Source organism: Schistocerca gregaria, chromosome 3 (assembly GCF_023897955.1).
Source record: "Schistocerca gregaria isolate iqSchGreg1 chromosome 3, iqSchGreg1.2, whole genome shotgun sequence".
Lineage (NCBI taxonomy): Eukaryota > Metazoa > Arthropoda > Insecta > Orthoptera > Acrididae > Schistocerca > Schistocerca gregaria.
Window position 1 is genome coordinate 175590924 of NC_064922.1, and position 288358 is coordinate 175879281.

General features: G+C 43.6%; 1 pseudogene; it reads left to right on the forward strand.

Moving 5' to 3' along the window:
- Window positions 1-102514: 102514 nt before the first annotated feature.
- Window positions 102515-102632, forward strand: LOC126356513 (5S ribosomal RNA; annotated as a pseudogene).
- Window positions 102633-288358: the final 185726 nt, after the last annotated feature.

Sequence of the window (288358 nt, forward strand, 5' to 3'; positions counted from 1 at the left end):
CTTGTTTTTAGATTTGTTTACGTTACTTTGTTATCAGGGATACTGGAAATGAATAGCAATATAGGTAAACATGTCAGCTACCGAAGAAGCTGTATAACAGAGTGTTTCGCGAGAAATTAGTCAAACGAGAAAAAAGAGCGGCGAAACGAGATATGAGGCTTCAGCACATTTCAATTTATCTCACCTAAATTTCACTGACTCATGCAGGAAAGAACTTACGTTAGTTTTCGGGAAAACCGCGCTCAGCTACACAAAATTTTATCTCGTGCAGTAGTATCTAATCTCAGCTTCAGTAAACTCTTGAGATTATTCCGTGCGGTCGATAGAAACACAGCCCTCAGTAGCGCAGCTGTTTACAATACGATAAGCTGCTATGATGAGCTTCCACTTTCAAGCGGATGTTTTTTTCTGTAATGAATTTCAATTCCCCATCCTGGGCGGGCTGGCAGCAGCATATGCGCTGCTCTTCACCCAAAAGACAGTAATGATCAACGGAAGACATTTAAAATTACAAAGGAGAAAATATGGCGGACAAAAATATAAAAAAGAGGAACATAATAGACGAGGACAGACAAAAAGGGGGCGACAGTAAAATGGAAACGAAAACCTTAAAAAGTATTGAGCTCAAAAAACCACACACTGGGACAATTAAAAGAACACAAGGCGAAGTATAACCGGAGCATGAAAGTATCGACGGACGGTGTAACACATAACAATCATTGACAGTTCAAGCAGTTTTTTGTTTCTGTATTGAGTTTCGATTCCCCCCGAAGGGGGCGGGCTGGCAGCAGCTTAGTATGTCGCTCTTCAGCCTACAGAATTTGTTTTAAAAAGGTGAAGATAATAAATAATAAAAACAGTTGATAAAATCGGAGACTTAAATGGTAAGATGGCGAAAAAATAGTGGAACTTACAACATAGAACAAAGGGATGATGATGCTAATAAAACACATATTAAGCAGACAGGTAAAATAACAGACAGACAAAAAACACGGCGACAGTCTGGTTTCTGTTCGCAAAAGACGTAAAATTCACACCCAGCGACAGCATGATTTCTGTTCGCAACACTTTGGAAAGACGAACAACACTGAACATTCACTTGAACACTGCACTAAAAAGTTGGCGAATATGACATACCACATACCACAGCCGAGGGCAGGTGGGGGGAAACTGGACAGATGATTGGAAAATAAAAAGGGGGGAAGGACAGGAAAAACGACGGGGCGGAGGAGTCAAGCGGAAGACTCCATCGCGAATTATACAGTGTATTTGGGTATCGTAGGTACAAGTACAAACGAAAGGCGCAAGCAGAGGACAATGAAACAGGGAAATAATTCTACTAAACGTAGGTTAGGAAACCGACGGTTTCTACGATACGACGGTATGCACCAGAGCATTCATGCTAGTTACAACATTGTTAACGTCTAACGCTACGTTTATTTCGAAATACCGAAAATGAGGAATAAATTTCGGATTGATAAACTGCCCTTGTTTCCTTTAACGATTATTTCGGAACCCGAGTGCTCGTAAACAGCTTTGCTGTAACGAGTGTATCGGTCGTGGCTCGCCAGTACGATGGCTGCCCTAATCCCCAACTTGAACTCGTTGCATTTTTTTGTGTGAGGATATTTAAAAGCTTTGGCGTATTCTAACACTGTTAATAGTGTCGATGAACTCGGGAAACACATTGCGGACGGTTGTTAGTGCATTCGGACCGCACCCGGGATTTTTTTATCGTGTACGAGCATCGATAAGGGCACGTTCTGAAATTTGCGCTCACATGAACGGTGGTCATGTGGGACGCTGCAGTTAGGATTGTCGTGGATTCTGTCCATGTACTCAATCGCAATGGGTCCTATCGCGGAGCATAATTATATCCGGATCTACGTTTATTAGGATTCTTTGCTTGTTTCAATGTTATGTACTAGCTCATTTCTTTTACACTTTTGATAGTTAAACGCCCTTTATATTTGTTGCCATTGAACTTGTTCCGAGAGTAGACGCGCGGATGGTAGCATTATTCCGATGTTTTGTCGCCAGGAAGGTATCGGTTGGAAAATCAGAAAATTCACCGCACGGTGGCAGTGTGTTCCGGAGGAACGCAAAGACTCGTATGGCAATGTTGACAATGAGCTCCTGAGGGGAAGGTACAACCGCCTATTAGGAAACTGTTTACCTCTTTGTGTTGGTGAGTTCTGTCGTAAGTGTATGTGCTGAGTGCAAGCAACTGTAATGAATGTGTGCCTAGTGGATGTCGTGCATGCGTTGTATGCTGATGGTACAAGGGAGAGGTTCAGACGCGTTGCTGGTATACAGGGTGTTACAAAAAGGTACGGCCAAACTTTCAGGAAACATTCATCACACACAAAGAAAGAAAATATGTTACGTGGACATGTGTCCGGAAACGCTTACTTTCCATGTTAGAGCTCATTTTATTACTTCTCTTCAAAACACATTAATCATGGAATTGAAACACACAGCAACAGAACGTACCAGGGTGACTTCAAAAACTTTGTTACAGGAAATGTTCAAAATGTCCTCCGTTAGCGAGGATACATGCATCCAGCCTCCGTCGCATGGAATCCCTGATGCGCTGATGCATGTATCACAGCCGTCCACAATACGAGCACGAAGAGTCTCTACATTTGGTACCGGGGTTGCGTAGACAAGAGCTTTCAAATGCCCCCATAAATGAAAGTCAAGACGGTTGAGGTCAGGAGAGCGTGGAGGCCATGGAATTGGTCCGCCTCTACCAATCCATCGGTCACCGAATCTGTTGTTGAGAAGCGTACGAACACTTCGACTGAAATGTGCAGGAGCTCCATCGTGCATGAACCACATGTTGTGTCGTACTTGTAAAGGCACATCTTCTAGCAGCACGGGTAGAGTATCCCGTAAGAAATCATGATAACGTGCTCCATTGAGCGTAGGTGGAAGAACAAACTAAAATGAGCTCTAACATGTAAATTAATGGTTTCCGGACACATGTTCACATAACATCTTTTCTTTATTTGTGTGTGAGGAATGTTTCCTGAAAGTTTGGCCGTACCTTTTTGTAACACCCTGTATAGCCAATTGCACAACGGGCTTAACGTCGCCATCCGCCTGACGAATCACCATCAGGAGTACTCAACTACTAACCTGGGTGCACGAATGGCAAAACGTCATTTTTTCGGATGAATCCAGGTTCTGTTTACAGCATCACGATGGTCGCATCCGTGTTTGGCGACATCGTGTTGAAGGCACATTGGAAGCGTGTATTCGTCATCGCCATACTGGCGTATCACTCGGCGTGATGGTACGGGGTGCCATAGGTTACACATCTCGGTCACTTCTTGTTCGCATTGACGGCACTTTGAACAGTGGACGTTACATTTCAGATGTGTTACTACCCGTGGCTCTACCCTTCATTCGATCCCTGCGAAACCCTACATTTCAGAAGGATAATGCACGACCGCATGTTGCAGGTCCTGTACGGGCCTTTCTGGATAAAGAAAATGTTGGACTGCTGCCCTGACCAGCACATTCTCCAGATCTCTCAACAATTGAAAACGTTTGGTCAATGGTGGTCGAGCAACTGGCTCGTCACAATACGCCAGTCACTACTCTTGATGAACTGTGGTATCGTGTTGAAGCTGCATAGGCAGCTGTACCTGTGCTCGCCATCCAAGGTCTGTCTGACTCAATGCGCAATCGTATCAAGGCCATTATTACGGCCAAAGGTGGTTGTTCTGGGTACTGATTTCTCAGGATATATGCACCCAAATTGCGTGAAAATGTAGTCACATGTCAGATCTAGTATAATATATTTATCCAATGAATACCCGTTTATCATCTGCATTTCTTCTTGGTGTATCAATTTTAATGGCCAGTAGTGTATTTAATCGTCAATGGCCTACCTGTGCGCTCTCTGTTCTGATTCTGCAGGCAGTAGCTGTGGTGTTTAGAGGTTAACAGTGTTTGCAGTATTCATTCTACGGTAGAACAATGCGCCATCGACGAGTAAGCGTTCCTGTTTAGGAGCTTTAGCCATTTGAACTCGGTCGTATTTTGGGCCTGCGGGAAGCTGGATGGACGCATTGCCGCATGTGTTGTACACAATGCATCTGTGTTATGTAGCTGCTTTCAACATCTGTAGACCATGTTCTGGACGTCCGCGTAGTGTAGACGCACGTCAAGATGGCGGATTGTGCGAGCAGTGTTGGTCGGTTGGTTTGGGGGGAGAGGATCAAACACCGAGGTCATCGGATTAGGAAAGGACGGGGAAGGAAGCCGGCCGTGCCCTTTCGAAGGAACCACGCCGGAAATTGCCTGAAGCGTTTTAGAGGTATCACGGAAAACCTAAATCAGGATGGCCGGACGCGGGTTTCAACATTCGTCCTCCTGAATGCGAGTCCAGTGTGCTAACCGCTGCGCCACCCCTGTCGGTGTGTGCGAGCGGCGGTGGATGATCCAGCGACGACATCCGGGCACATGTTCCACCTGCTGCCTCATCGAGGACTATTTTGGAGAGTCTGCTTGCACCAGGCTAAAGGTCACTTGCACCTCTGGCCAGGCTACCACCATGGAGGTAAAAACAAGAGGAGTTGTCATGACGTCACAAACTTGAAGCCGACCCAAGAGAAGATCCGCCTTGTTAGCTACATCAAAACATTCGCTTCTGGTAGTTTGATTCCGTGTAGTCGCAAAGTGTTTTTTTTTTAAAAAATAAATGTCGGCTTGCGTCGCTTACTGGAGTACTAATCGTTCTGATTGTAGTCTAAAGTTGACACAAATCACATTTCATTCATAAGTGGACTTATTTAAGCACTATTTTCTTATGTATACAAGAAAATCTGGTGCCCTGTGATGTTTTACGGTATGGTTTTATTTATGTCATTTGACTTTAGATTTCGTATCAAAACAACGCGAAGAGCTCTCCGGAGGTGAGCAATACACTAGGTTTTCATTGTTTGGTTATTCCCAAGAACTGAAAAGTCCTGGCAAGAAATATTCTGGAAATGGGGACTCATATTTTAAAATGCGATAATTTAATATAAATTTAATGTAACTACATGTAGTTAATAAAATCTTCATTAAAATGTGTGGAAGACCTGTTATAGTGGTTAAATTATAAGTACTTAAAGGGTTACATATTTGTTAAAGCAAAGTTCCCTCTGTATGTCCAGGCTATATAGATCATTACATTAATCACTGTCCTGTCGTGTTACCATGTAAATTGCTGTTATTTGCCACACTGAACGTCACTTGGTAGGTACAATTTAAAAACAAAGCAGATGTGTAAACTGCAATGGGCCTGACAATCTTAAATCCATACTTTTCCTTCGTAATTTAACGAATCTTTCACTTTGTTCATATGACAGCTGGCTTGTTTATATCAACCCTGTATACATCTATGGGACAGCAAAGGAAATAAGGCAAACTTCCTGCAAACTTGTACATTTAAAATTTGCATTTGACTTGAAAATGCAACAAATACAAATCGGTGCCTCTGAACTATCAATCAGCTTTTGGATTTCTGGGTTTATCAATTATCGACACAAACATAATGAAGGTGAATAGAAATGGATTACGAAAGAACGCTTATCATAGCAAATACTTCTCGATTATTTGAAGTTTATAAGCCGGCCCGGGGTGGCCGAGCGGTTCTAGGCGCTACAGTCTGGAACCGCACGACCGCTACGGTCGCAGGTTCGAATCCTGCATCGGGCATGGTTGTGTATGCTGTCCTTAGTTAGGTTTAAGTAGTTCTAAGCTCTATGGGACTGATGACCTTAGAAGTTGAGTGCCATAGTGCTCAGAGCCATTTGAACCATTTTTGAAGTGTATAAACAAAAAGGAATTACAGTACTGAGGCCAGAAGCGTCATATTTTCGTGTCGTATTACTATATGGAATACGCATTTCAGACCAGAAAAACGTGCTGTGTTGTTCACTAAAACAGTGTAACATTTACTATATAAAATAGATATCGCGTGCACACGACAGAAATAACGACCAAGAAGGAATTGTAAACAATCGTGTGTTAATGTTTTGTCGGACCCAAGATGGGGGCAGGCCCCGCCCACTGGCTTCAAAACAACGTACAGCGTAAGTACGTAGCACCATCTCCCCGTATTCTACATCCATGGCTACCACATACACCACCACTCTGGGGTCATGAGAGAGTTGACTGGAGGGCGGAAAGGCGCTGCGTTGTATTGGGCGGTGAGAGTGGGTTCTGACTGTATGCGAGCGACGGGCGTACACGTGTATGCCGTAGGACCGGTGAGCTGCCCATTACAGAGGGCATCCGCTCCCAAGACACATGTCCCATCGCAGGCTTCATGGTGTGGGGCAAGCCATCAGGTACAACTCGCGCTCACATACGGTGTTTCTGCGGGGTAGGGTAACCACCGCCAGCTACATTGCACAGGCTGTTACGTCCGTGCTACCTCCATTTATTCGTCAAGAAGGTGATGTACTTTTTGAGGAGGACAATGCACGTACATATACGGCTAATATGACGCACCGTGCTGTGCTCTTCTTGATGTTTAAGAACTGCCCTGCCCAGCGCGACCAGCAGATCTCTCGCCAAATGAACACGTATAGGATACGGTGAAGCAGGAACTTACTACTTCTCCACGCCTGCAAGAACCATCCCCGAAAGATCCGTACCTAAAGACTGGAAACTTGCACAAGTCACACCAAAACCCAAGAAAGGAAACAGGAGTAATCCGCTGAATTACAGACCCCTATCACTAACGTCGATTTGCAGCAGGGTTTGGTCGGCCGCTGTGGCCGAGCGGTAGTAGGCGCTACAGTCCGGAACCACGCGGCTGCTACGGTCGCAGGTTCGAATCTTGCCTCAGGCATGGATGTGTGTGATGTCCTAAGCTTACTTAGGTCCTAATAGCATGGAACATAACTAGCTCTCTGTTCTACATCTACATCTACATCCATACTCCGCAAGCCACCTGACGGTGTGTGGCGGAGGGTACCCTGAGTACCTCTATCGGTTCTCCCTTCTATTCCAGTCTCGTATTGTACGTGGAAAGAAGGATTGTCGGTATGCTTCTGTGTGGGCTCTAATCTCCCTGATTTTATCCCCATGGTCTCTTCGCGAGATATACGTAGGAGGGAGCAATATACTGCTTGACTCTTCGGTGAAGGTATGTTCTCTAAACTTTAACAAAAGCCCGTACCGAGCTACTGAGCGTCTCTCCTGCAGACGCTTCCACTGGAGTTTATCTATCATCTCCGTAACGCTTTCGCAATTACTAAATGATCCTGTAACGAAGCGCGCTGCTCTCCGTTGGATCTTCTCTATCTCTTCTATCAACCCTACCTGGTGCGGATCCCACACTGCTGAGCAGTATTCAAGCATTGGGCGAACAAGCGTACTGTAACCTACTTCCTTTGTTGTCGGATTGCATTTCCTTAGGATTCTTCCAATGAATCTCAGTCTGGCATCTGCTTTACCGACGATCATCTTTATATGATCATTCCATTTTAAATCACTCCTAATGAGTACTCCCAGATAATTTATGGAATTAACTGCTTCCAGTTGCTGACCTGCTATTTTGTAGCTAAATGATAAGGGACCTATCTTTCTATGTATTCGCATCACATTACACTTGTCTACATTGAGATTCAATTGCCATTCCGTGCACCATGCGTCAATTCGCTGCAGATCCTCCTGCATTTCTCTACAATTTTCCATTGTTGCAACCTCTCGATACACCACAGCATCATCTGCAAAAAGCCTCAGTGAACTTCCGATGTCATCCACCAGGTCATTTATGTATATTGTGAATAGCAACGGTCCTATGACACTCCCCTGCGGCACACCTGAAATCACTCTTACTTCGGAAGACTTCTCTCCATTGAGAATGACATGCTGCGTTCTGTTATCTAGGAACTCCTCAATCCAATCACACAATTGATCTGATAGTCCGTATGCTCTTACTTTGTTCATTAAACGACTGTGGGGAACTGTGTCAAACGCCTTGCGGAAGTCAAGAAACACGGCATCTACCTGTGAACCCGTGTCTAAGGCCCCCTGAGTCTCGTGGACGAATAGCGCGAGCTGGGTTTCACACGACCGTCTTTTTCGAAACCCATGCTGATTCCTACAGAGTAGATTTCTAGTCTCCAGAAAAGACATTATACTCGAACATAATACGTGTTCCAAAATTCTACAACTGATCGACGTTAGAGATATAGGTCTATAGTTCTGCACATCTGTTCGACGTCCCTTCTTGAAAACGGGGATGACCTGTGCCGTTTTCCAATCCTTGGAACGCTTCGCTCTTCTAGAGACCTACGGTACACCGCTGCAAGAAGGGGGGCAAGTTCCTTCGCGTACTCTGTGTAAAATCGAACTGGTATTCCATCAGGACCAGCGGCCTTTCCTCTTTTGAGCGATTTTAATTGTTTCTCTATCCCTCTGTCGTCTACTTCGATATCTACCATTTTGTCAACTGTGCGACAATCTAGAGAAGGGAGCACAGTGCAGTCTTCCTCTGTGAAACAGCTTTGGAAGAAGACATTTAGTATTTCGGCCTTTAGTCTGTCATCCTCTGTTTCAGTACCATTTTGGTCACAGAGTGTCTGGACATTTTGTTTTGATCCACCTACCACTTTGACATAAGACCAAAATTTCTTAGGATTTTCTGCCAAGTCAGTACATAGAACTTTACTTTCGAATTCATTGAAAGCCTCTCGCATAGCCCTCCTCACACTGCATTTCGCTAATTTTTGTTTGTCTGCAAGGCTTTGGCTATGTTTATGTTTGCTGTGAAGTTCCCTTTGCTTCCGCAGCAGTTTTCTAACTCGGTTGTTGTACCACGGTGGCTCTTTCCCATCTCTTACGATCTTGCTTGGCACATACTCATCTAACGCATATTGTACCATGGTTTTGAACTTTGTCCACTGATCCTCAACACTGTCTGTACTTGAGACAAAACTTTTGTGTTGTGCCACCAAGTACTCTGAAATCTGCTTTTTGTCACTTTTGCTAAACAGAAAAATCTTCCTACCTTTTTTAATATTTCTATTTACGGCTGAAATCATCGATGCAGTAACCGCTTTATGATCGCTGATTCCCTGTTCTGCATTAACTGATTCAAATAGTTCGGGTCTGTTTGTCACCAGAAGGTCTAATATGTTATCGCCACGAGTCGGTTTTCTGTTTAACTGCTCAAGGTAGTTTTCAGATAAAGCACTTAAAAATATTTCACTGGATTCTTTGTCCCTGCCACCCGTTATGAACGTTTGAGTCTCCCAGTCTATATCCGGCAAATTAAAATCTCCACCCAGAACTATAACATGGTGGGGAAATCTACTCGAAATATTTTCCAAATTATTCTTCAGGTGCTGAGCCACATCAGCTGCTGAGCCCGGGGGGCCTATAGAGACATCCAATTACCATGTCTGAGCCTGCTTTAACCGTGACCTTCACCCAAATCATTTCACAATTCGAATCTCCGTCAATTTCCTTCGATACTATTGCACTTCTTATCGCTATAAACACGCCTCCCCCTTCACTGTCCAGCCTATCTCTGCGGTATACATTCCAATCCGAGTTTAGGATTTCATTACTGTTTACGTCTGGTTTCAGCCAAGTTTCTGTTCCTAGTACTATATGGGCGTTGTGACCGTTTATTAATGAGAGCAGTTCTGGGACCTTTCTATAGACGCTCCTGCAGTTTACTATTAGCACATTAATATTGTTATTCCTTGTTGCATTTTGCCTACTCCTGCCTTGCCGCGTCTCAGGAGGCGTCTTGTCGGGCCTAGGGAGGGAATTCTCTAACCTAAAAAAACCCCCATGTGCACTCCACACGTACTCCGCTACCCTCGTAGCCGCTTCCGGCGTGTAGTGCACGCCTGACCTATTCACGGGGACCCTACATTTCTCCACTCGATAGCGGAGGTCGAGAAATTTGCACCCCAGCTCTCCGCAGAATCGTCTGAGCCTCTGGTTTAAGCCTTCCACTCGGCTCCAAACCAGAGGACCGCGATCGGTTCTGGGAACGATACTACAAATAGTTAGCTCTGATTCCACCCCGCGAGCGAGGCTTTCCGCCTTCACCAACTCCGCCAACCGCCTGTACGAACTGAGGATGACCTCTGAACCCAGACGGCAGGATTCATTGGTGCCGACATGAGTAACAATTTGCAGTCAGGTGCACCCAGTGCCTTCTATCGCGGCCGGTAGGGCCTCCTCCACATCTCGGATCAGACTCCCCGGCAAGCAGACACAATGAACACTGGCCTTCTACCCCGACCTTTCCGCTATTTTCCTAAGGGGCTCCATCACCCGCCTAACGTTGGAGCTCCCAATAACTAATAAACCCCTCCCCCCGTGTGCCTGCTCGGACGTTGCTGAAGGAGCGGGCACATGTCCATTCACAGGCAGAGCGGTCGATGCCACACGGCCAGCCTCACGAAGTAATGAGTGTTATCGACAAGGGTTGTCAAACTGATTCCGTATTTTTAGATTTTCAGAATGCTTTCGACACTGTCCCGCACAAGCGTCTTCTAATCAAATTGCTTGCCCAAGGAGTGTCATCTCAGTTTGCCACTGGATTGGAGTTCCTGTGAGGTAGGTCACAGTTCGTAGTAACTGACGGAAAGTCATCGAGTAAAAGAGAAGTAATATCTGGCGTTCCCTAAGGAAGTTTTATAGGCCCTCTGCTATTCCAGTTCCACATAAACGGCATAGGAGACAATCTCAGCAGACCTCTTATATTGCAGTATTGCTTGCAGATGAGGCTGTCATTTACCGTCTTGTAAAGTCGCCAGATTTTCAAAACCAACTGCAAAATGATTTAGACAAGATATCTGTATGGTGCAAAATGTGGCTATAGACGCTAAATAATGAAAATCGTGAAGTTATCCACATGAGTACTAAAATAAATCCGGTAAATTTCGGTTACGCGATAAATCACACAAATCTAAGAAATGTAAAATCAACTAAATATTCAAGAATTACAGTTACGAATAACTTCAGTTGGAACGGTCATGTAGATAATGTTGTGGAAATCAAACCAAAGACTGCGATTTATTGATAGAACACTTAGGAAATGCTACAGATCTACCGCAGAGACTGCGTACTGCACGCTTGTCCGCCATCTTCTGCAGTATTCCTGTGCGATGTGGGATTCGCGTCAGATGGGACTCACAGAGGACATCGAAAAAGTTCAAAGAAGATCAACACGTTTTGTGTTATTGCGAAATAGGGGAGAGAGTGGCTTGGATATGATGCGTGAATTAGGGTGGCACTCATTAAAACAAAGTCGTTTTTCGTTGCCGCTGAACATTCTCTTGAAATTTCAACACCAACTTTCTCCTCCGAATGCGAAAATAATCTGTTGGCTGCTACATACATAGGGGGAAAGTATCATCATAGTAAAATAAGAGAAGTCAGAACCTGCACACAAAGATTTAAGTGCTCGTTTTTACGCGCACTGTTAGAAAGTGTAACCGTAGACAAGTAGCTTGAAGGTGTTTCGATGAACCCTCTACCATGCACTCAACTGTGAATTGCACAGTAATCATGTAGGTGTAAATAAATTGCAACAAATGGCGCAAGACTCTTCGGACAATCTATCGCAGCAAACCATTAGGCGTCTTTATGATTGTTTGTGTGTGAAAACACGCACCTGCATTGCCGTCTGAGTGAGATACACTGCCTAATGGTGCGTCTGTTCGGGCTCCCTTTACTGTGGCATGTGTGTTTCATTCGGTCCGAATTTTGCGATCATGCGCTCCTACAATGATCAACTATTTGTCGCCTCATTTGCCAATAAAGTGGCCTTCTCGTTGAGCATGCTGCTTTTTCCAGCAGTGTATAAGTTTCGTGCACTTCTTGTCAAATTTCGTTCTTGGGGCACGACGTGTTCTCAAAATCACTAAATCATATAAAAGAATGGCCGTCTTAGAATCTTTCTCACTTTGCGGACGTCCATGTGTAATGGGAAAATAATAAAAAATGTAACACTTGCCCAGACAGATGAGAGAATCGATCTTGGCTCACTGAAGAAACAGGCTTGTCTGTCGCCTAAATTGGTTCACGCGAACTACGAAAACCTAAATTATGATGTCTTCCAAGGTCTCTGAAACCCTTTCGTCTCAAACACGAGTTCAATGCCTTGAGTACTGCGTTACCTCGTTCTATAAACTGGGGTCAGTGTCGTTTCGGAAATGCACAATTACGTTCAGTTATAGACAATTAGTTTCGGCTGTTCTCTTCTGTCTGCTAGCAGCCGGTTCTAACCGTGTTTTACGGTACCGCTACGATGATTGGGTGTTTTCGGAACTTTACCGTAAGATCTGTAATCACTTGACTGGCAACATAACTTGCAGCGACCGAGAAAGGGACAGTATACGTGTGGGAAATCAAAGTCTTGTGATCCACGAAGCGATCCAAAAATATTATCTGATGATACTCCTAACGAGGAATGAGGAATGGTTGTTTAGAGCGACGGATATCACGTACGTGCTGAATATAATTTGTTTAACAACAGGTGTGAAAAACAACCGCAAAAAATCGATAGCTGTAACTATCGAACCAAGAGTTGTTAGGCTCAGTGAGCTTCGCCAACAAAAGACCAAAGATTTCATCAGAAGGGAAGACATCAACCACTGATATACTAGAATCAAGGACTAATTTATAACTGTGTTCGATCAGCGACGTAGATATACTACAGAATAAGAATCCGCGGTATAAAATTGGAGATACGAAATCCCGTCTTTTACTGGGATTCAGAATGCTACGAGCTAAAGACGAAAGATTATTCTCAGGCAAAACCGAAACAGCAAAACTCATTCAGGTGGCCCAAGGAGATTTACTGAAAAAAGACAAAAAAGTGCATAGAACTGATGTGTGTCATTTTTCCGTATGTTTTGTAGTTTTCCCGGAGTCAGCTTCTGAAACCATGGATGTCCCTACGTGTAGCCCAGTATAAGTAAAGCACAAGAGAAATCAAGTAGAATCATTTTTCTGATCAGCGTCTCAATCTATGGATCGTACTAGACTTTTCAAATGTTACAGCATAATTTTCGCCGTTGTTTGCAACCGTTTTGAAACAGTTCATCTTGTTCGTCTCCGGAAATCTGAAACTTGCGCTGGAGTAGTCACATGTTGGCATACTAATGGTAAGTATTTTCGTTTGCCTTCTAGTAACACTTCGCGTCTGCCTTTTTTTAGTCAAGGTGCTCGATAATATTATAAGCCGCCAATATATTGATCGTCTGTGGATATGTATTGACGTACTGTCAATTCTAGAAATAGAGACGAGCAATATTGATGACCATCAAAATATTTTCAGTATTGTCAATACATACTGAACGTGAGGTCAGGTCAAGTATTGAGGCCTGACAATATTCTTTATTCAGATGCTGACAGATCTTCGTGAACCAGCCACGCATTTGTGCTAACAGCGTCTCAGATTAAATTTATCAAGTACTCTTTTAACACAAAGCGACGTTATTACTCCTGTGCGAGGTTAATCATTGTATATACTACTTTAGGATGGTCAACAAAGGATCCTCTACTTACTTTATTAATTTTAAAATGCAGCATAGGTCGGGCAATTACAGAGCAGTTCGTAAAAATGCTTCCACTTCGAAAAATATATCGTATACCGACAATGACTGGTAAGAGGTTTGAGAAATGCATGTCAATTTAACCAAATTATTACAAAACATAAAAAAGTTTGGTATTAATTGCGTGAGAATATTGCTGCCAGGCAGATATCATTACTTCAAAGGTTTTCATAGAATTTTGCCAATAGTATTTGCTGATATTTCAGAACTAAACTTAGAGCATTCGGATGACCTGGCTGTCCCCATAAATCTCAGAGTTACACCTAATCTCTCGCCGACTGCAATTTTCTCTCTCTCTAATTAACGTATTTCGGTTCTTTATTTTATCTTACATGAAAATTCATACGTTTTCGTATGACGCAGGACTCATAGGAAAATAACTTATGAAATCTTTTGAGTCGGTGGCCCCGATTTTAGTGAGTGAATTAACATAGGACCAGTCGCTCTTTTTCTTCAATCTCTCTGGAACACATTTACTTTTTCTCGTTGTTTCTGTTGGTTGCAAGCTGTAGCTAATGGCTTGTATGAATAAAAAAGAGGACATTCTCCGGAGAATCTAAGAGCAAAAGAAAATTGCCTGAAAAAGTTCTCAATTTCGTACGAATAAAAAATTCGAAGCGTATTCTCTGATGAGACAGATCCTTCTCCCTACCTTCCCTCCCTCTTGAGAAGGTTCCAGGTGTGCGTTGTCTGCCGTTCCCGGCGCAGAGCACACGCGTAGTATTACACTTCATTCAACTACCTCAAAGAGGCAAACTATTCAGTGTTCTGGAGGAGTTTCGATTTTACTTTTACGTGTGGCAAAAAAAATTATTAAGACGACTGTGGACAGTTTACGAAAGTGCATTTTCTTGCGTTATTACTGAATTTTTGATATCTAGGAAACATTTTTGTTATTAATGTGAGGTGAACGGATTACGCGAACTAAATCTTAAGATTATATGATATTTTCATCTACTCTAAACCCGAACTCTGACGGTTAAATATAACGCATAATGTTCCGCTCAGGCGTCAAACACTCGAATGGTCACCAGTGCGGCTGCAACAGAAACAGATCGATAGGTTTGTTACAAGCAGTTATTAATTTTTCTGATCCGCCTACTTACTTCTAATATAAAAACATGTAAGATTTATGCTGCGAGAAAACATGATGATGGACATCTGAAAATGTCAGTGACGCAGTTGTCTGGTGTATACATACGTAAGTCTTTTCTTAGCCGGCCGGGGTGGCCGAGCGGTTCTCGGCGCTACAGTCTGGAACTGCGCGACCGCTACGGCCGCAGGTTCGAATCCTGTCTCAGGCATGGATGTGTGTGCTGTCCTTAGGTTAGTTAGGTTTATCTAGTTCTGAGTTCTAGGGGACTGATGACCACAACACTTAAGTCCCATAGTGCTCAGAGCCATTTGAACCATCCTCTGTTACATCTGTCTGAAATACTTTGCTACATAGCAACAACAAGGTTTTAATTTTCAATTCGTTAGAAAGGTCATTCCCTCTTCTTTCATTGTCTTCGAGAAGGAAGATCGCCAGGTAAATATTGTTTTTATTGTTAAACTCGTGTAAGCCTCTACACTTTGACTCTTCAATATTTTTCCCGGCTACGTATATCCTTTTTGCCTTCCGAGTAACAGAAATTCTGCCATTTTTCCTTAAACCAACTCGGTAAAACTTAACCCCTACAGAAGTTACTCAACTCGAAGTACGCTACAGAGCTCACTTCAAAAAATCGGAGAATGCTCTCCGCTTGTGAGACGCTCCTCTAGAATTATTCACACGAAATAGCAGATTTTTTTTGTTCTGAGCAACTTCCCCCACTCTTTTACTCGCGCTGAGAGCGTTCTCTGGTGAAGAGTATTGTCCGACTCGCTTTATTCATCTGAACCTGAGAATGTTCTCCGAAATTTCGAGTGTACTCTCCGTTTTATTCATGCGATCCAATACAACTGCAGCACACGCTTTCTTTTGAGTGTTCGACATTTTAACCTAGTGTTGTCAACTGACAATTTCGTCAATATTATTGATGGTGTCAGATAGCGTCAGTATTTGAAGGACTGACAAACTAGTATTGTAAATAAATATTGAACATGTGCAGGGGCCTTTGAGCATGAAAGGAAATGCGACCGTCTTTGGCTGGTACGGTCTGACAGCTGCAGTTCATTATGCACGCGGTATCGAGACGACAGCACAGCCCCCTCCACGTTGTGTGTCGCCAGAGCGCTGCTGTGTTTTCTTGTAGCGCGAACACGCCGCCGCCGCCGCTGGTGACGTCAGACAAACCGTGCCGCCAGATGGCAGGCGTGTCCGGAGCTGCTGGGAAGAGTCCACAGCTGACGTGAGTCAGCGCCGGTGCGTGGGCGTGGTTCGGCTGTGCACCCACGACGCGTACAAACAAGCGTGCTCCCAAAACGTGCCACAGTCTTACCCGTCAACCGGTATCATACTATGTACCGCAGGGGAGTGTCGTAGGACCGTTGCTATTCACAATACACATAAATGACCTTGTGGATGACATCGGAAGTTCACTGAGGCTTTTCGCGGATGGTGCTGTAGTATATCGAGAGGTTGTAACAGTGGAAAATTGTACTGAAATGCAGGAGGATCTGCAACGAATTGACGCATGGTGCAGGGAATGGCAATTCAAACTATATGTAGACAAGTACAATGTGCTGCGAATACATAGAAAGAAAGATCCTTTACCATTTAGCTACAATATAGCAGGTCAGCAACTGGAAGCAGTTAATTCCATGAATTATCTGGGAGTAGGCATTAGGAGTGATTTAAAATGGAATGACCATCTAAATTAATTGTCGGTAAAGCAGAAGCCAGAGTGAGATTCATTGGAAGAATCGTAAGGAAATGCAGTCCGAAAACAAAGGAAGTAGGTTACAGTACACTTGTTCGCCCACTGCTTGAATACTGCTCACCAGTGTGGGATCCGTACCATATAGGGTTGATAGACGAGATAGAGAAGATCCAACGGAGAGCAGCGCGCTCCGTTACAGGATCATTTAGTAATCTCGAAGGCGTTACGGAGATGATAGATAAACTCCAGTGGAAGAGTCTGCAAGAGAGACGCTCAGTAGCTCGGTACGGGCTTTTGTTGAAGATTCGAGAACATACCGTCACCGAGAAGTCAAGCAGTATATTGCTCCCTCGTACGTATATCTCGCGAAGAGACCATGAGGATAAAATCAGGAAGATTAGAGCCCACACAGAGGTATACGGACAATCTTTCTTTCGACGAACAATACGAGACTGGAATAGAAGGGAGAGCCGATAGAGTACTCAAAGTACCCTCCGCCACACACCGTCAGGTGGCTTGCGGAGTATGGATGTAGATGTAGATCATACGATCCTACAACGTGACTGGTGTCATAGTATCTATCAGACTCTAGAAGTTTACTAATGGTTCATATAAATGGTTCATATACAGAATATTGCTTTAACTTATTGTTTATTGATCTCATGTAGCGACAACATGTATTTTCCAACATATGACAGTGAAATAACACAAAATGTATTAATTACAAAGGACTAAATACACAGAAAAAACGCAAGCGATATGCCGAAAAAGAGAAATCTCCTACTTCTTTCAAAAAATCTAGAAATAAGAGTTCTCGTCACTAATCCTGTTCTATTAAGGAAAGTCGATAGGAGAAATCCACTAAATTACAGGCCCATATTATTAACGTCGATATGCAGCAGGATTTTGAAACATGTATTGTGTTCGGACACTACGAATTACCTCGAAGGGAGCGATCTATTGACACATAATTCACACAGATTTAGAAAACATCTGCCTAGTGAAACACAATTACCTCTTTACTCACACGAAGTCTTGAGTGCTATTGACAAAGAGTTTCAAAGTGATTGCGCATTCTTTATTTCCAGAAGGCTTTTGCTACCGTAACTCACAAGCGGCTTGTAATCAAAATTCCGTGCTTATGGAGTATTGTGTTAGTTCTGCGACTGGATTCGCGACTTCCTGTCAGAGAAGTCACAGTTCGTAGTAACTGACGGAAAGACATCGAGTGAAACAGAAGTGATTTATCGTTCCCCAAGGTAGTGTTATAGGTCCTCTGTTGTTCTTTACCTGTGCCAACGGTTTAGGAGACACTGTGTTAGATTGTTCACAGATGATGCTGTCACTAATCGTCTAGTAAAGCCATCAGAACATCAAAACAAAATGCAAAACTATTTAGGTAAGATATCTATATGGTGCGAAAATTGGCAGTTGACCCTGAATGCTGGCCTTGTGGCCGAACGGTTCCAGGCGCTTCAGTATGGAACCGCGCGACCATTACGGTCGCAGGTTCGAATCCTGCCTCGGGCATGAATGTATGTGATGTCCTTAGGTTAGTTAGGTTTAAGTAGTTCTACGTTCTAGGGGACTGATGACCTCAGATGTTAAGTCCCATAGTGATCAGAACCATTTGACCCTGAATAATGAAAAGTGTGAGGTCATCCACACGAGTGCTAAAAGAAATCCGTTAGGCTTCGGTTACACGATAAATTAATCAAATGTACAGACCATGAATTCGGCTAAACACTTAAGAATTACAATTGCGACGAACTTAAATTAGAAGGAACACATAGAAAATGTTGTGCGGAAGGCGAACCAAAGACTGTGTTTTATTGGGAGAACACTTACAAGATGCAACAGATCTACTAAAGAGACTGCCTACACTACGCTTGTCCGTCCACTTTTGGAGTACTGCTACGCGGTGTGGGACCCTTACCAGATAGGATTAACAAAGTACATCGAGAAAGTTGAAAGAAGAGCAGCAGATTTTCTGTTATCGCGAAATAGGGGAGAGAGTATCACTGAGAGGGCACAGGATTTGGAGTGGACATCATTAAAACCAAGCCGTGTTTCGTTAAGGCGGAACTTCTCATGAAATTTCAATCACCAACTTCCTCCTCCGAAAGTGGAAACGTTATGTTGACGCCTACGTTCCTAGGCAGACACGATCATCAGAATGAAATAAGGGAAATCAGGTCTCGCACGAAAAGATATAGGCGTTCGTTTTTTGCGCGCGCTGTTCCTGACTGGTATAGCAGAGAATTATTGTGAAAGTGATTCAATGAACCCTCTGCCAGCCGCTTAAGTTTGATTTGCTGAGTAGCTATGTAGATGCAGATGTATGCTAGTATTTTTTAAACGGCCAAGAACCACAAACAGAAACAAAATTGCTGAAAAATTTCAAGCACAAATTCACATTTCAATGTTAACTTTCGAATTTTTTAGAGTTTATGTACTAGGACGTGGTGGCCGTTACACAGACAATCTTTAACGCTTGTTTCACCGGTTTTCGTAGCAGGTACGTCGGAAATATACATCAGCCGTGGAAAGTCACAAGTCTTTCATCAATGCACATACTACAAGCTGGAGACTTAACACTACCGACATTTCACAGTAAGTCTGTAAAATATATTTGACACTGCGACAGTCGTCTCTTCTTGTTTCCTTTCTGTCCTGTAATCCGGGTTCTGAAATAGACTGTGAAAAATAATACATTCGGTTGCTACCACTGAGAGAAGATTGATTATCGATTTCTTACCAGATCTGGAGACCGCAATGAAAACAAATAAGCCCATAAAAGTTTTCAGTTCCAGAGTTACAAAACCATGTACAAAAAATGGTTCAAATAGCTCTGAGCACAATGGGACTTAACATCTGAGGTCATCAGTCCCCTAGGACGTAGAACTACTTAAACCTAACTAACCTAAGGACATCACACACATCCATGCCCGAGGCAGGATTCGAACCTGCGATCGTAGCCGTCACGCGTTTCCAGACTGAAGCTCCTAGAACCGCTCGGAAAATCAAGTACAAAAGATTCGTTATTTTGGGAGTACTTTTATTTTAACGGTGTTATTCTTCAGTCATTGTAGAAACTAATGGAAAGTTTCACGTAGAAAATGCAGGCGCCATACTTGTTCAGTATCTGGATATCTACCGAATGCATTAGTTCTAAGCTGCGGGTGAGGTGTCTGCAACACTACGTTGCATTATCTCGTTCTGACATTAGATGACGGTTTTGTTTTTCTCCATTTAAAACAGTGTCCTTTACCATACCTGTTACTTACAATCAGAACACCTTAAGCTGTTTTATGTCTTCCGTTCCATCATCATCACCATCATCCATTTCCTTTTTTGAATTAGTTAAAAAAAAAGGTTCAAATGGCTCTGAGCACTATGGGACTTAACTTCTGAGGTCATCAGTCCCTTAAACTTAGAACTACGTAAACCTAACTAACCTAAGGACATCACACACATCCATGCCCGAGGCAGGATTCGAGCCTGCGACTGTAGCGGTCGCGCGGTTCCAAACTGTAGCGGCTAGAACCGCTCGGCCACCCCGGCCGGCTTTTGAATTAGTATCATCAACACTTTCTGTCTCGTAATTTGGATCAGTATCACTGTCGTACAAAACTTCATTAATCGTTTCTTCCAAATGGGTTTAGATGTTTGGTTTATTTACTCTCAGAACCAGTTGAGAGTAGCCACTACTCCACTCAGGCTGTTATGAGTGGTGAGGGTATTGTGCAAGTTAATTACGGGATACTGAAAATAATCGCCATAATATATTTCTTCAGTTTTATCGCAGTACTGATAACGCGTCTGACGAATAGTAATCATGCAATTGGTATTATACGTCTGCGAGACGTCACAGCGAATCTACTATCGATTTATCGAAGGTCAGTGTTACCGGCACCCCACGTTCACAGCGGGAAGTCACCGCTGCAGTTGAAAGGTACACGGAGGGCAAGGGCGAAACGACTCCTGAAAGGGCGGGGACGTTCACCAGAAAGTTCGACAGCTGTCTCACAAACGTAACACCAGTTAAGGGACTATGCATTTGGTAACTGGAACAGAGGGAAGACTCCTCAGATTCCGATGGAGAAAAGATTCACTCTCCAATTACACAAGCTCGATTTCATCGTCGAAACTGTGGGAACACGATTGTCTTTATCATCCAAGCTTCGTCAGCAGGATAAACCTTAAACGGTGAGAAATCCCCTTGTTAATTTTGGCAAGTACATCTGGACAACTTATTTGTCAAATTCGCTTTTATCTACACACAGTTTTGTCAGACAAGTCCGTAAACAATCCAATAAATTTGGCAGTTTCACCTCACTGCTGAAACAGGTGCTCTTCGTCCATGGTGGACTCGACTCTAGTGGGAACGGCTACAAATGTAGGCACAGCATTTCTAACGCTGACTGTGCCGCTGTGTTGAGTAAACAAGGCGCTGGTCCAGAAAATGGTTTAAAATGAAAGAGAAATGTGCACATGGAAACTTGTTAATGGAAATGTTACACTCGGAACCTGATGATAACGCAAATGTTTCCGAATGGACAGTGAAACTTTCAATAACTTGTTGGTAGAGCAAGCTGGCTGCTTTGGGATGCTGGGACCGCAACTGCATAGCATTAAGGAAGTTTGGTAGCTTCCTATTTTGCCCTTCTCAGTTGCATTAATTTACAATTTTTTGGTGCAGTGATTACTGGTTTCGAGCTGACACGCCTATTCTAAAACCACACACCAAGCAAGTTAGCGTAACCTGTCCTATTACATGATGCCAAAATGCACGAATAGCTTGAGGAAGCAAACCGTGAGCAACAAGTACTCCAATTTGCAAGACAGCCTATGTACCTACCGTAGCACCTCGATGACAAAACCAATCAGGTCCAGGTGTAACAGTAGACTCACAGGCTATCTAGCCAATGAGAGTAATTGTTGCTCACTGTCTGACTTCCTGTACACAAGATTTTCGTTCCTTTTGGCACCATGTTATAAGACTAGTTACGATTACTTACGAGGTGTGTGGTTTGAGAATGAGAGTCAGCTCGAAACCAGTAACCACTGCAGCAAAAAATTATAAATTCATGCCATCGCCCTCATATTGAAAAAGAAGATAGACGTCCTACTTCTTCCTCTAATGACAATTTAAATACCACATCGTATAATCCACATCGTCGGTGGAAGAACCAAAGAAAATCTTTTTTTAAAATTATTTTATTGCGCTCCCGCTTTAAGCAGTGAGTAAAATACTGATTTTCTTCTTAACCTTTTCCTGTAAAATATATGAGAGAGAGAGAGAGAGAGAATGCGCCACCTCTACCATTTTGGTAATTGCCAGTGATATTTTCTTCATATCCTTGACCTTAGTTTCCAAAGACGTGTAAATCACAATACAGTGATACAAATAGTACAAAAACACTTTTTCGCTAAACGTATGCGGTGTATCATAAACAACGTTCGCCATCGTGTCAGATTTTCGGCCAGTAAAAATCTCACTCAAACACTTCAGATACGATCTACCTTTGACAACCACATCAAACAGCACCATCACGGTCAAATATTTGACAAACCTAGTAAAGTCCGAAGTTTCATCGTATACGGGGGCCTTAAGACCATTCCGGAACACGGGCACATTCTCAGAACAAAGTAGACACGTTCGGAGTTTTACGCAGACACAGTTCAGCGGCGATCAGGTAAGATTGAAATGGGACTGCAGCTGGAAACGTACTCCAAAACTGGAAATGCACGGGACAGAGCGATTTTTGCGGGCGAAACCTCTAAACTGTACATAATTCACCACGAGATTCTGGTGCTACATGACCCAAGTGCAGAGTTCGGCCCAGACGTAATGAAATGGTGCCATCAATTTGACCAAGGCCACACAGTCGTGATCGGTGCTGATCGGGAAGGAAGGCGATCGCCATCGCCCACAAGCGACAATGTCCAGACTATCGACGAATGGTTCGCCACACGTCTGGTGATAAAATATCGATATATAGACGTTTCCAATATACATGGGCGCTATCTTTCCCCCGATATATCGATATTGAAACGGCAATATCGAGTGCCGATATTTGTATTTCAAATCTTTTTCACAAATTTTGAAAAATATTTGAAGTTGTTCTTTTGAAATTGTTTTAGGACATTATCTTAGTTTCACTGTGTGAAGTAGTCTTAGTACTTTTTGAGCTTTCATCACGTCCAGTCTTTCTCTTTGATTGTGTGAAGCAAGATTAGTAAGTGGCACAAAAGAAGTCCGACTGCACTGGAGGGATGGCGGTGTGAATTGAATAACAAGATTTCCGTTGCGACGGAAAAGCACACCAGTTGCGTTAAGAAACCATTTTTAACGCAAGTACAGTGCTATTTGTTCAAGCCAACATTCAATAAAAACGGTTGTTGAAAATGATGAACAAAAATCTAAATGGCAAGACTGACCGTTGCAATGGGAATGCTGGCATAATCTGCGGTCGGAGCTACCAACAGAAACTGCAACATTTAGATTTACCATGCAATTTTCACATTACAACGGCTAGGTCGCTGGCGTTTGCAGAAAAAAACCATAAAAAAACCAGGGAAGTCGACAAGAACTGTTCCGGACAAATCCGACAAGTGATGAAACCGAATGATTGACCCATCAGAAACCTTTTTTGTGCCACTTACGTGAAGTCATTATTGTTAGCAAAGTGGTTATCGCCTCGAGCGGTCTAAGGCGCTGCTGTCATGGACTGTGCGGCTGGTCCCGGCGGAGGTTGGAGTCTTCCCTCGGGCATGGATGTGTGTGTTTGTCCTTAGGATAATTTAGGTTCAGTAGTGTGTAAGCTTAGGGACTGATGACCCTAGCAGTTAAGTCCCATAAGACTACACACACATTTGAACTTTTTTTTTGTTATCGCCTAGCGTGGGATGTGTATCGTTTTCCTTTCAATTCTTGCTCTAAGGGGGCTAGGGAGGGTGCTAGATTGTTGATTTACAGGATATCTAATAATAAATCAATACTTAAATATACAGCTCTAAAACCGGCAGTGTATTTACAGTGTGCAGCCGATACTTTTATAGGCTTGTAGGTCGATTTTCTGCCTCCAATATTTCGATATATCGTTGCTTTATCGATAACAGATAGATAAACACATATTTTTGAGTATCGATACATTGGATTCCCGATATTTTGTAAAAATATCAACTGTCTTAGTTCACAGCAGGCGCAGAATGACTGTCGCGGACACGTAGATGCACAGTAGATGCGCATCTTAAAAGACACTGCTCATACCAGCGTCCGAGATGGTGTCGAAAATTACGCTAGCGCTAAGATCCGCCATCGGTGTCACCTGCACACAAAAGAGGTGCACGTCTTATGGCCATAAAGAGGCGCAGAAAATGAAGCGAAGGTATTGTTCTCCTGCAGGACAATACAACCCCCCCCCCCCCCCCCCCCCCCCCCAGTGCGCACAACACACCTTTGCTTCGGGGTTTTCGACGCCACGTTAGAAAGCATCCATCATACAGTCCAGATCCTGCACCATGCGATTTCCATCTTTTCGGAAAGCTGAAAGAAAATTTTGGGGGAAAGAAATTTTCCATCTATAAGGAAGTTTACACAGCAGTTCTCGAATGGCTCCGTGACAAAGGAACGGATTTCTGTCGTCGAGGAACGGAACGAGTAGTAGAACATTCTGACGGTCATTTATAGTGACTACGTGACTCTGTCGAAAAATAGTCATGTACCTCCGTTGCTTTTAAGTCTAGTGCAGCATTCAATAAGAGTTACTTGCCCTGCCGTTAACAACATGTGTAGGATTACTACTCTGTCATATTTACAAATCCATAAAAGGGCGCCTAAAAATGAGGCGAACATAGCAGTCAGCAATGAGCGGTTCCTGTAGTATAAAAATATATCTCTCGACAGCTTAACAAAACCTAAACAGTGATCAACAATCATGCGGCAAACCTTTAAAGTTCGGTCGGCCATCGCGTCATAGAAGTCAGTACGGTTTGAATTGTGTAACAAACGAAGCCGCCGGCGGTAACAATGATATTTCCAAGAATGAAAAAGTTCCATTGTCAGCTACCTATAAATCAGTAACTAGTATGCTATTCTTTGTGATTTCTGAAGTGTGCGCAGGACGAGACCATTTTACCACAATGCCGAAGGAGAAGAACAGTGAAGCTTATTTTCTTCGACAGTGGATTGATGTAAATCCTACTCTAACAACAGATGGAAATGTAGTATTGTGCCAAGTGTGTGAGAAGCACGTAAGTTCTATCTTTGCTTTCTCAAAGTTAAAAATCAATGTGATTTTCGAGTTAGTTTTTTACTTAATGAAAATAAACTCACTTTATTTTTATACCATTGTTACAGGTGGCCTGTCATAAAAACATTCCAGATTACAAAACATTTGCAAACAGTTGCTCGTAGAAAAGTTGCTAATAAAAATATCTCCAACATCCAGACAACCCTATCAGCAGCATTTTCTGCAAGCAGAATTGGAATTGATGGCAATGATAATTTTTCGAAAGATCTCTGCAAAGCTTTAGTTTCAGCCAACATCGCTTTCAATAAATTAAATACTGTAGAATTTCGAGGGTTCCTCGAAAAATATACCAAACGAAAAGTTCATGATGAATCAACAATAAAGAAAAACTAGTTGGCAAAGTTTACGAAGAGGAAAGTTTAAACATTTATTTAATGAAATTAATTTGCACGTCAGCTACCTCCATATCCCCCACCCTCCATTTAACCTTCATTAAAACTTTTCAGTTTTTTAAGAATTTTAAATCTATTACACAAAAATATTTTAAAATCGAAACATAAAATTTCGTATGGCCTGCAGTGGCAACGAGCTTACGATGAAGAAACATTTTTAATATTTTTTGTTATACTTATCCTCCCCCCCCCCCCCCACTCAATTTTACACTTGTGCTCCCCCCACCCTCCAAAAAAAAGTGAGGCCCATATTACCATGGCTGTTCTTTACAAGTTTTCAATAAAATAATTATTTTCAGGTAATACAAGAGATCAGAGATGAAATTGGAGTTCAAACGTGTGGTTATCTGTAGATGAAACGACTGACTCTTGTGGGAGATATATTCCCAACGCTGTCGTAAAAATCGCGGAACTTGAACCAGGAACACCTCATCTCATTGTCTCCAGAGTACTGGAAAAAACAAACCATTCTACTATTGCTAGGGTTGTTCGTGATGCATTACGCATTTTGTGGCCTGCTAAAGAAAACGAGGAAAAACTCCTGGTGAAAGTTATAGATGCAGCAGCATATATGGTTAAGACTGCTAAAGCTTTGCAGGTATTTTATCCCAAGGCAGTTCACACAACTTGTTTAGCACATGCTCTTCACCGGTTGGCTGAAGAAATTCGAGCGTATTTCCCAGAAGCAAATGCCTTAATTTCCTCTGTGAAAAAAGTGTTTGTGAAGGAGCCATCAAGAGCAAAATTATTTACTGAAATGATGCCAGGTATTAGTTTACCCCCACAGCCGATCATCACGAAGTGGGGAACACGGACAGAAGTAGCTCTGTATTACAGTGAGTGTTTAGAGGACGTGAAAAGCGTGCTGGACGTGATGGACAGAAACGAAGCAGCAAGTATCGCAGCTGCAATTAGTGCTTGCAATGAAGAGAGTCTCCAGAGTAAATTATTGTTTATTAGGACCTATTTCAGTAAACTCCTAGCCACAATCACACGTTTGGAAGAAAAAGCAATGCCTCTATTTTCTGCTCTTGAGGTCTACGAAACAGATGTCGTCGGAGACATACCAGGAGAAATAGGAAAGTTCTTTGCAACAGAATTCAGAAAACTGAAGCAAGGAATCCAGGTTTAATGTTTCTTCGGGATGTGAATAATGTGTTACAAGGGGAGTCTGAAAAACAGCTTAAGGGTTATTCTGTAAGTGACATAGCCTCTTTTCGGTACTGTTCTGTGACTTCGTGTGATGCAGAGAGATCTTTCTCTTCGTATAAAAACATTTTAAGTGACAGTAGGAAATCATTTCTTCCAGAAAACTGTGAAAAAATATTTAATTGTTTATTACAATAAAAGCAACTGATGCTAAAATATACTAAGAGAAAGAGACAAACAGACAGTAATAAATATTAACTTTGTTAATTAATGTTTTAAGAATAATTGTATAATCAGATTACTTTAGGAGGATTAAAAGATGTGAGAAGGTTGAAATAATGAATTTCATTTATTATGCATATTTTAAAGTTTTTAGAGCATATTTATCACATTTTAATCCATAGATGCATGCATATATTCATACTTTTCAGTGCATGTAAATCCGAGCACTAGTTATTAGGTGTGCTGTACCTCAACAATCTAGCAGTCTGCCTACCCCCTTTGAGCAAGAATTGAAAGGAAAATGACGCACGTTCACGCTTGGTGACAACCGCTTTGCTAACAGTGATAACTGCATGAAAGGGTACAATGGAAGGTGTCTGATGGGTCCGTCGTTTGATTTTGTCACAAATCGGCTTTGTGCGGAACACTTCATGCCGACTTCCCTGTACTTTCACTCCTGCCAATGCCAGCGACCTAGCAGCTGTAGTGTCAAAATTGCGTGATGAAGCTGAACGTTGCAGTTTCTGTTGGTAGCGCCGATTATGACAGCATTCCCCCTCACACGTCTCCGCCGCGCGCAAAGACCAATCTTGTCAGTTCGATTTTTGTTCATCATTTCCAGCAACTGTTTTTGAAGAATACCGATGTGGAGAAAGAGCACATCAATTGCGTTGAAAATCGTTTTTTTTTTTTTTTTATTTCTTCACGTCAGATATCTTGTTACTCCATTCACATCCCCCCTACCCCTCGCCCAGTTCAATCGGACTTCTTGTTTAGCGCCACATGTAATTTCTTCACATAGTCAAAGGAGACTGGACGTAACGAAAGCTCTAAAAGTAGTAACACTCTTACACACAGTGAAAGAAATTATGTTCTACTACACACGCAAATATTTACCGAATATCGCGAAAAATAGGATATATACACTCCTGGAAATGGAAATAAGAACACCGTGAATTCATTGTCCCAGGAAGGGGAAACTTTATTGACACATTCCTTGGGGCAGATACATCACATGATCACACTGACAGAACCACAGGCACATAGACACAGGCAACAGAGCATGCACAATGTCGGCACTAGTACAGTGTATATCCACCTTTCGCAGCAATGCAGGGTGTTATTCTCCCATGGAGACGATCGTAGAGATGCTGGATGTAGTCCTGTGGAACGGCTTGCCATGCCATTTCCACCTGGCGCCTCAGTTGGACCAGCGTTCGTGCTGGACGTGCAGACCGCGTGAGACGACGCTTCATCCAGTCCCAAACATGCTCAATGGGGGACAGATCCGGAGATCTTGCTGGCCAGGGTAGTTGACTTACACCTTCTAGAGCACGTTGGGTGGCACGGGACACATGCGGACGTGCATTGTCCTCTTGGAACAGCAAGTTCCCTTGCCGGTCTAGGAATGGTAGAACGATGGGTTCGATGACGGTTTGGATGTACCGTGCACTATTCAGTGTCCCCTCGACAATCACCAGAGGTGTACGGCAAGTGTAGGGGAATGCTCCCCACACCGTGATGCCGGGTGTTGGCCCTGTGTACCTCGGTCGTATGTAGTACTGACTGTGGCGGTCACCTGCACGGCGCCAAACACGCATACGACCATCATTGGCACCAAGGCAGAAGCGACTCTCATCGCTGAAGACGACACGTCTCCATTCGTCCCTCCATTCACGCCTGTCGCGACACCACTGGAGGCGAGCTGCACGATGTTGGGGCGTGAGCGGAAGACGGCCTAACGGTGTGCGGGACCGTAGCCCAGCTTCATGGAGACGGTTGCGAATGGTCCTCGCCGATACCCCAGGAGCAACAGTGTCCCTAATTTGCTGGGAAGTGACGGTGCGGTCCCCTACGGCAGTGCGTAGGATCCTACGGTCTTGGCGTGCATCCGTGCGTCGCTGCGGTCCGGTCCCAGGTCGACGGGCACGTGCACCTTCCGCCGACCACTGGCGACAACATCGATGCACTGTGGAGACCTCACGCCCCACATGTTGAGCAATTCGGTGGTACGTCCACCCGGCCTCCCGCATGCCCACTATACGCCCTCGCTCAAAGTCCGTCAACTGCACATACGGTTCACGTCCATGCTGTCGCGGCATGCTACCAGTGTTAAACACTGCGATGGAGCTCCGTATGCCACGGCAAACTGGCTGACACTGACGGCGGCGGTGCACAAATGCTGCGCAGCTAGCGCCATTCGACGGCCAACACCGCGGTTCCTGGTGTGTCCGCTGTGCCGTGCGTGTGACCATTGCTTGTGCAGCCCTCTCGCAGTGTCCGGAGCAAGTATGGTGGGTCTGACACACCGGTGTCAATGCGTTCTTTTTTCATTTCCAGGAGTGTAGGTATATTTTGGAAAATGCCGATATATTGATATATCGGTATTTTATCAACGCCTTTAATGGGGAGGTCGTCACACCCCCTCTTACATTTCACCACTTCTTTTGACGCCTATACAGTCGAGGTCAGAATGTCAACGCTCTGCGTCGAAATCACGCAGTTTTCTTATGGGTGGCTGAGGAAAGTCTTTCAGACACATTGTGGCTCAGAATCAACACGAAAAGGCCGCAATGGGTGACATGAATGGCCTCTTTAATAAAACCACCCCTTTCCTTGAGGCATTTAGTCCACACATTTCGCAGTTGAAAACGACAGTTCGCAGTACAATGGTAACATTCTTGACAGTGTTTGACACAGCTGAACCCCTTCTCCCCCTTCCCCGTACGTTTCAACCCTCCTATAGGACATAGCGAGCCAGTAGCCCCACTGAACGGAATTGTACCCGTTTGGAAAGCAGTACAACCACAAGGAGGAGCCACTAGGGACCATTCAAAAACCATTCGATGAAATCTGAACATCTTCCGAAGCAGCAAAAGGCGTTTATGCTTTTTCAGTTCTGTCTCTCTTCCTTCTCTGACGTCGTTATGCACGGTGCAACATTGAGACATGTGTGAATAAACTGGGAAAGGATCCCTCTGTGTGCCACCCACCAGCTTTTGCTGAGCACGTTAGAAATGTGCCTGTATAGAAACAAACTGTGATGAGAGTCCTAGGTGCCTGCAGGCAGGCTACACTGCTGCTCTTGCACCTGCTGTCAGGCATGTGGAGAGGTGTCGATGGGTTGCCCATCTACAGGTGCCTAGGACTCTCGTCACAATTTGTCTCTGTACTGGTACATTTTTAAAGTGCTCAGTAAAAGGCGAGCAGGATGCACAGAGGACGTAGCTGAACTTTGGGGGGGGGGGGGGCAGGATCTTGGAGGAACCCTTTGCCAGGTTATTCAAAAAATGTGTCAATGTCGCACCGTCCATGATCATCCGCAAAATTGGAGGGCTGAAAATGCGTAAGCATCCTTTGCTATTTCGGATCATGTTCAAATTTCGTCGATTGGTTTTGAATGGTCCCTAAGGGTTCTGCTCTGTACACCAGTAATTGACTGCAATCATGTTCATTGGGGTTGCTGGCCCACAATTTCCTTAATGAAGGGTGGAGGAGGGGGTATCATCAGTGTCAAAAGTTGCCAAGAACATCATCCTGTTGCGCACCACATTGAAAACTGGGAAATGTGTGGGAATCAATGCCCCAAGGAAAGGGGTAATTTCACTGACGTCCTTTATGTCACCCCCTACGGCTTTTCCGTGTCGACTCTAAGTGGCAGTGCGTCTGAAGGTTTTACTCGGCTACCTACAAGAAAACTACGTGATTTCAATCCTGGACGTCGCGGTTCTGACCTCGATCGCAGAGGCGACAAAAGAAGGGATGAACTGTGAGTAAAAAGGGAAGCGACGAGCTTCCCATGATGTGACACGTCCATGGTGGGGACGTGAGAAGTAAAATTGCATCACATTATTGTCTCACATGCATCACACCACTATATCAGTAAATCAAGATTCTCCAAAGTTTACAATCAAGAATGAAATCAGAACGAACTGGTGCAGTGTACGTGTCTGGGAACTAGAGGGCACACACAGGCAGGCAGCTATGTGATATGTCGTCCACTGACTACCCATCTAGCATCTTCTTTGAAACAACAATGATTGGCACATCACTGGCAATGTATGAAATAACATGTATTTCCATTAGGTGCAGACAAAGCAAGACAGGTGGAATGTATTCATTAGTGACACCCCACAAATCCAATATTCATATGTGCATTCGCTGATGGCTCACTTGTACTATCAGGCCGGTTTTGCAATTCATGATGCCATGCATGTTCAGTTCCTTTCTGATGACAGCACAGGTAATCGCATTTGTATGTTGAATGACACATTGTCCAAACCATTCGTAGTAGTGGCTACAGTATAGGGTTAACTTTACGAATGACCATCTCTCTCACAATTGGTGTGTGTGTGTTTTAATGAAAACAGTTATCTCTGTGCCAAATCCAACATAGCTAACATGAAACATAATAAACATCTAAGACAGAATAAGCTATACAAGGCAGAAGAAATCTATTGGAGCATGAAAAGTAGCATGTACGATAATATATGTATCTAAGCATAAATAACTATATTTCTCATAAAACGTCATACAAATACAAAAGGTGAAATAGTAATCATCCATAAAGTAAAGCTACACATGCAGTGTAATCATGGCAGTAGAAACGAGCAAAAATGGTGAGCCTAGAAATTGTGAGGTAAAATATTTCATATGTTACAAAGCAAGTGACAAAGAAAATACACTTAGCAGTAAATGTCACAATATTACATGTTAAAAATTAATGACAAGAATACAACAAAACGAAATATTATTTGTGTGTGCAGCCTAAGGTATTTATTTATTATTATCCCAATTACACACAGATCATAAACCACTACTAAACCATTGCAAAGGCAGGTAGGACAAACCTTGAAATATTATCTCATGTTAACAAAGAATACGGAAAAAAGATAAATATGGTACTCCAAAGTAAACTTAACATACACATTAAATAATGTTATAAATGCCCTGCTTTGTCGCTTCACTTTTAGCATTCTGTCTGGGTAGAATCATAATAAATGACAGAAAAGTAAATTAGCTAAAGATAGCTACCTAAACAGGGATGCCAGTGTAGTAACCAACATTTCTCTTTATAGCACTAAATTTATACAAAGTCTCCTTTTCTTCTTTTCTTCCTATCACTTTCTCCTCATTTTTCTTATTACCATAGCTTCTATAAACATTTTACTAGTATATAATAAGAACTTCATTCTCATATTTCTTCTGTTAACATCCCACATCTTACTTCTTCAAGCAGCACCTTTACTTCATTAGCATATTTCCTCTATTAATATCATACAATAGTATATTATTCATTTACTTATACACCATTCATCTTGTTTTTCAAGAACGAACAATATAGCAAACAGCATGAAAACCTAAGTACGTACCATCAACCTCTGCAGATGTTCTCTTACCATTTCACAATCATTAACATCACAACACGCCAAAAAACCCAAATAAATACCATCCACCAAATAATTTACTCCAGCACTCAGTAACACTGTCCGCTCTTTCTTCAGGCTTACATCTTCGTGTTGTCACCTACTATAGCTTACCGAAATCCATTACATTCCTAAATTTTATTATCATTAACTATTATTGTTCCTAAAAAGCTGAAAATAATTGTTATCACAATCAAATGTCAAAACATAAGTCGAGCCTAGAATGTAAAAAATTAAACTACACCATGGCAAAAAAAAAAAAAATTAAAGAAAAAATCCAAGGTATTGTTTATGTTAAATGAAAAAAGGTAAACAGCTTCTGTATCTTGTTCTTCTGTTTTTCTTTCTTAATGCAAGTCTCAGAATCCTTTTTAGCAATTACTTCCATTGTGTAAATGCAATTTTCCTGTGTAGCATTCCTTAAAATAAATGTTTCATTGTAACTTCCTTTGTAATAATAAATACCTAAAACATGCAAAAGGAAATTTCAATACATAGCAAAGTGCTATCAACAAAATATGGGAAGGCTTGGTAGTATCGGAAAGTTAAGCTTTGTTTCAAATTTTGAACACATTAATGGCTTTATATGAATACAATAAACACCACAATGTACGATCATAAGTCATAAAAAGATCCTAGCCTTATTCTAAGGGAGAAGAATTCCTATTATCTATTGGTTTCTAAAATTTATCTGAATTTTAACTAAGGAGAAAGGTTGGAGGGTTATATCGGACAGGATGTAAATTACAGAAAATAAGCAAATATTTCTCACAAAACAATGGTTTGCTTATTGGTATTAATACATGGGAAATAGTAAATGTCTATTGAACTGAGTGATTTTAATAATTTTATGTTAACAAATAGACACTAAATGATAAAAAATAATACATATGCCATTTTACACACTTAACATTTAATTTTACTACATCTTGAACAGAACTTTTATTTTTTTATTCAAGAAACAGCCATCGCATTCATAGTACAGAGCGCTGCTTTCAAGGTCTGCAGTTTTCATGGGCCCATCTGATATAGAGTCGGCAATGGATCCACTCCTCTTCAAAAGTTTCGTCACAAATAATGCAGTGAGTCACGCCATCACTTCTATTCTTTTCATTGTCATATTTTAGTTTTTTCTTAGCATTTTCACTGGATTTTTCCATTTCTGTTGTAGAAGTATCCTTCCTTTTACAGCATCCAATTTTTCTATTTGTCGAAAGTTTGGTTCTAGCTAGGCCTACGGACTTTTTTGAGGTTGTTCTGTTTTCTTTTCTTCTTTCAATTTACATTTGTCTTCCCGAACTTTCCACTTAGCTTCAGCAGCTTTTTCTCTCTTCCTGTTCTTCTTTCTTTACTTCCAGTTGATTTTTGCATGGAGTTGAGGTCAAAAGTCACTCTTCTCTCCACAACTCTGTCTTGACACAAATTTATAGAAGAATGACAGGGGAGAGGGGAAATTACCTGTAAAACTTGTTGAGACAGATGTCTTAGGGGACTCAATTGCTGGATCATGATTAGAGGACTCCGGTAATGCAGACGAGTATGAGGACTCAGATAATGGTGGGTAGGTGAGGGAGCTGGTGAAGATGGGCCTACAGGAGTTGGGGGCCTGGTAAAGACATGGCAGCAGATGAGGGGCCTGGTACAGACACTGCAGAAGATGGCCATGCTAAAGACGTGGCAGAGGAGGAGCCAGGTCCAGAACTGGTGGATGAGGTACCAGTTGATTCGCTGTTCTTGTTTAGTGAAGGAACATACTCCAAGGCACTGAAAACATTTCGCTTGAGGGCACTTCCTACTGGGGCATCTTTCTTCAGATCATTGTCCATTCAAGCACTGTGGAAGACAAACAGCAGTGGGATAAACACATCCCCTGCAGCATTAATTGAGAGAAGAATCGTGACATTCTGCCTCCCTCACCTGAGGTCAATTTTCCAACTTGCTTTTTACCTTTAACTGACATTACCTTCAGTCTGTTGGTATGAACAGACGTTACCCCAGTTTTGTCGGCGTTAAAAATCTTGGAGGGGCTGAACTTATACTTGTACATCAACTCAGAAAGTCTATCGAAAAATCGGTCTTGTTCTTTGCTAAAACCTGCTGCTCTCTGTAAACTTCTTCATTCCGCTGTCGTCAGAAACTTCTTCATTCCGCTGTCGTCAGCCACAGATATGGATGTCTTTTCATAAAGTCATAGTAGAAGTCTTTTCCTGCCTTCAACACTTCGTTATTGAACCTATGTTTTATTTTCATTTTCTCGGCAAACTGATACGCAAGTGTCAATAACTATTCCTTGCTTAGTGGCACCACCTGACTGTCTAGAGTTTTAATATGAAAGTAGAGTACTTGTTCCTGCTCATCACTGAAAGTTGTAGCAAATTGTTTTGAGTTTTTCAGTTTCAGTTTCAGTTCTACCACCTCTGCCTCCGAAAAGTTCTTAAGCCGGTCAACAAGAGTACTTTTTGGGATGGAAAACCACCACTAGCGTCTAGAATTCTCATTTCCTTTAAACAAACTTTTTCTACAGCCAATTCCATATTTTCTTCTATCCAAGTATAACTCACTTTCTCCATTTCTCCGGTAAAATGAAACATATCCTTCAAAACTTAATTTTAGTTGGCTATAACTGTTGTCCAATACAATCCTTTCACGCTCGGTATAGCACTCCAAAGTTATCTTCCTACACTAAAAAAGACCCACAAATCAGAAAATGCGCCGCACTTCCATACACAAAGTCGGCACGATGCAAGATGGCGTAACATCCCCTCTGTCTTCACAGCAAGACTGCGGTGACCTTGACTGGTGCTGCTACACGTGACAAAAATCAGAAGCACCAAATGCGCAACATGAAACAAAGAAATGGAACAGTAAAAATTATAGTAGTGCATATTCCATAAATGAAAATATGGAGTCCACCAGAAAAATGAATACACACTTTAAGGAACGAAAAGTGTTACTTATTTTTTTTATTTTACATTTAATAATTGATCACATATGTTGTACAACCTTCAGTTTAGCACATGGTTACTTTAAATGTTCAAAATATTCACTGTTGGCAGCTGTACACATAACAGAACGACGAGAGGTCGCCGCAACTACTTCAGTCAGTGTTACACCACAGATTGCTGTGCATGTCCTTGTGATCTTCTGGTGAATTTCCTGCAGCATGCATGGCTTGCATTGATAGACATTGTCTTTCACAGTTTCCCAGAAGTAAAAGTCTATAAGTGTAAGATCTGGCGACCATGGAGGGAACTCAATAGGCCCTCTTCGTCCAATCCAATGCCCCGGAAAAATGTCATCCAGGAAAGCTTATACAGTTAGGTGGTAATGTGGTGGCGCCCCTTCCTGTTGCTAGAAGACCTCTTCATCAGCTCCATAAGGCGCATGTAAAAACGGCAAAATTGATGTGCGTAACATTTCCAGGTACGCTTCTCCAGTGACAGTAGCATCAAAGAAAAAAGGTCCTATTAAGTCTCTAAATTATATGTGAGTGCAGGCTATCTCGGCGAATTTTATATATGAAGTCTTCACGGATTGTCAGCTGAGTAGCGTTGGCTGAAAACACGTGAAGACATCATATACCTTTAGATTATAGTCAACATCACACATGAACCCCTGGTAGATTGATTGCGTTATTCACATAAACATGCGAATTTTCAGGTGCCCAGTACGCACTGTTATTCCGATTCATGGTTTCATTAAGTTTAAATTGTGCCTTGTCACTCCACCCTACCTTCGTCACAATTTGTTCGTCATCAGTTCCCATTTGCCGAAACCATTCGCAAAATTGCATTGAGTGATCAGGATCTTCATAATTTCCACTTTGCAGCTTTCAGAATTCTTTGTACACTTGTACTGCTAACGCCTACTTCACACATTGCTAGCAGACTTTGTAAGTAGGCTGTTTAGGTTTTTTTATTGGTAACGCCACCGCCATGTAGCGCTCTGTATGAAAATCACTGGCTGTGCCGTGTACAGTCTGTGGCTCGTTTGCATTGTTGTCTGCCATTGTAGCGTTGGGCAGTTGGATGTTAACAGCGTGTAGCGTTGCGCAGTTGGAGGCGAGCCGCCAGCAGTGGTGGATGTGGGGAGAGAAATGGCGAGTTTTGAAATTTGTAAGACTGGATGTTATGAACTGCTATATATATTATGACTTTTGATAATATTAAGGTAAATACATTGTTTGTTATCTATTAAAATCTTTCATTTGCTAACTATGCCCATCAGCAGTTAGTGCCTTCAGTAGTTGGAATCTTTTATTTAGCTGGCAGTAGTGGCGCTCCCTGTATTGCAGTAGTTCGAGTAACGAAGATTTTTGGTAAGGTAAGTGATTTGTGAAAGGTATAGGTTAATGTTAGTCAGGGCCATTCTTTTGTAGGGATTTTTGAACGTCAGATTGCGTTGCGCTAAAAATATTGTGTGTCAGTTTAAGCACAGTCATGTATAATTTTTCTAAATAAACTAATTTATTAGCATCACTACCTCTATTATGTGATCTTTAGGTTTCTGCGAGGTCATCACGCATAATACTACTTCTCGTTTCTGTTTTTGTTTAACTTTCTTCCGACTATCCGCAAATTGTTTCAAAACTTTGTATTTCCCGGCTTCCGAAAATTGAACCGATAAAGTGTCCTTTGAATGCTTATATGTGCTTGTCGTCAAATTTGTCATTTTCGTAATAAGTTCGTCAGCTTTCTCAGAAATGGTACCTAATGCTTCTTTTTCTGTTTCCGATCACAATTTCAGCGCTATATTTTGTTCACCTCTTTTGCGAAAAGTAACATCAAGTTGCACCTTGTGTTCATTTTATTGGGTTATTAAATCACTCAGCATTACGATCTCTTTTTAGCCATAATCCTTCTTTGTTCTGACGTTGATTTCTTTCAATATTTGAACCAAACTCATCTACCTCTTTACCTCTTTCTGAACCTATTTTGTTTTGTTGACTCTTTTCTGTCTCATTTTTACTATTCGATCTCTTCACAGTATGATTCCTTATTGGCTGAAAAGCAGAGTCTGTGACTGTACTTTTATCTCTTCCTGTGACCTAATCGTCTTTTCGCAGGAATCTACTTAATTCAGTTCTTTGAGCCGCAGTTATCTCTATCAGTGAAACAGTATTTTCCTTAATATTTGATCTTATATCTTCTCGTGTCTTAGCATACTCTTCTTTAATAACTGATATATCCTTCTTCCATCGCAGCAACAATTCAACATTATTAACGTTATAGTATTTGACTTTAGTCTAACAAACCTACCACAACAAAGGTCAAAAATTAATTATGATTGTAGTGTTGCTGACGTTGCTCAATATTGCATTTTCAGGCAACAACAAAGTTATATTATGTGACAGGTGTCATTAGAGCACAGTTAATAAAGTCATTTCTTGAAATAATGGATAAACTACGAACTCATCTTTTCGTGTTTCCCACGCTGGTCTCGTTGTGAACTCATGGCTCAATCGTCGAAAATCTAGGTAGTGATGACTGCAAGCTCGGATGCATAGAGGCCTAAGTGTTATTCTGCGATATTTAAAAATTTTATAGATGTGTTTCATAAACCATTCTGAAGATTAAACTTTTTCAAGTTAGGACAATGGTGATGTAAAAAAAGTAATCAGCACTCCGAATTTAAGTTACACTTTTTTTTTTTACTTTTGTTGCAATGTCACGTAACTTATTCGAAAACATCACTTCACAATACAAAACATACTTGAAAATATCTTCCTCAATGTTAAAGTTCACATTTCATAAACTGACTAATTTGCGTCCTTTTTAACATGACGACCAAAGCTTGACTGTCTAATAACCGCTTACGGGCCCAAAAATCAGAGTTAAAAGTATGTCAACGATCATAGTGACAAAAGAAAGAATAAACATAAGAATAATATCATTGCAATATATACATATCGATGTATCGAAGTACCTCTACATTAATGAAATCAAATCTGAATGTTGTCACAGAAATATGTTAACTATTTTACAGAAACACATTAGAATATTGCTGGTATCGAGAGGCCGAGGTGAGGTGCCGTAATGATTACGTAATTCAAGTACCATTACACTAGTGTCAACAGAAGGCGGCATGGATACAGCTTTGGTAGCTACTCTTGATGCTGATTGATAACAAAATGAAAGACAACTAAGGGTTTCTATTCCCCACACAAAAATAAAATTTTAAACCACACACTGTCTGCAAAAATAATAAATTGTCCCTAGGTCTGAATAACTAATGTAATTCCTGAACATGTCAAACATAAAAATCTGCAGTACTGTAACCTCAATTTTCAAAATTACTTTTCACCAAATGTCATGCAAATAACTTAATTTTTTTCTCAAAATAGCACAAATTATGGAAATAGAGATGATATAACACATAAAGAAAAATATACAAATTCTTACATTAATGTTAGCCACCAAAGCACTGAGTGCACAATTTTTAAAGAAAGTGATTGTTATAGCTTCACTGTCGAGTCAGTATCTTCATTTATGAAGTTACCAAAACTTCCTGAAATTTCGCATATTAGAGAAAGGGTCAACCAAGTGTAATTTTTCGAGATATAATATTTATTTGTTGTGACCTAAACCTGAACTGAATTGCTTTCCTATTCGACATAAAAATTTTCTGGGTATGGTATTTTTAAAATTATGACGTAATGGCATCCAGAGTGAACAGTAATAATAAAATATAAGAGACACCGCATAGTTAGAACACACCAGTAGACCCAGAACAAGGCTGCAGCAACCGTGGCCGAAACGTTGGTTGTCCCCACCTGTTGTTCTATACAAAACGATGCGGTACAATACCAAGGAAACTTTTATGTTGACTGATTCTGACCGCGGAAGCCAACGCAGTCATACTTTCCTATTCTTAAATTCGTGTGGGTGTCTGTTGTTGTCCTTAACAATGCAGGTGGGCTAATTATCAAACGCTCTCTGATTAAGATGAGTCGCCAGATTAACTGCAGCTGTATAGGTGGGTACTTCTACCACAAGCAGCTTCTACCAAATTAATTAGAAAACCAAAACTGTAAAGTAAAGAAATGATCCTGTGTAGTCGCGTTTCATGTAGTGCAGTGGACAGTTGTACAGTGTGTGACGTTACAGCATGTTACCTGCAGTTTCAACACACAAAACAGAATAAAAACGCCTATGAATTTAGGGGCGCAAACTGATTTACAAAATTCTAAGCATTGAACGATACTCACGTGCATATAACATGGGACTGTGAAAATAAAAGTGTCTGCGTAAAGAAGTGAAATACAAGTTGAACTTTACCTAAAGTGATCCTGATATCAAGTTTGAAACATGACACGTAAGTGAGACTGATCTTATGGTACTGACTGTGATATAAAACTGGCCATAACAAATTTTCATAGCTTACCTATGGCAATGGGAAGTCAGTACGGCCCGAAGAAATGGAAATAAAAATATAGTGCAGCATCAAACTAGTTAGAAGAAGGAAAGAAAGAAAGCCTTGTGTAATACAATGCAAGGAAGTTCAGCAACTCTAAGTCGATCATGATTACTATTTAAGCAAAAGCTTTCTGTTTAGTACAATCCGCAACATACATAACGAGAACAATTTTTTTGGAGGATATGGTGTTACAGTTCAAACTTGTTAAATGGTTGAAAAGAAACTAACTTTTTTTAAATTAACTATATTGTGAATAATGAAACTGGTTCTTTGGCATTTACAATGATCTTTACAAAAATTACTTCTTATTAAAAATATATAGTTACTAAAATGGTAAAGGAGTGGTAAATCTGTAACTTCTGAATGGAAGCCATGTGGACTGAACATGTCTGAACGAAACTCACTCGAATTGATAAAGAAAAATCCCCAAAACTTCCCATTTTCCAAACACATTATTAATTAGCCGCAGGCAAGCAGTGCAGCAACAACATTACCTTTAAATCTTCGCTTTTCAAGATAATACTTACCGAACCGTTTATCCAAAATTCAGCATTCTCCGTAACTCTGTTCTCTCTGCACGCTATTTCCACACTAGCCTCTCTTAGAATGTAACAGCAACGACACTGCTACTTGCAACCAAAGATCACATTGGTTGTACACAGAACCTCTGTGGCATTACATATCGACTACTGAAAATCTCTGTTTGAAAAACATCCAGTACACAGATATGAAGTATGACACATCGAATGAAAATAGAGCTTACCTCACTTTTCTTGTATACCAAAAATAGGCTATAAAGCTTATTAGTGGGTACCAAAAAAATAAAAAAAATAAAAAACGGAGTAACGTTGCCGTGCGCGGAGCTGGTGTAGTAAGTATTTCTGCTGCTAGGTCTGTATAGCACAATTCACTGACAGTTCAATGGCGCCCTTGTTGTCAGTCTGGCTTGTTCTGTTCTTCTGCAGTGATTGTTTATGCTAGCGCTGTTTTGTTCCTGTTCCGCTTTTTTTGTGATGGCAGGGATAAGTGAACACCGTGCACCTGTGAAATGTTGTTTCTACTCGGTAAAAATGCTGCTGAAACTGTTTTAATGTCGAAAACAGCTTACCAAGATAACGCTATTGAAAAAACATATGTGAACGATTGGTGGCTCGATTTTAAAATGGCGACACATCGATTGATGACCAGCCACGTTCTGGACGTCTATCAGCTGCCCAAATCTACGAAAATATTGAAAAAATTCGAGCGCTTGTGCTCACAGACCGTCGACAGACAATTAATCAAGTGTCAGATATTAGTGGGTTATACTGAAGCTCGGTTCACCGAAACAGACGCTATTTGTGGCAGACTGGAGACAAATTCTTCCACTTAAATATCAAGATCTCAGATGGAAACCCGGTTCTAAGCAAAGAAGGGAAAGCAGAAAGGTGGAAGGAGTATACAGAGGGTCTATACAAGGGCGATGTACTTGAGGACAATATTATGGAAATGGAAGAGCATGTAGATGAAGATGAAATGGGAGATACGATACTGCGAGAAGATTTTGAACGAGCACTGAAAGATCTGAGTCCAAACAAGGCCCCAGAACTTTCCATTAGAACTACTGACAGCCTTGGGAGAGCCAGTTTTGACAATACCATCTGGTGAGCAACAAGTATGAGACGGGCGAAATACCCTCTGACTTCAAGAAGAATATAATAATTACAATCCCAAAGAAAACAGGTGTTGACAGATGTGAAAATTTCCGAACTATCAGTTTGATAAGTCACAGCTGGAAAATACTAATGCGAATTCCTTACAGACGAATGGAAAAACTGGTAGAAGCCAACCTCGGGGAAGATCAGTTTGGATTCCGTAGAAATGTTGGAACACGTGAGGCAATACTGACCCTACGACTTATCTTAGAAGAAAGCCTAAGGAAAGCCAAACCTACGTTTGTAGACTTAGAGAAAGCTTTTGACAATGTTGATTGGAATACTCTCTTTCAGATTCTGAGGGTGGCAGCGGTAAAATACAGGGAGCGAAAAGCTATTTACAATTTGTGGCAGTTATAAGAGTCGAGGGGTGTGAAAGGGAAACTGTGGTTGGGAAGTGAATGAGACAGGGTTATAGCCTCTCCCCGACGTTATTCAATCTGTATATTGAGAAACCAGTATAGGAAACAGAAGAAACATTTGGAGTAGGTATTAAAATCCGCAGAGAAGAAATAAAAACTTTGAGCTTCGCTGATGATATTGTAATTCTGTCAGAGACAGCAAAGGACCTGGAAGAGCAGTTGAACTGAACGGACAGTGTCTTGAAAGGAGGATATAAGATGAACATCAACAAAAGCAATACGAGGATAATGGAATGTAGTCGAATTAAGTCGGGCGATGCTGAGGGAATTAGATTAGGAAATGAGACACTTAATGTAGTAAAGGAGTTTTGCTATTTGAGGAGCGAAATAACTGATGATGGTCGAAGTAGAGAGTATATAAAATGTAGACTGGCAATGGCAAGGAAAGCGTTTCTGATGAAGAGACATTTATTAGCATCGAGTATAGATTTAAGTGTCAGGAAGTCATTTCTTAAAGTATTTGTATGGAGTGTAGCCATATATGGAAGTGAGACATGGACGATAAATACGACTAGTTTGGATAAGAAGAGAATAGAAGCTTTCAAAATGTGGTGCTACAGAAGAATTCTGAAGATTAGATGGGCACATCACATAAATAATGAGGAGGTATTAAATAGAATTGGGGAGAAGGGGAGTTTGTGGCACAACTTAACCAGAAGAAGGGACCGGTTGGTAGGACATGTTCTGAGGCATCAAGAGATCACCTATTTAGTATTGGAGGGCAGCATGGAGGGTAAAAATCGTAGAGGGAGACCAAGAGATGAATACACTAAGCAGGTTCAGAAGGATGTAGGTTGCAGTAGGATAGAGTAGCGTGGAGAGCTGTATCAAACCAGTCTCAGGACCGAAGACCACAACAACAACAATAACTGGAAAGCTGTGACTTACGCAGCATGGTGCTATGTTTGTCGAACCACCCACTGTAGCCGGCGAGGGTGGCCGAGCGGTTCTAGGCGCTACAGTCTGGAACCGCGCGAACGCTCTGGTCGCAGGTTCGAATCCTGCCTCGGGCATGGATGTGTGTGATGTCCTTAAATTAGTTAGGTTTAATTAGTCCTAAGTTCTAGGGTGTATGTACCCGTGGTCTAGGGATAGCGTCTTTTATTCATAATCAAAACGTATTCAGTCCTGGGTTCTATCCCCACCACTGCCTAAATTTTGATAAATAGTCAGCATTGGTGGCCGAAGAGTTCCGGCATAAGAAGTCAGCCTCATTCTGCCAACGGCCTTGTCAAAGAGGGCGGAGGAGCGGATAGAGGTTCAGGGAACTCTCTTGTCCTAGGGGTAGGAAATTGCCCCTAAAGGTGGGAGAATCAGCAATGATCAACGGCATAAGGATGCAAAAGGCAATGGAAACCACTGCATTAAAGACACGTAACGTGTATCCACAGGACATGTGGCCTGTAGTTGAAGAAGTGTCATGATGATCTCTTCATTGGCAAAAGATTCCGGAATAGTCCCCCATTCGGGTCTCTGGGAGGGGACTGCCAAGGGGGAGGTTACCATGAGAAAAAGATGGAATAATCAACGAAAGGATAATGTTCTATGAGTTGGGGCGTGGAATGTCAGAAGCTTGAACGTGGTAGGGAAACTAGAAATTCTGAAAAGTGAAATGCAAAGGCTCAATCTAGATATAGTAGGGGTCAGTGAAGTGAAGTGGAAGGAAGACAAGGATTTCTGGTCAGATGAGTATCGAGTAATATCAACAGCAGCAGAAAATGGTCTAACAGGTGTAGGATTCGTTATGAATAGGAAGGTAGGGCAGAGGGTGTGTTACTGTGAACAGTTCAGTGACCGGGTTGTTCTAATCAGAATCGACAGCAGACCAACACCGACAACGATATTTCAGGTATACATGCCGACGTCGCAAGCTGAAGATGAACAGATAGAGAAAGTGTATGAGGATATTGAAAGAGTAATGCAGTATGTAAAGGGGGACGAAAATCTAATAGTCATGGGCGACTGGAATGCAGTTGTAGGGGAAGGAGTAGAAGAAAAGGTTACAGGAGAATATGGGCTTGGGACAAGGAATGAAAGAGGAGAAAGACTAATTGAGTTCTGTAACAAGTTTCAGCTAGTAATAGCGAATATCCTGTTCAAGAATCACAAGAGGGGGAGGTATACTTGGAAAAGGAGGGGGAGGTATACTTGGAAAAGTCCGGGAGATAAGGGAATATTTCAATTAGATTACATCATGGTCAGACAGAGATTCCGAAATCAGATATTGGATTTAAGTCGTACCCAGGAGTAGATATAGACTCAGATCACAATATAGTAGTGATGAAGAGTAGGCTGAAGTTCAAGACATTAGTCAGGAAGAATCAATACGCAAAGAAGTGGGGTATGGAAGTTCTAAGGAATGACGAAATACGTTTGAAATTCTCTAACTCTATAGATACAGCAATAAGGAATAGCGCAGTAGGCAGTACAGTTGAAGAGGAATGGACGTCTCTAAAAAGGGCCATCACAGAAGTTGGGAAGGAAAACATAGGTACAAAGAAGGTAGCTGCGAAGAAACCATGGGTAACAGAGGAAATATTTAAGTTGATTGATGAAAGGAGGAAGTACAACATGTTCCGGGAAAATCAGGAATACAGAAATACAAGTCGCTGAGGAATGAAATAAATAGGAAGTGCAGGGAAGCTAAGACGAAATGGCTGCAGGAAAAATGTGAAGACATCGAAAAAGATATGATTGTCGGAAGGACAGACTCAGCATACAGGAAAGTCAAAATAACCTTTGGTGACATTAAAAGCAACGGTGGTAACATTAAGAGTGCAACAGGAATTCCACTGTCAAATGCAGAGGAGAGAGCAGATAGGTGGAAAGAATACATTGAAAGCCTCTATGAGGGTGAAGATTTGTCTGATGTGATAGAAGAAGAAACAGGAGTCGTTTTAGAAGAGATAGGGGATCCAGTATTAGAATCGAAATTTAAAAGAGCTTTGGAGGACTTACGGTCAAATAAGGCAGAAGGGATAGATAACATTCCATCAAAATTTCTAAAATCATTAGGGGAAGTGGCAACAAAACGACTATTCACGTTGGTGTGTAGAATATATGAGTCTGCCGACATACCATCTGACTTTCGAAAAAGCATCATCCGCACAATTCCGAAGACGGCAAGAGCTGACAAGTGCGAGAATTATCGCACAATCAGCTTAATAGCTCATGCATCGAAGCTGCTTACAAGAATAATATACAGAAGAATGGAAAAGAAAATTGAGAGTGCGCTAGGTGACGATCAGTTTGGCTTTAGGAAAAGTAAAGGCACGAGAAAGGCAATTCTGACGTTACGGCTAATAATGGAAGCAAGGCTAAAGAAAAATCAAGACACGTTCATAGGATTTGTCGACCTGGAAATGGTGCAAGCTCTTCAAGATTCTGAAAAAAGTTGGGGTAAGCTATAGGGAGAGACGGGTCATATACAATATGTACATCAACCAAGAGGGAATAATAAGAGTGGACGATCAAGAACGAAGTGCTCGTATTAAGAAGGGAGTAAGACAAGGCTGTAGCCTTTCGCCCCTACTCTTCAATCTGTACATCGAGGAAGCAATGATGGAAATAAAAGAAAGGTTCAGGAGTGGAATTAAAATACAAGGTGAAAGGATATCAATGCTTCGATTCGCTGATGACATTGCTATCCTGAGTGAAAGTGAAGAAAAATTAAATGATCTGCTGAACGGAATGAAAAGTCTAATGAGTACACAGTATGGTTTGAGAGTAAGTCGGAGAAAGACGAAGGTAATGAGAAGTAGTAGAAATGAGAACAGCGAGAAACTTAACATCAGGATTGATGGTCACGAAGTCAATGAAGTTAAGAAATTCTGCTACTTAGGCAGTAAAATAACCAATGACGGACAGAGCAAGGAGGACATCAAAAGCAGACTCGCTATGGCAAAAAAGGCATTTCTGGCCAAGAGAAGTCTACTAATATCAAATACCGGCCTTAATTTGAGGAAGAAATTTCTGAGGATGTACGTCTGGAGTACAGCATTGTATGGTAGTGAAAAATGGACTGTGGGAAAACCGGAACAGAAGAGAATCGAAGCATTTGAGATGTGGTGCTATAGACGAATGTTGAAAATTAGGTGGACTGATAAGGTATGGAATGAGGACGTTCTACACAGAAATGGAGAGGAAAACACTGATAAGGAGAAGGGACAGGATGATAGGACATCTGCTAAGACATGAGGGAATGACTTCCATGGTACTAGAGGGAGCTGTAGAGGGCAAAACCTGTAGAGGAAGACAGAGATTGGAATACGTCAAGCAAATAATTGAGGACGTAGGTTGCAAGTGCTACTCTGAGATGAAGAAGTTAGCACAGGAAAGGAATTCGTGGCGGCCCGCATCAAACCAGTCAGTTGACTGATGACCAAAAAAAAAAAAAGTTCTAGGGGACTGATGACCTGAGAAGTTAAGTCCCATAGTGCTCAGAGGCATTTTTGAACCACCCACTGTAAGCAATGTGGTAGTTACCACGACGCCCAACAGAGGTCAGAAACAGCATAATTCCATATAATCCGCCTGTGACGATTGTTTTCATCTGTGCAGTGTGGCTGATTTTTTGCCCACTGCGACTGAGTGCGTAATTGTTTCTGTCTTTATGTGACATATTCCTGATGCAGGTACTTAAGATAATGGCCTACGTACATTCAGAATCGCCGCTGCAATCGCAGATCTTTGATATACCAGGTGTAGAAGTTATTGTTGTTGTCTTCAGTCCTGAGACTGGTTTGATGCAGCTCTCCATGCTACTCTATCCTGTGTAAGCTGCTTCATCTGCCAGTACCTACTGCAACCTACATCCTTCTGAATCTGCTTAGTGTACTCATCTCTCGGTCTCCCTCTACGATTTTTACCCTCCACGCTGCCCTCCAATGCTAAATTTGTGATCCCTTGATGCCTCAAAACATGTCCTACCAACCGATCCCTTCTTCTAGTCAAGTTGTGCCACAAACTTCTCCTCTCCCCAATCCTATTCAATACCTCCTCATTAGTTACGTGATCTATCCACCTTATCTTCAGTATTCTTCTGTAGCACCACATTTCGAAAGCTTCTATTCTCTTCTTGTCCAAACTAGTTATCGTCCATGTTTCACTTCCATACATGGCTACACTCCAAACAAATACTTTCATAAACGACTTCCTGATACATAAATCTATATTCGATGTTAACAAATTTCTCTTCTTCAGAAACGCTTTCCTTGCCATTGCCAGTCTACATTTTATATCCTCTCTACTTCGACCATCATCAGTTATTTTACTTCCTAAATAGCAAAACTCCTTTACTAATTTAAGTGTCTCATTTCCTAATCTAATTCCCTCAGCATCACCCGATTTAATTTGACTACATTCCATTATCCTCGTTTTGCTTTTGTTAATTTTCATCTTATATCCTCCTTTCAAGACACTGTCCATTCCGTTCAACTGCTCTTCCAAGTCCTTTGCCGTCTCTGACAGAATTACAATGTCATCGGCGAACCTCAAAGTTTTTACTTCGGCTCCATGAATTTTAATACCTACTCCAAATTTTTCTTTTGTTTCCTTTACTGCTTGCTCAATATACAGATTGAATAACATTGGGGAGAGGCTACAACCCTGTCTCACTCCTTTCCCAACCACTGCTTCCCTTTCATGCCCCTCGACTCTTATTACTGCCATCTGGTTTCTGTACAAATTATAAATAGCCTTTCGCTCCCTGTATTTTACCCCTGTCACCTTTAGAATTTGAAAAAGAGTATTCCAGTCAACATTGTCAAAAGCTTTCTCTAAGTCTACAAATGCTAGAAACGTAGGTTTGCCTTTTCTTAATCTTTCTTCTATGATAAGTCGTAAGGTCAGTGTTGCCTCACGTGTTCCAACATTTCGACGGAATCCAAACTGATCCTCCCCGAGGTCTGCATCTACCAGTTTTTCCATTCGTCTGTAAAGAATTCGCGTTAGTATTTTGCAGCCGTGGCTTATTAAACTGATAGTTCGGTAATTTTCACATCTGTCAGCACCTGCTTTCTTTGGGATTGGAATTATTATATTCTTCTTGAAGTCTGAGGGTATTTCGCCTGTCTCATACATCTTGCTCACCAGCTGGTAGAGTTTTGTCATGACTGGCTCTCCCAAGGCCGTCAGTAGTTCTAATGGAATGTTGTCTACTCCGGGGGCCTTGTTTCGACTCAGGTCTTTCAGTGCTCTGTCAAACTCTTCACGCAGTATCGTATCTCCCATTTCGTCTTCATCTACATCCTCTTCTATTTCCATAATATTGTCCTCAAGTACATCGCCCTTGTATAAACCTTCTATATACTCCTTCCACCTTTCTGCCTTCCCTTCTTTGCTTAGAACTGGGCTGCCATCTGAGCTCTTGATACTCATACACGTAGTTCTCTTCTCTCCAAAGGTCTCTTTAATTTTCCTGTAGGCAGTATCTATCTTACCCCTAGTGAGATAAGCTTCTACATCCTTACATTTGTCCTCTAGCCATCCCTGTTTAGCCATTTTGCACTTCCTGTCGATCTCATTTTTGAGACGTTTGTATTCCTTTTTGCGTGCTTCATTTACTGCATTTTTATATTTTCTCCTTTCATCAATTAAATTCAATATTTCTTCTGTTACCCAAGGATTTCTAGCAGCCCTCGTCTTTGTACCTACTTTATCCTCTGCTGCCTTCACTACTACATCCCTCAGAGCTACACATTCTTCTTCTACTGTATTTCTTTCCCCTATTCCTGTCAATTGTTCCCTTATGCTCTCTCTGAAACTCTGTACAACCTCTGGTTCTTTCAGTTTATCCAGGTCCCATCTCCTTAATTTCTCACATTTTTGCAGTTTCTTCAGTTTTAATCTACAGGTCATAACCAATAGATTGTGGTCAGAGTCCACATCTGCCCCTGGAAATGTCTTACAACTTAAAACCTGGTTCCTAAATCTCTGTCTTACCATTATATAATCTATCTGATACCTTTTAGTATCTCCAGGGTTCTTCCACGTATACAACCTTCTTTCATGATTCTTAAACCAAGTGTTAGCTATGATTAAGTTGTGCTCTGTGCAAAATTCTACTAGGCGGCTTCCTCTTTCATTTCTTAGCCCCAATCCATATTCACCTACTATGTTTCCTTCTCTCCCTTTTCCTACACTCGAATTCCAGTCACCCATTACTATTAAATTTTCGTCTCCCTTCACTATCTGAATAATTTCTTTTATTTCATCGTACATTTCTTCAATTTCTTCATCATCTGCAGAGCTAGTTGGCATATAAACTTGTACTACTGTAGTAGGTGTGGGCTTCGTATCTATCTTGGCCACAATAATGCGTTCACTATGCTGTTTGTAGTAGCTTACCCGCATTCCTATTTTCCTACTCATTATTAAACCTACTCCTGCATTACCCCTATTTGATTTTGTGTTTATAACCCTGTAGTCACCTGACCAGAAGTCTTGTTCCTCCTGCCACCGAACTTCACTAATTCCCACTATATCTAACTTTAACCTATCCATTTCCCTTTTTAAATTTTCTAACCTACCTGCCCGATTAAGGGATCTGACATTCCACGCTCCGATCCGTAGAACGCCAGTTTTCTTTCTCCTGATAACGACATCCTCCTGAGTAGTCCCCGCCCGGAGATCCGAATGGGGGACTATTTTACCTCCGGAATATTTTACCCAAGAGGATGCCATCATCATTTAATCATACAGTAAAGCTGCATGTCCTCGGGAAAAATTACGGCTGTAGTTTCCCCTTGCTTTCAGCCGTTCGCAGTACCAGCACAGCAAGGCCGTTTTGGTTAATGTTGCAAGGCCAGATCAGTCAATCATCCAGACTGTTGCCCCCGAATTTCCCTGTAGATGGTGCTAGCGGTCAGTGTAGGGTCCGTGAGACCGCGTGTGCAGCGCCGTCTGTTTCATGTAACGGCTGACGACGATTGTCAACACAAGCTGCATACATCGGTATCTGTTTCAAACCTGTAAACATGTCTAGTTTTATGTCTACGAACTTCGATTTGTGGACAGCATTGGCTTTCCGTTACCATTCGAAGAAAGCTGCTGCAGAATCGCATCGAATGCTTGTCGAAGCTTTCACTGAACATACTCTTGGGAAAACACAGTGTTTAGAGTGGTTCAAAAAATTCAAATGTGGTGATTTTGATGTCAGAAACGACGAGAACGAGAAACCACCGAAAAAGTTCGAAGGCAATGAATTACAGGTCTTATTGGATGAAGATGACACTCAACCTCCACAGGCACTCGCGGAACAATTGAATGCGACACAGCAAGGCGTTTCTCTTCGGTAGAAAACCATCGACAAGCTGCAGAAAATGGGAAAATGGGTTCCACATGAACTGAATGAAAGACGGCAAGCAAATCGAAAGACCACTTGTAAAATGCTGCTCGCCAGATACAAAAGAAAGGCTTTTCTCCATCGAATACTGACAGGTGACGAAAAATGGATATATTTTGAGAATCATAAGCGTTATAAAGCATGGGTGAATGCAAGTAAACAATCGACATCCACTACAGGACCAAATCGCTTTGGAAAGAAGTCAATGCTCTGTGTTTGGTGGTATCAGATGGGTATCATCTATTATGAGCTGCTAAAACCTGGTGAAACCCCTGCTAAAACATGGTGAAATAGTTAACACCGATCGCTTCCAAGAGCAAATGGTCGATTTAAATCATTAGGAATATGGATAAAGGCAACACAAAGTCATATTGCTCCACGATAACGTCCGATCACACACGGCAAAACGGGTCAGGGAAACTATTGAGGAATTCAGCTGGGAAATACTAGGGTGTGCGACCTATTCTCCAGGGTTGACTCCGTTCGGTTATCGTCTGTTTGCATCACTGGGACACGCTCTCGCTGAACAACGCTTCAATTCGTATGAAAATGTACGAAAATAGCTCGCTGACTGGTTCGCTTCAAATTCCGATTTCATACATCTACAGAAGATGACTCTTTCATAAATAACTGAGTTCAAAATATGTACCGTCATGCATCAACGTACCTCCATTATGTTAGATACTGCGTGGAACATCGAATAACGTTACACATTTGATGCGTTGTTTGTGCTGTAAAATTGCATGAGAGGGTAAATGAAGCTCACTCGAGACATTATTTTCAATTTCAGCTTATACTAAATCGCCGTAGGGAAGTATTGAAAGACGAGATAATGACAGTATTCCATTCTGAAATACCTCCAGGTCAGTGTTCAGATGAAGAATCAGATTGTAGTGATGATGACCCAGATTACAAGCCAATTGGGTAAGAAAGCAAAATGAGAAAAGTTGTGATGAGCTTTGTAAGTCGTGACCATTTTTGTCTATGGTGAGTGGCAATTTCAGAAGTCCCTATCATCCAAGTGGAAGTTTTCCGTTCCGGGTACCTCTCAGCTCATGGAAAAAAGAAAAAAAAGTCTTGCTTCCAAGACTGCCACGTTGCTTCAAGTGGCAGGTTACTCTTTTTCTGCAAGAAAAAGTCTTGCATCCAATACTGCCACGTAACTTGAAGGGTGGTGGTACACATAACGTAACAGTACTGTTTTGAAAAACTGTTCTAAAAACATCATAATGGCTGTTAATATTTTTATTCTAACGTAACTGCATAACGTTTCACCAATTTTTTAAATTAAATTATTCAACAAATAAAGAGCAATAAGGTTTGAAATTTGTCTCATATCCTTGTGCCTGGAAGAGTTAAGTCTCGCCATTGGCAGCTTTCATACCAGCGCCGCCGAGATCGACTCGGAACTCACGCTCCAATTAACCCAAGAGTGCCGGTACGAATGGAGTGATTTAGCGTTTCCCTTCCGTTTCGTTCCTGACAGGCGCACAGAGACTTCCTGGCCACGTAGCACTCTGACACAGGTAAGATGTTAGATTGCTGCACGGAATAAATTTATGGCTACTGATAAAGTTCGGCCCTGTGACCTGACACCCACTGTGATAGAGTACTTCTTTCGTGTAATACATTTGTTAGTATTATATTCAAATCTATGTTGTTATGCGTACACAGAGCAAGCAGTAAAGCAGAAGGAGGAATCTGGAAAAACCATTAAGGTTCGCGGACAGGAACTTGGTCATGACGTAACTCCGTCAGAGTTGGCACAGGACTTGGAAGATCAGTTGAACGAAATGGATAGTGTCCTGAAAAGAGAACACGAGTAAAACTGAAATAAGGGTAATGGAGTGTAGTGGAGCTAAGTCAGGTAACACTGCTAGAATTTAAGTAGTAGACGGTGTATGCTATTTGTGCAACACAATTAATTACAATAGCTGAAGTAAAGAGAACATAAAATAAAGAACAAAGGCATCTTTACCCCACAAACAGATATGCTAATTTCGAATAGAAGTTTAACTCTTAGCAAACATTTTCCGAAAATAATTCTATGTAGCTTTTGAAATGTGGCGTTCCAGAAAAATACGGAAAATTAGATGGACAGCAGATGCGCTTTTGCGACAAATGTTAAGTTTTTTATTGGGAGTGAGTGTGTGTGAACGTCCCATATCACATCGCTTCTCCTACTGATCTTAAACATTTATACAATGTGATCTCTCTAAAATTTTCGCCACTAACCTTGTAATCGGATGGTTTCGGATTCCTTCTCTAGATTATAGGCGTAATGTTATACAGCGTGGCCATAAAATCCCTTTACAACTTCAAAATTTTATTACAACGGCAGTTGTTGAAATTTTTTCATAACATTTCTTTTACTGTAATCAGAGTTTGTAAAAGTTTTTTTGCCAGTGTTGAATAGACCTCTATAGTTAGTTGCACGAGGCACATCAAGACGGTACTCGATTTCTTGCCATGTTCGCTGTAGCATAGCGTCGTCAGTGGTGGCAATGGCTTGACGAATCCTTTGCTTCTAGTCAGCAATGTCCCGTATCTGTGTTTGATTCATGCTATCTTTTACACACCCCCATAAAAAAGTCAATGGAGTGATATCTGGCGAACGCGGTGGCCAAGGAATTGGCCCGTCCCTCCCAATCCATAGGCTACAATCCGACCTTTATCAAAGTCGAAAACGTGATGGTAAGCATTTCTCCTCCTTACCGCGCCATAACAACACAGAGGATGGAAATGTAGGATGCATTTCATACTGTTCCAGGTACCACTGCGAAAACTGTGCTCTGGGACGATAATCAACTGGTTCCATGTTGTGGAAATGTTTCATCGAGGAACTGACGAACATGCAGTCCGCAATGCGCTGGTGCACCATCTTGCTGGATAATGATAGTTGATTGGAAGTCAATCAATTCTGGTGCTACATATTCAGTCAGAAGGTCGAGGTAAACATCTCCAGTAACTATTGAGTCGAAGAAAAATGAACCGATTATTCGGTTACACATGATCCCTCACTACACATTCACTTTTGGACTATCCCGGTGAAGGTCCCTAGTCACATAGGGATGCTCAGATCCTCAGATTCTCACACTGTGTCTGTTTAATGTCCCAGAAACATTGAAACTTGCCTCGTCACTGAAACAAACTCGCATGAGGATTGCTTTTATCTTCCGAAAGGCGTTCCAGCATGCTGAGTACAAACTCTGTACGTTTTGGCTTGTCATTTGACTCAAGTGTCTGTAACAGTTGCACTTTGTAAGCGTACAGCCATAAGTTCTTGTGGAGGAGCTTATGCACAGTTGAACGTGGTAGTTGCAACTGTCTGGCAGTAATGCGCATGGACTTCGAATGGTTCAAATGGCTCTGAGCACTACGGGACTTAACTGCTGTGGTCATCAGTCCCCTAGAACTTAGAACTACTTAAACCTAACTAACCTAAGGACATCACACACATCCATGCCCGAGGCAGGATGTGAACCTGCGACCGTAGCGGTCACGCGGTTCCAGACTGTAGCGCCTAGAGCCGCACGGCCACTCCGGCCGGCGCATCGACTTCGTAGGTGAACGAGTGAAGACGTTTAAAACGCGATCGATGTTTTCCTCTGATGCTCTTGGTCGCCCGCTCCTCCATTTCTCCAACACTGTCCCTTTTATGGCATGCACGGATTGAAGGGCGCGATGGTGAATCTCTTCCATACTTCGTTTGAAGTTTCGTTGAGTCTGAACATCCGATTTTGTCTCAATAAACCAGGACACACATTGTACCTTCTCTTCAGGAGTTGCCATTTTATGTAGATTGTTTCCTTCCATCAACAGAGTATCTGAAACATAAAATTTTAGTATAAAAACTTTAGTAAACAGTGATTACAATAAAAGAAATTTTCATTAAATATTTCAACAACTGCCATTGTAATAAAATTTTGAAGTTGTAAAGGGACTTTATAGACACCCTGTGTTTATCTATATCTGAAGAGATCTGATACTCATTACAGGATGTGTCAAAGTCCTTCCGGTTTACCTTACGAGCTTCCAACGAAGAAATTTTCTGTAGACAACAGCATCATGAGAGAACAATCGGCCGGCCGCGGTGGTCCAGCGGTTAAGGCGCTCAGTCCGGAACCGCGTGACTGCTACGCTTGCAGGTTCGAATCCTGCCTCGGTCATGGATGTGTGTGATGTCCTTAGGTTAGTTAGGTTTAAGTAGTTCTACGTTCTAGGGGACTGATGACCACATCAGTTAAGTCCCATAGTGCTCAGAGCCATTTGGACCATTTTTTTAGAGAACAATCTCATAGTGCAGCTGAACCTATGAGATGTCGTCTATGTGTGTTGAGAATGTAAGACTAATAACAATTGGCTAAGAAAATATTTCTCCATCGTCAGAAAACAACTGAACAGTACCCACAACAGGCACTGGTGTGTAGGAAACCAAACATTACAAACGAAGATACTATCTGAACACACAGAATTTTTGGTCGTGAGAAATGATAGATCGAAAGATCAGCACCAGTGCTATGCAAGAAATCTGTTAAATTAGAGGCTTAAATTACAATGTACAATATGAATAGTATCCACATTGTACATGACGAAAGCACACAAATTAAAATATAAAAGTTCTATGGATGCGTTGTACGGGGAAAAAGTCAAATGTAATGACAGTTATGTTGTAGTACTCAAGTTTGTGAAGATAAATGTGACCGTGGAGACTGAAGTCTGGGAGTGAGTGGTTTGCTGATGGGATCGTGTGAAGCTTAAGAGAGGGATGCGCACATCTGTATCCTGCTTGATCATTCTGAACCTGGTGTATGTTCTTTGCTCAATGCAGACTTACCTCAAGTGCTTCTGACAGATTAAGCATTTTTTTTTGCTCTGTCGGACCGGACCTTGAACCCGGTACCCTTGCCTTTCGAGGGCAAATACACTACTAACTGAGCTACCCGAGCACGGATCACGACCTGTACCCATAGCTGTACTTCATCCAGCACCTCATCTCCTACATTCCAAACTTCATAGATGCTCTCTTCCGAAACTTGCGAGGCACAGTACCCCTAGATGAAAAGATATTGCGAAGTCATGGCGTAGCCACAGCCTAGGAGATGCCTCTATTTTGGATAACTGTTCTGGGTAACTATCAGCTTCTCTATCTCTCCCTTGCACCCAAATTAAGTCGCTTGCTAACGTCCATCTGTCGTGCAGGCTAATCTCAGCAACTGCTGTATGAATTTTGATCCGATTTTGACTATTAGATACACTGATTCATGAGGAAGGTTTTTGTATGTAATTTATAAATAATTTGTACAAATCGTCTTAAGTATGGTGAATTAAAGTTAAGTTATGAAAAATATGCCATGACACCTCCAGAGCAGCCGCCATAACTCGAGAGAGCAGTAGTTTCTTGAGAACGTAGCAAGCGAGACATAATTCGCTTGTGGTGTGCCTGTTTTCCTGACAACCAAAAGGTTGTAGAACGGAATGCAGACTGGCTCCCCTTTTTCACTGCGCCTCCTAACCCTGAATTCGCTTCTCAACGATACGCATTTTGTAAAATGACGAGTTTCAAAAGGCCAATTCCTGCTTCTCTCAGACCACCAATCGCTATTCGAACTCGTCATTCACCTCTAATATTTCGAGCAACAGGCTGTCAGTTACTCAGCTTTGAAGTCTTGTACTAAATACGACCAATAACGAAAAGATAACCACCTCACATCAAGCTACGATGTGATACTTAAATACACTACTGACCATTAAAATTGCTACACCAACAAGAAATGCAGATGTTAAACGGGTATTCATTGGACAAATATATTATACTAGAACTGACATGTGATTACGTTTTCACAGAATTTGGGTGCACAGATCCTGAAAAATCAGTATCCAGAACAACCGCCTCTGGCCGTAATAAAGGCCTTGATACGCCTGGGCATTGAGTCAAACAGAGATTGGATGCCGTGTACAGGTACAGCTGCCCATGCAGCTTCAACACGATACCACAGTCCATCAAGAGTAGTGACTGGCGTATTATGACGAGCCAGTTGCTCGGTCACCAGACGCTTTCAATTGGTGAGAGATCTGGAGAATGCGCTGGCCAGGGCAGCAGTCGAACATTTTCTGTATCCAGAAAGGCCAGTACAGGACCCGCAACATGCGGTCGTGCATAATCCTGCGGAAATGTAGGATTTCGCAGGGATCGAATGAAGGGTAGAGCCACGGGTCATAACACATCTCAAATGTAACGTCCACTGTTCAAAGTGACGTCAGTGCGAGCAAGAGGTGACCGAGACGTGTAACCAATGGCACCCCATACCATCACGCTGGGTGATACGCCAGTATAGCGATGACGAACACACGCTTCCAATGTGCGTTCACCGCGATGTCGCCAAACACGCATGCGGCCATCATGATGCTGTAAACAGAACCTGGACCATAAAAAATGACGTTTTACCATTCGTGCACCCAGGTTAGTCGTTGAGTACACCATCTCACGCGCTCCTGTCTGTGAGGCAGCGTTGACGGTAACCGCAGCCACGGTCTCCGGGCTGATAGTCCATGCTGCTGCAAACGTCGTCGAATTGGTTTTGTCTTGCAAACGTCCCCATCTGTTGACTCAGGGATCGAGACGTGGCTGCACGATCCGTTACAGCCATGCGGATAAGATGCCCGTCATCTAGACTGCTAGTGACAAGGCCGTTGGGATCCAGCATGGTGTTCCGTATTATCCTCCTGAACCCACCGATTCCATATTCTGCTAACAGTCATTGGATCTCGACCAACGCGAGCAGCAGTGTCGTGATACGATAAACCGAAATCGCGATAGGCTACAATCCGACCTTTATCAAAGTCGGAAAGGTGATGGTACGCATTTCTCCTCCTTACACGAGGCATCACAACGACGTTTCACCATGCAACACCGGTCAACTGATGTTTGTGTATGAGAAATCGGTTGGAAACTTTCCTCATGTTAGCACATTGTAGGTGTCGCCACCGGGGCCAACCTTGTGTGAATGCTCTTTAAAGCTAATCATTTGCATCTCTCAGCATCTTCTTCCTGTCGGTTAAATTTCGCATCTGTAGCACGTCATCATCGTGGTGTAGCAATTTTAATGGCCAGTAGTGTATGTTTTATAGTGTAACAAACATTTGAAATCTGTTCTTTGTTTTTGAATCAGCCGGTATGTAGTGTCTTAAACTAATCTTTCCGGCTAGGAGGCTTATCCTATGGGTGGAGGGCAAATTTTGTGGGTCAGAAACTTGGGCATTTTGGAAGGCGGAAAACAAAATGCGGCAGTCATTTCAAATGGTTCAAATGGCTCTGAGCACTATGGGACTTAACTTCTGAGGTCATCAGTCCTGTAGAGCTTAGTACTACTTAAACCTGACTAACCTAAGGTCATCACACACATCCATGCCCGAGGCAGGATTCGAACCTGCGACCGTAGCGGTTACAGACTGAAGCGCCTAGGATACATTAAGACGTTGGGACGTTTATCTCTGCCTTACCATCATGTTCATCTTTCATTTGTCATCATCGGAATAAGTAACGCACTTGAAAATGGGCCTATAATCCGAAACCTAGGATGTGCACTAACCATACTAAGATTTGTGAAACAAGGCAAATAAACAGAGTTTGTTTAGTTATTATTGAGGAGATGGCTGGCACAGGAGAGGAAGTCGTGATGGGTCTCACAAACCAGTCAGAACTAGGACGGTTGATATATGTTAAAAAATTAACATAATTTAGAAACAGAATCGATACATAGATACATCGGCGGAGAAAATGTCGACGTATTAGCCCATAAAAATATTGCCTACACATTGTAAATATACTTCCAGTTTTAGAGCTGTATATTTACATATTCATTTATTATCATATATTCTGTACATAAACAGACTTGCAGCCTGCCTATCCCCCTTAAAGCAAGAATTGAAAGGAAAACGATGTACGTTCACGCTTGGCGATAACCGCTTTGCTAACAATGGTAACTGCATGTAAGTGCCACAATAAAAGTGCCCGATGGGTCCGTTGTTAGGTTTCTTCACATATGGTAGGACTTCTAAGCAACACTTCATGTCGACTGCTATTTTTTCATTTCTCTCAACGCCGGCGACCGAACAGTTGACTCAAAATTGCGTGGTGAAACTGTTTCTCTTGGCAGGATTTCCTCTCACACGAAAAGACAAGTCTTGTCATTTAGATTTTTGTTCATCACTTCCAGCAACTGTTTTTCAAGAATGCTGATGTGAACTAATATCTTACTACTTGCGTCAGAAATTATTTTTTAACGCAACTGGTGTGCTATTTATTCACATCGGAAATCTTGTTATTCCATTGAAACGTCCCGTTTAAAAATGATGAATGACTGTGCTGGTTAACCTTCTATGTTATTTGATTATCAAACAGCTTAGCAAAACGTACTCAAACAGCTTTCTCTTTACTTATTCTGATCATCCCTAAACTGACACACAATATTTTTAGCGCAACGCAATCTGACTTTCAATAATCCCAACAAAAGAATGGAAGTAACGATAACCTATACATTTTATGAATCACTTACAAAAATCTTCGTTACTCGAACTACTGCAATACATCGTGCGCCAATACTGCCAGATAAATAAATGATTCTAACTACGGAAGGCACTAACTACTGATAGGCATAGTTAGCAAATGAAAGATTTTGTGTGGTGTCACCGCCAGACACCACACTTGCTAGGTGGTAGCCTTTAAATCGGCCGCGGTCAGGTAGTATACGTCGGACCCGCGTGTCGCCACTATCAGTGACTGCAGACCGAGCGCCGCCACACGGCGGGTCTAGAGAGACTTCCTAGCACTCGCCAGTTTTACAGCCGACTTTGCTAGCGATGGTTCACTGACTTCTACGCTCTCCTTTGCCGAGGCGATAGTTAGCATAGCCTTCAGCTACGTTATTTGCTACGACCTAGCAAGGCGCCATTATCAGTTACTATTGATATTGTGAATCATGTACCATACAGAGCGACGTTCTCCAATAATGGATTAAAGTTAAGTATTCCACCAGCTACGTTCGTTTTTCTCAATTCTAATTCCCTTGTCATGTTACAGACCTCACGCCAGCCTGCGTGAGCTAAAACGCGTGCATTTCGGCCCCCTTTAGGAACATCGTTGGCTCTCCTGCCAACTACAACATTTTGATAGGGAACAAACAGTGTATTTACCTTAATAATGTTCAAAAGTCATCATATATATATCCCATCTTCACAAATTTCGTTATTTCTTTTTTCTGGCGGACGCACGTCCAGATCGTCCGCTCAAAACTATGGCATTTCTTTTTCCATATCCACCACTGCTGGCGGCTCACCTCCAACTGAGCAACGCTACGTGCTGTTCCCATGCAACTGCCCAACACTACAATAGCGGCTATTCCAACAATGCCATTCAGCCACAGACTGCACACAGCACAGTAAGTGATTTTCATACTGAGCGCTACGTGGCGTTGCCAACATAAAAACCCAAAGAGCCTACTTACACCATTCACACCACCCCGCCCCCTCAGGGCAATCGGACTTCTTCTTTTGGGCCACATAAACTTGCTTAACACAGTCAAACGAGAAAGACTGGACGTGATGAAAGCTCAAAAAGTAGTAAGACTCCTTCACACAGTGAAAGTAATGTTGCATTCTACTACAGTTCCAAAAGAACATCTTCAAATATGTACCGCAAATTGTGAAAAACTAAAATATAAAATAAAAATATAGATACTCTATATTGCCATTTTGATGTCGATATCTCTAGGAAAAAGTCAAAATTATTGCCTGTATACCGGGTGAAAAGTATTTAAACTGACAAATTCTGGGAGGTTGTAGGGGACATCAAAACAAATATTTTTCCCTTATGTCATTTTTTCCTTTGAGGAGTATTTGAACCGGTGGAGGAAGATTTCTCTGGCGGCAAATTAATTAAACCAACAAATACTTTTCCATTTTTATGACCAAGAGACAACACATTAACACAACCCAATTTCAATTAAAGTAGATTTTCAAAAATGCCTCAATTGACACATAAAGAAAGGTTACACCTGTCGGATCATGTTCTGTCTGGCACGGGCAAAAACCCCAGGGGTATCCTGAATTGTTCCTGCTGCTGCTACTATCCGGGCAAACAGATCCTCTTCTGATACAACAGAAGTTGTGTAAACAAGGTTGCGCATCTCTCCCCACACAAAAAAGTCCAGATGGGACAAATCGGGGAATCGAGCAGGCCATGGTACAGGACCACCTCTGTCGATCCACGTTTCTGGGAACCGTCGGTCCAGGAAACGACGCACACGACGACTGAAATGTGCCGGCGCCCCGTCATGTTGGAACCACTTGCGTTGTCTTGTAGGGAGCGGGACGTCTTCCAGCAATTCTGGCAATGCTCAGGAGAGAAAATTGTAATAGTGCCTGCCATTTAATGGCCTACATAGCAGATACGGTCCACTTAAACACTCTCCAACAACACCGCCCCACAAATTAACGAAGAACCGCTCTTGATGAGCCCTAGTAAGCGTGGAATGTGTGTTATCCTCACTCCAAACATGCGAATTGTGCATGTTGAAGACTCCATCACGCCCGAACGTTGCCTCATCGCTAAACAACACAGAGGATGGAAATGTAGGATGCATTTCAGTGTCTCAGGTACCACTGCGAAACAGTGCTCTGGGTGGATAATCAACTGATTCCAGGTTGTGGACATGCTGTAAGTGAAATGGACGTAACAACTGCTCTCGAAGGACTGTTCTTACATTCGTCTGATTCGTCCCCATGTTATGTGCAGTTCCAAGAGTGCTGATTGAAGGATCCCGCTACACATGCTGCAAGACAGCTTCCTCAAATTGCATCGTTCGTACCGTGCGACGGCGTCCCTTTCCAGGTAATCTGCTAAATGACCCGATCTCACGCAGACGTTGGTACACAGCAGCAAAGGTCGTATGATACGGGATACGGCGATTAGGATATTGTTGTTGATAAACCCGCTGTGCAGCTCGTCCGTTGTGGTGCGCTACGTAGTACGCATCAGCCATTTCAGTGTACTCACTCCAGGTGTATCGCTCCATTAGTAAACAGAGACAATGCACTACTGCACTGGTGGACAGCAGTTGCCTACAACTGAAAGCGTAATACGCCCTCTAACAACTGAAGAGAGTAATACGGCCTTGTCCGGTTTAAATAGTCCTCATAGGAAAAAATGACATTAGGGTAAAACATTTGTTTTGATGTCCCCTACAGCCTCCCAGAGTTTGTCGGTTTAAATACTTTTCACCCTGTATATCGATGTTATTGGGAAATGTTTCGATATATCAGTATATCGATATTTTGTCAACATCCCCAGTCAGAACACCGACGATAAAGTAAGAAAAATAGAAATCACCCTGTCAGCCATGTATCCTCTCCTACATGTCATTCCACAACGCCGATCAAGGGGATGGCCGAGGGAATAAGACAGCAACGCCAGGAATTCTTGGGAGAAGCTAAAGCAGCTATAAAATACAAGAGCACCAAACTAAGCAGGTGATAATTCGACCGAGTTAATGAGGTTGCTTGCTGAGTTGCGGAACAAGGCAATATTTCGGGCTTCTTTCTGGTGCAGTTGAAGAATTAGTTGGGTCAGTGTGTCCCTCGTCGTTTGGTCGACACTGGTGAACTACACGGTACCGTCGAAGCTGGAGTGAAGAGGCGAGCGTGCGGGGAACTGCTAAGGCGACTGGTTTCCGGGTCGGCAGCTGACTCGGCTATTTGGTGAGCACTTTACGGCGCTGGCAAGGCGCATTCGCGGGTGTGTCGACCCAGCCGCCGCCGAGCGGGGCCGTCGGATCGAGGCCAGTGCCTCGAAGTGTGACGATCATGTTTGCTGCTGCAACCACGTTAAGGAACTGTTTTTAAATCTATAACCTAGATGTGAAACCGTAACCTATGTGTAAAAAGGACAAATCACGTAATATTTCAGGACACCCACTGAAGAAGCCTTGTAAAAAAGGCGAAACGCGTCTGGACGAATAAAGTAAAATAAAAATTTTATGTAAAGCATGCAAAAACGCATTTTCTTTGAAAAAACTGCAATTTGTATACAGATGCTGCGAAAATGGCCACTACAAGAAAGAAACGTGTTATATACAGTGAATTTTGTTTTTTGATGAGCGTGAAACTGAAGTTTTTTTTCATACCTTGTTATGTAGTTGTTGTTGTGGTCTTCAGTGCAGAGACTGGTTTGATGTAGCTCTCCATGCTGCTCTGTCCTGTGCAAGCTTCTTCATCTCCCAGTACCTACCGCAACCTACATCCTTCTGAATCTGTTTCGTGTATTCATCTCTTGGTCTCCCTCTACCATTTTTACCTTCCAATACTAAATTGGTCTTCGCTTGATGCCTCAGAATATGCTCTACCAACCGATCCCTTCTTCTAGCCAAGTTGCGCCACAAATTTCTCTTCTCTCCAATTCTGTTCACCTTTTCATATGTGTTCAATACACCTCCCTTGAAATGCACAGCATTCGTCAATGCGGTATTCAAATTATTCCCACACTGGCGCGTGCCCGTCTTGAGTTACAGCTTCCACAGCTGCTGTTATGCGATTGCTCAGTTCATTCATTGTTTTGGTAACGGGGTCACGTAATCAGTGTCTTTTATAAACCCCGAGAAGAAATAATCACATACAGTCAGGTCCGGTGACCTCGGAGACCGGCAATGTAAGGCTGAATCAATTGGTTCAGTGCGACCGATCCGTTGTCCAGTAATCTTTTCATTTAAAAATTCGCGCACTGCCAGATGGCAGTATGGCGGTGCCCTTCCTGTTGGTAAATGAAGTCGTTCGAATCAGTCTCCAACTGTGGAGAAAAAAAAGTTCTCAAGGATATCGAGGTATGTGCTTCCTGTAACAGTGTTCTCGGTAAAAGATATTAAATTTTGGCGTGTCCTTGTTATTTGCACAACTGCATGTGGTTTTTCCGTACCCCATATTCTCATATTATGACGGTTCACCTTCCCATTTAAATATAATGTTTCCTCGCCACTAAACACCCCATCTCCGGCGGTACTCCGAAAGGATACCGCCCTTCGATTGTACTACAAAACGTCCACCCTTTCCAGCGCCCTCACACCCTCCAACAGGTCTCCCTCGCCGCCCGTTCCACCTCAAAATGTATGCCACCTACTCCCACAACCAGGCCCATTTCACCTTCTCCCGTCTTGATACCCTCATCTACATCCCTGTTATGGCGCGACAGCACCGTATCCTTTTCAACAACATCTGCTCCCTTCCCGCCAACAAGAACCTCTTCCTGCACACCCTTGCCACCCACTGTGTGGATGCCTTCCTCCTCAACGAAACCTTCCTCCAACCCCACCACACCGACCACACGTCGCCCTACCTCCTTCACCGCTCCGATAATCCCCTCCCGATTGCGCGTGGCGGATTTGCCATTGGTCACCACCGCCAGATCCCAGTTCGGCTCCAACCTCTCCTTCCCAACCCCACCAAACACCTGATCCTTAGTCTCTTCTTCCCTGGCCTTACCGTCACCTGCACACCATCTATATCCGCCCTAGCGTCCCTATTCCCTTCGACTTCCTCTCCCACATTGACCGTACCTTTTCCCCCTACGTGATCGCCACCAACCTCGACACCCCCACCATCCTACCTTACCCCCACAGGCCGCCCCCCTCCTCTGTGAATCCCGCCGTCTCTATTGTGCCTTCCTCCACACGCTTGACCCGGACACATTCCGACGCCACCGGCAACTACAGCGACGCATTCGAAATTTTCTCACGGCTAAGAAACGCTAGGACTGGCGACAGACATGCACCCGTTTAAATGCTACCCTCCCTATCAACTCGTCCAAGTTCTGGTCAGCCTTCCGTCGCCTTACCGGAACTAAAACCTCCCCCTACAATCCTCTTCTCCATGATGATCATCCCTTCTCTGACACCCTTAGTAAGGCCAATCACTTTGCCTCTTTCATCTCCGATGTCTTTTCCATTCCCGATGATCCCCAGTTCGATTACTCCCTCTTCCCGGATGTCTGCGATCGAACTGACACCTCTGTCCCTCCCCTCGCACCTGGTTTCCAGTACTTGGATAACATTGCACACACGGAACTCAATGCCCCCATCACTACTCATTGTTACACTCCACACGAAACGCAACACCGCTCCTGGTCACGATCATGTCACCTACCGTCACGTTCGTGAAGCTCCTGTCTCTTTCCTCTCCACCCTGGCCAGGCTCTACAATGTAGTCCTCTCCACCGGTTACTACCCTCACCTGTGGAAAACCTCCCGTATCCTGATGTTCCTTAAACCTGGTAAACTGCCGTCCGCCGTCTACTCCTACCATCCCATCAGCCTTACTTCGGTCTTCAGCAAGGTCCTGGAATCTATCTTCACCCGCCGCATCCACCAGCATCTCTGCCAGCACTGCCTCCTTCCCATTACCCAGTGTGGCTTTCCGCCGTCCTTCTCTTCCGACGACCTTCTCCTTCACCTCACTCATCTCCTTTCCGAACAGCTTAATTCCTGTCGCTCCGCTATCTTCCTCTCCCTGTACCTCGAACGTGCATATGACCATGCATGGCATTCTGGTCTCCTATTCAAGCTCCAAACCTTCGCCCTTCCCATTAACTACATCCATCTGATCGGCTCCTTTCTCTCCCACCATCCTTCCTACGTCTCCATCCATAACACAGATTCCTACGCCTTTTTTCCCTCCGCCGGTGTGCCCCAAGGCTCCGTCCTCTCCCCCTTCCTGTTCCTTTTATATATGGCGGACATGCCGCCGCCGTCACCCCCCGTCCACCTTCTCCAGTTTGCCGATGACACCGCCTTCCTTGCCCTTGCCCCCACCCTGCAGCGCTCCCAACACCTTCTCCAATCCCATCTTGACTGGTTCACCACTTGGTGCAACCAGTGGTTGCTCAAGGTCAATCCCTCAAAGACCCAGGCGATCATTGTAGGCAAAACCACCCCTTCTTCCGCCTCCTTGATTTCTATCTCACCATCTATGGCCGTCCTATTGCCCTCACTCCCACCCTTAGGTACCTTGGCGTCACCCTCGACCGTCGCCCCTCCTGCACCCCCCATCTCCGGACAATCCAAGCCAAGGCACGCTCCCGACTCCGTCTCCTCAAGCTCCTTTCCGGTCATATGTGGGGTCTGGACCCCTCCTCCGTACTCCACACCTATAAATCCCTCATCTGCCCTATCCTTTGCTATGCCCATCCGGCCTGGATCTCCGCCCCCCCCCCCTACCTTTTATAAATCCCTTCAAATCCTTGAACGCCATGCTCTCCGCCTCACCTATCGCATCCGTCTCAGCTCCCCCACACAGATCCTGTACGATCTCATTCCGTTCCCCCACCTCCTCTTTTTCCTTGAAAGGATACGGATCCTGTACACCTCCCGTAAACACGATTCTCCTCACCCACTTGTCTCGCCCACCCTCTCTCACCCCCACCCGCTGACGCGCCTGTATGCCCAAGTCCCACCCGGTCTCCATCTCTCCACCCTACTTACCCTCTCCCAAGGTGGGTTCCGCCAGCTCCTCTCTCTGATGATGTCCCCCTCCCCTCCATCTACCCCTCCTACCAACTTTGATCCTCCCCTCCCACATCCTGTGCCTTTTTCTTTGGGCACCCTCCCTCCCTTCTCTCTCCTTTTCCTCCACCACTCTTCCCCTGAGCTCTCCCTCCCCCTTCCTCCCTCCCCCTATCTCCCTTGCCCGTGGCATCTCTGCTCTCCCAGCTCCCTCTCCCACCCCCCTCCTCCTCTCTTGGCAGGTCCCCAGACTCGCACACGTTTAGTGAACATTTGCACGTCGGAGATGAACGCCTCGTGTTTCTGTATGTGCTGTCATTTGTGCTTCAGTGGTTCAGTGTTATTCGTTTTGTGCACCTACGTTCACGTGTGACAATTTTCGTCTATGTATGTGTCCAAGTGTCTGAACGAATTTTATCTTGGACTCTACGCATGTGATCGGCTCGAAGTATTTTAAAAAGTGTTTGTCTCCTTTTATATGTCCACCATGTTTTTTTCTAATTGTCTTCATTTGTGTTTCTCAATGGCCAAAGAGCGGCGTAGTATGCTGTTGCTGGCCTGCCTGTAAACAGGTTTAAAATACAATAATGAAAAAAAGCCACTAAACACTAAGCTTGCAAGAAAACCGTCAATCCCCATCTTACCAATAATATGTTGTTGCTTGTCACCTTCACGAAGACTTCGCAGTAGCTGAATTTTGTATGGTTTCACGTGCAAACGTCGACGAAACACACGCCAGTCTGACATCGGGGGCATGTTGATCTGTCGTCCACAGCTAGTGGTCGTGCGGTAGCTTTCTCGCTTCCCGCGCCCGGGTTCCCGGCATCGATTCCCAGCGGGGTCAGGGATTTTCTCTGCCTCAGGATGACTGGGTGTTGTGCGATGTCCTTAGGTTAGTTAGGTTTAATTAGTTCTAAGATCTAGGGGACTGATGACCGTAGATGTAAAGTCCCATAGTGCTCAGAGCCATTTGAACCATTTGATTTTGTCGAGCTGCACGGCGAACGGATTTCTGTCGACTCCTTGTGAAACTATGGCGGATGCGTTCGACAACTTTGACAGACACTCAAGGACGGCCCGGAGATTTACCTTTACGCAAATAATCTTTTTCTCGCAATTGGTCATGCCATTGTCTATTGCTCTGTACTATAGGAGGATCCACACCATACCTAGGGCGAAAGCCACGCTGAACAATTATTACTGCCCCGCACTTGCCAAAACGTAGGACACAAAAGGCTTTCTATTTTCCCGACATCACTTTTAGTACAACTGAAGTGCGCGCACACTGCTGCTGCCTACCTAGCGAGAACTCAGTGAAATGGAGAGGTTGCTCCTTACAACGGCGCATATCTGAAACAACACAATAGTTACGATTTTTTTAAACTTGGATGATTCTTTTTGATACACCCTGCACTTCATTGTGCGCTGATATTAATGTTAACTTTTAGTTTTGCAGGTTCGACATTCTACAGCGCTACAGGGAAAACATAAGATGCTGTAAAACCGGCCTGTCATACGCAACCTTAATGTCGCAGCGCGTGTGCGCCCGTCTATAATAATGAAAAAGGAGAAACGGTGCAGAAACAGTCGCAAACGAGCTGTTTCCTCTGACGGACCGACTATTTCTGTTTACTGCATTACTTGGTTTGAATATATTAAGGTTCACTGCTCGTTTCACATGCGTGTCACAGGCAGGAACTGACCCCAGGTCCAATACTTAGAAGGCAGCTGTGTTGACCACTGAGTCACCTTCGCACAGCGGTTCACACAACTGCACGGAATACCTAGTACGCCTCCCACCTCGGTCCAAATTCTCACTGCCGCCCCAGTCTGCTTTAAATTCCCTCTTACACATGAACGGAACTGTCGTGGCCTTCCATGTTTTCGAATAGCACGTCAGCATGAAATGTAAATGGGGGATCCAGGCTCAAACATAAGTGCAGGTAACTGTACGGAGGAATAGACACAATTTCAGAGACTTTACTGGTCTCATACAGATATGATTATATGTATACAGGCAGAAGCGGCGATTGAAAGCTTGTACGAAGGCCGGGAATCGAACCTAGGTCTCCCAGTTACGGACAGATCCGTTAGCGCCGGCACAGCGGTTCACATATCTGCACGGCAGACACCTCTATACAAATTCTCACTGCCGCACTGCCGTCCCAGTCTACTTTAAACTCCCTGTTAGATACGAACTTGGAGATCCTCGGCAATTCTGTTTGTAAGGAAGAATTCAAAGTAGACTGGGGCGGCGGTTGTGTGAACCACTGTACTAAGGTGGTTTAATAGCTGACACACCTGCATAGTAAGCAGGCGACCTGGGTTTGGTTCCCAGCCTTGGTATGAATTTTCATTCGCCGCTTCAGTATATATACACAAAATCGTATCTATTGGAGACCAGTAAAGTCTCTGAAATTGTGTCACTTCATTTGTAGAATGTACTTTTGTTTTTTAAATCTTGTCCCTAAAGAACTTTCGAGTTGTTGGTTATCACAGTAGTTCGTCCCTTGTGGAAGCGGCAACCTTCACATTAGAGATCCGGAGCAGTGCCGCAGCAAATTTCAATCCGTGCTTCTATTTAAAAAAATAAAGATTTTACTTTGGTATGCATTTAAACAAGCACGTGCAACGAATTTTAAGGATACCATTACCGATACCATTACCTATAACAATCGGTAACAGCCACCTCCTTCGGGTGACTAGAATAGCGTTCGCCTTCTAGAAGATCCAGACGGAGCAATTACGGGCCATCCAACAGGGAGTCCCCTTTTAGTTGCGCGCGCTTGAAAGGAACTGCAGAGGCATAAGCGGGTTGCAAGCGGCGAATGTCATGGTCGGCCTGCGGCCCATGAGCGGAATGAGGTGCTCTACTTGAGTTCCATTGAAATTATCAGAAGTATCGTGTATAGTGGGGGTACTATGGACACGTGAAAGAAGTTTCGTGAATTTATTAGTGAAACATCGACAGGTATGGGCAGTAATAAAGGAGAGTAGAGAAATACGCGATTGGTAGACAGCGATGACGCGTAGCAATTTAAATACTGTAAAGGATGAAACCTCCCCTTAGAAAAATTTATGAATTACTATGTTGATAAACCTCTTACGTTATTTGTTTTTCAAACAGCTGAGCAAAACTGTACGTACTCAGACATTCACTAAACTGACACACAATATTTTTAGCGCAACGCAATCTGACATTCAATACTCCCTACAAAAGAATGGCCCTGACTAACAATAACCAATACCTTTCATGAATCACTTACCTCACAAAAATCTTCGTTACTCGAACTACTGCAATACTGCGAGCGCGAATACTGCCAGCTAAATAAAAGATTCTAACTACTGAAGGCATTAACTACTGATAGGCATAGTTACAAATGAAAGATTCTGAGAAAGAACAAACAATGTATTTACCTTAATAATGTTCAAAAGTCATCATATATATCACTTCATGACATCCAGTCTTACAAATTTCCTTTTTCTGACGGACACATGTCCAGATCGGCCGCTCTCAAAACTCTGCCATCTCCCTCCACACATCCACCACTGCTGGCGGCTCACCTTCAAATGCGCAACGCTACGCGCTGTTCACATCCATCTGCCCAACACTACAATAGCGAATATCCCAATACTGCCAACCAGCCACAGACAGCACACATCACAGCCAGTGATTTTCATACAGAGCGCTACGTGATGTTACTAACATCAAATACTAAACAGCCTACTTACAAGGAGTCCGTCGCCATAACTAGATACCGGAAGAAGTCATATAACTTACTGAGGTAACTAGTGAGACAGTTTCAACCCTTGATTAGATGGCGACTCTTTTCATTGGGGTTAGACAATGAGTTGTGGTAGACTATGTAACACTGAATAGGGGCCATGTACTTGTTTCAAGGATAAATGAACCGAGTTAAAACTGAGTGAAATTTATCTTTCTAGTACTGTCATTAAACATAGTCCGTAGGACTGTTTAGGAGCGTGGTAGAATTCAGTATATCCGATACAAACGGCACCCTTTTACTCGTCCCATTGCCGCTAAGATTGAGTAAACAGTCTTTAATAAAATGAATCTGTGAAAATTAATTAAGAGGTGGGGGGAGGCGTATACAGAATCATACTGAACGTTTGCAACTGTACCTGCACCTACACTGACCAGCCAGAACATTACGTTACATACCTAACAGCCAGTACGTCCACATTTGGCGCGGATAACAGTGGCGACGTGTCGTGGCATGGAAGCAGTGGAGCCTTGGTGGGTCGCTGGAGGGAGTTGGCAACACATCTGCACACAAAAGTCACCTCACTCTCGCAACATTCTGAGGAGGGGGGCGATGAGCTCTGATACCACGATCACTCATATCCCAGATGTGTTCTATCGGGTTCAGATGTGAGTTTGGGGGCCAGCATATCAACTGGAACTCACCGCTGTGTTTCTCGAACCACCCTATAACACTCCTGGCCTTGTGACGTGGCGCATTATCTTGTTGGAAAATTCCACTGCAGTGTACGTGGTCGGCAACCAGTGTACAATTTTCCTTGGCTGTCATGGTGCCTTGCAGCTTGTCTCCGTCCGCAGTACAGGTGTCAAGGAGCTGTTCCGCTGGAAGATGACGTATTCGCGCACTCCCATGGGCATGATGAAGAAGGTATCGGAATTCATCGGACCACGCAACGCGCTGCCACTGCGCCAACGTCCAGTGCAGATGGTCACGTGGCCATTTCAGCCGCAGTTGCCGATATGGTGGTATTAACATTGGAATATGTATGGCTTGTCAGCTGCGAAGGCCAATCGTTCGGAGTGTTCAGTGCACTGTGTGTTCAGACACGCTTCTGCTCTGCCCAGCACTAAAGTCTGATATTAGTTCCACCACAGTTCGCCGCCTGTCCTGTTTTACCAGTGTGCCCAGCGTACGACGTCCGACATCTGTAATGAGAGGTGTCCGCCCAACCCCACGACGTCTCGACGTGGCTGTGCCGCGTGTTGAAGTCACTCACGACAGCACTCCTCGAACGCCCGAAAACTCGTGCAGTTACCGAAATGTTCTGCCCTCGGTCGAACTCAGATAGGTCACGCGCCTTCACCATTCAATACACGACAGCACGCTTAGTAATACTGCATGTACTGTGCGTATGTCTGCAAGCAGTCATTCCTCGCCAGGCGACGCTGCTGTCGCCTGGGTGGGTTTATGGTGATAGTAGGTCGGTGGTCATAATGTTCCGTCTGATTATCGTATGTCTTCTAGGAGCGCAAAAAGTTTCTGTGCCTAATTAGAATTGCGGTTGTTAATTTAGGGGCAAAATTCTACAATACCACACTGAACTCTCAAGCGTAAGAAATCAAAGATGCGTAAAAAAAAAAGGTCCGTCGAATGTGGCTGTTAAGCTGTCGATAATCTTGGTGCTGTGCGAGAGGGGTAGGTCTTGTGCCAGCACCGGGTTACATCCTCTCCCTCGTCCCATCATCACAGCGCAGAAACGTGACGACACGCTATACACATCAGTCACGGTCCCGTACACTCAACAGATACTCTTAAAGACTTAGCAGTCACACTGCGCTAGGAAAGGGGCGAGTTTTGGGGAGAAAGAACACCCTCTCCAGTAAGGCGGCTGCACATTTCCTCCGAAGTCTTGCAGCCAGTAATGCCATTCGACCCTCTCTTCGCTGCAATCATAAATACACTCCTGGAAATTGAAATAAGAACACCGTGAATTCATTGTCCCAGGAAGGGGAAACTTCATTGACACATTCCTGGGGTCAGATACATCACATGATCACACTGACAGAACCACAGGCACATAGACACAGGCGACAGAGCATGCACAATGTCGCCACTAGTACAGTGTATATCAACCTTTCGCAGCAATGCAGGCTGCTATTCTCCCATGGAGACGATCGTAGAGATGCTGGATGTAGTCCTGTGGAACGGCTTGCCATGCCATTTCCACCTGGCGCCTGAGTTGGACCAGCGTTCGTCCTGGACGTGCAGACCGCGTGAGACGATGATTCATCCAGTCCCAAACATGCTCAATGGGGGACAGATCCGGAGATCTTGCTGGCCAGGGTAGTTGACTTACACCTTCTAGAGCACGTTGGGTGGCACGGGATACATGCGGACGTGCATTGTCCTGTTGGAACAGCAAGTTCCCTTGCCGGTCTAGGAATGATAGAACGATGGGTTCGATGACGGTTTGGATGTACCGTGCACTATTCAGTGTCCCCTCGACGATCACCAGAGGTGTACGGCCAGTGTAGGAGATCGCTCCCCACACCATGATGCCGGGTGTTGGCCCTGTGTGCCTCGGTCGTATGCAGTCCTGATTGTGGCGCTCACCTGCACGGCTGAAGACGACACGTCTCCATTCGTCCCTCCATTCACGCCTGTCGCGACACCACTGGAGGCGGGCTGCACGATGTTGGGGCGTGAGCGGAAGACGGCCTAACGGTGTGCGGGACCGTAGCCCAGCTTCATGGAGACGGTTGCGAATGGTCCTCGCCGATACCCCAGGAAGAACAGTGTCCCTAATTTGCTACGAAGTGGCGGTGCGGTCCCCTACGGCACTGCGTAGGATCCTACGGTCTTGGCGTGCATCCGTGCGTCGCTGCGGTCCGGTCCCAGGTCGACGGGCACGTGCACCTTCCGCCGACCACTGGCGACAACATCGATGTCCTGTGGAGACCTCACGCCCCACGTGTTGAGCAATCTGTGGTACGTCCACCCGGCCTCCCGCATTCCCACTATACGCCCTCGCTCAAAGTCCGTCAACTGCACATACGGTTCACGTCCACGCTGTCGCGGCATGCTACCAGTGTTAAAGACTGCGATGGAGCTCCGTATGCCACGGCAACTGGCTGACACTGACGGCGGCGGTGCACAAATGCTGCGCAGCTAGCGCCATTCGACGGCCAACACCGCGGTTCCTGGAGTGTCCGCTGTGCCGTGCGTGTGATCATTGCTTGTACAGCCCTATCGCAGTGTCCGGAGCTAGTATGGTGGGTCTGACACACCGGTGTCAATGTGTTCTTTTTTCCATTTCCAGGAGTGTATGTAGCCGATGTTGCAGAAAGGCATTGCCACAGAACATGGATGCAGTAGGTAGGTTGTCTTACAGTGGCTCACGATCTGCAAGATTGGTTTGCTGCAATTCTCCATTCTTGCCCCTTCCGAGTGATACCTCAGACTGGAGTTGGGATAATTTTAAAGAAAAACACACGGAAGGTGGACCAACATATTTCGTCATTTGCTGGTTCATGAAATACACTTTACTGCTTAACAGCAATATTACAATCACAATTTAAAAAACCTTGTTAAAAGAACAAGAACGCTCACAATCATTAAAAAAACTTTATCAGTCTCAGTTCATTAATAACAAACTTTAACAATTTATTTCACTAAGAGTAGGGTTTGAACCCAATGGTAATACAGTTCCCAAGTACAAGGAAGAACTCACACCAACTATGTGTGGCTGCAAGTGGATAACGCCCATCCTAAATACAGAAAGGATAACAAGTCACGCCATGATTGCGGCTCTTGGAAAGCCCTTTACAATGTATAAGCCTAAATAAAAAAACGTTCGTTAAGCAATAAAATACAGAGTTCCCCAAAATACAGGCAAAGATGGTAAGGCATAAAATTTAAATGTGACTCACAACTGGTACTCACCAGCAGAAACATTGATAATGACCCTTAATGAAAGTAGTATTGCCCAAATACAAGATAAGTTGGGAGGACACGGAATTTCAGTGCAATTCCCAACTGGTACACACAGCACGAAGGTTGACAATGATTCTTAACAAAATTAAATTCCCCAAAATAGAACATACTAAACACAAAATACACGTTGTGCGACGACGGAAGTGCCTCTGCAGCAGAAAGAAAACAAGTCTCTTCTCCGTACCCAGGGATCAGGAATGCGTCGTCTGCTGCCACAGCTAACCTGCCAACAAACACGAGAAGGGAACAGTAATATGCGCAAATGAGGCTACAGACGAGAATGCCTGAGACGTATGAAACCTCAACGCAAAAAGCGACTACACCTACAAGCAGCAAGGTTACTTGCAAGTTAGAAGACGAAATATCAGCGCCTGCTGATGCAATAATTAAGGCATACTTATATATAAATGCTGCTTTGCCTCTGACACCGATTACATTACAAATTTAGTTTCGTTGATTCAATTTATTACAGAGAATGCTCGTACACTTGCACGGAAAATGGGCCACGCGGGATTAGCCGAGCGGTCTAGGGGCGCAGCAGTCATGCTGCTGATGACGGCGGAGGTTCGAGTCCTCCCTCGGGCATGGGTGTGTGTGTTTGTCCTTAGGATAATTTAGGTTAACTAGTGTGTAAGCTTAAGGACTGATGACCTTAGCAGTTAAGTCCCATAAGCTTTCACACACATTTGAACGGAAAATGGCCTGGAATAGCAGATTGCGATCGGTTACACTGACCGATGACGATACAGGCAAACACTCGGTGCGTTAATATAACATATCCAATTACACATTAACACAGACGTGGCCTTGCAATCTCAAGTACCCAAAAACGAACAAAAAACACTTAGCTCCACTCAGATGTGGAGGAGCCGTGACTTCCAGGATTCCAAGCCGGGGTCCTATTGCGTCCAATCCGTACAGGCGGTTTTCGAGATGACCCAAAATTTAAGGTTGCAGAATTTGATGACAAGGTTGCACGCAACTCGCCTCTTCCAATCCCTAACCTAGCTGGCAAGGCTTGCCCCCGACCGATGTAACCACTCACGGCCTCACCGGACAGTAGAGTACCCCAAAAGGCAACAACTTGTCAGCCAAGTGCCCTCCAGCTGACTCATTGTACTAGGTCACGCCATACCAACAAGACACGCCTCGATCAAAGACCCTACCTCGTGACATACGATCAGATCGATATCGGCAACCCAGGTAGATAGTGGCGCCAGCAGAGTGCCATGCCGCCAAAATTAAATCTGCCATGGCACGCCGAGCTATTCATTCCTGCATATTAACTACACTATCCCACATTGTCAGTTACCTGCCTCACACATTCCACCTGATCTTCTACAGTTTTCCAATCTTTACATTTGTGTCTTTCATTGTCCATGTTACGAAATGGACTTAAATGACTCTTAGGTATGTTGTAGAATCACTGTCCTGATTATATGGCTAGCGGCTTTTGTAAGGTGTCAGGCAAATCCAACACCTTCCATGAAAACCCTGACATGATAAGCAAATCCGGCAATATGTCACATAGCTGCGAATAAATCCTAACATTAAATTAACCAAAGTAATACGATCAACAAGTGAGCAAATGGAATACCACAGACTAACACAACAGCGCCTAAACGCATGTCATACCTTCCCACCGTGAAACAGATGCAGTTCCGAGGGGAGAAACAAGAACAGAAGCCGAGAGCAGAGCCGTGTAGGCTAGGAGGCCCTACGATAAGAGCGGGGCAATGGGACATCCGCATCGCCGGCTGACCGCCAAAAGGTCGATCCCCCAGACCATGTTAAAAGACAGAGCCCTCCAGAAGAACGGTATAGATCTTATGATAAGACTAAAAGGGCTACACCAGCTGCAAGTTTTAGTGTGAGACTATACGCGTCTCTGTTACGTAGCAAACATTAAAAACATTGTCCCACCACAAAACGTATAACGTCTCTCATTGGATGGACAGAATTTTTGTAGGCGGAGATTAAGGTTGACATTGAGACGGCGCGGTGTGTGGACCTGCGCCGCCAGCCGCCTCTGATGCTGCCTAACCACTGACAAGGTAATGAACGCACGCAGTGCCGCATAAGAGCGCATAAGGCATCACTCAGAACTGCACAAGTCTCATCTGTTACATCCCCTTTTTGCGTAATAATTAAACTTCGTGGTATTCACATTCGCTACTTGAAGTTAAAATATGATTTTTCTGTTATATAATTATTGAGGAAGCACAACAGCCACTGTAATTTACTACAAGTTAAATAGGTAATTAAAGATAATTGAGGGTCACTGTAGACCATTTTTGCTAGTTTTCTCTTTTATGAAACTTAATTTAAACCTAGATTATACACGTGATATGGCATAGGTCATCCTTCGATCCATTACAGAATTTGGAAACCCATTCAGGGAATATTCGTTCACATTTTTGTTGAACGCAGTTGGTTTTTATCATCCTGTATTGAAATATTTCCTTTTATCAATAGTACAATTTATAAACAATGTTTTGTGAGTAGAATAAAAATTCCAGTGGTAAACGCAACTGCTTTTCGACGTTATTTTACCAGCTAACTAAAAATAAGATGGCCTTGAGACCCTTCCACTAAATTTAGATAGTATTAAGATTCTTTTACAGGGAGTGCAGTGGAGCTGACGCTGAAATCATTAAGTATTTGATTATATCATCGCTAGTCTCACTGAACTCTGCATGTCATGTGTGGTCTGGCGTCTCCTTACCACAAGAGGTCCCAGGTTCAAACTAGTCAATTCCCTAAAAAATACGATCGGAGCGTCGTTGCGCGAAAGTCGTAAGGAGACACGACTTAGAACAAACAGACACCACGCAGAATGTTAGACTTTTCAAGAGATGTTGAAAATTTATGCGTACGTTCTATAGGCATAACGTTAATCCCTCTTCAACCGAGCGAGCGTAGCACAGAGGCTAGGGTTCACGGGTACCATACTGGCGCAACACCTTCAAATGCTGCCCTACGTACTTTTTTCCATTTCATTGGACAGACTATGAGTAAATAGTATATTCCATGCAAAATTATTCCAAAAAATAGTCATTTCGCCGTAGTGATTTAATTAACAAATAAATCACTACGCCACACGTTTTTCAAATGCATATTCCATTTGTGGTTCATAGAAATTAAGAATCCCAAATATATGGACAACGTTCGCTACCTCCGTTTCATAGACGTAGCCTCGCCTCTATTTGTTCCTTCTGCCACACAGACATCCCAGTTCCTGCAAACCCCAGCTAGCACACGCCGCCAGCGTCGACCTGTTCTTCACAACGCATCATCAGTGCAGGGTGTGTCAAACGAGTACAGTGAAACAGGAAGTAGCAAGCGATTCTGAAGGAGGACAGCCAAGAGAAGTACAGGAGGGTTATGATCAATCGAAGGACAAACTCTAACGCCATCAGATACGCAAAAGATTGCTTTACCATCTGCCTAATTTAAAGTATTTAATGATATTCTGTTCGCTGAAACTGACAGGATTTTAATCTGTGGCGCCAGCGAGGTAGAAGTGAACTTTTGCCGCTATGCCACTTTCGATTGATCGAAGTCATACTAAAGGCAAAGGATATGCGCGTAAAACTTCAACATCGATTGTCTCAGAAGCTATGGACCGTCGCATGAAAAGTGGCTATTCCTGTACTCAGGACAGTTCCTCTGCAACATACCAAAGACACCAAAATCCGTGAATAACATGACTAGTAGTCTGCTTGGTAGACTTTTTGTGGACTCAAGGTTTATGCGTTTTAACGTTATCAGCTGTTTATTATTGTTGTTATTATTATCTTCCTGGAGATGTAGTAATCCTATCCATCTACATAAAAGGCCATTTTTATGCCCCACGCGTTTCATATCCTTTTCTTTTATTCACGAAGCATCAACTTGTTCGTTGTACACTCCTGGAAATGGAAAAAAGAACACATTGACACCGGTGTGTCAGACCCACCATACTTGCTCCGGACACTGCGAGAGGGCTGTACAAGCAATGATCACACGCACGGCACAGCGGACACACCAGGAACCGCGGTGTTGGCCGTCGAATGGCGCTAGCTGCGCAGCATTTGTGCACCGCCGCCGTCAGTGTCAGCCAGTTTGCCGTGGCATACGGAGCTCCATCGCAGTCTTTAACACTGGTAGCATGCCGCGACAGCGTGGACGTGAACCGTATGTGCAGTTGACGGACTTTGAGCGAGGGCGTATAGTGGGCATGCGGGAGGCCGGGTGGACGTACCGCCGAATTGCTCAACACGTGGGGCGTGAGGTCTCCACAGTACATCGATGTTGTCGCCAGTGGTCGGCGGAAGGTGCACGTGCCCGTCGACCTGGGCCGGACCGCAGCGACGCACGGATACACGCCAAGACCGTAGGATCCTACGCAGTGCCGTAGGGGATCGCACCTCCACTTCCCAGCAAATTAGGGACACTGTTGCTCCTGGGGTATCGGCGAGGACCATTCGCAACCGTCTCCACGAAGCTGGGCTACGGTCCCGCACACCGTTAGGCCGTCTTCCGCTCACGCCCCAACATCGTGCAGCCCGCCTCCAGTGATGTCGCGACAGGCGTGAATGGAGGGACAAATGGAGACGTGTCGTCTTCAGCGATGAGAGTCGCTTCTGCCTTGGTGCCAATGATGGTCGTATGCGTGTTTGGCGCCGTGTAGGTGAGCGCCACAATCAGGACTGCATACGACCGAGGCACACAGGGCCAACACCCGGCATCATGGTGTGGGGAGCGATCTCCTACACTGGCCGTACACCCCTGGTGATCGTCGAGGGGACACTGAATAGTGCACGGTACATCCAAACCGTCATCTAACCCATCGTTCTACCATTCCTAGACCGGCAAGGGAACTTGCTGTTCCAACAGGACAATGCACGTCCGCATGTATCCCGTGCCACCCAACGTGCTCTAGAAGGTGTAAGTCAACTACCCTGGCCAGCAAGATCTCCGGATCTGTCCCCCATTGAGCATGTTTGGGAGTGGATGAATCATCGTCTCACGCGGTCTGCACGTCCAGCACGAACGCTGGTCCAACTGAGGCGCCAGGTGGAAATGGCATGGCAAGCCGTTCCACAGGACTACTTCCAGCATCTCTACGATCGTCTCCATGGGAGAATAGCAGCCTGCATTGCTGCGAAAGGTGGATATACACTGTACTAGTGCCGACATTGTGCATGCTCTGTTGCCTGTGTCTATGTGCCTGTGGTTCTGTCAGTGTGATCATGTGATGTATCTGACCCCAGGAATGTGTCAGTTAAGTTTCCCCTTCCTGGGACAATGAATTCACGGTGTTCTTATTTCAATTTCCAGGAGTGTATGTACCCGCATATAATGAATGTGTCTAATGTTTGTTGATAAGTGACTATATTACACCTTTATCGTTATTCTCTTACTGTTGGGTACGAAACAGCGTTAAGGACTGCAAGTTTCGTATCGTTAAACTGATGTTTAGTTTTACTTACGATTTTTTTCCCTTGATTCATCACTCTTCTATTTCCATGTAGCCCGCCACGATTTCCTCCACTGTGCCAACCTCTTGGTCTCAGTTGCACCAGCACCCTACGTCCTCATTTATTTGACGTATTCCAGTTGTCGTCTTCCTCTACAGTTTTTAATCCCCACAGATCCCTCTAGTACCGCAGTTCCCAATCTTTCTTAGACCATTACCTCCGAGTGCAATCACACATTAGCTTCCAAGATGCTACTCCAGGCGGGTGTAAAATGAATGTGCTCAACGGAAAATACTGAACGCGAAAACAAGAATTGTCCCTGTCTGACTACCTCCTGAAGCAGATCTTAGGATCTTTTAATTGTGATATTATTTCCTCTTTTTTGCTCTTTAACATATAAATCACAAACTAAACATAAATGAATGATTAAGGGAACTACTAACTACTAAATGATAAATGATGTTTCTGCTTATACATTTACTGTAGATTAAAAACCCTTTATATTACAAATGTTTATATTTACTAACTAATATTACTGATCAATTGCCCAAATCTGCCCCTTTTTATGGCTGCCCGATCTAATACAAATAACTCTAGGTGACTGACATCATCAAAGTACCGAACACTAGAAGACACTACTTTCACGGTTAATCAACAGTAGTGTGCAACCTCAGAGGAAATAAAAGATAATCTCAGTTGTTTAGCCTTATAGCCCTAATAAGCCAAAGTAATTAGCAATATCACCGTATGCACCGCGTCCGGTGCTTCGGAGTGATGGTTCTCATACATGTCTGCGTCAATGGAACAACTCCAGCCACAAAATAAACTCAAACACTAGGACAGCAGAAGGCGGTTCTCCGAGTAGTATAATCCAATACTGTCTTCTCCTCTCTATGTTCTACAGACAAGAAACGCGAACTCACAGCCACAAGGGCGGAATTCAGATAACGTCTCTACATGAGTATAGACAGAAGACGTGCTTTCAAACGCAGAACGCTGCGTACTCAACGACGGCTACCTACCTGGAGGCGCAGAATTGTGTAAGTTCGCAACAATAGAGTACCTAATAGTTCTAACTACTAAATCTCCTAAGAGCAAAGACAGCAAGTCTGTCTGTGCCAACAAAAGCTGATACTGAGCGACCATCAAACACGGGCACTCAAAACGGAAGACCTTTTTCTCTCCACCATTGCCTGCCCAGCAAAGCTCGGCTCCCCTCCCTCGTAACTGCAGAAGGTGAATCACATTCTCGAAACCACGGAATATTCTCCCTCTCTACAGATTCTTCCGCACGCCGACCAACCACATTTTAGTCTTTTGTGGCCCAGTGCGGAAAGTTTGCGAGGAGATACCTGTTGTTGTTGTGGTTTTCAGTCCTGAGAATGGTTTGATGCAGCTCTCCATGCTACTCTATCCTGTGCAAGCTTCTTCATCTCCCAGTACCTACTGCAACCTACGTCCTTCTGAATCTGCTTACTGTATTCATCTCTTGGTCTCCCTCTATGAGTTTTACCCTCCACGGTGCCCTCCAATACTAAATTGGTGATCCCTTGATGCCTCAGAACATGTCCTACCAACCGATCCCTTCTTCTGGTCAAGTTGTGCCACAAACGTCTCTTCTCCCCAATCCTATTCAATACTTCCTCATTAGTTATGTGATCTACCCATTTAATCTTCAGCATTCTTCTGTAGCACCACGTTTCGAAAGCTTCTATTCTCTTCTTGTCCAAACTATTTACCGTCCATGTTTCACTTCCATACATGGCTACACTCCATACAAATACTTTGAGAAATGACTTCCTGACACTTAAATCTATACTCGATGTTAACAAATTTCTCTTTTTCAGAAACGCTTTCCTTGCCATTGCCAGTCTACATTTTATATCCTATCTACTTCGACCATCATCAGTTATTTTGCTCCCCAAATAGCCAAACTCCTTTACTACTTTAAGTGTCTCATTTCCTAATCTAATACCCTCAACATCACCCGACTTAATTCGACTACATTCCATTATCCTCGTTTTGCTTTTGTTGATGTTCATTTTATATGCTCTTTTCAAGACACTATCCATTCCGTTCAACTGCTCTTCCAAGTCCTTTGCTGTCTCTGACAGAATTACAATGTCATCGGCGAACCTCAAAGTTTTTATTTTTTCTCCATGGATTTTAATACCTACTCCGAATTTTTCTTTTGTTTCCTTTACTGCTTGCTCAATATACTGATTGAATAACATCGGGGAGAGACTACAACCCTGTCTTACTCCCTTCCCAACCACTGCTTCCCTTTCATGCCCCTCGACTCTTATAACTGCCATCTGGTTTCTGTACAAATTGTAAATAGCCTTTCGCTCCCTGTATTTTACCCCTGCCACCTTCAGAATTTGATGGAGAGTATTCCAGTCAACATTGTCAAAAGCTTTCTCTAAGTCTACAAATGCTAGAAACGTAGGTTTGCCTTTCCTTAATTTTTCTTCTAAGATAAGTCGTAGGGTCAGTATTGCCTCACGTGTTCCAACATTTCTATGGAAGCCAAACTCATCTTCCCCGAGCTCAGCTTCTACTAGTTTTTCCATTCGTCTGTAAAGAATTCGTGTTAGTATTTTGCAGCTGTGACTTATTAAACTGATAGTTCGGTAATTTTCACATCTGTTAACACCTGCTTTCTTTGGGATTGGAATTATTATATTCTTCTTGAAGTCTGAGGGTATTTCGCCTGTCTCATACAGCTTGCTCACCAGATGGTAGAGTTTTGTAAGGACTGGCTCTCCCGAGGCCGTAAGTAGTTCCAATGGAATGTCCTATCCGCATTAATTAGGAATACATACAATGGTACGCTTCTCAGAATAAAAATCCTCGGAAAAAACCCAGCTTGCCGGATTTCTGTGGTAACGCTTCCTCGTTTCTCTCTGCTGATTTTCTCTCTCAGATTCTCGGACTTATTATCGAGTTATCCTTCTGGCCCCACTACAAAACTGGCCGGCCGACGCTGTATTATGCTTCAGTGCTCAGGTGCCCAGACCGTCCGTCTTGACTACTTTCTATGTTAAGCAGGACCAACACACCTGTGCGGGCTTTTCCACCCAGCACTCGAGTTACGTCTGCCATTTCATTTCCACTGGCGTTCCAGCCTCTACTAGTATTGGCAATCGTTCATTACGCCATTTTGATAATAAAAGACATTCCATCACCTTTCATGTAATAGGCGTTAACAACTATTTACGAGGTGTACGTCACAATGTCAGTATTCTTTAAATATTGATATATACGATGTATAACCTATCAAATGATACCTAATTCCGGTTGTAGATCACGGCAAAGTATGTAGATGACTGCTTCTAAGGTGCGAAAGTATAGCAAAAAGCTATTACTTCTTGGAACACTTTTATTTTTAAAATGATGAAAGATGAATGATATTTAGTTTGTGTGTGTGTGTGTGTGTGTGTGTGTGTGTGTGTGTGTGTGTGTGTGTGTGTGTGCGTGTGTGAATGGATGACGACGGAACTGGAGGTGCATCTTAAGTGCTACTCACAGTTCCTCCTCAGATATGAAAGCTAACTATCTACAGTGAGGGTACACACTTGTTACAAAACATGCTCCCCCTGCATTATTCCTCTCCATTGCGGCACTTGCTTAACCTGCACTCTGGAACCCCATTTAAAATGAACCAAGTCAAAATGTGAGCGCTACACATACTGTCTGTAAATTACTTGATAAGCTGCACTCGTTACTTCTGAACTGCCAGAAATTGGGAGACTTCAGGCTTTGTGTCTGACCACCACCACTACAAGTAATAGTGATAATAATAATATTAATAATAGTACTGTGTACAGCACTATAGTAGTCCTTATGTAGTTACTCTTGCCAATTAATTCATTTATCTGTTTCGGAGCGAGCAATGAATCAATTTTTGGACTACTGCAGGTACTCACTCAAATTTGGAGAGGACAATTTCTTGAGTTATTTAGCATTCAATACCCATATGTCTCACATCAACAGCAATGTACGGGACAAATCACAACATACCTGTATGTGTGTAGTGGGTGGACTATTTGGGGAATCTTTAACATCCACAGCATTAATGCTACTAATTGAGAAAAGTAATTATTGATAACTTACATAATCAGTATTAGAGTCTTACAAAATTATGATAATAGCAATGGTCTTCTGAAAATAATTTAGTTTGGTGACTGAAACAGAATCGAATGGGTTAGTTTTTACCTCTCAGAAAATTTCATTTCACCCCTCAGCAGGTAATTGCCCCAGGCCTGGAACCACTGCTCTAGTGCAACACAAGTTATTCCCTGATGTCTTAATAGACGTCCTTTCATCCTGTCCCTTCTTCTTGTCAGTGTTTTCCGTATGTTTCTTCCTTTGCCAGTTCTTCGGAGAACTTCCTCCCTCCTTAGTTTATCAGTCTACCTAAATTTCAACATTCATCTCAAACGCTTCATTCTCTTCTTTTCCTTCAACAGTCCAAAGTACATTACCACACAACGCTGTGCACCAAATACACATTCTCAGAAATTTCTTCTCAAATTAAGGACAATGTTTCATACTAGTAGACTTATTTTGGCGAGGAAAGCCCTGTTTGCCTGTGCTAATATGCTTTGTCCGTCATGTGTTGCATTGCTTCCGTGGAACCGTAACAGAATTCCTTAATTCGTCTACTTCATGGTTTGATGTGAGGTGTATCGCTAAATAACCTCATTTCTTCTACTGCTCATCATTCAAGTCTTTGTCGGCTTACTGTCAGTCCATATTCTGTATTCATTACACTGTTGATTCCACTGAGATATTATATCTCAAATGTGTTGCCTTGGAATTATATCTGAGTTTCCCTGAACATACCAGGATGTCTGACTTCCGTCGTTAGCGAACATATTTCACTTAAAATTTTTACTATTTACTTTCAGTGCGCGCGTGTGTGTATGTGTGTGTGCGTGCGTGTGTGTGTGTGTGTGTGTGTTTTGACGTGTTAGTTGTGCGTGTTTCCAGTTTTTAGCGTTGCCAACTGTGGCTCTATGTTTTTCGGTAGCCTTTTGTTTGCCTTGTGGTGTCTATATGCTATTTGACATTCTTTTGTTTGTTGTCTAGGTATGTGCTTTATTGTCTGTGGTGGGGAATCCATTGGAAGTAGGGGGAACTTGAGCGGAGAGAGTCGCAATTATCATAGTTCTTGTTTTTATATAGAGATGTATCAGTGTTAGGGCGACTGAGTACGTTGCTATTTAGTCTGGTTGTGTTCTACATCTCGGTGGGTTATTATTCTATTGGCTAACACGACCGGTGAATTGTTAATTAAATTAATTCGTCCAGTTATTAATTTTTGTTCAATGTAAGGGCTCACTGTATGTGAAAATGTTCCTGTAATGTCAGGGTTTTTCTGTTGCGATTACTCATTTTAACAATCTGCATATCGTACTAGATGTTAAATGGCTTGTATCATTGTTTTATTAGGTGTTCAGAAAAGGTGGAATTACTATTTTCATACTTTCAGCTTCTAATGTGGTCTTTTCATCTAGTTTCGGAATTTATGCTTTCATCCCCAGTACATTGATTTGAAATCTAAATATTTCAACTGGTATATCCCACTACTTGGTATTGTCTGGTTTTTCTATTGGTGTGTAAATGTGATTGGAGTGTTTCTTATTCTGGATGCTATGTTAGTCCATGTTTCTTCAGTACATTTGCTGTCTTGCATTTTGATTCTTCTGCGTATCTTAATGTGTACCACTTATTTTTATAAATGCGTTTCTGTCCCTCCTCTCTCTCTCTCTCTCTCTCTCTCTCTCTCTCTCTCTCTCTCTGTGTGTGTGTGTGTGTGTGGTGTGTGTGCGTGTATACTGTACTGATTTTACTGGTTGTGGAGTTCTGTAATATTTACGTCCTCTGGTTCTCTTCATTTTTCTTTAGTTGTGTTTTATTTTATTATTGAGACTTTGTGTCATATTATGTGCGAGTTACATTCATCGCCGTTTGGCTGTGGTTTGTATTGTTTCTAATTCTTTTCATAGTTTTCTCTGCAGAGTGGTATTTTATTCAGCCTTTGTATCATCTATCGAAGGGTTGCAAGTTTGTGGTTTTTTAGATGATATGATGTGATTGTGTGACTATTGTTGCTATTGGTTTTCTGTAAATGTCGAATTCGTGTTTATTGCTGTGTCACTTTATTGTTATATCCAGGAAGTGTATTGGTTTTTATGTTTCTTTTTCCACTGAGAATTGAATATTTTTTTATGCATGCAGGTTTATTTTTGCTGTTTGTTCATTTGCTATAAATATTACTTCTCTACAACTCTGTGCCAGTAAATAATTTCGTATAATTGGTTTTTTGATAGTTGTACAAAAGGCTGCATTTTCTGTATGGTAGACGAATGTGTTTACAATGTTTCTGATTTTAGGGAACTCATTAGTAGGCCATCTTTTTCTAAGTAATGTTTGTTCTGAAACTGATATGTTTTTGAGATCTGATTGCTTTAAGGGTTTTTGTTCTTGTCTCATATTATCTGTAGGTAGCTTGTTATACGGCAGCATGTTATCTTCAATTAATCTTGTTGTCACCGTTTGGAGGAGGAGATTAGTGTTTAACGGCCCGTCGACAACGAGGTCATTAGAGACGGAGCGCAAGCTCGGGTTAGGGAAGGGTTGGGAAGGAAATCGGTCGTGCCCTCTCAAAGGAACCATCCCGGCATTTGCCTGGAGCGATTTAGGGAAATCACAGAAAACCTAAATCAGGATGGCCGGAGACGGGATTGAACCGTCGTCCTCCCGAATGCGAGTCCATTGTGTCGCCATTTGGTATTGAGGTGTAAATGTTCTCTTTGTCGAAAGAAATACGTTAAGCTTATGTTTTTGGCTTTTTTCTATGATCTGTTGTTTCTGTTTCTCTGTGAATGTATGATTCCTTGAGGTTGGTTTTTATGTGTCTACAATTATGCCATTAGATCAGACTTCAACTTTGTGATGTTGCTAGTAGAGATGAATCCTTTTTTCTGTTTATTGTTCTATTAGTGATGAATGCTGGTGTGTTGCCTTTATCAGCTCTTGTCACTACCATGTTATTGGAAGCAGCTTTTCTTTTACTTTCTTTGCAATAGTTTCCTTTTGTGCTGTTCCTTTGAGATCATGATTTTGTTTTTTATATCCTTCTCCACCACGTCCTGTGTTTCCTGTACATTTGTAATGTTTTATTTCTTTTTATAGGAAGCCCTTTTTTTGTACAGTTGTAGCGATGTGTGTTTCTTGCTTCTTATTTCTTTGTCTGTAATACTTCCAAAGTATTAGTATTGATCCATCCCTTGAAAAAATTCTAGTTCCAGTGTAATATTAGGCGTCCAGCATGCATACCTGCTCTCCACAAATTGTCTTAAATTTCTTTATTTTTTAAATGTGTGCTGTAGTCTTCAGATGGGACATGTTCGATTTGATACCTGACTCAATTTCTTTTAAGTTTTGGCGACTATTGTTGTGTCACTGATGTATCAAATCATTCTGATTTTCTGTCTGTGAGAAACCACGTCCACTTTGAGTTACTCTTTTACTACCCTCATAGCCTCTTCTACATACAAGTTAAATGTCAGTAACAATGACAAAGCTTGCTTTCTACCTCCTTGCTTTCTACCTGGCTTCTTTTATCATTCCATCAGAGATGACAAATCATGTTTGTTCATAAAAAGCGAATGAATTACTCTTCTCTCTGCAGTTGATACTACACTACCTAAAACTGCAAAACATTTTGTTCCATTCTACATCATCAAAAGTCTTTTTCACGTCTACGAATCCAATGAATGTCTTATAGCTTTTCCTAAATCTGCCTTCCATTATTAAACTGCTAAAATCGCTTCTTTGGTGCTTCTACTTCCCCCAAAACTAAACGATTACTCTCCTAAAATTCTTTTTTCTTCTTATAATGGTTCATCCCGATGCTGCTATCAAATTCATCTGCATTCAAAACTGTCAACCTAATATAGTGTTGATAAGTGCATTTTTTTGTGCTTCACAAGCTGGTGATACCACATTAACATTAGGGAGAAAATTACAAGGTTAAACTTGATATTTTTTGTGATACCAACATATTTTCTGCAACACATTAACAAACTGACATAAGGCCATTTATTCTTATCATGTTTATGTAGAACGTTGGGCCTCTAGTTTGAATTTTGGAAAGTGGGACACTTTTGAATAAGTTATAAGCAAGGATTACTGGATATTCATGGAGTTCAGACAGTGAGCAAACCATTACAAAATAGAGAGATTGTCAAAGACATGGAAGCCTCTGCCATCTATGGATTCATAACATAGTAACAGTTGCAACAGATTTTCGAATTATTTCAAAAATCTATCGCAGTTAAGTCGTCACATTGTAGTCTCTTCACAAAGCTGTGTAGGTGAGTTATTGAAAACTTTAATCTACAATCAATAATATTATAAAATTCTCTAAAATTCGTGTTTTTATGATAAATATATTTTTTTAGCATCCGTCACTTCACCGTTTCTTTCACATAAATCCCTACTGGTATTGGGGCTTTAGCACTCACCCACGTTTGCATGTTATTTATCTATGTGCGATTTAATATTTACATATATCATTATTTCATGTAAAAATACTGAATTACATTACTTTAAACAATGAGCCATTCGTTATTTCTGTTAGACTTTTTGTTACGTACGTTATGATGAATGTTCTTTTCATATTACAGGTTTAACACTCACTTGTCTCGGCAATCACGAACTTTTTAGCAATCAATACATTGTAAGACACTTTAGGTTTTGATTTCAGACAAAACGCTTTTCGATCACGCACGATCATTTATGGGTCGATTCAGTTTGTTACGGTATCGGAAGTTTCACAGTTTCCATGTTGAAACAGTTACATCTCACGTCTCCATTGTGGTAGTAGGTTGATCGACAGGCAAGTTTCACGTCTTTCTGCTTTTACCTTAATCGGAAACGTGATACTTACATTATTTTACGTCTGTTTAGCTCAATAGCTTGCACAGTTCTTGCAGCGGGAATTAAGACGTCGTAAACGGTGCAGCAGGTTGGCGGCCGTGGATTTTCGCGTTTGCGTAACATCCGACAAGTCATGCGGCTGTTGAGAGCAGTGACGCGATGCGGATGGAGTGAGTCACAGACCTGCATTTCTTTTTATCTCCTATCACGGACGAAATTCTGCGAAGCCGACACAGGCCACCAGAAAAAGAGCCGTGTAAGTCACGCCTCGAGGAAGAACAAAACTATCTACACCGCAGACCAAAGCGCAGGTGATGTCATCCGCATCTCGTAGAAACTTGTCTCTCTTGTTTATTCACGATATTGGGGCCGCAATTAATACAAGATCTTTCTCAGTTACAGGTGCTGCTGCAGAAAATACCTCATAGAAGAATCCCGTTTACGCCTTTGTAACGGTCCGGCTACACTCAGCGGAGGCCAACGTTAGTTTCTTGCTCTTATTATGCAACAATTTTGTGCAAGTCGAATTAGTGGCGGCCCGAGAGTAAGCATTTCGGGTGTTCACAAATTTTTAGATTCAGATAAATACGAGAATGTCAAATGAATAGCATATAGCATTTGCTGTTAATACACTACAGGCCATTAAATTTGTTACTCCACGAAGATCACATGCTACAGACGTGAAATTTAACCGACAGGAAGAAGATGTTGTGACATGCAAATGATTAGCTTTTCAGACCATTCACACAAGGTTGGCGTCGGTGGCGACACCTACAACGTGCTGACATGAGGAAAGTTTCCAACCGATTTCTCATATACAAACAGCAGTTGACCGGCGTTGCCAGGTGAAACGTTGTTGTGATGCCTCGTGTAAGGAGGAGAAATGCGTACCATCACGTTTCCGGATTGTAGCCTATCGCGATTCCGGTTTATCGTATCGCGACATTGCTCCTCGGGTTGGTCCAATGACTGTTAGCAGAATATGGAACGCCGTGCTGGATCCCAACGGCCTCGTATCACTAGCAGTCGAAATAACAGGCATCTTATCCGCATGGCTGTAACGGATCGTGCAGCCACGTCTCGATCCCTGAGTCAACAGATGGGGACGTTTGCTAGAGAACAACCATCTGAACGAATAGATCGACGACGTTTGCACCAGCATGGACTATCAGCTCGGAGACCGTGGCTGCGGTTGCCCTTTACGCTGCATCACAGACAGGAGCGCCTGCGATGATGTACTCGACGACGAACCTGGGTGCACGAATGGCAAAACGTCATTTTTTCGAATGAATCCAGGTTCTGTTTACAGGATCATGACGGTCGCATCCGTGTTTGGCGACATCGCGGTGAACGCAGATTGGAAGCGTGTTTTCGTCATCGCCATACTGGCGTATCACCCGGCTTGATGGTATGGGGTGCCATTGTTTATACGTCCCGGTCACCTCATGTTCGCATTGACGGCACTATGAACAGTGGAAGTTACATTTCAGATGTGTTACGACGGCTCTACCCTTCATTCGATCCCTGCAAAACCCTACATTTCAGCAGGATAATGCACGACCGCATGTTGCAGGTCCTGTACGGGCCTTTCTGGATACAGAAAATGTTGGACTACTGCCCTGGCCAGCACATGCTCCAGATCTCTCACTAATTGAAAACGTCTGGTCAATGGTGTCCGAGCAAACTGGCTCGTCACAATACGCCAGTCACTACTCTTGATGAACTGTGGCATCGTGCTGAAGCTGCATGGGCAGCTGTACCTGTACACGTCATCCAAGCTCTGTTTGACTCAATGCCCAGGTGTATTAAGGCCGTTATTACGGCCAGAGGTGGTTGTTCTGGGTACTGGTTTCTCAGGGTCTATGCACCCAAATTGCGTGAAAATGTAATCACATGTCAGTTCTAGTGTAATATATTTGTCCAATGAATACCCGTTTATCATATGCATTTCTTCTTGGTGTAGCAATTTTAATGGCCAGAAGTGTAATAATAATCATAATGTTCGCCTCCGTAGCGTAGCGGTAGCGTTACCGCCTATTACGCAGGGGGCCCGGGTTCGATTCCCGGCAGGGGACTGGGTGTTGTGTGTCTTTCATCATCGTCATTGACTCACAAGTCGCCGATGTGGCGTGACCTAAAAAGAACTTGCAATACGGCGGCCGAACCCGGTGCCACGCGATCATTTCATTTCATTTCAATAACATTAATAATAATAATATAACTAAATCAAGTTACATTCCACAAGGTATGTGGAATGCACTCAGAATGACGGAGCACAGTCTACTGTATCTTCGTTCGTCGTCGGCGTTGTCGTTGTTACCGTGAGGCACCGTTATACCAAGCGGAAAGACGCGTCTATCTTAGAGCATGAGATACAGTAACCTTAAGTCATTGACAACACACAACGGTCACGGTAGCACCTGATTCCAGAATAGCTGCAGTAGTTAGGTTCTACGAGCTACCCCCTCTTGACCAGGTCCCCAAAACTTAACTCGTAACGAGATCCCTTCGAAGCAAATTGTCAAAATGGCTCTGAGCACTATGGGACTCAACTGCTGTGGTCATCAGTCCCCTAGAACTTAGAACTACTTAAACCTAACTAACCTAAGGACATCACACACATCCATGCCCGAGGCAGGATTCGAACCTGCGACCGTAGCAGTCGCACGGTTCCGGACTGCGCGCCTAGAACCGCGAGACCACCGCGGCCGGCAAATTGTCATAACGATCGACTATAAAGGCTTCGTACAACGATAAGAAATGTTACAGTTCATGGAATAGCAACAGACACGACCAGACTGTCTTGTTTCTTCTGTTTTATTTACCATAACTTTGTTCACAGTTTTATTTCGCATTCACCACTCATTCACACTCTGATGTGGAGTATATGCGAGTGCCTGAACCCTAACTCTCAAGTTCCATCGAAACCCTTTGATGAACAGTTTTGGTTGCTCGACACCAACAGTCAATGATAATGATAGAGTTTTTCTCCTTTTCATAAATTGGAGCCCGCTCTCCGCGATATAATAAAAAAAAATAACGATCTCAATACCGAGTCCCTCGTGAGATGCGTACAGATTTATCCCGGAATGGACCGCCCTGTAGGTGTACTCAATTTAATGACCACACTTCGTTATCCACGATTTCGTGTAACCAAATGTCCTTTTGTTACTCTGATCGTATACCGTAGTTATTTAAAACTCGCCCCTATATTTCTTCACAACGCACAATTAGCACTTCTTTACTTATTTATTTCTAAGAGTAAACGAAAAAAATGACGCCGTATCATCGGCTTCGTCGATAAAGCAAAACACCTCAATATGCCCAAGTTTACCTCTTCGTATAGGACCGGCTACCTTACTCATTAATTTACTACATATTATTTCCAATAACACTAAACAGGTATCGCCGTTATATTTTAATTGTATTCAAAAGCATATTATTATTATTATGACCGACCAAATCTTAACAAATCGCGCGGCGTGCGTGTTTAACGATAGCTTTACACTCGCCCAGCCTTTATTCATGCAATATTATATATAAATATACAGACAGGACCAAAAGATCGATCTCTCTACCGTAACCAATAGAGGCAAATACGCTATTCAAGTTCCGTTACATCTATCTTGACTGGTATTGTTACATGGCCCCCCGGACTGTGATGTCTTGAAGAGGGTTACAGACAGAACAGGCTTATTTGTTGTGTACTGTGACAGGAGAGGGTATTTGTTTCGGGGAATCCACTCACTCTCAGATTCACTCAACAAGTCAGTATACACATTCTACAATATTTAAGTTGAGTTAATGGGCCTAGATGAAATGCCCTTAACTAAATTCCACATTTGTTTATAGGTCGTCTTAGAAACACTTCGGACTAATCACTTCATATTCACACTACATTTTTTCTTGGGCGAATCCCTCAGTTCTTCAACCGACTGTGCAAAGCAGGGATCACAGCTGGGTTCGACGATTGGCATCCTAGGTCAAGACCCTTATCAGGCCACTTGTTTAACCAGAGAGGATTTGGTCCTCTTCTTTCCTCTTAATTCCACTTTTAAATCATCCATCCTCGCTGTTATGTCAGAGGATAAATCGTATTTCAGCGTCGTTATTGTTGCTGATACCAAGAAGGTATCTCATGGAAATCTTCGTTATTGTTGCTGATACTAAGAAGGTATCTCATGGAAATCTTCGGTACTTCCTTTAATTTTCTGTGTACGTTAGTATAAGTATTTATTTATCCATGAGTGCTTTTATTTAGTCCACTCTGAGTGTAGTCTTGGTATCATTCAGTGTTTCTTCAATCTATATTTCGCTCATTATTGATAATACTTCTTCAGATCTATGTGAGGGAACAAGCCTTTAATTACATTCGTATCACAATCTGCCAGGACGTAGCTCCCTTCATGAGGTATATTCATTATTTTGTATGGACCTGTATATAAAATTTGCCATTTCTTATTCAGTCTTTTCCTGGTTCATGCTTTTGGGTGATTTCTCAATAAAATTTCTTCCCCTACATCATATGTGACTACTTTCTTCACGTTTTTATCAAACCGAGTTTTTCTCAATTATACTTGATGCTTCAGGTTTCCATAGACGTTCTTCACCATGTCTTTTTTCTTGATAATCTTTTGTTCTATTGCAGGTAATTCCTTCATCCATTCTGGCACAATACAAATACTATTTGGTTAGATGAATAACTTGTTGATAAGTGCGGTAAGTCATTATACACTTTCTCAAATTCATAAATCCAATCGATCCATTTATAATGTTGTTTGGGTATGTACGTCCGTAAAAATCGGTTCAACTCTCGGAAGATTCTCTCAACCGGATTTCCACAAGGGTACAATCTTGAGAAGTAAATGTGCTGGATTCCTTGTTCTTTCATAGTGTCTCTCCATACTTTGCTTGTATAATGAGCAGCATTGTCTGTCGAAATCATTATTGGTTTTCCAAGCCCAGTTATATATTTGTTGATAAATTTGCGTAACATGGGTTGAACATGGAGATTTTTCAAAGGATATAATTTCACATATTTTGAAAAGAAATCATAGAAAGCCAAAACATATTTGAAGCTTCCACGTGTCATGGGACATGGCCCATGATCGGTTGTAATTCTATCTTCTGACAATAGTTTATGGGTTTTGCCTTTTGACATATTTCGCACTTCTTCAGAATATTTGTAGCTAGACGTCCCAAATTTGGATTATAGCAGTATTGTGCTATTTTGGCTGTACATTAAGCGGCACCAAAATGACCCCAATTCAAGTGAGTGTAGCATACTAGTGATTCTAAATATTTATTTGGAACACAAACATTCCAAACATCTTCTTCATCCTTCCTCCGATACAATATTCTGGATTTTATTTGATACTGTTCTTGAGAGTGACTTAGCGTTTTGCTTTCAATAGCACGTCTAATGGCTTTCCACAACTTATCATCTTCTTGCAGTTGTGGGAAACTTCGACATAGCTGTGAAATCTGCCTCTCACAATATTGCCTTGATAAATTCATAACTTTAAAGTCAATAGTCCGTTCTTCACACTCGTTCTCATTCTTTCTTTTCGGTAGTCTTGAAAGAGCATCGACTTTGATGTTGTCTTTCCCTCTGATGCATTTGAGCGTAATATCATATTCTTGCAGTAGAAAGGCCCACCGGGTTAAACGTGAATGGAACATCCTTCCCGTTAAAATAAAAGATAATGCTTTGTGGTCGCAGAATACAATGATCTTCTTTCCATATACAAAATAGCGGAACTTCCTAAGGGACCAGACCGCGGCCAGTACTTCCAATTCAGTAGTACACTACGCACGTTCACAGCTAGAGAGTGTTCTGCTGCCAAACCCAATTAGTTTGGTGGTACTGATATCTTCTGGATTGTCCATCTGGAAAAGAGTGGCACCCAATCCTGTTTCAGAAGCATCCGCAGCAATATAAAAATCTTGATCAAGTCTCGGATGATGTAACAGTGGAGCATTAGTCAAAGCATTGCGGATGTTATCAAAAGCTTGCGTGCATTCGGTATTCCACTCCCACATGACATTTTTTCTTAACAGCTGTAACAAACAGTCTTGGCTTCCTAACTGATTGGGTAAAAATCGTCGAAAAAAAGAAACTAAGCCGATATACAACTTTAATTCCGTTCTATTCTTTGGATAAGCACATCTGTTAATTGCATCCATCTTTTTAGGATTTGGTTTTATCCCTTCAGGAGTAATTATATGCCCAAGAAATTTCAATTGGTTATGAGCAAACTTGGACGTGCTCAAATTTACAGTAGCTCCGTATTCCAAAAATTTCGCAAAAACTCTTCTTAATAAGTCCAAATGTTCCTCCCAAGTTTCAGAAGCAATTAGCAAATCATCCACATATAAAGTAACTTCATTCAAAAGGTCTCTGCCCAATACGGTATCTAATGCCGAAATGAAAACACCATCGCTTATTTTCAACCCAAATGCCATGACGGTAAACTGGTAACTTCGGCCTAGAAAAACGAATGCACTATATTTTCGAGATTCTTTCGATATTCTAGTTTGCCAACATGCACTACGCATATCCAAAGAAGTTAAGAAGCGGGCACCATAAAACTTTTGTACTAACTCTTTAGGTTCTCTGGTCGCGTTTGTACAGATCTTATTGATCTCTCTGGCATCCAACACCAATCTGATGTCACCATTGGGTTTAATTACCGCCACAAGAGGGTTACAATATTCGGAATTTGAGGGCTCAATAATACCCCATTCTAACATTTTATTGATTTCCTTTCTGACTACTTCTTTCTTTGCGCATGGCATGGAATAGGAAGTACGACCAAAGGGTTTATGCATGTACGTCTTTATATGGTATTTAAAGTCTTTTATTATACCCGGACGTTTACTAAAAATGGACTGATATGCTTCCAACAAGTAGTACAATTCATCCCTTTGGATAACAGATAAATATTCTGATTCGAACACCTTTTCCTGCAATGACATTTTATCCATCATTTCTTCAGAACACTCAATAAGGCAGATATCATACACATTTTCATCATCAATACTTACATATTTTACCATCAGATTCATACTCAATTGAAATGGAATTACTCGGCCCTTTCTCATGGTGGCTGTCAAAACATTACTATTGGAATTAAATATACATTCACCTTTCTCTAAATTAATGATTGCACCGGTTTCACATAAAAAATCCAAGCCCCAGATACATGGTACTGTCATTTTAGGAACAACCAGGAATGTACTTTCTATTTGAGCCCCCCGTATTGTAACGTCGACAAATACCTGTTTCACAACTTTTTGCATTTTTGCGCTGAACGCGCCAGACACGGTACATTCTGTGACAGGAAAAGTGGGCATTTTTACCCCTCGCCTTATCTGTTTTAAACAGTCCAGCGTCATAACACTAATAGTCGCTCCAGTATCAATTAATATTTCAACATCAACATTATTTATACTTGTTGGAATTATTGCCTGTAAAATTTGTCCGCATTTATTACAAACTTCAGGTTTTTCTTCAGTTAATTCATTCCTTATATCCTGATCATTATTGTACCTTAATACTCCCAGTTCAAATTGAGGCCTGCCTTCCTTCTCCTTTCCAGTCATCCTTGGAAGGCATCTGGTGACTGGTATTAGTTTAATCTATCCCGTTGAGCCATCGGTGGGGGTTCATGAACTTCCACTATCCGTACAGTACGATCCGAGTTGTGGTATTCACCCCGTCGCACATTGGAGGCTCCTTCGCCCATTGGTATGACTCCTTGTGCTGGATGAGGACTCGAGGCATTTGCTCCATCCTCCCGATGAACATTATGCTTCGAATTATCTTCCCAAGGTCGAATACAATTGGGTTCATCACTTGGGTACAAGTTACTCTTATTAATATCATTGCTATGCACATTCGCGTCACCGAATCGATGTTTACGATTAAGTTGTACAGCATTAATCTGATTTATTGGGTTCACATTACTCCCATAATTACCTTTAGTAAAATAAGTATCCCTTCTATATTTATTATAAACATTGTTTTTATTGTAACCATAGGTCGAGGATTGTCCACGCTCCTGTGATGCGGGTTTACCTGGTTTTCGGTATTATTATTATCATACGTTAAATTATTATTACAATTATTCGTATTACTATGAGTGTGAGTCGACATTTGATTACTACTCATTTGTCTTGCGTCTTCCATAATCATATCTATAGAGTCAATCACCGACAAGAATTGTTCTACATCGTGGTCAGGAACATTTATTAACTTTTCACGTATATTTATGGGTAACCTTTCCTTCAAAATTCTGATCACTTCCTTGTGAGATATCGGATCACTCGAATAACGTGTCTTATTTATGTACTTTTCAAAATATTGCCCTAAAGTACTCCTTTTACTGTTAAAATACTCAGGTTGTAAACCTCTTTTCTTAATTTCTCTTGTTTACTCCACGACCAGTATTTAGCCAAAAAAGTTGTTCAAACTCAGCGCAAGTATGGCAACTTTCACTTACTTCGGCGGCCCATAGTGCGGCTTCTCCGGTAATTTTAGATACTATAAAGTGAAGACGGTCGTGTTCAAACCAGCTACATGGGAATATTCTTTTGAAATTACTGATAAAGATTTTCGGATGCAGGTTGTTCTTTTCAGTGGAGAATGTTGGGAATTGTCTTTTAGTTTGATCTACCAGATACTTGCCAATCCCCTTACGAGCATCGGACTCAAACTCGACTATTTGTTTCGAAAGCTCTTCTATATGTGCGGTTAGCACATCTACTTTCACACTTAACCATCCTATTGGACAGGCCATCATAACTCTTCGAAACTACCTCATATTTCTTTTCTACGTCACGAAGTTTTCCCATTAAGGTATTATGTTGCCTTTCTAAGGTGTTGGAAAACTCTACATCTGGTTCTCCAAATTTCGCATTTAAATCAGTCTCCCAGTCCGCCTTTAATTCTTTCTTAGTATTTTCCAATTTATGATCAAAGGTGTTCAGTTTGCTTTCCCCTTTTATTTGGGCTGATGTAGAGGGGACTGACGTACTAGGCTATGTATTGAAACTATGAAATAGTGCACTGATAATGGCTAGCCACTAGCCGAAATCCAGATTGGCTTTAATTAAGCCTGAAAGGAAAGGGCGACTGATTGCTGTGCTGCATCATTTTGAAAAAATAAGTACCATTAGTAACGTATTTCAATTCTGATGATTACCATAAGAATAAGCTATAAAGAGAAATGGCAAAATTCGCGCAATAGTTTTGAATTAAAATCAACTGAGTGTAGGTGCAATTTATACACGCATTCTGTGTTGGAACGTACGTGTACGTGATGTAAATGATATGCGGGTTAGGAATATAGAAGTAAAAAAAAGACTGTATGCGAAGTTTTAAACTGTCGTGTTGTGTATTAGAATAGTGTCTCGTATTGTTCATTAGACAATGGGAGTGCAGCGTTTGACCAGTTTCATTACAAGCGTGAAGTAGATGCAAGGCAATTTCAACCTCCTACCGATCTCAAATTGCTGATAAAAAGCTGCATATTTAGCACTTATATACAACCACTCGCTCACAGAAAGATACGCACCTAAAGACTGGAAAATTGCTCAATTCACATCAATACCAAAAAAAGGAAGTAGGAATAATCCGCTGAATTACAGGCCTATATCACTAACGTCGATTTGCTGTAGAGTTTTAGAACGTATACTGTATTCGAACATTATGAAGCACCTCGAAGAAAACGATTTATTGACATATAGTCCGCACGGATTCAGAAAATATCGTTCTTGTGAAACACAACTAGCTCTTTATACTCATGAAGTAATAAGTGCTATCGACAGGTGTTGTCAAATAGATTACACATTTTTAGACTTGCAGAAGGCTTTCGACATCGTTCCTCACAAGCGTCTTCTAGTCAAAATGTGTGCCTACAGAGTATCGCTTCAATTGTGTGACTGGATTGGTGATTTCCTGTCAGATAGGAGACAGTCCGTAGTAATAGATGGAAAGTCATCTAGTAAAACAGAAGTAACATCCGGCGTTCCCGAAGAAAGTGTTATAGGCCCTCTATTGTTCCTGATCTATATTAACGACATAGGTGAGAATCTGAGTAGCCATCTTATATTGTTTGCAGATGATGCAGTCATTTACCGTCTTGTAAAGTCATCGATGACCAAAACGACATGCAAAAGATTTAGATAAGATATCTTTATGGTGCGAAAAGTAGCAATTAACCCTGAATAAAGAAAAGTGCGAAGTTATTCACATGAGTACTAAAAGAAATCAGCTAAATTTCGGTTACGCGATAAGTCATACAAATCTGAGGGCTGTAAATTCAGCTAAATACTTAGGGATTACAATCACAAATAACCTAAATTGGAACGATGACATAGATAATATTGTGGGTAGAGCAAAGTAAAGACTGCGATTCATTGGCAGAACACTTCAGAACGTGCAACAGGTCTACTAAAGACACTGCTTACACCACGCTTGTCAGCCCTATTCTGGAGTACTGCTGTGTGGTGTGGGATCCGCATCAGGTGGGACTGACGGATGACATCGAAAAAGTACAAAGAAGGGCAGCTCGTTTTGCATAAAAAAATTTTGTTCAAATGGCTCTAAGCACTATGCGACTTAACTTCTGAGGTTATCAGTCACCTGGAACTTAGAACTAATTAAATCTAACTAACCTAAAGACATCATACACATCGATGCCCAGGGCAGCATTCGAACCTGCGACCGCAGCGGTCGCTCGGATCCAGACTGTAGCGCCTAGAACCGCACTGCCACCCCGGCCGGCCGTTTTGCATTATTGCGAAATAGGGGAGATAGCGTCACAGACTTGATACGTGAATTGGAGTGGCAATCATTAAAACAAAGGCGTTTTTCGCTGCGACGGGATCTTCTCATGAAATTTCAATCACCAGTTTTGTCCTCCGTTTGCGAAAACATTCTATTGGCACCCACCTACACAGGGAGAAATGATCATCACGATAAAATAATAGAAATCAGGGCTCGCACGGGAAAAAACTTAAGTGCTCGTTTTTCCTGCGTGTCGTTCGTGAGTGGGACGGTAGAGAGACAGCACGAAGGTGGTTCATCGAACCGTCTGCCAGGCACTTTATTGTGAATAGCAGAGTAATCACGTAAATGTAGATGTAGTAATTGCTTAACCTTCCAGAACATCTTGGATTCGATTCAAAGAATATTTTCGTACAGAAATGTGAACACTTTTGCTTCGTTTGTTTGCAGTGTTGATGTACCGCCCGCGCTGGTCACCTGCGCTTGCAGTGAGGCCCGGCGCGGCGCGCTGTGTGTGTGTTTGGATCGCTGCCCAGAGAAGCGACCTGGTCAGCGCTGCGACGCGCGACACGTGCCTGCTCTGCCCTGCTGTGGGCGGCGCGGGGCGGCGCCACGCTTCTGTCTGGAGCTGCGCCCACTCGGTCAGCGGGAGCTGGCACGGCAGAAGCGGCAGGGAGCGTCGCACGGGACAGCCACTTGCGCTATGGAAGATCTGCACTGAGGAGGCGGAAGTGATGCTACATACACTGATCGGCCAGAACACTGTGACCGCCGACCTACAATCGACATAAACGCGTCCAGGCGATAGCAGCGTCACCTGGCCGTTGTGTCAGTGGGCGTGGTGTCCGTGTGTAGAAGGCGTGGGATCTGTCTGAGTCTGATCGAGGGCAGATTGTGATGCTCAAGAGACTCGGTACGAGCGTTACGGAAATTGTACGACTTATCGGCTGCTCCAGAAGTTCTGTGGTGAGTGTCTTCAGTACGTGGCGGCACCAAAGAGAAACCACGTCCAGACGTCCTGGAGTTGGGCGGCCACACCTCATTACAGGTGTCGGACTCCGTAGGCTGGGAAGACTGGTGAAACAGGACAGGCGGCAAACTGTGGCGGAACTACTGACGTCAGGCTTTAATGAAACTTCGTGGTAGATTAAAACTGTGTGCCGGACCGAGACTCGAACTCGGGATCTTTGCCTTTCGCGGGAAGGTACTCTACCAACTGAGCCACCCAAGCACGACTCACTCCCCGTCCTCACAGCTCCATTTCTGCCAGTACCTCGTCTCCTACCTTCCAAACTTTACAGAAGCTCTCCATTCTAGAAACATCCCCCAGGCTGTGGCTAAGCCATGTCTCCGCATATCCCTTCTTTCAGGAGTGCTAGTTCTGCAAGGTCGGCAGCAGAGCTTCTGTAAAGTTTGGAAGGTAGGAGACGAGGTACTGGCAGAAGTAAAGCTGTGAGGACGGGGCGTGAGTCGTGCTTGGGTAGCTCAGATGGTAGAGCACTTTCCCGCGAAAGGCAAAGGTCCCGAGTTCGAGTCTCGGTCGGGCACACAGCTTTAATCTGCCAGGAAGTTTCATATCAGCGCACGCTCCCCTGTAGAGTGAAAATTTCATATCATACTTTAATGCTGGACAGTGTATAAGTGTGTCTGAACATACAGTGCACCGAACACTCCCAACGACGACCTCTTCAGCCGACGACCCATGCATGCGCCACTGTTAATACCAAAGCATCGGCAACTACGACTGAAATCAGCACGTTACCATCGGCACTGGGCGTTGGTGCAGTGGCACAGCGTAGCATGGTCTTTCGAATCCCGATACCTTCTTCATCATACCGTTAGGTGAGCGAATCCGTCGTCTTCAGTCCCCTAGAACTTAGAACTACTTAAACCTAACAACATCACACACACCCATGCCCTAGGCAGGATTAGAACCTGCGACTGTAGAGGTCGTCTTCCAGGGAACAGCTCCTTAGTCTTCCAGGGGAACAGCTCCTTGACACCTGTACTGCGATACGAAGACAAGCTGGCGGATTATGCTCTGGGGAACATTCACGTGAGCATCCATTGATTCAGTGGAGGTCAAACAAGGCACCATGACGGCCAAGAAGTATTGCACACTGGTTGCAGACCACATACATCCTTTCATGACGATCATGTTTCCCGACAGCAGTGGAATTTTTCAGCAAGATAATGCGCCATGTCACTAGACCAGAAGGGTAATGGAGTCGTCCGTGAAACACGGTGGTGAGTTCCAATTGAAGTGCTAGCTACCCAGCTCGCCAGATGTGAACCTGATCGAACACATCTGGGATGTGAGTGAACTTGCCGTCAGAGCTCATCGCCTCCCTCCTCCGAATTTGCAGGAATTATCTGACTCCTGTGTGCAGATGTCGTGTCACCTCCCTCCTGCGACCTACCAAGACCTCATTGCTTCCATGCCACGAATCGTGGTCACTGTTATCCGTGCCAGAGGTGGACATACCGGCTTTTAGGTAGGTGGTCATAAGGTTCCAGCTGATCAGTGTCTACAGATGGCGGTAGTGTCACGTACACAAGGCATAAAAGGGCAGTGTATTGGCGTAGCTGCCATTTGCACTCAGGTGATTCGGGTGATTAGGCCCACACGAAGGGAATCAACAGACTTTCAAAGCAGAATGATAGTTTCAGCTAGACGCATGGGACGTTCCACTTCCGAAATCGTTAGGGAAAATTATTCCGCGATCCACAGGGTCAAGAGTGTGTCAAGAACACCAAATTTCCGCCATTGACGCCCACCACGGACAAAGCATGGCCAAATGCCTTCACTTAACGACCGAGAGCGGCGGCGTTGCGTAGAGTTGTCAGTGCTAACAGACAAGCAGCATTGCGTGAAATAGCCACAGAAATCAATGTGTGACACACGACGACATTACTCACTAGGATAGTTATTGTGTACATAGTTCCGCGTAGTCAGCGCGTACACAACTTTCTCAGTAGAGCGCACCCTGCTAAGCACAACAGCGCAGGCGCAGCACTCGTCCGTCTCCGCACTACGAGATGGCGCTGTCTTAGAGACGGACCAAATTCTGCTTCCGCCAATTCTCGTATTAATATGTAACGCAGCCAATGAGATCGCTGCTAATGTAGAACTTTTTCTCCTCGCGGATCACACTCACGCAGTGGTACCTGAACGCTCGAGGTATTATAACGAATGTACAGACCTCCGATTAGTCAGTCTGCATTAGTTTGTACCAGTCTACATTAGTCTGTACTAGTCTATAGCCAAGTTTCAGTCTGCGCCTAGTAAGATTAACATATTCCTGTACATAGCCACAAAGAGAAATGTATAGACACTTTGTCAAGTATCAGAGATATGTGAGAAAAAGGTTAACTTTCCAAGACCAAAGGAACTTCAGCTTGTCAATTGTAAATAGCCTCCAGAATCAAGTTAAGTAAGATTTATGATTCTTATTATTTTAAGAAATGCGTGTGAAAATTAATCAAGTTCTGTTTAAAGTTGGTCACCGTCAATTTGCTACTCTAAGCGTGCGAGTGGCATTTCGATCGCCTGACCTAACAGCAGAAGATAAACACGCCACGGTAAGACCACGAGACATATTGCTGACACTCGCCTACTTCTTTAGAGCGACAAGTCAAATAATCTGATGGTGTGTGTACCGAAGGTCTTACAGTACGCACACCACAATAGTGCGGCGAAATTCGGCGTTGATGGTCTGTGGCAGCACACGACCGACTCGTGTGCCTTTGCCAACAGCACCTCATCGCTTGCAGTGACCAATCGGTTGGACCCTAGGCGACTGGAAAATCGTGGCCTGGTCAGATGAGCCCCGATTTCAGTTGTTAAGAAATGATGGTAGGGTTCGAGTTGTAAGGTGTCAGGCAAATTCAACACCTTTCATGAAAACCCTGACATGATAAGCAAATCCAATAGTATGTCACATAGCTCCGAATAAATCGTGACATTAAATTAACCAAAGTAATACAAGTAACGAGTGAGCAAATGGAATACCACAGACTAACACAAGAATGCCTAAATGCATGTCGTACCTTCCCACTGTGAAGCAGACGCAGTTCCGAGGGGAGAAAAGAGGACAGAAGCCGAGAGCAGAACCGTGTTAAGCTAGAAGGCCCTACGATAAGGGACGGACTGGACACCCACGTCGCCAGCCTTCCTCTAAGACTACCACCCGCACGTTTTAGCGTGAGACTTTTTCGCGTCCCTGTTACATCAAGGACCACCCCCAGCCCATGTTAAAAGCTAGAGCCAACGGCCTTGCCGCAGTGGTAACACCGGTTCCCGTCAGATCACCGAAGTTAAGCGCTGTCGGGTTGGGGTAGCACTTGGATGGGTGACCATCCGGTCTGCCGAAAGCTGTTGGCAATCGGGGTGCACTCAGCCCTTGTGAGGCAAACTGAGGAGTTACTTGATTGAGAAGTAGCTGCTCCGGTTTCCTAAACTGACATACGACCGGGAGGCCGGTGTGCTGACCACATGCGTCTCCACATCCGAATACAGTGACGCCTGTGTGCTGAGGATGACACGGCGGCCGGTCGGTACCATTGGGCCTTCCGAATATATGTATGTATGTACCATATCTCCTTCTAATCCACTGGACCGTATTCAGCCAGACTTGGTACATGTATCACTTACTGTCTGGAAAGAATTGCTGTAGGGGTAAGAACCACCTACCGATCCAACGTGTAAGGGCGGGCGTACAAAAGTAGTTTAGCCCATGACGCTCGAATACCCCCATTCTTTAGGCATCCAGCATTTGAGAATGTGAGCAGTTAGTGATTTGCAACAAACTTCACACATAATTTTAAACGTTTAAGAAACTATCCCCACAAAATTACGAAAGGCAAAGAGATTATCGCTTGGTACATTTTCGCTGTCCATGAGTAAAACTGTCCTAGGAAGCATGGCGTTTTAATTTATTATTTCCTTGCTACTAACTGTACACGCAACAAATTTCGCAGACAGTATTTACATATGCCGCTGAATGTACCTACAAAAACTACATGTCTCTACAGACACACATTTCAGGAAATATGACGTTATAAACACTAAGATGCGTGAAAAACTGCCACGTCAAGCAAGAAGTTTAAATTTATTACTTCGTTGCTACTAATTCTATTCGGAACACGTTTTGCAGACAGTATCGACAACGGCCGATGGCTGTACCTACAAAAATATATCGTTGTACAACTCACAGTTCAAGAGATATGCCAACAAATACTGAGATGCGTCACAAACTACCACATCATGTATGACATTTTAATTTATTACTTTTTTGCTACTAACTGTCATCGCAACACATTGGGCAGACAGTATTCAGTCCTTGTCTGACACATGATTCAGGAGACGTGATATAAAATACTGAGACACGTGGGAAACGGCGGCATCATGCATGACGATTCAGTTTCTTACTTCCTTACCACAAACTCTGTTCACAACGCATTTCGCATATGGTAGCCACATCTACGACTGGACGTAGCTGCAGTATTATACTACTGTACGACGTCATAAACAATTGAGCTGCGTGAAAATGAAATTGTAGGGCGAAATTTGCTAGAGATACAAGTGAAATACGTGTACAAATACGTGTGAAATATGTAAAATATATGTGAAATATGTTTGAAACGTGCGTACGGTGGTAAAGACACATGTAGAAAACTGATTTTGAACCCCTGGGTTGTCAAACAACTCTGATTCACTTATTATTAACGATCTAGAAAGAAGTACTATGGAGATAAGAGGCATCAGCCTCCTCTTGGGGTGATGGGATGAGCGTGATGACATGGAGGGAGAAGGAGATGGACAGAGGGGGAAGGAGAGATGGACAGAGAGAGTGGGGAGGTCGAGGTGGACACCTGGAGGAGGAGAAATAGTGGAGGGGGGATGGTGGATAGATAGAGGGATGGAGGAGGAGGTAAACAGAGACAGGAGGAAGGAGGAGATGAACTAATAGATCAGAATAAATATGTGCCTGGGCAACACCAGGTACTGAGATTGTTGACGTACATAAGTGAGATCTAGTTGTCGGTTTGACGATTCGTTGTTTCTCGTGAAGTTTCGTTACCTGTGTTGTGCGATTTCTTTCAGGATTTCTGTGTTGATTTTGCGCCATTTTCGTTTTTTATGCTACTATTTATTTGATTCTGCAGTTTTTGCGTTTGATTTTTGTTTGTCTGCTACCAAAATCCCGTTAGATTCAATATTTATTGCTAAGGTTCTATAATCATATGAGTTTACGATGCAAAGTCAGTGAGATCACTGTGTGGAGTGTTGTAGTCTCGACTATAATGGACGTTAAGGTTGTTTTAGTTATTCATGTAAACTAAGATCTAATTTATTTGACGTATGTATACTTCATTATCTTTCTGTGTTTTTTTATTGTATTTTGTTTGGGATGTTAGTTTTGTTTAAATAATTATCCCTGTGAACTATGATTGTAAATTGTTTTATACAGAGGCCAAATAATTAAATATAAATCGCTTGTGTCTGTGATATATTCCTTTGTGTACGAATAATCACCCTTGTTTTGAAAACTTGTCCGTTTGTAACATCTGTGGATCGGATGTGATGTCACGCCCATGTTATTGTTGTTGATTTTATACCTTTGTGTCTTCTTAGCCTTTATCTGTAGTTCCCCGGCACACAGATCCTTAAAGACTCGAACTCACATGTACAAAACATCTTCATATGTGAAATTACTCTATAAATGTCTTAAATATCTGACTTTACGCAAGTAAAACTTTTACACTTGAAGATGCTAAAGCCTAATTAATCACTCATAGACTAATGAAAAACTTTAGAAAAGGGTTGAACGTATGGTTAAAGTTTGTTGGAAGTCGCTGTGTCCTCATCATCAAACACTGGGTGAGTATAGTCTGGGTTATTTTATGCTTCGTTTTAGGAGAATCTAGTTTTTCACGCATCTCAATGTTGGTGACGTGGGGTATTATGAAGTATGATATAATTATGCAAGTACATTCAGTGGTACATGTGGATACTGTTCCAAAATGTGTTGCGAATATACTTGGTACTAAAGAAGTCACATATTGAAATGTCATACTTGACGCTGAAGCTTCACTACTTTAACACCAAAAATATAGTAAGCGATAAAGTTTTCTTCTTTCATTATTTTGCTGGAGTCGCTAGTGAGAAAAAGTTTTGGGAAGGTTTGAAATTATGAATAAAGTTTGTTGGAATTCGCTAACTGCTCTCCATCTCAAATTCTGGATAAATATAGTCTCGATAATTTGCTTATTAGGAGTTACATTGCCTCGACACATATACAGAGTTTCTAACTTTGATACTTGTACTATCGTGTTAGACCTTTAACTGTGTGTCCTTGGTGAATCATTATAATTGTATTGTATATCGCCTTGTTTCACAAAACTTTATTATTTTTGTATGAGGTAGCTTTCGGATAGTAAACCCATGTTCCAGTACATAACTGAGTCCAAAGACGGCAGTCAAGCGAAGCTAAACATACGTCAGCTTCTTAATCTATCAATTCACGACTTAAAGTAGAAGAGTCATCTCTGATGACTTTTGACACAGTTACATTTGTACTGTACAATCTTACTACATAGATTGGGATAGCGTTCACTGTAACTATGAGTAAAGTACAATGGACTAGAGCTATGTGGCTATTTGTGTGATTAGCTATTTGTGAATGAGGACACTGATGTTCTCTTCCTATGTAGAAGCTGCAACAGTATCTAAAAGGTGTGAATAATCGAACTGAGTCTGTTCATTGAATAGCAAATGTGAGAATATGCAGTTATTTTTTAATTTCTAGTATTTCTAACTGGACGAGCTTTTCGCCGTTTCTCTTTATGTGTAGGCTTTCTACATCTATTGCTCATGTGTTGTTCTGTTGCAGTTTACTTTTTACGGGTAAATTTTGTAACAGGATAAGCAAAATTTTAAATGCAAACAGTTTCTCTGTGTTCCACAGACGCCAGGTAGTTGTTTCTTTACTTCAAAGGATAAAGAACGTACCATCATGAAAGTGGCGTTCATAAGTTCATTTAAAAACAAACACTAGAAATTACACAACTGATGTGCATATTACCTCACCTTTACTTTTCAATAAGCAAACTCATTTCAGTTATTCACGCCTTTTAGATAGTAACTAATACATACTTTGGTGCCTTCATACATAAAGAATCACACAAATACACACAAAGCTCTAGTTCAGTATATGTCTATTCATAGTTAGAGTAAATTCCTAATGAATGTAATAACATTGTACAGTACAAATATAGCTGTGTCAAATAGGTAACAGAGATAACTTTAAGCCGACAATAGATACTTTAAAATGTTGACGTATGTGTCTCTTTGCTTGTGTACCACCTTTCGAATCAGTTTTGCACTGGGAAATGGGCTAACAACACGAAAACTGTTTCGTACAAAATGAATTAAGTTATGTGCAATAAGGCAAAACATTATTTCGTTTAGTTAATACAGTACCCACAATTCTTTCAATTGCAGAATTAACTATAGCTCAGTGCTTCAGGACGTGTCACACGAAACTTTTAATCAAGTCCTGACATAAAACTCTTCTCTCGCCGTTTCAGTACAGTATCTCTTCATCAGTTACCAGATGTACTCATCTAATCTTAAGCATATACCGTAACACCACGTTTCAAAAGCTTCTCTCCTGGTTTGTACTGTTTATCATCCACATTACACTTCCGTACAAGCCATAATCCACGCAAATACTCTCATAAACGACTTCATAGCACTATAAATTTATGTTCAACTACCTGAGTACCTGGCATTGCCTGGGTATGTATTTATTACAACCTTCTATTAGTAAGTCTCCTGCTTCCTCCTTTCTCTGTCTACCTCCTTCTCCTCCTCCTCCCGCTCTTCCATCTCCTCCCCCTCTCTCTATTCATCTGCTCCTCATCCTCTGTCCCTCTCCCCCCTCTATATCAAACTTCTCCTCCTCTTGTATCCCCTCCTCTCCCTGCTAGGTCTATCTTCTTCTCCCTCTCTCTTTGTCCATCTGTTCCTTCCCCTCTGACCACCCCCTTTTCCTCTGTCCATCTCTTCCTGTTCCCTTTCCCTGCCCATTCCTCCTCCCCTATCTCTTCCTTCCCCCTTTCTCTATCTATCTCATTCTCTATCCTTCCTCTGTCCATCTGCTTCTACCACCTCTGACTATATGCTCCTTCCCCCTCTGTCCCTCTCCCTCTCTCTATTATTCCTCCCCTCTTTGTTCACCTCCTCCTTTCCCCTCTCTCAGTCAATAACATCCACTCTCTCTCTCTCTCTTTCTGCTCATCTTTTCTTTCAATTCTCTGTGATCCCCCTCCTCTCCCCTATCTCTGTCCAACGCCTCTTTCCTTTCAGCCCATTTCCCCATTCCTGTATCTCTGTCCATCCCATCCTCCTCCTTCTCTCTCCATGTTATCAACCTCACCCCAACAGGACATTGCTGGTCCTTACTCCCATAGTATTTCTTTCCAGACAGTAAGTAAGCAGTGTGTGTACCAAGTTTGTTTGAAACCGATCCAGGGGTTTCGAGGAGCTTTTTACCCTTATCTTTTCCCAGATCACATATATTTCACATATGTTTAACATTTTTCATACATGTTTGTACATATAGTTTACCTGCATTTCTAGTGGATTTGTCCTGCAATTTAGTTTTCGCTCAGTTCAACATTTCTGACATCGTATCTCCAGGACTACTTGTTGTACAATGATATAATTTGCAAGATACAGTCAGTGGCGTATGTGGACACTGTCTTCGAAATGTGTCGCGAATACTCTTAATAATAGTGAATAAATAAGAACTCCATGCCTCATTCGGCAGTTTTACTGCATAAATAGAGAAAATGTAGAAAGCGATAAACTTTTTCCCTTCCTTTGTAGAGGCTATCAGCGAGAAAAACGTTCATAATGGTTTGAAGTCAAGTGTAAAAATTTTTGCAAGTTAGTAAGAGCTCTCATCCTGAAATATGGATGAACAAAATCTTCGAATTCACGCATCGTGGCCTGTACTTGTGTACAGTGTGCTCCCTGCCGCCGTTGGATAAGCAGCTGCAGCAGCAAGTCGTATAACCCTAGCCTACTTGTTTGTTAGATAGTTTAATTAATTTCTTTGCGTGTTTTTGGGTACTTGCATTGTTTAATTCATATATTTCGGGCGTATTATAGTATTTGAGGGTTGTAGCATCGCGCCTTAGTACCTGAATAGTGCAAATTCGCGTAGTCGTCTGTCTTCTGTTTTTGTTTTGAACAGCCAGTGTCGGTTGGTCACAGTCAGTGTGCTCCCTGCCGCCGTTGGATAAACAGCTGCAGCAGCAAGTCGTATAACCCTAGCCTACTTGTTTGTTAGATAGTTTAATTAATTTCTTTGCGTGTTTTTGGGTACTTGCATTGTTTAATTCATATATTTCGGGCGTATTATAGTATGTAACAGTTGTAGCATCGCGCTATAGTGTTTACTTGGTAGATTCTTATTTAAATTGCGTGTGAGTTTCGTATAGGAGGTGCAATTTCGAGTTTTAGTTACTGTAATCGTAAATTCAGCAGATTGTAGCGCAGTCGTTAGGCATTTGTACAGGTTAGTTGATACATTCTTTGCGTGTTCCGCTTGCGTTATCTAGGCACGGACTCGTGTTTCAGTAACTGTTGTTAAACATCGATTAGAATGGACAGGGACTGCGATTGCTGTGTTCGGATGAGGGCTGACTTGGCATCCCTTCGCTCACAGCTGCAAACGGCGCTGACTTCGGTCGCGCAGCTTGAGGCTGTTGCCAATGGGCACCACTGTGGGGAGCCGGACTCGGGCATCACGGGGATGTCAACCTCGTCCCGTCTGTCCCCAGATCGGTCTGCCGCTGTGGTTGCCCCGGTTGCTGCCCGCAGTGGGGCTGAGCCCTCGCCTGTGGTTGATTGGGAGGTCGTTCCAAGGCGTGGCAGGCAGCGAAAGGCGTCCCCGGAGGCTGATCAGAAAGCCTCCCCGGCGCGTCTGACAAACAGGTTTCAGGCACTGTCTCTGGCTGAGCCAGATGCAGCTGCCTGCCCTGTTTCAGAGGATCATTCTCAGCCTTCAAGGTCCGGGCAATCGCAGAGGGTGGGCTTACTGGTAGTTGGGAGCTCCAATGTTAGGCGCGTAATGGGGCCCCTTAGGGATACGGCGGCTAAGGAGGGGAAGAAATCCAGTGTGCACTCCGTGTGCATTCCGGGAGGAGTCATTCCTGATGTGGAAAGGGTCCTTCCGGATGCCATGAAGAGCACAGGGTGCAGCCAGCTGCAGGTGGTGGCACATGTCGTCACTAATGACGTGTGTCGCTTTGGATCTGAGGAAATTCTCTCTGGATTCCAGCGGCTATCTGATTTGGTGAAGGCTGCCGGTCTTGCTTACGAGATGAAGGCAGAGCTCACCATCTGCAGCATCGTTGACAGAACCGACTGCGGACCTTTGGTGCAGAGCCGGGTGGAGGGTCTGAATCAGAGGCTCAGACGGTTTTGCGACCGTATTGGCTGCAGATTCCTTGACTTGCGCCATAGGGTGGTGGGGTTTCGGGTTCCGCTGAATAGGTCAGGAGTTCACTACACTCAGCTGGCGGCTACACGGGTAGCGGAGGCTGTGTGGCGTGGACTGGGCGGTTTTTTAGGTTAGAAGGCCTCGGGAAAGTGCGGGATGGGCTGCAATGTCAAAGGGTGCTTGGCAATTACAGGACGTGCTTGGATCAAGGAACAGTCGGAATTATAGTTGTAAATTGTTGTAGTTGCGCTGGAAAAGTCCCTGAGCTTCAAGCGCTAATAGAAAGCACAGAAGCTGATATCGTTATAGGTACAGAAAGCTGGCTAAAGCCTGAAATAAGTTCTGCAGAAATTTTTACGAAGTCTCAGACGGTGTTCAGGAAAGATAGATTAGGCAGAATTGGTGGTGGAGTGTTTGTGTCTGTCAGTAGTGGTTTATCTTGTAGTGAAGTCGAAGTAGATACTCCGTGCGAATTGGTGTGGGTGGAGGTTATACTTAACAGCCGAATTAAGTTAATAATTGGCTCCTTCTACCGACCCCCAGACTCCGATGATACAGTTGCGGAACAGTTCAGAGAAAGTTTGAGTCTCGTAACAAATAAATACCCCACTCATACGGTTATAGTTGGTGGGGACTTCAACCTACCCTCGGTATGTTGGCAAAAATACTTGTTCAAAACCGGTGGTAGGCAGAAAACGTCTTCCGAGATTGTCCTAAATGCATTCTCCGAAAATTATTTCGACCAGTTAGTCCACGAACCCACGCGAATTGTAAATGGTTGCGAAAACACACTTGACCTCTTGGCCACAAACAATCCAGAGCTGATAGAGAGCATCATGACTGATACAGGGATTAGTGATCACAAGGTCATTGTAGCTAGGCTCAATACCATTTCTTCCAAACCCATCAGAAACAAACGCAAAATAATTTTATTTAAAAAAGCGGATAAAGTGCCACTAGAAGCCTTCCTAAAAGACAATTTCCATTCCTTCCGAACTGACTATGCGAATGTAGACGAGATGTGGCTCAAATTCAAAGATATAGTAGCAGCAGCAATTGAGAGATTCATACCTCATAAATTGGTAAGAGATGGAACGGATCCCCCGTGGTACACAAAAAAGGTCCGAACGCTGTTGCAGAGGCAACGGAAAAAGCATGCGAAGTTCAGAAGAACGCGAAATCCCGAAGATGGGCTAAAATTTACAGACGCGCGAAATTTGGCACGTACTTCGATGCGAGATGCCTTTAATAGGTTCCACAACGAAACATTGTCTCGAAATTTGGTAGAAAATCCGAAGAAATTCTGGTCGTATGTAAAATACACAAGCGGCAAGACGCAGTCAATACCTTCGCTGCGCAGTGCCGATGGTACTGTTATCGACGACTGTGCCGCTAAAGCGGAGTTATTGAACGCAGTTTTCCGAAATTCCTTCACCAGGGAAGACGAATGGAATATTCCAGAATTTGAAACACGAACATCTGCTAGCATGAGTTTCATAGAAGTAGATACCTTAGGGGTTGCGAAGCAACTCAAATCGCTTAATACGGGCAAGTCTTCAGGTCCAGATTGTATACCGATTAGGTTCCTTTCAGATTACGCTGATACTATAGCTCCCTACTTAGCACTCATATACAACCGCTCGCTCACCGATAGATCTGTACCTACAGATTGGAAAATTGCGCAGGTCGCACCAGTGTTTAAGAAGGGTAGTAGGAGTAATCCATTTAACTACAGACCTATATCATTGACGTCGGTTTGCAGTAGGGTTTTGGAGCATATACTGTATTCAAACATTATGAACCACCTCGAAGGGAACGATCTATTGACACGTAATCAGCATGGCTTCAGAAAACATCGCTCTTGTGCAACGCAGCTAGCTCTTTATTCGCACGAAGTAATGGCCGCTATCGACAGGGGATCTCAAGTTGATTCCGTATTTCTAGATTTCCGGAAAGCTTTTGACACCGTTCCTCACAAGCGACTTCTAATCAAGCTGCGGAGCTATGGGGTATCGTCTCAGTTGTGCGACTGGATTCGTGATTTCCTGTCAGGAAGGTCGCAGTTCGTAGTAATACACGGCAAATCATCGAGTAAAACTGAAGTGATATCAGGTGTTCCCCAGGGAAGCGTCCTGGGATCTCTACTGTTCCTGATCTATATAAATGACCTGGGTGACAATCTGAGCAGTTCTCTTAGATTGTTCGCAGATGATGCTGTAATTTACCGTCTAGTAAGGTCATCCGAAGACCAGTATCAGCTGCAAAGCGATTTAGAAAAGATTGCTGTATGGTGTGTCAGGTGGCAGTTGACGCTAAATAACGAAAAGTGTGAGATGATCCACATGAGTTCCAAAAGAAATCCGTTGGAATTCGATTACTCGATAAATAGTACAATTCTCAACGCTGTCAATTCAACTAAATACCTGGGTGTTAAAATTACGAACAACTTCAGTTGGAAGGACCACATAGATAATATTGTCGGGAAGGCGAGCCAAAGGTTGCGTTTCATTGGCAGGACACTTAGCAGATGCAACAAGTCCACTAAAGAGACAGCTTACACTACACTCGTTCGTCCTCTGTTAGAATATTGCTGCGCGGTGTGGGATCCTTACCAGGTGGGATTGACGGAGGACATCGAAAGGGTGCAAAAAAGGGCAGCTCGTTTTGTATTATCGCGTTATAGGGGAGAGAGTGTGGCAGATATGGTAAGCGAGTTGGGATGGAAGTCATTACAGCATAGACGTTTTTCGTCGCGGCGAGACCTTCTTACGAAATTTCAGTCACCAACTTTCTCTTCCGAATGCGAAAATATTTTGTTGAGCCCAACCTACATAGGTAGGAATGATCATCAAAATAAAATAAGAGAAATCAGAGCTCGAACAGAAAGGTTTAGGTGTTCGTTTTTCCCGCTCACTGTTCGGGAGTGGAATAGTAGAGAGATAGTATGATTGTGGTTCGATGAACCCTCTGCCAAGCACTTAAATGTGAATTGCAGAGTAGTCATGTAGATGTAGATGTACTTCTTTTTGACTCCCAGACCTTTGATTCTTTCCAGACAGTAAGTGTACTAAGTTTGGATGAAATTGGTCCATTGGTTTAGAAAGAGATGTGGACATTCACTCCTGGAAATTGAAATAAGAACACCGTGAATTCATTGTCCCAGGAAGGGGAAACTTTATTGACACATTCCTGGGGTCAGATACATCACATGATCACACTGACAGAACCACAGGCACATAGACACAGGCAACAGAGCATGCACAATGTCGGCACTAGTACAGTGTATATCCACCTTTCGCAGCAATGCAGGCTGCTATTCTCCCATGGAGACGATCGTAGAGATGCTGGATGTAGTCCTGTGGAACGGCTTGCCATGCCATTTCCACCTGGCGCCTCAGTTGGACCAGCGTTCGTGCTGGACGTGCAGACCGCGTGAGATGACGCTTCATCCAGTCCCAAACATGCTGAATGGGGGACAGATCCGGAGATCTTGCTGGCCAGGGTAGTTGACTTACACCTTCTAGAGCACGTTGGGTGGCACGGGATACATGCGGACGTGCATTGTCCTGTTGGAACAGCAAGTTCCCTTGCCGGTCTAGGAATGGTAGAACGATGGGTTCGATGACGGTTTGGATGTACCGTGCACTATTCAGTGTCCCCTCGACGATCACCAGAGGTGTACGGCCAGTGTAGGAGATCGCTCCCCACACCATGATGCCGGGTGTTGGCCCTGTGTGCCTCGGTCGTATGCAGTCCTGATTGTGGCGCTCACCTGCACTGCGCCAAACACGCATACGACCATCATTGGCACCAAGGCAGAAGCGACTCTCATCGCTGAAGACGACACGTCTCCATTCGTCCCTCCATTCACGCCTGTCGCGACACCACTGGAGGCGGGCTGCACGATGTTGGGGCGTGAGCGGAAGACGGCCTAACGGTGTGCGGGACCGTAGCCCAGCTTCATGGAGACGGTTGCGAATGGTCCTCGCCGATATCCCAGGAGCAATAGTGTCCCTAATTTGCTGGGAAGTGGCGGTGCGGTCCCCTACGGCACTGCATAGGATCCTACGGTCTTGGCGTGCATCCGTGCGTCGCTGCGGTCCGGTCCCAGGTCGACGGGCACGTGCACCTTCCGCCGACCACTGGCGACAACATCGATGTACTGTGGAGACCTCACGCCTCACGTGTTGAGCAATTCGGCGGTACGTCCACCCGGCCTCCCGCATGCCCACTATACGCCCTCGCTCAAAGTCCGTCAACTGCACATACAGTTCACGTCCACCCTGTCGCGGCATGCTACCAGTGTTAAAGACTGCGATGGAGCTCCGTATGCCACGGCAAACTGGCTGACACTGACGGCGGCGGTGCACAAATGCTGCGCAGCTAGCGCCATTCGACGGCCAACACCGCGGTTCCTGGTGTGTCCGCTGTGCCGTGCGTGTGATCATTGCTTGTACAGCCCTCTCGCAGTGTCCGGAGCAAGTATGGTGGGTCTGACACACCGGTGTCAATGTGTTCTTTTTTCCATTTCCAGGAGTGTATATACGCTAACATATTCTTTCTCAGAAGAGAGTTTCTTATTATTGAGAGTTGGCGTTTTAAGTCATCTTAATAGCAACTGTCGTCAGTTATGTATGAATGCATGGTTTCGCGGCGATATGAATTTATAAAATTTCCACGGGCTTTCAGCCGCATCAGGTGGTTAAAGCCCCACGAGCTTTCGACTGACCTCTCCCTGGTCATTGTCAAGTGGCAAGACTGACTGCTGTGTCGCCGTGGCCGCGTCGTTACATAGCCGCACTGCTGGCTGTGACGTCACTGGTGCTCTCTTCCTCGCCATATATGGTAACGTTTTCATTCTGCTTCCGTCGCACCAATTTAAACATCGCGATAGTCGGGTCGCAGGCTGTGCTGAGCTGCAAACCGCCGTCCTTGTTCACGGTGTTCTCAGAGGTTTTATATTTCAGTAGCTTCTTTTATGACGCTATCCTAAAATTCCTCCGTCTTCATAACGACAGATGTTTCGTCGAATAGAATTCGGTGTCCATTTTGTAAGGCGTGTTCTGCCACAGCTGATTTTTCTGGATAGCTTAGGCGTAACCACCTCTCGTGTTCCGTCCAGCGTCGCTCCACAGTGCGTACTGTTTCCCGACGCAGTAACAGCCACACTGACATGGTATCTTGTACACTCCAGGCGTTCTAAGCCGTATATCGTCCTTCACAGGCCTCATGACCTGACGAATTCTTGCTGCGTGCCTGAACACCGATGAAATGTTGTATCTGTTCAGGAGCCGGCCTATATTTCCCGACACTGTAGCCGGCCGGGGTGGCCGAGCGGTTCTAGGCGCTACAGTCTGGATCCGCGAGACCGCTAATGGCGCAGGTTCGAATCCTGCCTCGGGAATGGATGTGTGTGATGTCCTTAGGTCAGTTAGGTTTAAGTAGTTCTTAGTTCTAATGACCACAGCAGTTAAGTCCCATAGTGCTCAGGGCCATTAGAACCATTTGAACCCGACACTGTACCACAGAAATCCAGAAACAGAAGTTTCTTCCTTTCTTCTTCGGTGGTATTCTTCTTCTCTGTTGTCGTGTTTCTTGCGTGTCACACGAGACGTAGCCTGTGACACCTGTCCGTGGCTGTACCCGTTTTCCCGAAAGACTTTTCGGAAGTGGCTTAGTTCCAGTCAATGACTTTCTGCGTGTGCGACGACTTTAGCTCGATGGACTAGGGTATTCAGAACGCCACGTTTTTGTGCCGGATGGTGGTGGCTGGGACCCGGCTATCGCGATGTTAAAACGGGCTCGAGGGACGCGGAATGAAAACGTTACCATATATGGCAAGGAAGAGAGCACCGGTGACGTCACAGCCAGCAGTGCGGCTTTATAACGACGTGGCAACGGCGACACAGCAGTCAGTCTTCCCACTTGACAATGACCAGGGAGAGCTCAGTCGAAAGCTCGTGGGATTTTAACCACCTGACGCGGCTGGAAGACCGAGAAAATTCTATTAAATTCGTCAGTTACTTTGCTGCGTGAACATTAAAAGTCGTCTACTACTTTCAGCCTCTCGTTTCCTAATCTGAACTTTCAAAAATGGCCGATTTTACTCGACTACGCTCCATGTACGGCTTTTCTTCATGTTCACATCACAGCCTCTTTTGAAGACACTATCCAGACCGAGCTACGTGAATTGGGTTCCGCCTGATTATGCAAACAGCAAAATATTTCTTCCCAGACGAGCTCCGGCACAATTGCGCCATCATCAGATGGTCGTGTCTCTTTCAGGTCTTAGTCTCTCCATTCATAGCAACATCCGGTTCACCATGGAAACAGAGAAAGATGGTTGTTTGCCTTTATTGGATGTCCTGGTTCGAAGGAAGAATGATGGTTCTCTAGGGCATTCAGTTTACTGGAAACCCACTTATACTGATTTGTTCCTGCAAGCATGGAGTTGCCATAACCCATCGCAAACTATGATTTTGCTTCAAACACCTGTTCATAGAGCTCATACTGTCTCAGATCTAGATATCTTACCCCAAGAACTCGCCCATCTAAAGACAGTATTCAGCGAAAATGGGTATTCCACCCGGCAGATTAACAGAGCACTGTTAAAACTAGTGAATAAAGAGGAGAACATGCCGGAACAATCTTTAGCTCTTCTTCTTTTCGTTGTCAACACTTCGTTTAAAATAGCAACAATCCTCCGAACAGTTCAGGTAAAAGTGGTTTTCCACCCACCATCGAAGATTGCGGAGCTTGTGGGGTCAGTTAAGAACAATCTGTTACTGCGAAAGGCCGGAATTTACAAGATACCATGCCAGTGTGGTATGGCTTACACAGGTCAAACCACACGCACCGTGAAAGAATGCTGCACTGAACATCAACGTTACACCCGCCTTTTGCAGTCAAGCAAGTCTGTTTTTTTCCCCCCTTTATTGAGTTTCGATTCCCCGCGAAGTGGGCGGGCTGGCAGCAGGCTCTTCAGCCTACAGAATTTGTTTGAAAAAGATGAAGATAGTAAGTAATGAAAACAGGCGATAAAATCGGTGACTTAAATGGTAAAATGGCGGAAAATCGTGGAACTTAAAACATAAAACAAAGGGTTGATGATGCTAATAAAATACATATGAAGCAGACTGGTAAAAGAATAAACATACCATTAAAAAAAACCACGGCGACAGTTTGTCTTCTGTTCGCAAGAGATATAAAATTTACACCAAGTGGCAGCATGGTTTCTGTTCGCAACCCTTTGGAAAGACAAACAACAATGAACATTCACTTGAACACTGCACTTAAAAATTTGCACGAATATACCACAGCCAAGGGCAGATTGGGGGAACCTGGACTGATGACAGGAAAGGAAAGACGGCAAGGAGAGGAAAAAAAAAATGAAGTGGGGGAGGGGGGGAAAGGAGCCAATGGAGGACTAGAACCCATAAGAGAGGGGACGGGTGCTGGGCAGGTGCGACAGGGAGTGGGGAAAGGCAGAGGATGGGTATACAAAAGCACTTGAGGGGGGGAGAGAGGGAAGGAAGAAAGAGGTTAGGTAGGGAGAAAACAGGATAGAAAGGGGGGAAGAGGGAGACTGGGGAAAGAACTGGAAATGGGGGGGGGGGTGAGGATCAGGGTTGATAGGAGGGATAAATGGAGGGAGAGAGGGCATCATCCAGGAGGGGGAGTTGATGGAAGCCACCTTGGGAAAGGAATGAAGGGTGTAGAGATGAGGGGTAGGGGGGAACACAACAGTAAAGGCATGGCAAAGGGCAGGGATTGGAGAGGAGAGGAGTAAGCAGGGGGTGTTGGGGATCAAGGTAGTGAGAGGTGTAGAGGATGTGGATATGTTCAAGGAATAGGAGCAGATGGAGCAAAGGATTGAGGTTGTAGAGATCCACATGGGGGAAGGGAGGCGTATATGAAAAATGAAGTGGAGTGCATGGCACTCAAGGATCTGGAGGGACTTATAGAATTGGGGGGGGGGGGGGGGGCAGATATCCAGGCGGGACTGGCATAACAGAGGATGGGACGGGTTAAGGATTTGTAGGTGTGGAGGATGGTAGAGGGGTGCAACCCCCGTGTCCGGCCAGAGAGGAGTTTGAGGAGTCGGAGGCGGCTGTGGGCTTGGGTTGGATGGAGCGGTGATGAGGGATCCAGGTGAGGTGACGGTCAATGGTGAGGCCAAGGTAAGTGAGGGTGGGGGAGAGGTGGACCGGATGGGCACAGATGGCAAGAGAGAAACCCAGGAGCCGGAAGGAGTGAGTGATACGACCTATGATGATTGCCTGCGTCTTGGAAGGATTGATCTTCAGGAGGCACACCATGCAGCGAAAGGGTCAAGGTGATTCTGAAGAAGGCATTGGGACTGTTGGAGGGTAGGAACGAGGGCAAGGAATGCTGGAGGGGTGGGGGGAAGGTTGGCGCATATCTGCCATGTACAGGAGGCAGATGAGAGGGGAGAGGACAGAACCCTGGGGCACACCTGCAGAGGGGTAGAAGGTGTAAGCAAGTCCGCTATTGCTGAACATTGTATTTCTACAGGACATTCTATGGAGTATGGGAAAACAATGATTTTGTCCACAGCAACGTCTTTCTGGGACTCCATTATTAAAGACCCCGTAACGACTGGCAGAAAAATCTGTTAAACCGTGACAGCGGCTATCAATTGGACATCGCATGGAATCCTGTCATCTCCACAACTTGCTCTAATCGAAGTCGACAGAGTGCGCCGACGGCCACGGCAAACAGCAACGCAGAGGGCGACTGAGTTCCACTATTCCACCAGTGAGGGCGCTGCCAGCGGGCAGTGTGGTGCATCTATGAAGTTTTCGATGCATGCACAGAATAGTTAAATTACGCTATATTATGCAAAATGGAAGACATTTTCGCCCCCTCCAAAACCCATGCAATCGTCATAGGCCGCACCACCCGTTCCTTCCGTCTTCATGATTTCTACCTCAACCTTTATGGTTGTCCCAACCAACTCACCCCCACCCTGAGATACCTTGGCCTCACTCTCGACCGTCACCTCACCTGGACTCATCACCTCCAGACCATCCAGCAGAAAGCCCATTCCCGCCTCTGCCTCCTGAAACTCCTGTCTGGCTGGACATGGAGTTTGCATCCTTCCACCATCCTCCACACCTACAAATCCCTCATCTGTTCTATCCTCTATTATGCCAGCGTTGCCTGGATCTTGCACACCCAGCCCCTTTTACAAGGCCCTCCAAATCCTCGAACGCCATGCGCTCTGCCTTGCCTTCCGTATCCGCCTTCCTTCCCCCACACGGCTCCTGTATTACCTCACCCCTTCCCACACCTTCTCCTGTTCCTCCAACATCTCCGCATCCTTTACGTTGTCTGCAGCATTGATCCCCCCACCCCCTGGTTTCCTCCTTTCTCTCCACCCCCCCTCCATCGCTGTGTCCCTCCCAGTCTCCACCTTCACACCCTCCTTCATCAGGGCAATTTCCAGTGCCTCCCCCTCCCAGATGATGAACTTTGTCGTGACATATACCTTTCCTTCCAACTATAATCTAGCCATGTTCTTCCCCCTCTCCTGGGCCCCCTGTTCCTCTCCCCTCATTTTCCCAGAGCGTATTTCCCTCCTTCCCGCCCCCCCCCCCCCTGAGACCCTGCACCCCATATTTGCCTCTTTCCCTCCCACAACCCGCCCCACCTGGCCCTCTTTGGCGCGCCCCCCGCCCATCTCCCCCTTCTCTTCCCCCTCCCTCCCTTCTTCTCTTCTCACTCATCAAGTGGCAGATCCTCCATTTTGCTCATCGTCAGTGTGCCACATCAGTGTTGTGTTTTGTATTGTTTCTCCGTGTGTAGAGAGGTGTGATTTTGTGTGCTGGCCTTGTACTTACTGTTACTGTCAGTGTTTGTTATCCGCTACACCATCCATCGATACTTTTATGCTCCAGCCATACTGCGCCTTGTGTTCTTTTAATTGTCCCAGAGTGTGGTTTTTTGTGTGTGCTACTTGTTTAGAGTTTTTTTATCTCCATTTTACAATCGCCCCTTTTTTGTCTATTGTCTTCCATGATGTTCCCCTTATTTATATATATGTTCACCATGTTTTCTCCTTTAAGTGTCTTCTGTTGTATGTTCTATGTCTTTCGGCTGAAGAGCAGTGCATATGCTGCTGACAGCCCGCCCAGATGGGGAATTGAAATACAATAAAGAAAAAAAAGAACGTTTTCGCCAGTCTGCGACGGCTCACCTGAAGATTACTGGCAGGTGCCCAGTTAAAATATCGTGTGAAGTATTGAACGACGAGCGCCTACAAGCCTGAGATTTGTTTGAACCATCAGAATAACTATTATCATTAACGAGATGATGGGCACATCACAATGAACTTGACATGTAAAGCTACAAGTAAGGCAAAAATGATTTTTTTTTACCGAACTGTTTCCGTAAAACCGTTTGAGAAAGAATGCAGGGCGTGCGCGACGATTCTGTCATCGCCGACCGGCCGAAAGGTGCCAAATGCTTGTCGGCCTCTCCTTCTGAACAAACGAATGAACTCGACCAGCGCTTTGGAGGAAAACTGATCACTGCGTATCGGCAACCGCATCCTGCGCGACATATACTTTGTTGTTGTAAGACACTTCTCTTCTACTGAACAAGAGCTGATATCTCTTAAGGGGGGTAGCACGTCAAAGTGGCCGATTTGGAAAAGGAGAGGCAACACAGGACATTTTAATTTCCACTGTCTATACTTTTACAAATAAATTCATAAAACTTCGGCTGCGTCACCAGGAAGGATTCAGGATTCACACTCAATGCAGTGGAAGTACGAAAACGTAACAAAATAATTTTTTTTTCGTGTGAAATTCCATCATTTAGAGAGATTCTTCGATGAATTTTGCACGGCATACATACCATACTTACAGGTGTATGAAACTGTAGAATTTATTTCATTTATGAAAAGACGAATGATCTGTCGTATTTTAAAATTCATGTTTAGAAAAATACAAATTTTGTAGTTAATTACCTCAATTTTTACCCCAGTTTTTAATAATTTTGGAAAATTCTAGAGTCTCGTTCACCTTTAAGTATGGTGTGTATGCTGTGCAAAATTCATCGAACCATCTCTCTTACTTATGAAGAACAGTGTACCTATAGCAACAAATGCTGCCATTGGTAAGGGAAAAAAAATGATAAAATTTCACATGTAAAAAAAATTAGTTCGTTATGTTTCCGAACTTACACTGCTATGAGTGTGAATTCTGAATCCTTCCTGGTCATGATGGCAAAGTTTTATGAATTTATTTGTAGAAGTGTAGACCAGGCTCGTCCAAACTGCGCCCCTGGGGGGTGCCAGCGCCCGCGATCGCCCGCCGCCAGCGCCCCGGGCTCATTCGCTTGTTGCTGCAGTGGCCGAGCCGTGCCGCTTAGCTGGCCGTGCGGACCGCCCGAACGCCAGCCGATAGACATATTTGTTCGCCCGTTTTCCCTTCGGGCAGAGGATGTCTCACAAGTGCTTCAACTAGAGCTGATTGACCTACAGTGCCATATCCGCCTGAGGGACCGCTTCCTTATGTGTAAAACTTTGGATGACTTCTACAGCTGTCTTCCACGAGAGAAATATCCTCTTTTGCACAAGCACGCGGCCAAAGTTCTCTCAATGTTTGGTTCCACGTATATTTGTGACCGCTTTTTCTCTCTTTTAAAGCTTGCTAAAACTAAGAACCGTTCATTCCTTGGCGATAAAAATTTGACCAATTCTTTGAAGTGAGCAGTCTCACGGAATATTGTATCAAGCCTAGACAAAATCGTTTCCTCGAAAAAAAAACAACGTGTAAATGTTAATTGTCTTCTTTAACAATATTGACTGTAAGAATTAAAAAGAGTTTTATAACTTTAATTCTATTTTAATAAGTTTTCAAACTTGGTCAGTTAAAATTATTACATACAAAACAGCAAACTAAGGATCCGATTTATAAACTCTGAAAAGGGATACAAAAAATTGTAGCGCGAAGTATAACAAAAAATACTTACTTGTAACTACTAACAGTAAGAATTAGACTCTATATCCCTTACATAAAATTATTTCAAAAATAGAATATTTTCAGAATGAGATTTTCACTCTGCAGCCGAGTGTGCGCTGGTATGAAACTTCCTGGCAGATTAAAACTGTGTGCCGGACGGAGACCCGAACTCGGGAACTTTGCATTTCGCGGGCAAGTGCTCTACCTATTTTTTTTAATCTCATTTTTTTTCACTTTTGTTCGTTGCATCTGCTCGGGGCAGACGTAGTATGACATCCGTTGAAGTTCGTTGTTGATCCACTAACTCGGTTTTTTTATTACAGAGGGCTGCTACCCCTCTGATCGAACACGCTGAGCTACCGTGCCGGCATAAGGACAGCACACAACACCCGGTCATCACGAGGCAGAGAAAATCCCTGACCCCGCAGGAAATCGAACCCAGGAAACCGGGTGTGGGGAGCGAGAACGCTACCGCCCGACCACGAGCTGCGGACAACCGATTGAGCTACCCAAGCACGACTCACGCCCCGTCCTCACAGCCTTACTTCTGCCAGTATCTCGTCTCCTACCTTCCAAACTCTACAGAAGCTCTGCGAACCTTGCAGAACTAGCACTCCTGAAACAAAGGATATTGTGGAGACATGGCTTAGCAACTGCCTGGAGGATGTTTCCAGAAAGAGATTTTCACTGTGCAGCGGAGTGCGAGCTGGGAGGTAGGAGACGAGATACTGGAAGAAGTTAAGCTGTGAGGCCGCGGCGTAAGTCGTGTTTGGGTAGCTCAGTCGGTAGAGCACTTGCCCGTGAAATGCAAAGATCCCGAGTTTTAATCTTCCAGGAAGTTTCATAGAATATTTTGTTTACGCTAGATCTGACTGCGTAAGATACATACTGCCTACGGGAAAATTAAAGAGACCTTTGGAGATAAGAGATCCACTTGTATGAACATCAAGAGCTCAGATGGAAACCCAGTTCTAAGCAAAGAAGGGAAAGCAGAAAGGTGGAAGGAGTATATAGACGGTCTATACAAGGGCGATATTCTTGAGGACAATATTATGGAAATGGAAGAGCATGTAGATGAAGATGAAATGGGAGATACGATACTGCGTGAAGAGTTTGAACGAGCACTGAAAGACCTGAGTCGAAACAAGGGCCCCGGAGTAGACAACATTCCATTGGAGCTACTGACGGCCTTTGGAGAGCCAGTCCTGACAAAACTCTACCATCTGCTGAGCATGATGTATGAAACAGGCGAAATACCCTCAGACTTCAAGAAGAATATAATAATTCCAATCCCAAAGAAAGCAGGAGTTGACAGATGTGGAAATTACCGAATTATCAGTTTAATAAGTCACAGCTGCAGAATACTAACGCGAATTCTTTATAGACGAATGGAAAAACTGGTAGAAGCCGACCTCGGGGAAGATCAGTTTAGATTCCGTAGAAATGTTGGAACACGTAAGGAAATACTGACCCTACGACTTATCTTAGAAGCGAGATTAAGGAAGGGTAAACCTACGTTTCTAGCATTTGTAGACTTAGAGAAAGCTTTTGACAATGTTGACTGGAATACTCTCTTTCAAATTCTGAAGGTGGCAGGGGTAAAATACAGGGAGCGAAAGGCTATTTACAATTTGTACAGAAACCAGATGGCAGTTATAAGAGTGGGGGGTATGAAAGGGAAGCAGTGGTTGGGAAGGGAGTGAGACAGGGTTGTAGTCTCTCCCCGATGTTATTCAATCTGTATATTAAGCAAGCAGCGAAGGAAACAAAAGAAAAATTCGGAATAGGTATTAAAATCCATGGAGAAGAAATAAAAACTTTGAGGTTCGCCGATGACATTGTAATTCTGTCAGAGACAGCAGAGGACTTGGGAGAACAGTTGAACGGAATGGATAGGGTATTGAAAGGAGGATATAAGATGAACATCAACAAAACCAAAACGAGGATAATGGAATGTAGTCGAATTAAGTCGGGCGATGCTGAGGGAATTAGATTAGGAAATGAGACACTTAAAGTAGTAAAGGAGTTTTGCTATTTGGGGAGCAAAATAACTGATGATGGTCGAAGTAGATAGGATATAAAATGTAGACTGGCAATGGCAAGGAAAGCGTTTCTGAAGAAGAGAAATTTGTTAACATCGAGTATAGATTTTAGTGTCAGGAAGTCATTTTTCAAAGTATTTGTATGGAGTGTAGCCATGTATGGAAGTGAAACATGGACAATAAATAGTTTGGACAAGAAGAGAATAGAAGCTTTCGAAATGTGGTGCTACAGAAGAATGCTGAAGATTAGATGGGTAGATCACATAACTAATGAGGGAGCATTGAATAGGATTGGGCAGAAGAGAAGTTTGTGGCACAACTTGACTAGAAGAAGGGATCAGTTGGTAGGACATGTTCTGAGGCATCAAAGGATCACCAATTTAGTATTGGAGGGCAGCGTGGAGGGTAAAAATCGTAGAGGGAGACCAAGAGATGAATACACTACGCAGATTCAGAAGGATGTAGGTTGCAGTAGGTACTGGGAGATAAAGAAGCTTGCACAGGATAGAGTGGCATGGAGAGCTCCATAAAACCAGTCTCAGGACTGAAGACCACAGCAACACAGATCTGACTGCAGGAGAGTCCAGCGCAGAGCAGTGCTGTGCTCTCTCTCTCTCTCTCTCTCTCTCTCTCTCTCTCTCGCTCGCTCCTATGCCGACACTAGCGACACACGGTCCCGGACGGGGCGCTGAACTACACTGTCTTGCGCCCGCCGGGTGCAATTCTTGGATGAGCCTGATATAGACAGTGGAAACTAGAATGTCCTGTGGTGCCTCTCCTGCTCCAAGTCGGCCCGTCTGACATCCTACCCTCCTTAAGGTATGCGTTTGAGAGCCTCTGTTCGAATCGTCGTTCCTGCCATCTCCCTGACAAGGGAACCTCCCCATTGCACCCCCCTCAGATTTAGTTATAAGTTGGCACAGTGGATAGGCATTGAAAAACTGATCACAGATGAATCGAGAAAACAGGAAGAAGTTCTTCGTGTTTTCTCGATTGATCTGTGTTCCGTTTTTCAAGGCCTATCCACTGTGCCAACTTATAACTAAATCTGAGGGGGGTGCGATGGGGAGGTTCCCTTGCGAGTGTTGGCCCCTTCTCCTGGGACGCTCTGTATACAAGGCGTGAGATCGCCACGTGGCGAAACCCGCCCCCGTCCCTCCAGCTCACGGCTGGCGCCCCACCAGCTGGTGTTGTGACTGGGTGCGCCGCCCTAGTGCAGATCGTCGCGTCCTACTTGCGTCTGCCGAGAGCTGCGGTCGAACCGCCGCGCCAGCAGCGGAAAATCCCTGCCGACGTCTCTGCGCATCGACCACCGCAATCCGCCGTGCCCTGCGCAGCGCAGCGCCGCGCCACACCGCCGGTATTCGATCCCGGGGCCGCAGACCCGAGTGACTCACCCGCCACCGCTCTCCTTGTCCCGTTTACCGACCCGTCGCCCGTGTCAAGACGCGTCATACAGTTAAGATCCTTAGACGCCAGAAAGGCATCTGGCCCAGACGGTATCCCCGTAAGATCTTGTGTTGACTGTGCTACTAATACAGCACCACTGTTATCCGTCATCTAGCAAAGATCACTGGGACGGCGGAATGTTCCACGGGAGCGGAAGAAGGCCCAGGTCATAGTGAAACCTTCCCGTCTCCTCTGTACCTCTTTTGTTAATGATATCCTTCCCTTTTACAATAAACTACGAAACCTTTCCTTAGGATTTCTGTCTCTTGCTTAAAATGAAATCTTCTCTTTGAAATTTATTCTCATTCTCAATAATAATAAGTGCAATCTTCGCATACAAATTTAAATGCTGCTTATTGGTTGATTGTATTGATAGCGGCCTTAGACTGTTTGCCGATGATGCTGTAGTCTACAGGAAAGTAGTATCACACGAAAGTTGTGAATAAATCAATGAGCATTTGCATAAAATAGATGCGTGGTGTAGTGACTGGCAGTTATCTCTCAAAATTAGTGTGTAACATACTGCACATAACAAGGCGGAAATTCCCATTACTGTACGAGTACAAAATAAATGATCAGTCTTTAGAAGCGATAACCTCAGTCAAGTATCTGGGTGTGACTATTCGAAATGATCTCAAATGGAATGATCAAATTACACAAGTAACGGGTAAGGCGAACTCTAGATTGCGCTTTATTGGTAGAACCCTGAAGCGATGCAGCCCTTCAACAAAGGAAATAGATTACAATACGTTGGTTCGTCTAGTCTTAGAGTATTGTTCGTCTGTATGGGACCCTTGCCAGTTGGCTCTGATTCAAGAGATTGAGAAGGTCCAAAGAAGAGCGGCAAGATTCGTGACTGGTACATTTAGCCATCGCGAGAGTGTTACAAATCTCATAGATAGTTTGAAGAGGGACACACTTGCAGATAGACGAGGCGCTAAACAGAAGTGGCTGCCCACTAAATTCCGAAATCCAATCTTCACCGAGCATGTAGAGCATATATTATTACCACCAACTTCCAAATCGCGTAATGACCACCATTCAAAGATAAGGGAAATAAGAGCTCGTACTGAGGCGTTCAGACAGTCCTTTTTCCCCACGCGCGATCCGCGAGTAGAACAGGGGGAGGGGGGAATGACGTTGACGCAAATTGTGCCCTCCGCCACGCACCGCTTGGTGGCTAGCGGAGTATATACGTAGATGTGGACGAATTGCGTCTGGGCGCTGTGGGACGATGCTGCATTTCGGCGGGACCAAACGTCCTGCCACAGGACAAACCGAAGCGCCGTGCTTTACAAAGGGTGGGTAGCTCTGAGGGATGAAGCAGTGAAGGCAGCAGAGGATCAAGTAGGTAAAAAGACGAGGGCTAGTAGAAATCCTTGGGCAACAGAAGAAATATTGAATTTAATTGATAAAAGGAGAAAATATAAAAATGCAGTAAATGAAGCAGGCAAAAAGGAATACAAACGTCTCAAAAATGAGATCGACAGGAAGTGCAAAATAGCTAAGCAGGGATGGCTAGAGGACAAATGTAAGGATGTAGAGGCTTATCTCACTAGGGGTAAGATAGATACTGCCTACAGGATAATTAAAGAGACATTTGGAGGAAAGAGAACCACAGATGGAAACTCAGTTCTAAGCAAAGAAGGGAAAGCAGAAAGGTGGAAGGAGTATGTAGAGGGTCTATTCAAAGGAGATGTACTTGAGGACAATATTATGGAAATGGAAGAGGATGTAGATGAAGATGAAATAGGAGATACGACACTGCATGAAGAGTTTGACAGAGCACTGAAAGACCTGAGTCGAAATAAGGCCCCGGGAGTAGACAACATTCCGTTGGAACTATTGACGGCCTTGGGAGAGCCAGTCCTGACAAAACTCTACCATCTGGTGAGCAAGATGTATGAAACAGGCGAAATAACCTCCAAGAAGAATATAATAATTCCAATCCCAAAGAAAACAGGTGTTGACATATGTGAAAGTTACCGAAGTATCAGTTTAATAAGTCACAGCTGCAAAATACTAACGAGAATTCTTTACAGACGAATGGAAAAACTGGTAGAAGCCGACCTCGGGGAAGATCAGTTTGGATTCCGTAGAAATGTTGGAACACGTGAGGCAATACTGACCTTACGACTTATCTTAGAAGCTAGATTAAGGAAAGGCAAACGTACGTTTCTAGCATTTGTAGACTTAGAGAAAGCTTTTGACAATGTTGACTGGAATACTCTCTTTCAAATTCTAAAGGTGGCAGGGGTAAAATACACGGAGCGAAAGGCTATTTACAATTTGTACAGAAAGCAGATGGAGTTATAAGAGTCGTGGGGCATGAAAGGGAAGCAGCAGTTGGGAAGGGAGTGAGACAGGGTTGTAGCCTCTCCCGATGTTATTCAATCTGTATATTGAGCAAGCAGTAAAGGAAACACAAGAAAAATTCGAAGTAGGTATTAAAATCCATGGAGAAGAAATAAAAACTCTGAGGTTCGCTGGTGACGTTGTAATTCTGTCAGAGACAGCAAATGTCCTGGATGAGCAGTTGAACGGAATGGACAGTGTCTTGAAAGGAGGATATAAGATGAACATCAACAAAAGCAAAACAAGGATAATGGAATGTAGTCGAATTAAATCGGGTGAAGCTGAGGGAATTAGATTAGGAAATGAGACACTTAAAGTATTAAAGGAGTTTTGCTATTTGGGGAGCAAAATAACAGATGATGGTCGATGTAGAGAGGATGTAAAATGTAGACTGGCAATGACAAGGAAAGCGTTTCTGAAGAAGAGAAATTTGTTAGCATCTAGTATAGATTTAAGTGTGAGGAAGTCGTTTCTGAAAGTATTTGTAGGGAGTGTAGCTATGTGTGGAAGCGAAACATGCACGATATATAGGTTAGACAAGAAGAGAATAGAAGTTTTCGAAATGTGGTGCTACAGAAGAAAGCTGAAAGTTAGATAACATAACTAATGGGGAGGTATTGAATAGTAATGTGGAGAAGTTGAGTTTGTGGCACAACTTGACAAGAAGAAGGGACCGGGTGGTAGGACATGTTCTGCGGCATCAAGGAATCGCAAATATAGTATTGGAGAGCAGCGTGGAGAGTAAAAATTGTAGAGGGAGACAAATAGACGAATACGCTAAACAGATTCAGAAGGAAGCAGGTGCAGTAGGTATTGGGAGATGAAGAGGCTTGCACGGGATAGAATAGCATGGAGCCCTGCATCAAATCAGTCTCTGAACTGAAGACCACAACAACAACAACCATGGTTACTGTGCAGTACAGCTTTATTTATTTAATTTTTTCGAATTAATTCCCGCCACATTGAATACACCTCTCCATCCTCCGAAACCATTCATTAAACCATTTCTCCCACGTTTCTGTAGGGAGTAAGGCAAACTCGTTGTCCCAAACACTCAGGCGGTCCTGTACTCCTTTCCGCTTCATTTTCAGATGCGGGAACAGTGCAAACTCACAAGGGGCAAGGTGTGGCCTGTAAGGAGGGTGCACAAGAAATTTCAGTCCTGTGCCCCGCAAATATTCGGCGCACGCTGTGGTATGGCGAGCTGGAGCGTTGTCGTGATGGAGGAACCAGGTGTCCATTCTTGGCTTCGTCTGCAGGTTCTTCAAAGGCTGGACGACTCTGGGCGGGCACTGCACAGTGTACTACTTAGCTGTGACTTTCTTCTCCGTGTCCAAAACAACGCACTCCACAATTCTACTAGGTTTGAAAAAATAACTATCATTTTCTTCTTTGCTGATCGGGATTTTTTCTGACACATCTTTGAAGACCCAAACTTTGTTTTGTGTATTAGTCTACACGTCATAATAGTACAGCCAAGTCTCGTCACCTGTCACAATGTTATTCACATACTGAGATTGTCCCTTAGAAAACTTCTTTAACGTCTCCCGGCACCAAGTCACATGTCGTATCATATGATCTTCTGTCAATCTAGGAGGCAACTGCAGACAACAGAGTTTCAATACTTGCAAATGATCGCAAAGAATCTAACGAACTGTTGGTGCATTTAGCCCTGTTAATTTACGGATATCAGAGGATGCGCAACTTACAGTGAATACTTTCGCTAGAAGTATCCCCTTTATTTCTCTTTTCTCATTAGAGTTCTCCATTTTCTCTTAGTTTCTTACATGATACACTTATTTCAATTTTCCTTTACATTTCACGACTCATACTGATTTTTTTTAGAGTTATTACCAAAAAACTTTCCGTGAATAACTTGTCACACATTTCAATTGTTTTTGATTTAGTTCCGTTTTTAAAGGATTTGATTATGTAAAATATTGACCAGTTATTCACAATTACATTTTTCTGTTCATGTATTGTTGTAACGATGTAATGTTCATAAATAAATGAAAAAATCCGCGTCCATAGGGCGCTGGCCGAGTGGTTCTAGACGCTTCAGTCTGGAACCGCGCGACCCCTACGGTCGCAGGTTCGAATCCTGCCTCGGGTATGGATGTGTGTGATGTCCTCAGGTTAGTTAGGTTTAAGTAGTTCTAAGTTCTAGAGGACTGATGCCCTCAGATGTTAAGTCCCATAGTGCTCAGAGGCGCATAATTTTTGGAAGCTGGGATTGCGTTAGCGCTGTCCTGACCGAAAAAAAGTATCGTCTATCTGCATGTAGGTCACTCGCCTGTCTTTGTCCAGCATTTTGCTCACAGCATCAATGTTTTCCTCCGTAACTGATGATCGTAGCTGTTCCATCCTCTCAGCGTCCTGCACAGTGAAGTTTCCTTTTTGAACTTCTCTGTAGCACCTGGATATAGTTCTACGGGGTGCACACACATCACCGAGGTGAAGAGTCATTCGTTGAAAGCACTGGTCTATGTTTAAACCACGCGCAGAGTTGTACCGCAAAACTGCCCAAATCTTACTACGATGCCATAGCATGCACTTCAAACTAACGCTGCTAATGAACGACTGCGCCCACAGATTTGGCACAGCGGCTTCAACGCAAGTATGAAGTATTCTCAGAACACAGCAACAAGCGGCCTCCTGCAACTTACTGTTGCGTCGTTTTGCAAAACTACTTTCCTAGTACTCTTTGTAGGGTACGGTTACACGGGCTCACGGTTGCCAGTTTCAAAAACAGAAAAGCCAGACTCGGTGCTATATTTAGCCCGATGTTTCGCCTTAAAAGCCAAACAACATGTTAAGAAAGTTGGGCATTTTCAATCGTTTACTAAAGAATCAGTTGTAGTCAGTTTATGGGAGATTATACTCAAACGTGCTTAAACCAAAAAACAATCGGTAAATAGTCTGATAATTTGACATTTATTATAGCAGATAATTGTTCAGTCTTCTTAATTGGTAAGTCTTCCTGTCCGCGAGGAACCGCTTGAGCGTGAAGTCGCAGGTTCAGTCTTTAGCAAGGGTCATTTGAAAGAATTGTGTTAACAATCATGACAGGGAAAATATTAGCTACTAATAACTCACCACCTGCATCAGGAGTGCCACAGAAAATGAGTATCGTGAGGTACAGAGATCAACCTTCTATGGGATGTACCTACACTACTGGCCATTAAAATTGCTACACCATGAAGATGACGTGCTACAGACGCAAAATTTAACTGAGAGGAAGAAGATGCTGTGATATGCAAATGATTAGCTTTTCAGAGCATTCACACAAGATTGGCGCCATTGCCGACACCTACAACGTGATGCTTGAGGAAAGTTTCCAACTGACTTCTCATACACAAACAGCAGTTGACCGGCGTTGCCTGGGGAAACGTTGTTGTGATGCCTTGTGTAAGAAAGAGAAATGCGTAGCATCACGTTTCCGACTTTGATAAAGGTCGGATTGTTGGCTATCACTATTGCTTTTTATAGTATCACGACATTGCTGCTCGCGTTGGTCGAGAACCAATGACTGTTAGCAGAATATAGAATCGGTGGGGTCAGGAGGGTAATAGTTCAGGAGGGTAATACGGAACGCCGTGCTGGATCCCAACGGCCTCGTATCACTATCAGACGAGATGACAGGCATCTGATCCGCATGGCTGTAACGGATCGTGCAGCCACGTCTCGATCCCTGAGCCAACGGATGGGGACGTTTCCAAGACAACAACCATCTGCACGAACAGTTCGACGACGTTTGCAGCAGCATGGACTATCAGCTCGGAGACATTGGCTGCAGTTACCCTTGACTCTGCATCACAGACAGGGGCGCCTGCGATGGTCTACTCAACGACGAACCTGGGTGCACGATTGGCAAAATGTCATTTTTTCGGATAAATCCAGGTTCTGTTTACAGCATCGTGATGGTCCCATCCGTGTTTGGCGACATCGCGATGAACGCACATTGGAAGCGTGTATTCGTCATCGCCATACTGGCGTATCACCTGGCATGATGGTATGGGGTGTCACTGGTCACACGTCTCGATCACGTCTTGTTCGCATTGACGGCACTTTGAACAGTGGACGTTACATTTTAGATGTGTTACGACTCGTGCCTCTACCCTCCATTCGATCCCTCAAAACTCTACATTTCAGCAGGATAATGCACGACCGCATGTCGCAGGTCCTGTACGGGCTTTTGTGGATACTGCAAATGTTCGACTGCTGCCCTGTCCAGCACATTCTCCAGATCTCTCACCAACTAAAAACGTCTGGTCGATGGTGGCCGAGTAAATGGCCTGTCACAATACTCCAGTCACTACTCTTGATCAACTGTGGTATCGTGCTGAAGCTGCATGGGCAGCTGTACCTTTACACGCCATCCAAGCTCGGTTTGACTCAATGCCCAGGCGTATAAAGGCCGTTATTACGGCCAGAGGTGGTTGTTTTGGGTACTGATTTCTCAGGGTCTATGCACCCAAATTGCGTGATAATGTAATCACATGTCAGTACTAGTATAATATATTTTTCCAATGAACTCCCGTTTATCATCTGCATTTCTTCTTGCTGTAGCAATTTTAATAGGCAGTAGTGTAGTTTATAATCTGGTCATGACATAAATCCAAACACTGCAGAATGAGTACCTATATAAGAAGACATAACAAGATCGTTTCATACATTTATCTGCACTATTTACTTGGCATACGATAGGCTCATATTATATTCTTAAGTTACAATGTAAAACAAGTAACTATTTGTTCGCAAGAAGTTGTGGACTGATTTCTGCCTGTAATCCATATTTTCTAATGTGAAAGTCTACTTCATATAAAATTTTCAGAAAGCAACAAAAACAATGAAAGGAGGAATGTCTATTTCAAGTGTCAAAAGCTGAATCACTTCCGTTTATAATACTCACACAAGAAGACGTAATCTATCATACCTTCCGTCTAACAAGTAACCTTTCAGTCGCAACAAAAAGTTACGGTCTCATGATAGTGATGTTTTGGAAATGTTCCATAGTATGATGCAAATCTTTGTCGGCTTTTCCATCGTCACAAAATTCTGACGGTGTGATATGGCTCAAGATATGTGTGGTATCTACAGTAACGATGCTACATCGTTTCAAAGGTTGGCACTACCACGAGACACCGACGGCAGCGCCCTCTAGCTGGTGCTGTGCGGCTCTACGAGCTCCGTGACAGATCAGCCCATTTCGTCAGGTGCAGCCAGCCGGGACACTTCGCTTCAACTTCGTACCACATTGCAAGTTATGTATTCTTATTGCTTGAGTAAAGGGGATTTAAATTCATACAGCAGTACCGACTTGTAATACCTTTTCCCGTTCATACCCACGCGCCGCCTCCCAGGCGGTATACAAAATTATATGCCATGGAGAACTTCGATGAAGCGAACTTTATTACACACTTAAACAGATATGTTAATGGAAGTTTGGAAGGTAGGAGACGAGGTACTGGCTGAAGTATAGCTGTGAGGACGGATCGTGAGTCGGGCTTGGGTAGCTCAGTTGGTAGAGCACTTGCTCGCGAAAGGCAAAGGTCCCGAGTTCGAGTCTCGGTCCGGCACACAGTTTTAATCTTCCAGGAAGTTTCAAATACGTTAATGTACACAAAACAGCACATTTACGGAATGTATATAAAATATGCGCACCAAAGTTCAATCTTGTTTCGAGATACGTGCCTGCATTTATAGTACGAACATTCGGCAGCCACGATTCCGAAAAGAAATTCGGCAATTTTGTGGACTACAGAACCGAACACGAGTTTTGAATGAGGTATTCCGCCTTGTGCAAAACACGTTTGGACTTTCGTTTTACCCAGACATGTTTCAGCACTTTTTGTGGTATCTGCCGTGGGTTACTTTATTTCCTTTCTTACGTGAAGCTATTGGGTGTTTATAATACGGTATATTGATAATTTATTTTCTTTCAAGGCATCATCAGTGGCCTGGAACATGTAAATATGTTTGCTGTTTAATTTACATTTTTGTCACTGTACTTATAGGTTGTAAGCAGTTCTGGTGGTTGGTATTTCCTATTAAGTAGTAATGTTTTGAACTGTACTTACACGTTGCGTGAACAATTTCTTACATATTACGCTCCTGTTGCACTTTTGGTGTTGTTCTTTTTCTTATGAATGGATGTTTATGTTGGCAGCTGTGCGCCGGCCGGTGTGGCCGAGCGGTTCTAGGCGCTTCAGTCGAGAACCTCGTGACCGCTACGGACGCTGGTTCGAATCCTGCCTCGGGCATGGATGTGTGTGATGTCCTTAGGTTGGTTAGGTTTAAGTAGTTCTAATTTCTAAGGGACTGATGACCTCAGATGTTAAGTCCCATAGTGCTCAGAGCCATTTGAACCATTTGGCAGTTGTGCGTCTGCTACACAGTCTACAACTTGTCACGTTTCTGATGTTGCGTTGTTTGTCTTCTTTGTCTGTAGTGTGGTAACACGCCGATTTCTCCCACTTTCGAGCTTTCACAATGATTTTCTGCGATTTTTCGAACTTGCAAGTTTCACAGGCATTTTCTGCGATTTTTTGTAGTCACAACACATCAAAGACATAACAAGCTGTAGATTGTGTAGCAGACGCACAACTACCAACATAAACATCCAGCAGCTTGATGTAAGAAGGGAAATGAAATAACCTACTGAAGATAGCCCAAAAAGTGTTGAACCATGTATGGGTAAAACAAAACACCAAAGGTGTTTTACACAAGGCGGAATTCCTCGTCCAGTTTTCTTAGCAAGCACGGAAATAAGAAGAATTGCAACATCACAAGACGATTATCACGAACACGAACTGTTTGGCCTTCAAAACAATCGTATCCTGATTTATGACGATTAGTAGTACAGCGTGCCACCACCGGGAGCGCTGAATAACGTGCCAGAACCTCTGCATACACTCTCTGCCCGCCTGATACGGACGTAGAAGAGGGGTCGGCGCTGGCCGCGAAGCGTCTGCGCGCAGACTGTGCCAGGGCGATGTGTCACGGGCGAGCGCGCCGCCTCCGCCAGCTTACGTAACAGCGAAAGTTGGCAACGCTCGTCTCGTCTCCGCGTGCCCGCCACCTCCGCCTCCGCAGCCGCTGCCGCCTCCGCAGGAAGACTGCAGCTGGGCACACGCGCTCTACTGGACTCCCGGCGACACCACCTCGGGCTCATTGCCTTCCCAGTCCTGCCTTAAAGCTCGTTTTACGGGACGACTTTTGTGTTAAAAATCGTCTATTCCTTGTGGATGCTTGTCGCTTGCTCCCTTGTAAATCAGCAGCCAGCCGCCTAATTAAATGGGCCGACAGTGGGGCAATAAAATCTTGAGTAGGCTGTAAACTGCGCACGCGCAGAAGCAGCGGATTGTTAACGGCGTTCGCCAACACGGGAAGTTAACGTATCCTCGACGAACAAACTCCTCTCGAACGAGGAGATGGGAGGGTCACTCCAAAAGAAATGCACACTATTTTTGTAAAAACATAGTTTACATTCTGCATGTGTGAAAGTTTTGCAGTGTGTAGATACATCCTTCCCGCTTGTTTTCAAACTTACTTCAACCTGTTCCCGTGGGTGGCGCCGTCACAGCATGTCTTCAAGATGGCTGCTACACTTGACGTTCGTCAGAAGCAACGTGCTCTCATAGAATACCTGTGCTGTGAAAACGATCAGTGGGAAGCATCCACAAGAACTTGAAAAAGGTGTATGTAGGTGCTACTGTCGATCGCAGTACAGTTAGTCGGTGGGCAAGCAGGTTACGTGGTGAAAGTATTGAGGATTGTCCTCGCAGCGGCAGGCCTCGTACTGCACGCACTCCAGACAATGTGCAGACAATTAACGAATTGGTGACTGCTGACAGACGCATCATAGTGAACGAATTGTCAGGCTGCGTTGGGATAGGGGAAGGAAGTGTTTGTAGAATACTGAAAGTGTTGGCGTTAAAAATTTTTGTGCCAGCTGGGTTCCCAGGATGTTGACAGTGGCTCACAAAGAAACAAAAAAACTGTACGCAGCCAACTTTTGGAACAGTACGAGAATGGTGGAGATGAATTTCTTGGAAGAATTGTGACTGGTGATGAAACATGGCTCCATCATTTTTCACCAGAGACGAAGAGGCAATCCATGGGATGGCATCATGCAAATTCACCTGCTGGAAAAGTTATGGCTACAGTGTTTCTCGATTCCGAAGGACTCTTGCTTGTGCACATGATGCCAAGTGGAACCATCATAAATTCTGATGCAAAAGCAGGATGTTTTGCTGTTGCACGGCCACATGTCAGTCAAAGCACCATGGAAGCAATCACAAAACTCGGATGGACAACACTGAAACACCCGCCTTACAGTTCCGTAGCCCCGGTTAGAGATGTGCGTATCACAGCCATGGATTTCATGGTGTCTCGTTTGGCAACTTCCACATTTCTGTTGATGACAAAGAAAAAACAATATACGTGTGTATGACAATTTGGTCGGGAAGCCCCTTCTAAAGAGTTCAGTGGCCTGGCGCAAGTGAAATAATCACGCCACTTCGGTGACCTGCGCGTCGACGATGACAAAACACACACACAGTCCCGAGCGGAGAAAATCCTCGACGGACTGGGAATTGAACCCAGGGCCCCGCGACCAAGAGTCAGCACCGCTAAGCGCAACGACAACAAATAAATCCAGTGCCTGTCCGTACGCGCGCCAACTTCTTAACTGAAGGGAAATAATATTGTTTCCATGTGACTCGGCAATGGAGCGTTGCCGGCGGCGTGAGGAAGAGGAAGAAAGACTGAGAGTGAGAGGGAAGGGTATACAGACAAGGATAGACGTAGATGTGACGCGGCCATACGAAATGTTTTCCGACCTTGGTGGTAAATACAGACAACACCTCGCTGTACGTCGGGAACTACCTGCAACATTATTTTCTATCAGCAATAATGCCCAGCGATAAGGCAATATTACCATGTATTGCAGGCACTATTGAGACGACGCAGTGCCGAAAAATATAGTCAATGTAGGGTTACCACGTGCCCGCTTTAGTGAGATATGCCCGGCTTTTTACGGTTGTATCCGTCTTAATATGCACAAGTTAGGCTTGTCCGACTTGGAAGGCTTTTGAGCCATGAGGTAGAGAACGCACAACTAAGGCCTGTTCAGAGCTAATGACATAAACATGAGCAGTAAGTATAAGGAATATACCATAAGATCGTATAGATATACCAACTAGTCCTCTTTTTATGTTGGTGTCGTACGTTTTTGTTCATAAGCCTTCACGATCCTAAGACACAACCAGGCTGCGCGCAGAGCGAGCGAGGCAAAGTAGAATGAAATGTGGCGATCAGCCGATGACAGCCTGCCGCAGCTCGTAGCAGCCTCGATCACGCGTCGCTCCTACACGTGAGACACGCCAAGTGCGAACGAGAGTTCCAGTCTGCGCTACATACTCGCTATTCCTTTCTTATTTGTTTATAATTCCAACGAAAATAACCAGAGTTATTTAATATCTTTTGTTTTTTTGTGCCACAGTAGTAAATAATTTTTTATTTTGTTTGACGAAGAACTTTTACTTTATGTTGACATAAGGAACCCCCTGAGTGGTGTTTACAGCATTCGACGCCCCCCGTATTGTCTACCACGCAACAATACTGGCTGCTAATGGCAACAGGGGGCGGACACTGGAGGTGTCCAGTGGTGAGCACAGCATGTGGCTACAGAGCATAACTGAACTGCTTACTTAGCGAGTAACTCACAACAGTGCTTCAGTGCTAGTAGTGTAGTAGTGTTGATACAAAGGAGAGCTACAGCAACGATAAACAAAGCAAACATTGCATTATAGCGACGACAACAGTTGCCGAAGTTGACACTTCGTCAGAAAGGAACCCAAGGAATTTCGCAGTGTGGCAGAATGTGGCAGATGAAATATTAATGTTTCTGTAAGATGAGTCAGTGGAATGTATAGTGTCGTATACGCTCTACTGAGCAGACAATGTACATGAGGAATACAATGACGACGATAAGTGCTTAACAAGTGAAAGTGATACTCAAACAGGTGTCAAGCCGCGTAGTTCATCACCCTTGTCGGAAAAGGAGGCCCAAACTCCGTCACCAGTGAAACATAGTAAAGCACAATCGTCCTCCAAGGAGCGGGTACTAAACGTAATTACGTACATGCAATATCATTCGCAGCATAACAAAAAAAGAAAAGAAGAAGAAGAGCAGATTTCGTATAAGTTCGCAGCAATATGACCGTGTAGTGCATAAGGGAAACTACGAATATTCAAGGGAGAACAATGCGCACTTGGTAAAAAAAAAAAACGGTGTTTGCTCGTTTCTAGGAAGCTCAACACAATTCACAGGATGTGCATGACAGCGACCTACTTCGTTATGCACATCAAACTGCGCGCGACTTTCATTACAGCGATTTCAAAGGAAGCAGTGGATGGTTGCCTAACTTCAAACAGTGCTATAGAATTGGAAAAGGTAACATAAGAAAATTTTAAACAAGGGGTGGACTAGACGATGCGCAGAAAACTGCGGAATCGACCAGAAAATTTGTAGATGAGATAAACAGATTTGTCTCATCGTTTAGCAGGGAATTTGTTTCCAACTCAGACTATTCGGGATTTGAAGACGAAATGCATACGAAAGCAACCCTAGCAATTAGAGGTACCAAGTGAGTTGTATCAACAACAACTGACATAAATGCGTTAACGTACTCATATACAATTAGATCGACTATTAATCTGGACGGTAATGGAGCTGGAAATTTATTTATTGTGTTGGGACAAGATGAAGTTCCTCTGTCCCCTATAAGTCTGTCACGTGTGCGTGAATATTTACGTCAAAGCAAGCAAGAGTGGGAAAATGGGCGTAAGAGAACTACAACTACGGTATGAGCCGTACTTTCGGCTAATAGCTGATCAAATTTATCAGCTTTTCCTTGATTCCTGGTAAATCGCACTCCTTTAGAGCAAACCATCCCTGCTGAAAAGTGCTTGATGGTGCAATTAATACCACCTAGAACCATTGTCAAATTCAGCCTCTGGATGTTTGTTTTTTCATGTGCCTGTAAAATATATTATGGCACTATCTGTAGCTACGCTTTAAAGGATAGGCACTTTTACGATACGCTCCATTACAGACTGTTTTGTATTTGTTGCATGCTACCACATTCCATCTGTTCTCATCACCCCGTTACACCAATATCGTTCTGTTCCCCTTCTTTAACAGTAGATACCTAGCTGAACGTCTTGCACGCTTTGCTGTTCCCAAGGAGTTCGCCTTCGATCTTGATGGTGCGAACCTTTGTGATGACTCTGGCGCGCCATTTTTCAATCGCTGTTCATGGTGCAAATGTCATCTTTGTGAAGTGTAATACACTACTGGCCATTAAAATTGCTACATCAAGAAGAAACGCAGATGATAAACCAGTATTCATTGGACAAATTTATTATACTATAACTGACATGTGATTACATTTTCACGCAATTTAGGTGCATAGATCCTGAGAAATCAGTACCCAGAACAACCACCTCTGGCCGTAACAACGGCCTTGATACGCCTGGGCATTGAGTCAAACAGAGCTTGGATGGCGTGTACAGGTACAGATGTCCATGCAGCTTCAACACGATACCACAGTTCATGAAGAGTAGTGACGAGCCAGTTGCTCGGCCACCATTGACCAGACGTTTTGAATTGGTGAGAGATCTGCGGAATGTGCTGGCCAGCGCAGCAGTCGTACATTTTCTGTATCCAGAAATGCCAGTACAGGACCTGCAACATGCAGTCGTGGATTATCCTGCTGAAATGTAGGGTTTCGCAGGGATCGACAGATGGTTTGAGCCACGGGTCGCAAAACATCTGAAATGTAACGTCCACTGTTCAAAGTGCTGTCAATGCGAACAAGAGGTGACCGAGACGTGTAACCAATGGCACCCCATACCATCACGCCGGGTGATACTCCAGAATGGCGATGACGAATACACGCTTCCAATGTGCGTTTACCGCGATGTCGCCAAACACGGGTAACCGCAGCCACGGTCTCCGAGCTGATAGTCCATGCTGCTGGAAACGTCGTCGAACTGTTCGTGCAGATAATTGTTGTCTTCCAAATGTCCCCACTTGTTGACTCAGGGATCGAGACGTGGCTGCACGATCCGTTACAGCCATGCGGATAAGATGCCTGTCATCTCGACTGCTAGTGATACGAGGATGTTGGGATCCAGCACGGCGTTCCGTATTACCCTCCTTAACCCACCGATTCCATATTCTGCTAACAGTGATTGGATCTCGACCAAGGCGAGCAGCAATGTCGCGATACGATAAACCGCAATCGTGATAGGCTACAATCCGACCTTTATCAAAGTCGGAAAAATGACGGTAAGTTTTTCTCCTTATACGAGGCATCACAACAACGTTTTACCACGCAACGCCGGTCAACTGCCGTTTGTGTATGAGAAATCGGTTGGAAACTTTCCTCATGTCAGCACGTTGTAGGTGTCGCCACCGGCGCCAACCTTGTGTGAATGCTCTGAAAAGCTAATCATTTACACATCACAGCATCTTCTTCCTTTTGGAACTGTACGAGAATGGTGGAGATGAATTTCTTGGAAGAATTGTGACAGGTGATGAAACAGGGCTCCATCATTTTTCACCGGAGACGAAGAAGCAATCAATAGAGTGGCATCATGCAAATTCACCCGAGGAAAAAAAAATCAAAACCACACCTTCTGCTGGAAAAGTTATTGCTACGGTGTTTTTCGATTCTGAAGGACTCTTGCTTGTGGATATCGTGCCAAGTGGAACTACCATAAATTCTGATGCATATGTGACGACACTGAAGAAACTTCAAGCTCGACTGAGTCATGTTCGACCACATTGGCAAAAGCAAGATGTTTTGCTGTTGCACTACAATGCACGGTCACATGTCAGTCAAAAATCATGGACGTTATCACAAAACTCGGATGGACAACACTAAAACACCCGCCTTACAGACCTGACCTGGCTCCATGTGACTATCATCTCTTTGGGAAACTGAAAGACTCTCTTCGTGGAACAAGGTTTGAAGATAACGACTTCCTTATGCACGCTGCCAAACAGTGGCTCCAACTGGTTGGTCCAGAATTTTATCGTGCGGGTATACAGGCGCTGGTTCCAAGATGGCCTAAGGCAGTTGAGGGGATGAAAATTATGTGGAGAAATGAAAATATTGTTCCTATAGGATGGATCTACACACTGTAAAACTTTCAAACATGTAGAATAAAAGATGTATTTAAAAAAAATAGTGTGCATTTCTTTTTGGAGTGACAGTCGTAGTATTGTTTTTCCTACTCATCTTCATTAACTTACATCTTTCCACGTGTATAAAAAAATGCTATTCATCAGCCCAACTAGAAATTATGTCCAAGGCATCATCTGTCATTCAGTGGTGACACCTTGCAGTACACTACAGTATCATCAGCAAACGAACTGCTTCTACCCCTATCTGTCAGACCCTTTATCTGGAATGCGGAACAGAGTTAAAGGATTATTTTTTCCGAAACGCCTCAATGTCTCCCATTATGACACATAAGTTTGAAATTCTGCTCAAAGGTGCATACAACTTTCTTCTGTGATGGTGCGAAAGCGTGGCACCCTTCAACATAACCGTCGGGCTCTATGGCGCATGAGACAGAAAGGTGTCGACACATACGAGAAAAAGGCCCGAACTCAGAAGTTAATGTGCCGTGTAAAGTGGGTTAATGACGTCCCACTGCCACCAAATGTCACCACAATTGTGTGCAACGCCGCCGTGGACGTGCCGTGCGATGTGAACGTCGTCGCAGTCCTGTGATCCACGTTTCACCCCTTCGTTTCGTTTTCCTCTGTAGATTTTCTTGACCGTGAGAGAAATACATTCTAGTTCGGTTGCCTAGTATGACTGTTTGCCGCTCCACCGTCACGGATCGTTGCCCGTGGTATACCGTCTTGGAGGTCGTCTACATTTCGTACCCTAAACTGAGGTAAGCGTATTCCACCTGAACAATCATGAGGCAAGACGAGAGTTACAAGTAACATTCTGCAATGAGCGATTGACGCGCAACAGGCATCCAAACGGTCTAGGAATCACTCTTGACGGGTCACTAACCAATAACAAACACCTAGAAATAACCAGTCAAAAATAAAAAATTGAAATAACATATTGAAAAAGATGACTGGAACCTCCTGGGGAGCTCAAGCTAACACCCTATGCACCGCAGCACAGTCTCTTGTTTACTCGGTGATAGAATACTGCGCCCCAGACTGGTACAAGAGCACACACAGGAAGAAAATAGACGTCCAGCTTAATACCACCATGAGGATTGTCTCAGGAACTCTGCAATCAACTCCACTTCCCTGGCTTCATGCCCTTTGCAATATAGCTCCTCCCTCCCTCAGAAGACAACAAGCAGCTATCAGAGAATGGAAGAAATTTAATGACCTCTCTGTCTCTGAAGATATACCTACCGGAAAAATATTGAACCATCTACCAACTACCCTCCTAAAATCCAGGAAACCTATATGGGAAGACGAAGTCCTCAAATTCCCAGAAAGGTACGACATAGCAATGGAATTGAGGCAATATTGGTCGCTTAATAATCAACAACCTCTCATCACTGATTTTAATCCTTCGATACCGGTGGATGGAATGCAAATGCCCAGAAGAACAGCCGGACTGGGTGGCTAAGCGGTTCTAGGCGCTACAGTCTGGAACCGCGCGACCGCTACGGTTGCAGGTTCGAATCCTGCCTCGGGCATGGATATGTGTGATGTTCTTAGGTTAGCCAGGTTTAAGTAGTTCTGAGTTCTAGGGGACTGATGACCTCAGAAGTTGTCCCATAGTGCTCAGAGCCATTTTGAACCGAGAAGAACTTGGTGCAGACTCAATCGTGTGAGGACTAACCACAGCAGGTGTAAAACTATTTTCCAGAAGTGGAAACTCACTGATGACCTACGATGCGACTGTGATACAGAGGAACAAACAATCCCTCACCTGGTCTTCGAATGCCCTACGAGGAGGTTTGAAGGAGTATGGAGCATGTCACGAATGCTACTCCAAGTACTCAGTGGGTGACCTGATTAGATGTGGACTTGTAATAGCAGCAGTGGCTGTCTCCCTAATATTTCGCATATTCTTGTTTGGAATCAATCATTTAATAATATATTGTAATTCGTTTATTACATTAATTAATAGCACTGTGCAATTTTACCCTGTCGATGCCATACCCTAAATAAATACACTCCTGGAAATGGAAAAAAGAACGCATTGACACCGGTGTGTCAGACCCATCATACTTGCTCCGGACACTGCGAGAGGGCTGTACAAGCAATGATCACACGCATGGCACAGCGGACACACCAGGAACCACGGTGTTGGCCTTCGAATGGCGCTAGCTGCGCAGCATTTGTGCACCGCCGCTGTCAGTGTCAGCCAGTTTGCCGTGGCATACGGAGCTCCATCGCAGTCTTTAACACTGGTAGCATGCCGCGACAGCGTGGACGTGAACAGTATGTGCAGTTGACGGACTTTGAGTGAGGGCGTATAGTGGGCATGCGGGAGGCCGGGTGGACGTACCGCCGAATTGCTCAACACGTGGGGCGTGAGGTCTCCACAGTACATCGATGTTGTCGCCAGTGGTCGGCAGAAGGTGCACGTGCCCGTCGACCTGGGACCGGACCGCAGCGACGCACGGATGCACGCCAAGACCGTAGGATCCTATGCAGTGCCGTAGGGGACCGCACCGCCACTTCCCAGCAAATTAGGAACACTGTTGCTCCTGGGGTATCGGCGAGGACCATTCGCAACCGTCTCCATGAAGCTGGGCTACGGTCCCGCACACCGTTAGGCCGTCTTCCGCTCACGCCCCAACATCGTGCAGCCCGCCACCAGTGGTGTCGCGACAGGCGTGAATGGAGGGACGAATGGAGACGTGTCGTCTTCAGCGATGACAGTCGCTTCTGCCTTGGTGCCAATGATGGTCGTATGCGTGTTTGGCGCCGTGCAGGTGAGCGCCACAATCAGGACTCCATACGACCGAGGCACACAGGGCCAACACCGGGCATCATGGTGTGGGAAGCGATCTCCTACACTGGCCGTACACCTCTGGTGATCGTCGAGGGGACACTGAATAGTGCACGGTACATCCAAACCGTCATCGAACCCATCGTTCTACCATTCCTAGACCGGCAAGGGAACTTGCTGTTCCAACAGGACAATGCACGTCCGCATGTATCCCGTGCCACCCAACGTGCTCTAGAAGGTGTAAGTCAACTACCCTGGCCAGCAAGATCTCCGGATCTGTCCCCCATTGAGCATGTTTGGGACTGGATGAAGCGTCGTCTCACGCGGTCTGCACGTCCAGCACGAACGCTGGTCCAACTGATGCGCCAGGTGGAAATGGCATGGCAAGCCGTTCCACAGGACTACATCCAGCATCTCTACGATCGTCTCCATGGGAGAATAGCAACCTGCATTGCTGCGAAAGGTGGATATACACTGTACTAGTGGCGACATTGTGCAGGCTCTGTTGCCTGTGTCTATGTGCCTGTGGTTCTGTCAGTGTGATCATGTGATGTATCTGACCCCAGGAATATGTCAATAAAGTTTCCCCTTCCTGGGACAATGAATTCACGGTGTTCTTATTTCAATTTCCAGGAGTGTAGAACCTATTCCTTTGACGCCTCTGCGACGGAGGTCAGAACCGAGACGCGCATTGTTGAAATCACTCAGCTTTCTTTTGAGTTGCCGAGGAAAACATTTCCAACATACCGCCTTCCAGAATCGACACGGAAAAGCCTCAGGGGGTGGCATAAAGGGCGTTAACGAAACCACCCCTTTTCTTAAGGTGTTCGTTTACACACATCTCGAGATTTAAAACGACGGTTTGCAGTGCGATGTGCAACAGAACTACCCTCTTGACAACTTTTGACACTGCTGACAGACTCCGGACGAAACCACCCTTCTCTAAGGACACTGTGCGCTACCGCACTGAAGGTGATCGCATCTCTTTGAAGTGTAGCGCGACCGCAAATTATGCTCTTGTACTCAAGGCGGTGCCACTACGGACGTTTCAACATAATTCGACAATTTGAATGTGATTTGAAGCTGCATAGAGTTTTTAAGAGTTTTCAGCCCTCCTATGACGTGATTGGGGGGGGGGGGGGGGGAGGGGGTTGAGCTCCGCAGGAGGTTCCAGTCAGCTTTCTTAATATGTTATTTCGATTTTTTTATCTTTTGACTGGTTATTCTAGGTGTTTTTTATAGGATAGAGACTGGTCACGAGTGATTACTACATATGACGGCTGGCTGTTGTGCGTCAATCGCTCATTGCAGAGTGTTACTTGTAACTCTGGTCTTGCCTCATGATTGTTCAGGTGGAATACTCTTACCTCAGTTTCAAACTGATTTGGGCAGAGCCTCCATTTCGTATAATACTGGTTAAGAAGTTGAAGGTCCGTTGACAGAGTAGCTTCCCCCTCTTCGTATGTCTTGCTCTGAGTGGCTATTGCAATGTCATCTGCATAGCAGAATTTTTACGATGTAGTTGCTGGCATGTCGCTCGTGTATAGGTTAAAGAGAAGGGGAGCCAACACTGATCCCTGCGGGTGCCCATTGTTTATTGAGTAGGATTTGCTCGCAGATTGACCTTCGTTCACTCTGAAGCAGCCGGCCGCGGTGGTCTCGCGGTTCTAGGCGCGCAGTCCGGAACCGTGCGACTGCTACGGTCGCAGGTTCTAATCCTGCCTCGAGCATGGATGTGTGTGATGTCCTTAGGTTAGTTAGGTTTAAGTAGTTCTAAGTTCTAGGGGACTAATGACCACAGCAGTTGAGTCCCATAGTGCTCAGAGCCATTTGAACCATTTGAACTCTGAAGTAGCGATTTTTTAAGATGTTTTCCAGAAGCTTAGTTGTCTTGCGGCAAGGGCTCGCTTTTTTCAGCTTGAGCATGAGTCCGTTGAGCCAGATGGTATCATAGGCGGTCGAGAGGTCCACAAAAGCCACACAGGTTTTTTCGACAATTTGAAAGTCTCACTCAATGTATAAGGTTAAAGCAAGGACTTGTTCACAGCAGCTCCGTTTGTTCCTAAATCCTGCCTGGTCTGCGGGAATTAGTCTATCTATGAAGTCATATATTCTGTTGTACAGCTGCCTTTCTAATAGCTTGTAGCAAATGCTCTATAGGGCTATTGGTCGATAGCTAGCTGGGAACACCCTACGCACTGCAGCACTGTCTCTAGTTTACTTGGTGGCAGAATACTGCACCCCATTTGGTACAAGAGCACACACACGAAGAAAATAGACGTCCAGCTTAATACCACCATGAGGATTGTCTCAGGAACTCTGCAATCAACTCCACTTCCCTGGCTTCATGCCCTTTGCAATATAGCTCCTCCCTCACTCAAAAGGCAACAAGCAGCTATCCGAGAATGGAAGAAAATTAATGACCCCTCTGTCTCTGAAGACATACCTATCCGAAATATATTGGACCATCTAACAACTACCCGCTTAAAATCCAGGAAACCTGTATGGGAAGACGAAGTCCTCAAATTCCCAGAAAGGTACGACGTAGCAAGGAAATGGAGGCAATAGTGGTCGCTGAATAATCACCCTCCTCTCATCACTGACTGATACCGATGGAAGGAATACAAATGCCCAGAAGAACTTGGTGCAGACTTAATCGTGTGAGGACTAACCACATCAGGTGTAAGGCCATTCTCCACAAATGGAAACTCACTGATGGCCCACGATGTGACTGTGGTGCAGAAGAACAAACAATCCCTCACCTGATCTTCGAATGTCCTGCGAGGAGATTTGAATGAGAATGGAGGAATATCATGAATGCTACTCCACGTGCTGTTCAGTGGGTGACCTGCTTAGATGTGGACTTGTAATAGCTGCAGTGGCTGTCTCCCTAATCTTTCATATACTGTTGTCTTCAATCAATCATTTAATAATATATTGTAATTATTTTATTAAATTAATAGTATGTGTGCAATTTTACTCTGTAAATGTCAGATACTAAATAAATAAAACCTCTTTGTTTGACGCCTCTGCGACGGAGGACGGAACCGAGACGCCCATTGTTGAAATCACTGTTTTCTTATGAGTTGCCGAGGAAAACATTTCCGACATAGCTCCTTCCAGAATCGACACGGAAAAGTCTCAGGGGATGGCATAAAGGGCGTTAGTCAAACCGCCCCTTTTCTTGAGGCGTTCGTTTATACACATCTAAAACGACGGTTTGCAGTGCGGTGTGCAAGAGAAAGATTTTCTGACAACTTTTGACACTTCTGACAGCCCCCGGACGACACCACCCTTCTCTGTGGACACTGTGCCCAACCGCACTGAAGGTGATTGCATCTCTTTGGGGTGTAGCGCGGCCGCAAATTTTGCTATCGTACTCAAAGCGAAGCCACTGCGGATGTTTCAACACAATTAGACAATTTGAATGTGATCTGAAGCTGCATAGGGTGTTTAAGCTTTTTCAGCCCTCCTATGACATGATCAAGGGGGCCGGGGAGAGGGGAGGGGGGTGACTTTGATACATGCATGACTAAACGGCAAAGGGTCCCTCTAAGGCCAACTAGTTCGGCAACAACCTCGGTGGCACTCCTCCCTCCTCTGCTCCTCACATTCATTGAGAATTTTAGCTCTGTGCCTTTACAGAAATGAAGAGATCGTATGGCATAGTTGGCCGGAAGGCCACGTTCGGAGCCGGGTGGCAAGTCTTGTTTTGGGCGAAGTGTGTGTCGGTGACCATAAGATGATGATGAAGACAAAACAACACCCAGTCCACGAGCGGAGGAAAATCTTCAATTCGGCCCGGGAATCCAGCCCATGCCCGCTACGTGGGAGGCAAACACGTAACTACTCACCTAAGCAGGCGGGCGCCTTTACAGAGAAATGCTTCGAAGTAGTGCGAAGTGCCTGCTGGTAGGCAACCACTTGATACACCTCCAGTGCCGGTTGCCTTCCTGCAGGGGCCTAGCACCTGCTGCTTCGCGTCGCGTTCTAATTTCGTCGAATGATTTTGTATGGTCCCTAGTTGTTCCACCCTGTATACCAGAGCAAAAATTGCGGTCGTACTTCTCTCCAAAAGGGTGGTGTTAGTCCAGAGTCTCAGAGAATGGTTGAAGCGTCAGGGAAATGTCACCAGTATCAAACATTATTAAGCTCATCACATTGCAAACTGTCGTTTTCGAGCGCGAAATGTGTGACAGTCGAAGTACCAACTAAAGGGTGGTTCCATTGACGCCTTTTATGCCACTCCCTGAGGCCTCTTCGTATCAGTTCTGAGTGGTGGTGTGTCTGATATGTTTTCCTCGACCACTAATAAGACCTCCATCGTAGAGCCGTAAAACGAAGCGGTGAAATGAGAATAAGAGAGGTTGTGACTGCGTTCACATCATATGAGACATCCACGACGGCTTTGGGCACAATTTTTGTGGTATTTGGTGCAAATGGGACGTCGTCACGTTAACTCATGAGCCCTGGCCTTCTTTTCGTATGTGTCGACACTTTTCTGTCTGATGCGTCGTGGAGCTCGAGACTGACGTTGCAGGGCTCCATGCTTTTGCAACACTACAAGGAAAGTCCTTTGAGCCAAATTTAAAACTTATGCGTCGCAATGAGAGGCAATTAAGGGATTTCTAAAAAGCGAATCTATAATTCTGTTGCGCAGTGTATACAGTTCTTGGGGCACTCCATTTTCTCTGATGAACAGTCGTACTGGGTTCTCTTGCTTCAGAAAGCTACGACACCACTCGCATGACTGACAAACTATACCATATGATCGGACCTCCGTTAACAGCCTGCAGCGGGACACAGCGTCAAACGCTTTGCTGGACTCTAGGAATGCGGAATCTGGCTGTTGCCCTTCATGCACGCTCCGCAAGATATCGCGGCTCAGAGAAAATTATTGTATTCGAACTTGGAACATGTTCAAGAATTCTGCAACAAACTCACGTTTGCGATATGATCTCTGTCCAGCAGGTCGTGTAACACTACTATCGACATTACCTAAAGTGGGCTCATCTAAATTCTTAGTTTTTTAATTTCACTTACGTATAACCATGCTCTTTGATGTAACATTCATGTAAATGTTTCATTCGTTTTACATCGAAATTTGTGTAAATGTAATTAATCTATGGATCTAATTTCAAAAGTAATATACTCTAAGAGAATGAAAATGTTAAAATTTTACTTGCAACATGTGACGTCTCCTGCCAAGACATTTACAAAATCGTTATAATATGTAAAAAAAATTAAAAATAAATATTTATCTGTATTATTGTTACTGTATGAATGGTTGTAGATTCTGCATAAAAGGAAATTTTTTTCATATTTATGTTTGTGCAATATTTATCTATCTATATTTTACAAAAAGCGTCTGTGGTCAGCGAATATATGTATCAAAGCAGATAATGAAAACTAATTACAAAGATGCTTATTAAATTGCCTATAAATAGTGGAGGTTGAAAAATTACTCACTCTGACTTCTTGTAGCCGATAAGTTGAAAGAGCCTGTGACGCTCGCTTGAATGCTTGTGTAGCCTTCGTTTGTCCTTTGATCGAGAAAGAGGCCATTGGAAGTTGATATTTGTAAAAGGTGTCCACTTTTAATTTATGTTGATTTTTTGAATATAGAAATTGTTAAAATTGTTACCTGTAATAATTTATTGCTAGCTTGCCCAAGATTTCATTTCACATTCTTTGCCGTTTTCAGCATATTAGGAATTTTTCATGACCCAGAGCCGTGCGGGGGTCGTGGGAACCGCTGCCGCGACAAATTCAAATTAAATTAAATGAAAGCAGTTTTTCCGCAATATAGCGGACAGGTAACGGTACATTTAAATCTTCCTGGTGGCTTCGGAGGAAAATTGTGGTTTTTATAATGTCATTTTCAGGTGGACATGGTCAGCTGTTATTATGTTATCGGTTACGTAAATAATTCATGAGTGATAAAATTTTACTTGTGTGTGGTCAAAGACTGCTGTGCAAGACCTGTTCTGGCTGATAACATAAAAATCAAATTTGATTTTTTTTTAATTTCATGCTCTCATGTTAGTCATGGCAGTTAATATAGTCTTCATATATTTTTAAAAAATCCACTACAGCTTTTACGTTTAGTGAACATAAAATACTTTAACTTCCGTAAGGGTAATAGGAGTAAAGAGATGAAAGTAGCGAAGGACACTTTTTTCCATAATTAGTTACAGTAAAGTTACCATGTTCCATATCTAACGGCAACGCAATTGGCTAGCCGGGAATAGAAAAAATGAATCTGGCGGTCGAACTGCAAAGCTTCTATGTAGCACGAGTCAGTTTGTTGCTGGCAGGCAAAGAGTGAGCGTCTAGTGAACTAAAAGATTGTGTAATATGTCCTCGGGGGCTTATTATTCGCTTCATATTTTGGTTACCTCTGTACTACGAAAATCCGACGCTAACAAGAGAATTTTCAGGGTTTGTTACACAGGAAGAGCCATGCATACTTTTGCCTTCTTTTTTTTAATAGGAGATCGACACCTTCAAATTATCAGCTGAACACTGTATAATTGCATAGGCCAGTTACGCGGTTTCGTTTTCAATAATAAGTTTGTATTATGTCAACTTTGTGTTGAGCCACCGTATTTTATCCTTAGTCGATTACATAGACAAGGTCCTATCCCAAATGCTACGATAAATCTGAGTATCCTACTTTGCTGAACTGAAAAACAATTATCTTCCTTAACAAGTTAATAAATTTTTTGGAGTTGTAAAGTACATAATTATTTAGTGCGTATAAGTTTTGAAATACTGCTGGTAGTTTTCATAAATAGACAGTTAAAGTTTCATCGAAGTACAATTACAAACAGAAGATTTATTCAGTTCTAAGATTCTCCTTATTGAAATAATAGTGTTTACAAGTTCATGTATTACGTAGATAATCGCGTTTCCCATACTGTGTCGTGACTAAAATGTTCAGTCTCGATCTGGACGCTAATAGCTAAGCCAATTTAAATGTGTCGTATAATAAAAACAATCAAGAATAAGCAGCTGGCTACAAATATTGAAACTGTAGTAGATCTAGGTATTACATTTTCCATTTAAGCTAAATAGTATAAGGAAGTGAGTATTCCTAAAGAATGCAAATAATGTTCAGTACAAAACATACAGTTACGTCCTAACTATTTCAATAACTGTGATTTCCTGTAATTAAACTGACAAAAGAACCTCTTGTCCAAGTCAGCTGTGCTCCACCATTGCTAACCATTTACCTATAATTATAATTAGCTTCCTAATGTAATGTACAGATAGTAAGTCTTATGCAGAGCCAACTGTTAGCTAAAGGTATTAATACTCTTCCTGTTGCGTTCAAGTCCAATCACTGGTACATCGCTCGCTAAATTGTGCTTCTGCCTTGTATATTACCAGCAAAAGAGAAGTTTAGTATCCAGTACAGTCAGTCCCAGTAGGTAACTTTCTTTATGAATCATGCTAGTATTGGATACAACTTTGCCCAATTAGGCTGCCGACCGTTTCCTTTTGCGTAATTATAGTTTACTTGATTACTAATAGTACTTTGGTTCGATTGACTTTTGTCTTGCTACTGTTTCTTTTCAATAGAAACCCTTAGGGAAACAAAATTACTCCGATGCTTTTCAATAACGCACTATCGCCTTCAAATACGTATCCATTCACAGGAATAACATTATTGGCATATTACTAATTTAATAACAGCCGGTATTGCTATTATCGGTTCTTTTATGCTTCGTATATATAGGGATCAGTGCTTTTTTGAGTTACTTAGGACTTTGCGCTGCACATATGATTCGTGATAATTAGAAAGGACCCAATACCTACCAGTAGCCTATGCAAAACCGAACTAGGATTCCATCGCACCTGGTGACTTGTCTGTTTTCCACTCTTTGAGTTGCTTCCCAGTGCCAGGGGTGTCCGTTTCCATTTTCACCTTACAGGACTTAGTGCGGTCAAATAATGGTATGACTGTAGGATCCTCATATACACTACCGGCCATTAAAATTGCTACACCATGAAGAAATTCAGATGATAAACGGGTATTCATTGGACAAATATATTATACTGGAACTGACATGTGATTACATTTTCACGCAATTTGGGTGCATAGATTCTGTGAAATCAGTACCCAGAACAACCACCTTTGACCGTAATAACGGCCTTGATACGCCTGGGCATTGAGACAAACAGAGCTTGGATGGCGTGTACACGATACCACAGTTCATCAAGAGTAGTGACTGGCGTATTGTGACTAGCCACTTGCTCGGCCACCATTGACCAGCCGTTTTCAGTCGGTGAGAGATCTGGAGAATGTGCTGGCCAGGGCAGCAGTCGGACATTTTCTGTAGCCAGAAAGGCCCTCACATGACCTGCAACACGCGATCGTGCATCGTCCTGCTGAAATGTAGGGTTTCGCAGGGATCGAATGAAGGGTAGAGCCACGGGTGGTAACACATCTGAAATGTAGCGTCCACTGTTCAAAGTGGCATCAATGCAAGCAAGAGGTGACCGAGACGTGTTAACAATGGCACGCCATACCATCACGCCGGGTGATACGCCAATATGGCGATGACGAATACACGCTTCCAATGTGCGTTCACCGCGATGTCGCCAAACATGGGTGCGACCATCATGATGCTGTAAACAGAAACTGGATTTATCGGAAAAAATGACGTTTTGCCATTCGTGCACCCAGGTACGCCGTTTAGTAGACCATCGCAGGCGCTCGTGTCTGTGATGCAGCGTCAAGGGTAACTGCAGCCAATGTCTCCGAGCTGATAGTCCATGCTGCTCCAAACGTCGTCGAACTGTTCGTGAAGATGGCAGTTGCAAACGTCCCCATCTGCTGGCTCAAGGATCGAGACGTGGCTGCACGATCCGTTACAGCCATGCGGATAAGATGCCTGTCATCTGGACTGCTAGTGATACGAAGCCATTGGGATCCAGCACGGCGTTCCCTATTACCCTCTGAACCGACCGATTCCATATTCTGCTAACAGGAATTGGATCTCGACCAACGCGAGCAGCAATGTCGTGATACGATAAACCGCAATCGCGATAGGCCACAATCCAATCTTTATCAAAGTCGGAAACGTGATGGTACGCATTTCTCCTCCTTATACGAGGCATCATAAGAATGTTTCACCAGGCAACGCCGGTCAACTGCTGTTTGTGTATGTTAGCACGTTGTAGGTGTCGCCACCGGCGCCAACCTTGTGTGAATGCTCTGAAAAGCTACTCATTTGCATATCACAGCATCTTCTTCCTGTCGGTTAAGTTTCGCGTCTGTAGCGCGTCATCTTCGTGGTGTAGCAATTTTAATGGCCAGTAGTGTATGAATGATTTACAAATGCGAAATTTAAGACTTGAGCTTTCGTTTTGTTTGTCTTCTGTTGCTACACCAGACTGATCAAAGAGTGACTGAATAGAAGCCTTCAAACTACTTAGTGATTTTTCATAGGACCACAGTTTCCTCGGGCTCTCGGTGCTTCTTCGCGAATTTTTCTTCTCTGGCCTGCCTCAACACTTTTCCCAGTAAGGTAAACGCATCTCCTTCGGGGACAGATACCGTCCCCCCTACAGTGAGTCCTAAAAGTAAGCGAACTCTTTGTCAAAACACTCGAACATAAAGGGAGATTAGGCTTTAACGTCCTGTCGACGATGAGAACATTAAAGGTGGGGCACACGTCCTGAATGATTTAAGGAAGGTGGAAGGAAATCGGCCGCGCACTTTCAAAGGCACTGTGCCGGCATTTGCCTGGAGCGATTCAGGCAAATCATGAAAGTCTTCAATCTGGATGGCCTGACGAGAATTTGACCGTGTTGCGAACATCGTAACTGAAGGTTACCATTAATTAAGCCGAAAGACCTCCAATAACAGAAAACTGCTACAGTTTATTGAAGATAAGCATTGCACGCCTGCAAAATATCACTTGTATGACAGGATGGTTCTTAACAGAGAGATGGAAGCGCAATAAGAAATACAAAAAATTACATTTAATAACTGTTACAAAATGGTTCTTAACTGTGGTGTAATTTAGTGAATGACATGATGTCCTAAACCTAATACCACAATATCTCATGACTTTTCAGTCTCTTAGTACCGTGTGGTATATAACTGACAGCAATGTTGTAGACACTGTCGACAGTCCATTTACTCTGTAAATGGCGACTGCTAAGTTGGAAGGTAGTCTTCAGAGTATTGTACTGGGCTGGCTACAAGTACAGAATGATAGTGTCTAATAGTTGGGGCTGCAGAACTGTGTGTTTTGGTGCTTATCGGCTAGAGGATTTGCGTGTCCACCAGTACAACAAAAATGATCAAATGTGTGTGAGTTCTTAGGGGACCATACTGTTGTTGTTGTTGTGGTCTTCAGTCCTGAGACTGGTTTGATGCAGCTCTCCATGCTACTCTATCCTGTGCAAGCCTCTTCATCTCCCAGTACCCACCGCAACCCACATCCTTCTGAATCTGCTTAGTGTACTCATCTCTCGGTCTCCCTCTACGATTTTTACCCTCCACACTGCCCTCCAATGCTAAATTTGTGATCCCTTGATGCCTCAAAACATGTCCTACCAACCGATCCCTTCTTCTAGTCAAGTTGTGCCACAAACTTCTCTTCTCCCCAATCCTATTCAATACCTCCTCATTAGTTACGTGATCTATCCACCTTATCTTCAGTATTCTTCTGTAGCACCACATTTCGAAAGCTTCTATTCTCTTCTTGTCCAAACTAGTTATCGTCCATGTTTCACTTCCATACATGGCTACACTCCAAACAAATATTTTCAGAAATGACTTCCTGACACTTAAATCTATATTCGATGTTAACAAATTTCTCTTCTTCAGAAACGCTTTCCTTGCCATTGCCAGTCTACATTTTATATCCTCTCTACTTCTACCATCATCAGTTATTTTACTTCCTAAATAGCAAAACTCCTTTACTACTTTAAGTGTCTCATTTCCTAATCTAATTCCCTCAGCATCACCCGATTTAATTGGACTACATTCCATTATCCTCGTTTTGCTTTTGTTGATGTTCATCTTATATCCTCCTTTCAAGACACTGTCCATTCCGTTCAACTGCTCTTCCAAGTCCTTTGCCGTCTGTGACAGAATTACAATGTCATCGGCGAACCTCAAAGTTTTTACTTCGTCTCCATGAATTTTAATACCTACTCCAAATTTTTCTTTTGTTTCCTTTACTGCTTGCTCAATATACAGATTGAATAACATCGGGGAGAGGCTACAACCCTGTCTCACTCCTTTCCCAACCACTGCTTCCCTTTCATGCCCCTCGACTCTTATGACTGCCATCTGGTTTCTGTACAAATTGTAAATAGCCTTTCGCTCCCTGTATTTTACCCCTGCCACCTTTAGAATTTGAAAAAGAGTATTCCAGTCAACATTGTCAAAAGCTTTCTCTAAGTCTACAAATGCTAGAAACGTAGGTTTGCCTTTTCTTAATCTTTCTTCTAAGATAAGTCGTAAGGTCAGTATTGCCTCACGTGTTCCAACATTTCGACGGAATCCAAACTGATCCTCCCCGAGGTCCGCATCTATCAGTTTTTCCATTCGTCTGTAAAGAATTCGGGTTAGTATTTTGCAGCTGTGACTTATTAAACTGATAGTTCGGTAATTTTCACATCTGTCAGCACATGCTTTCTTTGGGATTGGAATTATTATATTCTTCTTGAAGTCTGAGGGTATTTCGCCTGTCTCATACATCTTGCTCACCAGCTGGTAGAGTTTTGTCGTGACTGGCTCTCCCAAGGCCGTCAGTAGTTCTAATGGAATGTTGTCTACTCCGGGGGCCTTGTTCCGACTCAGGTCTTTCAGTGCTCTGTCAAACTCTTCACGCAATATCGTATCACCCATTTCGTCTTCATCTACATCCTCTTCCATTTCCATAATATTGTCCTCAAGTACATCACCCTTGTATAAACCTTCTATATACTCCTTCCACCTTTCTGCCTTCCCTTCTTTGCTTAGAACTGGGTTGCCATCTGAGCTCTTGATATTCATACACGTGGTTCTCTTCTCTCCAAAGGTCTCTTTAATTTTCCTGTAGGCAGTATCTATCTTACCCCTAGTGAGATAAGCCTCTACATCCTTACATTTATCCTCTAGCCATCCCTGTTTAGCCATTTTGCACTTCCTCTCGATCTCATTTTTGAGACGTTTGTATTCCTTTTTGCCTGCTTCATTTACTGCATTTTTATATTTTCTCCTTTCATCAATTAAATTCAATATTTCTTCTGTTACCCAAGGATTTCTAGCAGCCCTCGTCTTTTTACCTACTTTATCCTCTGCTGCCTTCACTACTTCATCCCTCAGAGCTACCCATTCTTCTTCTACTGTATTTCTTTCCCCTATTCCTGTCAATTGTTTCCTTATGCTCTCTTTGAAACTCTGTACAACCTCTGGTTCTTTCAGTTTATCCAGGTCCCATCTCCTTAATTTCCCACATTTTTGCAGTTTCTTCAGTTTTAATCTACAGGTCATAACCAATAGATTGTGGTCAGAGTCCACATCTGCCCCTGGAAATGTCTTACAACTTAAAACCTGGTTCCTAAATCTCTGTCTTACCATTATATAATCTATCTGATACCTTTTAGTATCTCCAGGGTTCTTCCACGTATACAACCTTCTTTCATGATTCTTAAACCAAGTGTTACCTATGACTAAGTTGTGCTCTGTACAAAATTCTACTAGGCGGCTTCCTCTTTCATTTCTTAGCCCCAATCCATATTCACCTACTATGTTTCCTTCTCTCCCTTTTCCTACACTCGAATTCCATTCACCCATCACTATTAAATTTTCGTCTCCCTTCACTATCTGAATAATTTCTTTTATTTCATCGTACATTTCTTCAATTTCTTCGTCATCTGCAGAGCTAGTTGGCATATAAACTTGTACTACTGTAGTAGGTGTGGGCTTCGTATCTATCTTGGCCACAATAATGCGTTCACTATGCTTTTTGTAGTAGCTTACCCGCATTCCTATTTTCCTATTCATTATTAAACCTACTCCTGCATTACCCCTATTTGATTTTGTGTTTATAACCCTGTAATCACCTGATCAGAAGTCTTGTTCCTCCTGCCACCGAACTTCACTAATTCCCACTATATCTAACTTTAACCTATCCATTTCCCTTTTTAAATTTTCTAACCTACCTGCCCGATTAAGGGATCTGACATTCCACGCTCCGATCCGTAGAACGCCAGTTTTCTTTCTCCTGATAACGACATCCTCCTGAGTAGTCCCCGCCCGGAGATCCGAATGGGGGACTATTTTACCTCCGGAATATTTTACCCAAGAGGATGCCATCATCATTTAATCATACAGTAAAGCTGCATGTCCTCGGGAAAAATTACGGCTGTAGTTTCCCCTTGCTTTCAGCCGTTCGCAGTACCAGCACAGCAACGCCGTTTTGGTTAATGTTGCAAGGCCAGATCAGTCAATCATCCAGACTGTTGCCCCTGCAACTACTGAAAAGGCTGCTGCCCCTCTTCAGGAACCACACGTTTGTCTGGCCTCTCAACAGATACCCCTCCGTTGTGGTTGCACCTACGGTACAGCCATCTGTATCGCTGAGGCACGCAAGCCTCCCCACCAACGGCAAGGTCCATGGTTCATGGGGGGGGGGGGGGGACCATACTATTTAAACTAATCTAAACTAACTTATTCTAAGAACAACACACACCCATGCCCGAGGGAGGACTCGAACCTCCGGCGATGGGCCGCGCACGTGTATAACACGGGAACGAAGTAGCGAGTGGTTGACAGTGCTGTCTATGGCAGCTGTCCACACTGTCAGCGTATGTACACGACATTCTGCAGGAAGTGGTGCGGAAGCAGGAAGACCTCCGTGTCTGTGAGTGCTGCCATCTGGCGGCTTCTAGGTGAAGGTGGCGGACTATCGTGGTATTTGTATCTCTCGCTTGGTACACAACAACTTACATACAAAAACTACGTGTCCAGCAGATCTGCACGTGCACGCTCGACCCTTACACAGAGATCTGTGTGTCTCCATGTCCTGCTTGACATATTGCCGAGCTTATCAGGAGTTTTTCTTCAAAAGGCTTTTGCGTAATTGTTCAGAATAATTGTATCGGCGTTCCGCCATGCGGGACTTGATTATTACACATAACAAGTTGGCATGTGAGGTCTCGGCTTTGTGATTACTATCTCAATTTGGCTGGAGATTTTATTGAATCGCTCAGTCTAGCAGTCTCACTGAGAAACATATGCACCGGAATAGCAAAGTGTGCTGGAGCTCTAGCCTGGCGCAGTGATACATGATCCGTGATTTCCTTGTCTTCGAGATGAGGTATTAACCACATTAGAATTATTTCTAGATAAGAAATTCCGTCCACATAACCTTCACGAAATACGCTCCGGACAGGTATCGCGATGACATCGCGGCCCGCTTTCTAACATGAGGCTATATCTACATTTGCGTGATTATTCTGCTATTCACCATGAAGTGCCTGTCAGAGGGTTCAATGAACCACCTTCAAGCTGTCTCTTTACCGTTCTACTCTCGAACGGCATGTGAGAATAACGAGCACTTAAATTTTACTGTGTGAGCCATGATTTATTTTATCGTGGTGATCATTTCTCGCTATGTAGGTGGGTACCAATGGAATGTTTTAGCAATCGGAGGAGAAAATTGGTGATTGAAATTTCATGAGAAGATCCCGTCGCAACGAGAAACGCATTTGTTTTAATGATTACCACTCCAATTGACGTATCATGTCTGTGAAACTATATCCCCTATTTCGCGATAAAACAAAACGAGCTGCCCTTCTTTGTACTTTTTCGATGTCATCCGTCAGTCCCATCTGCTGCGGATCCCACACCGCACAGCAGTACTCCAGAATAGGGTGGACAAGCGTGGTGTAAGCAGTCTCTTTAGTAAACCTGTTGCACCTTCTAAGCGTTCTGCCAATGACCGCAGTCTTTGCTTTGCTCTACCCACAATATTATCTATGTCATCGTTCCAATTTAGGTTATTTTTGAGTGTAATTTCTAAATATTTAGTCGAATTTACAGTATTCAGATTTGTGCGACTTACCGCGTAATCGAAATTTAGGTGATATCTTTTATTACTCGTCTGAATAACTTCACACTTTTCCTTATTCTCCGTCAATTGCCACTTTTCGCACCATAAAGATATCTAAATCATTTTGCAAGTCGTCTTGATCATCGATGACTTTACAAGACGGTAAATGACAGCATCATCTGCAAACAATCTAAGACGGCTACTCAGATTCTCACCTATGTCGTTAATATAGATCAGGAACAATACAGGGCCTATAACACTTCCTTGGTGAACGCCGGATATTACTTCTGTTTTACTCGATGACTTTCCGTCTATTACTACGAACTGTCACCTTTCTGACAGGGAATCACGAATCCAGTCGCACAACCTAGGCGATACTCCGTAGGACCGCAGTTTGGTTAGAAGACGCTTGTGAGGAACGGTGTCAAAAGCCTTCTGGAAATCTAAAGATATGGAATCAATTTGACATCGCTTGTTGATGGCACTCATTACTTCATGAGTATAAACAGCTAGTTGTGTTTCACAACAACTATATTTTCTGAACCCGTGCTGACTATGTGTCAATAAATCGTTTTCTTCTAGGTACTTCATAATGTTCGAATACAGTATATGTTCCAAAACCCTACTGCAAATCGACGTTAGTGATAAGGCCTGTAATTCAGCGGATTACTCCTACTTCCCTTTTTGGGTATTGATTTGACTTGAGCAATTTTCCCGTCTTTAGGTACGGATCTTTCTGTAAGCGAATGGTTGTATATAATTGCTAAATATGGAGCTATTTTATCAGCATACTCTGAGAGGAACGCGACGGGTATACAATCTGGACTGGAGGCCTTGCCTTTATTAAGTGATTTAAGCTGCTTCGTTACTCCGCGGGGATCTACTTCTATGTTTCTCATCTTGACAGTTGTTCTTGGTTGGAATTCAGGAATATTTATTTCGTCTTCTTTGGTGAAGGAATTTCGGAAAACCGTGTTTAATAACTCTGCTTTAGTGGCACTGTCATCAGTGTCTGTACACAATAGGCTTGTACACAACATAGATTTTCTTTAGGCAAAAAGAGAAAGAGAAACATTCCTCCTGTGGGAAATGCAATATATCAGACATTCATCAGAAAATAACACTCTCGACCAACGAGACATTTGAAAACTGTACCAACAGAACATGGCAGGCAGAACTTCTGATCCCCCTCTCGTTGTCAGATAATTCATTCACAATCATTGTTCTAAATCAGTGGTCGTCAAGCATTTTGCTCAATAACCAATACTGACATTGTGGGACAACTCCTGGGGCTGCATATATACCGACATTATTATTAATTGGGAACTTAAAAAAATTAGTATGTTATGAGCTCCCGATGGACCAACCACAGTAAGGACACAACAAGTTGATCGCTGGCTCCCAAGTACTGACACGCTAAAAGCTGGCACGATGCCCAACACTTCGTGCTGGCTGTTTCAGACTGCTGCTATCCTCAGCAGTCTAACAGTTGTGGTGCCACTATTGTTGTGTAATGAAGTGTCGTTGCTTTTTTTCCAACAAAAGATTAAACAGCCAACCGATTGCACATAAACGTTAGGTGCATTGACCTAGGTTTCGACACCTACTAGGGGCATCTTCATCACAATAAACAATTGCTAAATCGTAAAATTACATTGCTAAAAAGCAGTAATCAGAATTTGGAGCAGCTATGCTCAAGTCAAAAGTAAAACGAAACGTTGTAGCCTTTGCCATGTGTACCCAACTGGGAACAACATCAGTCAGATGTTGTTCCCAGTTGGGCCAACTTTGTGTTACATTCTGAAGGGTTCAACGTTCATGTGGCGTAAAAATAAAGATTTCACCAAATTTTAACCAGGGGGAGATAAGTCAATGATACTTTTACAAAAAAAATATTGTGTACAGAGAAATTTTTGATCATTTACCTATCAGAGAAATATTGTTACTCTTTAAACACATTTTAAAAGAGCTTAAGGTTAAACATTTTTCAACTCTATGACTGATGTAGATCTATGAATTCTACGAATGCACTTTTTTACAACTTCCATCATAACATGTGCAAACGATATTTTTAGGTTTCAAATATACACTTCGTTCTTTTTATCTCTTCTTAGCTTACTTACATTAACAGTACATATTAATGCATTTAAATTTTGTAACACACCAATCATGTAATTTTCAAAAATAATACCATAATATTTGTACAAAATTATATTGTAAAATTTCAATTGAACGACTTTGATTTTATAAGTCACTCTTGCTACATCAAAGTCTAAAATAAACGATTTGACACATTCCACTATTTGCGGGAAAGGTCTCAGATGAACATATAAAAGGGTCATCACTTTCTTGGAATACCACTTTTGGCTTTGACTTTTTTTCATTAGTCTATGAGTAAATAACCCGAATCTAACGAAACCGGCATTATTGTGGTTTTGTGTCTTGAGTGATAAAAGTCTCACACGCTTATCGTTAAATATTTAACACAATGATTTGTAAAGCAATCAGACGTTCGAATCTGTTTTGTACATGGGAGCTCGATTCTTTAAACAATCGAAGTTGCTTTGGTTACTGGTTAAACCAAAAATTGCTTTTGTAATCATGAAAACTTGAAATGCTTTGTTTATTGCGTGATTCTCGACCTACGTGATCTGAACTGTTACCATGTCAGATCCAGCTGAAGACTTAGGTGAAAACTGCAAGAAACGAGCTGAAGCCAGTGTACTGCTGATAGATAATAGTTTGGTGATAAACTAATCACACATAAATTATGCAATGCATGTGCCCCACGATTTTCGTTATAAATCTTATAAGTATTACCACAGCTGTTAAAAATTTATGAACACAAACTTTCAGGGCTGTGTGTATGGGGTTAGGAATCAGCATGGCGCTACCACAGATTATTTTGTGCTCTTTAGTCCGATTTAAAAACTTGTGATATTAAAAATTTATTTTTATTTAAATAAATATTCTGACAGGTCTACAAGTTGGGATGGGCTGCAAGCTGACATTGATCACCCATCAGCATGACATAAAATAAAACAGCTTGATGAATTTATACTACACACACACACACACACACACACACACACACACACACACACACACACACACACACACATATTGTGCCTATCTACCGGCGCTTTTCCGCTTGGTAAGTCTTGGAATCTTTGTTTTTAATGTGTATGTGTTTTCTATATATATTGTACATACATATTCATCACCCATCAGCATGACTTAAAATAAAACAGCTTGGTTTTTAGTAACACATAGACAGGCTGTTTGTAAAGCAGTTAAAAATATACAGATATGATGTTTTTATGCTTCAGTGATACGATGGTAGTGATGACTTATGGAAGTGGTCATGTTTACACTTACTGTAAAAGGATGGATGAAATGGTTCCCTAGAAGAACTGTAATAGACACCTCTGGGTGATTAGGGAGAGGTGCAGCAGGGAGGAGGAGTTAGAAATGAAAAGATGTCTTGAGGCAGTGGTCAGAGTGAGCGTTGTTGTCTATGGCTGGAGTGAAAAGTATTTGTTGCAACGGATTTCACTGTTTGGAAGTGGGAACTATTTGAAATTCTTGTGGTGAGAGCGGGACAAAGCATAGAGACACACAAAATGTGGAATTCGGGTGCAATGGAGTAGGTGGATACCTACACTGGAAATAACAGGTGTCGAAACTACGTTATTTGCTCCACAATTTCAGAAGAACAGTGATGTCTATTCATGGAACACTAGAGGACAAAATGATCCTTACTACCCATTATTGAAGCCGTCAATGGCTAACTAACCTAAGGACATCACACACATCCATGCCCGAAGCAGGATTCGAACCTGCGACCGCAGCGGTCGCTCGGTTCCAGACTGCAGCTCCTAGAACCGCACGGTCACTTCGGCCGGCTCGTTCTCTTTCTGTAGTGTGTGTGTGTATCTCTTCTGAGAATTCCTGCAGTATACCGCAAAATACGAGGACCAGTATTTCAGTGGGAAACGTAAAACCGTCCTCAATGATGAAGAGACTCCACAATTTGCCTGCATCTGCCGGCCCAGCCTTAAACTACAGGACGCATCGCCGGCTCTCTCCGACCGTCAGCTGGCGTCTTAAAGCAGCCACTGCAACAGCCTTTCCTGTCAGCTGTAGCCTAGTTAGCGAGCTGACTTGGCAAAGTACAGCCGCGCCTGAAGATTCATTTCCTGAGGAGTGCTGACCCGTCTTCATCCCGCCACGTCAGCCCCCGCACTGCGTGACCACACGTCTACAGGCATTCGCTGGTCAAGCACCGGCTGTGGTATTAAGTGGCTGCAGACTGCGAGAAACCAGCCACGCCACGGTATCGCCGCCACTGTAGAGGCCCCCATAAACGGTCAAACATTTTGTCAAACTTAACTATGTTTGAATGAGATTTTCGCTCTGCAGCAGAGTGTGCGCTGATTAGAAACTTCCTGGCAGATTAAAACCATGCGCCGAACGGAGACTCGAACTCGGGACCTTGGCTTTTTGCGAGCAAGTGCTCTACCATTTTTTTTTAATCTCATTTTGATCGGTGTCGTTCGTTGTATCTGCTCGGGGCGGACGTCGGAAGAAACCCGATTCAGTTCGTGGTTGATCCATTACCTCAGTTTTTTTATTGCAGAGGGCAGCTAACCCTCTGACCGAACACGCTGTTACCGTGCCGGCACCATCTGAGCTACCCATGCACGACTCACGCCGCGTCCTCACAGCTTTACTTCTGCCGGTATCTCGTCTCCTACCTCCCTGTAAAGTTTGGAAGTTAGGAGACGAGATACTGGCAGAAATAAAACTGTGAGGACCGGGCGTGAGTCGTGCTTGGGTAGCTCAGATGGCAGAGCACTTGCCCGCGAAAGGCAAAGGTCCCGTATTGGAGTCTGGGTCCGGCACACAGTTTAAATCTGCCAGTAAGTTTATTAACTATATTTGTCAAAATTTGGTCGTGTACTGTGCTGTTTGACGTGTTTGTCAAACATAGATCGTGTTTGGCAGAAATTTTGAATGACGGAAAGCTTGATAAGATGGCGGACGTTATTTGTGGCGATGCTTCGCCGCATATGTTTAGTGGAAAATTGTTTTATTACAATTTATCTCATTACATCGTGAGTTTCCACAACCAGAGAAACTGTAGTCAAGTATAAAAATAGCACTGACAATTACCGAAACGGTAGAGATATAGCATCTTTCCCAGCCATATACACTACTGGCTATTAAAATTGCTACACCAAGAAGAAATGCAAATGAATATATTATACTAGAACTGCGTGTGGGTGCATAGATCCTGAGAAATCAGTACCAAGATCAACCACCTCTGGCCGCAATAACAGCCTTGATACGCCTGGGCTCTGAGTCAAACAAAGCTTGGATGGCGTGTACGGGTACAGCTGCCCATGCAGCTTCATCACGATACCACAGTTCATTAATAGTAGTGACTGGCATCTTGAGATGAGCCAGTTGCTCGACCACCAATGACCAGACGTTTTGAATTGGTGAGAGATCTGGAGAATGTGCTGGCCAGGGCAGCAGTCGAACATTTTCTGTATCCAGAAAAGCCCATACAGGACCTGCAACATGCGGTCGTGCATTATCCTGCTGAAATGCAGGGTTTCGCAGGAATCGAATGAAGGTTAGAACCACGGGTCGTAACACATCTGAAATGTAACGTCCACTGTTCAAAGTGCCGTCAATGAGAACAAGAGGTAACCGAGACGTGTAACCAATGGCACCCCATACCATCACGCCGGATGATGCGCCAGTATGGCGATGACGAATACACGCTTCAAATGTGTGTTCACCGCGATGTCGCCAAACACGGATGCGACCATCATGATGCTGTAAACAGAACCTGGATTCCTCCCTAAAAAATAACGTTTTGCCACTCGTGCACCCAGGTTCGTCGTTGAGTACACCGCCGCAGGCGCTCCTGTCTGTGATGCAGCGTGAAACGTCCCCTTAGGAAAATTGTACAAGGTTGTGCTTAAACTGACACACAATAGCTTTTAGCGCAACCCAACCTGACTTTCAATAATCCCTACAAGAGAATGGCCCTGACTAACATTAACCTATACCTTTCACAAATCACTTACCTCACAAAAATCTTCGTTACTCGAACTACTGCAATACAGCGAGCGCCATTGTTGCCAGCTAAATAAAAGATTCAAACTACGGAAGGCACTAACTAGTGATAGGCACAGTTAGCAAATGAAAGATTTTAATAGAGAACAAACAATGCATTTACCTTTATAGTCATAATATATATATATATCAGTTCATGACACCAATTCTTACAAATTTCAAAACTCCGCCATCTCTCTCCCCACGTCCACCACTGCTGGCGGCTCACCTCCAACTGCGCAACGCTACGCGCTATTAGCATCCAGCTGCCTCTGCTCAACAGTACAATGGCAGACAACAATGCAAACTAAACACACACTGCGCACAGCACAGCCAGTGATTTTTCATACCGAGCGCTAAGCGGCGTTACCAATAAGAAAACCTAAACAGCCTACTTACAAGCGTCAAGGGTAACCGCAGCCATCGTCTCCGAGATGATAGTCCATGCTGCTGCAAACGTCCTCGAACTGTTGGTGCAGATGTTTCTTGTCTTGCAAACGTCCCCATCTGTTGACTCAGGGATCGAGACGTGGCTGACCGATCCGTTACAGCCATGCGGATAAGATGCCTGTCATCTCGACTACTAGTGATACGAGGCCGTTGGGATCCAGCACGGCGTTCCGTATTACCCTCCTGAACCCACCGATTCCATATTCCGCTAACAATAATTGAATCTCGACCAACGCGAGCAGCAATGTCGCGATACGATAAACCGCAATGGCGACAGGCTACAATCCCACCTTTATCAAAGTCGGAAACGTGATGGTACACATTTCTCCTCCTTACACGAGGCATCACAACAACGTTTCACCAGGCAACGCCGGTCAACTGCTGTTTGTGTATGAGAAATCGGTTGGAAACTTTCGTCATGACAGCACGTTGTAGATGGCGCCATCGGCGCCAACCTTGTGTGAATGCTCTGGAAAGCTAATCATTTGCATATCACAGCATCTTCTTCCTGTCGGTTAAATTTCACGTCTGTAGCACGTCATGTTCGTGGTGTAGCAGTTTTAATGGCCAGCAGTGTATTACTCAAGAGAAAGTTATGAACAAAATCAAAATTTTACGGGTACAATGACATACAAGTGGAATGAAATAAAATAAATCGAAGTTCTCCGGTTCTTCCACGGTCTATGTGGGCTATATGTTCCTACGTTGTGTCATTTTAATGAAGTATGAGAGAACAAATTTTCGCATACTTTGTCATCTTTTTCAATGTGAGGGCGAAGTAAAGCTAAAAAAGTTATTCAACGTTTCTACGGTCCATCCGCAGAAAGTTGATGTAATCATCGGGTTCGTAATGTAACATTCCCATTAACACGTTTTCAGTTGTACATTTCTCTTACATTTTAAACCGTTGCCTTAACCAGTGTCTTGTTTTCTTCTTCTTTAAACACAGCGCCAGAGTTAATGTTGTTCGTCTTGTGGTTTTTAGTCCGAAGAGCGGTTTGATGCAGCTGTCCATGCTACTACAAGTGCTTTACCTGCATTTGCAGCTATTCCCGCTAGTGCCAAAATACAGCATACACGAAAAGCTTCTGCTTCAAAAGTAAGGTTAGATTGACAAGCTTTCTTGGTGCGTGTACGGACTTGTTTAACACATTCGCGGCCGGAGAAGAGTGTATTCGACAGGCAAGTTCGCTCCTTCAGGAGGGCGTTAACGAGTTTTAAAAAATTTCATCATTCATTCGAAGAAACTTGATGTAATCACCGGGTTCTGAGCGTAATGTTTCAATGAGCATGGGCAAACCTCTCTTTTTAAACCATTCCTACACCAGAGTTTTGTCTTCTCCTTCTTCTCTAAACACAGTGCTTAAGTCAGTGCCAGGACTGTTTTGTCTGCATTTGTGGCCGTTCTCACTACTGTCAAAATACTTACGAAGACAGATAGCGTTTTGCTTCAAAGTGAGGTTAAACAGTTGAACGAGTTCGGGCTTGCTTGGCAAATCCATGGCAAGATATGAGCAATTCTGTCAAACACACGTTTGATCGTTTATGGGGGCCTTAAGGCGGATCCACTGATCGGGATCATAGTTGTGGCAACAGTGTTGGTCCATAGTCTGGACTGATGAAATAGCGTTAGAAACAACGTTAGCCCCAATGTTGTGCTGTCTGTTGCTTGTTGATACTTCGACCAAACATCAGAAGGTGTTCGACCAATACCTATATACCGACCTCACATTGGCTCCAACGTTGATTGTTTTGTTTGTCGTTTTGAAACTCGACTTTTTGTCGCTTGTACTTCCAGATGGGTAATTTGAAAACAAAGTGTCTCGGGATCCGTGGAATAATATGGAAGTTTGTGAGTTTTTGGAACTTTACCAGCAAGAGATACAGTTGCAAGAAACTGCGGATGCATGGGAACCAGAGATGTAAATGCACGCATATATCTAAAAAAAGACTGATTATAGTGTAGGTATTTTTATACATGATCTATAACTGCTTCATGTTTTGTGTATGTTGATGTATTTGTTTACCTTACAATAACGCTTGTTTTATCCAAATTCTCGCCATGTACCTTAAGCCATACAGCATTCAGAGAATTTGTAACGATGGAGAATCCTGACTAAGACTTGCATTATGCTTCAAAATTTCTAAAATGTCAGGAGCACAAGGTCGTAAGTTTTAGTTGTGACTAAAAGCAACATTCTGGATGGAAGATATGGAGATATCGTCTCTTTTCTATGTTACGAAGTAAGTCATTCGTTTTTGGAAGGTTTTAGTAGTCGTTATTCCAGCAATTGCTTTTGTTGGTGCCCGGAAATTATAGTGAAACATTTACTCAAATATGGATTACAAACACAAAGGCCTGCAACTTTCTAGGAGCAGATAGTTACTTGCTTTAAATTATAACTTTAAAGTACTATAGGAGCCTTTAGTGTGCAAAGTAAAATAGAGCAAATTACTCGATGAAATACACTCTTCGTATCCCTTTGCACATGGGTACTGTAATCATTTTTCGAAGTATGGATGTAATAATGGACAGATGATAAAATAATTAAGGAGAAAGCTAGTTTAGCTACGCATTGTCTTAAGTATTAATTTCATAAACTTACCATCAGCCAACAACTAGGTTGTATATTCAGCGGGCTGGCTGGGCTAGATCGTAATCTATCTGACCCCTGTGTCAGAGTTTCCGTATTTGACCCACATGACATAGTTTCTTTCAAATTCAAATGCAAATATAACCGTATGCTATACATTACTAACTTATATAGACTTTTTTTTAGAACGGTTAACGTTTGTTCTCTAAGGCTTGGTTTTGGAATTGTACAAATGATGTCTTTTTATTCTGAATGTTACACAATAGATCGTCTGAGACTGAAGTATTTGGATGTTGTGTTACGGTCGCAGCCCATCGTGTTTTCGTTTTTTTGTTTTGTAGTGACAAAATATAATTATTCGCTTTCAAAATCGCGAACACACCGGCTTCAATCTATTTGTTACATATGCCTCTATACGAATTCAACTGAATATTTGGTCCAATGTATGGGCTCTGCCCCATAAGTATTGGCCAACGTTAGCACCAGTATATGGACGACGAGTAAAACTGGGCACCTATACTCACACTATATTCCACAGAGCCATAGACTCATACAGCGAGTTCCAAGGGCAAGTGCAAGTACTTTAGGAGGCGGTAGTACAAACTATGTCGAATAAAGGATACCATATAACATGTGGCTGTTTGAATATAGCCCAAAACATGCTCAGAGAAGCTGTTCAGCAAAGGCAGATTATCTAGTTCAAAGTACCTCCTACTTGAATACACTTTTGAACTCTCCAAGTGTAACTCTTCTGAGTTCGTCTGTTCGTCCTTTTAAGTGGGCTGCATTATTAGTAATATGAAAGAACAATTAACCTCTTTGGTTTTACTTCTTCTTTGTAGCTTCACCATTCAACCATCCCCACACGAAAAAATGGTTAATGGTTATTGTATTTCTTCAAGTAATTCAGTCCAATCATCGGAGTTCAACCACCAATAAAATGAACAATTTAAGGAAAGTATTTACTCCAAAGGAAGAGTGAAATTAATTTCTCGATCAGATATCGCAGGCAAGTACTCAGATGACGGCTATATTTCATTGATTCAGCCTTGTTTAGCTGCGAAATTTGCGAAAGAAGTGTAGATGATTTTGTACGCCTATAGAATACACTAGGTATTTTAAGGCTCACAGGGTACGTCTTGCAGAAACAGGGCGAAGCACTGATGTCACAACTAAAAACCAAAAATATATAGCTACTACATTTCATCTACTTGAAGCAAGACTTTGTTGCTAGAGGAGAAAGATTTATCCATTGTGTCTGTATTGTTCTAACGAAGTTATGTTTCATAGAATTTTCTGTTAGAATGAATTTTATTAGATTTGTAATGTATTTATTGTACTAGCTTGCAGTGTTAAAGGTAGGCCTACAATGTTTGTTAGTCACGCACCGTTTTTGTCAGTTAGTAGACGTACACTACCGGGCACGATTATTAGCGCCTACAGTTCTTGTCATTTCATTTCATGGAAGCCAATCAGCATGCTGACTTGCGCGTTGCTTGCCCCCACACACGTAATGCCCTCTGTAAGGACGTTACCTTAACTATCTAGCTTAGTACGTCAGTCATTTGGCAAGTGTTATCTACGAAGTCCACACTGATTTTATCTCGTGACTATGGCTTATTATTTTATTGTTTTAAGGAGAACTTTTACTTGACAAGAGCCAAACGGCTTTTTTCTAACACGTCTTTTCAGCACAGTATGTAAGAAATAAGTGTGTACTCCAGCACTTTTTCCTGCATCTGCCATTTCTGTTTCATGTGAGCCAATGTGTAATTTCTAGGTGTTATAATCTCCTTCTGTAGAAGACATTTTGATTATTATAACAGGCCAAGAGTTCTGATAAACGGGTGCAACGTAACTGGTAGGCTTATTGCTATATCATGTCCAAGACTATCGCTTTACAGTTGCTGTTCACAACTACACACATCAAAACAAAGTATTGCATCACCTCTGTTCCGAGAGTTCCAGAACCTGTACAGAAAATTGGAATAGAGATCACCATAAACATCATTTTCGCCCTTTTTATTGCTTATAAACACCGCAAATTGCATGTTATACCACCATACAGCGAGACCTTCAGAGGTGGTGGTCCAGATTGTTGTAAACACCGGTACCTCTAATACCCAGTGGCACGTCCTTTTGCATTGACGCATGCCTGTATTCGTAGTGGCATACTACCCACAAGTTCATCAGGGCACTGTTGGTCCAAATTGTCCCACTCCTCAACGGCGATTCCGCTTGGATCCCTCAGTGTGATAGGTGGGTCACGTTCTTAAACAGCCCTTTTCAATCTATCCCAAGGCATGTTCGATAGGGTTCATGTCTGGAGAACATGCTGGCCACTCTAGTCGAGAGATGTCGTTTTCCTGAAGGAAGTCATTCACAAGATGTGCACCATGGGAGCGCGAATTGTCGTCCATGAAGAGGAATGCCTCGCCAATATGCTGTTGATATGGTTGCACTATCGGTAGGAGACTGACAGTCTTCCATGACCACCAGCGGCGTACGACGGCTCCACATAAAGCCACCTCAGAACAGCACGGAACCTCCACCGTGCTGCATTCGCTGGACAGTTTGTGTAAGGTGTTCAGCCTGACCGGGATGCTTCCAAACACGTATCCGACAATTGTCTGGTTGAAGACATATACGACACTCATCGGTGAAGAGAGCGTGATGCCAATCCTGAGCGGTCCATTTGGCAAGTTGTTGGGGCCCATTTGTACCACGCTGCTTGGTGTCGTGGTTGCAAAGGTGGACCTCGCCATTCACGTCGGGAGTGAAGTTGCGCATCATGCGGCCTATTGCGTACAGCCTGAGCGAGGCATGTCATCGACAGTTCTTGTCTCTTTGTATTTCCTCCATGTCTGAACAACATCACTTTGGTTCACTCCGAGACGCCTGGACAGTTCCCTTTCTGAGAGCCCTTTCCGGCACAAAGTAACAATGCGGACGCGATCGAACTGCTGTATTGACCGTCTAGGCATGGCTGAAGTACAGACAACACGAGCCGGGTACCTCTTTTTCCTGGTCGAATTACAGGAACGGACTGGCTGTCGCCCCCCCCCCCCCCCCCCCCGTCTAATACGCGCTGCTAGTGCATGGTTGTTCACATCTTTGGGCGGGTTTAGTGACATCTCTGTACAGTCAAAGGGACTGTGTCTGTGATACAATATCTACAGTCAACGTCTATCTTCAAGAGTTTTGGGAATCGGAGTGATGCAAAACTTTTTTTGATGTGGGTATGTTCAACATTTTTTTACAAAAGTAATGAGTGGCTGTTCTTGAAAGCTAATTTCTCGTAACTTCATCAGTAGACCTATCTGTGATGCGCAATGCAGCGTCTGACACTGGAGTTTGTTGAACATCTCCATTTTGTAGTGTTTACGTGAATCCGGGCGAACACTGACAGTTTTCACTCATCAACGCCAGGAAAGTAGGAGTAAGTACTACAATTTTGTATTGTAGATTTTATATGGATTTATGTACTAAAATGGTATTGCTTTTGTTACATGATCCACGATCCAGTTCGACATAGTGTTCCAGTGCTCTTCTGACGACGTAGCAACGGGTATTCCGGATGCTATTGGAGACCAACCGACGGCCAGGAGGCGGCAGACCACCTGGAAAACATCGTCGAGATTGAATTTGGCTATTAAATGTCTGTCTAATACATGAAATGGTGGATTGTTTGCACTTTTGTGTCAGAGGTCCGATTGTGAACATTAAAAGGCTATGACACATCAGGCAAGTGTATGATGGTCACTGATTGTTCGTAATAAACCCCAAGAAGATGAATTAAGATATCGCAGTTGTTGGAATTACTTAATACTGTACGACAATCTATAGTTCTGAGACTTTCGAACTCAAAGAAGATTAGCCAGGCAACTTTAAATTCAGATTGTTGTTACTCAGAAGAAGTAAGTATAAGTTTAAATTGAACTTTAAATGACATTAAATATTCTTACGCATTATACAGTATCGGACGTGGAGGAATATATCTGACAGTTAATACTGGGAACATTTAGAGTGGTAATATTGGTTTCAGTAATTAATGATTACGAAACTTTAAGGAAGTTCTACGAACTTTTAATGCAACATCATAGTGATGGATAGATAAATGGAAATCAGTGAACAATGTTACACGCATATGAATTCAGTGCATGTGAGTTACGCCGAGTGAACTGTAGAGAACTGTTAACAGCACTAATGCTTTGTTGAGAAATTTACACCTAATTGTGACTTCTGTATGTTAATGGTATCTTGAAAGCCAGTTATAGTTAATATTGGACTGATATTTTGTCATGGATTATTCTGATTATCACTAAGTGTGTTATCTCAGACTCTTGAGAATACTGACGTTTAAACTCTAACAACGAAGTGCAGCTAACGATATCACTTGAAGTGAGTTATTCAAACGATTACGTACTCAAGAAAAGACTTGTCGTTAAATACTTTCTTTACAGAAGTGTATGAAAGAGGACATCGCCAGAGATTAACGTGGTTTGAGAACGTAGATGTATGGAGTCTTTGTTTCACAATATCGCCAACTTTTCCTACGAATGTAATTCAACGTTTTGCGTCCGAATTTTCCACGTACCCAATCCTTTTTAGCGAAAAGCGTCTGCTTATGGAAGAGTCGTATTTAAATAGAAGACTTGATTTACATGAATATTATTACAGGCTCGTCTGAGCTGTAGTTATACCGCAGTCTAACATAACAGCCACAACATTCCGTCTCGGTTTTGTTATCCACTGCGATTGCAGCGCACCAAGCGAATCGTAATTGTTGGCTTGTAGAGTGGTTTTTACGAACGGGGGAGTCTGTAGCGCAATGAATTGGAACAGCAACAAGAAGAAGACACCACATTTGCCTTCATTTAGGTTTCTAACGATGCTAGGTGTGAACAGTGGCTACATTGCAGAACAGTTTATTTACGATTTCCTTGTAACTTACAGATATTGACTGGAGAATGTCATGTTCTTTGAGAATAAAAAAATTCCGAGTGAACGGCAGAAGACGTGACCTTTTGCAGAAAGCCATCGTATATCTACTCAAAAACGTAAAGTTTTCTTCACTACACTTCCAGTCAAATTGGTGAACGTGGACCATAGGAAACGCGTATGGAATGCAACACCTACAATATTTAATGTAGCAGATATACTACAACTGTATCTGAAGGGAAAAACCAGACTAGCATGATAATGGGAGAATAAAAGCAATAAAACTTTTTCCCAACACAGAAGAAACCAATTCCTCAACTATCGTTGCTGCATCTGAGCCACAAACAGCAAGAATCTTCAACAAGCAAAAGTAATTACATTTACAAAAATATTTATGCATGAAAAAGTCGAGTAATGTAAGACTATGCGAAGCATTAGGCTCCCCAAAAAGTTATTGCCTGTCGTAATAAGATCAGACAACAAAAGAAATATATTCTCATTCCTCAAACATGCGTTTATATTCTCTTGTCAGCTGCAATTATACACACATTCGAAAGTACTTCCTCATCATGAAGTTGTAGCTGACGTCACTAAATCAGGGAGGTTCGGCTGTTTCTACATGTTGGACGGTTGGAACATTAATAGTGAAAACTATTTATTTACAGCTCGTACAGAATAGGTATGTGTTTCAAAGTTTTACTGACCTTCAAAGTAGTCACCAGCATTGTGTACAATCCGTTGCCAGTGATGTGGGAGTCGTAGGATACTCTTAGCAGTGCCAGTTGTTTTGACAGTTCAAACGGCGCTGTCTATTGCCCGACGAATTTGTAGCAGTTCTGAAGCGAATGCTGTGAAGTATTTCTTCAGTTTAGTTTAACTTACGAGGGCTTACCTCAGGGGTGTGCAGTAGGTGGTATAGCACTCAGCAGCCCCATCAGTCAAACAAATCAGTAACAGCTCGCACTGTACATGCTTGAGCATTGTCATGCAAAGTGATGGTCAGGTCCTGCAGAAAGTGTCATCACTTTTGAAACACAACCTACTACCAGTTTGGAGACAGAAGTGTTGACACTTTCTGCAGGACCTCACCATCATTTTGCATGACAATGCTAAAGGACGTACCGTGAACGCTGTTACTGATTTGACTGATGGGGCTACTAAGTGCTATACCCTCTACTGTACTCCCCTAACTTAAGCCGTCGTGAGTTCAACTCGATTTTGAAACCGAAAGAAACACTTCACGGCATTCGCTTTAGAACTGCTACAAATTCTTCTGGTCATAAAGCGAGCTACTCGAGCTGTCAACACAGCTGGCACTGCTAAGAGTATCCTACGACTTCCACATCGCTGGCAACAGGTTATGAACGATACTGGTGACTACTCTGAAGGTCAGTAAAACTTTGAAACACGTACCTATTTTGTACGAGCTGTAAATAAATAGTTGCCACTATTTAAGTTCGAACCCTCGTATTTCATGATCATTCATGTCTTTCGATAATTTACTAATGCTTCGCACGCAAAAGTGAAGTAACTGTTAAGCTAATTAACCAGAAAAATAATTAAAAACAATCTTTAATTTTATGGCTGCTTTCTCGCCGCTTGGGGTACCAATGTCGCACCAATTGTCAGACGGTAACAATTTTCACAGTAGTGAGTGCCGCGACTGTATGTGTTAGACTGTGGTTACACTGTGATTTGCACCTGCGGCGTGGCGAAACAAGACTACAACAGCAACTATACGAGAAATAAATGTCCTTACCCATCAGGTAATTCGTAGTCGACGTCAGGAGAGGAGGGACACGCAACGTACTAAACGATTCCGTGAAGAAAAATGCAAATTTTCGTTTCTTGTACGAATCCAGCTGAAGGTCGAACCCACTTCCTTTATGGATGAATTTCAGTCCCTTATGGTTTTTCCAATAAATCTCAATTTCACATCTGCGGTTCCTGCAATTAGTTTCGTGTTACCATTTTACTTTAAGACGTTCCGAACAATTACTCTTAGACATTTCGCGTTAGTAACTGATTGCAGTGATTTAACGTCAATAGCGTAATCGAAAGATAGGAGACATCGTCTCACATTTACGCGCAATAATTTACAGTCTGTTTACATTGAGAGTCAAGTGGCACTCGACCAATCGTCGATCTTTTGCCGGCCCTCCTGCATTTCGCTTTACGCTTCTGGCTACAAGGCAGATACTCTCACTGCGTCAGTGTAAATAGTCAACGGAATCAGTCTGTCTCTCAACTCGACGTTCCGTTTCATGGTTGCGTTGCTATCTGACGTAACCACGTCCCCAAGTCAGCATTAGCATACCTCTGTGTTGACGTGACCCAACTCACGGCAGCATAAGAAAGCGGCAGAGAAGTACCTACGTGCTTGGCCCAGCGCACGACACTTCGAGGCCTTCAAGTTCGCTGTGAAACGCCCTGTCACGTGGTGCCAAACGTGGCTGTTCCGTTCCCCGGAATTTTCCCTTCACTCTTTGTTGCCGACTGGATTCAGCGGAAGAGTATGTACTATCTATTACGATACACTCCTAAAGGGAAAATGAATCCAGTATTTAAGAGTTTTTGGCCGAGCGGTTGTAGGCGTTTCAGTCCGGAACCGCGCTGCTGCTACGGTCACAGGTTCGAATCCTGCCTCGGGCATGGATGTGTGTGATGTCCTTACGTTAGTTAGGTTTAATTAGTTCTAAGTCTAGGGGACTGATGACCTCAGATGTTAAGTCCCATAGTGCTTAGAGCCATATTAACCATATAAGAGTTTTCTATCTAATGTCGTTCTTTTTACTCTCGTGTGTTTACTACAGCTGCAATGAACAGGTGAAAGAGACACATATTGAAAAAGCAGCAAAATTACAACTTATTTTTTAAAAAAATTATATGGGGCTTAAAATAGTAACTTACGCATTATTGTAGCAAGCCATTCAACTTTTATTGAATGCTGCACTACACTTCAAAGTGGCATAGTTGCATGGCACTATTTTGCAACATAGGCAGCGAGTCTTCGTAAACAGTGATCGGAATGTTCTACCAATCATTCACTTAGAATGATAGCAATCTGCTCCTTGGTCACGGAACCGTTAGAGAACCGCTGTGTAAACATATTTCTGTGTTCTAGTTCTTGTGTAGACTGAAGATCCGTAGATATCTATAGTACTACGAAAGTGTGTAGGATAAGGTGTTCTCTCTATATTCGCGGTTTATTTATAGAGATTCCAACACAAACAATGAAAGGCAGCACCAAAGCGATCAAACTTAATGGCAAACGAGGACGTATTTGATTTGCATATGCTGTAGTAATATTAACAAATTCTGAAAAGGAAAAGTTATGTCTGGCGCTTTGGACAACCACAGATTGAAAAAAAATGCTAACAAAACTAAAATAATGATGATAGATACAGCGAACAGACATACAAAAGTCACACCTTAAAACATAAAATAAAACTCTAATGGAATTAAATTAATTTTGCTTCTTGGGAAGTGAAACAACAAGTGACAACAGGGGTCTAACGATTATCAAAAGAAGAATTGCAGAGATGGAACAAGCATTCGTAAGCAACAAAAATTTATTAACAAACAGCCGCCTTAACATAAAAAGAAGAACGAAATTCATCAAATCATTTGTTTGGAGTATTTAAACTATGGTTGTGAAGGACGGACTCTGGGTAAACAAGAAATGAAAAAGAAGCAATAGAGATGTCGATATGGAGAAGAGCCACAGGAACATCCCTGACTGAAACGAAATGTAATGAACAAATTATAATACAAAATAAAGGGAAAGGGAAATGATTAGTACCACACAAGAAGAAAACTAGTTTAACTGAACACCTAATTCAAAGTAACAGTTCCATAAAAAGTCTTAGAGCGAAAAATCCAGCAGGAAAAAGTTGAGAGTCGGGTCCAGAAGATCCACATTACAAAGTATTACCAGAGAAATCAACAGGAGCAACTTCATCCAAATGGTACAGATGGCGATGGCAGAAGAAAATAGATACATCAAATAGGTTATACCGTTAGTATCTGTTACTGCTGATGATATGATAGTCACCTGAGAACAGCTCCAAAAAATGGTTCAAATGGCTCTGAGCACTATCGGACTTAACTGCTGAGGTTATCAGTCCCCTAGAACTTAGAACTACTTAAACCTAACTAACCTAAGGACATCACACATCCATTCCCGAGGCAGGATTCGAACTTGTGACCGTAGCGGAGAACAGCTCAGTTCGTTTAAGGTAGGGCATGTAGTCACGTAAGAGGCCTTTGACCCATAATATGAAATAAATTTTTTTAAACTCTGCTACTGTGGTCGTTGGAGAAAAGATTTTTTGTCACTTGTTCAGCAACTCATTTTCATTTACGCATTTCGAGTAAACTCATCTTCAGAAGATCAAAGGAGATAAAGAGTATCATACACCCGGTATGGTGTCATGTGATGTGTGAGTCACCAGTTTCGTTGTAATATGGTCATAACAGCAGTTTAAAATTTTATTCTTGTGGTGGTCTGCAACGTCAACGTGCTTTGAGAACGAAAACGAGCTCCAGGTAAACTGTATTAATTTTATTATCCGTGCAATTGGCCAATTTCGACCCTTGGTCATTTTTAAGCTTCTAGCTTCATTTCACATTGTAATACATCATTTATCTTTCATAAGAAGATAAGTTAAGGACAGGCAAACGTACGTTTCATGCTTAGAGAAAGTTTTGAAAATGTTGGCTGGAATACTCTCTTTCAAATTCTGAAGGTGGCAGGGGTAAAATACAGGGAGCGAAAGGCTATTTACAATTTGTACAGAAACCATATGGGAGTAATAAGAGTCGAGGGGCACAGAAGGAAAGCAGTAGTTGAGGAGGGAGTGAGACAGGGTTGTACCCTATCCCCGATGTCATTTAATCTGTATATTGAGCAGGCAATAAAGGAAACAAAAGAAAAATTTGGAGTAGGAGCTAAAATAGATGCAGAAGACATGAAAACTTTGAGGTCTGCCGACGACATTGTAACTATTTTAGAGACAGCAAAGGACGTGGAGGAGCAATTGGATGGAATGGACCGTGTCTTGAAAGGGGGATATCAGGTGAACATCAATAAAAGCGAAACCAGAATAATGGAATGTAATGGAATTAAATCAGGTGATACTGAAGGAATTCGATTAGGAAATGAAACAGTTAAAGTAGTAGATCAGTTTTGCTGTTTGAGGAGCAAAGTAACTGACGATGGTCTAAGAAGAGAGAATATAAAACGTAGACTGACGATGGCAAGCAAAGCCTTTCTGAATAAGAGAAATTTGTTGACAATGAGTATAGTTTTAGGCGTCAGGAAGCGTTTGAAATGTGGTGCTACAAAAGGAATGCTGAAGATTAGATGGGTAGATCACGTGACTAATGAGGAGGTACTGAAGAGAATTGGGGAGAACAGGAATTTGTGGCCCAACGTGACTAGATGAAGCGATCAGTTGGTAGGACATGTTCTGAGGTATCAAGAGATCACCAATTTGGTATTGGGAGGAAGCGTGGAGAGTTAAAACCGTAGAGGAGACCAAGAGATGGCACAGGATAGGGTAGCATGGAGAGCTGCATAAAACCAGACTCTGCACTGAAGACCACAGCAACGACAATACATCGCGGGTACATGCGGACAGGTATACGTCGTACTTCTGTGCGTATGTGGCACAAAAGCAATACAATAATGTAGATGATTACGTCCATTAGGCGACACAAACAGAGAAATTGGCTAATTGCAAGGATAATAAAAAGAAAGATCGTACTTGTACCAAGTGTTTAAAATGGCAGTGTTAAAAATTTACAAGCTCAATTTTTCGCAGGTGGAATACGTTAGAGCAGGACGGCCAGCCCTGGCGCCGGTGACGTCATCCAGAAGCCATGCGACGGCGTGACTTGCAGATGTCTGGAGCGGCGGCCGCCTTTCACCTGCCAGCTGCTGGAGTGCTGGAGTCTAAACGCGCCAGCAGGCCGTGACTCCAGTAGTCGCGGTGCTTCAGTTCCACCGGAGCGAATTACAGGAACAGTGTCTTGTCTCTGCGAAACTACACTTTTTGGACGATCGTTTTTACACCAATAAAACCTCTAGAGCATTTCACGTTGTGGCGCTTTGCCTTGTAGGGCAAGTCCAACTAAACATTGAGACAACATTGTTTTCATAATACACTTGTCCCACAGTTGAATTAAAACTTCTGATTTTGTCTAGACTGTTTTTGGGGGCCATCAGTCTTCTGACTTGTGCTGTGAGGTCCTAATCCTGTCCGAATACCGAGCGGCCTTGGCTGATAGGAGCGGCCGTTATATTCCCCTCTTACAGGTGTCGCTCCTGTCGTGGTGCGGTCCTGATCAGAGCACCACTGGCCGACGTCGTTTCACCGCCTTCTCTTCTCTTGTGTCCTTCATCTTCGTTCCGGCGCTTGTGGTTAGGCCAGAACATTCCTCCCCCTCAAAGCGACGAACTCAGAAAACTCCTGTTACAAGCCCCATGTAAGCAGCGTCATGTAATCAAAGCCGGCTGCAGGCGTTAGCAAAACTAACAAGCGAACAGTTTCTTTTTGCTACGCCAGTGCAACAAACTTTTTGTTCATTTACAGATTAGTGGAAGAGGTGTAAATTTCAGTTGGACATGGGTGCCTCTGTCACTTAGCTAAATCGTAACACATATATACTGTTAGGCACCTCATGCCTGTCTAAAACTAGCATGCAACTGACGGCTTAGAATGGACAAGACATTCCCGTTCTCGGAACATGTACTCTGCTTGCCAAGTATCGCTCACATGCGCGAACAGTGACTTTTACAGTGCTATAATCACGCGATTGTGAGAGCATATTTAGCCTTGATTCGTTAGATTTGTTTGGATTTCAAATTCAGGACAATGTATTGTCAGTGTCTTCATTCAATGAAAAAGACAGACTCGCTATGGCAAGGTAAGAATTCCTGGAACTCTTTTCTGAAGATCTAGGCAAAGCTAACAATGTTGTTGCACGTATTACTGTGAAAGACAATGCTCACCAGAAATTTGGGGTGCAACAACCGTTCCCATTGCATTACGGGACAAAGTCGCTGCTCAATTTAAAGACTTGCAAGATAACGGAGTTATTCCTCCCATATCAGCTAGTCAATGTGCAAGTCCACTGGTTTTGTTACCCAGACCTCCAGATCAACCGACAAACTGTGATTCCTACGCCCAAAGAATGTCATTGACAAATTAGGCGCTTGACGCTACTCGGTCTAAAGCGCTGCAGTCATGGACTGTGCGGCTGATCCCGGTGGAGTTTCGAGTCCTCCCTCGGGCATGGGTGTGTGTGTTCGTCCTTAGGATAATTTAGGTTAAGAACTGTGTAAGCTTAGGGACTGATGACCTTAGCAGTTAAGCCCCATAAGATTTCACACACATTTAAACATTTTTTAACGCTACTCTTCAAAAACTGAATTGCGCGACACAATCTTCAAATACCACTCGATGAAGAATCGCAAATAATGTGTGTAGTAAATACCCATTTGGGTTTGTGTAAATATTTGCGTTTGCCTTTTGGCAGTGCTTCCGCACCCGCCATTTTTCAGTGGTATTTGGAACAGTTGACTGCACAAGTGCCAAACTGTTGAGACTATTTGGACGATATTGTTGTCGCCGGTCAAACACTTCAAGAACATATTGCAAATTCTCGTGCTTTGTTTCGTGTGTTATCCGGTGCAAGACTGAAGTGTCGACTGGACAAGTAGGACTTTTTCAAACCTGAGTTGCATAAACAGTTAAGGTGTACATCCTCTTCAGTCGCACTTGTTAGCCATACGAGACTTGCCAGTTCCTCGCAATATCAAAGAATTGTAGTCAATTTTAGGGAGAAGGAACTGTTATATTCAGCTCTTACCAAATCCTGCACAAATCTCAGCTCCATTGCGTCACAAGAAAATCCCCTTTGTTTGGACAGATGAGTGCCCAGTAGCTTTTCAAAAACTTAAGCATACATTGGTCGGTGATCGATGCTTAGTTCATTTTGGTCCTGACAGACCAGTTGTATTGCAAGTTGACGGTTCCTCCTATGGAATCGGCGCACTGCTTTCGCACGGAATTGGTGATAAAGACAGACCTATCGCTTTCGCATCGAAAGTGTTGTTCAAAGCTCAGTGTACCTATTCACAAACTGAGAAAGAGGCACTGACTGTTGTTTATGGTGACACCAAATCCCATCCTCGTGTCGCCAAATGTGGGGTCTTAATACTGTCCGAATACTAAGCATCCGACGTTCGCAGGAGCATCGCTTATATCCTCCTCTCCTAGAGGCCGCTCCTGCCGTGGTACGCTCCTAACCAGCGCACCATTGGCCGATGTCATTTCACCACCTCTTCTCTTGCGCTCTTCATCATCGTTCTGGCGCTTGTGGTTACGCCAGACCAGGTGTCATGTCGCTCGTCACGTTGAAAGATGCCCACTGTTCCTTGACTACTGAGAACGCCTAAATTTCGGTAGTTGATATTGTGGTGGAACCATCCTTTTCCATTTAACATGGACATATTGTAGCTGTGAGCTTCCTGTTGAATAAATAAAGTGCTTAAAGCTCTCTACTTTCTCTTAAGTGCCAAGTCGTCTGTAATCCCAGGAAAATTAATTAGATTTTAGTACTAGATTATATCACAAAGGAAACGCTCAATGGATCTGCCGCACTTCAGATCGATCTAACATGGATTGAACTTTACTAAATGCTTCCTAGTATCTATCTCTTACAGGGAGCACGAGATTAGTGACGATGGTGTGCTGGAACGCACATTGGAGAAGAGTTTAACAAACTAAATAGACAAAGGACATTTATTCCCAAAGTGAAATGCGCTCCTAAGCTTCATTGAATGTGTAACACATAAAAATATTCACACTTTAGTTCTGTACAAGAAGACTGGATTTATCGTTATGAGTCAGTGGGGACAAGGCTGGTCTACTGACGCAAAATGGACACAAACTAACACGCAAAGACTCTGACATTCACAGAGTAGCCAAAGGTAAAGTTCACTATTTTTTAACAGATGTTGAGTCAATGAAATTGGTTTTTGCCTAGCAGCGGAAAAAATACATAATTCAATTGGAAACATAATGCATAAAATGAATCATAATCTGTTAAAAAACAAGTACTACCTTATCTGAATTTAGTTATCTGGTAACAAAATCATCATTTGTGATAACCTCATAAAGCTTGTAAAAATGACTAACATTAAAAAAAGATTCAGGCTCGAAAAATCTGAGTTACCTCACATCCAAAAATCGCCGTCTAACAAGATAATGTTCCCAAATGCTAATAACCGATCATTATGAAATTCGACAGGTGTGTAGAGGGACAAAATAGTGCAATAAATGTTTTTTCTGCCTAATTTCACTTTTAAGGGGTAAAACACACACCAAAAGGTAATTTGCCATTTCATGTTTAGAGGAAATATCTTCGAAATTATGATACATAAAAATGTTTTTCATATACAAATTTATATGTGAGTAATGTTCTTGAAAATTGTGCATGCAACTTTTGTAAGAATTTTACGAAATTTTACTAAATAGACCGCCACCATTAACTATTTTTGTAAAATGAAAACTTAAAAAAATTAAAGACGGTTTTAGGTCATGTACATCCCTGCATAACAATGCTGGTGTCTGAAATACCATTTTTGGAAAATAAGCTGTACACAGTGTACTGTTGGAGTATATTCAGGGTACCTAATTAAAATATCTAAACATTTGTTACTGTTCTAATTGTCTGCTTTACTTATATTTGCTTTTTTAAATTCTTATTTTTCGGTTGTACATGCAGTTTTTGATTCTCAGTATACAATTTCACATACATGTATTTTATTAATTGAAAATAATAAGTATCTCATTATTATCATAGAAAATAAACACAATAATGGTAGTCTGTAAGTGAATGCTTAAAACAATGGTTTCTTTATAACATGCAAATAAAAGGAGCAACATACACATCACATAGTATACACGATGGAGAAGACAATATAAGACAAAGTTCAGCAGGATTTCAAATTGATCCTCTAAATATCCTGATTTGTATGAGACGTACTTCATTGCGTGGATAAGTCTTGGTGAAGAGAATTGGTTATGCACTAGTGACTGCAGCTTGACTGTATTGTTTTTCAAGCCGAGATTGACATGATAATTATTCAACAGAACCAGACCTGAAAATCTTCTCACGAAGTTCTTCCAACATCAAAAGCTGTTTATGTTCCAGTGCCGTACCCATGCCAACGAGCCTTTTGGGAGCACCAGATATTTCTTTTCCGTAAGTATGAAGTTCAGAACGGTTTTTACACACTGACGACCTGCCTTTTCATAGTTTTAAAATAAACTAATAGTGAGTTGGGACCGAGAATTCGAGAATCTCTTGTTAAAGACACAAATGTCCTTCTGACAGCAGCGAAACCTGGTAAACAAATGTCTGACCAGGTCAAAACATATTTGGAAGATGTTTTCCTTCCTAGTGTAGGAAAAATATTTGTATTATTGCTACATTCTCCCAGTGGTTAGTGTGAAATAACCATTTAGAACATCATACAAGAGAACAAGGAACTTGCTCATCCAGTGATCACAAAGACGACAAGGTACTGTTACATCCATGGGACATGTACTTTATAATTTCCATCTGCTTGTGAGAAACAATATAATCAAGCTTCAGTCCCTAGTACATAATCAGTTCTCTTTGTGAACGCTTACCAATGAAATGAAATACGCTTGATACAAATCAGGATCAGGATATTTAGAGGATCAGCTGTGACGATTTGAAATTCTGCTGAATTTTGTTTTACATTCTCTTCTCTGTTGTGTATATTACATGAAGAAATAGCTTTCATTTCATATGCCTGGTTAAAGAAAACGTTATGTTTTACGAATTTCCATAGAGATTATCATTATTGTAAATGTTTTCTGTGATAATAATGACTTATTTATTATTTCAATTGATAAATACATGTATATGAAACAATATACTAAAAAACAAAAAAACAACCATGTAAAATGTAAAATAATAATTTAAAACATAAAAAGTATAAGTATAGTAGATAATTAGAATAGTACTGAATGTTTAGATACTTCAATTGTATATCCTGAAAATAATCAAATGGTACATTGTGTACAGTTTATTTTCCAAAAAACAATACAGTATTTCAGGAAGTAGCTTTATTACACAGGTATGTATGTGGTTTGAAAGTTTCTTTAATTTGTGTTGTAACAAAAGTTTTCATTTTTCAAAATTAATTAATGTGGTGCGATATTTTGGAAAGTTTTAAATTATTACAAAAGTTGATTAAACAGTTTCCAAGAACATTAATTACATGTCAACTTCTATATCGAAACTTCTTTAAATGTCATAGTTTTGAAGATATCCCCTCTGAAATGGAAAATTATCCAGTATTGGTAAACATATTTAGTATCTCACATCTGATTGTGCTTAGTTCACAATTCATACAGATACTCGGTTCTAGTCCCTGTCCATCACCACAGCTTCGCCTCATGGTGCTTCACACTTGAGTGTTGCACTTTATTACATACCTTTCATGGTTATTCTCAGGGGCAACATAAGCTTCCTGGGGTTCCCAGTGCAGTATTAAACTTATTGTCATTAATTTCCAGGTTTGGACATTCAGCCTTGTAAACTGATACTGGTGGAACCTTCGGTATTTTATATCTCTTTATGCCTAGTCGAGTCTCAATCAGACATGCAAGCATTGTTTTGTTAACTGTGGGTTCAAATTAAGATCATGAACAAAAACTCATCATTTAATGGGTGTGATAATACTTTTGAAGTGTCACTTATTGTAATGAAGTTTAATTTACAAGCATTAGGGACTGTCTCATCTCTAATAACATGTTTTCTAATATTTCTTGTGTTGTGGTGTCAGTTTACATCTGGATTTTTCGCGATAATGAGCAATGTTCTTTGTAGTGGTCTTTTGTGATACCATTGTGTATAGTCAAACGACTATAACCCACAGGTTTCGGCATTTAGAGGACTGCATTCAAAGTAGCCAACATTTTTTGCTGTGAAGTGCACCCAGGCAGGTAAAGAAACAAACTGAAAGAGGCAACCATCCACCTGACTTCTTCTGAAGTGTATCATAGAAGAGGAGTGCTTTTACCAGTACTAGATGGGCTCATTTAAAATCTGGAGAAGAAAGTTTATCGAAAAAAGGATTTCTTGTCTTGGACCGAAATCATCTTACCGATTCACTGCATCAGGAGAATTTCGATAAGCCATCCCAGCGGAAGTTAGTTTGAGAATAGGGGATCACAAACTGAACTTGAAGCAGAGTATGCATTATGGTTTGAGAAACGGTGTTATCAGTTAAAGCCTCTCCTTCCTGCTAACCTTCTGGTGGTTTTTTATGCTTGTGACAAGAACTTCTATCAAAACACACAGTATTTTTTACCTTTTGCGTGTACCAGCATCAACATGTGAAGCTGAGAGATCATTTTGCACAATGAAACAACTGAAGACTTACTTCCCAAACACAATAGGCAATGAAAGGCTGACCAGGCTAGGCTTAATGTCAATATAGTGTCCTCTTCGTTTACAGCAGTTGTCTTATATGACATGGCAAAAGAAGGGATACCAAAAGTTTTGCTGTAGTTATCAAATCAGGTTCTATGGTATTTACATGTATATAAAAACAAATTTAATGTTTTTGAAAAAAATTAGTGAAAAATTACAATTTCAGAAAAAAATATTTTTAAATAATTGCCTAAGAAGTCCATTTTTTATACAACAAATGATTGTTTAGTTGATAGATGTATCCAATCTTCAGTGAATACTCTGATCTGATATGATATATAATGGGTGGTCCATTGATAGTGGCCAGGCCAAATATCTCACGAAATAAGCATCAAACGAAAAAACTACAAAGAACGAAACTTGTCTAGCATGAAGAGAGAAACCAGATAGCGCTATGGTTGGCCCATTAGATGGCGCTGCCATGGGTCAAACGAATATCAACTGCGATTTTTAAATAGGAACCCCCATTTTTATTACATATTCATGTAGTATGTAAAGAAATATGAATGCTTTAGTTGGACCACTTTTTTCGCTTTGTGATAGATGGCACTGTAATAGTCACAAACGTATAACTACGTGGTATCAAGTAACATTCCGCCAGTGCGAACGGTATTTGCTTCGTGATACATTACCTGTGTTAAAATGCAGCATTTACCAAATGCGGAAAAGGTCGATATCGTGTTGATGTATGGCTATTGTGATCAAAATGCACAAGGGGCGTTTGCTATGTTAGCTGCTCGGTATCCTGGACGACATCATCCAAGTGTCCGGACCGTTCGCCGGGTAGTTACGTTATTTAAGGAAACAAGAAGTGTTCAGCCACATGTGAAACGTCAACCACGACCTGCAACAAATGATGCTGCCCAAGTAGGTGTTTTAGCTGCTGTCGCAGCTAATCCGCACATCAGTAGTAGACAAATTGCGCGAAAATTGGGAATCTCAAAAACGTCGGTGTTGAGAATGCTACATCAACATCGATTGCACCGTACCAATTTCTATGCACCAGGAACTGCATGGCGACGACTTTGAACGTCGTTTACAGTTTTGCCACTGGGTACAAGAGAAATTACGGGACGATGACAGAATTTATGCACGAGTTCTATTTAGCGACAAAGCGTTGTCATTCACCAACAGCGGTAACGTAAACGGGCGTAATATGCATTATTGGGCAACGGAAAATCCTCGATGGCTGCGACAAGTGGAACATCAGCGACATTGGCCAGTTAATGCATAGTGCAGCATTATGGGAGGAAGGATTATTGGCCCCCATTTTATCAATGGCAATCTAAATGGTGCAATGTATACTGATTTCCTACGTATTGTTCTACCGATGTTACTACGAGATGTTTCTCTGCATGACAGAATGACGATGAACTTCCAACATGATGGATGTCCGGCGCATAGCTCGCGTGCGGTTGAAGCGATAATGAATAGCATATTTCATGACAAGTGGATTGGTCGCCGAAGCACCATACCATGGACCGCACGTTCACCGGATCTGACGTCCCCGGATTTCTTTCTGTGGGGAGAGGATATTTGCTATCGTGATCCACCGACAACGCCTGACAACATGCGTCAACGCATTGTCAATGCATATGCGAACATTACGGAAGGCGAACTACTCGCTGTTGAGAGGAATGTCGTTACACGTATTGCCAAATGCATTGAGGCTGACGGACATAATTTTGAGCATTTATTGCATTAATGTGGTATTTACAGGTAATCACGCTGTAACAGCATGCGTTTTCAAAAATGATAAGTTCAGAAAGGTACATGCATCACATTGGAACAACCGAAATAAAATGTTCAAACGTACCTACGTTCTAAATTAAAAAACCTACGTGTTAGCAACTGTTCGTCTAAAATTGTGAGCCATGTGTTTGTGACTATTGCAGCGCATCTATCACAAAGCGTAAAAAGTGGTCCAACTAAAACATTCATATTTCTTTACGTACTACACGAATATGTAATAATAAATGGGGGTTCCTATTTTTTTAAAAAACGCAGTTGATATCCGTTTGACCTATGGCAGCACCATCTAGCGGGCCAACCACAGCGCAATCTGGTTTCCCCCTTCAAGCTAGACGAGTTTCGTTCTTTGTAGTTTTTTCGTTTGATGCTTATTTCGTGAGGTATTTAGCCCGGTCATTATCAATGGACCACCCTGTATAGTGTAAGGAAATTCATTTGTTGCACAACATTAGAATACACAATAAAACGAAAGAAACGACACACACCGTGAATGAAGTATCCAAAAGGGATGGGAATCGGTCGACGTGATGCACATGTACCGAGAAAGAAATGATTACAATTTCCGAAAAATTAGGTGAATTATTCAAAAGAAAGAGCTTTTCAATTTGAGTAAGTCAGTAACACGTTTGTCCACCACTGCCCAGGGCGTCTCTAGACATATCCTTTGTGTTGTCCTCAGTGATGAGTCTCGTTTCGAATTGAGCCCCAGTGAGCAGCGAAGATGTGTCTGTGGAAGCCCCAGACAGTGGTGGGATACAACCCGACTGTCACCCGCCACACACCCCGACAGCCAGGAATGGTGGCCTGAGCAGAACCCTTCTGGTTCTCATCCGCAGCTGCCTTTCGGCACAGAGACACGGAGATAGGTCAACAGCATTCTATGCTCTGCTTTGTTGCCCTTCATGGCAAGCAGTCCTGGGCTTACATTTCAGCAAGATAATGTCCACCCACACACAGCGAGAGTTTCTACTGCTTGTCTTCATGCTTGCCAAATCCTACCTTGTCCAGCCGGATCTCTCCCCAATTGAGAACCTCTGGAGCTTTGTGCGAAGGCCACAAGATCGAGATTTTGACGATCTAACGCCCCAGTTGTACCGAATTTGCCACGCTCAGGACATCCAACAACTCCACCAATCAATGCCAAGCGGAATGACTGCTTGCATAAGGGCTAGACGTGGACCAACGTGTTACTGACTTTCTCTTGAATAAACCATCCAATTTTTCTGAAATTATGATCATTTGTTTGTCTGTAGATGTACTGGATGATCAAAACGTCAGTATAATTTTGAAAAATTAATAAGCCACGGAATAATGTAGATAGAGAGGTAAAAATTGACACACATGCTTGGAATGACATGGGGTTTTATTAGAACCCCCCAAAAAAGACAAAGTATATCTAGACGCGTGAAAGATCTCTTGCGCGCGTCTTTTGGTGATGATCGTGTCCTCAGTCGCCACTTTCGTCATGCTTGGCCTCCCAGGTCCCCAGACCTCAGTCCGTGAGATTATTGGCTTTGGGGTTACCTGTAGCCGCAAGTGTATCGTGATCGACCAACATCTCTTGGGATGCTGAAATACAACATCCGACGCCATTGCCTCACCATAACTCCGGAAATGCTTTGCAGTGCTGTTCACAACATTATTCCTCGACTACAGCTAATGTTGAGGAATGTTGGTAGATATATTGAACATTTCCTGTAAAGATCATCGTCTTTGCTTTGTCTTACTTTGTTATGCTAATTATTGCTATTCTGATCAGATGAAGCGCCATCTGTCGGACGTTTTTTGAACTTTTGTATTTTTTTGGTTCTAATAAAACCCCATGTCATTCCAAGCATGTGTGTCCATTTGTACCTCTCTATCTACATTATTCCGTGATTTATTCAGTATTCAAATTTTTACTGACTTTTTGATCACCCGGTACATTATATCTGCCGATTTCCGTCCCATCCGTAAAATTCTTTCTAGATGCATACTTGCTTCTTTTTTTCTTAGAGTGTATTGTTAGCTAAACTGGTTAGCTCAGTTTATAGGTTGCCCATTGCTATCATGTAAAGATAAATTACATTTATGACATCCACAAAACGAATTGTGTGACTGAACTGTGTATTAAATATTTCTTTAATCCAATTAAAAAATTCTAAATAATTATTTTTATTCATAATCTTTCATTTAGCAGTTTTTATCCTTTTTCAGCTTTATGAGCATCGTCAGACTGTAATGGTTTTCAGTTCTAGAAACAATAATATAAAAATTATTTTGTTGTTACTTTTGTAGCAGTACTTTACCTTGATCAGGGGAATAGCTACTTATTTCTCTGGCAGACACTATTTAATTTTAATGTTGTTTTGCGAACGATTTCGACAATGTGCTTAGTTCAGCGATATTTACGGTGGAAGGCGACTACCGATCGTCATTTTGTATTATTCCCTATGCATAAATATGGGTCACTTGTGAAACGGCGGTACATCATGTCTTCAAGTTTTACTACAAGAACCATGTTCTACTGTGAAATATCTGAATCGTAGTATCTTTGGAACAAAGAGTCCAATCTTCGCCTCTCTAACGTACTTGTGAGTGAACGGCAAATAACTAACAACGTATGTTGTATACCGTAGAAGAGTTTATTAGCATCGAAGATTGTATTTTAATCCGTTTGCCGATAGGGTCAAGTCATCATACTGCCAAATAAAGAAATTTTAATTGTAGATCTGCATAGTTATCATATACATACATTTTAGTTTTCAGAATAAATGAAAAATGTGAACCTTTTTAAGGCCGTCGTAAACAAACCGGAGTTCCCTGCCCCTTTGACAAAATCCTCGCTATGTCATTGTTTGGATAGTTCTAAACCTGTTGACAAGAATAACAAACGCATTCTCTACCCCTTGTCTACCACGAAAGAGCCGATAGCTGAACATTTTCGCATCGTGGTTAATTCCTTCGTTTGGGTACGCCTTCCTTACGTTTTCCTTCAAAAGGAATGCTTTGTCTCCAAGAAATGCAAATGGCTAGCAGATATCTGTAATATCAGAGAAGTCAATGTTAGCAAATTATATCTCTCATTTTCCATTAGCTCCAGAATGTCCGTAGATAAACTCATAATTTGCATCGACCACAGCAAAAAGAACAATACTGTAGAATCGTTTATAATTGAAAAAGAATAAACCACTTCCAGGAGGCTAGCATATCGCTATATGTCTTTCATCGATGATGCTAGTACAGTTTTCAACTTGCCAGTACTTTTTCAAGTCTCTCGCTATGTTCATCCAGTCTGGACTGGAATAGAAGATAATTATTGTAAAAAAAAATAATTTTAAAAAATATAACATTTATGTGGTAATGAATCATGACAAGTGAAAACTGTGTGTAGAACTGAAACTTGAATCCAGGACATTTGCTTTTCCATGGGAACCGTGTTACAGAGGAGCTAGTTCTGTGGAGATTGCAGAAGTGTGTTCGTGGAGTTCGGAAGGTAAACGAGAGCTGTGAGTCATGCTCGTGTGGCTGAGTCGGTAGCGTAGTTGTCTTGGTCTGTATTTAAGGCCCGGGTCGGCACACAGTTACAAGTTGCCATGATTCATCAACCCAGACAATACTTCGCACGGAGTAAAAATAATCCCATTGAGTAAAAATAAATCCTTAAAATTTCTGTTTTACTAACAAAAAGTATCTGCATCCCTTATGCCGGGATGTTGCGAGGGCGGGGTTGATACCTCATTGCCGGTCGGGGTGGCCAAGCGGTTGTGGGCGCTACAGTCTGGAACCGCGCGACCGCTACGGTAGCAGGTTCGAATCCTGCCTCGGGCACGGATGTGTGGTGTCCTTAGGTTAGTTAGATTTAAGTAGTTCTAGGGGACTGATGACCTCAACAGTTAAGTCCCATAGCACTCAGAGCCATTTGAACCAAATGATGTAAAAGAAGAGTAAAAATTTCCTGAGGGGAAGAGGGATAGCACATACCCACAAACAATCCAGTTACTCAACGAAGAACCAAAATCCATCTTAAACATGTCTCTGTACGTGTTTATGTTAGTGAAGTTGTGGTTAATATCTTTTGCGAACAACACAGTGATTCACATAACTTTAAAATCACTACACGTGGACTGAAATTACAGTTATCGTCTCTTATCGTTTTAAGACGTGGTATTATCTATAAATGTTTCAAAAACCACATTGTTGCCTCAATAACTTTGTTTCAGAAGCGTGACGCTTCTTTAGGAAGATCTGACAATAGTGTACTCACAGTTTCAACAGGTCAAAGTTCAGGTCCAAATGGCTCACCAGGGCCAAGTAGTCCACATTTGAGTACAGGAACAAGGGGTGTAAATAGCAAAAGAAGCAAGAAAATTTCTTGGACGTTGATACGTCTGTTCTGACCGGTTTGACTAAGTTCAGAGCATTTGGGGACAATGTGGCAATCCAGACGGAGGATATGGACCAGTGCCAGCAAGTGATTGCTCAAAGATTAGTATCCGAGGTTCTCTTCCATGGAAAACTAGGGAATTCGAAAGTCTTTTCTGTGATAGTTACGAATCTGGCGAAACATTACAATTACGTCGGCAACAGTTAGCTGTCAAGTTGATATTTCGCAGATACAACTATTCAGACTCACCATTTCACCCACAACCCATTTTGACCCATTTCATTCACATTATTTCCGATATTTCAATGGAGCACCTTCCCAACAACCATCTGCAGAAAAACGTTAGTGGCCGCAACATCCACCTGCTTATGCTAAGTCTCCACATAGAGCTCCGGCCGGTATGGCCGAGCGGTTCTAGGCGCTTCAGTTTGGAATCGCGCGACTGCTACCGTCGCAGGTTCGAATCCTGCCTCGGGCATGGGTGTGTGTGACGTTCTTAGGTTAGTTATGTTTCAGTAGTTCTAAGTTCTAGCGGACTGATGACCTCAGATGTTAAGTCCCATAGTGCTCAGAGTCATTTGAACCATGGGATCTCCAAATAGAGCAAGGGAACAGTCCCAAGTGCATCACATGCTGATAATCAGCTTTTTCACAGAACCTCTCCTAATGATGCAATTAACCGTCAAGACATGAGGAAGAACTCGGTTTTGCTCTGGATAATGTTGCAAGTAGTGAACAGTGGATAAAATCTAACTTTATATGCTTTTTGTAAGATGTTTTATTAGTAATGTTTTGAATAAATCTGTAGCTTTTAATGACATGCACTCTTAATTTTTAATAATTTCAGAATCTTGTAATTTGCACATTAAATCATCGATTAATACTGTGCTAATGCAGGTTGCTAAAAGTTTCACGTAGGCTTAAGACACATATAACTGACTCTTTCCGAACAGGCCTCGGAAGGCTCAATGGTACCGACTGACCGCCGTGTCATCCCTAGCTGACAGGTGCCACAGGATGCTGATATGGAGGAGCATGTGTTCAGTTTTCGAACTAACTCCGAAGATAAATTAACATTTAATGCCCTGATGAACTGATCATTGAATCGTTTGCGAAATACATATACTGATTTGTATTATATATTATTAGATTAGTATGTAAAATGTTAACATTTAATACACAGAGGACCATTGAATTACCTTCAGCGTGTATCAAAATTTCTTCTGTTGGGCTTTGACTCATTACCGGAGTATTCGCTGCTATGTAGCCTTTTAAGCTCAAGCTGTGTGAACGCTATTTCTCCATCAAGATTTCTCTTTAAGTGCCATTTCGGGACAATTTCGCAAGACAGCGTCTGTCGAGATTTGAATGAAAAGAAATATAAAAAATAAAACAGAAAATTGTTAGAACGTCACCCAGGGAAATGCAGGGGTCCATTTTCGACTCCTGTTCAGACACACAGTTCTCACTACAAAATTTATGTTTCCACCAAAACCTTAATAACCTTTTCTTATTTCGATTTGCTACGATCAGTATGTACTTTCTCCACTATATATATAAAGTAAAACTTTCGAGTGATAATCGATATTGAGTTCAGTTTAACACGAGGGTATTTCAATCATGGTACACGTACCTGTAAGAAATCTTCCTTACGAACATCTAAATTAGCTGCGCATGTTTCTGGTACAATCCATAACGAGCGTTTGAGCCGGTATTGCACAACTGAGCTTCAGATTATCATAGTTTCTTCCACTGCCTAAAAACTGAAATGTGGTAACAAGTTGTTCATTAGGAGAAATAGATTGCCTCGTCCTAGTATCTCGCTCGTGAATAAGATTGGAAACATGTGCTAGTAGGTCTTCAGAAGGTCCTCCTACATTATTAAATAGTTTTTATAATCTTGTGGCTCGTTGGCGACTGGTTGTGACAAAAGAAGTACACTACTGACAATTAAAATTGCTACACCACGAAGATGACGTGCTACAGACGCGAAATTGAACCGACAGGAAGAAGATGCTGTGATATGCAAATGATTCCCTTTTCAGAGCATTCCCACAAGACTGGCGCCGGTGGCGACACCTACAACTTGCTGACATGAGGAAAGTTTCCAACCGATTTCTCATACACAAACAGCAGTTGACCGGCGTTGCATGGTGAAACGTTGTGATGCCTCGTGTAAGGAGGAGAAATGCCTACCATCACGTTTCCGACTTTGATAAAGGTCGGATTGTAGCCTATCGCGATAGCGGTTTATCGTATCGCGACATTGCTGCTCGCGTTGGTCGAGATTCAATGACTGTTAGCAGAAAATGCAATCGGTGGATTCGGGAGGGTAATGCGGAATGCCGTGCTGGATCCCAACGGCCTCGTATTACCAGCAGTCGAGATGAGAGGCATCTTATCCGCATGGCTGTAACGGATCGTGCAGCCAGGTCTCGATCCCTGAGTCAACAGATGGGGACTTTTGCAAAACAACAACCACCTGCACGAACAGTTCGACGACGTTTGCAAGAGCATGGACTATCAGCTCGGAGACCGTGGCTGCGGTTACCCTTGACGCTGCATCACAGACAGGAGCGCCTGCGATGGTGTACTCAACGACGAACCTGGGTGCACGAATGGCAAAACGTCATTTTTTTCGGATGAATCCATCATCTTGATGTCGCATCCGTGGTTGGCGACACCGCGGTGAATGCACATTGGAAGCGTGTATTCGTCATCGCCATACTGGCGTATCACCCGGCGTGATGGTATGGGATGCCATTGGTTACACGCCTCGGCCACCTCTTGTTCGCATTGACGGAATTTTGAACAGTGGACGTTACACTTCAGATGTGTTACGACCCGTGGCTCTACCCTCCATTCGATTCCTGCGAAATCCTACATTTCAGCAGGATAATGCACGACCGCATGTTGCAGGGCCTGTACGGGCCTTTGTGGATACAGAAAATGTTCGACTGCTGCCCTGGCCAGCACATTCTCCAGATCTCTCACCAATTCAAAACGTCTGGTCAATGGTGGCCGAGCAACTGGCTCGTCACAATACGCCAGTCACTACTCTTGATGAACTGTGGTATCGTGTTGAAGCTGCATGGGTAGCTGTACCTGTCCACGCCATCCAAGTTCTGTTTGACTAAATGCCCAGGCGTATCAAGGCCGTTATTACGGCCAAAGGTGGTTGTTCTGTGTAGTGATTTCTCAGGATCTATGCACCCAAATTGCGTCAAAAAGGAATCTCATGTCAATTCTTGTATAATGTATTTGTCCAATGAATACCCGTTTATCATCTGCATTTCTTCTTGCTGTAGCAATTTTAATGGCAGTAGTGTATTATCAAATTCGCACTAGTAACTACTTCTTAGTCCACAAACGAGGAGGTTTTCCTTTTACTTAGTCAAATAAACACACAGCTACATTCGAGTCAAAATCCATTGCACAAATTGCGCTGTACCAACAAGCTCGGTCTGAAGCCTGACAGTGTATGGAGCACCTCCAAGATGTGGGGTCCGCCATTCGGTTGGGATCAAGTGCTTCTTATCCAACATGTCCGACTGTCTATGGGGGCTTTGCCCCCTCTGTGATCTGAACATTCGATTCTTGTTGTTCCCTCTTGGTTCTTGTAAGTACTGGACACTACCGGCGATTCCGTAAAATTTACTCCTGCTTTCGTCAGAATTTCCAACATCTTGTCCCATTTTAAGTTGTCAATTGCTTTTTCTTAGCCAGCGACACTATTAAACGTATCTTGGAGTTTGTAAGCCTTGATCCCATGATCAGTCTCAGGGTCAGAACTGTCCCTTGGCGCATTCAACAACACAGTTAGTTTAAACTGGGACGAAAGGGCTCAAATAGAGACTTGCGAGCGTCTTTCGTGTGTGCGGTCCCTGTACAGGAGTATGTTAGCTGAGTGGGCAAGACAAAGGCGCAACTCTGCCCGTATAAGCGGGTCAGCAGGCACCGCCGTCTGCGTCTGTGCCTGCCTTTTACGGAATTCCGCGCGCCCTGCGCTGACACACACACACACACACACACACACACACACACGACCGCTGCGTCTGCACTTGGCCATTATGCTGATGAGCGAACCCCCCCAGTCCCTGACAACTCGCGACGTCTGCTTTGTAAACCAGCCGGGGAAGCACGCTGATAGTGCAGCGCAGCGAACTAAAGGCAACGCGTTTACAAGCAGCTCGTTGCTTTCCATAAACGAGGGAAAAATCGCAGAAACAGAAATGACTCAGAAAATCGCAACGTAGGGTGTAGAAAAATTTCCGCTACCAGTCACAATAAAAGGTTTATTTATTTGTCACGACCGGTTTCGGGCTTGCGCCCATCCTCAGGTGTTTATACATTCATGTATGATTGCAGGTTGTGTCGTATTTCACAAATAAAAGACGACGGCGCATAAAAACTATAATTTAAAAAAAAGCTTCTGGATTTAACAAAACACACAAATTCACAAATAAAAGACGGCGGCGCATAAAAATTATAATTTAAAAAAAGCTTCTGGATTTAACAAAACACACAAAATTCATGTTCATGAATGTATAAACACCTGAGATGGGCGCAAGCCCGAAACCGGTCGTGTGGCGGATAAATAACCTTTTATTGTGACTGGTAACGGAAATTTTTCTGCACCCTGTAAAGGAACAGCCACGGAGCTCAACAGCATCCACTATGGATAAAATTCATCAAATCCCAAAGGAATTGACACGAAACTTGAGTATTTTAACGTCACCGCTCGACAATTAGAATTTATTTATTTTACTTGTAATTAATATGAAAGGTAATTTTTGGTTGTAAACTATTTTATTTTAAAATGAAAAACAAAGGCGGCACGTTAAAAGGGTCCGGGGCCTCTTTCCTTAAATGACTGACATACTTCAGAACTTTTACGAAAGTTAATGCAGTTTCTTCTGAAAGTAGCAACGGCCCACAGTTATGCCTTGGAGAGAAAATCTTTTGGTAAAATTTGTTATTGATCGTGAATTTAAATACGTTTCGTTGCCGAAATTAGTATTAAATTGATTATCAGACTTCGTAATATTAAAATGATTGCAGGTTGTATCGTATTTCACAAACAAAAGACGATGGCATGAAATGGCGCATACAAACAATAACAGCCAAAAGAAATGCTTCTGAATATAATAAAACACACAAAATTATGAATCTATAAAAGAAGGACAGGTTAATAAATGACATATGATTAAACTTTAACAGCATATTTTAAAGAAGTAAAAGTCAACTTACACTACTCAGCACAGCCTAATATTTAAAACAAAAGATCCTCCACATGAAACACGCGATATTCAACTGCATGCACTTGATATTCTGATTTATAATAACAGATCTAGTTGTAAATATTTGAGTAACAGTCCAAGAAAGACTCCTATGACCAAGTCATCGAATCCGTAGTTTTAGTTGCGAAACATGAGTCAAGCTAAGCGAGAGAGACAAGCACAATGTCAAAAAGAAAAGAGCAAAAGAGCAGAGCAAAAAAGAAAAGAGAGTGGTGCCCTTGGTTCTCGACTGATTACACATTATGATCTTCTTATGATTATCGATATATTAGCCACAGGTGTGTGGCCTAGTTTTATTACTTCAGGTAAATTTCGTGTAAAAGTTAAGGACGTTATAGTATGTTATTAGCACAATAGTGTAAACTAACTTTTTTTCCGGGTAGGCTTTTTTTCCCTTGCGTGGATTTAAAATTTCAGCCCAATCTATGCGTATTTTTCCATAAAAGATGCAGATATCTTCTCAGCACGCAAGATAAATTATAGTTTGAGTTGAAATGCTTTATTTTATAGTCTAGGTAGGAATTGCACACAGGAACCAGCCATTCGGGTAACGGGGGTGTGTGGAGGGGACTGGATAGTGGTTTTAGGTTAGAGAGTCTCGGGAAACTGCAGAAAGGGCATCAATCTAAAAGCGTGCAGGACAAACACGGGAAGGTTGATCTAGAAAGAATCGGTATTGCAGTTGTAAACTGTCGAAGCTGTATTGAAAAGTGTTGACAGAAAACACTGAAGCTCAGATCGCTATAGCTACGAAAGCTGGCTAAAGCCGGAAATAAGTTCAGTCGATTTTTTTAGAAAGGACCAAACCATGTTCAGAAAGGCTACACTAAATGCAGTTGGCGGTGCAGTGTTTATTGTTGCGTTTACCTTGCAGTGAAATTGAAGAAGATAGTTCCTCTGAGTTAGTATAGATAGAGGTTATATTTGACAATAAGAATAAATTAATAATTGTTTACCAACCACCCGACTCAAATGATAGAGTTGCTGAACAGTTCAAAGAAAATTTGAGTCTCACTTCAAATAGGTACCCCAACACGCAATTAAAGTTGGTGATGACTTCAATCTACCCTCGATATGTTGGCGAAAATACACATTTCAAGTCTGAGGTAGGAGTAAAATGCCGCCCGACATCGTTCTGAATGCGTTCTCAGGAAATTATTTTAAACAGTTAGTTCAGGTGCCCACTTTAAGTGTTAATGGTTGCGAAAACATACTTGATACCAATTCGATTCTACACAGAGTACGCGAAAGATCTTGCCCCCCTTCTAACAGCCGTGTACCGCAAGTCTCTAGAGGAATGGAATGTTCCAAATGATTGGAAAAGAGCACAGGTAGTTTCAGTTTTCAAGAAGGGTCGTCGAGCAGATGCGCAAAACTATAGGCCCAAATCTCTGACATCGATCTGTTGTAAAATTTTAGAACATATTTTTTGTTCGCGTATCATGTCATTTCTGGGAACCAAGAATCTGCTCTGTAGGAATCAACATGGATTCCGGAAACAGCGATCGTGTGAGACCCAATTCGCTTTATTTGTTCATGAAACCCAGAAAATATTAGATACAGGCTCCCAGGTAGATGCCAGTTTGCTTGCCTTCCGGAAGGCGTTCGATACAGTTCCGCACTGTCGTCTAAAAAAGTAAGAGCCTACGGAATATCAGTCCAGCTGTGTGGCTGGATTGGAGAGTTTTTAGCAAACAGAACACAGCATGTTGTTCTCAATGGAGAGACGTCTACAGACGTTAAAGTAACCTCTGGCGTGACACAGGGGAGTGTTATGGGACCATTGCTCTTAACAATATATGTATAAATGACCTAGTAGATAGTGTCGGAAGTTCCATGCGGCTTTTCGCGGATGATACTGTAGTATACAAAGAAGTTGCAGCATTAGAAAATTGCATCGAAATGCAGGAAGATCTACAGTGGATAGGCACTTGGTGCAGGGAGTGGCAACTGACCCTTAACATAGACAAATGTAATGTATTGCGAATACATAGAAAGAAGGATGCTTTATTGTATGACTATATGATAGCGGAACAAACACTGGTAGCAGTTACATCTGTAAAATATCTGGGAGTATGCGTACGGAAGGATTTGAAGTGGAATGATCATATAAAATTAATTGTTGGTAAGGCGGTTGCCAGGTTGAGATTAATTGGGAGAGTCCTTAGAAAATGTAGTCCATCAACAAAGGAGATGGCTTACAAAACACTCGTTCGACCTATACTCGAGTATTGCTCATCAGTGTGGAATCCGTATCAGGTCGGGGTGACAGAGAAGATCCAAACAAGAGCGACGCGTTTCGTCATAGGGTTATTTGGTAAGCGTGATAGCGTTACGGAGATGTTTAGCAAACTGAAGTGGCAGACTCTGATAGAGAGGCGCTCTGCATCGCGGTGTAGCTTGCTGTCAAGGTTTCGAGAGGGTGCGTTTCTGGACGAGGTACCGAATATATTGCTTCCCCTTACTTATACCTCCAGAGGAGATCACGAATGTAAAATTAGAGAGATTCGAGCGCTCACGGAGGCTTTCCGGCAGTCGTTCTTCCCGCGTACCAAACGCGAGTGGAACACGAAAGGGAGGTAATGACAGTACCACGTAAAGTGCCCTCCGCCACACACCGTTGGGTGGCTTGCGGAGTATAAATGTAGATGTAGACCTGTTTGCAACAAATAACCGTGATCAAATAGGGAGCATCATGACGGTACAGGGATTAGTGACCACAAGGTTGCTCTAGTGAGACTAGATACCGTTACTGTGCCGGCGTAATGACAAACGCCGGCACGAAGAGCAAGACCGATGCATCAGAGAGGGCTGTGAGAAGACGTCAGACAATAGCTCGCTGACTAGGACGTCACCACAACAGTAGCGGCGCCCACACGATGAGAATAGAAGAGATGCGCTGACTAGCCTCGGCCGCACTATTAGATCCGGACTAGAAGAGAGCACTAGAAGAGCCGTGACTTGTGATCGATATGAACTTGTGTAATTAACTTGCAGGGACATTGTATATAGCGAAGAACATTGATTGTTTGCAAGTCGCTAACTGCTTGCGACAACTCGTTGTAAATACAAAGTTAAGTATTGTCAATTCAATTACTGTAATAAGCTCCATTAATATGATTTGCTTGTATGTTGTCCAGCTATCCGAGAAAACGGCTTCCTAGGCACCATATAAGAGACGAGTGAGCAGGATCGCACAGTTACATCAAAACCCACCAAAAACAAACGCAAAAAACATCTGTTTAAAAAAAGCAGATAAAAATTCGCTTGACACCTTTCTAAAACACAGTCTCCATTCCTTCCAATCTGACTACGAAAGCGTAGACCCTATATGGTTTAAATTCAAAGAAATTGTATTGATGGCAGTTGGGAGATATACCGGAGAAAAGTATTTAAATCGACAAACTCTGGGTGGTTGTAGGGGACAACAGAACAAATATTTTTCCCTAATGTAATTTTTTCCTATGAGGATTATTTAAACCGGTGGAGCGTGTTACGCTCTTTAGTTGTTAGAGGCCGTATTATGATGTTCAGTTGCTAGAGGGCGTATTACGCTCTTCATTTGTAGGCAACTGCTGTCCACCAGTGTAGTAGTGCATTGTCTCTTTTTACTAATGGAGCGATACACCTGGAGTGAGTACACTGATATGGTTGGTGCGTACTAAGCAGCGCACCACAACGGACGACCTGCACAGCGGGTTTATCAACAATATTATCCGAATCGCCGTATCCCGCATCATACGACCTTTGCTGCTGTGTACCAACGTCTGCGTGAGACCGGGTCATTTAACAAATTACCTGGACAGGAACGCTGTCGCACGGTAAGAACGCTGCAATTTGAGGAAGCTGTCTTGCAGCATGTGGAGCGGGATACTTCAATCATTGCGCTTCTTCGTTAATGTGTGGGTCGGTGTTGTTGGGGACTGTTTAATTGGGCCATATCTGCTACCTAGGCCATTAAATGCCAGGCACTGTTACAATTTTCTCGCCAGAACTGTGCCAGAATTGCTGGAAGACGTCCCGCTCCCTACAAGACAACGCATGTGGTTCCAACGTGACGGGGCGCCGGCACATTTCAGCCGTCGTGTGCGTCGATTCCTGGACCGACGGTTCCCACAAACGTGGATTAGCAGAGGTGGCCCTGTACCATGGCCTGCTCGATCCCCAGATATGTCCCCTCTGGAGTTTTTTGTGTGGGGAGAGATGCGCAACCTTGTTTACACAACTTCTGTTGCATCAGAAGAGGATCTGGTTGCCCGGATAGTAGCAGCAGCAGGAACAATTCAGGATACTCCTGGGGTTTTTGCCCGTGTCAGACAGAACATGATCCGACGGTGTAACCTTTGTTTACGTGTCAATGAAGCCATTTTTTAAAATGTAATGTAACTGAAATTGGGTTGTGTTAATGTGTTGTTTCTTGGTCATAAAAAAATGGAAAAGTGTTTGTTGGTTTAATTAATTTGTGACCAGAGATATCTTCCTCTACCGGTTTAAATATTCCTCATAGGAAAAAATGACACTAGGGAAAATATTTGTTTTGATGTCTCCTACAACGTCCCAGAGTTTGTGGGTTAAATACTTTTCACCCTGTACATCAATTAAACTAGAGATGATACTGATCCCCCGTGGTACACAAAGCAGGTCAGAACAGTGTCGCAGAAGCAAAGAAAAAACCACGCCAAATTTCAGAGAACGCAAAACCCCCAAGACCGGCAAAGTTTTACAAAAGGTCGAAACTTAGCACGAACGTGAATGAGAGTTGCTTTTAATACTTTCCACAACGAGACTCTGTTTCGAAATCTGGCAGAAAATCTTAAGAGATTCTGTTAGCACGTGAAGTACACGAGCAGAAAGACACAATCAATACTCTCAACGCGCGATAACAGTGGTGACGTTATTGATAGTGCGATTAAAGCACAGTTATTGAACGTAGTTTTCTGAGACCCCTTCATCAAAAAAGACGAAGTAAATATTCCTGAATTCGAATCAAGAACAATTGCCAACGTGAGTAACTTCAAATCCGATATCCTCGGTGTAGCAAAGCGGCTTATATCACTTAATGAATGCAAGGTCTCCAGTATAGATTCCATATCACTCAAGTTCCTTTCAGAGTATGCTGATATAATTGCTCCATACTTAGACAACAGCTCGCTCGTCGAAAGATCCGCACCTAAAGACTGGAACATTGCTCAAGCCACACCAGTACCCACGAAAGGAAATGGGAACTTATTGACAAACGGTCAACACGGATTCAGAAAATATCGTTCTTGTGATACTCAAGTAGCTCTTTATTCTAACGAAGTAATGAATGATATCGGCAGGGAATGTCTAAGTGATTTCCAGAGCGCTTTTCACACCGTTCCTCACAAGTGACTTCTAATCAAATTGCGTGCCTATGGAGTATCCTTCAGTTGTGCGGCTAGATTCGTGAATTTCTGTGAGAAAGGTCGAAGTTCGCAGTAACTGAGGGAAAATCACCAGAAGTAATATCTGGCGTTCCACGAGGAAGTGTTATTGGCCCTGTGCTGTTCTTCTCCTACATAAACGACCTAGGAGACAACCTGAGTGGGCTTCTTAGAATCTTAGATTGTTTGCAGATGAAGCTGTCATATAGCGTCTTATAAAATCATCAAAACAAATAGCAAAACGGTTTAGACAAGATATCTGTACGGTGAGAAAAGTGGCAATTGACTCTAAAAGATGAAAAGTGTGAGGTCATCCACATAAGCACTAAATTTAATCCTCTAAATTTCGGTTAGAGAATAAAGTACACAAAACTAAAGGCTGTAAATTCAACTAAATATTTAGGGATTACAGTGACGTATAACTTAAATTGAAGCGCTCACACAGATAATGCTGTGGAGAAAGCAAACCAGACTACGATTTCTTGGTAGAACATTTACAAAATGTAACAGGTTTACTAAAAAGATTGCTTACAGTGCGCTTACCCGCCTTCTTCAGAAGTATTGCTGTGCGGTGTGGGATTTGCATCAGATAGAGTTGACGGAGGACATCGAAAAAGTTCAGGGAGGAACAGCTCGTTTTTTTCTATCGCGAAATAGAGGAGAGCGCCACGGATATGATGCACGAATTGTGGCGGCGATCATTAAAGCAAAGACGATTTTCATTACGGCGGGGTTTCCTCACGAAATTTCAATCACCAACTTTGTCCTCAGAGGGTGAAAATATTTTGCTGGCTCCAGCTACATAGGGAGGAATGATCATCATTATACAATTTTTGCCGCGCGCTGTTCGAGAATGAAATGGTAGAGAAACAACTTGAAGGTGGTACGATATACCCTCTGCCAGGTACTTAGTTGTGAATTACAGAGGCATCAAGTAGATGTTCATGTAGATGTAAGCCAGTAAAAGTTAATTTTTGTTGTTTTAACGTCGCTAAAAACAGTTGTTATACGCTATTAACTAAGAGACGATTCCCAAAACGACTTGAGTGCCATCTGGCCGTAAGCGATGGAAGCTAGAAAGGAAGAAAAGAGATTAACAGTTTAATTTTGCGTTGTTAGCGACAATATAAAAATGCATCTTTTTGTATGTACTGAAAAGCCTTTGCTTATCTCTCTACGCATGGAATACTAGCAGCGATAAAAACTCTTTTCTTTGTGTCCAAATTGTGCCCTACCTTGCGAGATGCAGCAATCCACGTATTGTTAAAAATGAGTTATTGACATATTTAGACATTACACACTGACGGAAAAAATCTTAACACCGAAAAACAATTTTTAAAATAATTGAAAAGCCACAATCGCTTCAATATCCTTTACTATTGACCAGTTTCAACACACTGAAGGTGCCATCATCGGATCTGAAACGTGGATTAACATCTATAAAACCATATGGACATCATGGCACATGAGGTAAACCATCTGATAAAAATCATTGTCACAGCCAATAAAAATAATAAAAAACTGCTCTCATGGTCGATCTTTCCATAAAACATAAAGCTGATGATGCCGACCGGTGTTAGGTGAGCGGTGGTAGTTTCATCTGGTGACTTCAGTTTGTATTTTATAGAAAAAACTACCGTAAAAGGCTTACAGTGTGGTGTTGTGAATTTCGGAACGATTTTCATTTTGCTTTTTTGTTTTGTGTTCGTTTGTGGCATCTACATCTACGGCTACATCCATACTCCGCAAGCCACCTGACGATGTGTGGTGGCGGGTACCTTGAGTACTTCTATCGGTTCTCCCTTCTATTCCAGTCTCGTATTGTTCGTGGAAAGACGGATTGTCGGTATGCCTCTGTGTGGGCTCTAATCTCTCTGATTTTATCCTCATGGTCTCTTCGCGAGATATACGTAGGAGGGAGCAATATACGGCTTGACTCTTCTGTGAAGGTATGTTCTCGAAACTTTAACAAAAGCCCGTACCGAGCTACTAAGCATCTCTCCTGCAGAGTCTTCCACTGGAGTTTATCTATCATCTCCGTAACGCTTTCGCAATTACTAAATGATCCTGTAACGAAGCGCGCTGCTCTCCGTTGGATCTTCTCTATCTCTTCTATCAACCCTATCTGGTACGGATCCCACACTGCTGAGCAGCATTCAAGCAGTGGGCGAACAAGTGTACTGTAACCTACTTCCTTTGTTTTCGGACTGGATTTCCTTAGGATTCTTCAAATGAATCTCAGTCTGGCATCTGCTTTACCTACGATCAACTTTATATGATCATTCCATTTTAAATCACTTCTAATGCGTACTCCCAGATAATTTATGGAATTAACTATGTACTCGCAGCACATTACATTTGTCTACATTGAGATTCAGTTGCCATTCCCTGCACCATGCGTCAATTCGCTGCAGATCGTGCTGCATTTCAGTACAATTTTCCATTGTTACAACCTCTCGATACACCACAGCATCATCTGCAAAAAGCCTCAGTGAACTTCCGATGTCATCCAAAAGGTCATTTATGTATGTTTGAATAGCAACGGTCCTACGACATTCCCCTGCGGCACACCTGAAATCACTCTCACTTCGTAAGACTTCTCTCCATTGAGAATGACATGCTGCGTTCTGTTATCGAGGAACTCTTCAAACCAATCACACAATTGGTCTGATAGTCCATATGCTCTTACTTTGTTCATTAAACGACTGTGGGGAACTGTATCGAACGCCTTGCGGAAGTCAAGAAACACGGCATCTACCTGTGAACCCGTGTCTATGGCCCTCTGAGTCTCGTGGACGAATAGCGCGAGCTGGGTTTCACATGAGCGTCATTTTCGAAACCCATGCTGATTCTTACAGAGTACATTTCAAGTCTCCAGAAAAGTCATTATACTCGGACATAATACGTGTTCCAAAATTTCTTAGGATTTTCTGCCAAGTCAGTACATAGAACTTTACTTTCGAATTCATTGAACGCCTCTCGCATGGCGCTCCTCACACTACATTTCGCTACGCGTAATTTTTGTTTGTCTGCAAGGCTTTGGCTATGTTTATGTTTGCTGTGAAGTTCCCTTTGCTTCCGCAGCAGTTTTCTAACTCGGTTGTTGTACCACGGTGGCTCTTTTCCATCTCTTACGATCTTGCTTGGCACATACTCATCTAACGCATAATGTACGATAGTTCTGAACTTTGTCCACTGATCCACAACAATACTTTACTTGAGACAAAACTTTTGTGTTAAGCCATCAGGTACTCTGAAATCTGCTTTTTGTCACTATTGCTAAACAGAAAAATCTTCCTACCCTTTTTAATATTTCTATTTACCGCTGAAATCATCGATGCCGTAAGCACTCTATGATCGCTGATTCCCTGTTTTGCGTTAACTGTTTCAAATAGTTCGGGTCTGTTTGTCACCAGAAGGTCTAATGTGTTATAGCCACGAGTCGGTTCTCTGTTTAACTGCTCAAGGTAGTTTTCAGATAAAGCACTTAAAAAATGTCACTGGATTCTTTGTCCCTGCCACCCGTTATGAACGTTTGAGTCTCCCAGTCTATATCAGGCAAATTAAAATCTCCACCCAGAACTATAACATGGTGGGGAAATCTACTCGAAATATTTTCCAAATTATCCTTCAAGTGCTGAACCACAACAGCTGCTGAGCCAGGGGGCCTATAGAGACATTCAATTACCATGTCTGTGCCTGCTTCAACCGTGACCTTCACCCAAATCGTTTCACATTTCGGATCTCCGTCAATTTCCTTCGATACTATTGCACTTTTTATCGCACAAGAAGCCTATAATTCGTTGCTCCAACCGCAAACAACGTGACCAGGGCAACAGATACACAGTAAGGTGTGCTGCAAGAAACGTTACACCAATGGTTCAAGAGTGCAATCAAGGGTCAATTGCTGGTGGTGAAGAATATCATCACAGGAATTCTCTACCAACTGCTGTGAAGGAAGCCATCAAACCTATATTCAGGGACTTTGCAAATGAAAACTTATTCTTCATGGCGGTACCCAAAATCCAAATGAAAGTTTTAACCAACGTATATGGGAAAAATTGCCAAAAAAACATTTTTCTTGGAAGAAATGGACTTGCTGTTGGTGTTTATGATGCAGTTTTATGTTTTAATGATGGTGCGCAAAGCAGGAAATATGTTTTAGAATGGTTGAAATGGCTCTGAGCACTATGGGACTTAACATCTGTGGTCATCAGTCCCCTAGATCTTAGAACTACTTAAACCTAACTAACCTAAGGACATCACACACATCCATGCCCGAGGCAGGATTCGAACCTGCGACCGGAGTGGTCACGCGGCTCCAGACTGAAGCGCCTAGACCGCACGGCCACACCGGCCGGCTATGTTTTAGAGCAAAAGTGAATTAAGCCCGGAGTGAACTGCAAAAAAGCTTCGTATGTGATGGACAGAGAGCGTGTAGTGAAGGCATATAATCAATTTTCGAGCTGAATAATTCAAGAAGAGTGCATCACAGGAATGTTAAAAGAAAGAAAACTGATTTAGAAAATGAAAAAGCACCTGCTTATGGTGCTAAACGAATGCCGAATACTAACAGAAATTTTAACGGCCGTTTTCCGAAAACACAAATTTCTATACTTAGGTACAGGTAACATCCAAAATAACCTATTAGTTTCAAAGTTGGTATGATTATTAAACAGAAACTCCTTAATGCAAAACTCTAGACTTTTCCAAATCTATTAAAAACTGTGGTAAAAACTCAGATAATTAACTAAAAAAATTGAATTTTTCTAAGCATGAAGTTTAAAATGCAACAGCTCACTCATTTTTCATTAATTAAATAAATTCTAGAGTTTCATACACCTGTATGTATTGTTCGTATGCTGTGCAAAATTCATCGAAGAATATCTCTTACTTATGAAGAAAAGAAACAAATGCAGCCAATAGTAAGTGAAAAATTGATGAAATTTCACATGTAAAAAACATTCATTTTGTTATGTTTTTGAACTTCCACTGATTTGATTGTGAATTCTGAATCCTTCCTGGTCACGCTGACAAAGCTTTATGAATTTATTCGTAAAAGTATAGACAGTGAAATTAACATGTCCTGTGGTGTCTCTTCTGTTCTAAGTCGACCCGTTTGACGTCCAACCCCCCAAAAGCGCCAGGTAAGCCACTGCAAATGTGGAATTCTGGTCCATTAGTAACTGGTTTAAATGCAGGCATGCAAACGTGCATGTCATTTTTTGGGATTGAGTTCCATGCCTGCTTCACTTGGTAAGCAATACAGGGACGGTTAAAGGCCAATTCACACTGTACCTCACGGCACCGTCACGTCACGGCGTACACATTGTCCGTCATGTGACGGCACGTCAAGCCAGTTCAAGTCACGTGATCTCAACACACATTGCTGTCCTCAACCGTTCTTTTCGCGGGAATTGCCATCTTCGCTAGATGATTTTCAACTGTTTCTACTAGTGAAGTGTACGTACACAAGCGGCAGCTTTTATACGTAGATGCTCAAATCCACATTTGTACGAAAATGGCATTTATTGGACTCAGATGATTTGCAGCTTGCGGAGATAGTTTGTATATCAGAGAAAGCAGACAGAAGTGCAAAACAGCATAAAGAAAGTGCGTGGGTTCAAAAAAATGTCATTACATGGTACAGAAGGGGAGTTCCACACACTATGCTAGGAGCTTGAGGAGCTGGAATCTGCGTTTAAATTTTGAGAAGTCGAAGCATCAGTTTTTCATTTCTTACGTCAAATTGCACCCGGAATTACAAAAAGGAACACATTGTTACGAGATGACATCCCATCCCACGATGACTTTGTTTGTTTTGAGGTTGACTTTAGTTGCTAGTCCATTGCAAATTTTTGTGCAATAGCCATATTTCCCTCAATACCTTTCCCTTAAAGATTTATAGGTTTTCTTTACGTCTTGTATTTGGCTTTTAATACTTGAAGTGCCCCATTTGTACTGGTATTAGGTAGTGAAACCACGTAAATATTGACCACTGACGCTTGCTAAACTGTTCCACACAAAATCCGGAGAGCTGCTTAACAATACATAAGCCTGCAACAAACATGCCTATATGTATAAAAACTCACTTTATAAATGTAGCAGAGGGCAAGTACTTTAGTACGCTCATGGCGTACAATTGTGACTGTTGTCTCACTGCTTCAATTACCTGTCGTCATTTATTATAAATTTTAATTGAAGAAATAACTAAACGAAACAATTTATATTAAATAACGAACAACAAACAACTGATCTCAACCACGAAAACCACGACGAAACGAAATGCACATGGCCGTGAATCGGGAGGAATTGAACTTTTGGGTCACGTGATCAGCAACGGACTGATGACGTCAGCCGTCAAAACTTTCCTCCAGAGAAACCTCGACGGTGTCGTGGCATGACGTGTGACGCGACGGGACAGCTAGCGTGGATGCCGCCATTTGAAATGCATTGCAGAATGTTTTGATGGGACGGGACGGGTCGCGGCTGTCAGGATGAATTTGCCTTAATGCTGCTTGCGGATGACGCTGGAGTTCTCGTTCGATGCTGTCCCATATGTGCTGCACTAGAGACAGATCTGGTTACTGAGCAGGCCGAAGTGACATGTCGACACCCTGTACAGCATGTTGAGTTTCAATAGCGGTATATGGGCGACATTATCGTCTTGGAAAACAGTACCTGAAATGCTGTTCATGAATGGCGGTACAATAGGTCGAATCACCAGACTGACGGACAATTTTCGAGTCACGGTGAGTGGGAAAACCACGAGAGTATCCCTGCTGTTATACGAAATCCTACCTCAGACCACAACTCCAGGCGTAGAACCAGTGTGTCTAGCACGTAGAGTTTGGTTGCAGGCCCTCCTTCTAAGCAACACACGGCCATCGCTGGTATCGTGGCGGAAACTACTTTCAACAGAAAACACAGCAGACGTCGATCCTGCCCTCCAACAAGTTTCTGCTTGACACCACTGAAGTCACCAATAGCAATGGTTGGGGATCAGTGGATCAGGGTGTCTGGTTCGGAGCCGTTCTTAGGTAACAGACCAATAGTTCACTTGGGCAGGTTTATAAGGGTTGAAATGACCTTGAAGTATGCATTACTCGTAATCACTCCACAAACAGTTGACTCGGGCAGGTTTATAACGATTGAAGTGTCCTTGGCGTATGCATTAGTCAGAATCGCGTCACCAATAGTTGACTGGGGCTTGTTTGTAAGGTTTGAAATGTCCCTGATGTACACGTTGCTCAGAATCACACCACCAACAATTGAATTGGGCAGTTTTATAAGGGTTGAATTGTCCCTGATGTACTCGTTACTCAGAATCACACCACCAACAGTTGACTTGGGCATGTTTATAATGGTTAAAATGTCCCTGATGTACTCGTTACTCATAATCAGTTCACCAACAGTTGAGTTGGACAGGTATATAAGGGCTGAAATGTTCTTGATGTACACGTTACTTAGAATCACACCACCAACAGCTGAACTGGGCAGCTTTTTTTAGTCAAGGAGAAATTGTTCGAAAGCTCTTCGTTACTTCTGGGGATATGAATTTTAGATTCGAAGACATAATTCTTAAACATAATGTCAGTGACTTCATATGCTAACATCCAAAAAAGTACGTTAATATAATGTTACAACTGAGTAATTAGAATTATAATATTTTTTCTGAAAACTTTTTATCCAATATTTTCAGTTTTTCTAAAGAATTCAACCTTTTTTCAACCATATAAAATTTGTTTCTAATTCTCCTAGATCCAAAACAGATTTTTTCACGTCCATATTCACACCAAAGGCCAATAAATAAAAAAAAATAATAAGATCAATACTGCTTTTTCTATTTAACCCTCTCCGTGGGATGAAGAGGAACACGTAGTTTTATTTTTTATCTTAAAAATGGGTGAGCTAGGTCCCCTGAATTTAATTATACATTTCAAGTTAGACACAAGACCTACAATTCCATTTAATTTTGATTTTCATACTTCTTTTTAAAATTATCAGATTTTCTTTTAAAATAGAAATTTATTTCTATTCACCCCATTTTCCGGTACTGGAGTCAAATTTCAGTTCCACGACTAGGGGTAATTATTTTTTTAATTTCCTAATTATAGGCTGCGTCATATGGTATCTGGCTTCTTAATCACTGAACAGCAATTACAGCAGTTCTACTGCATGCAGTTATTTAATACTAACTCAGAAATGAGAGCTCGATAATTTTTATTGCTTCACTTTTAAAGACGTATTTTCCCTTTTCTTTTAACTCTTCCGAGAAAGATTTAAATTAAAAAAAAAAAACCGAAGGAAGTTCCCCTGCAATAATATAAATTATGTGCCAACATCGTCTAAGCGATGTTTTTCGCATTACTTCATGAATTACATTTTGACGCAGTATCTAGTGTACTCTCCTGCCATTGGTTCTATCGACTAGTATCAACTGTCATTCTTACCATTTTCATGTCAATTACATTTTTTGGGACATTCCGTCAGAAGGTGGATAACAACCCATTGCACAGGTGCAGAGGTAATTACTGAACTCTGTTACGTTTATTCTGTTCGGCCGATGAAAGCGACAGAACTGCTAGCGCGCTTCCGTATTTCTCTCCAGTTATGCTGCAAAGATTTCAGAGAAGCGTGAAGCAGAGAGCAAATAAATGTCCGGACATGCAGAGGGAGCCTGTCTGTGCATCTGATCTGAAAAATATGTATGTATGATTCCTGTCACTAAAAATGTATTTACAATATTACAACGGACCGCTTTTAGTGAATGTAGTATATGTGTTTAACATTTCCACATTGTTACGTTTTGCAGTTATTTCTCTCCTAAAACACGTACAAATCAATAATGAAATTTGTAGTAGTAAAAAAAAGAAGAAAAAAAGAAGGAATAACTTGTAAATAATGGGTTTCACTATCAGTCTTTAAATTTTATTGGCAGATCCAGATTTCAGCTAGACACTAGCCATTCTCAATGCACTATCATTTCCGATCAATGCATGTCACGCCTGTTGGTTGGATTTCATCCACAGTTCATTGAATACTACTATTGACCAACAGGCGTTACATGCATTGATCAGAAATGATAGTGCATTGAGAATGGCTATATCCACATCTACATCTACAAGCCACCCAACGGCGTGTGGCGGAAGGCACTTAACGTGCCACTGTCATTACCTCCCTTTCCTGTTCCAGTCGAGTATGGTTCGCGGGAAGAACGACCGCCGGAAAGCCTCCGTGGGCGCTCGAATCTCTATGATTTTACATTCGTCATCTCCTCGGGAGGTATAAGCAGGGGGAAGCAATATATTCGATACCTCATCCAGAAACGCATCCTCTCGAAACCTGGACATTAAGCTACACCGCGATGCAGAGCTTCTCTCTTGCAGAGTCTGCCACTTGAGTCTGCTAAACATCTCCGTAACGCTATCACGGTTTCCAAATAGCACTGTGACGAAACGCGCCGCTCTTGTTTGGATGTTCTCTATCTCCTCCGTCAACCCGATCTGGTACGGGTCCCACACTGATGAGCAACACTCAAGAATAGGTCTAACGAGTGTTTTGTAAGCTATCTCCTTTGCTGATGGACTACATTTTCTAAGGACTCTCGCAATGAATCTCAACCTGGCAACCGCCTTACCAACAATTAATTTTATATGATCATTCCACTTCAAATCGTTCCGCACGCATACTCCCAGATATTTAACAGAAGTAACTGCTACCAGTGTTTGTTCCGCTATCATACAATAACGAATCCTTCTTTCTATGTATTCGCAATACATTACATTTGTCTATGTTAAGGGTCAGTTGCCACTCCCTGCACCAATACCCTTTCCGCTGCACATCTTTCTACATTTTGCTGCAATTTTCTAATGCTGCAACTTCTCTGTATCCTACAGAATCATTCGCGAAAAGCCGCATGGAACTTCCGACACTATCTACTAGGTCATTTATATATATTGTGAAAAGCAATGGTCCCATAACACTCTCCTGTGGCACGCCAGAGGTTACTTTAACGTCTGTAGACGTCTCTCCATTGAGAACAACATGCTGTGTTCTGTTTGTTAAAAACTCTTCAATCCAGTTACACAGCTGGTCTGATATTCCGTAGGCTCTTACATTGTTTATCAGGCGATAGTGCGGAACTGCATCGAACGCCTTCTGGAAGTCAAGGAAAATGGCATCTACCTGGGAGACTGTATCTACTATTGCGAGTTCGGTCTCACGCGATCGCTGTCTCCGGAATCCATGTTGATTCCTACAGAGTAGATTCTGGGTTTCCAGTAATGACATGATACGCGAGCAAAAAACATGTTCTAAAATTCTACAACAGATCGATGTCAGAGATATAGGCCTATAGGTTTACGCATCTGCTCGACGACCTTTCTTGAAGACTGGGACTACCTATGCTCTTTTCCAATCATTTGGAACATTCCGTTCCTCTAGAGAGTTGCGTTACACGACAGGGGGAAAAGTTCTTTCGCGTACTCTGTGTAGAATCGAATTGGTATCCCTTCAGGTCCAGTGGACTTTCCTCTGTTGAGTGATTTCAGTTGCTTTTCTATTCCTTGGACACTTATTTCGATGTCAGCCATTTTTTCATTCGTGCGAGGATTTAGAGAAGGAACTGCAGTGCGGTCTTCCTCTGTGAAACAGCTTTGGAAACAGGTGTTTAGTCTTTCAAATTTATGCGTGTCATCCTCTGTTTCAATACCATTATCATCCCAGAGTGTCTCGATATGCTGCTGCGATCCACTTACTGATTTAGCGTAAGTCCAGAACTTCCTAGGATTTTCTGTCAAGTCCGTACATAGAATTTTACTTTCGAATTCACTGAACGCTTCACGCATAGCCCTCCTTACGCTAACTTTGAGATCGTTTAGCTTCTGTTTGTCTGAGAGGTTTTGGCTGCGTTTAAATCTGCAGTGACGCTCTCTTTGCTTTCGCAGTAGTTTCCTAACAATGTTGTTGAACCACGGTAGGTTTTTCCCGTCCCTCACAGTTTTACTTGGCACGTACCTGTCTAAAACGCATTTTACGATTGTCTTGAAGTTCTTCCATAAAGACTCAACATTGTCAGTGTCGGATCTGTTAGGTAGTCCTAAATCTGCTTCCTATTACTCTTGCTAAGCAGATAAACCTTCCTCCCTTTTTATATTCCTATTTCCTTCCATATTCAGGGATGCTGCAACGGCCTTATGATCACTGATTCCCTGTTCTGCGCTTACAGAGTCGAAAAGTTCGGGCCTGTTTGTTATCAGTAGGTCCAAGATGTTATCTCCACGAGTCGGTTCTCTGTTTAATTTTCGGATAGCACGCTCAGTATATTGACACTCGATGCTCTGTCCCTACCACCCGTCCTAAACATCTGAGTGTCCCAGTCTATATCTGGTAAATTGAAATCTCCACCTAAGACTATAACATGCTGAGGAAATTTATGTGAAATATATTCCAGATTTTCTCTCAGTTGTTCTGCCACTATTGCTGCTGAGTCGGGAGGTCGGTAAAAGGAGCCAATTATTAACGTAGCTCGGTTGTAGAGTATAACCTCCACCCATAATAATTCACAGGAACTATCCACTTCTACTTCACTACAGGATAAACTACTACTAACAGCGACAAACACGCCACCACCGTTTGCATGCAATCTGTCCATTCTAAACACCGTCTGTGCCTTTGTAAAAGAATTTATCTCTGGCTTCAGCCAGCTTTCCGCACCTATAACGATTTCAGTTTCGGTGCATTCTATCAGCGCTTGAAGTTCCGGCACTTTACCAATGCAGCTTCGACAGTTTACAATTACAATACCGATTGCTGCTTGGTCCTCACATGTCCTGACTTTGCTCCGCACCCTTTGAGGCTGTTGCCCTTTCTTTACTTGACTGAGGCCATCTAACCTAAGAAAACCGCCCAGTCCACGCCACACAACCCCTGCTACCCATGTAGCCGCCTGCGGTATGTAGTGGACTCCTGACCTATCCAGCGGAACCCGAAACCCCAACTGTCACAGCCTCTGAGTCAGACCCTCCACTCACCTCTGTACCAAAGGTCCGCAGTCAGTCCTGTCGACGATGCTGCAGATGGTGAGCTCTGCTTTCATCCCGCTAGCGAGATTGGCAGTCTTCACCAAATCAGATAGCCGCTGGAAGCCAGAGAGGATTTCCTCCGATCCATAGCGAGACACATCATTGGTGTCGACATGAGCGACCACCTGCAGATGGGTGCACCCTGTACAATTCATGGCACCCGGAAGGACCCTTTCCACATCTGGAATGACTCCCCCCGGTATGCACACAGAACGCACATTGGTTTTCTTCCCTTCCCTTGCAGCCATATCCCTGGCGGGGGGGGGGGGGGGGGGGGGGGGGGCGGCATTGCGCGCCTGACGTTGGAGCTGGAGCTCCCAACTACCAGTAAGCCCATCCTCTGTGTCCGCTCGGATCTTGCAGACTGAGGGGCAGCCTCTGGAACAGGACAAGCAGGCATGTCCGGCCGAAGATCCATATCAGCTGGAGACAGAGCCTCAAACTGGTTCGTCAAACAAACTGGAGAGGCCTTCCGTTCAGCCCTCCGGAATGTCTTTCGCACCCTGCCACACCTCAAGACGACCTCCCACTCTACCACGGGTGAGTGGTCAGCCTCAATGCGGCCAGTATCTCCGGTAGCCACAGCTGTAGTCCGATCGGCCGATCGGGGGATGATGCGTGGGGCGAGCTGGCCGTCCCCGACAAACCCCCGTCCGGACCCTCCCAGTGATACCCACTGGCTGTGTGATCACCCTCAAGCTGTGTGATCGAAGCCAACAATGCTGGGAGTGAAGGGATGCGAACTCAGCACGCATCCGAACACAGCAGTCGCAGTCCCTATCCAGGCAAAATACTGTTGTGCAAAGAACGTCAGAACTAATCTACAGAGAGCACAAACAGTTCGACATAAAATTTAAACGGTTATTAAAATACAAGACTGCGTAGTAAATGCAGTAATGCTGCTACTTCCGCACTCCTGACACACTGCTCGGCGGCAGAAGGCTAACTGTACTGTCAGTAACGTACAATGATTAACTGAAAGAAATAAACAAATGACAGACGACTACGCGACTTTACACGTCACAGATATTAAAATGCAAATCTACCCCTACTAAATACGAAACTACGCAATGATTTGACGGATTTAACTAAACAAGTGCGCTAAGAATACTGAAACAGATTTTCAACTTTCTAGCTGGATCTGCCAATAACATTTAAGAAGGACGACTGATAGCTGAAATCCATTATTTACAAATGAATATATCAGTCACTGAGTGCAACAGCCTTCTGAATGGAAGGTAACCTGATAAAGAAGGAATATTACTGACAGACAATGATATTTGCTCGTCGAAAGAACACAAAGAACAATTGTACGATAATAAGAAGTTCAAAGATGGAAGTAGTCTAATTGAAGACGTCGAGTGAGTAGGAGCCATTCAAAGTCCTCCAGTCATGAGACAAGAACTGAAAATGCCATTTGGAGTCTCGAAGAACGAAAAGCAATTGGTTCTGATGACATTCCTGCAGAACTGTCAAAAAATTTAAGCAAGTTCATTAAAGACCAATTATTCAGAGTAATAACTGACTGCTATGAAAGAGGAAGCATACCAAGGTAATTCACACATTGCAGCTCCATTAAAATACGTAAAACAAGAAAGGCAGTCGCTTCCACCAGGTATTTAATACTATCTATGTTATCCCATGTCTCCAAAATATTAATGTAGTAAAAGGCAGGATTAAAGAAAAAGTAGATAAGTGTATTGGAAAAGACCAACTTGGATTTAGAAAAGGCAGAGGAACAAGAGAAGCAATTATAGCCTTATTCTTGTTGTTGAAGAGAAGCATGGATATGAATAAAAGAAATTATCTTAATTTCATTGACTTAGAAAAAGCTTTTAACAGTGTGACTTGGGAGCCACTCTTTCGAATCATGAAAAAAATAGAATTCGACTGGAAGGATAGAAGAATGATTAATCCACTACAACACAACCAAAGCGCAAAAATAAACATCGAAAATGTAGAGGAAGAGGTTAGGATTAGAAAAGAGATGGCCAAACATGTCCTGTATCTCTATATTCACGTAATGTGTTCACTGAGGAAGTTATCCACATCATGAAGGAGATGACAAAGAAAATGAAAGGCAAAGGTGAAAGGATACATTGTATTAGATTTTCTGATGATATCGTGATAGTTTTGAAATAAATAGAACGTTGCAAGTCCTATCGGAGGCTGTTAATGATGTAAATTAAAACTGAACAAAGGGAAACAAAAGGAACAAAAGCACAATAAAGCATGGGAGAAATTAAAAGCAATACAAAAATTGATGACGTCAGAATTGATCTCGGTAGTATAACCTGTGGTGTTACCGCCAGACACCACACTTGCTAGGTGGTAGCCTTTAAATCGGCCGCGGTCCATTAGTATACGTCGGACCCGCGTGTCGCCACTATCACTGATTGCAGACAGAGCGCCGCCACACGCCAGGTCTAGAGAGACTTCCTAGCACTCGCCTCAGTTGTACAACCGACTCTGCTAGCGATGGTTCACTATCTACATACGCTCTCATTTGTAGAGACGTCAGTTTAGCATAGCCTTCAGCTACGTCATTTGCTACGACCTAGCAAGGCGCCATATTCAGTTACTATAATTACTTCAAGAATGTATTCTGAACAGATAATATTGTGAATCATGTACCGTCAAGAGCGACGTTCATCATTAATGGCTTACAGTTAATCTGAATTCCTTACAGTTAATCTGAATTCCTTGTCATGTTCCAGATTTCACGTCAGTATGGTTCTTCCCCCCACATGGCAGCCTGCGTGAGCTAAAACGCGTGCATTTCGGCCTCCACTCGTAACACGGAGTTGGCTCTTCTGCTACCACAAAATAACCTCAAGGAGCACTACATGTTTAATGGAAGTGAAGAGAAGGATCTCATTGGCAAAAGACGTAATTATGACTAAGAAAAACATTTTAACCTGCAAACATGTGAACACAGAGGTCCGGAAGCCCCTTGCAAAATCATTGGTATGGAGTACACTGCTATAGGGAAATTAAAGTTAGGTTCTTGAAAAAAGGAATCGGCCAGAAGCTGCTGAAATGTGAATGTGGTGGACAGTGATAAGAACGAGCTGGACGGAAAGAAAAACCAACCTGGACGTCTTGATGGAAGTCAACGAAGATAGAAGATTAATAAAGAAAATGGAAAAGAGAAAAATTAAACTATTGGGTATGGCATCAGATACAAGACCTTCGTCATTAATAGTCTTGAAAGTAAAGTTCTGGGAAAGAAAGGTAGAGGACAGCCTAGGAAGAAGTATTTGGAAGACATCGAGAAGAGGATAGGATCTGACAGTTACACGGAGCTGAAATGAACAGACAATGACAGAAGCGAGTGGTTCCATTGACAAGGCATTAGACTTTAGAATATTTTATGTATATTGGTATGTATGACAGTTGGTAGAATTAACTTAGTAGCTGTAAATGTGATTACAGTATTGCCAGAGTGTCTAACTTTGACGCTCCTTTTCTAACGAAAATGTGCATGGGACGAAACACTTTTGTACTGTTAGTATGTGCCATGGCATCAGAGTGCGCGAATTTTTGTTTACCCTGTATACGCTCTGCTGCGACATAGAGAACTGACACTAATATACTGTGCATAAACGGCAAAAAATAGCTCTTTACAAAAAGTGTCCACCATAAATGCAAGAGCCGAATGCAACAAACCCTTAAAGAAACTAGCTTCGTGTTTGCTATTGTGCGACCCTTGTCTGATATGCAAGTTAGAGGACAGAATCATGATGTTATGCAAGTCAGAACCAAGTGGATTTATATTGCATCTGATAACTGCATTATTCTGCAGTCTGAAATATCAGAAGTTTAGTTAGACACTAATGTTGACGGTGGTGGAGAAGGGAGGGGGAGGATGTACCAGTCAATATCTGATTACACGTTGGGTTAGCGGGCTCAGAAAGGTTGGGAACCATTGCTTGTAGGGACGGCGTATTCCTCCCCATTCCATGAGCTCCGGACATTAATGCGTCCCTGCCCAACTGTATTTTCCAAATTTTGTTTCATTTTGGAAGTATGTGAGGTGGCCGAGTTAGGTGGGACACCCTGTATAAACGGAGCAGAGTCGAATAGAGACTCACTATAGCGACGATAGGAGCCGGAAATGCAACGACGAGCGAAATGACACAGGGCAGATTTGTATGGTCGAGGGCCTGAAGCACCTCGGAAACGGAGAAGTTGGTTGTTGTCGACGTGTTACTGTCTTGAGCACGTGTGGAAAGTGAATAAAGAACGCTGAAATTAGGAGTAGGTGACAAGGCGTCGGACGGCCACGCCTATTCACAGAATGGCCCATACAACATCGTCAGTTACGATTGAAGTGGGTGCGAGATGATCGATTTTTGATAATGGATCAATGGAAACGTGTCGCCTGGTCGTATGTATCAGGTTTCTCGTCACTCTGGGTCAGCGGTCGTAAAACCTTTTTCGCTCAGAGGCCAGTACCGACATCGTGAGAGGCACCTCGGGCCTCACGTACAGGATGCTTCAGAAGTGATGGTCAATATTCAGGGATATGACAGGAACCATAATTCGAAACAAAAAAGTCAAGTAAACATGGGCTCTAAAACGGTTGCTTTCCATAATTTGCGGAGTGGTAGTATGGACCAAAATAAGAAAAAATTGCCCAGTAAACATGTGCTCTAAAATGCATACCTTAAAAGTTGGAGCACTTGGTCATTAGAAGAGTTGTGTTTCAAAGCTGAGAAAATGAACAAATGACCACAGTTATTACCGTATGCACTTTTTAGAGCACATCACTGGACGTTTTGTTTTGGTCCATACTACCGGTTCCCAAAATACGGAAAGCAAAGAGCTTCCAGTAGAAAAGATTTGCTTCATAGCATCGAACATCAAGAATTGCTCATGGCTCTTAAGGTATGCGTTTTACAGCTCATGATTACTTGACTTTTGTTTCGAATGATCATTCCTGTCACATCCCTGAATATTGACTATCACTTCTGAAACACCCTGTATGCTGATCTTATAATTGGTACCGTAGTTAACTTACTATCTTATAAGCCCCCGATAGGCTAGCCGTAGTAAAGGCGCAATACTCTGACTGCTGGCCTCCAAGTACCGATTGTTACAAGTCGGAACCATTCAGAACACATTGTGTCGACTAATCACGCTGCCTTTCCGTGTTTATCGTCGTGGGGTGGAAGTCGTTTTCAACTGAGCGAGACTACTATTTTAATACAGGGTGATTCAAAAAGAATACCACAACTTTAAAAATGTGTATTTAATGAAAGAAACATAATATAACCTTCTGTTATACATCATTACAAAGAGTATTTAAAAAGGTTTTTTTTTCACTCAAAAACAAGTTCAGAGATGTTCAATATGGCCCCCTCCAGACACTTGAGCAATATCAACCCGTTACTCCAACTCGTTCCACACTCTCTGTAGCATATCAGGCGTAACAGTTTGGATAGCTGCTGTTATTTCTCGTTTCAAATCATCAATGGTGGCTGGGAGAGGTGCCCGAAACACCATATCCTTAACATACCCCCATAAGAAAAAATCGCAGGGGTAAGATCAGGGCTTCTTGGAGGCCAGTGATGAAGTGCTCTGTCACGGGCTGCCTGGCTGCCAATCCATCGCCTCGGGTAGTTGACGTTCAGGTAGTTACGGACAGATAAGTGCCAATGTGGTGGCGCTCCATCCTGCTGAAATATGAATTGTTGTGCTTCTTGTTCGAGCTGAGGGAACAGCCAATTCTCTAACATCTCCAGATACTGTAGTCCAGTTACAGTAGCACCTTCGAAGAAAAAGGGACCAAAAACTTTATTGGCTGAAATGGCACAGAAAACGTTCACCTTAGGCGAGTCACGTTCATACTGAGTTGTTTCCCGCGGATTCTCAGTGCCTCATATACAGACATTGTGACGGTTGATTTTCCCGTTAGTGTGGAAAGTTGCTTCATCACTAAACACAATCTTTGAAACGAAAGATTCATCTGTTTCCATTTGAGCAAGGATAAAATCACAGAAATCGATTCTTTTAATCTTATCAGCTCCAGACAGTGCTTGAACCAATTTCAGACGATAAGGTTTCAGAACTAACCTTTTTCGTAGGACTCTCCATACAGTTGATTGTGGAATTTGCAGCTCTCTGCTAGCTCTGTGAGTCGATTTTCCTGGGCTGCGAACAAATGCTTGCTGGATGCGTGCTACATTTTCATCACTCGTTCTCGGCCGTCCAGAACTTTTCCCTTTGCACAAACACCCATTCTCTATAAACTGTTTATACCAACGTTTAATACACCACCTATCAGGAGGTTTAACACCATACTTCGTTCGAAATGCACGCTGAACAACTGTCGTCGATTCACTTCTGCCGTACTCAATAACACAAAAAGCTTTCTGTTGAGCGGTCGCCATCTTAGCGTCAACTGACGCTGATGCCTAGTCAACAGCGCCTCAAGCGAACAAATGTACAGCTAAATGAAACTTTATAGCTCCCTTAATTCGCCGACAGATAGTGCTTAGCTCTGCCTTTTGTCGTTGCAGAGTTTTAAATTCCTAAAGTTGTGGTATTCTTTTTGAATCACCCTGTACATTGACCTTTATTAAATTAACCACAAATTATGTGATATCTCATGAGCTCTAAAAGCTCTCTCTTTAAAGGGTCATTACCGATACATCATACGTTATTCTTTCGCTGGTAGCATAATTTGGAGGCAACTGAGGCTGAGAGAGCGGCCGCTCAATCTAATTTGCTCTTCGTGGAGAATCGAGATAGGAGGGGCACCACTGCAGACTAGAAACTGACTTAAACCCCTGCCAAAATAAAAGTCCCAATATGAACCTGTACTTCATTGAGTAAATATATTGGCGATCAAAATCATTAGTGCGAATAGCTGCCAGAGAAAATGAACGAGCATTTTGACGGAACATCATAACCAAGTGTATTTACTGTATTTGCAGTTACTTGTTGAATTTTATTTACACTTAACCATCAAGTTACTTTCTTTTACCTCCATCAAACTGCTCTTCAATAATCGATTCGATGTTACAACTTCGTGTTGGAAGTTAGGCAAATATCGTGACGTTTCTTCATCCCGACGATCAATTGCGTCAAATGATAAAATCCATCAATTCGTCAGTATTGCAATGTATATAATGCCTCCGTTCGTCACGGTCGGGCTGACTGTTTATATAATATGAATGGGAGCACTCTTTGCACATTTTTATGTTTGACGATGTAATTCATACTACTATTTGACAACAGTGAAGAATTCATAGATTTCATTATTTGGCGCCATTGAGTTTATATCGCCTAGTATGATGTAAACACTTCCTGAGCCTGATGGTGGTCCTTGGACTGAAATTGGTTCTTCAACGAAGAATATACACACATCAAAAAAGGTTTTGCATCACCTCCGTTCCGAGAGTCCCGGAACCTGTACATAAAATTGGAATAGAGATCAACATAAAAATCATTTCTGTCATTTTTATTGCTCATGAAAACCAAATATTGAATGTTTTACCACCATACAGCCAGACCTTCAGAGGTGGTAGTCCAGATTGCTGTAACACCGGTACCCAGTAGGACGTCCTCTAGCATTGATGCATGCTTGTATTCGTCGTGGCATACTACCCAGGAGTTCATCAAGGCACTGTTGGTCCAGATTGTCCCACTCCTCAACGGCGATTTGGCCAAGATCCCTCAGAGTGGTTGGTGGGTCACGTCATCCATAAACAACCCTTTTCAATCTATCCCAGGCATGTTCGATAGGGTTCATGTCTGGAGAACATGCTGGCCACTCTATGTCGAGCGATGTTGTTATCCTGATGGAAGTCATTCGCAAGATGTGCACGATCGGGGCGCGAACTGTCGTCCATGAAGACGAATTCCTCGCCAATATGCTGCCGTTATGGTTGAACTGTCGGTTGGAGGACGGCATTCAAGGATCGCACAGCCGTTACGACGCCTTCCATGACCACCAGCGGCGTAAGTCGGCCCCACGTAATACCGCCCCAAAACAGCGGGGAACCTTCACCTAGCTGCACTCGTTGGACAGTGTGTCTAAGGCTTTCAGCCGGTTTGCCTCTAAACACATCTCCAACGATTGTCTGACTGAAGGCATGTGCGACACTCATAGGTAAAGAGGACGTGATGCCATACCATTCGGTATGTGGTTGAGCCCATCTGTACCGCGCTGCATGGTGTCGTGGCTGTAAAGATGAACCTCGCCATGGACATCGGGAGTAAAGTTGCGCATCTTGCAGCCTATTGCGCACAGTTTGAGTAGTAACACGACGTCCTGTGGCTGCACGAAAAGCACTATTCAACATGGTGGCGTTACTGTCAGGGCTCCTCCGAGACATAATCTGTAGGTAGCGGTCATCCACTGCAGTCGTAGCCCTTGGGCGGCCTAAGGGAGGATCCTGCCTCTCTGTATCTCCTCCATATCCAAACAACATCGCTTTGGTTCACTCTGAGACGCCTGGACACTTCCCGTGTTGAGAGCCCTTCGTGGCAGCAAAGCAACAATGCAGACACGATCGAACCGCGATATTGACCGTCTAGGCTTGATTGAGCTACAGACAACACGATCCGTGTACCTCCTTCCTGGTGGAATGACTGGAACTGATCGGCTGTCGGACCCCATCCGTCTAATATGCGCTGCTCATGCATGGTTGCATACATTTTTGGGCGGGTTTAGTGAAATCTCTCAATAGTCAAAGGCATTGTGTCTGTGATACAATATCCACAGCCAACGTCTATTTTCATGAGTTCTGGGAACCGGGGTGATGCAAAACTGTTTTGATATGTGTATATCCGCAGCTCTTGGGTAAGACATGACGTTGAAATTGGAGAGTGTGCGAGTCGCGTCTATTGTGGCTACGATAATACGTTCACTATACTGCTCATAGTGGCCTAACCGCAATCCTGTTGTCTTGTTCATTGCTAGGCCTATTGCTGCTCGTGTTATTCCAGCTGCCACCAGTGCGAATTACTGTTTTATTTCAGCACAGGTTATACAATTTTTCCATGCTCGACTCAGAAAAAGTCAGTGGGCATCTAAAGATACTCATGGTTGGCGGTACATATGTTTTCAGCTTCTTCGGTTACGTTTTTCTTAAAATGTAATTTGTGTGTGTTATTTATTGATTCACGTGGTTCTGGGAATGCAACGATAACAACTTCTTCTTCTCTTGTGATGTTTCGGCTCTGGATCGTCGAGCCATCTTCAGAACGGACCAGAAGACATACTGCACATGGGTTTGTTTTTTGTATGTTGACCGTTACCGGAATGAATTTCCACCCTGCAGCTCACTGTTCGCTGATTTTAACTTGTCGGCAGATTTAGACAGTCTGCCGGGACTGAACAGTGGTGAGAGTAGCTCGGATAAGTATTTCTTTTTGAAGAATGTGCTCTAGGATGTAATTCTCATGAACGATCTGTTAGCAGGTTTAGTAACTTTATTGATATCAGGAGGTGTTGGAGGCCGAAATACAGGCCCTACTCGTTCTAGGCATCTTGGGTAGTAATGGTGCTTTTGACGTTGCCTTACATCAACAGCAAAACGTGTCGGTAACCCTATCATGTATGCTGGTCCTCAATTTTTTTTTTGCTCAAGAGTTAATAGTGACTATAGGGTGGCACCTCGGACCAAAACCTGTGTCGACCGTATTATTAATTGATAACCTACATGAATTAGTATGTTATGTGCTCCCAATAGACTGGCTGTAGTAAGGGGGCAGTAAGTGGGCCTCCGTCCGTCAAGTACTGATCGTTAAAAGTCGGCACCATTCGGAACACTCCGTGTCGGCTGTTTTCTGCTTCAGCCTGATGCCATCTCCAGCGACGCTAAAGCTGCAACGCTGTAATTTCTAGACGATGTGTTGTTGTGTAATCTGTGAGAGTCGATCATTAATCGCTTAATTACAATAATTGTGCTTATATTTGGAAGAATTATACAATAGGAGACATGAGAACAGATATTTAATAAATGTTTAGAGTGTCATTTTTCTTCTACTCACTGTCTTGTACCACAACAGCCTTAATTTTATATTCATTGATACAAATATTTACCGCACTGGAATATGACCTCCTCTATAATGCACATTCAGGAATCCCTTGTCACGTCCGTTCGAAATTCATACTATAGCAGCTTCAAGTTTGGAAGGTAAGAGACGAGGTACTGGCGGAAGTGAAATTGTGAGGAAGGCTCGTGAGTCGTGATTGGGTGGCTCAGCTGGTAGAGCACTTGCCCGCGGAATTCCAAGGTCGCCCGTTCGACTCCCGGTCCAGCACACAGTTTTAATCTGCCAGGAAGTTTCAGTACAGCATTCCCCGTCTCACATCCTCTAACCCCGCAAGGGTCCTTCTGCTTACCTCTCTGCACCTAAGATAGGCGGCCAATTTAACTCGCCTCGTGGCCTAACTCGCCACTGTCAATTAAAGTTAAGTAGATCTTAAAATATTACTGCCTCTGTACTTTTATTTTCCACTGAGCAGGAAAATACACTCTTAATAAGCTCTTAATGTTACCTGAAGTTTTCTGGATTCCTTCGTTAGTTCCTAGGTGGATATTGTTACAAAATACAGCTGAGAACCGCGGGCCACAAGGAAACTTAATTGGGGTTGCATGTGGCCTGAGGGCAGTAGCTTGACAACCTATGCACTTAGTCAATATCCCGTGATGTAGGAGAACGGTTACTCGAAACATGCACTGCACTGCACTGCATGTATATGCCAGTGAGGGGACATTCTCCTAAGCTTCCATGGTTACTGTGTTAGTTATGAAAGACAGACAAATGTGGACTACGTGAATACTATTGCGAACCACCTACATTCCTTTGTATTTGGCCGGCCGGAGTGGCCGAGCGGTTCTAGGCGCTACAGTCTGGAACCGCGTGACCGCTACGGTCGCATGTTTGAATCCTGCTTCGGGCATGGGTGTGTGTGATGTTCTTAGGTTAGTTAGGTTTAAGTAGTTCTAAGTTCTAGGGGACTGATGACCTCAAAAATTAAGTCCCATAGTGCTCAGAGCCATTTGAACAATTTTAACCTTCACATTTGATGTCCAACCCGAGAATGTTGACATCTTCCAGCAGTATAAGTGATGTGTCAGAAGGTAAGGAGCATGATAGTGAATTCATGTTGAGTGTTTTGGCAACCAAGTTCCCCTCATCTGAACACAATGAGACACATGTGGAACGCTATCGTTCGCAGCTCTGCTCCCACAAGCCGCTCGCCCTTAAGGGAAGACGAAGGGGTGACGGTCCAAAAAAACTAGTTTTTAATTGTTGTTGTTGTGGTCTTCAGTCCTGAGACTGGTTTGATGCAGCTCTCCATGCTACTCTATCCTGTGCAAGCTTCTTCATCTCCCAGTTCCTACTGCAACCTACATCCTTCTGAACCTGCTTAGTGTATTCATGTCTTGGTCTCCCTCTACGATTTTTACCCTCCACGCCGCCCTCCAATACTAAATTGGTGATCCCTTGATGCCTCAGAACATGTCCTAAGAACCGATCCCTTCTTCTGGTCAAGTTGTGCCACAAACTTCTCTTCTCTCCAATCCTATTCAATACTTCCTCATTAGTTATGTGATCTACCCATTTAATCTTCAGCATTCTTCTGTAGCACCACATTTCGAAAGCTGCTATTCTCTTCTTGTCCAAACTATTTATCGTCCATGTTTCACTTCCATACATGGTTACACTCCATACAAATACTTTCAGAAATGACTTCCTCACACTCAAATCGACACTCGATGTTAACAAATTTCTCTTCTTCAGAAATGCTTTCCTTGCCATTGCCTGTCTACATTTTATATCCTCTCTACTTCGACCATCATCAGTTACTTTGCTCCCAAAATAGCAAAACTCCTTTACTACTTTAAGTGTCTCATTTCCTAATCTAATTCCCTCAGCATCACACGACTTAATTCCACTACATCCCATTATCCTCGTTTTGCTTTTGTTAATGTTCATCTTATATCCTCCGTTCAAGACACTGTCCATTCCATTCAATTGCTCTTCCATGTCCTTTGCTGTCTCTGACAGAATTACAATGTCATCGGCGAACCTCAAAGTTTTTATTTCTTCTCCATGAACTTTAATACCTACACCGAAATTTTCTTTTGTTTCCTTTACTGCTTGCTCAATATACAGATTGAATAACATCAGGGATAGACTACAACCCTGTCTCACTCCCTTACCAACCATTGCCTCCCTTTCATGCCCCTCGACTCTTATAACTGCCATCGGGTTTCTGAACAAATTGTAAATATCATTTCACTCCCTGTATTTCACCCCTGCCACCTTTAGAATTTGAAAGAGAGCATTGTCAAAAGCTTTCTCTTAGTCTACAACTGCTACTAGAAACGTAGGTTTGCCTTTCCTTAATCTTGCTTCTAAGATAAGTCGTAAGGTCAGTATTGCCTCACGTGTTCCAGTATTTCTACGGAATTCAAACTGATCTTCCCCGAGGTCGGCTTCTACTAGTTTTTCCATTCGTCTGTAAAGAATTCGTGTCAGTATTTTGCAGCTGTGGCTTATTAAACTGATTGTTCAGTAATTTTCACATCTGTCAACACCTGGTTTCTTGGGGATTGGAATTATTATATTCTTCTTGAAGTCTGAGGGTATTACGAAATTCGAATGTATATGCATTGAAGAATTAGTCCCCAAAATATTACGCGTTAACTCCGAAATGTAACAATTCTGTGAGACTTCGAAGCAGAGCGTGCACGATGCAAAACGCCATTCCCATTAGTCGTTATCGATGCTGTCGCCCCTGTTTATATCGATCTGAGTAAACCTGATTTGCTGGGACGCTGTTTGGGCTGTTTTACTCAAAACGTGAACGAAAGTTTCAATAGTCTCATTTGGAGATCCGCTCCAAAAATAACATCCTGCCGAAGCGAAATTCTCAACATTACATCAAATCTGGCCATTATGTCTATTCAATGTAGCCCATACTGCATCGACGCACGTGGCAAATGCCCTTAAAATCGGCGATGCAATGCGCCGATTCTGTGCAGATAGAGACGCCAGCGGCGATGCACTCAGCGATGAAAAGGGCTTTGAGGACGAAAATGGGGGCTTATCAGATCAAAGTAGTAGAAAGCGGCCATCTACTAGCCGGGGCCATAGTTACTATGGACTAGCCATCAATCATATCCCGTAAGTATCAAGCTTTGTCTCTTTTTTTTGTATAATAAATACTTGTCGAACTTTAAACGCGTTTTTCTCAAAGCCATGTTTCTCGGCGTGGTTGTCGTCACCCACGCTACAATTTTCATCCGATGTTGATGATTTTTGGTCTTCCTTGAAGGAAACTGAATTCCCTTCAGTTCACCGTAGCTGACTTTATGCAGATATTTAGTATTTATTTCGTCCAAAAAAGAGGGCTCCAAAAATGACAATTCTTTTCTAATACCTATAATTTCGCCCTATTATATATATATATATATATATATATATATATATATATATATATATATATATATTATTTTTTCGCAAATCGCTAAGAAGAACTAAAATTACATCTGTAAGGATCAGGATGATACATTAATTCCATGTTTCAGATAACCATTACCGGAGTGACAATCGATCTACCTCCTTCCAGAGTTACCTCGGGAAAGTCCAAATTACACAGTGAAGGTATTAATATTTTTCAATCAAAAATGCCAATAAGGACTTCAATGTATGCTTTATTCATTGCAGCAAATCCCATTTGTCTACTACATTCTAGTACGGAGAAGAAAAAAATTCTGAATTTGAGCAATATTTTCGTCCGTCATCCGGTTGTTTCCCCTTAATATACGGGAATTACGTGACCCGTTCATAGACGTACCTTTGCTAACATCCAAGGAACATGCCGAATCAGTAACGACTGCTACATTGCGTTCCAAAGATGGATGAACGTGCTATTGAGCAGTTAGACATAATATTTCGCTCATCATCCTGGCGGAGGTTCGAGTCTTCCCCCGGGCATGGGTGTGTGTGTGTGTTCGTCCTTAGCATAAATTAGGTTAAGTAGTGCGTAATCTTAGGGCCTGCTCACCTTAGCAGTTAAGTCCCATAAGATTTCACACACATTTGAACATATTTTGTCTCATCATTTTATGACCACCTTACCGAGATTCAACCTCGTCGACACCCAACGAGGAACTGGGGGCGCATCTTGCAAAATATACGTCAATCCAAGCCTGCCTCAAGTGCGCGGTAGACACAATAACAGAGTATCTCGCAAGGAGTAGAGCTTTCGCATGCATTTGTCGCGGGTCTGCTTTTGCGACAAGTGCCTGGATATTTGCAACGATTGCTCAGCCAGTCACCAGCTTGCACCGATCCAGTCTGTGAAACTGGATCAGTAAAAAATTAGCTACCGTGTCCTTCGCAACTTCGCTAAACATCGTTTTGCTCTCGGACTGCCGCCTCTTCCCAAAAACTAAGCAACATTGTTATGCACGACCTGTTGGAAATTTTACACATTTGATTACGACCACGTGTGCAGTAGAGGACGGCGTAAGCTTCTATTTCGTATCAAACCACCAGGGTATTTAGTCGAAACTGAGGACCAAGCATTGCAAAGAACTTTGGAATTTTCTACAACTTACCTTGGCCATGCTGAACCAGATAGAACAAATCTGTGCAACTATTGGTTCGGTACTATGGTGATCCGAAGTTTAGATTTTGGATGGTTTTGCAGACACTTCAAGACAAAATCTGCGCTGGTATTCCGCTGCCGACTGCAAAGTAAGCATACCGAAAATTTACAGACAAATGGTACGCGGAAGCTTGCGGCGACATGAAGCCCATCCGGTCGCACAAGTGGAGTACATTTACTACCAAACTTGTGGATGGTCGAGTGCCTCGTATTGTCAGACCAGTCCGTCAAACATTGCTGAGTAAGTTGGAGAAATCTCTAGATCGAGCCATTTCCGCTGTCCAAATTAACTCGCGAAGCTGTGTCACGGAACTGACCAGTACTTCGCCCTTCCCCTAGGTTAACTTTCCGATAACCAGACGTCCTCAACTCGTTTCAGTTTTGGATAACCTATCATTTAGGGTTCAAGCTGCCAGCTGCAACGTACGTTGGATTTTATTTAAAACGTATAAACTACTTAAACACAGATTACACATAGACCATCTCGACTTTTGTACTTCGGTTGCGAGGTGTCGGGGCTAGCAGTGTATTTAACAATAAATTCTTCTAGAATGTTCATATGGAAAAGATGCTCTAAGCCCCCCCCCCTTTCCAACTCCGACCTTTGCTGTTGCACATGGATTAAGAAGAAACGCGAACTGTCTGTAATCGACCCTGCAAGTGGAGTAGAGAAGAGTTTGGCACCTGCAATAATTTAATTTGATAGAAGTTAATTTTATAAAGGAAAGTTTCATTAACGTGGTGAGAAATGAAAGGGTTGCTATACCGATCAACAGAATGAAGGTTCTGTCCAAAATAACAATTTGATTTATTGTGACTAAACTCAAAATAATAAACAAAACACATGAAACATTTACAATACGTCAAATTGTATACTCAAATAAATGCTGTGAAGGTGGTCCATAAACTAGGTTGTGACATTTATGACCAAGTGGTATGCGGAGCTAATTCCTTGCAACTCAAATCTTAAGAGAAACACCCAGCCAATCCAACATTAATTTCTGCTATAGTAGTGAGAACTCAGACAATGAACATCCAAGACAGAACCACGTTAGAAAAGGCGGAACAGGGGCGCTATGCTGAGCTCTGATTATCACATAGCAAAATTCCATAATCTACCGGTGCTGCGGACATACATTAGCAAGCTGTCTTCTTAAATGGAAGGACACTATCTGGCATACCGGAGGCGATGGCTAGTTGCTTCGACGTCCCGTCGTGGTGATGATAATGTCGCGAGTATATCCCGAAACAAATTGTCCTCGTCTGGCTGTTCCAGACTAAAGACTTCCTAACAACACAAATGCGCCTCTGAGGGAGACGAAGAAGGCTCGCTACACAATCACTGATGGTACAGTGATTGATTTTAACAAGCGAAGTCACACAGTAACTCCGATACAGTCAACTTTAGCCAAAACTGCTCAAAACGGACAACATAGGGCGCTTGTACGCAGAACGCTCAATTGCCAACTGTACTCGGAAAGTTACGTTGAAGTAGAAACTTCAGGAACTTCGTCAACCAGTTACAATTAAATGAAAGTGTATTAGACAGCCAACGGAAGGCAGGCTGTCCAGAGCAGTGAGAGCTCAGTCTTGTAACCGATTCCGACCGAAAGGCGAGACTCGACTCTACCAAGAGCACCCGTACAAGCGGAACAGAGAACATTACCGCCCCCACCACAGTGGCCGTGGTGAAACGTGCCAATCAGCAACTCGAAAACAGGTGGAAAACTTCACTCTATTGCCGAAGCACTACTATTCCACCAATGGAGATTCTTGGCGGCAATTTCTGCTCCGATTTTGCTACGTCACAGAGCTGTCCCCTGGGCAAGCCAATCAGAGTTATGATTTTGCAGAAAACGCGGGAATTTCCCCGCCAAGACTGCCTGGGAGCACAAGTCATTCCCACGCTTCACTGTTAGCCCGTCTGAAAGTGTTTTCACTAACTTTCTGCGAAGTAACGGAATCTCTAACCCCAGCCTCTCCTTCAGGCCCCTGTGGGCGTGTCGCCCCCGATCTTACGACAGTGTTGGCGTCTGGACAGCATCCATTCGGCTCCCTGACACCCGTCGACATAACCCTTTCAAGATCAGCAGAACCCGCCTGTCACCGGATCACCCGGGTGACGAGAGACGCTGCGTGGGAAGTCCGCGTGTGAAGCAATAGCAACTTTTCACCACATGCAATTAGAGAGGAAAATATTCATATCGTCTGAGTTCTCAATACTAACCTTGTAATGACAATACTCGGCCATACTTCCCCAAGTCGAATTACTCAGAGTGAGATATAAATATGAGAGGGGACAGGTCACTGTGTGCAGCGTAAAGGCATGCCCCCTCTCACCGTAACTTATGTGCACAACGCGATTCAGCGACCATTTCGTCGAGGTCAGGTGTATCTCGTTATTTGTCACGGCTTGCTCTTGTGGCACACATATGTGATGAGTGATGAGCTTTAGCATGCCATAAGTACTACAACTAACCCTGCTAGTAAAGGATTGCGCCAACATATTTGGCACAGCAGATACAATGCAAGTATGAAGTATTCTCAGAACACAGCAGCAATCAGCCTCCTGCGACTTATTTTTGCGTCGTATTGGAAAACTTTCCTAGTACCCTTTGTATGTAAGCTGAAATCCATGCGACGGTGGTGGCATGGCCATCGAAGCGCATAGTGTACTCAAAAAATGTGAGTTAACGAAGAATAAAATGGACCTTACTTGCATATTATCTGACCTTTTGAAATACTGTATGAATTCGTTCGTAAGATATCGTCTCACTTGCATATTATAATCGGTAGATTGTTGGTTTCGTATGACCGGCATCGATTATGAAGTTTCCTACAAAATGACAAAATCTGAAGTTACTGACATAAATGTTCAAATTCTACTTGAAATCTGGTTACATAACTGAATTGGTAAAGTACTTAGTAACAGTAATGAAGTCTCCACTTTGTCACTGGTATTTCACAAAGAGTGTACAGTCGTTTTGCGAGGAGTTTACAAAGAGCTTATAGTGCAGACCTCAATATTCGAGGAGTTATAAAATTCGGATTCCAAAAGCATTAATACGACAATAAGGAGTTATTGCAATTGACCACTCAGTAGTAAAGTGGACTCCTGTAGTTGTGTCCGCTTCAGCATGCAGAGATTGTCGCTGCTGAGTATAGATCAAGGGCAGTGGCGTCCGTTTGTGAGTGACTTGCTGTAGGCTACTTGTTTATTCGACTGCGCCGTTCGCAGTTGCTCGAACATGTCACAGCTTCGCATCCCTCGTGTTCCATTTTGTGAATTGCGTATGTGACCTTTTCTGTGTGGCTTCTGTTTAGGTACTGAACCTAAGGGTGTTTTCACTACAGAAGACTGAAAGCTGGAGCAAAAAACACTCACTTCATAGTCGACCTTCTCTCTCTTTGTGTTCCATTCTTAATCTACCCTCTTGGCACTTGTACATATTGTTTATTACTTGTCCTTTCCAATAGCCAATACCTACTCATTAAATGTCTCGTATTGTACAGTCAGGAGGGTTATGAGCCTGAGACTTTTCGTAGACGTTTCACACACACATGCAGAGGTCCTAGCGAACCTTTAGTCCAGCACTTAAGAAGAAAGAGTACCTAATAATTCAACTGATGTAAAGTCCAGTGAAAGATTCGTACAGAATTGGAAATTACGAATCGAATGACCGCACTCACGAGTCGAATGAGCGCATATACAGTGCGCTCCAGTTCCGTTAGAACTGGAGCTATGAAAAATAAAAGTCATGGATGACGTACACAAAATCACTGTATTTGCTCAGTTCATAGTCTTCCCTTGAGTAAATACACAGCTTAAGTTTTAAAAGTGTGTTTCAATAGACACTACAGTCCTTTTTTAGAATTGTGTTCAGATCTGTGGTACAATTTGCTTGGATGTCCCAACTGCATTGCAGTTGTGTCCTTTTATTGCAGACTTCAGTTCAAGGAGCAACCAGAAGTCCGATAGGGCCAAATCCGACAAATACGGCATGTTATCCAGGAATGTGATCCGTCTGCTGGCCAAACACTCGCACACGATCTTCATTTTGTGGGCTGGGTCACTGTCGTCGACGAGCGACCACCAACCTGCTTCTCGGTATTCGTCTCGAACTCCATAAATTCTCGCTCACGAATGACGGAGGACTCAAAAAACTTGATGACGGCTCTGTGCTTCGCCGCCATTTTCCCGCAAGTCTCAGACACGTACTGTTACATTCGTTGCTATGACACCTGCTGAAGAAGAAACTAGCACGCCCGATGTGGTAACTTCAAGGATCGTGTCGCCACAGTTCGCCACGAGGTAGCACTGCAGTTTGGAATTCCACGCAAGTCGTCCTAAGGGAAGTGGGACAACTGAAACAAAATTCTCCTATGAAATAAATTTTGTTCGGGATTCTGAAGCGACAGATGTGGTTCTGAAGTGCAGGAGCTTCGGATGGCAACCTTACAATAATTTTGACACCCACCAAGCATATTACGAGGGTCACTCCAGTATAAATGCACACTATTTTTTTTTTAAATCCATCTTTTATTCTACATGTTTGAAAGTTTTACAGTGTGTAGATACATCCTTTAGGAACAATATTTTCATTTCTCCACATAATTTCCATTCCTCTCAACTGCCTTACGCCATCTTGGAACCAGCGCCTGTATACGAGCACGGTAAAATTCTGGACCAACCTGTTAGAGCCACTGTTTGGCAGCGTGCACAAGGGAGTCATCATCTTCAAACTTTCTTCCACGAAGAGAGTCTTTCAGTTTTCCAAAGAGGTGATAGTCACATGGAGCCAGGTCAGGACTGTAAGGCGGGTGTTTCAATGTTGTCCACCCGAGTTTTGTGATCGTTTCTATGGTTTTTTGACTGACATGTGGCCGTGCATTGTAGTGCAACAGCAAAACATCCTGCTTCAGCCAAAGTGGTCGAACACAATTCAGTCGAGCTTGAAGTTTCTGCAGTGTCATCACATATGCATCAGAATTTATGGTGGTTCCACTTGGCATGATATCCACAAGCAAGAGCCCTTCGGAATCGAAAAGCACCGTAGCCATTACTTTCCCAGCAGAAGGTGTGGTTTTGAATTTTTTTTCTTGGGTGAATTTGCATGGTGTCACTCCATTGATTGCCTCTTCGTCTCTGGTGAAAAGTGATGGAGCCATGTTTCATCATCTGTCACAATTCTTCAAAGAAATTTATCTCCACCATTCTCGTACTGTTCCAAAAGTTCGTTGCATACAGTTTTTCTTGTTCCTTTGTGAGCCACTGTCAATCTCCTGGGAACCCACCTGGCACAAACCTTTTTTAACACCAACACTTTCAGTATTCTGCAAACACTCCCTTCCCCTAACCCAACGTAGCGTGACAATTCGTTCAATGTGATACGTCCGTCAGCAGTCACCAATTCGTTAACTCTCTGCACATTGTCTGGTGTGTGTACAGTGCGAGCCCTGCCGCTGCGAGGACAATCCTCAATATTACCGTGTCCGCTTTCATCACGAAACCTGCTTGCCCACCGACTAACTGTACTGCGATCGACAGCAGCATCTCCATACACCTTTTTCAATCTCTTGTAGATGTTTCTCACTCTCTCATTCTCGCAGGACGTTGCTTCTGACGTATGTCAAGTGTAGCAGCCATCGTTAAGACATGCTGTGACGGTGCCACTCACGGGAACAGGTAGAACTAAGTTTGAAAAAACTGTAAAACTTTCACACATGCACTATGAAAACTGTATTTTTACCCAAATAGTTTGTATTTCTTTTGGAGTGACCCTCGTATTAAGAAAAGTCACAAGATAGCATAGGTCCTTGGAGCAGAAAGAGCCGTATAGTAGAAATTGCCTTGGTGAGGATGATGGCGCGGAGAAAGACGTTTCTTTCCCGGTGTGCTGTTATGATGCCTCTTCAGGACGGCCAACCAAAGTGCCTGGTAGTCGCTCCTGTCGCGCAGTAACAGCAGCAACAGGAGAGGCCAGAGCAGCCTCCCCTCCTTAGAAGGTCGGCTGCGGAGATAAAATTTTACGAGTGGAGGCACACCACGTGGGCAGTAAAACTAACGGAGACGCCCTCTCCAGCCCACTCAGACACGGGCCCTCCTCGATGCCGTTTGGTTTTTAAGGCATTCGCGAAAACTGCAATGCTGGGAGCACATTCTGACCTCCGTCACCGTCACAACCAGACGTGCAGAGAGTTATCACGGTAGAAATCTCGTCCCGTCGCGAGATGATGCAGACGGTAACAGCGATCGCCGAAATTACTTTCGTCTGCTCTGTGAACCGACTGCACACCACACACCGATGCTACTCTGTTAACTGTCAGCCCTTTGCTTTCGAATCCAATCACCATTATAATCAAACAACGTCTTCCCTTTTTCTTTGAGGTGTTCCCGCTATCTTTACAAATCAGAGCTTCCTAGTGCCTAGACGAATCATTTTTTTTTTTTTTTTACCTTTGGCTTGTATTTTCATACAGTACACTACTGGCCATTAAAATTGCTACACCACGAAGAAATGCAGATGATAAACAGGTATTCATTGGACAAATACATTATACTATAACTGACATGTGATTACATTTTCAAGCAATTTGGGTGTATAGATTCTCAGAAATCAGTACCCAGAACAACCACCTCTGGCCATAGTAACGGCCTTGTTACGCCTGGGCACTGAGTCAGAGCTTGGTTGGCTTGAACAGGTACAGCTGCCCATGCACCTCCAACACGATACCACAGTTCATCAAGAGTTGTGACTGGCGTATTGTGACGAGCTAGTTGCTCGGACACCACTGACCAGACGTTTTCTATTGGTGAGAGATCTGGAGTATGTTCTTGACCAGGGCAGCGACCGAACATTTTCTGTATCCAGGAAGGCCCGCACAGGACCTGCAACATGTGGTCGTGCATTATCCTACTGAAATGTAGGGTGTCACAGGGATCGAATGAAGGGTAGAGCCACGGGTCGTAACACATCTGAAATGTAACGTCCACTGTTCAAAGTGCCATAAATGCAAACAAGAGGTGACCGAGACGTGTAACCAATGGCACCCTACATCACGCCGAGTGATACGCCAATATGGCGATGACGAATACACGCTTCCAATGTGCATTCACCGCGATGTCTCCAAACACGGTTGCCACCATCATGATGCTATAAACAGATACTGTATTCATCCGAAAAACTAACGTTTTGCCATTCGTGCACCCAGCTTCGACGATGAGTACACCATCGCAGGCGCTCCTGTCTGTGATGCAGCGTCAAGGGTAACTGCAGCCATGGTCTCCGAGCTGATAGTCCATGCTGCTGCAAACGTCGTCTAACTGTTCGTGAAGATAGTTGTTGTATTGCAACGTCCCCATCTGTTGACTCAGGATTCGAGACTTGGCTTCACGATCCGTTACAGCCATGAGGATAGGATGCCTGTCTTCTCGACTGCTAGTGATACGAGGCCGTTGGGATCCAGCACGGCGTTCCGTATTACCCTCCTGAACCCACCGATTCCATGTTCTGCTAACAGTCATTGGATCTTGAGCAACGCGAGCAACAATGTCGCGATACGATAAACCGCAATCGCGATAGGCTACAATCCGGCCTCTATCAAAGTCGGAAAGGTGATGGTACGCATTTCTCCTCCTTACACGAGGCACCACAACAACGTTTCACCAGGCAACGCCCGTCAACTGCTGTTTGTGTATGAGAAATCGGTTGGAAACTTTCCTCGTGTCAGCACGTGGTATGTGTCGCCATGTCGCCACCGGCGCCAGCCTTGTGTGAATGCTCTGGAAAGCTAATCATTAGCATATCACAGCATCTTCTTCCTGTCGCTTAAATTTCGCGTCAGTAATAGGTCATCTTCATCGTGTAGCAATTTTAATGGCCAGTGGTGTAGTAATCCCATGGAGGACCGCGGATTACCACGGAAAACCTGGCATTGTGGATTGGCGCTGTCCCACACTGCAAAGACTGCTTCGCAATTCATTCGTACCTGTGGATCAATATACACAACATTTTAGTTAACTTTCTGCCGCCATGTTACTTGTTCATGGTCCTTCTCCTGTCCTAAATTCTGCAACACTTTCTGGTTCAACGCCTGCTGCCGGTCCATTGTCCGATGCTACCACCGTCAACTGGACAGCAACATCTTTCAGGTAAGCTATTATATATCTGCAAATAGCAGGATGAAGTCACAGTTAGGGCACTAGGTCAGAACCTACCAAAAAGAATCATCCGATTTTTAAAAAAATCATCACTGTTATGTTATCTGACATATGTGGGTGAACATCATACTGTTGGAAAGAGCAAACTCTATAGCTTACATGGTTCCCGCTAGGTGGCAGCAGTGTGCGCCCATTTCAGTTCTAGAGAAAATGCTGTTAGGACAACAGAAAGCGTTTTGTGTTCTACGTTTCGCGCAGTGCGGATGAATAATAATTCTTCAGCGTGACTTTCATACCAGATATGACGTGGATCTTCGTACAGCACAGAGCATTAGGCGATGGTATGAATAATTCGGAGAAACAAGTTGTTTGTGTAAAGGCAAATCGCCGGGCCATCCCGCGAGTGTCCGACACAGACGTCGAACGCATCGGCCATATTTACAAGGAACTAAACATCTATGGTCCATAGCACGCTAACACGAGAGTACTGGCGAGCCTCTGCAACACAGTTACTACTGGTAACCCCAGATGCTCGACCCGCCGAAAAACAGGCAACCGCAGGGAAACCGTACTGTACACAGCACGCAAACCAGCCACACACACCCCCTACACTGTGAGCCGATCTATGGCCGATCGCCCACTAATGTATGACGACCTTGAACTGTTAGGGACGCAGCAACTGCAGCAAGCCCCACAACGAGCTTTCGTGACGACAAAGGTAACGATGCACGACACCTCGCACTAACATAACCACACCTTGCATGCACTGTCGCAGCTAGCAAGCCGCTACTGCCCTCACTACCTGTCCTACTGTCGCAGAGGTTTTTTTCCCCTTGGCTCTTGCCTTGGCACGTTTTTTTCCTCTGCCCTTACAACCGCTACCCTTCGATCGCTTTCGTCCACTTTCCATTAATGAGGAATCTTACCCAGACGTATGTATAACATCACAGCCCGCATCCTGTGACTCCTGATTCAATAACTAACATGTTATACGGAGGTGACACTAAAACCTTTGGTTTGGTCACCACGCTGGTGTGGGCGTGGAGGGGCCCCATCCTTAAAAAGGCCATAGTTTCACAAGGAGCCCACAGAAATTCGTTCGCCATGCAGCTCGACGGCTCAGCAAGGCCCCGATGTCCGTCTGCCGTGTGTTGCGTCGACGTTTACACACCAAACCATACAAAATTCAGCTACTGCAAGCTCTTCGTCAAAGTGACGAACAACATCGTGTGGAGTTCTGTAGTTTCGTTCTTGGAAAGATGGAGGATGACAGTTTTGTTCCGTGCTTACTGTTTAGTGACGAGGCCACATTCCATTTAAATGGAAAGGTGAACCATCATAACGTGAGACTATGGGGTACTGAACAACCACATGAAGTTGTACAACATGAGGGGGACTCTCCAAAACTTAAAAGTATTTTGTGCAGTTTCACGGGAAAGGGTTTGTCGTCCATTTTTCTTTGCCGAGAACACAGGTAAAGGAAGCACACATCTCAATAGGCTTAAGAACTTTCTTTTCCCACAGTTGCAGACTGATTCGAACGACTTCATTTACCAACAGGTTGGGGCACCGCCACACTGGCATCTGAAAGTGAGGAAATTCGTAAATCAAAGGATTACTGAACGAAGGATCGGTAGCATTGGACCAGATGATTACTGATCTCCAAGGTCACCGGACCTGACTGTATGTCATGATTTGTTGTGGGGGATTGTAAAAGACTCAGCTTATACGCCTCTGTTACCAACAACAGGAATGAACTGAGACATCGCATAACAGTAGCTGTGCAAGCTGTAACTCAAGACGTGCTCGCTGCAGTATAACAATTTAAATACCGCATTGACGTGTGCCTTGCATCTTAAGGGGCACATATTGAACAGCTATGAAAAGGTATGAAAAAAAAATTGGAGCCTCGCCGCGCGGGATTAGCCGAGCGGTATCAGGCGCTGCAGTTTTGGACTGTGCGGCTGGTCCCGGCGGATGTTCGAGTCCTCCCTCGGGCTTGGGCGTGTGTGTGTTTGTCCTTAGGATAATTTAGGTTAAGTAGTATTAAGATTAGGGACTGATGACCTTAGCACGTAAGTCGCATAATATTTCACACACAATTGAACATTTTTTGGAGTTTCCCGTTCATCAAAAAGCAAAATTCATTGTACGAGGGTAATCCCCTTGCTTTTGGGATTACCCTCGTATATGTTTATTAGTTTCTGAAATATAGATGTGTCAAATCGATGATTCTTTTTTATACACCCTCTATTCCAAGATTTGATTTTAGTATTTCTTTCTTAGGAGTGACATAGTTCCTGTGAAAATGATAGCGATTCAATGTTAGGAAAATTTGCAGGCCACAACAATCACTGAACGCAAATACACTGCTGGACAAAACTGGTATGCCATTTTAGACAATTCCAATTCACTCAAGATTCATTGCTGCAGCAGTGCATATGAAATACATAAAATGGTTACGTTTACTGATCAATAGTGCAAGCGGATCTGAGGTTCCAAGTATCGACCCATGCTGAACCCCCATAGTAGCACGCGGTGTAGCCTCCAAGGGCGGCAGTGCAGGTACTGACTCTTACATCCAGCCGATCGTACAGATGGCGAATACTGTCTTGGGATGCGTGTTCTCGACCACGTAGTCGCACGAACACTTGTCGTCCCGTCACGTCCCACACGTGCTCTATTGGAGACAAGTCCAGAAAGCGTGCTGGTCAGGCAAGTTGCTGCACGTCTTTCAGAGTACGATGAGTTTCACAAGCAGTGTGTGGATGAGCATTATCCTGTTGGAAGAACACATCACCTTCATGTTGCAAGAACGACAAAAGAATGGGTATAACAACATTGTGCACGTACCGAGTGCCGCTTGCCGTCCCCTTCAGAAACACCACAGATGAACGAGAGTTGCAGCTTATCGCATCTACATCCATACTCCGAAAGCCACCCGACGGTGTGTGGCGGAGGGTACCTTGAGTACCTCTATCTGTCCTCCCTTCTATTCCAGTCTCGTATTGTTCGTGGAAAGAAGAATTGTCGGCATCCCTCTGTGAGGACTCTAATCTCTCTGATTTTATCCTCGTGGTCTCTTCGCGAGATATACGTAGGAGGGAGCAATATCCTACTTGACTCCTCGGTGAAGGTATGTTCTCGAAACTTCAACAAAAGCCCGTACCGAGCTACTAAGCGTCTCTCCTGCAGAGTATTCCACTGGAGTTTATCTATCATCTCCGTAACGCTTTCGCGATTACTAAATGATCCTGTAACGAAGCGCGTTACTCTCCGTTGGATCTTCTCCATCTCTTCTATCAACCAAGCAGTGGGCGAACAAGCATACTGTAACCTATTTCCTTTGTTTTCGGATTGCATTTCCATAGGATTGTTCCAATGAATCTCAGTCTGCTTTACCGACGATCAACTTTATATGATCATTCCATTTTAAATCACTCCTAATGCGTACTCCCGGATAACTTATGGAATTAACTGCTTGCAGTTGTTGACCTGCTATATTTTAGCTACATGTTAAGGGATAGTTCTTTCTAGGTATTCGCAGCACATTACTCTTTGTCTACATTGAGATTTAATTGCCATTCCCTGCACCATGCGTCAAATCGCTGCAGTTCGTCCTGCATTTCAGTACAATTTTCCATTGCTACAACCTCTCGATATACCACAGCATCATCCGCAAAACGCCTCAGTGAACTTCCGATGTCATCCACAAGGTCATTTATGTATATTGTGAATAGCAACGGTCCTACGACACTCCCCTGCGGCACACCTGAAATCACTCTTACTTCGAAAGACTTCTCTCCATGGAGAATGACATGCTGCGTCCTGTTATCGAGGAACTCGTCAATCCAATCACACAATTGGTCTGATAGTCGATATGCTCTTACTTTGTTCATTAAACGACTGTGGGGAACTGTATCGAACGCCATGCGGAAGTCAAGAAACGCGGCATCTACCTGGGAACCCATGTCTATGGCTCTCTGAGCCTCGTGGACGAATAGCGGGAGCTAGGTTTCACAAGATCTTCTTTTTCTCATCCCATGCTGATTCGTACAAAGCAGATTTCTAGTCTTCAGAAAATCATTATACTCGAACATAATACGTGTCCCAAAATTCTACAACTGATAGACGTTAGAGATATACGTCTATAGTTCTGCATCTCTGTTCGACGTCCCTTCTTGAAAACGGGGATGACCTGTACCCTTTTCCAATCCTTTGGAACGCTACGCTCTTCTAGAGACCTACGTTACACCACTGCAAGGAGGGGGGCAAGTTCCTTCGCGTACTCTGTGTAAAATCGAACTGGTATCCCATCAGGTCCAGCGGCCTTTCCTCTTTTGAGGGATTTTAATTGTTTCTCTATCCCTCTGTCGTCTATTTCGATATCTAAGATTTTGTCCTCAGTGCGACAATCTGTGAAACTGCTTTGGAAACAGACATTTAGTATTTCGGCCTGTAGTCTGTCATCCTCTGTTTCAGTACCATTTTGGTCGCAGAGTGTCTGGATATTTTGTTTTGATCCACCTACCGCTTTGACATAGGACCAAAATTTCTTAGGATTTTCTGCCAAATCAGTACATAGAACTTTACTTTCGAATTCATTGAACGCCTGTCGCATGGCCCTCCTCACACAACATTTCGCTTGGCGTAATTTTTGTTTGTCTGCAAGGCTTTGGCTATGTTTATGTTTGCTGTGAAGTTCCCTTTGCTTCCGCAGCAGTTTTCTAACTCGGTTGTTGTACCACGGTGGCTCTTTTCCATCTCTTACGATCTTGCTTGGCACATACTCATCTAACGCATATTGTATGATGGTTTCGAACTTTGTCCACTGATCCTCAACACTATCTGTACTTGAGACAAAACTATTGTGTTTAGCCGTCAGGTACTCTGTAATCTGCTTTTTGTCACTTTTGCTAAACAGAAAAATCTTCCTACCTTTTTTAATATTTCTACTGCGGCTTAAATCATCGAAGCAGTAATCGCTTTATGATCGCTGATTCCCTGTTCTGCGTTAACTGTTTCAAATAGTTCGGGTTTGTTTGTCACAAGAAGGTCTAATCTGTTATCGCCACCAGTCGGTTCTCTGTTTAACTGCTCAAGGTAGTTTTCAGATAAAGCACTTGAAAAATTTCACTTGACTCTGTCCCTGCCACCCGTTATAAACGTAAGGCCTGGAGTGGAGCCAGCGTGTCTTGGACGAATGCACTCTGCGAGACAGCCGTCACCAGGTCTACGTCGTACCCGCAAATGACCATCACTTGCGTGCAGGTAGAATCTGCTTTACCAGAGGTTGAAAATACCGCTTCAGTTGCAAATTTCTTTTATCATCACGACCCGTTTCTGGCTCTGATAAGCCCATCCTCAGGTGTCGCACCTTTTGCTGTGGCCCCCGACCGCCGCGGTGGACGTGTACTAGGCGCGGCGATCTGCCTATGAGCGGGCTTGGGGGCCATAGCTCAGTTGCGACACCTGAGGATGGGCTTATCAGAGCCCGAAACCGGTCGTGACAATAAAAGAAATTTGCAACTTAAGCGGTATTTCCAACCTCTGGTGTAATGCTTAGTTGTGGATGTTCTTCCAGCAGGATTGTTTGTAGAATCTGCTTCCACTGCCAAAGACCACCCAGGCCATTCCATCATCCAAGTGACCCTCTGAGGGCACCAGTTGAGCCGTGCACGTCGACGCTGTGGCGTGAGTGGAAGACGAGGTACAGGTGTGCGAGGCCGTAGACGCACTGCTGATACCTTAAACTTCCTGGCAGATTAAAAATGCGTGCCGGACCGAGATTCGAACTCGGGACCTTTGCCTTTCGCGGGCAAGTGCTGGCTGCCAACTGAAGTACCCAAGCACGACTCACGCCCCGTAACCACAGCTTTACTTCTGCCAGTATGTCGTCTCTTACCTTCAAATCTTTACAGAAGCTCTCCTGCGAACCATGCAGAACTAGCACTCTTGAAAGAAAGGATATTACGGAGACATGGCTTATCCATGTTCTTCGCAGGAGAGCTTCTGTAAAGTTTGGAAGGTAGGAGACGAGATACTGGCAGAAGTAAAGCTCTGAGGACGGGGCGTGAGTCGCGCTTGGGTAGCTCAGTTGGTAGAGCACTTGCCCGCGAAAGGCAAAGGTCGCGAGTTCGTGTCTCGGTCCGGCACACAGTTTTAATCTGCCAGGAAGTTGCCTATCAGCGCACAGTCCGCTGCAGAGTGAAAATGTCATTCTGCTGATACCTGGTTCGCGATAGTTTGTGTTGACAATTAAAAGAAAACAGCCCTCGGTCACTAATTTTTAACGAATTAACCGGGTTTGGACACTACTAGGCGTGTCTTACTCAGAATTTAAACCAAAGAATGCTCTATAACATTGTCACAGAATTATGACTAAAAACTTATGAGAAAATGGTTCAAATGGCCCTGAGCACTATGGGACTTAACTTCTAAGGTCATTAGTCCCCTAAAGCTTAGAACTACTTAAACCTAACTAAGCTAAGGACATCACACACATCCATGCCCGAGGCAGGATTCGAACGTGCGACCGTAGCGGTCTCGCGGTTCCAGACTGCAGCGCCTAGAACCGCACGGCCACTTCGGCCGGCGGAGAACGTGTGATACAAATTATAAGTACGGAATTACCGTGAAAGACTGGCAGTAGTTATGTGTCATTTATAAAATAATAAAAATGACACACAAGTACTGCCAGTCTTTCACGATAATTCCGTACTTATAATTTGTATCAGACGTTTTTAGTCATAATTCTGTGACCATGTTACACACTATTCTTTGGTTTAAATTCTGAGGAAGACACTCCTAGCAGCGTCGAAACCCGATTAATTCGTTAAAAATTAGTGACCGAGGGCTATATTCATTTAATTGCAACAGTTCACTGCCTCTGAAAATGCAGCCATGTACAAAATTTTGTGTTTGTGTTGACACGTCTGGTCTCGCAAGTCCTCTTATCTGTGCTGTGGTAGCTGTACGATCTACCACTGCTGCCCTTAAAGTACGATGATGCTGGCGGGCGTCTGTGCTGCGTGGACGTCTAGAACCCCGTTTATTCGCGTGAGAATGTTCACGTGACCACTGATACCAGCATCGTTGCACAAATGACGCAGCGCGTCAAACGCGTGTGGTAATTCTCCGAAAGGACCATCCTGGCACTCGGTAGGTGACAATCTGACCACTTTCAAACTCGCTCAGTTGGCCGTAGGAAACAAGAGTGCATCTCCGAGGAATGGTTATCCGCTTGCACCACACTGAGCCTTTTAGCTGTGAGAAATCCCTGTTAAAGGGTAGACACAGGTAGCTATGCCACTACGCTATTTATTGGCGGAAACCATTATCCGTACATCTACTATTCCTATGTGGCATATTCCATCACTGGATCAAAATCGACGTCGTCTTTCCAGGTCTACTAATTTTTTCCGGCGGTGTATTTGTTTATTCAGTTACTTGATCATTTTCATACTGATCTACCAGATGATCAAAAATTCAGTGTAAATTTGAAAACTTAATAAACCACGGAATAATGTAGATAGAGAGGTAAAAATTGACACACATGCTTGGAATCACATGGAGTTTTGTTAGAACCAAAAAAAAAATGTTCACAAAATGTCTCACAAAATGTCCGACAGATGGCGCAGGACAGCAAAACGTCAGTAACTGGTACCGTGACGGGAGAGAGGTACGCCGATATGTTACAGAATCGCATCATCCCCAGCCTGGCTGATAAACACCTGCTGTAACGTATGATGTTTATGCAGGATGGCGCTCAACCGCATGTTGCTAGACACGTGAAAGATCTCTCGCGCTCGTCGTTTGGTGATGATCGTGTACTCAGCCGCCACTTTCGTCATGATTAGCCTTCCAGGTCCCCAGACCTCAGTCCGTGCGATTATTGGCTTTGGGGTTACCTGAAGTCGCAAGTGTATCGTGATCGACCGACATCTCTAGGGATGCTTAAAGACAACATCCGACGCCAATGCCTCACTGTAACTCCGGGCATGCTTTACCGTGCTGTTCACATTATTCCTTTGCTTTGTCTTGCTTCGTTATGCTAATTATTGCTATTCTGGTCAGATGAAGCGCCATCTGTCGGATATTTTTTAACTTTTCTATTTTTTTGGTTCTAATAAAACCCCATGTCATTCCAAAGATGTGTGTCAATATGTACCTCTCTATATACATTATCCCGTGATTTATTCAGTTTTCAAATTTATACTGACTTTTTGATCACCCGGTAAATACAGAAACTGAAAATGCTATAAAAATGTACTCAATGGTAAGCTAACAACTGTAAAAACAGTATCTTAATATACATGAACTATAAATTACCAAATATAGCTGCCTTCATGAAGTTAACAGAGAAAGCAATTAAAATATGTAGCCATAAGTGGCATTGTCATATGGACATCTAGCGGCCAGTCCTCCCTCGGCTGTTTGCACCGGTGCTGTAAGCACAGTACGTAGTCACCCGACATTACAAAACATCTGCGTATTCCACGAGAAACCTGGTTCTCCCAAATCAAGCTACCTAGGCGTCCGGCTGGGTCACGCCCGTTATCCTTCACATATTCATGGGATGAAAGTTCAGTCGTCTCCGTACTGTGAAGTCCACCCATCTGAGACAGCATGGTTGTATGGAGATAAACAGCGATTAATTTACTTATAACCAATTATTCAGAATGACAGTCACAATCGCATTATTTATTTTGCCGCCAACCGGTTTCAACCCGCAATGGGGTCATCTTCAGGGCAATTTACACTGTAAAGTTATAATATTAGTAACTAATCATGTACGTAATCTACAAGCAATTAGTCAAAGTCACATAAATAAACAGATTTTTATACCCATTTGGTCGCTGGCTGGAGTCGTCACCGTACCTGTGCACGGTTGATAACTATGCATGGTTGGCTCTGTCCATGAGCTTAAATAACGGCCAACAACACGTGGGCAAACGGTAACGCCCTCCGCGGTGACCAACGGTAGTTACATGCTCAAGCAAGAAATCGTAAATCTTAAAGTTTGTTCCAGTTGTAATATAAAACATAATAAATAATAAATATAACTAATTAAACCTCGAGAAATTTTCATCAATTCAAAATTCACGTAACTGTTGTCTCATTCATTTTTATATCATTTGTGGATAGAGCAGAGCCCTGTATCTTTTGTGGTAGGGACGCTGTTGCCATGGGCAATAGTATACAGGGTGTTACAAAAAGGTACGGCCAAACTTTCAGGAAACATTCCTCACACACAAAGAAAGGCAATATGTTATGTGGACATGTGTCCGGAAACGCTTACATTCCTTGTTAGACCTCATTTTATTACTTCTCTTCAAATCACATTAATCATGGAATGGAAACACACAGCAACAGAACGTACGAGCGTGACTTCAAACACTTTGTTACAGGAAATGTTGAAAATGTCCTCCGTTAGCGAAGATACATGCATTCACCCTCCAATCGCATGGAATCCCTGATGCGCTGATGCAGCCCTGGAGAATGGCGTATTGTATCACAGCCGTCCACAATACGAGCATGAAGAGTCTCTACATTTGGTACCGGGGTTGCGTAGCCAAGAGCTTTCAAATGCCCCCATAAATGAAAGTGTTGAGGTCAGGAGAGCGTGGAGGCCATGGAATTGGTCCGCCTCTACCAATCCATCGGTCACCGAATCTGTTGTTGAGAAGCGTACGAACACTTCGACTGAAATGTGCAGGAGCTCCATCGTGCACGAACCACATGTTGTGTCGTACTTGTAAAGGCACATGTTCTAGCAGCACAGGAGGAGTATCCCGTATGAAATCATGGCGGTGATTCGAGGAAGTACAGTACAGTACATACTGACGAAACTAAAATGAGCTCTAACATGGAAATTAATCGTTTCCGGACACATGTCCACATAACATCTTTTCTTTCTTTGTGTGTGAGTAATGTTTTCTGAAAGTTTGGCCATACCTTTTTGTAACACCCTGTATATCAAGTGCCCCCTAACCTGTGTCGTTGGGACGCTGTCGTCATGGTAGGCGCCCCCTAGAAGTTGTCTGCTGTAGTACCATCTTTGCGCGGCGTTCGTTGTTATGGTAACGGCCTACCAGAACCATAACCATAATTGTAAATTTCTGGAGGTGTAATTACATTTATTATTTATTATGTTTTATATTACAACTGGAACAGACTTTAAAATTTACGATTTCTGGCTTAAGCATGTAACTACTGTTGGTCACCGTGGAGGGCGTTACCGTCTGCCCACGTGTTGTTGGCCGTTATCTAAGCTCATGCACAGAGCCAACCATGCATAGTTATCAACCGTGCACAGGTACGGTGACGACTCCAGCCAGCGACCAAATGGGTATAAAAATCTGTTTATTTACGTAACTTTGACTAATTGCTTGTAGATAACGTACATGACCACTTACTAATATTATAACTTTACAGTGTAAATTGCCCTGAAGATAACCCCATCGCGGGTTGAAGACGGTTGGCGGCAAAATAAATAATGCGATTGTGACTGTCATTTTGAATAAATGATGATATTGGGATGTTCTCGCTACGACAGACAAGGTCGCAAAATTTCTCAAGGCCTTCGTCAGAGCAGGAATCCCTCAACTTACACCTGTGAAGGACGAGTTTCGGCAGCTGTCCACAGTGGGCTGTATCAGTATTGCCTGGTTTCTGTAAGAAGCGGATATCTAGTTACAAGTCAGACACAAAGGATCCAGCGTGAGAAGTTGAGATATATGGTCTGTGTTGAATATGTGAATGTACAGATTGTACCATGAAGTTTAACCGGAATTGCTGCAATTTCTAGTGCGTACGCTGTATTTATGATTTTGTATACAGAATCTGTAGTTACACACTTCTCTGGCTGAATGTGTGATTATTATTCTATCGTGATTTTACTCTATTTGAAAATATCTCTTTTGGCTACATATTTGGTTACTTTCTCTTTTAACTTTGTGGAGACAGGTAAGTTTGCTGACTTTCCACTCTGTGTATGTTACGACACTGCCTATTGCAGTTCTTAACTTACCATTATGAACATTTTTATCTGATATTCACATTTCTGTATTTAGGTCAATCTGATCAAATCGATCGATATCGCTAGTTGAATAAACGCATTTCTGCTATGAGTGTCTGTTGTGACTTACAAAATTTCACTATCTCTGTGACGTGATTCTCTTGGGACTGACGTACCTGCCCTTCATTTAATATCCAGCGTCTGGAGTGGTCAACTCAGTGGCGAATCGCATATACAGGGTGTAAATTTTAAGTTGACAAACCAGAATAACTCAAAAATAAGCTTCACTCGAAGAAATGTGTAGAATTCAAGGCTGATTATTTTCTAAGGGGTGGGGTGGGGGTGGGGTGGGAGGCCAATTTCAAATTTCAAATGGGAACTCACATTTTTTATTGCAGAATCAGATTCTACTTAAAAAACTATGTACATTTTGTCACAAACATTTTCTTTGATTCTTGGTAGTTGGCACGGCAATTCAAGAAAATTCATGTTCTGATTTTGGCGTGGAAAATGGTTACGGATAAATAAAAAATGAGTTCAGTCGATAGTATGTAGGATGCTTGGTTATTTAATTATCTAGTCACATGTTTTGTTCCGAATCTGCGGAAAAAATTAATACAGTATTTGGGTCAACGTTTGTAAAACTCTAATTCGTCTCTCTCAAACCCCACCCCAGGGGGGAGGGAGGGTTTTAGTTTTAGCGAATCAAAATTTAAGAAGTAAATAAGTATATTTTTCTGGGTTTCTGAATTTGCCAAATACGCTTTACACAGTTTTGAAGTGTATTTAGGTTCGTTATCTTCCGTAGGACGAATCCCTTGCCAATCAAACTTATACCACATGGCTTTGCGTGATACTGTATACTGCGATGGTAATCATTTTTCTTCATTGTTCCGTTTATTTGAGACGATAACCAGTCTTACCGTCTCCAATACATTCCCAGACTATGAGGGAACCCCTTCCATGCTTTAGTGTTGGAGACACACATTCGTGTAACATTCGTTCATCTGGCAACTGGCGAACCAACGTTAGTCGCTTTGTGCCAAACATCTCAAATTTGGATTCGTCAGTGAAAAGTACCTTTTTCCGCGGATTTACTGCCCAACTTTCATTTTGTATTTCGCAGTGAAGCCTCTTCTGCCTACTAACAGCCGTCAGTAATGTTTCTCCGCTGTCACATGCCCGTTAAGGTTCACTGCCTGAAGACGTCTTTACGCAGTAGTTACACCCACCGGGTTTTCCCAATTACGTTTGAGCTCTGATGCTAAAACTGGGGCTATTTTGAAGCGATCACGTTTACTTGTGACTACTACGTATTTTCATCGCTGTTTGATGTGACTTTTGGGCTATCCTTTCAAGGTAGGTCCATATTCTGACGAGCATCCACTTGCCTCTGCAAGGTATAATCGACGCACTCCTAGGAAATATGTTCTTGACGTGTTGTTTGTTGCACAGTGAGACCGGCTGCACGCAAAAACACAATTGCAGAACTTTTTCTGCTGAAAGCGCCTTTCTTCGTCCCATTATCGTTGTTTAGGCCTTCATTGAGCACTGACTGAAGATCACTCTTTGATATCTCGTACGTAGTTACGTTCCCCTTTCTTACTTGAAACCGTGTTTACAGACTTATTGACATCCTATGAACACCATCTAGTGAGGAAACATTACATTATGCCACCACAATACAAATTAGCGGCATGCAATGCTTGGAATCAGAACAGCATAGCCATGGAAAGTTGTGTTTTGGACGATTTCATCTTTAAAAACGTGTAACACTACTCTTAAACTTTATATTGAGCGCGACACTGGGAAAATAATATAGCTAATTCGTATTTGACTCTGATAACTACCTTTTTGTATCTCACTCTCAGGGTGTTCGAAAACTTTTGAGCAATAGCATATGAACCGTGGTAAAAATTGCCGTTTTGGAGAGCGCGCCGCAGCACGTAGTGTGAAGCAGTCGCCCTCCGTTTCTGGCGGTGGCGCCGCTGTGGCAATCGCAGCTTTGGTGTCTCCCTCTGGTGGGACAGGGGAAAGGTAGCCTGTTCACGTGCATTTAAGGGGCGCTATCAGCTCGCCAGTCACAACCTCACGCAAACTCCTCACCCGCTTGTCTCGCCCATCCTCTCCCGCCCCCTCTCACTGCCGCGCCTGTATTCCCACGTCCCACCCGGTCTCCATCTCTCCACCCTCCTTACCCTCTCCCAAGGTGGCTTCTGCCAGCTCCCCCTCCCTGGTGATGTCCTCCTTCCCTCCATATACCCCTCCCACCAACTTTGATCCTCCTTCCCCCTTCCTGTTCCTTTGGGCATCCTCCTTCCCTCATACCTTTCTCCCACTCCTCCCCCGGGCTTCCCCTCCCCTGCCCTGTCCCTCTACTCTTCCTCCCATCTCCTCAGCCATTGGCGTCTTTGTTCTCCCCTCTCCACCCCCCCCCCCGCCCTTCTTCCCCTCTTGGCAGGTCCCCAGACTCGCACAAGCTACGTGGCCTTTCGCGCGCCAGAGATCTTCGCCATCAGTGTCTCGTGTGTGCCGTCGTGTTTAGTGTTCAGTGTTCACCGTCGCACTCCATCGTTCACCTTTGCCATCGCCGTCTTCCGTGTTTGTGCGTCGTGTCAACAGTTTCAACTGTGGACTATCGTCGAGTGTGAACAGCTTTGTGTTTGCCTTTCTGTGTCAACTGTTTTCTTGCCCACCGTTCTGTAACCTATGTGTAATCTTTCTGTTTTTTCTCATATTGTATCCTCTGGCTGAACAGCAGCATAGAACGCTGCTGACAGCCTGCCTGTTTTACAGGGTTTAAAATTACAATAAAGAAAAAAAAAACAAAAAAAACTCGCCAGTCACAGTCACACGCACGACGCAGTCGCTGAGATGTGCAGCCGCGAGAAGGACGTACCTGCGCTTGCTAGCGACGCGAAGGGTGTGGCAGATCGCCGTCCGGCCGCGCTTGCGCCGTCGGCGACCCCATCTGCCCCCCCCCCCCCCCCACACTTCTGACGACCAGTGCTATGCCTATGGATTTGATGGACACAGCTCCGGAAACTTTGAAGGCAGCGCTATCTGCTCCGCTCCCCGATTCTGAAGATGAGAGCTCCACCGCCCTTCAGCCACGCGGACGAAGCGGGAAACAGAAGAGGAGGGCAACAGCCGCGACGTCCGCTGTTCGCAGCTCGCCGATCGAGAAGAGGGCCAAGCAAGATTTCGCCCCTGACGCTGATGGTTTTGTCAAGGCCTGGCGAACTGCAAGACGCATGCAGTCATCGACGACGCTTCCAACTGTCGTCGCCAACTCATTCGACGCGCTCGCCGACGCGCCGGACCAGCTGCCGCGTGATCCTGGGCCGAAGAAAGACTCCCATCTTCCGCCGGTGGTCCTCCAGTTTCGGCCGCCCTATGGGGAACTGCAGAAGTTGTTGCGCAGCTGGACAACGGCCGCGCATACCGTGAAGCCTGCCGGACGAGACCTGTACAGGGTCACACTCCGCACTGCTGACGACTATCGCCAGGTCACTCAGGAGGCGTCTGAGCGTGGTATCCCGTTCTATACCCACGCTTCCGCACCTGACAAGGTCTTGAAGTTTGTAATCCGGGACCTCCCATTCAACATGGAAGCCGATCACCTGCATCGTGAACTCGCTGACCTGGGCTTCTACATATGGGCAGTCGTGAAGATGAAGTCGCCTAAATCACGCGATGATATGCCGCTCTTCCTTGTCGTCTGCTCCGACACCGTGGAGAACCGCAAACTCTACCAATTGACGATGGCCGCCGACGTTCCGGTTCAGACCGAAGATTTTCGCTCCTGGAGAGGCCCTGTGCAGTGCTTTCGCTACCAGGGGATCAATCACGTCGCGCGCCCCTGCTCTATGCCGGACAGATATGTTAAACGCTCCGGCGCCCACGCAGGAAGAGCGTGCCCCCGTCCGCCCTCCGAGAAGCCGACATGTGCACTCTGTGGCGGTGCTCACGTGGGCAGCTATCGTGGGTGTGAGGTGTGGAAGCGTGCCATCGCTCGCCAACGTGGCCAAACACCAGCGCCGCATCCGAAGAAGCCAGCAATGAGACGCCCCAGCGTCTCTTTCGAGGCGGTAACGTCAGGGGCGGCCTCCGCCGTCCCAGCTGCGTCGGCTCCTCCTGCTCCTGCCGCGTCCGAGGCCGTGCCGACACCTGAGGCTCCTGCGCCTCCACCACAGCTGCTAGTGGCAGACCCGGGTGCTGCCTCTCCCGGGACGTCGGCCGGACCGCGCCCCGCCAATCGCCGGCGCGGCGGTCAGCGCCCCGTGGGTACCCAGCGCTCAGCACCGTCAGTCGAGCAGCCCCAGGTGGACTCTCACAGCGAGTCAGCTACGCCTCCCCCTTCCAGCGCCGGGGCCGCGCCGGCTGCCTCCACCGCTGACCTAGCCAACCATGTCGCGCAGCTCACTGCCCTGGTGACCAGTGCTACGAAGTTGATTGAAGTCATGTCGCAGCAACTCACCGCTGCAGTGCCGATGGCCTCTCCGGCCCCGACCGCTGTCGACACTCACCAGCTGCACCATGGGCAGCGTTAGAGGGCTCACGGTCGTCGCGTGGAATGCCAACGACGTCCGCACTCAAGCTGCCTACCGACCGCCGTGTTGTCCACTGGACCCTGCTGACATCGATGCTCTGCTCTCATTGAGGGGGCAGGTGTTCGTCGCCGGGGACTTCAAGAGGAAACATGTCTCCTGGAACTCCAGGATCACCAATGCCGCTGGCCACTGCCTGCTCCGGGTAGCAGAACATTACCATGCGCTTGTGGTGGGGCCGTATGACCCGACAATCTTCCCTGCCCGTGGCCTCCCGGATATAATCGACATCGCGGTCGTCAAGGGTATCCTTCATCAGATCACTGCCACGACGAGGACGGCACTGAATTCTGATGATGTCCCAGTGGTTTTTGATATCGACTTAGACGGCCTCCAACAGCCCAGGCGCGGCATCTCACTTGCTGGCATCGACTGGGGCAGGTTTCAAGCAGCTGTGACGGACTCACTCGCCGCCGCGCCGCCCCCTGCGGACGCTGGAGCGGACGCAGCACTTCTGCACTTTGCGGCAACCAAGATCGACGCTGCCACTATAGCAACGCCGCCCCGACCTCGCACTCCGCCTGACTACTCCCGCCAGCTGCCGCCAGACATCCTTGTGGCCATCACTGAGAAGAACCAGGTCTACCAGGAATGGCAGCGGACAAGAAATGCCGACGCCAAGCGCCTCCTCAATAGGATGCAGCGGGACATTCGGGTCGCCATTGACAACCATCGCAATCGCGACTGGAGTAACAAGGTCGCCACCGTCTGTCTATACGACAGCACGGCCTGGCAGACGACGAAGCGTTTCCTACGCCGCACGCAACGTATCCCTCCGCTGCTGGTCCATGGTCAGGCTGTCTGCGAACCAGCTGCGAAGGCTGATGTCCTTGCTGACGCCTTTGAGGCTGCGTTTACGCCGATCGAAGACCCGACCGACGCTGGCCACGACGACATGGTTGCTGACCGGCTCCCATGCTACTTGACGTCATTGAAGAGACGATGGCGGAGGAGGTGTCGTCCATCCTGCGTGCCCTGAACCCCAGGAAAGCTGCGGGCCCAGACGAGGTTTCCAACGCCCTACTCCAGAAGTTGCCGCCTGTGGCTGTCACTCATCTCGCCGACATCTTTAATGTAATCTCCCGTCCTGCAAGTTTCCTCATTCCTGGAAGCATGCAAAGATCGTAGCGATTCCGAAGATGGGGAAGGATCTCGCGAGCTACAGACCTATTAGTTTACTGCCGGCCGTCTCCAAGGTCTTTGAAAGGGTGTACATCAGGCGGCTGCAGCGCCACGTTGACGAGGAAGGCCTCCTGCCCGAAGAGCAGTTCGGCTTTCGCAGGGACCACTCGGCAGTTCACCAACTCCTACGGCTAGTGGAAGATGCGTTCGTCGCCCTCGAGCAGCGCGGTGTTCCTGGACGTGTCGCGTGCTTTTGACAGTGTGTGGCACCGCGGCCTCTTGTTCAAACTTTTTGAACTTGGGGTCCCGACGTCGCACGTCCGTCTCATCCGTTCCTATCTTGCGGATAGAACCTTCCATGTGCGGGCCGCGCATTGCTTGTACTCCGTCCGCCGCATCAACGCCGGTGTGCCACAGGGCTCGGTCTTGGGACCACTCCTGTACTCGCTGTACACTTCTGATGCGCCGAAGATCGACCGTGTGCGGCTCGACCTGTACGTGGATGACACGGCTCTATATACGAGGAGCCTCAATGCCGCCGTTATGCGCCGCCGTCTGAAGCTCTCCGTTGACACCCTGGCAGCCTGGGCCGTCAAGTGGCGTCTACAATTCAATGGGGCCAAGACGCAGTTCCTGATCGTCACCAGGCGACTCGTTCCTGCACGTCTGCAACCGCTCACCGTCGCTGTCAGCCCTGTCCCGTTGCGTCCAACGGCGCATTACCTCGGCGTCACCATCGACCGCCGACTCACGTGGGTTCCGCACATCCGCGAAGTGACGGCCAAAGTGCGGCACAGGCTCCGCATCCTCTACCCGGTGCTGAACCCCGGCTCCCAACTACCACCGCGGCTGGGCATCACTCTCTACAAGGCGCTGCTCCGACCTGTACTCCAATACGCCGCCGTCGTCTGGGGGAACGCCGCCGACACGAACCTGAAGAAGCTGGAGACACTGCAGAATCGCATCCTTCGGCTGGCCTTGCACCCGCCTTACGATTTCCCCACCGCTCATCTTCACGACATCGCGGAAGTACCTCTGCTCCGTGACCTCTTCCAGGCGGCAGCCCGCACCTTCTACGAACGTGCTGGTCGGTCACACAACGCCCAAATCCGGACGCTGGGCCGAAAACTGCCGCGCAGCGTCACCACCCGCTGGCCACACCTGCTCGCTGCAGAACTGTGCTGAGGAGACTCCCAAGATGACAATCTACATGTGAAGACGCATTACATCGGTATGCATGGGAGGCAAAGCACTAACTGCTGCGAACTCCATCACACACCGGAGAACAAGTTATCTCCGTGCAGATCCACGCGAGGCGCCAGTCACAGTCGAGTTCGCCATGCCGACGAGCGAGGACGATGCGCTGGCTGCCGGGGCAGCCGTCTGGCACACGCCGGAGTCGCTCGCTGGTCGGTCGGTTGGGCCTGGCCCGCCGGACGCCCCAGCGGCCGCTCCACACAGGACGGATCCCACGTTGACGACCCAGGCTACGGCACCGGTTCATGGCAGGACAGAAGATCAAGAACGACGATCGACAGGCGCTATTCGACCGCAGAAGACTACACACCACACGACGAAACCGTATTCGGACATCGGCCATACATCACATCACGACGGACGCAGCAATGAAGCCGACCTCCAGGACTACGCCAGAAGACTCGATGTACCCTATGTCGGGAGGAGGTCAAAGAAACGCTGAAGGACATACAGCGCCTTATCCGCTATTCACGGGAAACGCAAGAGCAGGATAACGACACCTGTCTGGCATCTCCATCTGTGGACTCAGATGTCGAATCACAGCACTCCCACCAAACGGTCGACGACGCGGAGATGGCAGCGGCCTTTCCAGCAGAAAACGACAGCGACTCCCCACACGCAGAGAGGGACTTTACGCTCGTACACAACAAACGGCGCAGAAGCAACGCGTTAGCCAAGGACTTAGCCAACCCGGCTAAGAGACGAACGGAGACCATCCCTACAATGAACCGATTCGCGCCACTGACAACTCAAGCTGCGCCTCCACCAACCACCAACAAGCCACAGGCACAAACTTCTAATGCCGCAGAAGCTGTGGACAGAGACAAGAATGTGCTTCGCAAAGTGCCCCCAGTCACAATTTATTGCACAGAGGATTACGTTCACCTCATTGAAAAGCTCAACGAAGGAAAAAGGCTTCAAAGTGCTACAAGTCTACGAATTTAAGGAACACGACGAGAAGACGAAACAATTGATACCGCAACCTGTTTACCGAGTCCCCCTCCCATCCGGAAAAGACAGTGACAAGATATGTGATGTCAAATACCTGCTCTACACACGAGTGATAATAGAAACCTATAATAGTAAAGAAGGACCAGTCCAGTGCCGACATTGCCAACGTTTCGAGCATACAGCGAACTACTGCAGCATGCCAGCACGCTGCGTCCGCTGCGGTGGATCCCATAAATCATCGAATCGTACCCATCCTAGGACGGCGCCCCCAAAGTGCGCCAATTGTGAACAAGAACATCCAGCGACCTTCTGTGGCTGCCCCAAATTTCAAGAACTCCTACAGAAATATACTAGAAGGACACCAAAGAAGTCGACCCCACAACGACCTATGTTAAGAACTCGGCCATGGCAGCGATTCCGGCCACCCAACAACAAGCGGCACCTCTCCCTGTGGAACCAATCGCCTCTCGACCACAACCGGCACCCAGAGTGACTCTGCGACAGACAAGACAACAGCGCTCTTACTCCGAAGCAATACACGCCCATCCACCGACGCCAACACCAGCGGAGACATCACCTGCCTGGTCGATCACCTTTACACCAGCGTTAACAGACATCCTTCAACCACTCACCGCCCTCCAGCAGAAGCTGACGTCTATCCTCTCGCTTGTAGAAAGCGTACTGACAGCTTTTCAAACACCCTAAATGGATAGACGGCATCACACGAGGAATCTTAACTTCTGCATTTGGAATGCCAACGGCCTGAAACTGAAGAAAATAGAATTAACGGACTTCTTACATCGCCACAAGATAGACGTAGCATTTGTCTCCGAAACACATCTCCGCGAGTCAACCGACCTCCGTTTGAGGAACATGCACGTCTACCGGACGGACAGACGGGAACAACGGGGTGGAGGGACCGCAGTTCTGATCAAAAAATGTATTCGTCACCACCAAGAACGTTTACTCCAACTCCAGACTTTAGAGGCTACGGCAGTATCAATCCACACGACGCTCGGAAACATTACCTGTATTGCGGCTTACCTTCGCCCAGAGAAGCCTCTCCACCCAGAAGATCTTTACGCCGTTACAGAGGGTTACGACAAGATCCTCCTTGGAGGGGATCTTAACAGTAAACATGTTGCCTGGAATTCCCATAAGATTAACCCAAAAGGACATATGCTGTTTGCACTGGCTGAGAATTTACATCCGTCTATGGACCACGGGAACCGACGAGGATACCTTACGTCCAGACACAAGACCCTGATGTTCTAGACACCGCCATAATCAAGAACATCAACCCGAATCTCCATCTGCGGACGCTGGGTGATCTTTCGTAGGACCATAGACCGGTGTTAGGACTCATAGAGAGGGCTACTTTGCAACTCCCACTACCGACGACAAGAACTTACGACTGGCAGCAGTTTCAAACGTACCTCAACAACAATGTGCGACCAACCCAGGTTGTTACTACTAGAGAAGCGATTGATGTGGCAGTCGCAGTACTCACGAAAAAGATTAACAGTGCGAAACAACGAGCACTCACGCAGCCCCTGCAACCAGAAGTCAATTATGACGAGTTTCCACCACCACTGCAGGAACTTAAGATAAGGCGCAATCGATTTCGGAAACGATGGGTCCGTTACCGCCATCCGGGCGATAGACGGGAGACTCACAGAGTAACCCGAGAACTCCGGCGGAAGGTTCAGGACTGGAAGCAACACACGTGGGAACTCAAAATGGACAACTTTCTATTACGCACCAAAGATGAATGGCGAATAGTTAAAAGTCTCAGACAGCAACAGCCCCACCTCGTCACTCGGATGCAGCGCCAACTAGATTTAGTGGACCACTGGACCCACATGAACAAAATAACGGTCAATGCAGAGAAAACCAAAGTTATTGTCTTCACACTTCGGAGACCCATCGTCAATGAACGCCTACGGATATCAGACCAGCCTCTCCCCTGGGCAACGACTGTAAAATACCTGGGAGTGCATCTGGACACCAAACTGTTGTATAGTCATCACATTATGGAGAAGAAGACGTCTGGCCTCAAAATGCTGGGAGCTCTCCTCCCATTGCTGAAGAGCTCATACCTCAACCAACGCACGAAACTCCAGTTGTACCATACCACAGTCGAACCATCTCTTTTGTATGGATCGACCTCTTGGGGTACTACGTGTGCCACTAACTACAAGAAGTTACAGGTTGTACAAAGCAGATGACTACGATGGATCACTGGAGCCCAATGGTGGATCCGAAATCGTGACATTCATCGAGCCTTAAGCGAATCTTACCTCTCAGACAAGGTCAAGGAGAAGGCACGAACATTATTTCGGTAGTTGGACATGATACGTGACAGTACACCACAACTCACCACAGTAGGTACTGTAGAACCCTTACGCAACCACAAATATAAAGTACTGAAGGCGATAGTATTTGAGCCTCCGTAAATGATATCCCTATGTAATTCTCCATAATTTAAGGACATATAGTCCTTTAGCACCTCTACACATGTTTTCAAACACACACCAAAAGCAGTGAGTTAAAGGACCCTTCTGTGTGCCCAAACCAAAGCTGAAAGAAGAATAAATAAATAAAGAGAAAATTTTTATCCCTTCAATTCCCTACAGAAGTAAAAATCAACAAACAAAAAAAAAATCGCCAGTCAGTCAGCCTGGGTCAGCCTCTCGTCCCGAGCTTGCTAGTTTGTCTCTCGTCCGCCTTTGTTAGGCAGTTAGTGTCTGTCTGTCGTTCGGATCAACCTTTACAGCTGGCAAAATAAGAGTCTTTCCACTCCGCCAATAAGATAACTCAGCGAGTGGTCGCCCGGTCGGGGATTAGTTCCTGCATCTGAGTCTGCTCGAGTTTTCTCAGGCAATCGTCATTGGCGGTAGGATCGATCGGTTGGTCGGTCGCGCACTGATACACAAGATGACTTGACAAGTCTTGAGCGTCGGCGCGTGTGAGGTCACCACGTGAGTCCAGTGGGCCGCGGCGGTAAGCGACGTGTAGTGACTTCGCCGTCGACACGAGAGCAACAGGAGTCAACCCACGACATCGGTCTGGCCGGTGGGAGCTGCGACGCCGTGAGAGGGGAGTTCGGAGCGCCTTCCTGCGTCCGTTGAAGAGGCTGGCAGCGGACGGTTAGGGATAGCGATTTGGGGGTGCTGCGCCAGGTCTTCTCGAGGAAACGCAGTTTATTAGAAGTTAAGTGTTTGGTGATGTGTTGTTTGATTTACTCTTGTTACATTCTACTTGTTTTCTTGGTGAGGTCACCAGCCGTTTTGTTTTGGGGTGTCCAAACATTCTTCTCCATTTGTCCACCTGCGGGAAGGTGGTTGTTTATAAATTGGGTGGTCCGTTTTTCCCTTGTGGAGTAGGGTCGGGTTAGAGCAACCTGCGGTTCGGATTGTTCTGTAATCTCCCTATCAATCTACCGCATTTTAGTAGCTGCTTCTGTCATGTTTGTCGGATTTGGTGTGTTAACGAATTTATTGCGTGGAATGAAACGGCCTAATACCTGAAATATGTTTTGATCTTTGGAAACTTTGATATTATTGCCTATGATCTTGAGAGGTGGTATCTGTGTACTGTAGAGCATCTTAACTATTGTTTGGACTACCTTGTAGAATTTTATAAAAGATTGCATTTCATGGGCTTTTATTTAACTGATCATTTTAGTGTATAAAGTTGCCACCCTTTCACCGTAAAACTTTTCTTAGAAGTTAAAATCAAGTTGCACCTTCGGTGGCAAGGTTAACATTTTAATTGTTAGTGTTTTGTACCATTTCCATCCCTCCTACTGGGGGATGCATAGATCGTGAGCTTGTGTAAATTGTAAAAACTCTTAGTTTAAAGTTATCTGGTGTGTTGCAGATTTGCACCTGTGTAGTCTTTCAGAGGCTGTTGTGAGCGGTCGTAACTACGGCCGTGTCAAAAGGGAGCGGCAAGGTTCTCTGCCCGAAAGCTCCTACAGTCAAAAATTGTTTCTTTCTGCCTCTAAATAAATTGTAACTTTGATATTTAGAGAGTGCTTTCTGATTGTAATTTTAAATCTGTTTCTTTTAAAAAATGCTGTAGGCACTATTAAAGTGAATGAAATTCCCATTTGTTAAGAGGAATTTCGTTATGATTTCTTCAGTTACTCCCTGGCAACTACTTCCATGCTTACATAGTGTGATGTTCTTGATGAATCGCTAGTAAATAAAATAAATTCTTAAGAACATTCTTTGAAAATAAATCACGGTTCAGTATACACAAAGCCAAGCAATTGAATTTTTTTTTATCAAATCGTGGAACACGGTAAACGAGCGAGCCCAGCCAGCAGACTGCTAGGAAGACACTGCCCAGAGCTGAGATGAAATGACGACGCACTTAGCGTGCGCATCTGCAAGCGTCCACACGGGAGGAATTGCGTCATTTAGGACTTCAGAGAGGAAACCGCTAAAAGCCCTCTGCTCAAGAGGAACGCCTCCCGATTAATGGCCCAAGAGTGGATGGAGAGCCTGCATTAAGGCCCGGGAAAATATAGACGAGCCAAGAGAAAATACGGGGGAGGCTCTTCAACAGAAAAGGGAAGAAGGTATCTTCAGAATTAGCTTCTTTCACTCATTCACTCGTTCATTAACTGGGTCGTCGTGTGCTGTAGCTTCTACAAGAACAACCTTCAAAAATGTGGGCCGGATCAGAAATTACAATACCAAATAGAAGCAATCTGTGTAAATGCAACCTGTATCGTGCTCTAAAATTGCACATGTCTTTTAGTAATGAGATGCATTATCCGGACTTCATATTTACCTGGCATGGCTGTACGTTGAAAGCTAGCCTTAATCTTACAACTACAATTTATGTGTTCGACTGAAATTTTGAAACAACTTTTAAACTGATTTACAGCCGTTTTTCAGGCAGGAATCAGTAATAACGCTATGTGACTCGAAAGACTCAGTGAGATCTGTTAAAACTTTCGCGAGGGCAACATAAACTTTCTTGTTGTGTTTCTGAGGAAAATTGAGTAGCAAAGAATTCTGCAAATCCAATCAAAGTTTCACGTAATTAGGCCCCTCTTGTAGACGAACACTCTTGCAATGGAAATGTGTTTGCTATCTGTACGATCGGAACCTAATTATCCGAGACAATGAACGTTAATGGTTATCCACGAAATTACATGGAAGACTGACCTGAAGAATGCGCTGCTGGCGGCTTTGCATTCCACCACAAGCTGCAACACCAATACTTACCGTGGAGCTGAAAATATTACGTAAGGCAAAGCGATAGTATGTGGCGGTACAAGGCGAGTGAATTCCCTGTGGAGCTGAACCGTCAAACGGGACAAAGATCACGAGAAGCTCAGTACTTCCTTTTGAATGTTGAAACCTTCCCGTCTCCTCTATATCTCTTTTGTTACGCAACCTTCCCTTCTACAATAATTATGAAACCTTCCCTTAGGAGTTCTATCTCTCGCTTAATAATAACAAATGAAACCTTCCCTCTGAAATTAATTCTCTTTCTCAATAATAATAAGTGCAATCTTCGCATACAAATTTAAATGCTGCTTATTAAAAGTGATTTTCTGATTATTTCGACGAAACATAGAATGCCCTCAGTCGTTTCCTGCAATAACCCGAAACTGTTCCTTAGCTTTTTTGCTGTTACTGGATCGCCATCTGACTGCTACTTCGAACTGCGACATGAATATACTTACTCTGTTTTACTATACTCTGTTAGCTGCTGGTGGGCTATAATAATAAGTGGCTACATTTATTACAAAAGCTGACGTTATTCTTTAATAGCAAAGCTGACGTCATTCTTTAATTAATTTGACGGAAGTTACGTATTTCATTGTTATACTATTTCTTGACAACAATAAAATTTGTCAAAGTTTTACGTTGATGGTTTTTGGGATAGATTATAATCATAACGCAATATTGCTGGCAAAAATTAATTGTATTCTGAAAACGATTCTTCAAATATTTACTGTTGGTAATAAAATGATTTTACAAAAGTTCAAATGGGACTTACTTTTTACAATAATCTTACAACTAGCATTGCGCAAACATACCTTCAGTAGTCTTGACTTTCTCAAAAAATAAATAAATAAATAATTCAATATTATTAGTTCCTCTTATGATAATAGTTAGCTGATGTCTCTGTACACCCGTTTATAATCTCTTGCAAATCATAGCTAGTGGCTGGCAGGCACACCGCTCCTCCCAACCTCTCGCTTCAGACTTGCTACCAACTTGCTTCACATCTTGTTTATTACTGACTTTCTACGAACGCTAAAGTGCGATCTCTCCCGCCAACAATGTTTCCTGGTGCAGACAAAATGCCTTCTGGTCCAGACATTCCCTACTACCACAATTATTTCCAACATGACAAATATTAATTATTCCTACTTAATCCTATTAATAACACATAAACCTCTTTCATAAATTGTGGTTTGACAATAGACAATAGATATATACACGTCTTACAATGCGCAGCATCACGTGGGTTCATGAACAATGAAAGGAATGTTGACGTGGTCATTAAACAGTTTCATATTATTTATTTTTGTGGCCTCATTTTTATTCTCGTAATTGGGAAGGTTATGATGTTTAATAGCAAAACCATTTCTCATTTGTAAAGAGTGAAACATGTTTGAGAATAACGTATTCACTAAATGTTCGAAGATTGCATTTAACATAGCAAATCTGCCAGAAGTTGTAAAACTGGTGAATGCAAAGCCACTGAAGATAACCAGAAGAGCGCTGCTCTTTTGTTTATTTCCTGTGTTATTGCCTTTTGTCGTTTCGAGATCAAGCTGAGTAGATGTTTCGCAGTTGTCAATGTATTCGATCGCTAAAGATTATTTAAATCTATCTGTTGTGTTGGCTCCGTCATTGATTCAAGCCACTATCTTATCCGTTAATTATTTGTGTTTTCCATGTGTTACGGCATAACGTACGCGACGTTGGTGGACTGTTCGGAGATGAACGACCAGACATAATTAATGTTCACTCGTTAATTACTTTCCCGATGCCACCATCCACTGTGTCATGTCTCGGCTGTATGCAATTAAACTAGAGCGAGTCTGATCGTTTTTCGTTTCCGAAAAATGACACGTGCTACCTGTTCACTGGCCTAATACCGCGCAGAGCTGCAAATCGACTGCAAGAGGGTGGCGTTCTATGAAAGCTGGGAACTTTCCTGCGACGCACCACATTGTGCGCTTGTTAGTTGAATTATCAGTGTGGGATGCGGCTGTTTTGTTCTATTGAGTTACGCCATTTGCAGATTGTTAAATTCTCACCCCACCTTTGAGAAACCTTTACAATTTTTAACTCTCGTTTCGGGGCTGTAGGGTAACGCCCCATCGTGACGATCCACATAAAAGTCCACTTCCGAAAGTAGGGTCGTCAACGAAATACAGCACTTAGCACTGAAAGCACGTTTTATTTCTGACACCAACGAACAGCCAGAACAGATCTGCACTCCTGGACGGAAAGCGTTGCTACACTACTGGCCATTAAAATTGCTACACCAAGAAGAAGTGTAAATGCCCGAGGGAGGACTCGAACCTCCGCCGGGATCAGCCTATTGTGAAGTGAAATGACTGAAAATATATGTGTAATTTTGCAGAAATTCCACCATATTTCACATGTTTACTGAAGTAGTATCCCGGTAATCCTGTACACAATTATAGAAAGATGAACCCCAGAAAGGAAGAGAACAACGAGGCAACGACGTACAACAAAGAGCAACAAAAAAGATGAGTATTTTTATTATTAACAGAACAGGAAGAAGATGCTGTGATATGCAAATGATTAACTTTTCAGAGCATTGCACACAAGGTTGGTGCCGGTGGCGACACCTACAGCGTGCTGACATGAGGAAAGATTCCAACCGATTTCTCATACACAAACAGCAGTCCTGTGAGTCTTACTTCATGTATACATTTATTTTTTACAAATTCAGTACGTCACGGGATGTCCCACGGTTAAAAAGGTCAATAACTGTGGGCCCCCCTCCATATTCGAGATGTTAATCTATGGCGTTGTTCTGTCGAAAGGAAAAGTCAGCTTTCTACATTTGAACACAGTAATGCCTTCAGCTAAAACGTGTTCCCTCTCTCTTCACTGCCAAGTTGTAAAATGTCTGCACAAGGGGCTTTCGCCACAAGAGATCCTAACTGCGTTTGTGCACAAAGTTAAATGGCCTGCACCACCACAACACATGACTGACCTATGACCGATGAGCCATTGACCTGTGCGCCTCCATTCCTGTCCTTCCGTGAAATAGCTCTAAAGGTGACGCCCGACTCTTAACTGTCTCTGCACCGTCCAGAATGCTTTCAACATTCTCTCACTTTTTCTCGTACAAGGCATGCAATACCCAATTAATAGTAAATGAAGAGTAAGGCTACGTTACTCAGTTATTGATAATCTCCAATACTGCTGCTTAAAATATTCCTCAGTGTCAGTGAAATATTCCGATCAAATGGGTCTTTCATTATTAAATTGCATATGTTATGTGACCCTTTCTGGAAGAACGGCCGCACACAACTACAGTACTTAGCTGCCTATCATATGTCACTGAACAAGATACTATACATGTGTCATGTGTTGGGCAGGTCAGCGATTTTGTCGTGGTTATAGTGGGTGGTCCGGGAAACAGCATTGGCAGAGACTCTGAATATTCCATAGAGAGTGACCTGGTGAAGATAGCATCAGCAACGAAGCATACGAGTGTCGGATTTGTGTCTGTGTTGAGAGGCCATGATCGGCCTCATTTGAACTCTTCTGTAGGGAGGGTGAACTTGGAGTTGGAGTGGCTGCTTAGGACGGATATAGGGTCCCATATTGGTTTGATTCCTGTGGATGCTATTGATAGGAGGGACTACACTAGGCATGGCCTTCACCTCAATAGGAAAGGGAAGGGAAAACTGTCTGGCTTGATTGCAGAAAACTTAAGGGGGGACACTGTCACAAGTGGTAAAATACCAGTGGTCACAGGTGTCAGAGGGACGCCTTTTTTAGAATAGGGAAGGGGGATAGAAAACGAGTTTTAATAGAGATTGGCAGACAGACTCAGTTTTAGAAAATAAATGAACAGGAGTCTGATTTTAGCATACAGCGTCCATTTAAACAATGTTTAACAGAAAGTGATCAGAAACTGCCAGTTCATCTTCACCAAAATAGTTATAATCCCATTAGTATGCAGTATCAGTTATCTTTATTACACCTTCCAGGACTCAGAAATAAAGTTGATGAACTACTCATTCGTATCGATGAAATGAATTCATCTAACGAAATTGACATAATCTGACTCTCTGAACATCAAGTGACCACTGGTATAGATATGTTAGACATTTCAGGATTTAAGGTAGCTTCCTACATCTGCAGAGTAGATATGGAGGGAGGAGGAGTTGCCACATTTATTAAAAACTGCCATAAATTCAAGAACATTGACATTAAAAAATTCTGTTTAGAGCAGCATCTAGAAGCATGTGCAACAGAAGTAGAGTTCCATAACAGATCCTATATAATAGAAACTATTTACCGAGCACCTGCAGGAAATTATAATCGATTCATAAATAATCTAGAAGCTCTTTTGGGTTATTTAACAGTAAGAAACAAAGAAATTTTAATTGCTGGTGACTTTAATACAGATTTTCTAATTCAATCTTCCAGTAAACATTTACTGCAGTTAGTAATGTTGTCTTTCAATCTAACTCACACTGTAAACTTTCCAACTAGGATCACTAAATCCTCAAGGACAGCCATTGATAACATTTTTATAGACAAATCAAAGGAAAAAAATCATATCATAAAACCTGTAGTAAATGGACTATCAGATCATGACAAAATTCTAAGCAGATTATCGAGACTGCTAAATCTGAGTACAGGAGAGTGTTCAATCAACCAAAAATTGAGTTTTTTAGAAAACTGCTCAAAGATATGAACTGGAAAGATGTTTCTAGTGCTTATGACATGAATGAAAAATATAACACATTCATGAACAATGTCAGTAACATGTTTGAAAACTGTTTTCCTCTAAAAGTTACTCAAATTAAACAGAAGTCTATAATAAAACCATGGATCACACAAGGAATAAAGATTTCCTGTAAGACAAAAAGGAAAATGTATCTGTCGACCAAGAATAGCTCCAATGCTGATGATTTTGCTAAATACAAGGAATACTGTAAAACATTAAAAAAAGTAATTCAGACGTCTAAACAAATACACTACGAGAAGAAGATAGCAATGTCAGGGAACAAAATAAAAACAATATGGGATATAGTGAAAGAGGAGACTGGTAGAACCAGAAAGGAACAGGAGCAAATAGCACTAAGGGTAGATGACACATTAGTAACCGATGGGCATAGTGTGGCAAATCTATTTAACAAGTACTTTAAATCCGTTACTGATAGAATGGGATTGTCTGGATCAGTACATGATGCCCTTGAATATCTGAAACTAGCCTTTACAAATAGCTTCAGGTACATGAATATGTCACTCACATCACCAAAAGAAATAACTTCCATAATAAAATATTTAAAAACAAAGCATTCTAGTGGTTACGATGAAATATCAACAAAGTTAATTAAGGCATCTTCTTGTGAGTTTGGTACAATTCTAAGTTACTTGTGTAACCAGTCAGTTATAAATGGGACATTTCCTGACTGGTTGAAATATGCAGATGTTAAGCCTCTATTCAAGAAAGGGGATAAAGAGGTGCCATCAAACTACAGACCGATTTCACTTTTGCCAGCATTCTCAAAAATTTTAGAAAAAGTAATCTACAGGCAGCTTTTCAACCATCTGACCACAAATAACATATTATCAAGAACACAGTTTGGATTTCTGAAGGGTTCTGTTATCGAAAAGGCTATTTACATCCACAGTGAAAATGTGCTTAATTCATTAAATAACAAGTTACAAGCAGCAGGTATTTTCTGTGATTTGTCAAAGGCATTCGATTGTGTAAACCACAACATTCTTTTAAATAAATTAGAATTCTATGGTGTCATGGGCATTGCTGCAAAATGGTTCAAGTCATACCTCGCTAACAGGAAACAAAGGGTGTCAGTGCAAGGGACTAGTGAATTAAATCATCAGTCATCATCAGAATGGGAAGAAATTACATGTGGTGTCCCACAAGGATCCATCTTAGGGCCATTGCTTTTTCTTGTGTACATTAATGATCTCTCATCAGTTACACTGCCAGAAGCAGAGTTCGTTTTGTCTGAAGATGACACAAGTACTGCAATAAATAGTATGTCGAGTGTAGTTCTAGAAAGATCTGCTAATGATATTTTCAAGGATATTAATATATGGTTTAAAGCCAACTCACTGACATTAAACTTCGAAAAGACTCACTATATGCAGTTAAGAACCTGTAAGAGGTTTCCACCCAGCATATGCATAAAGTACGAAGAAGAGCAGATAGAAGAGGTTGACAGTCTTAAATTCCTGGGATTACAACTTGGTAATAAATTCAGTTGGGAGGAGCACACCACAGAACTGCAGAAACGCCTTAACAAATTTGTATTTGCAATTCGAGTGTTAACAGACATAGGCGGCATAAAAGTGAAAAAGCTTGCATACTTTGCCTACTTTCATTCCATAATGTCATATGGTATAATATTTTGGGGTAACTCTTCAAGTCAAACAAAAGTTTTCAGAGTCCAAAAGCGTGTAATACGTATTATTTGTGGAGTAAACTCACGGACGTCTTGTAGAAACCTCTTCAAAGAACTGGGTATACTAACTACTGCCTCTCAGTATACTTACTCCTTAATGAAATTTGTCCTAAATAATGTATCTCTTTTTCCAACAAACAGCTCAGTTCATACATACAATACCAAGAACAAAAATGATCTGCACAAGGATTTAAAAGCACTTACTTTAGTTCAAAAGGAGGTCCGCTACTCAGGAACACTCGTCTTCAATAATTTGCCAGCAAACATAAAAAATTTAGTTACAAATAGAGATCAGTTTAAAAGGAGCCTGAAAGTCTTAATAGTGGCCAACTCCTTCAACTCCATTGACGAATTTTTTAATAGAAACAAATGATGTGTTGTTCAGCTTACAAATAAAAATAAAAAACAAAAAATGGTGCCATGTTCCACATCCGCAAGGATCTCCTCAACACGGATCTATGGAACGAGAAACTAATCTAATCTCTAACCTAAGCCAATCAGGTGTCTTACCACAGATTTTTCAGCCAGAGGGAAGCAAGACCTGGCTGAAGTAACGTTCTAGGCTACAGTATTAACTGTACAAACGCTAAACATTGGTCAACAATTTCTCGTGCTGCTGTGCATACACGTATTTGGGTGACATCGCTACATGCTCTCGGATTAAAGAGTGCTTTCCACTCATGTTTTACTTGCATTTCTTGCAGGACATATTGTTTGTTCGAGTCATGTTCACGTGGAGTAACTTCTCTCGCCGTGTGTTTCTTTAAACCGAAATGGAACTCAGCATTCTTGTGTGATCGATTCGGAAACATAGGCCTTCAGGGATAACAATATGGAATTGCGCGTCACACATCCGTCAGCATTCGTGACAGACATCCCTCCGAACCTGCTTACTCAATGCATCTCTTGGTCTCCCTCTATGAATTTTACTCCCCACGCTTTCCCCCAGTACTAAATTGTGATCCCTTGGTGCATCAGAACGTGTCATACCAACCCATCTCTTCTTTTAGTCAGGTTGTTCCACAAATTACTCTTATTCCCAATTCTATTCAGTTCCTCCTCATTAGTTACGTGAGCTACACATCTAATCTTCAGCATTCTTCTGTAGCACCACATTTCAAGAGCTTCTGCTCTTCTTGTCTAAACTATTTATCGTCCGTGTTTTACTTCCATTCATTGCTATACTCTATACAAATACTTTTATATCCTCCCAACTGCGAGCAATCTCAGTTATTTTGCTTCGCAAATAGCAAAAACTTATTTACTACTTTAAGTGTCTCATTTCCTAATCCAATTCCCTCAGCATCACCTGTTTTAATTCGACTACGTTCAATTGTCCTCGTTTTGCTTTTGTTGATGTTGATCCTATATCCTTCTTTCAAGACACCGTCTATTCCATCCAATTGATCTTCCAAGTCCTTTGCTGTCTCTGACAGAATTACATTGTCATCGGCAAACCTCAAAGTTTTTATTTCTTCTCTCTGGACTGTCATTCCTACTCCAAGCTTTCCTTCTGTTTTCGTACTGCTTGCTCAATATACAGACTGAATCGCATCGAGGATAGGCTACAACCCTGTCTCATTCTCTTCTCAAGCACTGCTTCCCTTTCGTGCCCCTCGACTCTTATAACTGCCATCTGGTTTCAGTACAAATTGTAAATAGGCTTTCGCTCCCTGTATTTTATCCTTGCCATTTTTAAGATTTGAAAAGGAGTATTCGAGTCAACAATTTCAAAAGCTTTCTCTATGTCTGCAAATGCTATAAACGTAGGTTTGCCTTTCCTTAACCTATCCCCTATGAAAAGTCGTAGTGTCAGATGTCTTTTTCGAAAATGCTGTCAACACTGGAAAAAAATATATCACTTTCAGCTTTATTGAAACCTAGAACTCTGTTGATACCGATGGATGATTTCCTTAAGCTTATCTTAGCAACTATCTTCTTGAAACTATAAACCAGTCTTCTGCCCCGCCCCTCCCCCCAATGAACCATTGACCTTGCCTTTGGCGGGTAAGCTTGCGTGCCTCAGCGACACAGATAGACATACCGTAGGTGCAACCACAACGGAGGAGTATCTGTTGAGGGGCCAGACGAACATGTGGTCCCTGAAGAGGGGCAGCAGCCTTTTCAGTAGTTGCAGGGGCAACAGTCTGAATGATTGACTGATCTGTAACCAATGGCACCCCATACCATCACGCCGAGTGATACGCCAGTATGGCGTGGCGATGACGAATACACGCTCCCAATGTGCGTTCACCACGATGTCACCAAACACGGATACGACCATCATGATGCTGTAAATCGAAGCTGGATCCATCCGAAAAAATAACGTTTTGCCATTCGTGCACCCAGGTTCGTCGTTGAGTACACCATCGCAGGCGCTGCTGTCTGTGATGCAGCGTCAAGGGTAACCGCAGCCATGGTCTCCGAGCTGTAGTCCATGCTGCTGCAAACGTCGTCGTTCGCGCAGATGGTTGTTGTCTTGCAAACGTCCCCGTATGTTGACTCATGGATCGAGACGTTGCTGCACGATCCGTTACAGCCATGCGGATGAGATGGTTGTCATCTCGACTGCTTGTGATAAGAGGCCGTTGGGATCCAGCACGGTGTTCCGTATTACCCACCTGAACCTACCGATTCCATATTCTGCTAACAGTCATTGGACATCGACCAACGCGATATTCTGCTAACAGTCATTGGATCTCGACCAACGCGAGCAGCAATGTCGCGATACGATAAACCGCAATCGCGATAGGCTACAATCCGACCTTTATCAAAGTCAGAAATGTGATGGTACGCATTCCTCCTCCCTACACGAGGCATCACAACAACACCGGACAGCTGCTGTTTGTGTATGAGAAATCGGTTGGAAACTTTCCTCATGTTAGCACCTTGTAGGTGTCGCCACCGGCGCCAACCGTGTGTGAATGCTCAGCGGTGGTCTAGCGGTTCAGGCGCTCAGTCCGGAACCGCGCGACTGCTACGGTCGCTGGTTCTAATCCTGCCTCGGGCATGGATGCGTGTGATGTCCTTAGGTTAGCCAGGTTTAAGTAGTTCTAAGTTCTAGGGGACTGATGACCGCAGATGTTAAGTCCCATAGTGCTCAGAGCCATTTCATTTCCATATCACAGCATCTTCTTGCTGTCGGTTAAATTTTTTTCTTCCAAATAGTTCCTGTGAAGTCGTTTGAGGAAAAATTGCTGGGCGCGCACATCGATTCAGTAGTCGCCGACCGGCTCGAAAGGTGGTAAACACTTGTCGGCCTCCCAAAAATTGTTCAAATGTGTGTGAAATCTTATGGGACTTAACTGCTAAGGTCATAAGTCCCTAAGCTTACACACTACTTAACCTAAATTATCCTAAGGACAAACACACACACCCATACCCGAGGGAGGACTCGAACCTCCGCCGGGATCCGAACGGCCTCCCCTTTCGAGCAAACGAATGAACTCGCCCAGCTCTTTGGACGAAAACTGGTCATTGCGCATCGGTAACTGTATCCTGCGCGACATTTATTGCCCTTTAAGGGTGTCCCTGCCAGCCAGGTGCTAGAAACAATGCCGACAGGTTGTAGACTTCTGAAAATGTTTTTATATGTCCGATGGAGGTCAACATTTGACGATTTTTTTTGGTGCTGCTGTGTGTCTAATCTACATCTACATCTGCATCCATACTCCTCAAGCGACCGGACGGTCTGTGGCGGGGGGTACCTTGAGAACCTCTATCGCTCTCTTGCAGAGTCTTCCACTGGAGCTTATCTACCATCTCTCTAACGCTTTCACGATTACTAAATGATCCTGTAACGAAGCGCGCTGGATCTTCTCTACCTCTTCTATCAACTCTATCTGGTATGGATCCCACACCGGTGAGCAGTATTCAAGCAGTGGGCGAACATATGTACTGTAAGGTACTTCCTTTGTTTTCGTACTGCATTTCCTTAGGATTCTTCCAATGAATCAGTCTGCTTTACCGACGATTAATTTTATATGGTCATTCCATTTTAATTCACTCCTAATGCCTACTCCCAGATAATTTATGGAATTAACTGTTTCCAGTTTCTGACCTGCTATATTGCAGCTAAATGATAAAGGATCTTTCTTTCTATGTATTCGCAATACCTTATACTTGTCTACATTGAGATTCAACTGCCACTCCCTGCACCATGCGTCAATTCGTTGCACATCCTCCTGCATTTCAATTCAATTTTCCATTGTTATAACCTGTCGATACAGCATCGTCATGAGAAAGCCTCAGCGAACTTCCTGTTATCCATAAGGTCATTTATATATATTGTGAATAGCAACGGTCCTAAGACACTCCCGTGCGTCACACCTGAAATCATTCTTACTTCGGAAGACTTCTCTCCATTAAGAATGACATGCTGCGTTCTGTTATCTAGGAACTCTTCAATCCAATCACACAATTGGTCTGATTCTGTATATGCTCTTACTTTGTTCATTAAACGATTTTAGGGAACTGTATCAAACGCTTTGGGGAGTCAAGAAATACGGCATTACCTGGGAACCCGTGTCTGTGGACCTCTGAGTCTCGTGGACGAATAGCGCGAGCTGGGTTTCACATGAGCGTCTTTTTCGAAACCCATGCTGATTCCTACAGAGTAGATTTCTAATCTCCAGAAAAGTCATTATAGTCGAACATAATACGTGTTCCAAAATTCTACAACTGATCGACGTTAGAGATATAGGTCTACAGTTCTGCACATCTGTTCGACGTGCCTTCTTAAAAAGGGGGATGACCTGTGCCCTTTCCCAATATTTTGGAACACTACGCTCTTCTAGAGACTTAAGGTACACCGCTGCAAGAAGGGAGGCAAGTTCCTTAGCGTACTCTCTGTAAAATCGAACTGGTATCCCATGAGGACCAACGGCCTTTCCTCTTTTGACCGATTTTAATTTATTTTTTCTATCCCTCTCTCATGTATTTCGATATCTACCATTTTGTCATCTGTGCGAGAATCTAGAGAAGGAATTACAGTTCAGTCTTGGTCTGTGAAACAGCTTTGGAAAAAGACGTATAGTATTTTGGCCTTTAGTCTGTCATCCTCTGTTTCATTACCATTTCGGTCACAGACTGTCTGGATATTTTGTTTTGATCCACCTACCACTTTGACATAAGAACAAAATTTCTTAGAATTTTTTACCAAGTCAGTACATATTATTGGCTCAAGTAAGATTCAATGAATTTTTACTTGGACAAGGCAGATTCCAACACAAAACGAAAGAACTCGTAAGGTACCCGTATTCCTTCAGTCTCCTCTACTTGAAACATTCTCCAGTAGGCTTTTACAGACTTTTTTTTAGGTGCAACTCGACATGGATTTTTTTCTTTCTTGTGAATAAATGAAGGAGCATGATTGTGAACACACGTTGATGTTCAGCCACGAATTTCGCCTGATTTCAGCCTGATGGAACACGCCTAGATGAATGGAACCTTCAAAGACCACAGTAAGTATCAATTAGACACTCTATGAGCAAGCTACTCCTAGAGGCACGAGACAGCATTCATACCTGTATTTTTTAGACATTCTATTCACTGTATATTAACAACGAAAACAAGACCCACGCAAGCTTTCATCATGCAACTACACTCCTGGAAATGGAAAAAAGAACACATTGACACCGGTGTGTCAGACCCACCATACTTGCTCCGGACACTGCGAGAGGGCTGTACAAGCAATGATCACACGCACGGCACAGCGGACACACCAGGAACCGCGGTGTTGGCCGTCGAATGGCGATAGCTGCGCAGCATTTGTGCACCGCCGCCGTCAGCCAGTTTGCCGTGGCATACGGAGCTCCATCGCAGTCTTTAACACTGGTAGCATGCCGCGACAGCGTGGACGTGAACCGTATGTGCAGTTGACGGACTTTGAGCGAGGGCGTATAGTGGGCATGCGGGAGGCCGGGTGGACGTACCGCCGAATTGGTCAACACGTGGAGCGTGAGGTCTCCACAGTACATCGATGTTGTCGCCAGTGGTCGGCGGAAGGTGCACGTGCCCGTCGACCTGGGACCGGACCGCAGCGACGCACCGATGCACGCCAAGACCGTAGGATCCTACGCAGTGCCGTAGGGGACCGCACCGCCACTTCCCAGCAAATGAGGGACACTGTTGCTCCTGGGGTATCGGCGAGGACCATTCGCAACCGTCTCCATGAAGCTGGGCTACGGTCCCGCACACCGTTAGGCCGTCTTCCGCTCACGCCCCAACATCGTGCAGCCCGCCTCCAGTGGTGTCGCGACAGGCGTGAATGGAGGAACGAATGGAGACGTGTCGTCTTCAGCGATGAGAGTCGCTTCTGCCTTGGTGCCAATGATGGTCGTATGCGTGTTTGGCGCCGTGCAGGTGAGCGCCACAATCAGGACTGCATACGACCGAGGCACACAGGGCCAACACCCGGCATCATGGTGTGGGGAGCGATCTCCTACGCTGGTCTTACACCTCTGGTGATCGTCGAGGGGACACTGAATAGTGCACGGTACATCCAAACCGTCATCGAACCCATCGTTCTACCATTCCTAGACCGGCAAAGGGAACTTGCTGTTCCAACAGGACAATGCACGTCCGCATGTATCCCGTGCCACCCAACGTGCTCTAGAAGGTGTAAGTCAACTACCCTGGCCAGCAAGATCTCCGGATCTGTCCCCCATTGAGCATGTTTGGGACTGGATGAAGCGTCGTCTCACGCAGTCTGCACGTCCAACACGAACGCTGGTCCAACTGAGGCGCCAGGTGGAAATGGCATGGCAAGCCGTTCCACAGGACTACATCCAGCATCTCTACGATCGTCTCCATGGGAGAATAGCAGCCTGCATTGCTGCGAAAGGTGGATATACACTGTACTACTGCCGACATTGTGCATGCTCTGTTGCCTGTGTCTATGTGCCTGTGGTTCTGTCAGTGTGATCATGTGATGTATCTGACCCCAGGAATGTGTCAATAAAGTTTCCCCTTCCTGGGACAATGAATTCACGGTGTTCTTATTTCAATTTCCAGGAGTGTAAATATAGAAAAACAGGTCAACAGGTTTACACACGTTTTTCACCATCGGAACAAAGAACCTTATTCTCTTTAATTTCACCAAAAAGAGCTCAAGTTATCTCTATAAATTTATTATAAAAAAGGTCAGAAAATTTCAGTGCTTCAGGTATTTTAGGAATGAATAAATATTGTATATAGAGAAAACGATGTTAGTTCAGCAAAAGAGTTTGGCATGCCTATCAAGAACATGTACAAATCCTCAATAACGTTAATATGTTTGTTTCAAATGAGTCAATATCAATAAACCTTTAATTTTTGGAAGAAGTAAAGTTTTATCCCCATTTTTAGCTACTGCGAAGACTCCAAGTTGAATCTTTAAGTGCTATTTTATTTACTCGAGAATAACTTTTTATCATTTTCAGTAGTGTGTTTCTAAGAATTTTTGGGTTTTAAAGAAGAAATATAGTGATTTCGTAATATCTGATAAATACTAAGACTTACGGATGTCATGATAGCACAAACAACACCAATAAAAGCAAAACAAGAAAGTGAAGTCGATAAATCCATAGGGCAGGGAATGTAACGTTCCGTGTTCGAGTACCACACCTCTATGCAGTTTTAATCAGGCAGTAAGTTTCAAAACAGCTTACACTCTGTTGCAAAATGAAAAATCCAATCAAGAAACAAACTGTTGCAATGATGGTTCCCTTTCATTCATTTGAACAAAAACACTAGTTATAAGTACAGTGCAGTTTGAGAGTTTGCCACAAAATATAACCTTCTCGCTGCCCGCCTTTGTGCAAACAACGAATACTGTGAAATACAGCACGTCACTGATTGAAGCTCAGATCCGTTGTGTTGCTATCAAACAACCATCCAGAGTCAAAAACCAAACATAGTCCAAGCTCGCAGCATAGATCGTCAACAAGTGGGTATATCTACATCTATACTCCGCAGGCCACGCAACGGTATGTGGCGGAGGGCACTTTACGTGCCACTGTCATTACCTCCCTTTCCTGTTCCAGTCGCGTATGGTTCGCGGGAAGAACGACTGCCGGGAAGCCTCCGTGCGCGCTCGAATCCCTCTAATTTTACATTCGTGATCTCCTCGGGAGCTATAAGTAGCGGGAAGCAATACATTCGATACCTCATCCAGAAACGCACCCTCTCGAAACCTGGTCTGCAAGCTACACCGCGATGCAGAGCGCCTCTCTTGCAGAGTCTGCCACTTGAATTTGCTAAACATCTCCGTAACGCTATCACGCTTCCAAATAACCCTGTGACGACATGTGCCGCTCTTCTTTGGTTCTTCTCTATCTCCTCCGTCACGCGACCTGGTACGGATCCCACAGTGATGAGCAATACTGAAGTATAGGTCGAACGATTATTTTGTAAGCCACCTCCTTTGTTGGTGGACTACATTTTCTAAGGACTCACCCAATGAATCTCAACCTGGCACTCGCCTTACGAACAATTAATTTTATGTGATCATACTTCAAATCGTTCTGTACGCATACTCCCAGATATTTTACAAAAGTAACTTCTACCAGGGTTTGTTCGGCATCGTATAATCGTACACTAAGGGATCCTTATTTCTATGTATTCGCAATACATTACATTTGTCTATGTTTAGGGTCAGTTGCCACTCCCTGCACCAAGTGCCTATCCACTGCAGATCTTCCTGCATTTCGCTGCAATTTTCTAATGCTGCAACTTCTCTGTATACTACAGCAGCATCCGCAAAAAGCCGCTTGGAACTTCCGACACTATCTACTAGGTCATTTATATATATTGTGAAAAGCAACGGTGCCATAACACTCCCCTGTGACACGCCAGAGGTTATTTTAACGTCAGTACACCTCTCTCCATTGAGAACATCATGCTGTGTTCTGTTTGCTAAAAACTCTTCAATCCAGCCACACAGCTTGTCTGAGATTCCGTAGGCTCTTACTTTGTTTATCAAGCGACAGTGCGGAACTGTATCGCACGCCTTCCGGAAGTCAAGGAAACTGGCATCTACCTGCGAGTCTGTATCTAATATTTTCTGGGTCTCATGAACAAATAAAGCGAGTTGGGTCTCACACGATCGCTGCTTCCGGAATCCATTTTGATTCCCACAGTGTAGGTTCTTGGTTTCCAGAAATGACATGATAGGCGAGCAAAAAAAATTTCTAAAATTCTACAACAGATCGATGTCAGCCTATAGTTTTGCGCATCTGCTCGACGACCCTTCTTGAAGACTGGGACTACCTGTGCTCTTTTACAATCTTTTGGAACCTTCCGTTCCTCTAGAGACTTGCGGTACACGGCTGTTAGAAGGGGGGTGAGTTCTTTAGCGTACTCTGTGTAGAATCGAATTGGTATCTCTCAGGTCCAGTGGACTTTCCTCAGTTGAGTGATTTCAGTTGCTTTTCTATTCCTTGGACACTTATTTTGATGTCAGCCATTTTTCCGTTCGTGCGAGGATTTAGAGAAGGAACTGCAGTGCGGTCTTCCTCTGTGAAACAGATTTGGAAAAAGGTGTTTAGTATTTCAGCTTTACTCGTGTCATCCTCTGTTTCAATGCCATTATCATCCCAGAGTGTCTGGATATGCTGTTTCGATCCATGCTGTCCATCGATGCTGTCGTGTATGTTATAAGCGTGTAGATTGGATAGTTCACAGACTTTTTGACACTAAGTGGCTAGCTACATCCCACTCTGGAGACAATGATAAATACGGGCCCCACTACGAACTTGTGACGTCAGACTAGTGGCCGTGACCGACATAAGTCACAAACGTTCGGCTCTGTCCGGCGCCCATGGGAAATCAATTTGTTAACAAATATGTACTCACCAAACCCTTAAATTTCGCATTTATTATGGAGAACTAGTGTGTATTTGAATGCATAGTTAAGAACTGTTAAACTCATCTCAAACAGTAAATCGCTGCCCGCCGGAGATGGTCACTGCTTCTCGTAAGACGTGTAATGTCACTTGCGGGACGCACGTCACAGGGCCCGAATGTCTCGTTGGACCCTTGCCGCGTGACGTAACGCGGTGGAGGAGGGCGTGTCTCCAGGTCGCTGCACCATGCTCGCTGCCTGCTGTCCATATGTGGCGGCGCCGATTGTCGGTTGACTGGCTACAGTATCTGCTATTACTACTAGTACTATCGCTTGCGCCTTGCCCCGCGGTGACGCAGAGTCGGCCATGGTTAATCGGATTTGGCATGGTTAATGTTAAGGGGTGGCCGAATGCCCTTCTTGCCGCCACCCCGTATCCCCCAGGACGGAATTAGTGTACCCAAACTGTCTGTGTATACAGGGTGTTACAAAAAGGTATGGCCAAACTTTCAGGAAACATTCCACACACACAAAGAAAGAAAATATGTTATGTGGGCATGTGTCCGGAAGCGCTTACTTTCCATGTTAGAGCTCATTTTATTACTTCTCTTCAATTCACATTAATCATGGAATGGAAACACACAGCAACAGAACGTACCAGCGTGACTTCAAACACTTTGTTACAGGAAATGTTCAAAATGTCCTACGTTAGCGAGGATACATGCATCTACCCTCCGTCGCATCGAATCCCTGATGCGCTGATGCAGTCCTGGAGAATGGTGTATTGTATCACAGTCGTCCACAATACGAGCACGAAGAGTCTCTACATTTGGTACCGGGGCTGCATAGACACGAGCTTTCAAATGCCCCCATAAATGAAAGTCAAGAGGGTTGAGGTCAGGAGAGCGTGGAGGCCATGGAATTGGTCCGCCTCTACCAATCCAACGGTCACCGTATCTGTTGTTGTGAAGCGCACGAACACTTCGACTGAAATGTGCAGGAGCTCCATCGTGCATGAAACACATGTTGTGTCGTACTTGTAAAGGCACATGTTCTAGCAGCACAGGTAGAGTATCCTGTATGAAATCATGGCGGTGAATCGAGGAAGTACAGTACATACTGATGAAACTAAAATAAGCTCTAATATGGAAATTAAGGGTTTCTGGACACATGTCCACATAACATCTTTTCTTTATTTGTGTGTGAGGATAGTTTCCTGAAAGTTTGGCTGTACCTTTTTGTAACACCCTGTATTGGAATCCATGAAATGGTGGGAACGTGTTCAGATGTCTGTGGTCTGTGTAACTGAGGCGGGACGTGGGGACTAGCCCAGTATACACTTAGCGGGATGTGGAAAACCGCCTAAAAACCACATCCAGGCTGGCCGGCAATCCGCCGGGAGGATTCGATACGGAGCCGGCGCACCTACCCGAGTCCAGGAAGCAGCGCGTTAGTGCTCTCATCTACTCTGGCGGGTACAGCATAAAGCGTGTTTATTAGTCAATACAACCGATCGCGTGTGTATGACGAAACACACTTCGTCAGAACTGGCAAACTGCTGCAATTATCCTACTTCACAAGAATGGAGACAAGTAAGACATTACTCGGCAAGGTGACTTGGTCATCCAGCCATAGCGGGATCTAGGTTGGTCCCTCACTAGGGACAGTGGCACACTACAATTCAAACTAGTGCATGTTGTTGCCTGGCAGTGAGAGCGCAAGAAGTGATCACGGAAAATACCGAAGTGGGAAACCGCGACAGCGTGCTGTTAACTTCACCTACAGAGCACAGGAATTAAACATTGAAAGTAAATATTCTGTTGATGGTATACACATAAATATGCTATTACACAGATTGCTGCAATGTTATAATCAACAGAAGCAGGTACCATCAGTGCAAAAACTTTACAGCAATTGTCACACAGAACTGTACTTCCAGGTTAGCAAAGAAACGAAGGAAGACGGGTCCATCTATAGCATTTGGTTTAAAAAGATGCCACAACGAACGTACCGTTATGAGCGTACGAGAGAATATGCGTGCCAAACAAGAGCATACTACTGCTACATTTTTTACGAAAACGTGAAGCATCTGGATTAACGGAGCCAGTGGTTCATTTAGACGAATTGTAGAATCGCACACGTCACATTGCGAGTAAAAGAGAGTATGCAAACATTGTTGACAAACTTTAGTGCCAGGCAGGTATCACTGTTGTCAACAGTTTCCTTTCGCGTTCACTTCTCCTTTGTGACTACAACAATAAAATTTCGAACATCATGCAGAAATGGACAAGAAAAAATTAAAAGTACGTAAAGACAAGGAAAGTCGGACTTTGGCCATTAATTGAAGAGCACAAACGTTCCCTCTCTTTATTTTATCATCAAAATTTTGCAAGAAAATGATTCCCAAGTTACTCCCTTCATACCATCTAGACCTGAATTCTATAGTACTAGAGACTAGATTAGATTCACTTTTCGTTCGATAGTCTGTAATCTTGCCAAAAAATGATATCCAGAGCCGTAATAAGCCAAGTATACTCTGTAACCCTAAACGAGTGACAGGTGATGATTTTGCTGCTAATAATTAAACGTCTCCTTGCCTGGTGAGATCTTTCGATCTAATGCTACTTCGGCGATTTGGGCGTCAGTTTTGATGCTTGTATGTTCAAATAGATTCTCAGCCTCATATGGCTGACAGGTCATCCTTCGAGAGAAAAGTCTGAGCTGGTCTCCAGGAATCAAACACTGAACCTCAGCGTTGCTAGCCAAAAACGTTAACCACTAGACCACGCTGTTCTTTTGCTCCTGCTGCTGTAACTTTTTCTTTTACTTTTCTTAGATTAGGAAACTAGAAAGGCCGTGCATGACGCCCATAAAAGTGTGGTGATTGCTAGAGGAGAGGTACTTTGACGGACAAGGAAACCGAAAATACAGGATGATTCAAAAAGAAAGAACACATCTCAGTTGTTCATTACAGAGAAACTGCGAAAGATAAAAAAACATGGGTTATGTCATGGACAGAGGAAGGTTCAAAGTTTTATCTTCGCAGAGATACTGTACCATTCAATATGAGCACCACGAGTTACACACGGTCGACCATTCCACTCCACACACGAATGAATAGGTCCCTGTTTATTGAATCGACAGCTTCAACAGGTTGATTTTTCAGATATTGAAGAGTAGCTGTCATAGGTGGGACGAAGACTCTCCTTTTCCGTACCCCCAAAGAAAAAAAATCGCGAGATGTGATGTCTAGTGACCTGGGAGGCCAAAAGCAACGAACAAGATCTTGTTGTCCATCTCTTCCATCCACCATTGTACACCGCACCTCAAGGTGAATGTAATGTTCATCGCCGTCATGCATACAAATCAAACCATTGGAACCTTCGTCAGGTCGAGTAAACAACAAATTTTGTAGCATGTCCAAATATGACATTCCTGTCACAGTTTCCTCCACAACAAAGAAAGGTCCATAAAGACTGTAAACAGAAACGGCACAAAACACACTCAGTTTCGTTGAGACTCTTTCGTGTTCGACGACGACGCCAGGATGGCATTGAAACAGACGATGGCACGCGTAAAGCTGAAATACTAAACACCTTTTTCCGAAGCTGTTTCACAGAGGAAGACCGCACTGCAGTTCCTTCTCTAAATTCTCGCACGAAAGAAAAAAAGGCTGACATTGAAATACGTGTCCAAGGAATAGAAAAGCAACTGAAATCACTCAGCAGAGGAAAATTCCACTGGACCTGACGGGATACAAATTCGATTCACACAGAGTACGCTAAAGAACTTGCCCCCCTTCTAACAGCCGTGTACCTCAAGTCTCTAGACTCACTTGCAATTAACAGGTGTTCCGCGTGCACACAGGGGCAAGCTGGCCACCCGCTTATCTCGCCTCCCCACCATACCTTCTGTCCGCTCCTTCCTGTGCAATACGTTTTGTTTCGTAGCTTGCTTTATTGAATGAAGGAATAAGATTAGTAGGAGTGCTTGAAAGATATCGTGGTTTGAAAGAGTACCTATTAACTACGATATGTTTTATTTAATTATCACAGGGGGAGTGGAACAAAATTTCTACATACAGACAAACACAAAAAGTTACTTAAATTTTCATCACTGATGTTTGCTCTTAACCGACACTTACTAATTCAGGAAATGGTTTTCCAGCTCTCGCTATATTAAGCGCAATGTTGTAACTTGCACTTACCGCTGGGCTATTATTGTTGTCGTCCTGAAAAATTGAAAACAGTGCTCCATGAAATGTTAAATCAGTTAGATGAGAGACATGACGAAAGGAACTCGCACATCTCTCGTGACCACAGCAACTACGACAGATTCATCTAGAATCATCAGATCGCTCTTCTGAAGCTCAATTTCCCCATCCGCTCAGAATCGGACAATAAATTGTACTCGTACTTGTAAAATTTATTATAATAGCCTTCAATACCATACTTTTACTGACCAGCGAGAATACTGCCACATATTAAACATTTCGAATTTTCACGTTTTTGCACAAGGAAAAAACTATTCTCCCATTACTTTTTAAAAGATAGCAAACCTCCACGTCTCCGTTTCCTTGATTCACTCTGCATTTTCCGGTTCTTGAAATGCAACGTTCACTACGTAGTGGTCGCTTCGCATCAACGTCCGCAGCTTAGCCTGGCACCACACTGCCACAACCTGCCGGCTGTGGCCACTTGCCCGGTCGACGACTGCACGCGAGCAGCACACGTGCAGCGCTGTGCGCTCATGAGCCGCGTGCAATGTCTGCCCGCCCCTGCGTCTAGAGGAACGGAAGGTTCCAAATGATTGGAAAAGAGCACAGGTAGATCCAGTTTTCAAGAAGGGTCGTCGAGCAGATGCGCAAAACTATAGGCTGACATCGATCTGTTGTAGAACTTCAGAACATGTTTTTTGCTCGAGTATCATTTCTGGAAACCCAGAATCTACTCTGTAGGAATGAACATGGATTCCGGAAACAGCGATCGTGTGAGAACCAACTCGCTTTATTTGTTCATGAGACCCAGAAAATATTAGACACAGGCTCCCAGGTAGATGCCATTTTGCCGGCCGGTGTGGCCGAGCGGTTCTAGGCGCTTCAGTCTGGAACCGCGTGATCGCTATGGTCGCAGGTTCGAATCCTGCCTCGGGCATGGATGTGTGTGGTGTGCTTAGGTTAGATAGGTTTAAGTAGTTCCAAGTTCTAGGGGACTGATTACCTCAGATGTTAAGTCCCATTGTGCTCAGAGCCATTTGAACCATTTGTAGATGCCATTTTCCTTTACTTCCGGAAGGCATTCGATACAGTTCCGCACTCTCGCCTGATAAAAAAAGTAAGAGTCTACGGAATATCAGACCAGCTATGTGGCTGGATTGAAGAGTTTTTGACAAACAGAACACAGCATGTTGTTCTCAATGGAGAGACGTGTACTGACGTTAAAATAACCTCTGGCGTGTCACAGGGGAGTGTTATGGGACCACTCCGGTTCACAATATATATAAATGACCTAGCAGATAGTGTCGGAAGTTCCATGCGGCTTTTCGTGGATGATGCTGTAATACACAGAGAAGTTGCAGCATTAAAAAAATTCCGGCGAAATGCAGGAATATCTGCAGGGGATAGGCACTTGGTGCAGGGAGTGGCAACTGACCCTTAACATAGACAAATGTAATGTATTGCGAATACATAGAAAGAAGGATCCTTTATTGTATGATTATATGTGTGTGTGAAATCTTATGGGACTTAACTGCTAAGGTCACCAGTCCCTAAGCTTACACAACCAAATTATCCTAAGGACAAACACACACACCCATGCGCGAAGGAGGACTCGAACTTCCGCCAGGACTAGCCTATGATTATATGATAGCGGAACAAACACTGGTAGCAGTTACTTCTGTAAAATATTTGTGAGTATGCGTACGGAACGATTTGAAGTGGAATGATCATATAAAATTAATTGTTGGTAAGGCGGGTGCGAGGTTGAGATTCATTGGGAGACTCCTTAGAAAATGTAGTCCATCAACAGAGGAGGTGGCTTACAAGACACTCGTTCGACCTCTACTTGAGTATTGCTCATCAGTGTGGGATCCGTACCAGGTCGGGTTGACAGAGGAAATAGAGAAGATCCAAAGAAGAGCGGCGCGTTTCGTCAGGAAAGGGAGGTAATGATAGTGGCACGTAAAGTGCCCTCCGACACACAGCGTTCGGTGGCTTGCGGAGTATAAATGTAGATGTATATGTAGATTTTGTGACCTCCAAGTTCTTAAATTATGGCGGCTTACTTTACCCGATAGATGAAACGTCGGTTCGTCCGAAAAGATGAGTTCTCCGGAAAAAAGTGTCTTCTGCCGTGACCTGGAGAACTGAAATGCAAAATTTGTACTTTCTTTTAAGGTCGTCTGGAAGCAACTGCCGCAGTAACTACAGCATGTAATGCTTCATATGGGGGCGTCGTTTAGGAACACGCCACACCGTTGTTTGAGGAAGTCGAAGTTTCTGACCTGTCCGTCTTGTGGACTTTCGAGGCCTCTGTGTGAAAGCATCTCCTACACGCTCCCCATTTTCTTCAGACGTGTGTGGCCAACCAATCGACTTTATTTTGTATACTAAATGCCAAAGCAACTGGTACACCTGCCTAATATCGTGTAGGACCTCCACGAGCACGCTAAGTCCCGCAACACTACCTGACGTGGCATGGACTCGTCTAATGTCTGAAGTAGTGCTGGAGGGAATTCACACCATGTATCCTGCAGGGCTGTCTGTAAGTACGAGAGGGTGGAGATCTCCTTTCAACAGCACGTTGCAAAGGATCCCAGATATGCTCAATAATATCATGTCTGTGGAGTTTGTTGGCCAGGGGAAGTGATTAAATTCAGAACAGTGTTCCTGGAGCCACTCTGTAGCAATTCTGTACGTATGGAGTGTCACATTGTCCTGCTGGAGTGGCCCAAGTCCGTCGGAACGCACAATGGACATGAATGGGTGCAGGTGATCAGACAGGATGCTTCCGTGCGTGTCACCTGTCAGAGTCGTATCTAGACTTATTAGGGGTTCCATGTCACTCCAATTGCAAATGCCCCAAACCATTACGGAGCCTCCACCAGTTTAAACAGACCCCTGCTGACATGCTTCCCGTACACGTCTCGATACAATTTGAACCGACCAGGCAACATGCGTCCAGTCATCAACAGTCCAATGTCGGTGTTGACGACCTAGGCGAGACGTAAAGCATGTGTCGTGCAGTCGTCAAGGGTACACGATTGGGCCTTCCGTTCCGAAAGTTCATATCAATGATGATTCGATGAATGGTTCGCACACTGACGCTAGTTCATGGCCTAGCACTGGAATCTGCAAAAATTTGCGGAAGGGTTGCACTTCTGTTAGCTTGAACGATTCTCTTTAGTCGTCGTTGGTCCCGTACCTGCAGGATCTTTTTACCGCCGCAGCGATGTGTGAAATTTCATGTTTTATCCGATTCGTGATATTAGAGGTGCACCCGTGAAACGGTCGCAAGGGAAAATCCCCACTTCATCGCTACCTCGTAGATGCTGTGTCTCATCGCTGGTGCGCCGACCACATTACCACGTTCAAACTCACTTAAATCTTGATAACCTTCCATTGCAGCAGGACTAACTGATCTAACAACTGCGGCACACACTTGTTGTCTTGTATAGGCGTTGCCGACCGCAGCGCCGAATTCTCTCTGTTTACATCTGTCTGTATTTGAATACGCATGCCATTACCAATTTCTTTGGCGCTTCAGTGTATGTGCAACTAACTTTGAAACGACCCCTTAGAAAAATTATGAATAACTGTGATGGTAAACTTCTACGTTATTTGATACAGAGACAGCATATATATATATATATATATATATATATATATATATATATATATATATATATATATATACTCCTGGAAATGGAAAAAAGAACACATTGACACCGGTGTGTCAGACCCACCATACTTGCTCCGGACACTGCGAGAGGGCTGTACAAGCAATGATCACACGCACGGCACAGCGGACACACCAGGAACCGCGGTGTTGGCCGTCGAATGGCGCTAGCTGCGCAGCATTTGTGCACCGCCGCCGTCAGTGTCAGCCAGTTTGCCGTGGCATACGGAGCTCCATCGCAGTCTTTAACACTGGTAGCATGCCGCGACAACGTGGACGTGAACCGTATGTGCAGCTGTCGGACTTTGAGCGAGGGCGTATGGTGGGCATGCGGGAGGCCGGGTGGACGTACCGCCGAATTGCTCAACACGTGGGGCGTGAGGTCTCCACAGTACATCGATGTTGTCGCCAGTGGTCGGCGGAAGGTGCACGTGCCCGTCGACCTGGGACCGGACCGCAGCGACGCACGGATGCACGCCAAGACCGTAGGATCCTACGCAGTGCCGTAGGGGACCGCACCGCCACTTCCCAGCAAATTAGGGACTCTGTTGCTCCTGGGGTATCGGCGAGGACCATTCGCAACCGTCTCCATGAACCTGGGCTACGGTCCCGCACACCGTTAGGCCGTCTTCCGCTCACGCCCCAACATCGTGCAGCCCGCCTCCAGTGGTGTCGCGACAGGCGTGAATGAAGGGACGAATGGAGACGTGTCGTCTTCAGCGATGACAGTCGCTTCTGCCTTGGTGCCAATGATGGTCGTATGTGTGTTTGGCGCCGTGCAGGTGTGCGCCACAATCAGGACTGCATACGACCGAGGCACACAGGGCCAACACCCGGCATCATGGTGTGGGGAGCGATCTCCTACACTGGCCGTACACCTATGGTGATCGTCGAGGGGTCACTGAATAGTGCACAGTACATCCAAACCGTCATCGAACCCATCGTTCTACCATTCCTAGACCGGCAAGGGACCTTGCTGTTCCAACAGGACAATGCACGTCCGCATGTATCACGTGCCACCCAACGTGCTCTAGAAGGTGTAAGTCAACTACCCTGGCCAGCAAAATCTCCAGATCTGTCCCCCATTGAGCATGTTTGGGACTGGATGAAGCGTCGTGTCACGCGGTCTGCACGTCCAGCACGAACGCTGGTCCAACTGAGGCGCCAGGTGGAAATGGCATGGCAAGCCGTTCCACAGGACTACATCCAGCATCTCTACGATAGTCTCCATGGGAGAATAGCAGCCTGTATTGCTGCGAAAGGTGGATATACACTGTACTAGTGCCGACATTGTGCATGCTCTGTTGCCTGTGTCTATGTGCCTGTGGTTCTGTCAGTGTGATCATGTGATGTATCTGACCCCAGGAATGTGTCAATAAAATTTCCCCTTTCTAGGACAATGAATTCACGGTGTTCTTATTTCAATTTCCAGGAGTGTATATATATATATAAAAAATCAGTTCATGATATCCACTCCTATAGATTTCCTTTTTCTGCCCAACACTATACAACCGAATATTCCAACAATGCCAACCAGCCACAGACTGCACGCAGCACAGTCAGTGACTTTTATACAGAGCGCTACGTGGCGTTACCAACACAAAAACCTAAACAGCCTACTTACAGCTTCCAAGAATTTCGTATGCCAAACATAAATCTGCTTCTGCAGAGGTGGCAGCGCACGTCCCACTTTAACAGTAGATGAACAGAGCGCAAATTCCAACACAAAAAAATGATTTGTCTTGTGGTTTAATCGCAAAGCTGCTGCAGACAAACAACAGCGCAGCGGCGCCAAAACTTTAAACTTCCTCTATCCAGTGACGTGCGCAATATGTTTCAGTCTTTATAATTCGTCTGTAATAAACGACTGAAATCTGTACTTTCTTTTTTAAATCACCCTGTACAACAAAATCAGCCATCGTAGGTTCTAACAACGAGTCAGCACTATCATTAGTGAGTGAAATAGCACACGACGAATCGGGTGACACAGCTGTGAGAAGCAACGTCGTTTTACGGGTACCGCCAGCGAATCGTCGGGACCATAAAATGAGAGATACACTGCACATAAGGTGTGTGTTACTGTTATTAGCGAGCGCTTCACTCAGGGGCTCGTGCAGTCGTGAAGCGTGTGGCAGAATAATGGAGTGCACAATACTACTGCCATTCCTCCCTGTTTTTCGGGCTTAAACAAGACGGTGCTGCCACCACAGCCAGGTAACCAAGTCACCTTGTCGAGTAATACCTACCAACTCGCTCACAATAACGCACAAAATATTCGCTAAAATTGTCACTAAGACAGCAGATATACTGGTAAAAGTGTAACACATCACAACTAGTCGTATGTGACAAAAATGCAATTGCATACAAGACAAATAAACTACAAATAATACCCGCAAAAACACTGAACTTAAAGATTTGAAAAATATTAACAGCAAACTGAAAGTAAAACACTCATAGTAAAAGGTGACAAAGGAAAGTCTTTAACCGCAATGCGTGAAAGAGAATACGTAGAGAAAACCTTGCAAATTGTCCATAGCAAAAATATTACTGAAATGAAGTCAGATCCTACAATAAAATTCCAAACTAATCTCCGAAAGCTTCTACAAAACTGTAACTTTTTAATGAACAAATATGAACTACGTAACTATATAGCAATGAGTCCCTCAGCACCAAAAGGGCGTGCAAAGCCAAAGGTTCATAAAGAAAATAGTCCCATTCGCCCGATTGTTAATTCAAGAAACAGACCTGCATACTTCATAAGCCGTAAACTAAAAGACCTCATTACCAAATACTACACATTTGAAAATAACTACAACATACATAACACACATGAACTCATAAACTTAATTAAAGACATCCACGTCCCACCAACAGCTAAATTAGCATTACTAGACGTAGTCAACCTATACACGAACATCCCTGTGAAAGATACTATTAAC